The following is a 255554-nucleotide window of genomic DNA, read 5'->3' as shown; positions in this document are numbered from 1 at the left end:
GTCGGAGGTCACCCAGCTCCAATCGCGGGTGCTGGACCCCACCTTGCCCGAGCCTGGCCTGGGTGGGATGGAAAGCAGGGGCGGCCCCGCGGGAAACAGTGACACCTGGTGGCCAGGCCGGGGCCCGCGGGAGCAGCAAGGCCCCCTCCCTGTTCTGCGGGCAGCGGGGAGCTGGGCAGGAGTCAGGGCAGGTGCCCAGAGGTCCCGGGGGGTGGGGGGGTCCAAGCGGGCTGGCTCGGGGCGTGAGCAGGGGGGCAAGGGGCGCATGGGGACCCGCGGAGGCGGCGACAGTGATGCGGGGAAGGACCCGGCGGCCGTACCCTCATTACCTGCAGCGGGGGTCACCGCCGCCCCCCTCCCACCCCCGTGGCCTTGACCGGTCCCGGCCCCGCTCCCGTGGTCTCATCTCGCCGCAGATTTGAGAGCTGATCCTACGGGTTGCGTCGCTTCAGCCCGACCTTCCCGGGTGCGTCTCAACAGACGGATGTTTTCTCCCGGAGCCCCGGGGCCACTGTCGTCTTTCACAAAACCGACACCCCCTCCGTCGCGTCCGGTAGCCCGTCCGGAGACAGATTTGCCCAAGATGTCCAAACCGTCAGGCCCAAGGTGTCCAAACCGTCTCTTCGAAGAGGGCTTGTCCGGGCTGGGGTTCCTGCGAGGCCGTGGCGCCCCCCGTGTTACTGCCCGACCCCGGGGTCCCGGGATCGAGTCCCACGTCGGGGTCCCTGCAGGGAGCCTGCTTCTCCCTCTGCCTTTCCCCCTGCTCACGTGCTCACTTTCTCTCTCTCTCTCTTAAATAAATAAATAAAATTAAAAAGGGAAAAAAAAGAACCTAGGCCTTGGCCCGTGAAGGCTGTACCGCCAGGGCTCAGCGTGCGCCCTCCGTGGGCTTCCCCAAGCGTATTCCTCTGTCCCCACGGCCCGAAGCTCCAGCCCACACGGGCCGCCTTCCTGCCCTCCCAGTTCTGTTTTTGTCTTTTATACGTTTCGCCCCAGAACCTGGAGCAGGTGGGGCCGGGTGCTTCCTGCCGCGGGGCACTGGGCGTGCAGGTCAGGCTGCGCCTCCGTGCGTGATGCTGAGCGGAGGCGGTTGTCGTGACGGCCGGTCACCCCTTCTTTCCCTCCGCGTCGTAGAGGGCAGGAGGGGAGCCCTGGACAGGTGAATGGAACGGCTGTTGATGTCATTTGAACCAGGGCATGTGCTGCATAAAGGGTCCCGGGTCTTCTGGCCCAAAGCGGGGAAGGGAGCCCCACGGGGAGAGGCGACTACCCAGGGCCCCCGAGTGAGGGGCAGCTGCAGGACGGAGGCCAGCTCTCCACTGGCCTTAGCGGGTGGCCCCCTGCCCCGGCCACCTGGCCGGCCTCTGCTCCCTGAATCTCTCTCTCCTGCAACCCTGGCCCCGACTTCCTGTCCCTGTGCCTCTGGGCGGAGGGGATGGGGCACGAGGGCACAGGGCAGAGACCAAAAGCCCAGGTGGGAAGTGGGGTCCTGGGCATTCTAGAGCCCGGGGTAGCGAGCGGGCCCTCGGTGTGCCCCGTCCCCGTCCTTCACAGCCCTTAACTGAGCCGGTCTCTGACTCCCCTGGAGGACAGTCTGCTGTTACTCTCTGTTTACAGATGAGGGAACTGAGGCACGGAGCGGGTCACCCGCCTGGACCCACCTACGGGGCCACTGGGCCACTGTGTGCCCTGCCCTCGGCCCCAGGTGGGCGCGCAGAGGAAGAAAGCTTCTGGCCTCCCTGAGGTAGGTGGGCTGCCCGGCCCCAGCTGGGATCGCCCAGGGGGTGGGCAGGTCCTGGGCGCCCGACGCGGGGGGGAGGGGGAGCTGAGCCAGGCAGAGCCACCCCTGGGGCAGGTGGGGCCTGCTGTGGCTTGTGGCTCACGCTCAGCGCTGCCCTGTCACTCCTGGGTGCGTTCTGGGTCCCACCTCTTTTTCTCCTTGTTCCCAGAATGTGGCTCAGACCCCGAGGTCGCTAGGGTCCCCTTCTGGGCTGACCTGGCCGAGGGCCTTGCTCCCTCAGGGCCCGGGAGGCCCCGCGTCCCCCCAGCCCTTGCACCTGGGGCAGGGTGCCTGCAGGGCCCCCAGGAGGCCTGAGTCCTTGGGGAAACCGAGGCTCAGGGCGGTCACCTCCCTCTGGCTCCTGGTGAAGTTTGGCCCCGTCCCCGTCCCCGTCCGCGTCCCCGGCACTTGCGCTGGCCTCCTGGCTCCCTCACGCATCCTCTCGAATAACCAATGAGAGAGAAACTGATCCCCAAACTCCTTCCTCCAAGGTCAGTCCCTCTTCTGCCAAGATCTAAGAAAAGATTTAATCGCAGCCACTTCCGCCGCCAGCTGCAGTCTTGCGGTGTCACCTCCTGCCCTCCGCGTGCCGCCTTTCCCGGGCTGGGGCCGATCACTCTGTATGAGCCCATACATCCGCGGGGTAGGAAACGGGCAGGAGGTTTGTTCACACCTGAGCGGAATAGAAGCCAGACCCCTGTGCAAACGCAGCCGCCTGAGCAGGACGCGGAGGGGGGGTGGGGGGTAGGGGTGGGGGAGGGGGGCTGGCGCACACAGAAATCACCCTGGGGGGGACAGGCGCCTCCATCGCCGTTGGGATTCAAGGCCCTCCTGGGAGGCCCGGGCTGGGAGTTTCTCAGAGCTCCCCAGGGGGCCCTAAATGCAGTCATGAGCTCGGCCCCCCCCAGGGCTGCCCCCCCCCCCCAGGGATCACGGCAGTCAGGGCTCAGGGGACAATCAGCTCGGCTGGTCTGGGCAGATAGGGGTTGCAGCGGGGTACCCGTGGCCACTCGGGGTCCTCGGGAGCGCAGGAAGCTTCCTCAGGCTCCGAGGAGCGTGTGGAGCCCGCTGGCCTGGGCCGCCCCCGACGGCCACCAACCACAGCACCGTGAGTTCTCAGGGTTCACAGCGAGGGTGGCTGGGGTGTCTGCGAAGTCACACAGGCTTCCGCGCACCCGCCTCTGTCCCAGGTGCTGAGGGCTACGCCGGCGGAGGCAAGTGTTCGCGGGCGTGGCCGGGTCAAGGCCACTGAGGGTCACGGCTCCTCGTGGGAGGGAGGCCCCGGGGAAGCAGACGCACACGGAGGAGGGGCAGACGACGCTGTGGCCCTGTCGCCTCGCGGGGGCCTTCACGACGGAGGCGGGCGGCCAGCAGCTGGTGTAGTTCCAGACCCGAGAGGCAAGGGCCCCCCGGGGCCTCTGGAGGGACCCTGCCGCCCCCCGATGTCTGCGTCTGAAGCCACCGGCCGGGGCTAGCTGTGTTGCCACCCCAGGAGGCAGCCCCCTGACTCGGGCGTGGCCGCCCTCGGCGCTCAGAGCCCTCACGGTGCCGTTTACGGCCTCCTCCTTCTCTGGCGGTTTTCAAGATTTAGTTATTTATTTTCCAAAACCTCTCAAAGCTCGGGCCTTCTCTCCAATAAACAGCCAGACACGCGGTCGCGTCGGCTGAGCACAGGCGGATACTGCGATGCTGTGGATGCGGGTCCCTGATCTTTCAGCAACGTCAGAAATGCTTCCTCCTGCTGGTTTTTTTTTTTTTAAGATGTTATTTATTTATTCATGAGAGACACAGAGAGGCAGGGACACAGGCAGAGGGAGAAGCAGGCTCCCTGCAGGGAGCCCGATGCGGGACTCGATTCCAGGACCCCAGGGTCACGCCCTGAGCCAGAGGCAGATGCTCAACTGCTGAGCCACCCGGGGATCCCTTTTTTTTTGCTTTTTGACCTTTAACTCTGCTGCTGGTTGATGTTGTCACATTCAAGTTCCAGATTTTTTTATACGATATTCATTCATTCATTCATTCATTCATTCACGGGAGACACAGAGAGAGGCAGGGACACAGGCAGAGGGAGAAGCAGGCTCCCTTCAGGGAGCCCGATGTGGGACTCGATCCCGGGACCCCAGGGTCACGCCCCGGGCCAATGTCAGGCACTAAACCCCTGAGCCACCCGGGGATCCCCTGAGTTCCAGATTTTGACGTGGCACCTCTGCTGGGCTTGTCCTTCACGGCTTCTGGATTCTTCGTGCTCCAGAAAAATTTTCCACCCTCACCACCTGGTCACTGGCCCAGAGCCCTGCTTCCTAACACCGTCCCGCTTGGGGATTCAGATTTCGGGAGGACAGTAACATGCAGTCCGGGAGCACCGGGTGAGAAAATCTTGGTGATTAACATTCTCTTGGAAAATTACCCACTTTTCTTAGATTGTCACGTTTTATATAAATATTCAAAGTATTTGTTTCTGTAGCTCTATCTTCTCGTCTTCAAATAACAAATCCTTTTTTTCTTCTAAGTCTAAATTGTGCTTATCATTTTTTTATTTTTTTTATTTTTATTTTTTTTTGTTTTTTTTTTTTTGCTTATCATTTTTTAAAAAAGATTTTTATTTATCTGAGAGAGGGAGAGCACAGAGGGTGAGAGCACAGACTCCCCGCTGAGCAGCGAGCCCGACGCGGGACTGGATCCCAGGACCCCGAGATCACGACCTGAGCTGAAGGCAGATACCCCCCCACCCCCTGCCTTATTTCTTAAACTGTAAGTGATGGATTTATGTTGGGGCGTTCTCTCTCAGTAGAGCGTTTGCTGTGACCCCATTTTCCCTACTGGGGGTTCGGTCATGAGGCCTCTGCACCCCCCTGGTGGTGATAGAGACCGTCTCCTTCATCTCCAACTAGAGTGCGGCTTCACCTTTACTTCCTCCTTTAACCAAATACATTTTTAATTTCCAAGGTGCTGAGCGTTTTGTCCTTGGGGCGACGCTCTGCTTTCTGTTACCTTGGACTCCGAAGATGATCTGTGGGATTTCTTTTTTGAATAATTTACTGATATTGGGGGGGTAGGGCTCAAGGCCTGATAACGATTATGTCAATGTTCCCGGGCTTTGGTGAGGGTCCGGCACGTATGGGAGGTCCCCCCAGGAACCTCGCTGGCACACCAAGGTGGGTAGCACAGAGCCCACGCCGCGCATCCACTTCAGGTGGGCAGGGCCAAGGGCCACGGTTGGAGGGCGAACCCTCAGCTGCTCAAGGATGCTCGTGGTCCCGGAGGCTGTAGGGTGGGGGCCATACTGGAGCCTGGAGTCCTCCATGGAGCGACCAAAGCCATCCGCAAGCATGGCAATCCACGAGGGGTGCTCTGAAGGGGGGCGCCAGGGAAACCCGCCTGCACCTGCACCTGCACCTGCACCCCGCCCTCTCCTCCCGCCTTCCGATCTCCCGCCGGACCCTCCCATGGGTGGGAACCAGCCCACGACCCAGAGAGGTCAGAGGCTGACCAGGGAAGAGGGGCCAGGCCCTCAGGGAGTCCACCCTGCAGACCCCGGGCCTTGCTAGAGGGGAGATGTCTACGCCCCCCGCGCCCGCCTTCACCGTAAGTCCTTGAGGAAGCACGTGTCTTCAGGTGTCAGCCCTGGGCAGCGTCTAGCCACCTGCTGCACATCCTCCGCACGTGGAACCCCCAGGCCGCCTCTAGTCCCCAGCCTGTTCCCCCAGACTCATGTGCAGGCGGACAGCAGACTCCATCCCGCTGTTACTGCGGATGAACGCTCAGTCTGCTCCTGCCCATCCTAACCCGGCTTAGGGTGGGCAGTGGGAGCGACCCTAACAAACAGCACCCCAAGGATACAGAGAGGGACAGCCCTTCCCACACCCAGACCCAGCTCAGAACTTGTGGGGTGGCTGTGAATGCACAGAGGAGGGAAAACCATGGAGCGGGGGGTCCGGAGGGGACTCTGGTTGACCTTGAAGGACCCAGCGACTTCCTTCTGGTCCGGTCCCAGAGAGAGCCCCCGGGAGCCGCTGCTCGGTGGACACGGCCCCCCACATGGGCTCTGGCCGCAGCCCAGCCTCCCAGCTGCCAGCGGCTGCCAGCCAGACACTGAGTCAGCACCTGGCAGGCGGGCAGAGCCAGCAGAGCCGTCCACACGCAGTGCAGATCCCCGCTGGGCCCCCCGGCCAGAAGCTCAGAGGCCCAATTCCGTTGGGGCCTTGCCACTTCCCCACCGCACCCTGCTCTGTCCCACCCGCGGTTCCAGGTTCCCGCGCCTGAGACCCAGTGATGCCTCTGTCCTGAGGTCACATCGATCCTTCATCAGGTGGCATGCGACGTCGGTCCTACCTCCTGGGTGATTCAGCAGCGAAGCGGGACTAGGCATTGCTACGGCGCAGGCGTGTCCTTACAAATACAGATCCCTGGGCCTCATCCCAGGCCTCGGGCCCTCCGGGGGTGGGTGGGGGGGCTGGGTGCTGCTAACCAGAGCTTCCACGCAGTAAAGCCTGGACTGGGCGCCAGAACCTGCTTCCCACCCTCCCCCAGGGGCTGCCTCACGGCCGTGGCTCTGGCCCCTGAGAAGTTCCTGGAATCCTGGAGAGAGTTTCAGCCAAGGGGCCGACTGGGACCCTGGACCCCCGGGGCATTTGCAAGTCTCCTCACCTCGGTTTCCTCGTGGGCAAAATGGGGTTGATAATTGTGCTTCCCTGTGCAAGAGAGCATGAGCGAACCGAGCTCAGATATTTAAAAGTAAGCAGCGTGCGAATGCTGCACCCTGATGCAGGGGCTGGGAGCGCCTGGGTTCCTGGTGCGGGCCCGAGCTCTGCGCCTGCCGCCCCGCTGTGTTCCCACACGCCAGCCTCGGCTGCCCGCCCGTCCCCCGGGTGGACAGTCCCAGGCCCCAGGACTCGGTCTGTGGTCACTGCACACGCTGGGCCAGGGCCGGCCCTCGTGGGCCTCCTTCCACTGCACCCAGGCCAGCGGCTGCTGCTCAGTCACCACCGCATCTCCGCCCGCAGGGTGGCCCAGGTTCCCGAATGCGCTGCACGCGGCCGGCCTGCCAGCCTGGGGGGTCTGCGCCCAGACAGCCTGCTGCTCGCTGCTGTTGGCTCCCTGTGTCGCTTGTCCCCAAACGCAAACGAGGGCATTGTCCCCACTTTAAACACGAGGACCTGAGACTCGTAGGGGATGGGACAGATGAGAAGTCAGGCCCCAGTGTTCCATCCGGTGGTGAAGGCAGGAAGGCTGCACGGAGGAGGCGGCGTCCTAGGGCTTTGGAGGGCTTTGGAGGGCTTTGGAGGGCTTTGGAGGGAGGGCGGGCGCCCTGGGCTGTAAGGAAAGGCTACAGGAGCTCAGGAGAAGGTGCGGCCGGCAGAGTGGGCAAGGCCGGCAGGGGCGCGGCTGGGCAGGCGCCCGGAGGGAACAGCCGAGGCCCAGGGGGCAGGGGAGCCCGGGGCCACGGGCCGCAGGTGCAGGTCGGGGAATCTGAGGCCACCCCGGGCCGGACCCGCAGGAGCCAGCGAGCGAAGCTGGGCGGGGAAGGGTCCTGCCGGGCCGGCGGGCTCCCGCGCTGCCTCGGAGCAAGGCCTCTTTCCCAGCCTGGCCTCAGTTTCCCTCCCGCGCCCCCGCGCCCGGGAGCCCCGCCCAGCGCAGCCCAGCCCAGCGGCCCGGGCATGCGCACACGGGTCCACCGCTGCGCCGCCTCGGAGGCCACGCCCCGCGTTGCCATGGCAGCCGCGTCCCCCCGCGGCGCGCGGAGCGGCCTCGCGGCGGGGGTTGCCGGGGCAACGGGGGCGGGGCCTCAGGGGCGGGGCTTGTGTCCCCGCCCCGGGCTGGCGGCGGACCGCGGGGGGTCTGGGGGCGGGGGCCCGGGTTCGAGGCCTGCAGCATCTCCCGACCTGCGCCTTCCCCCCAGACGCCACCCCCGAGCCCGGGGCTCCCATGTGGGCGGTGGCAGCTGCCCCAGCACTGCCCGGTTGTCACTTCTTTTCAGGAAACCTGTCCTGTCCCTTTGCCTATTTTTTATTATTATTACTATTATTATTATTCTCTGGTGTTCTGCGAGTTTGGTTTTATTTTTCCTATTGGGGATCATGTTGATTTCTCACTGAGCGTTTCTATCTGCAGTTCTGGAATATTCTTTTTTTTTTTTTTAGTTCTGGAAAATTCTAAGCCAATATTTATTCAAATACTGTTTCAATGTCCATCCCTCCTCCCGGAATTTCACGCGTCTTTCCCAAGCACAGGCCACAGGCTTCCCCCTGGCTTCCCGCCTCCCCCCGGGACCCCACCGCCCCTCCTGGGCTTTTCTGCTGTATGCTGACCTCACCTAGACCTCCCTCCCGAACCCCAGCCGGGAGCCTTGTGGCTTGCTTTCTTTTTTCCATCTCTGCTCAGACCCGGGGACACGGCAGGTGTCATCCTGGTGCTCCCAGAGCTCTCCCAACTGACCGGAACCTCCTTCTCCACTTTATTCTCCAGGTCCCCTCTGCACCTGCCAAACTGCTGTCCAGACATCACAATCCCTGCTCATCCCAAGTGGCTTGACTTGGCTGCAGCCAACACCACCGTTTTGAATTTCCTCCTGGCTGGTGGCACTTAGCTGGTGTATCTTTTTTGTTTGCAAGCTTGATTTTGTGGATTTTGAATTTTGTGATATATTTTTCCACAATTTATTTTTATTAAGTTAAACCATTTGAAATTACCATTTTTTGTAGGTCAAAAACAGTTGAACGTTGGCAATTTCATGACTTAACCTAACATTTGGAGTGGCTGGGGGAGAAGGGGCTCTTCCCAGATTCTTTAGGCGTACAAAAGTCTACAGCTCTGATAGGATTTAAAATTTTTAAATTTTTATTAAAACAGTTTTTTCAAAGATTTTATTTATTTATTCATGAGAGACACATAGAGAGAGGCAGAGACACAGGCAGAGGGATAAGCAGGCTCCATGCAGGGAGCCCGATGTGGGACTCAATCCCAGGTCTCCAGGATCACACCCCGGGCCCAAGGAGGCGTTAAACGACTGAGCCACCTGGGCTGCCCAAAATTTTTAAATTTTTAATGTAGTATTTACCATGTTGTAAATTCAGAATGGTACAAAAAGAAAGCATAAAAATGAAAATGGGTCTTAATTTCTGCTCTTAGAGCCATTGAAACAAAAACATATACCTATATAGGATTAGAAAATTCAAACTGTACATAAAGAAAGACTATATATGTATTTTTTTAATAGTGAAGGCATCCCCAGTCTTGGCAAACATGGTGTCCATTTATTCTGTGCTTCCTTTCAGGAAAACAAAGGCAGGGGTAGCTATTATGCACACTCCTCTGTGCCTCTTTTAAATAATTTAACAAACATCCTGGTGATCTTTGCACATCAGCACATAACTTTTGAGACTCATTGATTTTAGCAGCTTCAGAAAAATGCCCCCCTGGGGACGCCTGGGTGGCTCAGTCAGTGAAGCGTCTGCCTTCAGCTCAGGTCACGATCCGGGGTCCTGGGATGAGTCCCGAACCTGGCTCTCAGCTCAGCTGGGAGCCTGCTTCTCCTTCTCCCTCTGCCTGCCGCTTTGCTTACTTGTGCTCTCTCTGTCAAATAAGTAAATAAAACCTTAAAAAGAAAAGGGAAATCTCTCCCGTATATACCCCCAGTTCATCCAACCAGTGCTCATGGGGGAACACCTGGATGATCTCCAGGTTTTGGGCCAAAGTTTTGTGTGTAGAAACCACAAGCAAACGGGTAGCCAGCGGGCTTCCTGGATCAAGGAGGGGAGCACTCTGGGGGCACGTGGCTGCCTCAGTTGGTAGAGCACGCAACTCTTGGTCTCAGGGGGTGAACTTGGGCCCCGCATTAAAGACAATAGAAGCGGGGATCCCCGGGTGGCTCAGCGGTTTAACACCTGCCTTCAGCTCAGGCCGTGATCCCGTGATCCTGGGGTCCTGGGATCGAGTCCCACGTTGGGCTCCCGGCATGGACCCTGCTTCTCCCCCTGCCTGTGTCTCTGCCTCTCTCTCTCTCTCTCTCTGTGTCTCATGAATAAATAAGTCTTTAAACAAACAAACAAAAACAAACGATAGAAGCACTTTAAATGTGGAAACATTTTGACAAACCGCCCTGCAGAAAAGGAGTGCTTCTTGTCCTGGCCATTGCCACATCCTTTCCCCCAGCCCCGTCTCACTGGATATCACCACACACTCACATTTTTGACAATCTGATAAGTCAAAAAACAAACAAACAAAAAAAACAACCCTCACTATTTCACTCTGCATTCTTTTAACTGTGATGACCTTTGCTTATTGACCCATTGTCCTTCTGTAAATTGTCCCTACATAGTATCTGGCCACTTCTCTGGTGGTCACTTGTATTTTTTGCTATTAGTTCACAAAGGCTTTTTTAGTTTTAGGAAATTCCCTTCATCTTCATATGTTCTGAAATATGTGTTAGCATGGAGTCTTTCAATTTCATTTATAATGTTGAGGCCACAAAGATGTTTGGTTTTCATATGGCCTATTGGGCTTCTTTGGTGCTTTCAGGCTGCGTGTCCTGATTTCTCCACCCCAAGATACTATGTCCAATCACACTTCATTTTACTTTCCTAAAGTTTCTTTCTTACTTTTTTTTTAATTTGTTTTTTACAATTAAATGTTAACTCCAACAGAAATTTCTCTTGATAATGTGTCCAGTGATAGCCAACTCTATGGATCTCCCATGGTGGCCTATGCCAGTTTCGAAGTCATGTATTTTCCCCAAATTATTTGAAATGATACCATAAACATTGGATCTATTTCTTTTAAGACTTAGAATTTTAGAATTTCATAACATGTTTTAACATCTAATAGGGCAGACCTCCCCATTCGTCTCCTTTTAAACAAATTTCCTGATTAGTCTTACATGTTTGTTTTTCTTTTCTTTTTTTTTAAGATTTTATTTATTTATTCACAAGAGACAGAGAGAGAGAGAGGCAGAGACACAGGCAGAGGGAGAAGCAGGCTCATGCAGGGAGCCCAACGTGGGACTCGATCCCGGGACCCTGGGATCACGCCCTGAGCTGAGGGCAGGCGCTCAACCACTGAGTCGCCCAAGGATCCCCGCATGTTTGTTTTTCCATGTGAACTTTTACTGCTATTTTAATTAAGACTACATCAAATGTATACTTTTAATTTAGTGAAAACTGTACTTTTTACAATATCGCCTTTGTATTAACTTACCTTTTTTCAGTGGATTTTTAGTTTTTCTATAGAATTTCCTTACACATGAGAAATTTGCACATTTCTTATTGTTTCTGGGTGTTTATGTTTCTTAGTGCTATTGTGCTCAGACTCCTGCATTATAGGCTCCAACTGTTCCCTCTGCTTTACAGAAACTGCTGTCCTCTCAGTGATGGTGCTTCCTGCACACCCCTAACCCACTGCTTCCTGTGGCTCTTCACTCATCCCCCAGGTTTCCTAGGTAGACAATGACCTTATCCGCAAACAATGCTCATTTTGTTTCCTCCTTTCCAATATCTTTACCTTTCTTTCTCTCATTTGTCATTACTTCTGCATGGAACGGAGGTGACTGTGCATATCGCTCGTTGTCACGGGAGTCCTCTTGTGGTTCCTCCATGTGGCACATGGTCCACACAGGGCTCAGCGCGTGCCCAGCCCTGCTCTCCGCATGTCACCTGTGAGGTCCGTACTGCTCTTATCTCACCTGAGGACCTGCGACAGACATAGGGAGTGAATGAACTTGCCGGGAGTCGCACAGCCGATGGAGAGCGAAGCCCACAAGAATCAGAGTGTGGGTTGGAAGAAAATAGGGTGCAGGTGCAGGGCTACAACGTGAAGGATCTGGTTGTTGGCCCAGTCTCCTTGCTGGGGGGAGGGGCTGAATTCCACCTCATCATGGGAATGGGGAGTCAGGGAGTACACAACCAGAAAGGGTCGCAGAGGACAGAAGGACCAGCGTGCAGCTGCTAGGCATCCCAAAGTCAGAAAAATCTTAAGACTGAGAGGAGAAAATATTTGAAAAGCAATGGAGGTTAATTTTCCAAAATGAAAAAAAATAAACAACCTCAGAATGTAAGGCTCACAGGAAAATTCACCCCTTTAGAAAGTTCTAGAAGCATCTTTAAAGAAAGAACATGGAACGAGATCCCAGTGGACATGGGAGTTCTCAACAGCATACAAGACCGTGAAGTAAGTGTTTTTTTAAAAAATTGAAAGAAACAAACATTGCATCTAGGATTTTATATCCAGCCAAGTGGAAAATATAGTAAAAGTAATCTCAGGAATCTAAGAGAGCTCAGAATGTTTTTCACCCCAAAATCCACATTAAAAATTCTTTGTATTTCATAAACAACAGAAATGCAGGCACAGCTTCAAGAAGCATGGAAAACAAGGATGATCAAGGTCCTTGGAATGAGTATTAATAATTTTAAACAAAAACAAGGACCAAAGAAAAGAAAAAGTATATCCACAATAACTCAGAACTATAATCCTAGACAACATCAGTGCCTGGGAGTAAAGAATACGTGGCCAGGCTGGAGAACTCGAATGTTAGGGAGGATGCATAATTACAGAGGGTACATAGGTTACGTGAAAACAGTATTAAATTCAAGGCAATTGCCATAAGAATAAAAATATGAATGAGGATAAACCAGCAGAAGAAGATTCACTATACTCAGTGCGAAATAGAAAAAAGTAAATACAGTAAATAAAATTTTGAATACGATGGCAAAACTCAGTCTCAATTTAACAGTAATTACTATAAATGTAAGTGGATTAAATTCCAATTAAAAGGAAGAAACCGGGCAGCCTGGGTGGCTCAGCAGTTGAGCACCTGCCTTCGGCCCAGGGCCTGATCCTAGAGACCCGGGATCGAGTCCCAGATCGGGCTCCCTGCATGGAGCCTGCTTGTGTCTCTGCCTCTCTGTCTCTCTGTTTCTCATGAATAAATAAATAAAATCTTAAAAAACAAAAAAGAGGTACAAACTGATTAGATTTAAAAATTCTAACAATGGGTAGCTTAAAAGAGAAACACTTAAAAAAAGATACGGAAAGTTTAGAATAAAAAGTTGGCAAAAGACATACCAGGCAAATATGAACTAAAGAAAACTGGATTGACATCTTAACATGTGACTCTCAGATTTAATACAAAAAAAACCCAAAAAACAAAAACAAAAACAAAAACAAGAAGAGAGGACATCCCATGCATACTGGTGAAATGGGCCACGGAATGATAATGCACACCCATCAGAATTATTGAATACCTAAGAATTTGCCTTAATGCCCGTCATGCAGCATCTGCCAGATTTCAACAATTGTAACAGGAGATTTTAATTTTAAAAATAATAATTTAATAGCTCAAGCGGACAAAAGCCTAGCAGAAATCTCCAAATCCGGATCAACGTAATTAATAATCTTGAACTATTAAATGTACACAGAACTCTATACCCGTCAAGCAGAGAAATGCAACCTCTTTGAGCGCATGTGGAGTATTCACAGATAGAGACCATGTGTTAGGACCTAAAGAAGCCTTAATAAATTTCTGAGGCGAATTCCCTGCCCTCTGGGCTGCTATGTTGGGTTTGTGCTTCCAGGTCCCCTTTACCCCATGTGTGAAGAGAGCACCCTAAATGGACCTGTCAGTGGGTGCCCCTCCACCCAGCTGCCTCTTGGGCCCAGCCAGAGGGAGCATTCCCAGATCCAGTGAGGCGGGAGCGTGAGGTCTGATCCCTCCGGTGGGTGCTGGGGCTGGCTGCATCCTCCCTGAGGCCTCTGCCCCTACCCGCAGCCGCTCCCTCTCCCCCCCACCTCCCTGCATCAGGCGACAATGTCAGCGCAGTGTCCCTCGGTCCTGTGGTTTTCCCCGCTCCTACCTACACGTTTGTAAACAGCCTCTTTATCAAACACTCCTCAAATTACCCGGTTGGAGTGTGCCATCCACTTCCTGCCAGGATCCTGACTCGACACAGACTTTGTTCTCAGACAATAATGCAATTAAACTGGAAAGTGGTAACAAAAATTGATAATAAAGAAAAATACTGAAGCAAGCAAGCAGGAAACACTATTGGAGAGTAAATAACGTTACGAAGTAAGGCAGGGGTTTGTAACCTATGAGGTTAAAAGGAGATCATCAGGGACGATAAGAAATATTTAGATCTGAATGATAATGAAAACATCCTCTGTCCCAATTTGTGAGGCCCAGTAAGGCAGTGCTGGAGAGGGAATTTTGCAGTTTAAATATATCCACCAGAAAATTAAATAGTTCAAAAATAAATGAGCCTAAGCACTTAGCTCAAAGCGGAGCAGCATATCAGATTCCAAGAATCAGGAAGGAAAGAAATAATAGACAAGTGCAGGGATAAGGGAAATAGAGGGAAAGATGAGACGACGAACAAAACTAAAAGTTGGTCCTTTGGAAATATCTAAAAAACATTAAAACAGAGAAAAATGCAAATAAACAAAGTACGGAATAAAAAGGAGCAATAACTAGAGACGCGATTGATAAAGAAATGAATACACGCTGGTGATTTTGAAAGCTGGATGACATGGATTCCTAGAAACATGTAAAATTTGGCTCAAGAACTAGAGAACTCGACTAGATCAATAAATACGATGAAAATGGAAATGATGAAGCCCCCCCCCCTCCTTAGTTTTATTGTTTCTACCCAAAGTTTGGAAAAGCAATAATTTCTCTTTTACGCAGGTGGTTGCAGGAAATAGAAAAAGGGAAATTGTCCGGCGGGGCCGGGGGTGGGGGTGGGGGTGGTGGTGGGAGGGCTTGGGGGACAAGGGTGGGAGGGTGTGTCCTGTGCAGGGTGCATGTGTGTCTGCGTCCTTGTCGCCTTGGGGGCACATGCCCCAGGGATGCTGCACATGGAGGTGAAGCCCCCTCCCTCCTCGTCGTGTGAGGATTAGGCCAGTGACTAAATAAGGCCCCAGGGGCAGCGCCGGGCACCTGCTGGGCGCTGGGGGAGGCGGAGCCGCGGACGCGCAGAGGACAGGGGCTGGGCTGGAACCGGACCTGGGCGCCCCGCTTTCTCGGTGGCATGACGTCACCGCACCCACCGCAGTTCGGGTGGGTGAGCCGGCCGGGGGCTTCCTCGACGTCCCCCGGGGCGGACGGAGCTCCCTGGCAACGGAGATGCCAGTCGGCCCGGGGGCCCGGACAGCCTCTGCGGAGGCCGAGAAGGCGGGTTTGCCCGCGCGGGCCGGGGGCAGCGTGTCTCCGGGGACCAGGCTGCGGGCGGGCAGGACCCGGGGCCGCCGGGGGCGCGGGGGGGTCTCCGCCCAGGGCATGCCGGGAGCAGAGGCGGAGGCCGCGCGGGTTGCATCATCCCTGCGGGAGGAGCTGGGGATGCTCCGGTCCCTCTAGCGCTCGGACCCAGACTCTCCGCGCGCCGTTGAAAATTCACCTGTTACACCCAGATCGGGGGCCCCCGCCCCCCCGCCCCCCGCTGCGGGAGCCCGCGGGCTTTGTCCCCCGCGCCCGGGCGCTTGTGCCGCGGGCCTCCCGGGGCTTGTGTGCGGGGGGCGGGGGGCAGGTGGGGGGCCCCGCCAGAGGGGTCGGGGGAGGCCGGCGCGGGATCCCCGCGGGCGCGGGTGGGCGGGGGTCCGGGCCCCCCAGGGCGCGCGGGGCTGCGCGTGGACGGGCCCGCGTGCGCGCCGAGGTCAGCTCCCCGGCCCCGGCGCCCCGGCTCGCCGGCCGCGGCGTCGGCGGTGATGTCACGGCTCAGCCCCGGCCCCCCGCCCCCTCCCCGTCCCCGAGGCGGCCGCGCGCCCGTCCCTCTCCCCGCGCGACGAACCAGCTGGCGGCTGGGGCTCGGGCGCCGCTTGCAGCCAACCAGCGCGGCGGGAGGGGCGCGGGGCGGGCCGGGCCGGGGGCGCGCAGCCCGTCACGCGGTGCCGCCGTCACAGCGCCCAGCGAGCCCCGGAGCCGCCGCCGCCGCAGCTCCGCGCTCGGGGACCCGCGCCCCGGCCAGTGCCCATGCGGGGCCGCCGCCAGTGACGCCGGAGAGGTAAGGGCCGCCCGGGCCGCGCCGCGCCCGCGCCCGCCCCCGCGCCCGCACCGGCCCCCGCGCCCGCGCCCGCACCTGCAGCGGCTCCGCGGCGGCCCCGGTGCGGAGCTCCCGGCCGGAGCGCGTCCTTGTCGCCGCCGAGGTGCGGGCGCCGCGCGCGCGGCCCTTTCCCCCCTTTCCTCCCCGCTTCCTCCCCGCTTCCTCCCCGTTTCCTCCCTCGTTCCTCCCCCGTCCCCGAGGAGAACAATGGGGCAAATTCAGGGGTGTCCCCTGCGCCCCCGGCCCCGCGGGCCCCCGGGAAGGGCCGCGTCGCTGCGGCGCCGGCTCCCAGGGTCGCCGCCGGGGGCCTCTCCGGAGCCCCCTCCTCGGCTGCCGCGCCGCGGTCCTTCCCGGGGGCGGGGGGGCGGGCTAGGGCGCGGGGGGAGGGCGGTGCTGGGCCCGGGCGGCGCGGGCGGGGCGCGCGGGGGCTGCGGCGCGAGGCCGGCGGGGTGCGCACCGCGGGGACGGCCCTGCGGCGTCCCCCCGCGTCCCCGTGCGCGGGCTCAGGGCGGGCTGTCGGCGGCCGGGCCCGCGTCTACGCAGCCAGCGCCCGTAGCAGGTGCGGCCCGCGGCGGCGCGGAGACCCCGCCTCGCCCTGGAGGCTGCGGCTCGCGGGTCCCCCCGAGGGCGGCGGCGGGTCCGCGGGGCGGGGGCGGGGAGGGGCGGGGAGGGCGCGCGGGGAGGGCGCGGGGAGGGCGCGCGGGGAATGCCAAGTCATGGGGCCTGCCGGGCGCGGGCCCGAGGCGCGCCCGCGGCCGCACAGCCCGGACCTTCCCCGACGGGCGGCGCTGCAGGCTGGAGGCCGGGCCGGGGCTGCGCTGCGGGTGCGAGGCCGCCGCCCGAGGTCGCGCCCGAGGCCGCCGGGACGGCGCGCACAGCCCCGCGCGGCACCGCTCCAGCCGCCCGCCGGCGGGGTCCGCGGGCCGGGGTGCACCTGCGGCGGCCATCTTGCAGGTGTGGTTGGCCGCGCGGCCCCGCGGGACAGGTGCGCAGCAGGTGCGGCGGCCGCGGCCGGGCGAGGGATGCTCCGCGGGCGGGCGGGCGGGCGGGGCTGCGGCGGACGCGGAGGGGGGCGGGGCGGGCGGGTCCGCAGAGGGCGCCGCGGGGCGCAGCCCGGCCCGCCCCGCGCCAGGCCCCCTGCAGGCGGCGGCCCCCCAGCCCGAGCCTCGGCGGGTGCGGAGGGAGGGCCCGCTGGACGCCCGCACACCGCCCTGCGCGGGCAGCCCCGAGGGCAGAGCCACCCTCCCCCTGCCTGTCCCCCTCCGGGGCTCCCCGGGGCGGCCTCCGCGGACCCGGCCGCCGAGTCCCGTGAAGCAGAGCAAGGGAGGCCTCCGTGGGTCCCGTGGGGGTGAGATGGGAGGGGGACGGGGCTGGGGGACAGAGATGGGGGCGGCGTGGCTTTGGGGGGCCGGGGAGGCGGCCCAGCGTGCACAGGCCGGGCGGGAGAGCTGGGCGTGGCCGGGAGAGGGGGTGCTCGGAGGGTCCTGGCGCCCCGGTTGGGGGCTGGGGGCCCACCAGCTTCGGGATCCACGCCCTGGCCCTTGGGAATCAGGACGCCGCCCTTCTCGCCACAGACCCCATACCTCTAAGAGCGGGGGGCGCACGGAGCAGCCACCCCTCGGCGGAGGGGGCGGGCGGGGGCGCTCAGCGCCTGGCTGCCCCCCTGCCCAGTCCCGAGGGCTCCCAGAGGACTGGGCCCCACCCGCGGTCACCCCATCGGCCGAGCATCTCAGGGCTCAGATGCTCGCTTGGGGCTGGACCACACCCCGCCCCGCCCCGCCCCTGCAGCTTGGCTGGGGTGCCCAGCGCGGGTCTGCCCGTGAGCCGAGGGGCCCCCCACAGCAGGGCCGGGGCAGCGGGCAGGGCAAGGGGCGGGCGTGTAGGCGAGTGATCCGTCCCGCCTGGACCGTGAGGGGCCCGGCTCTGGGCGCCCCAGCCCCAGGCCTCGGACTCCGTGTGGGGCGCCCGAGGGGTGCAGGCCCTACTGAGCCCCAGCCTCCCCCGAAGCCCCCGGCCCCTCCGCAGCCCTTCCGGGGGCCTCTGTGGCCATGCCCACCCCCGGCCAGCTTCCCCCCTGCTTCCGGAACGTGAGCCCCTCAGGAGCCGGAGGCCTCCCTGGGGTGGATGGGGATTGACCTGCACCCGGGACTTAATCCCCTAATCCCGGCCTGCAGGCCCCGCCCACCCTCCCCCAGAAGCCAGAAGCCGAGGGGGGAAGCGCCCCGCTGCTAGGTCTTGGCCTCCCGGGGCAGGGGGGGACTAGCCAGGACACCCCAACCCCCTGCCAGGCCTCCCGCCTCCTACACGGTCACACGCGCACCCGTACACGCTTACACTCCCAGGCTCACACGCTCGTCTGCACATTCACACGTGTGCACTCACACCCACTCACACGCACACCCAGCCTCACCCTCTCACATGTACGCACTGTTCCACAAGCAGCCTCACACCCCCACACTCGTAGAATCTCCCCCCCACAGCCCTCCCCACATACCCTCGTGGCTTCACGTACTCACACACTCACGTACTGCCTCTCACACACACACACACACACACACACACACGCAGCCCTCACTCTCTGGAACATTCCGCCCAACCTCCACAGGCGGTCCCGGGACCCCCTCAGACGCCACCACCTTGAAGCCTGCTGCAAGCCCCCACTGTAGGTGGTGGGTCGGGGAAGGAAGTGAACATTACCGGGTGCAGACTTGGGAGGCCTCCTGGGGCGCCCGCAAGACCCCAGCCAGCAGGTGGTGCCCCGCATCTCAGCCCTGGAGGCGAAGGCTCCCTAGACCCCAGAGAGGGGTACCCTTCGTGCTTTCTGCCCACCTCTCTGGCACCACCCACCCCCACCCTGCTCCTTACCCCACCTCACTCCCCCACCCACCCCTCTACCCATCCTCAGCCACCCCCAACCTGCCCCCCACCCCACCTACCTGCACCCTACTACTCCCCAGCCTCTCTCCCCCACCCTACCCCTCTGCCCATCCTCAGCCACCCCCAACCTGCCCCCCACCCCACCTACCTGCACCCTACTACTCCCCAGCCTCTCTCCCCCACCCTACCCCTCTACCCATCCTCAGCCACCCCCAACCTGCCCCCCACCCCACCTACCTGCACCCTACTCCTCCCCAGCCTCTCTCCCCCACCCTACCCCTCTGCCCATCCTCAGCCACCCCCAACCTGCCCCCCACCCCACCTACCTGCACCCTACTACTCCCCAGCCTCTCTCCCCCACCCTACCTCTCTGCCCATCCTCAGCCACCCCCAACCTGCCCCCCACCCCACCTACCTACACCCTACTCCTCCCCAGCCTCTCTCCCCCACCCCACCCCTCTACCCATCCTCAGCCACCCCCAACTTGCCTCCCCTCTACTCCACCTACCTGCACCCTACTCCTCTCCAACCTCTCTCCCTCACCCCACCCCTCTACCTATCCTCATCCTGCCCCCCCCACGCCTCTACCCCCATCCCCACTCCTCACCTCGTCACCCCTCCAGCCCTGACCTACTCCCCCCCCACCTCGCAGCTGCTCCCTACCTTACTCCTCTACCCCACATCCCCCCACCCCCACTTCCTCACCCTCACTCTTCCATCTCCCCTACCCAATCCTCTACGCTCACTGCCCCACCCACCACCCCTACCTGCCCCCTCAGACCCCCACCCCGATCCTCATCCTCACCCACCCTAGTCAACACAGGGCCGCACACACCGTAGGTGCCCAGTAAATGCTATTTTCTTGTTGAGCCAGTTGCTGTGGTGCAAGTGGGCCGTTTCCCGTGGACCATTTCCCGCGGGGCGGAGAAGCAGCCACGCTGGCAGGATCAGGCTGTGTCTTCCTGTCTCCCGGTTAGGGCCCAGCGGTTCCGAGGCAGATGCCCCCTCGCTCTGGGCCTCCTACGCGGCTCCTGGAATGCAGCGCTAGGGAAGGGAAGGGGGCGGCCCAGCTGCTCCTGCGACCCCCCTCCCTTGGGTCCGCCCTCAGAGTGGGGCTGGTGGTTCCCAGAAGTGCCTTCAGGGGTGTCAGGAGTCCCGTCCCCGCTCTCCTGTCTCGGCCCTGCAAGTAGAGCTCAGTTTCCTTCCCCAGCTGCCATCAGCTCAGCCAGGATGGTGAAGGGCAGGGCAGGGCATCGGTGCCCGAGGCCTGTGGGTCATGGGGACCCGGCTTCTGGGGGCCGTTGTGGGGCTGGGGCAGCGGGGGGACTCAGCTGCTCTGTGTCATCTGGTCCCCGTTCTTCACCTGCCTCTGAGGCCGGGGCCACAGCATGGCCGTGGGTCCCCGGTGCCCGGCAGGTGCGGGGTGAGCAGGGGTGCGGTCGCCGGGTCCAGACGGGAGGAGGACACTCAGGCAGGACGTTCCTCAGTAGCCTTCCATTTCCCCGGCTCTCAACCATACTCTCTTTTCTGCCGAGTCCCGTCCTTCCTGGTGACTCGTCGAGCCCACCTCCCTCCCGCCTGCCCGCCGCTCCCCCATCTCCTGCCTGGGGACTCTGTGTGTTGAACCCCGGAGCTGCTCCTTCCTTGGCTCCTGTCTTGTGTGACTTCCTGAGAAGGGTGACGAGCCCTTGCTGTGGTTGTGTCTGCTCTGTCCTTGTGCCGGCTGCGGGGTGTCCCTGCAGCTCCCCGTCCCCATGAACACTCCCCTCTGAGCACGAGGCACCAGCATCACGACCTGCTGCGTCCACCTGCTTATGAGCGACGTCCCCCCCTTTTGCTTTTCTGTTTCCTTCCCAGACTTGCTGCATTGGTCGTCTTGCCTTGTTCTTGTTTCTTTCTCTCCTGTGTTGTGTCCTATTTTCCGGGCGACTTGGGGCTTCATTTTCGAGTTCCTTTTGGGATCGTGTATTTCAGCACTTGTGTTTCCACGTCTAAGAGCTCCTTCTTCCTCGTCTCTAACGGTTCCCATTTCACAGCATCCTGTTCTTGTTTCAGGGATGTATTGCCTTCTTGAAACATTCTGAGTCTACTCGTGGACGGTTTTTTGCTTGTTCGCTTGTTTTTGCTTCCTCCTGGTTTAGTCTGGTCTTGAGTGTCGAAGCAGCTTTATCCTCCTCTGGTGTGTGCGGAAGGCCTTGGGGCCTGTTCACGTTGGGGAGGCCCACGGGGCAGTAGAGGCGCTGCTGCCGGATTCCGACCGGAGCCCGGGGTGGGGGGTGCGGGCGTCCATCGGCAGGCAGGCCTGGCTTCCGGTCTGGGAGCTGGGCGCGCGAGGCCCCGTCCCCCTCGGCAGCATGCGGGGTGCCAGCGCCCGTACCGAAGCACTCACTCCTGCCAGGCTGTGGAGAGGAAGCTTCCGCTGCTCGCCTGGGGGTGTTGGCAGCCACCGCTCTGTGGGCTGGCACGGGGTGCAGGCCCCACTGCTCCTCGCGGCCGTTCTGCGGACAGACTGACCCCGCGACCTCCCCAGCCTCGCGTCCTGCCGCTGCGCCCCGCTGGCTCCGCGAGCCCCCGAGTCCGGACGCCCCGAGCTTCCTGCGGTTGTGGGGGCCCCCTCTGGCGTCCGCTGCCCCTGCCCTCCAGGAAGGTCACTCGGGCCTGAGGCCCTGGGGACGCCTTGGCCCCGCCCTGCACACTGAGGTGACTCCCGGCGCACTGTGGACCCTGGCAGCACCTGGCCGTCCCCCCGCCATCCCCCCGCCGTCCCCCCGCCCACGGGCCTCCCGCCTTCTGAGGGGCCCCGGCGCGGCCGGCTCGGACTCTGATCCCGTGAGCCTGACACTAGGAAAGACGGGCTGGGTTTCCTCAGACTTCGGGGAAGGCCGCCGTCCGGGGCCGCGGCGCCCGTGGGGCAGGGCTGGCCCTGGGGCTGGGCTCGGCCCGTCGCAGGCCGCCCTCCCCACCGTCTGTCCACGGGCTCGTCCTCGTGCTCCCCGCCCACGCTCCGGGCTCCGCGACATGGGAGCTACGCCAGGCGCCCGCGGTCCCTGAGGGCTGGGCCCACCCGTGTCTGCGCTGCCCGGCCCTCGCGGGGCCGCAGCCCGTCTTCCCCGAGTGGCCGGGCCCGGCCCGTGGCTCCGTGGTCCTTGCCACCGGTCACGTCCTCGCCGCGCACGGCCCTGGCGCCCGGCCCCTCACCCTCTGCCCCTGTGGGGGACGCGGCCCGGGGACGGTGCCCACGGAGGGTCGGCAGGACAGGCCTCCGGCTCAGGGCCTCCCGGGCAGCTCCGCAGGCGCTCCTCGGGCCCGGCGGCCTCCCTGCCTCTGTCCTCCTCCTCGCCTGGCCTCGAGGCTGGCCATCGGGCCTCGCCAGGCCCTGCCCGGCGGTGGCAGCCTCGGCGGCACCTGCGGCCTGAGACTCCGCCCCCGAAGGACCACGTCTCACTTTCCCGTGTCCCCAAACTTCTCCCCCAGCTCTGTGGAGGGGGGCTGGCCCTCCTGCCGCTCTCCAGCACGCGGCGTGGCCGAGCAGCGAGCCCCAGCCAGTGACCCCTGCGCCCCCTGCCACAGGCAGGCCTGGCTCCCTCCCCTGCCAGGTCAATCATCACTCTGATGCTTGCTCTCCTTCGTGGCAAGACTTCTTTTTTTTTTTTTTTTTTTTTTTTTAGAAACTTTATTGATTTTTTTTTTAATTTATGATAGTCACACAGAGAGAGAGAGAGAGGCAGAGACATAGGCAGAGGGAGAAGCAGGCTCCATGCACCTGGAGCCTGATGTGGGATTCGATCCCGGGTCTCCAGGATCGCGCCCTGGACCAAAGGCAGGCGCTAAACCGCTGCGCCACCCAGGGATCCCATGTGGCAAGACTTCTTGAAATAAGTCAAATCTTTGAAAAATGCTATCATGTGACAGGACCCTCGGAAAAGCATCCAGAGTATAAAAGGCCTCCCCAAGTGGCCTTGTTTCAGAGATAAAGTGTTTTCCAACATGCACCCGGGACGTTGGCGCTTAGGGCGACTGCTCCCCTAACCCTCACGGGGGGAGGAGGGGCTGTGTCGTGACCCCACCTCGCAGGCTTGGTGGGGGCCCACGTCGGGGCCGCGGACCGCCAGCGCCTCAGAGCCCTGAGCTGACCCAGAGGCGCCCGCCACCCGGACTCCGGCGTCCAGCGTGCTCAGGATGCCATCCCTGACCCCGAGGCTCCGGGCAGCTCCCTCGTGAGCGTGAGGCCCTGTGTGGGCCGCAGCCCCCGCATGCATCCGCCTGCTTCTTGCTGGACGGTCCAAGTGACCTTTGCTGTCGTCAGATTCCCAGGGGCTGTGGCTCTGCCTTGCTCGCTGCCACTTCAGGACAGCCACCGTGTGACTAGGCCACCGTTGTCCCTCTCCGGACAGCGGACAGTCGGCTCTCCATCTCCTCCCACCTCCCTGCCTTTTCTCTTTTCTGCGGCAGGTACTGCAGTGTCTGGGGACGTTTCTCCTGTGATCCCGGGTGGGTCTAGTTGAACCCCTGGTGGTCTCAGAGTCTGCAGCTTTTCTGGGCAGCTCCGGATTGTTTCCACGGCGCCCGTGCTAGTGAGCTGCTCCCAAGTGGACCGTGCTGTTCCCGCTGCTTTATCCTTACGACATTCCCTGTTGCCACATGTTTTCATGTTGTGACCTGATGAAAATGTTTCTTTTTTTTAAAAGATTTTATTTATTCACGAGAGACACAGAGAGAGGCAGAGACACAGGTAGAGGGAGAAGCAGCTCCCTGCGGGGAGCCCGATGCAGGACTCGATCCCAGGACCCCCGGGGTCATGCCCTGAGCCACCCGGGTGTTCCTGGATATGGTTTTTTTTTTTTTTTTTTTTTTAAGGATTTTATCTATTTATTAGAGAGAGAGACAGAGAGAGAGAGAATGAGCCCTTGCACACAAGCAGGGGAGAGGCAGAGGGAGAGAGACAAGCAGCATCCCTGCTGAGCGCAGAGCCTGACCTGTGGCCTGATCCCATGACCCTGAGATGACCTGAGCCAAAGTCAGACTCCTAACTGATTGAGCCACCCAGGCGCCCCTAATGGACATGGTTTTGAGCCGCACTTTCTTGATTACCATTGTGGTTGACTGTCTTGTCGTATAAATTGCCTGTTTATACTTTTTTTTGCCATTTTTTTGCATTCTTTTTGTTTATGTGTGTTCTTCACGTGTCCTGTGCGGGAACCTTTGTCAGCAGATGTGCTGCAAAGCTCTCCAGGTGGGTGAGCTTCTCTTCACCCACTAGCGGTGCCTTGATGTCTGGCCTTCCCTTTTGGTGCCTTCTGGGGCCTGAATCCTCGAAGGAGAACATGGAGGTACCACTTTTCTTCATTTTCTTCCAAACCTGAGGTTCACGTTTGGGTCTTGAGTCTGCACGGCATTTGGTTTGGTGCAGAAAGGAATCTAATTTTGTATTTTTCCACGTGGCTAGCCAGTTGTCTTTGTCTGGTCTGCTGTAGCAGAATAGCACGGACTGGGGGCTTGTAAACAACAGACACTGGTTTCTCACAGTTCTGAGGCTGGGAGTCCAGGATCGGGGTGCCGGCAGGGCCAGGTTCTGGTGAGAGCCCACTTCTAGGTTGCAGGTGGCCCACTCCTCATCGTAGAGAGGAAGCAAGGTCTCTTGGGATCTTTGTAAGGGCACGAATGCGATTCATGAGATCATCTAAGCCTAACCATGTCCCACTGCCCCCCCTTCCTAATCCCAGCCCTTTGGGGGGTTGGGTTAGGAATGTGGGGACCAGACATTCAGTCCCTAACCAGTTTTCTCAGCAGCACAACTTCAGTGTTCCTTCTCCTTCCCACTGACCTGCAAAGCCCCCCTTGTCTTCTCTCAGAAGGGCTGTGTTTGTGCAAGTCTGTTTCTGGGTCCCTCCTGTTACACTGGTGGTGACTTACCTTGTCCCGGGCACCCCATCTTAATTACAGAACTTTACATTGTCTTTTATTTTTTAATTTTTTTTACATTAAGTCTTTTAAAAAATTTTTATTTAAATGCAAAGAATTAACATATGACAATGCATTATTGGTTTCAGAGGCAGAGGTCAGTGATCCATTGGTCTTATATCACACCCAGTGCTCATCCCATCACGTGTGCTCCTAATGCCCAGTGACCCAGTCCCCCCACCCACCCAGTGACCCTGTCCCCCCCACTTCCCCTCCAGTGACCCTGTCCCCCCCCACCCGGTGACCCTGTACCCCCCCACCTCCCCTCCAGTGATCCTCAGTTCATTTCCTATGATTAAGGGTCTCTTAGGGTTTGTCTCCCTCTCTGATTTCGTCGTGTTTTATTTTTTCCTCTCTCTCCCTATGATCCTCTGTTTTGTTTCTTAAATTCCACAAATGAGTGAGATCATATGATAATTATCTTGATTCCAGGAGGACATGTTGTCTTCTACCCTCCTGTGCTTCTTTAAGTGGGTCACTGGTATTCATAGCATCTCTTCCAAAAAAATTTTTAGCAGCCATTTGTCCACTTTCACAAAAAATCTGGTTGAGATTTCACTTCAAATTACATTGAATTTTTGACTCATATGAGTGAAAATAAACATTTTTAAGATGTTGAAATTTTTCCATGAATAGGTTACAGTTCATTTATTTAGGTTTTCTATAATATTTTTGTGAAGGCTAAAAATTTCCTAATAAAAGTTATATGCATCTTCATCTTTTGTGACATTTATTACTGTAAAGATTACTACATACTTTGGATTATTTTTTATTTTTATTTATTTATTTAAAGAATTTTATTCATTTGGGGGAGAGAGAGGGAGTGCACATGAGTGGTGGAGGAGAGGCAGGGGGAGAGAGAGAAGCAGACTCCTCGCTGAGCAGTGAGCCTAGTCGGGGCTGAAGGCAGATGCTTAACCATCTGAGCCACCCAGGCACCTCTTTGGATTATTATTTTTTTTAAAAATATACTGTAAAAAATATATATTTTAACTATTTATCTCTAGTGCATTCCAACTTTGTGGTACCTTCCCACTAATTCAAATAATTTGTCTGTGGATGCTCTTGATTTCTGTGTAGATAAGCAAATAGTCTGCAAATGATGACATTTTGGGTTTCTTCATTTCCAATCCATATTTTGTCATAGTTGTTTCTTTTTCCTGCCTTATCACTCTGGCTAGCACCACCACTCCAATGTGAAGTGGTGACAGGCAACCTAAACCTGTTTCTGAATTTAAAGGAAATGTTCCTAATATTTTACGGTCAAAAGTGTGATATTTGGGTAGGTTTTTAGTAGGCAGCTATTATGAGATTAAAGAAGATTTCTTATATTTCTCATATTACTAGGAGTTTTATCATAAACACATTTTGAAAATTATTAAATGCTTTTTTAGCACCTCTCGAGGACCTCGGTGGCTTTTTCTCTTTAATCTGGTATGTGGTGAATTCTATTAATATATGTCCTTATATTAAACAATATATATATACTATCATATCAGTATTCTTGGAATAAGCCTAGTGCATTATCCTTTTTATTTGCTCCTGGGCCTTCCTGCTAATGTTTTGAACTTTTATATCTATATTCATCAGTGAGATCAGTCTCTGATCCTCATTTCTCAATTTTTTTTGTCTAATTTGATGCCACGGTCATAACCTTTTCTCCTGTCTCCCTCTTTTTCTTGTTCTCTTAAAAAGAGTTTTTATACGATTGGAATTATCGAGGTTTTTTTTTAATGTATGTTAGGGCTCACTTGTAAAAAGTGTCTGAGTCTGCTGATTGTTTTTGGTAAGTAGATTTTATACTATTGAATCAACTTATTTAATTGTAAGAAAATTCAGGTTCTCACTGACTAATTTTTCTCCTGGTTATAGGTCATCTTTTCCTGCTTCTTCGCATGCGTAGTAATTTTTTAAAAAAAGGTTATTTATTTATTTGGGAGAGGGAGAGAGAGAGAGAATGCAAGGAGAGGCAAGGAAAAGGGAGAGGGAGAAGCAGGCTCCCTGCTGAACACAGAGCCCGATGCGGGGCTCGATCCCAGGACCCTGAGATCATGACCTGAGCCGAAGGCAGATGCTCAACCAACTGAGCCACTCAGATGCCCCAGTTTTATTGTTGCTGTTGTGTTCTAGACATTTCTACATTGTGGAGTGTCTGAATTATACTTCCATCCTAGAAAGCATGTTGGGCTTTGTTTTGTCAGGTAGTAAATTACTTGAGATAACTCGAGCCTTGGAGACCTGATTTTAAGCTTTCCTAGAGTTACTCTAGAGTAGATGTCACAGGGATAGTTAAGCCCATTACCCAACTATAATTTCTTTGGGGTATCTACTGGATGTCTGGAGCAGAGGGGTCAAGGGGACTATTATGACTGATTAATGTGCAGATAACCTTCTTATTTTATGTGAGCTTTGGGAATCCCTGTGTTTTCTTTGCCTGGACTAGATGGGGATGTACTAGTCCTCTACAAAGACTCAAGGGAATCCCTATCTTGACCTCTGCTACCTGATGGCTCTTTCCAGAACTCTGACTCACAATTTCCGTCTGTCTCAAACTATCCTAACCCTGGCCTCTATCTCCCCAACTCATCAAAGCTGCTGAGCTGTTGGGGTCCTACCTCCCCAAACCTGAGGTCTAGAAATGGCCTCTGGGCAGATTTGGAGTGACCGTTGGGTTCCCCTTGTATGTTCCCTTCTCTCAGTGATCACAGTCCTGCACTGCCTACTGTACAATGTCTAAAAACAGGTATTTTCATACATTTTGTCTGGTTTACAGTTGTTTACGGGATGGTCCTTGTAACTCCCATTGTTGCTGACTGTGAGAGTGCTGTAAATTTTGCTAGTAGTATTTTCATTATCATTCCCTACTAGGTTATTTATACCTCCATCACGATTTCTTTTTTTGTGTATTAATTACTTAGAAGTTTATTTTTAAATTTTTTTCTTGGCTATAATATCTGTTTCTTTCCCCAGTTTAGGGAAGTTCTCAGCTATGGTTTGTTCAGATATTTTTAGATTTTCTAAACATAGGTTTTTAAATGGTCTTCTCTCGATTTTTGATTGTCTTCAGATTACAAGATGCATTTGGTACAGTCTTTGACATTTAGTCAAAGGAGTTGCTTTGTGACCTCCTACATGGTAAAATGTTGTAAATGTTCCATGTGCGTTGGAAAAGAATGTGTTTCTCTAATTTGCAAGAAAAAGAGAGCACATGTGTTCATTAGTTCATGATTATCATGTTCAGACTGTCTACATCCTTGTTAATTATGTCTGCTTGGTCTGTCAATTAGGGAGCAATGCGTTAAAATTCTTGCTATGACGAATTAGTGAATTCTTTCGTGTTGTGTGACTTTTAATCTTGGCTTTATGTTTTCATCATGTTGTCTCTCTGGGACCATTCTGAGTAATTTTTTCTGATATGTTTTCCAGTTCATTAATTCTCTGCTCAGCTTCATTTAGTTTGCTGATTATCATGTCTGCTAAGTTTTGAAGTTTGAAAGGTTATATTTTTATTTCTATAAGCTCTGCATGATCCCTTTCCTGTTTATTTCTCTCAACATTTTAGGCAGACATATCTTGTGATCTGTATCTGACAGTTTCAGTATCTGAAAACCTTGATAGTCCAGGATGAGGGTCTAATTCTGGTTCTCTTTTCCTTTTTCTTAACTCTTGCTCATAGTGAATTGCTTCTCTGGTGTTTGGTTAATATTTAATTGTGAGCTCACATTTGACTGGTCTTCATCTGTGGGGACCTGAGAAGAGGAAGCTTTTTCTAGGATTTGTATTTGCGTTTGTGATGTGCTATAGTTGCGAACAGCCGAGACCTACTCCGAGCGGACTTCTCAAACTTGGGTTTCACTGATCACGTAGGTCTTGCAAATTTGAAACGCACGCTTGCATGAAGACAGGTCTGTGGCCTCAAATTCTCAGAAATACTGGCTTTTTCAGCACATGGAGCTGAGAGTCATTCAGAGTAACTTCCCTGTGTTCCTTTAATGACAGACGGCCTTTCCCCAGCCTTCCACGTCACTGGGGTTGTAGCTTTAGAGGATCCAACTCTTCATGGTGATTTGGTTCCAGCTCCAGCTTTGTGTGTGTTTGGGGCCATGCCTCCCATCTCTATTCAGCGGCTGAAATCCAGGTCCTCCCATTTCTAGTGTCAGCGTGTGCCTGCAGCTTTCTCCCTGGTGGGCTTGCCTCTTTGATTCAGCTCTTCCTGCTGCCTTTTCTCCCCTTCCTCAGACATTCTCTTATGTTTGTTATATATCCTAAGTTTCTAGGTCATTCCTAATGGGAGGGAGTCTTGTCCGCCATGTTGTCAGCAGTGGAGGTTTCTCGTTCACCTGTTGGCTTGAGAAATGCTAATTTTTAAAAAAATTTTATTTATTTATTAGAGACAGAGACAGAGAGAGAGAGAGAGAGAAAGAGAGAGAGAGAGAGGCAGAGACACAGGCAGAGGGAAAAGCAGGCTCCATACAGGGAGCCCGACATGGGACTCGATCCCGGGTCTCCAGGATCAGGCCCTGGGCTGAAGGCACACTAAACTGCTGAGCCACTCAGGCTGCCCAAGAGAAATACTAATTTTAATGAGCTAGCCATTTTTGTATTCTTGTGCTGGTGTTTGTCAACCAAAATGAGGTCTTTTTACTTGTTTACTTATTTACCTGAACCATTTGGCAATTTTTTTTCAAGATTCTTTATTTGTTTGAGAGAGAGTTTGAGCAGGGGGCAGAGGGAGAGGGATAAGCAGGCTCCCCGCTGAGCAGGGAGCCCAACATGGGGCTTGATCTCAGGACCCCAGGATCGTGACCTGAGCCGAAGGCAGATGCTTCACCAACTGAGCCACCCAGGCCCCCCACCGTTTGGTAATTTTTAAAAAATCTTTAAATATGAACACAGTTTAGAAGAGTCAGATCGATCTGCAGAACTTATTTAGGAAATCAGCAGGCTTTCCTCTCCATCCTCAATCTCTTGCAGCTCTCTTAGTGGTGGTGCTTGTTGATGCTATTCAGCTCTATCTTGCTAAATAATGGGCTTCTCCTGCTATTTTTTGGCCTGTTTTACAAGTTGCATAAGTAGCATTATGAAGAGTATGCCCCTCTGTCCTCGGGTCATCTTTTCCCACGTCGTTTGTGAGGTTCATCCATCTCTCTTCTCTCCCTCCCGAAATGCCACTAAAATAACAGTAAAGGTAAAGGCGAGAAAGACCCAAAGGCTCCTGGAAGGGAAGAGGAACAGAGAAGGCACCGCGACCCGTTCGGGCAAGTGAAGAGCTGACCCCTCAGCAGCGGAGCCCGGGAGCTGAGGGGCCGAGGCCGAGGCGGCTAGGAGGCGACCTGCGGTGTCCCCGGGCTTGGGACTGGGTCCCCGGAGGGGGCGGGATTCTCCAGGCCGGGCCGGGTCCGCAGGCGCAGCACCTAGCACCCCGGCTTGGCCGTCAGCTGCGAAGGCCTCCGCGCCCAGTGCTCATGGGGACCCACCTGTCGCCCTGCCTGACCCGCCCAGGTGCGCTCGTCCAGCGCCTCCCTGAGTGCTCCCCGGGCCTCGCCCTGAGGGTCCCCCCTGAGCCCCCCCAGGGACGCGGGGGCCAGCATCTACCTGGGAGCTGCGTGCAGGCTGCCAGGCCCAGGCTTGCGAGTCCAACTTGAGCTGCATCCCGCAGTTCTAATGTGTTCTGTCTCCATCATCGTTCAGGTCAGAATCTTTCCTAATATCCAATGAGGTTTTTTTTTCTTTGTCCCATGGGTTATTTAGAATCATAGTTGCTTAATGTCCAAGCAATTGGGGGATTTTGTAGCTTTTTTTTTGTTTTGTTTTTTTGGTTTTGATGTATAGCCCGATTGTACTGTGGCCGGAGAACATACACCTTATGATCTCAATTTTAAATCGAAATCTGTTAGAGTTTGATTTAGGACTAGCCTATGGCTAGTTTTAGTACATGTTTTAGGCGCACTTTATTTACTTATTTGTTTGCTTGTTTGGCTCCACTTCCCGCATGGATCCCAACATGGAGCTTGAACTCAAGACCTGGAGATCAAGACTCGAGCTGAGATCAGGAGTCAGACGCTTAACGGCCTGAGCCACCCAGGCGCCCCTTGATGTGCACTTGAAGAGAATGCGTGTGGCATGTATTTTTCCTTCTCAGGAGCTGGTAGAAGAAGCAAGCCAAAAATTTTTATCCTCTATTTTCAACCTTTCTGTCTTTTTATTTAAAGGTGTTTCTTGAGGGCACCCAGGTGGCTCAGTCGGTTGAGCATCCGACTCTGGATTTCAGCTCAGGTCATGATCTCAGGGTCATGAGATCAAGCTCCAGGTGCAGCTCCGTGGCCCGCGGGGAGCGTGCTTCAGATTCTCTCTCCCTCTGCCCCTCTCCTCTGCTCGCACTCTCTCTCTAAAATAAATACATAACATCTTTAAAAAAAGATACCTCTTGGCAACAGAATAGAATTCTTTAAAAATCTGTTTCCACAGTTATAATGTTTTACCAGGAGTGTTTCATGCATACTGATTGGGCTTTTATCTGCAGTTTTAAGTCTTCGTCTTCCATTTGATGTAGCTTTTCTTGTAGTTCTGTTCTTCCTCCTTTGTTTCCTTCTATTAAATGAATAAAAGAGTCATGTTTTTCTCCTGTTTCTCTTGCTACTAACTTATTACACATTCTTTTTCTGCTCTTTTAATGACCTTAGCAGTTGAAACATGTATCCTCGAAAGTCTGATATAAAGTGCTCCTTTCCCCTGGTAACGCTGAGACCTGACCTTGTCTTGCGGCTTCCATCGTTGCTGCCCAGGGGTCAGCTGTCAGTCTCATTTTTGTTCCTTTAAAGGTTATTATGCGTCCCTTTTTTTCTGGCTGCTTTTAGGACCCTTCATCTTCGGTGTGCGGCAGTCTTACTATAAGGTGCCTTCATGTAGTTTTCTTCATGTTTATCCTACTTTGGTGTTTGCAGAGCTTCTTGGATCTATGGGTTGAGGTGCTTCAGCAATTTTAGACAATTAAAAGTCATTATCTTCTCTTCTGTTCTGTTTCTTCTCCTTTTAGATTCCAGTTATACGCATGTGAGACCATTTCAGTGTGTCCTAGGTTACTCTGACTCTACATCCTGTATTTTCTATTCATTTTTTCTCTGTTCTGTAATTTCTCCAGCTCATGAACCCTGCTTTCAGCTGTGTCTAATCTCTTTCATTCTTAATGTCCGTTATTGTGTTTTCCATTCTAGTATTACCGTCAGAAAATCTTTTTTTTTTTTTTTACAGTTTTAAATCTTCTTGCAGAATCCTCCATTTTTCCATTTATTTTCTCTCTTTATTTTCCATTTCTTTTCTCTTTATCTTGAATATATGTCATGGTTATTTGAAAGTCCTTGTTTGATAACTCCTAGATCTGGATCACATGTAAATATATTTCTTTTCATGGTTTTTTATCTACCCCCCCCAACTTGTTGTGAAACCTATAGTCCTTTCTTTTTATATGCTCTGTGACTTTGATTTAATGTCATATCTTACCTATTGAGACACATTTGAGTGGCTCAGTCAGTGATGTGCCTGCCTTCGGCTCAGGTCATGATCCCCAGTGTCATCGGATTGAGCCCCGCATCGGGCTCCCTGCTTAATAGGAGGTCTGCTTCTCCCTCTCTATTCTCCTGCTCCCCCTGCTTGTGCTCTCTTTCTCTCAAGTAAATAAATCTTAAAAAAAAAAAAAAAAAGAAAAAAAGAAAGAAAGAAAAGAAACACAGTAGAGGCTCTGGATGGTCCGCCGTTTTCTTTCCAAGCAGATAGAGTGGAGGTCATCCCTAATTCAGGCAGAAACTAAGCTGAGTCAGGGAAGCATTGCGGTTTTGATAGGATTTATCCTCCCAGTGGTTCTGCCCTGGTTTTAGACTCTGTGCCTCCCGGGGCGTTTTTGTTTTTGTTTTTGTTTTTGTTTTTTTCCCTCCCAGGGCTTTCAAGCCCGTAGGCCCTGGTACGATTACTGGAGCCCTTCCTCCCAGTGGATCCTGAATGCTGACCCTTGTCTCCCCAGCACCCGAGCGAGAATGCAGAAGGCTCCTCTGATTTGCAGAGGCTTTCTGCTTGGGTCTGTAAGCTCCTGCCCCTCAGCCTTCTGGGTTTAGCACATATCTGAAGGGGAGAACTGGCCGAGGGAAGCTCCCTACTTCCTTCTCCTGGGCTTTTGGCCTGTCAAGTTTGCTTTTCCTGACCAAGAGCTCAGTGGGTTTCTCCATCCCTCAGCAACAGCTCCCTGCCTGGGAAGATTCCAGATTCCCAGCCTCTTTGCCCCATGCCCAGAATGCAAATGCCTTTGGGGAGAAAGTGCTGTGGAGTGTTGGAATGTTGTCTCCTGTCCGGGCAGCCCCCCATCTCTGGAATCTTGGCCTGCTGCTCCGCGTGGCTTCAGTAGCTCTTTGATTGTAAGATTTTACCCAGCTTCTCTAGCTGGGCCTGGTGGGAGGGACCTTGCTTGATGCCAGCCATTCTACTGGCCTGTCCTTTGCCTTCCAGGCTTCGTGCCAACGCCTGGTCTCTACCCCGGAGCCACAGCATCATCTCCATGTGTAAGACTTTCAAAGGTGAAATCCTCGCTCTATTTTTTAACACGAGAGAATCCGTGGTTCCAATACCAATCTCACCGAGTTACCTGAAATGCTGCCTGCCATCCATTGGGTGTGTGTGTGTGTGTGTGTGCACATGTCTATCCGTGGTCACGCTTTGACTTTTCTGCTGATCTCTCTATTCGTGTGTCATTAGTGGACTTTGGAAGTCATTAGAGCAAGTCTGATAGCTGGTAGGGTACGTTCTTTGCTTTTATTTTTCACAGCTCTCTTTGGAACTTTTGCAAAATTCCACTGAAGAGCCTGTTGGAATATTTTGCTTATTGGAATCGCACTGAATTAACATGGCTAAATTTGGGGAGAACTAAAAATTGTGCAATATTGAATCGAACATCTGCTTTCATAAATATTTTCTTTATTCCTAATTATTTTCTATTTCAGTACTGAGCATCGCTTACTCAACAGATAGAGCCTCTTTTTTTTTTTTTTAAGGCACAAGGCATGCTGCTAAATGCTCGAAATCACATTCCAGTTGACATCCTCACCAGGACTTCACAACCTTGCTCTTGCTCTTCCCACCCCAGCTGGGACATCTTAATAGTTTTCTCCATTTCCAGAGTGTGGAAATTTTCCAGCATAAGGAAACACAGATTCTCAGTGAGGCACATGCCTCCAGTCCCCTCCTGGGTGGTCATTTTTGGGTGTGAGAAGGGGAAACTGGGATCCCTGGGTGGCGCAGCGGTTTGGCGCCTGCCTTTGGCCCAGGGCGCGATCCTGGAGACCCGGGATCGAATCCCACGTCGGGCTCCTGGCGCATGGAGCCTGCTTCTCCCTCTGCCTGTGTCTCTGCCTCTCTCTCTCTCTCTGTGACTATCATAAATAAATAAAAATTAAAAAAAAAAAAAAAAGAGAGAAGGGGAAACTGTTGAAAAAACACCTGCGGTGTGTGGATATGGGTGCGTGCGGTGGCTGAGGGCTCGGGGGTGTCGCTGGGCGTGATGCCAGGCCCAGTTCTGCTCCCCGCCCGCCTGGGCTTTGGCTCATGCCCTGCACTTGTTGACTCCTGGTCGTCGCTGCTCTGGTGCTTCCTCTCCCCCTGCAGACTTTGGCCCGCAAGGAGGGTTCTGCTCCGTGTCCAGCCTTCCCTGGGGAATGTTGAGGAGTCAAACACCAGACCCTGGGCAGGGCTGGGAGTTTATAGCCCAAGACCTGCATTGATCCTGCTGCGGGGTGGGGGGGGCCCTCCCTCTGCAAAGAGAGACGGCTCCCAGGCCCCTCCTCAGGCCCCTTGTGCTCTTGATCCCGGGGTCCCCAGGAGCTCCCCTGGGTGGGCGGTTGGGACAGTGCTGGAAAGGGGTCTTTGGGCAGATTCTCCTGAGGGTGGCAGTACAAGTGGGAGAGTCTCAAGACCTGTCCCCCAAGCCTTTGCTGTCCTTGGATGCCTCTGGCGATGGGGGTTCACAGCCAAGTGGGCATCTGAGTTCATTTTACGCGGCAGTTGGTGGAAGCCCCGACTTTGTCTTCACATCAGGCTGAGTTCTGTTTTCTGGGGCTCCGGGCCATTCCTGCAACCGCAGCTCCCTGTCCTGAGCTTGCCCTCCCCGCGTTCTCAGGCCCCCGCCCCCCTGGGTAGCCAGCTGCAGCATCAGGCCGCCAGCCCCCTCAGTGGCCTGTGGGAAGGACCTTTCCAAGTCGCCGGAGCCGCACCGTAATTTTTTTTTTCAGTCAAAAATATTTTATTTATTTTTACATTTTTTTTTAATTTTTATTTATTTATGATAGTCACACAGAGAGAGAGAGAGAGGCAGAGACATAGGCAGAGGGAGAAGCAGGCTCCATGCACCGGGAGCCCAACGTGGGACTTAATCCCAGGTCTCCAGGATTGCGCTTGGGCCAAAGGCAGGCGCTAAACCGCTGCGCCACCCAGGGATCCCTATTTTTACATTTTTTAAATTTAAATTCAATTTGCCAACATACAGTATAACACCCGGTGCTCATCCCATCAAGCTGCACCGTAATTTTGCAGGGAGTTTGTGCTAGCTTTCCTCCGGGTCCCTGGACCTGGGGGGTGGAATCACTTTGGGGTCATCCGCCTCAACCCTGTCATTTCACAGATGGGTAAACCGAGGCCAAGGGTCCCACCACATGGCTGAGATGAAGGCAGGGCCTGGGCTGGGTCCTGCGTCCCCGGCCCGCACCTGCTTCTCTGTGACGCAGTTTGCTCCTCCTGGCGTGACTTCGATGTGGCCCCAGGACTGCCCGGCACCAGCTGCAGGACATCTGGGCCGGGTCGCAGCCTGGTCCCGTCGCTCACGGCTGCCCGCCCCGTCGGTGGGATCTGCTGAGCGAACCATTCCCTCTCCTGCCCACCCGGCCGCCGTGCGCTTGCTGGCTCCGGCCGCCCCCAGAGCCCGGGAGGACATTCTGGATCCCCTCGCCTGCTGCTTTCTGTCCTCCCACGTGCCTCACATGTCCTGGCCAGCTAGCGGACGTGCTGCGGATGTGGCCGGGGCGCCGGGCCGGAGGCTCCGGGAGGGGCCGGTCCTGCTCGGTGGCGTCGCTCCAGCAGGGACCCCCCCCCCCCCCCCGCCGTGGCGTGGGCCCTGCTGTCCCTGGGGAGCTGCTTTGTGTTTGCAGCCGTAGGGCCAGCAAGTTCCCCTCCTGCTGCCTCGCACGTGCCTCTGCTGCTTTCTTTCCGAGCCCTCGGGCAGGCCCCGGCCTCGGGCCCAGCTCCCCTCCTGCCGTCCCCATGTCACCTGCCCATCAAGGTCGCCCTCTGGGGCCCAGCGCCGTCCTCCAGGCCTGGACCCACGTCTCGCTCCCTCCCGCACGCACCGTGTGCTCCCTCGCTGGTCCTCGGAGCATCTTCTAGCCTCTCCCGGGGTCTCCCCGCTCCTCACTCCCCTCTCGCTCCCTGGGGGTCCAGTGGGCCCTGGGCTCCAGGCCGAGCCCCACTGCCCTCAGCGGTTTGGAGGCGCTTCTCGAGTCACCTGGCGTGTGTGCGGGATGCCCAGGCCCCGCCGACTCTCCAGGCTGGGTCTGTCGTGCTCCGGAGGCTCCCGGACTCTTCCGTGGGTGCTGACACCGCACAGTCTGCTTGGGGTGTGACTTTCTAGGGCCGCCAGGCTGGGCGGGGGCCTCTGAGTCTGGAGACTCGTGACAGGCGGTCCTGGGGGGTTTGCTCCAGTTCGCTCTTTAGCGGCTCCTTTTCACAGATCCTCACATTCTTTTCTCTCTCCTTTCACGGAAAATTACTAAATTCCAACCCTTTGGTTTACTTTTAAAGTTGGTGTTTTCGTATTTTTAATTCCCAAGAACTCTCTTATTCATTAAATGGTCCTTTTAAAAATAGCATCGTCCGCCCGTTCGTGGGCAAAGTAGCTTTTCTTTCTGAGGATATTCATTATGAGGAATTTAAAAATCATTACCTTCTCTTCCCCGCGCTGTTTCGTGCTGCCGTGTTTGTTTCTGGGTGGTTTTAGCCTCTTTCTTGCTGGACGGCGAGGTCCCGCAGGTGTCCCAGGCCAGGCCCCCCGCATGGGCACCTCGGGTGCACCTCAGGCCCCGTCTCTCGAGCAGGTGCCCCACACCTGCCCTTGTCTGGGCCGCGGGCCCCCGGCTGGGCAGGCCTCCAAGGGGGGGGCGTCTGGCCCCCTGCCCAGCGGAGGGGGGTCAGGCCTGGGTGTCTGCGGGGGGCGGGGGGGGTCCAGGGGTCCTCACGGGTGTGGCGGGGTGCCGTAACACGGTCCCGCAGACCAGTGGCTTCCAGAACAGACGTACGTACCCTCTGGAGGCCGAGGGCCGGGGTCGGGAGCACAGGGCGGGCTCCTTCAGAGGCCACGCGGGAGCCTCCACTCCGGGCCTCCCAGCTCGGCGGCCGCGGCCCACCCTTGCCTCCTTCAGGCACGCTCTCCTGTGTGGCCCTGTCCCCTTGTCCTCTTGCTGTAGTGACACCGTGTTGAGTTAGGGGCGCGCGGCTCCGGCGTGACCTCGTTGTCACCAGTCACGTCTGCAAGGACCCCGTCTCCAAATAAGGTCCCATTCTGAGCTCCTGGAGCTTATTAGCATTTCGAGGGGACGTAATTCGACCCGTGGCGGGGTTCATGCGGGCTTTCCACAAACATGGTTTAATCCTGCCTGGATGCCGCTTCCGAGCTGCCCAGAGCCTTTCTGGGTCCCCGGGCGGACGGGCTGTTCCTCGCGGGCTGCTGTTCCTGCCTCTGCAGCTGCCCTGCCGGCCCCTGGTCCTCGTGGACGCCCGGCTCGCAGGCGGCATGTGCTGGGATTTGGGGAGGGGGAGGCCCAGTCGCCGCCCCGACGTACCTGTTCCGCCTTCCTGGGTGTTGTTTCTAATTCCCGTCTCCCTTTCCCTCAAGGTGTCTCCGCGCCCACTCGGGCTCCCGACGCCGCTGAGGGTGACCCACCAAGGCCGGAGCGATGGCCGGGGCCTCGGTGAAGGTGGCGGTGCGCGTCCGCCCCTTCAATTCCCGAGAGATGAGCCGAGACTCCAAGTGCATCATCCAGATGTCCGGGAGCACCACCAGTGAGTATCGGTTCGTCGGGGCGGCGTGGGCTGCCCGTCGCTCGGGGCCGAGCGTCCTGGGTCCCCCAGCCACACCCAGCGGCCGGCCTGGCCCCCAGCTCCCCATCGCCCGCATGGCTTGTGGGTTCTCTGGGCCGGCAGCAGCAAATGACCACCCGTGCGGGGGCGACGAAGGTCTGAAGGCCGGTGTGTGAAGGCCCCGGCAGGGTCGTGCCGCCCCGGAGGTTCTAGAGGAGGCTCTTTCCCGCCTCTTGCGGCTTCTGCTGGTCCAGCCACCTTGGCCTGCGGCCCGCCCCGTCATGTGGCCTTGCCGGGAGGACCCTGGCCACCTGGCAGGTGGGCGGGCGAGGGGCTGGGTGGGTGTTGGACGCTAAGGAGGGCCCCTGGCTAGTGAGCTCTGGTGGCGTCCGTAGTGATGATCGCCGACACCTACGAGGCTGGCTGTTAACAACTTAGTGCTTAAATAGACTCGAAACACATAAGAGAAGGGAATAGTGGTCGCTGCCCTCAGGACCCCCGGCCCAGCGTGACCTCCCTGTACCGTGTGCAGCTACTCACATCTTGAGAGACCCCGCTTCCGGATCAGTCACCTTCCGAGGCTCAGGATGGGGCATTTGGGGGGCACGCTTTCCGACCCGGTGCGTGAGGTCTCTCACCTGGTTTCAGCTGCCCTACGCTCCTCCATGGTTTTATCCTTGTCTTTCTGTCTTGCGATCCTAAGTCATCCCCAAATCCCTGAGTGGTCGGAGGCCTCGGTCAGCGGGAGAGGGCAGCCGCCCGGGGCTTCTGGAGCACACGCGCGGCCGGGGCGGGGAGAGCCCTCGCTCTGAGCCAGACCTTGGCTCCTTTGGTTTGAACTCTTGTATGAGTTGCACCTGCGTGTAGACGGGCGGTTAGAGCACAGCGTGTGGCTCAGCGTCCTCACCGTCTGAGCAGCACCCGGACCAAGAAGCAGAGCGGTGCCAGCCCCCGGAGACCCTCCCGCCCCGCCCGCCCCCCCCAGAGGCTGGCGGGGCTTGTTTCGGGCCCCGAGGAAACCGAGCCAGTGTTTGGGTTACATCTCCAGCTGATTGACAGCCTGCACCCTCACGTGGCGACTTAGAACAAACTCGGGGCTCAGCCAGGCGGTTTGCCCCTGGGGTCCCTTGGGCGGTGGCCGCACTGTCACCCGCAGGCTCAGCTGTGCCCGGCGCCAGGGGCTCTTGTGCGCTTCACCCACAGGCTGCAGGATGGGGCCCGCCTCGCCCACTCCCGGTGCTCTGCGCCCCGTGTAACCCCACCCTGCGTGCGATCCAGGTTCGGAGGAGGGGCTGGCCGAGGAGGGCGCTTGGGGGGCGGGCAGCTGCCTCCCAAAGCCTGTGGAGGGGCTGAGGATTCAGGCGCCCCTGGAATGTTCTGGGCACCCGCGGGCTCTGTGGGACTGGGTGGGAGCTGGGAGGTGGTCTCTTCAGAAGCCCATGGGGCTCTGTGGCCCTTCACCCCATGCGGGCAGGTGGTGGAGGCCCCGCTCAGAGCGTGCTCAGGGGCTGCTGGCTTGGTGTCCCCATGCACATCTGAGGTCTCATCATGGCTCGTAGGAGCACTGTTGTCCCCACTTGGTCCCTGGAAGCTGACCATGACGTGAGGATTGGGGCGCCAAGTGTTTATGGAGGACGTGGTCCCGGGATACTTCGGGGGAAGGACCTGGAAGCTGTGGAGGGCGCTGATGCATGGGTGGCCGCCACAGGCAGGGGGGCTCCCCTCGCTGGGACCCTCGCACATAGAGAATGCACCTCTGAGTCGTCCTCCCCAGGGCCCGGCTGCGGCCAGCATCTCCCCCAACGGGGGCCGAGGGTCCCGGGGCCTGGTTTCCTTGTGACCACAGAAGGTGCTCAGGGGGTGTGACTCACGGCCGAGGGTGGGAAGCCATGGGCTGCACAGGACCGTGACCCCTGGTGGGAACCATGGCGTCTCGGGTGAGAACGGTGACCCGTGGATGCAAACCATGACCCAGGGTTTGAACTGTGACCCCTGGTGGCAACTGTGACCCCTGGATGCAAACCATGACCCAGGGTTTGAACTGTGACCCCTGGTGGCAACTGTGACCCCTGGATGCAAACCATGACCCAGGGTTTGAACTGTGACCCCTGGTGGCAACTGTGACATCTGGTGGCAACTGTGACCCCTGGATGCAAACCATGACCCAGGGGGGAAACTGTGACCTCTGGTGGCAACTGTGACCCCTGGTGGGAGCCGTGACACCTGGTAGGAACTGTGACCCCTGGTGGGAGCCGTGACCCCTGGTGGGAGCCGTGACCCCTGGTGGGAATCGTGACCCCTGGTGGGAACTGTGACTCCTGTGTGCAAACCGTGACCCAGGGTTGGAACTGTGATCCCTGGTGGGAACTAAGACCCCTGGTGGGAACCGTGACCCCTGGTGGGAGCTGTGACCTCTGGTGAGAATTGTGACCCCTCATGGATACTGTGACCTTTGATGGGAACCATGACCTCTTGTGAGAATCTATGATCTTTGGTGAGAATTTTGACCCCTGGTGGGAGCATGACCTCTGGTGGGAACCATGACCCCTGGGGGGACCTCTGTGACCTCTGGTGAGAACTCTGACCCCTGGTAGGAACCATGACCTTTGATAGGAACTATTACCTTTGGTGATAACTATGACCTTCGGTGGGAATTGTGACTCCTTGTGGGAGCCGTGACCCCTGGTGGGAGCCGTGACCCCTGGTGAGTAGTGACCCCCGGGTGGGAATCATACCCTCTGCTGGGAGCTGTGACCTTGGGTGGTCAGAGGACACCTGCCCAAGGAGCTGACAGGGTCTGCTCTGTCACTGTTGGGTGACCCAGGACATCAGGAATGACTGGGGGTCCCCTGTTCCTTCGGGTCCAGGCCCTGGCAGTGCAGCCATCACCTTAAACGGCCGCTGACGGTCCTGGCGGGAGGGGGTCACAGGCGACCAAACCTCTAGGAGCCTCCAGAGTATATAGGACAGCACTGGGGAGTGGTCTCGGGCAGGGTGGGAGGGCGTCAGGAAGCAGACAGCTGGAGGAGGTGACGGCTGCAGGGGCTGAAAGCTCTGGCCCGCCTCTGGCTGAGAGACGCGCTCGGGGACACAGGGAGGGAGAGAAGGGTCAGAGGATGGAGACTCGGGACACTCACTTGGGAAGCTGCGTTCATCGTGGAGGAAACAAAGCGGTGATGGTACTGGTAGAAAGTGCCAGAAGCCAGGTCAGAAGCGTGGGTGAAGGCTGAGGGAACCCAGAGGAGAGTAGGAAAGGCTTGTCTGAGGGACGAGGCCAGCGGGCGGGAGGGCGTCCTTCCTGACGACCCTGGGGCGCGGGGCAGGCGGGGGCCCCGAGGTGGACACGCGCGGAGGCAACCACGTTGTCAGTGTCCGTGGGGCCGGGGAGCAGGCGGGGACGGTGCTGCCCGGGCGGGCTGTGCCAGGCGTCAGGGGCCGGCCCGAGGGCTCGGGGGGGGGGGGGGGAGCCGCTTGCCCGGGGTACGGCCGGGAGGCTGCGGTCGCTGAACCGCGTGGCTGCCCGGGCCGCGCACCTGCTCATCGGCGCCCAGCGCCAGGCCCGAGGCGGGGTGGGGGGGCCTGGCCCTGCTCCAGTCGCAAAAGTAGGTGCACGCGGGAGATATGCCGGGTCCCCGATGCGCCCCTCGAAGCTCCGTCGTGACACACACATTAGAAGCGTTTACAGGTGACCGTGACCTGCCATCCCGTATTCTTCGCCTGAACAGAACCCTGCACTCGAACATTCTGGATCTCGCAATTTCGCGAGGCAGCCAAATTGTGCACCGCGTCTGCTTCCGTCCGTCTGTCCGTGGGGGGCTAGTGGGTTACTCAGGGGGGCAGAGGTCCCACATGTAGCCCCCGCCCCCGCTTGACGAGAGAGCAGACCTGGAACTTCTGGAAGGGTTTCCTGTCTCCTTTCTGGGTCCCTCTGGCCCCGCAGAGAGGAAGCCTCAGGATGGGGCCTTCCCGCCCCCGCCCCGCCCAGCGGGCCCCAGAGGCGAGGCCGGGCCTGGGTCTCCGCCCCTCGCGCCCATGGCGGGCCAGGCCTCACCCCGGGGCCCCCCGCGCCGACGGCCGCAGATCACCGCAGGTCATTGTCGCAGAGGCCAGCAGCGTGCCGTCGAGGTGTCCATGGGGGGGGCCCCTCCTGGCCTGGCCTGCCTGCGGTGGCTGCCACGGGCCTGCGCTTGGCTCTGTCCTCACCTGGGCCTTCCCCTGTGAGTGTCTGTCTGTCCGCCTCGGGGGGACGCTGCATTTACGGCCCCCCAGCCTGCACGAGCTCGTCCTCACTAATTACGTCCGCCAAGAGAGTATTTCCAAAGGTCACGTGCTGAGGTTCCAGGAGGATGTGGATCTGGGGAGGACCCTGCTTGTCCAGGACGGTGCCTCCAGAGCCGGGGGGCTGGACCAAGGCCGCGGGGCCCATGCGCCCAGGGCCTGCCCCCAGCCCCCCTCCTGGACCTGGCCAGCTGGGCCCAGGGTGCTTTCAGGCAGCAGACCACTATTCGGATGGTTCCCTGGAACATTCCAGACCCTTCTCTTCCGCTCATAGTGGTCTTTCTCCTAAAGGCCCTTGTCACCCAGCAGCCCTGTGCACAGACCCCGGTGTTGCAAACGCCTGACTTACGTAAGCCCCCATCTGCCATTGCTGTTCTAGAATGTTCCAGGCTCCTAATAGAGTGAGCCTGGGAACAGAAGGCCACAGAAGGGAGCTCGGCTGTGCCTGCAGAGGTGGTGGTGCTGCTGCGGTCCTGCTCATGGTATCAGCAGAGGAGCCCTGGAGGCCACCCAGGGAGCGGGTGCCCCTTGTCACCGGCCAGCTCCCCTGCCGACCCCATCCAGGGACAGCGGCGGGGCCTGGGGCCACCTTCTCCCCCAGAAGCCCACCACCCATTAGAGTCCCAATGTGGGTGTTGTGCTTGAGGAGTCGCCGCATGGCCTCCGTTGCCGTCCCCGTAGTCCCACGGGGATGAGGAGGGTTCCCGAGGCACAGCCGGGACACTGAGGCTCTGTGACGTGTGTCATCATGTGGCCGCGTGGAAAGAGGGTGGTGGACGTGGGGCCCCTTCAGTCGTCAGCAAGCATTTGCTGAGTGTGAGCCTTTATGGGGCTGCACTCTGGGGCCCCAGGGGAGCGGGAGGCTCTTGCTGCTGTCAGGGGTGACGCTCCAGCGGGGAGGCGGGTGTCTCACATGCCAGCACCAGGGGCAGCTGGACCAGCGGGGACGAGGGCAGGGCCCTGCGGATTCCAGAAGGGGCGCGGGGAGGGGGAGCCACGTCCCCGGTCGGTCGGGAGGAGGTGAGGAGGTGCGCGCTCCCCCGTGGAGGAAGGCCACGCCCGGGTGTCCGAGTGACCGGGAGGCTGTGGCCCCGCTGCGGGCGGGCCCCTCCAGGTCCTGCAAGGGGCTGCGGCCTGCTGGGGAGCAGCTCACCTGTGCACACGCCGCTCGCACAAGTGTGCACCCACACGCACACGCGCGGCATAAATGCTCTCCCCGGGGCCGGTTTCAAGCTACCAACCGCTTAACAACGGGCTCGGGGCATTCCTCAGCACGTAGCCGCTGGCCTGCGGACAGAGAAAATCGCTCCGTTCAGCCCCGTCCCCCGGGGCCCACTGCACCCCCTGCCCCCCGGACCCCCTGCCCTATTCAAGCTGGGGTCTTTGTCCTGGGCAGGCGCCCAGGCCTTGCGCACCCTGGGAAGTTTGCAGGGGCCCCAGCTGCCCCCACCGCGGCCTGGTGGGGGCGGGGGGGAGTGTTCCCGTTGCCCACCCGGCAAGCCCCACGAGGACCCCTCCTCGCCTCCGTCTCATACAGGAGAAGCTCCAGACCCTGGCAAGGAAGCCCTTGCTCTTGCAGACCTGGCTCCGTCCCCCCACCCACGGGTCGACTGCGGGGGGGGGGGGGTGGCGTGAACCAGTCTGCCCGGGAGACGCTCTGGGGTCGGCCGGGAGCCAGGCCCCGTGGACCCCGGTTCCGGTCGGACTGTGTCCAGAGCTGTAATGGCAGAGCAGTTGTCGAGACCCCGGGGGACCCCGAGGGGGCCTGGGGATGGGGGGAGCGGGTCTCGAGCACGGAGCCCCTCTGGCCGCCGTCCCTGCCCGCTCGGGTGCCGGAGCCCTGCCTCGGGGGGCGCACAGCCCGAGGCCCCTGGCACGCACCCTGGCATCGGGACGCCGGGAGGCAAGGCCAGCGCCTGGGACCGGGCAGGTGCCAGGCTAGACCAAGAGGGGCGGCCGGGAGGGGCGGGGGCCCAGGCCTAGCTAGGGTGGGGCAGGGGGGCCTGGCCTGGTGCCGCAAGGGCGCCGCTCGGGAGGCGCTGGGATTGTCGTTTCCCTTGCGCCGGCATGATCCGCGCTGGGGGTTCCGGACGCCGCCGCCCCGACCCGCGAGCCGCTCCGGGCCCCGAGCACAGCACTCGGGTGTTCATCCCCTGGGCCTCCCCAGGCTGCCGGGCCGTCTCCCGGGACTCCCCACACCGGGGGGCTGGGTCCCAAAGCCAAGTTGTGCGAGCGGTGCCTCAGGCCGGTGCAGGGCTGCTGGCGGGGGGCGGAGGGGGGTGTGCACAGGGCAGTGCCACGGGGCCCACGACAGCAAACCTGGAGGCAAGGTGCCCGCGGGCGGGAAGAGCGAGCTGGATGCCGCGTGGTGGACGCCCCTGGGGGACAGCCGGCGCCGCCCGCCGCACACGGGGTCCACCCGGGAAGGTGGGGGCATGACCGGGCAGGGACACCCCAGCCTCCTGGGTGCCCTGGGAGAGCGTGTGCAGAACAGACGGGGGAAGGCCCGGCGGCGCGGTGGACGGGCTGCGGGTCTCCGGCGGACCCCGTGTCTGCAGGGAGGAAGCGCTGTGGGTGCCCTCGGGGTGGCTGTGGGCGGCAGGGTCGCCGGACAGAGGCGTGGGAGCCCTGGTCCCGTCTGCCGGGGGGTGGCTGGCCTGGGCCCCCTGCCTCCCTTCTCGGGTACCCCGGGGGCGTGTACCGCCTGCTGCCGCCTCTCCCCCCAGCAGAGTGCTCACTGCCACGCGTGTCCCCTCCGCAGCCATCGTTAACCCCAAACAGCCCAAAGAGACACCCAAGAGCTTCAGCTTCGACTACTCCTACTGGTCACACACCTCGGTGAGTGCAGGGCCGGGGCTCGGGGGCGGGGGGCCGGGGCGGTGGGTGCTCGCTGGGTGGCCCCCCACCTGTCCCTTACCTCTCTGAGCTGCGTGTGTCTCTCTAAGCAGGGCTGCTGCTTGGGCAGGGGAGGGGGCGGGTGCGAGGCTGTTCCCCGTGTCCTCCCGGGTCACCCTGAGCGGGGACGGGCGTCGTCGGGGAAACGCCTGGGGCCCAAAGTAACCCTGTGCTCGGAGGTCACCCGGGGCTCCCGGCGCCTCCAGCCCCGCCCGCTGGCCCGCGCTCCGGGGCTGCCCCCCACCTCCGACGCCGTGGCTGGAGCGCGGGGTCTCACGCTGCCGCCTCTGCGCCCCGGCACGTGCGGTCCCCGTGCTGACTTGCCCCGTGCCCCCGAGCCGGCGGGGCTGGGACCCCCTGCGGGGAGCGTGCGCGTGCCCGGCCCGGGCGCGCCCAGCCTCCTGCAGCCGCGTCGTCTTCCAGCCCGAGGACATCAACTACGCGTCGCAGAAGCAGGTGTACCGCGACATCGGCGAGGAGATGCTGCAGCACGCCTTCGAGGGCTACAACGTGTGCATCTTCGCCTACGGGCAGACCGGGGCCGGCAAGTCCTACACCATGATGGGCAAGCAGGAGAAGGACCAGCAGGGCATCATCCCGCAGGCACGGCCGGCGCCCGGGGCGGGACCCCCGGGGGGGCAGGAGCCCTGCGGGGGGTTCCTGGGCAGGGAGAGATGCCCGCCGTCCGTTCACCGCGGGTGGAGACACGTGCCTGGGATGCTGCTGGGACCCCCCACCCAGCCTGACACCCCCCCCCACCTCGCACACAAGGGCGGCCCAGAGCAGGGAGGGAAGGACCAGCTGTCATCCTGGGGGGGGGGGACTCCGTGACTTGACAGCAGACAGCTGCTCTTTGGCTGCAGGCCTTCTCAGTGCCTTTGAGAGGGACTGTTGGGGAGCCACAGGGGCCCGGGGAGGGTGTCCAGCCCCAGCTCAGGTCGCCCGCAGCACCCCGGGAGCAGGGCCCCAGGAGCAGCCCCGTTGTCCAACGCGGTGTCCTTGGCCCTGCAGCTCTGCGAGGACCTGTTTTCCCGTATCAATGACACGACCAACGACAACATGTCCTACTCTGTAGAGGTAGGTGGGGCCCCGGAAGGCAAGGGGAGGTGGGGGAGGTGGGGGAGGTGGGGGGAGTGGGGGGGCCCACCCAGACGTGGACAGCGATGCTTGTGGGCAGAGGGGGCCCCGGGGCGTGCACATGGTCTGGGCTGGGCTGGCTGTGCAGGGGGCAGGGCCGGCAGGACGTGGGCTGGCACCCACCTCGCACAATCACACAGGCTGGGGGGTTCCTGCACGCCTTCCCCAGCCTCGCCCCTGCCCCAGGTCCCCGCTGTCGGCCTGTCCCCCCTGACGGTGGCCCCTTGCCCCACCCCAGGTCCCCACTGTCGGCCCCGTCCCCCGCCCGATGGTGGCCCCGCACCCCTGCCACAAGTCCCCACTGGCAGCCCCATCCCCCCCAACGGCGGCCCCTCGCCCCTGCCCCAGGTCCCCGCTGTCGGCCGTGCCCCCCGATGGTGGCCCCGCACCCCTGCCGCAGGTCCCCCTGACTGCCCCATCCCCCCCCGATGGCGGCCCCTCACCCCACCTCAGGTCCCTGATGGTGCCTCTGCCCTGCAGGTGAGCTACATGGAGATTTACTGTGAGCGAGTCCGTGACCTCCTGAACCCCAAGAACAAGGGGAATCTGCGCGTGCGAGAGCACCCGCTGCTGGGGCCCTACGTGGAGGACCTCTCCAAGCTGGCCGTCACCTCCTACAATGACATCCAGGACCTCATGGACTCAGGGAACAAGGCCAGGTGCGTGCCCGCTGGCTCGGTGGCCTCCCGGTACCCCTGGGGCTCTGTGAGATCCCGACCTGGGGAGGTGCCAGCCTGGGAGGGGCCTCGAGCGCCCCGCCCCGTCCAGCGGAGCACTGTCGCTTAGGTGGGGGCGGCTCCTCTAGGGGTCGTTGTGCCCTGGGGGTACCGGGGGCGTCCCTGGCGGCTCCCGGGAACCTTCCCTGTGGGCTCAGAGGTCAGAGGTCGGGAGGCCCAGCCGTGCCGCCTCCGAGGACAAGCAGCCCTGCGGACAGGCCCGGGCAGGGCACCTGGGGAGGGTCAGCCGTGGGGGTGGGCCCTGGGGTCACGGCAGCCACCCCCCTCCCCGCTACCCAGGGCCCCGGGAGGGTGAGGGCCCTGCACGTGCTGCCGCAGGTGCAGGGTCACCACGTGGTAGACAGCTGGGGCACCGACGCCCGCGACCTGGGCCGGCACCGTCAGCCATCCTCACGCTCGCCGCAGAGTGACGGTGACCCCATGTGCCTTGTCCCCCCAGGACCGTGGCCGCCACGAACATGAATGAAACCAGTAGCCGCTCCCACGCCGTCTTCAACATCATCTTCACCCAGAAGCGCCACGACGCGGAGACCAACATCACCACGGAGAAGGTGGGTGTGGCCTCGGCACAGGGGCCACCTGGGTGGGATCAGGGGTCAGGGGTCAGGCCCACCCAGGGAGCGAGGAGGCCCAGGCGGCCGCCAGCCCGCCAGGCATGCACCGTGCCCTCAGCCCGGGTGCCGGCACCTACCGCCCCGCCCGGCGTGGGCCTTCACGGGGCGTTTGGCCCCCACCCCTGGGTGCAGGAGGGGCTGGGAGTGGGGGGCGCCGCAGACCTGGCGTTTGCCCCCGTTGGCCTCCTGCCAGGTAGTTCTGGTGGAGTCGGGGCCGAGGAGGCTGGGGCCTGAGGAGGCTGGGACCTGAGGAGGCGGGGGCCGAGGGCTGTGCCACCCCAGGGGTGGCCGCGGCCGTGGCCGGCTGGCAGGAGGGCCCCCGGCCTCCACGAGCACGAAGCCGGGGCTGTGCCACCCGCCGCACCCCAGCCCGGGTGCCTTTCCCACGTGCCTCAGCGGCCTCAGTGGCGCGGGGGTGGCCGTGTCCAGTGACGCAGCACGGGCACTCCTGGAGGGCGGCGGGGCAGGCTCAGGGCCTCGTGTGTCACCAGTGCCTCTGGCCGTCAGTGTCCGGGTGTCTCTGTGTCATGCCCCTGATGCGCCGGCCGGGCCTCGTCCTGGGGGCTGCAGAGCGTGTGGGGAGGTCACCCACCCTGAGACCCGGGACGCACGGTCGGCTTGGCCTGGGACTGTCCTCCCAGATCACGGGGCCCAGGGGCTCCGGGGGGACCAAGCGGGGCCTCCTGCCGCGACTGTCTCCCTGCCCTGGGCCCCGGGCAACGTCCTGCGTGCAGTGGCCATGGTGCGGGAGGGCACGCAGCCACCCCCAGGCCCCGGTGGCGTTGGGGGCCCCGTCCAGTCGCCGGGTCCCCGTGGGGCAGCTGAGCCGTGGCCGGCACGCAGGAACCGGGTTCACGACACCGGCCGTTTTAGGGGTACGGGGGGTGCGGCCTGGGGTGGGGGGCTTGAACCTCAGGCAGTGGTGGACCAGCCGCGAGGGGAGGGAGGCCGGGGGTCCGAGGCCCTCAGGCCCGGGGAGGGCGCGGCGCCTCAGGGGAGCGCCCCAGGGCAAGCTCGGGGGAGGGGGGAGCCCCACGGTGGCCCGCGGCCCGTCGCGCGTGTGACACGCCTGCCGTTTCAGGTGAGCAAGATCAGCCTGGTGGACCTGGCGGGCAGCGAGCGGGCCGACTCCACGGGCGCCAAGGGCACGCGTCTCAAGGTGGGCCCCCGACGGGCACGTGGCGGGCCCCCCTCGGCGCCCACGGTCACCTCCGGGTGGTGGCTGCAGGGCGGGCGGAGGAGGCTGCGCCCCGGCACCAGGGGCCTAGGACGGGCGGGGGGGGGTTGGGGAGTGTGGCCGCCGGGCGGGTCATGGGGACACAGGCGGTGAGTCACATGGGGCGCGGTGTGAGGACCGAGCACCTGTGCCCCGCTCCCCGCAGTGCCCACGCGGGCGGCGGGCACGGTGGCACCGGGGCTCCCGGGAGCACGTGGGGGCGAGGAGGGCGGCCCGGGCGGGGGCCTGACCGCCTTCTCCGCACAGGAGGGCGCCAACATCAACAAGTCCTTGACCACGCTGGGGAAGGTCATCTCCGCTCTGGCCGAGATGGTGAGAAGCGGGTTCTGGAACCGGGCGCGGGGCCGCGGGGCGCCTGCCTGCCGAGGGGCCGGGGCTCCGGGGGGCTCCGGGACAGGGGGGCGCGGGCGCGGGGCGGCAGTGGGGCGGCGGGCCCTGTGACTCCGCGTCCGTGCGCCGCACCCAGGCCTCTGTGCCGAGAGGGCGAGCCCGGGGAGGGAAGAGCCGCAGGGCGCCCGGCCCCCCCGCCCCCCCCGCCCCCCCCCCCCGGCTCCTCACACGCCGTCTGCTCTCTTGCAGGACTCCGGGCCCAACAAGGTAAGCGGCTCTTCGGCTCCGGGCGAGGAGCGGGCGCGAGCGCCGAGCGCCTTTAGCTCCAGTCGTTCCGCGAAGGCCTCGGCAGCGAGACTCGCCTGGGCCCGTGCACCTCGCGGCCCTCGCTGAGCCCTGGGCTGTGCTCGAACAACGCAGGCTCCCGGGCCGCGGCGCTCGGGGGACGTAGCGGACGCAGAAGCAGCACCAGCGTCCGCTCTGAGCCGGTATAAATCCCCTAAAGGAAAAAAATGGGCTGAGCGCGAGCCCCACGCGGGAAAGCTCTAGTCGGCCCGGCCGGGGAAGCCTGCGAGGGCAGGTCGCTGCAGGGCTGAGACCCGAGGGCCGGCCGGGCAGGCGGGAAGCCCAGGCTGAGGTGCTCGAGTGGCAAAGCGTTGGTTTACGTGAGGGAGCGTGGAGGAGGAAACGCGAGGAACGTGCGATCGACTATGGGGCAGCCGTGTGGGGAAATGTGTTAGGAACCGCGAGGAGACGCGGGAGGAACGAAGCAGGGGTCTGAGAGCCGCTGCCTGTGGGGACAGCGTGGATATCTGTGAGGGGCTACGTGAATGCTTTTGTGAGGAACTGGATGGGAAGTGCGTGTGGAACTGCGAACAGTGTGAGGCATCGTGGAAGAACCTGAACACCGAGGAACTGCGCCAGGAAGTACCTGGAACGCTGTGCGGCAAGTGTGGGAATCCGGCGAGGGAGTTGTGAGGAACCGTGTGGGCCGCTGTGAAATCCTGTGCGTAGAACTTCGGGAGGAGGTGTGAGAATCGGGGAAAACGCACAAGTGACTAAGGGACTGTAACGCGGACCGTAGAAAATTGAAATCACGTACGGCACGTGAGGATTTGTCTGTGACGAAATGTGTGTGCAACCGTATGACGAGTTATGAGTAAACGTGCGCTGTGGGAAGGACTGGAGAATGGCGTGGGGAGCTAAATGGGTAACTGTGCGAGGAAATCGAGGAACTATGCAGAAAGTGAAGCGGAACCATGTGAAGACTGAGGAAATGTGAGAGAAAGTGTATGAAATGGTGTGGGGACGGTGCGTGGGACCCGTGGAGCTGTGCGGCGAGCTAGGCAGGAACTGTGTGAAGAACTGTGAGGAACTGCGACAGTGTGGGCGATAGGGGAATGGTGTGGGAAATACGTGGGAATTGTGTGCATGGGGAACCTGGAGGAACCGTGTGCGGACCTGGGAAAAACTGGGAGTCGCTCTATGAGGAACCGTGCGGGGGACTGTTTAGGGCAAGCACGAGGGACTAGTACGGGGAAACGCGCAGGAAGTCTGGAATTGTGTTAAGTGTTGTGAGGAACTGTGTGGAACGTGTGAGGAACCACACTGAAACGGAGAGGAAGTCTGTGAAACGGTGTGGGGCCCTGCATGGGAACTTGGAGGAGCTCTGTGTGGGACTGTGAAAAGCTGGCGACTGGACGGATGAGAGGAATCGTGAGCGATTATGTGGGGACGTATGTGAGAGAGCACCGTGTGGACTCACCTGAGGAACTCTGCGAGGAACCTGTGGGGACTGTGAGGAACTATGAGAAAAACTGTGACAAACTGAGGAGCTGAGACACTGTGTGAAGAAATGTGTCAAGAACTATGAGAAGGGATCCCTGGGTGGCGCAGCGGTGTGGCGCCTGCCTTTGGCCCAGGGCGCGATCCTGGAGACCCGGGATCGAATCCCACGTCGGGCTCCCTGCATGGAGCCTGCTTCTCCCTCTGCCTGTGTCTCTGCCTCTCTCTCTCTCTCTCTCTGTGTGACTATCATAAATTTAAAAAAAAAAATTAAAAAAAAAGAATTATGAGAAAATGTGAGGAACTCTTCCGGGACCTGTAAAGGAACTGCTTGGGAACACTGTGAAGCAACTATCTGTGAAGTGTGTTATGAAGTGTGCAGGGAACCGTGTGAGAGATTGTGTGGAACCACGAGAGCACGCGTGTGGAACTACATGAGGGAACTGTGGTGAACTATATGTGACTGTGAGGAACTGGGTGGGAAACTGTAGGAAGTGTGGGTTTCTATATGGGGAACTGGGGGAAGCGTGGGACTGTGAGGAACCGCGTGAGAACTCTGTGGGGCTGTGAGAAGCCTTGTTCATGACTGTGGACTCCGAAGAACTATTGAAATGTAGGAGAAAATCTGTGGACTAGAGTACAGAACTGTGTAAGGGATTGTGAAAGGAACTTTGTGAGGAACTTAGGAACTATGATGGAATTTTGAGAAACTGAAGGAATTATGAGATACCATTGGGAAACTGTGAGAACTGTGAGTTGTGAGGATCCGTGTGTGCTTTGTGGAATTGTGAGAGGAAGTAGGTGAATGGTTGGGACACAGTTGTGTGAGGAACTGTGAGAAGCAATTTGAGAAAATACATGAGGAACTACATGATTCTGAGGATTTCCGTGAAGAATTGTGAGGAACGGTGTGAGGAACCGTAAGTGAAGAATCACGAGGCACTTGGCATAACTATAAGAAATGTGTGAAACGGTGTGGAGGACTGTGTGGGGATTGTGTGAGTGACTTTTAAGGGAGTTTTTGGGGAGCTATGAGGAACTCTGGAATGATTAGGGGGCTACATGGAGAACTCTGGTAAACTTTGTGGGAAAGTTTGAAGAACTGAGTAGAACTGTGAGGATGTGAGAGAAACTATGACAAATTATGTGGAGAATTATGAGGAAATATACATGAACTCTATGAGAAACTGTGTGGAACTGTGAGAGGAAGCGTGTGTGGGAAAGTACAGGGGCTGTGAGGGAACCAACCATATGGGAACCATGTGAGGGACAGTCCACAGTCCCTCCCACAATTCTCCTCAGTTACTTACCGAGTTCCCCACACAGTCTCAGTGCAGTTCTTCACACTGTTCCCGACAGTTCTACGTGCACAGTTCCCACCTAGTGGGAAAAGGAATGTGTTTAAGGAACTGTGAGAAATTTTTTTGGGGGAAATGCATGCAGAACTGTGTAACAGACTATGTCAGGGATTTGTGTGGAGAATTGTAAGAAACTCCGAGGGAATGTGTGTGGAAGCGTGTGGAAAATTGTGTAGGATCTGTGTGAGAGTGTGTGTGTGTGTGTGTGTGTGTGTGTGGACTGTTGGGAACTGAGGAATGGTGTGAACTATGAAACCATGTGGAACTGTGAGAAGCTGTGAAGAATTGGGAGGAACTACATGTGGATTTTGTGGGACTGTGGGAGGAAGTGTGAAAAATTGTGCGGGGAGCTGTGTGAGGAACTATGAGAGGATGTGAGATGGAAACTACGTAAGGCGCCACATGAATTCTGTGGAGAACTGTGAGCAACTGTAAGGAAGCAGATGTAGGCCGTAGGAATTGTGAGGAGCTCTGTGCGCACTGTGTAAGGACACACGTGGAATGGGTTCGGGGAACTAAGTCATAACCATGTGAAGAAACCGAGGAACTGGGAAGAATTAAGAATTGTGTGAGGAGCTGTTTATGGAACCACAGAGAGAAGCATGCATGGAACTGTTAGGGGTGGTGTGACGACGGATTATGCCAGGAACTGAGAAGAATGGTGTGAGGACCTGAAAGGAACTTTGTGAGAAACCATGTCAGGGACTGTGAGAAGAGCTGTTTGGCAAGCTGTACGTGGAGCTGTGTATAGAGTTGTGCGGTACCGTGTGTGGAATTGTGTGAAGAGTCACGAGGAACTGTGTGATGAGGAATTGTGTAAGGATCTGTGTGAGGAGATGCGGGGGGAGTGCCAGGAACTAGGTGAGAAACCGAGGAACCGCTGGGGAGGAACGGCGTGAACTGTGAGAAACTGTGGAACTGTGAACGTAAGTTTGCAACGCGGTGTGGGGACCGTGTGAAAGCGCTGAGGACGTCTTTGGGAACTGCAGGACTGTGTGGGATTATGGGTGGGGTGTGAGGAGCTGCAGTGGGACTGTGTGGGGAACTGTAAGAGACAGAATTGTGGGAGGGGTCGTGGGGTGGGGAACTAGGTTGGAGCTGTGAGAAGCTCTTTGGGGAAATGCGTGAAGAACTGTGAAGGGCTGTGTCAGGGGCTCTGAAGGATTGTGCGGAACTGTGTGAGGAGTTCCGGAGAGATCTGTGTGGGGATCTAGGTGCGACTGTGGGAAGAACTAAATAAGGCACCATGAGAGGGAACTGTGTCCTGAAGTGTGGGTGGGACGCAGCGTGTGACGGGTCGTGCAGAATTGTGTGAGGGCCCGGAACTGTGCGGGGAGCTGCGGGGAGCTGCGTGAGGGAGTGAGGAAGGGACTGAGGTGATGTGTGAGGCACCGCGGGAGCTGTGTCGAGTGCTGTGGGGCAGGTTGCGATAGAAACTTTTTTGGAAAAAAAAAAACAACACTTTTTCGGGAACGGAAAGTGAGTGAGAAAGTGTTTGAGGACCAGGGCCTGGAGCAGGGGCCTGGGGGCGCATAGCCGAGGAGGCGGGAGCCGGCGGGGCCTGGTCGAGGTCTTCAGTCTCCTGTCAGGCGGTGGCCGATTGTGGCCGAGCGGGGCGCGGCGCTGGGTTTCACCTGTTGCTCAGGCCGCTGCACCCAGAGCAGATGGGAGCGGGGTGGCCTGTGGCAGGCGGAGAGTGGAAGTCAGCGCTGGGAGGCCCCGGCGTGAGGCGACGGGGGCTGCGGCACGAGCGCGGGGCTGCCGGCGTGGAAAGAGCGGCGGCCCCGCGGGTGACTGGCCTGGTCCTCGCGGAAGGGGCCGCGTGATCGCGGGGCTTTACCGTGGAAACGCGGCGTGTGACGAGGGCGGCGCACGAGTCGGCCTTGGGAATTAAACAGACAAGGTAGAACCGCAGCTTGCGCGCGCCAAGTGCCGGGAGGACGAAGGCGTCAGCCCCGGGAGCTGCGGGGAGGCCCGCGAGGCCGGCGGCTCCTGAGCTCCCCTCAGAACTGAGGCGGACGATCAAGGATGAGCTGATGAGCTCGTGCGGGGGTTGGGGGGTGCCCGGGGGCCGGGGCCGCGCGTGTCCGCAGGGGCTCTGGGGCAGCGGCACCGAGGCAGGAGGCGCTGGAGACTAGGGCACGGCCAGGGGCCTCGGTGCGCCCGAGTCGAGCCTCCGAAGCCGTAGCTCGCGCAGCCCATGGCTCCCCTGAGCCGCCTTTGCCCCGGTGGAGGAACCCGCCGCGGGGGGCCGGGGCTGTGGAGGACGCCTCGTCCCCAGGGTCCGCGGCCCGTGACCTCCGTGCGCAGGGAGAGAGGCCGGGCCCTGCCGAGGGCGCTGGCGCCTTTCCCGACGGTTCTGCGTGAGGGGCGGGGGGCTCAGGTCGGTCCTTCTGGGGGAGCGGAGGGAGGCCATCGGCTGCGGCCGGCGTGTGGCCCAGGGGCTCGGCGGGAGGACCGGGGAGGCGCCTGAGGGCAGTGACAGAAGCGGGCTTCCGGCGCCCTGGGGTTTGGGGGGGAGGCCTGAGGCCCGGCCCCTGCCTGCAGCAGCGCTTGACTCTGGGGACCCTGTGCTTTGCCTCCCCCTCCACTGCCCCCTCCGGTGGGCTCAGGGTTGACCTGGAATGTTCTTCCCCACAGAACAAGAAGAAGAAGAAGACCGATTTCATTCCCTACAGAGACTCCGTGCTGACCTGGCTCCTCCGGGAAAATCTGGGTGAGGGCTCTGGGCCCCCGCGATCCCCGGGGTTCCGACTTCCGCCCCGGGCCCACAGCCTGCCTCCTCCTGGGAAGGGGCCTTCTGCCGCCAGGGGGCCCCTCACCGTCCTGGGCCGAGCCTGATGCAAACCTGGGGATCCTTCCAGAAGGCCTGGGCAGGCGGCCGGCGAAGGGCTAAGGGGAGCAACTGCGGGGAAGGAGGATGCCCCCTGACACCTCTGTGGGTGCCCCCGCTTCACGCCCCTGACGCCCAGAGCAAGTGCGCACCCCTCGCTGGGACCCCGTGGTTCGGGGAGCGCTGCCTGCTTGCGGGTGTTTTGGGAGACGCCATATGTCACCCCTTCTCCCTGACACGGGGGGATGGAGACTCAAGCGTCCCAATCCTGATCCCCTTTCCTCCCAAAAATAGCCTTGGGGGTCTTCCCTGGCCGAGTCCACAGCTTGGGAGGCTGACGCCCAGGAAGGTAAACTGAGTCTTGGGCTGACCCGGTGAATGTAGGCAGCTGGGCCCTACACAGCCGTCCTCGGCCTCGTGGCTACGGCCTGGGAGCCCCGCTGGCCAAGCCGGCGCCCCGGAACCATGGCCGCGGGACACACGTCCCTGAGTCAAGGAGAGGCCGGCGGGCCACCCCTGAGCACCACCAGGCCGCTGACTGTTCTGAGCCCTCGAGTGATCCGGCGGCATCAGAGCCGAAGCCGGACGTCCACTGCCTCGCGCAGGGCAGGGCACCACCCGACACCGCGCTCCGCGCTGCCCTGGGCCAGGACACGGATGGAAATATTCAGAAAAATGTTCTAAATGAGAAAGATGAAAACGAAAGAAATCGTTGCATCCTGCGTCGGCCTGGATGCTGAAGCTCTAAAGCAAGTAGCAGACGCCTGAGCTTCGCCGCGGCTCCCCTCTTCCTGGTGGGGCGGCCTGGCTGGTGGAGAAGAGCCCCACGCGAGAAAAGCACGCTGCCCAAGGAGAATAACCGAGGCGCCCGCTGCGGTGGGGAAGGCCAGAACCCCGTGCACACGTTGGCCCGTGACTCGGTTTACCTGTCTGGGCCTCGGCCTCCCCAGCTCATGGGCAGGAGGGGACAGGGGAGAGAGGAGCCCGCATGACGCGGCCTTCTTCCCGCAGGCGGGAACTCGAGGACGGCGATGGTGGCGGCCCTGAGCCCCGCGGACATCAACTACGACGAGACGCTGAGCACGCTGAGGTGAGGCCTGGCTCCAGGAGGGCGTGGACCCCTCTCTGCCCGTGTCAGGAGCGCCGCTTGGGGGTTGGGGTGCGGCCACCTCAGCTGGGCAGCTCCTCGAGGCTCCAGGGGGCTCCTTCACGGCCCCGTCCATTCCCGGCACCCAAGGGACCCCAGCGGTCCCGGACGCCTGCGGTCGCAAACCAGATCCTTCCCGAGCAAAGGGCAGGGGGCGTCCCGACCGTCCCCATGGCTGCGGGGTGGGCGGCCGGGCCGGGGAGCCTGGAGCTGGCCCTGCAGGAGGCCGTATGTTGCCCCAGGTCACACGCCACCAGTGGAAAAGGAGTGGGGTCCCCATGCGGGTCCCCGTGCACACATGCACACCAACCCATGACACTTAGGAGTGCAGGCTACACTCGCCACTGTCACCCTGGGTCCCCCTGCGGTCACACTTGCTCCCCCCACCCCGGACCACAGGTCCAGGTGCAAAGGCCCCCCCCAGGGGGAGAGGTGCCACCCCATCCCTGCTCCTCCTGGGGACTCGGTTCCCCCAAGCGGGAGGGCAGCCCTGGCTGACCCACCTGTAGGTCTCTGGCCGTTGGCCTCCTGACTCCAAGTGGGGCGACCTGTCCCCCCACTGTGCCGCACGCCAGGGTCCCCCCTCTCCACCGCGGCTCTGCCCCGGGCCCCTTTGGGCCTGCCGGGCACGGGCACAGCCCACGATCCCTTGGCCGCCAGGTACGCCGACCGGGCCAAGCAGATCCGCTGTAACGCCGTCATCAACGAGGACCCCAACAACAAGCTGATCCGTGAGCTCAAGGACGAGGTGACCCGGCTGCGGGACCTGCTGTACGCCCAGGGTCTCGGGGACATCACCGACAGTGAGTGTCTGTGCCCGCCTGTCCCGGGTCCTGGGCAGGCAGCTCCTCGGGGCCCGGGTCGGGCCGCCCCATGGCCGTGCCGCCCGCACCCTAGCCCTGCTCCAAGTCCCCGGGCGAGCCACCTCGGGTGGGAGGCTGGGGTTTCCGGCCTCGGCCTGGGTGGACTGCATGGTGTGGGATTGGCGCTGGCCCAGGCAGGCCGCGACGGTTCCCTGGAGGCCACACCGGCGTGCCGTGGGTGCTGGGGTTGCGGCGGTCCCTGAGCGGCCGCCCAAGCCCCCCGCCCCCAGCCTGGTGGCCGCCTGCAGCGGGGTGCCTCGGACCCTCTGGAGACAAACCTGTTCTTCTGTTTCTCTGTCTCTCCTCCTCCCCCACGCCTCCCCTCCCCGTAGCCAACACTGTGCCCGGAGGACCCAAATGTGTGTATCCCCCTTGCTCTCCGCTTCCCGCTTCTGTCCCTGCTCCGCGGGGTGTAGGGCAGCACGGCGGGAGGGGCCTGCCCAGCCCCCCTCTGCCGTCCCCCCTTCCGGGGGCTGGGGCTACAGTTCTCTTGCTCAGGCACCTGATGTGCAGGCGTCGCGCCCCGCGCCCCCGGTTCGGCCCCGTCCGTGTGGCCATCAGGCCAGGGGGCCCTCGCGGGCTGGGAGTGGCTGAGCTCAGCCCATCGAGCGCCCTGTGCCCCCAGAGGCCGGGGCAGCTCAGGAGGGCGCAGGGGCGCAAGGAGGGCCGGGTCTGCCCCTCCGGCTCCCGGCCCCACACCCCGAAGCCCCCGGCCCCGGAAAGGCCGCCAGAGCCCCAGCCCGCATCTCCCTCTGGCCTTGGTCCGCGGGGTGGCGCCTCCCTGAGCCCGGGGCCGCGGGGTGCCCCGTTCTGTCCTGTTCTGCCCCGGCACCCCGTGCTGTCCTGTTTGCCGCTGCTCTGCTGTGTGTCTGCTTCTGCCAGGGGGTCTGGGCACCTTCCGCTAACCAGAGGGTGTCCTCGCCCCAAATCCCAGCCTTAGTGGGGGCACGGAGCCCCGGGGTGGCCCAGAGCAGGCTCTTTGGGGTGGGGGCTCCCTCAGGGGTCCCCTGTTCTCCTGTCCACCAGGGTGTTCTTGGGGCCCATTCTGCGCCCGGTGGGGCCGGACAGCTGGTGCGGCGCGGTCCCCGCACCTTGGGGGCACAGGGCGGGCGCAGAGAGGATGATGGGTGCCAGGGCCCTGGGTGCAGGAAGGCCACCGGGCGGTGACAGCAAAGGCGAGGGGCGGGGTGGGGGCACAGGGAGGCCACTCCCGGGCACGGGGGGCAGGGGGCCGCAGGCCCGGGCGGGGCGGGGGGGTAGAGAGGAGCTCGAGGGGTGCCCTGCTGCGCCGGGTGCTGGGGGCTCTGGGGCGGGGTCCCCCGGCCGGGAGGTGGCAGGCAGCCTTGCATGTGCTTGTCCACGCGGCCCCGCGCTGCACCTGCTGGGGCTCCTGCTTCCGCCTCTCTCCACCCACCTCTTGCTCTTTCCCAACTCGGTCTTTCTTTTCTCTCCCTCCCGTGTGTCTGCGCCCCCCCCTTCCTCCCGTAGACGTGTCCGACCTTGAGAACAATAACCGTAACCGTGGCGGGGCGGAGCTGAGTCCAGCCCCTGACAATCTCTCCACAGTGACCAACGCCCTGGTGGGCATGAGCCCCTCGTCCTCGCTCTCGGCCCTGTCCAGCCGCGCCGCCTCCGTGTCCAGCCTGCACGAGCGCATCTTGTTTGCCCCGGGCAGCGAGGAGGCCATCGAAAGGCTGAAGGTGAAGGCGGGGACGCCACCTGTGGGGGGCCTGGACCGAGGGGCCGGCCGAGCCCCCTCCTCCCGGGACGGGCGCGGTGACAGCGTGGGGTGCACGCCATGTGCACGGGCGCAGCGTCAGGGGTACCCCCGCCAGTGCCAGCGCCACGGAGCGGGCGGCCGGGGGGCCTGGGGCTTCTGTGCCCCCTCCCGGTGTTCTGGGCTCACCCCTGCCGGGTTCGTGGTGATGGGCTGACTGGGGGGCTGGGCTGTGCGGGGCAGGGGCGGCTGAGGGGGTGGGACAGGGGCCGGACCGAGGCCGGGGTGGGGTGCGGGGTGGGTGGGTGACCCTGGGGTGTGGGGCCGGGAAGGAAGCCAGGAGCTGGTGCTGACGTGGGCTGTGCTGGCCGTCCGCGTCCCAGGAATGGCCGGGGGACGTCTGTGCCTCAGAACCACTCTCGGTGTCCCCACGTGTCTCTTGGTGTCTCCATGTGCCCCTAGTGCCCTCGTGTGTCTCACAGCGTCCCTGTGTCTCTCAGTGTCCTGAGTGTCTCTCGGTGTCCCCGCATTTCTCGATGTCCTGCGTGTCCCTGGTGCCCATGCGTCTCTCAGTGTCCCACGGGTCTCTCAGCATCCCTGTGTCTCTCGGCATCCCTGCCTGTCGCTACGTGTCCTCATCTGTCTCTCTCTGTCCTCGTCTGTCTCTCCACGTCCCTGCGTGTCTCTCACTGTCCTGCACGTTTCTTGGCATCTCTGTGTGTTTCTCAGTGTCCCTGTGTCTCTCAGTGTCCCATGTGTCTCTCGGTGTCCCCGTGTCTCTCAGCATCCCGGCATCTCTCAGTGTCCCCAGGTGTCTCTCGGCATCCCCATGTGTCTCTTGCCCCTGCACGTCTCTCAGCATCCCTGTGTCTCTCAGTGTCCCCGGGTGTCTCTCAGCATCCCTGTGTGCCTCTCATTGTCCCCACACGTCTCTCAGCATCCCTTTGTCTCCCAGCATCCCCACATGTCTCTTGGTGGTGTCCCTGCGTGTGTCTCTGTCTCTTGTGTCTCGCAGTGTCCCCATGTCTCTCACTGTCCTGTGTGTCTCTCCATGCCCCAGACATTTCTCGGTGTCCCCATGTGTCTCTCTGTGTCCCCATGCGTGTCTTGGTGTTCCCGTGTCTCTTGGTGTCCCCAAGTCTCTCGGCATCCCTGCATGTCTCTCTGTGTCCCTGTGTCTCTCAGCATCCCCATGTCTGTCTCTGTGTCTCTCAGTGTCCCCATGTCTCTCCATGTCCACACACATCTTTCCATGTCCCCATAAGTGTCTCGGTGTCCCCATGTCCCTCGGTGTCCCCGTGTCTCTCTGCATCCTCGTGTCTCTCCGTGTCCCTGTGTCTCTTGGTGTCCCTGTGTCCTTCTGTGTCCCCGTGTCCCTCGGTGTCCCCATGTCCCTTGGTGTCCCCATGTCTCTCCGTTTCCCCATGTCTCTCGGCATCCCCATCTCTCTGTAACCCCCGCACGTCTCTCCATGTCCCCTTGTCTCTCCGTGTCCCCGTGTCCCTTGGTGTCCCCATGTCTCTCCATGTCCCCATGTCTCTCAGCATCCCCATCTCTCCATGTCCCCATGTCTCTGTGTCCCTGCACGTCCCTCCATGTCCCCATGTGTCTCTCTGTGTCCCCGTGTCTCTCCGTGTCCCCGTGTCCCTCAGTGTCCCTGTGTCTCTTGGTGTCCCTGTGTCTCTCAGGGTCCCCGTGTCTGTGTCCCCATGTCTCTCAGCGTCCCTATGTCTCTCCATGTCCCTGCACATCCGTGTCCCCACACATCCCTTCGTGTCCTGTGCGCGTGCCTCTCTCCCTCCAGGTTTATTTTCCCTTCCGTCTGCCGTCTGGCTGTGTCCGCAGGAGAGACTTGTGTCCGTGGGCACGTCAACCCCTCAGCCCTGCACCTTGACCTTCCGGGCATCGTGCTGCCTGGGCCGACCCGGGAGCTGGGGCCTTGGCGCCTGCTGACCTGGCCGTGCGTCTGCCCCTTGCCTGGCGGCCGGGCCCGTGTCTGCTCACGCCCCAGGCCCCCAGCCTCACTCTGCTCTGTCCCCCTGTCCAGGAGACGGAGAAGATCATAGCCGAGCTCAACGAGACCTGGGAGGAGAAGCTGCGGCGGACGGAAGCCATCCGGATGGAGAGGTGGGTGGTGGGGAAACTGAGGACTCCGGGGCCCCCGCCTGGGGCTCTTGCTCCTGGGGGTGGCCAGGCCCTCCTGTGGGACAGGCTCATCCGCTCTCACCGGGGATTCCCACCCCCGTCACCCATGGCCCCGTTGACCCGATCCCTGATCAGGTGACTGGCCCTCCATCGATGGGGGGCCGCCCGGGGCTGCGTGACCGGAGCCCTCCTGCCTCCTGGTTGGCCAACTGGTTGGTGGGGACGAGGCTGGTCCCGCGGCCTCGGGGCTTGGGCTGACCTGGACGCTGTCCCCGCAGGGAGGCCCTGCTGGCCGAGATGGGCGTGGCCATGAGGGAGGATGGCGGCACGTTGGGGGTGTTTTCTCCCAAAAAGGTAGGTGCTGGTTCCAGTTCTGGGGCACGGCCTGACCCGGACACGGCCGGCGGCCCACCACCCTTTGTGGGGTGTCAGAGGGCTCCTCTGGGAGGAGAGGGGGCGGGTCCGGCACCGGGGGCCGCCAGACCTCCCCTGTGGGGGGACCTGGCCCAGCCTCCTCACAGCAGGATGTCCCCGGGGCCTTAGGACGTCCAGGTGGGTGTCTCTGCTGAGGAGTGGACGGGGGCCCTCGGGGCTGAGGCCAGACTGGGGCAGGGTCGGGCTGACAGGAGGCTGGGAGGCAGCCGCCCTCTCGGAGCTCAGCGGAAGCGGGTCTGGCTGACCCGGCCGGGCCTCGGCTTCTCCCTCCCAGGCCTGGTCTCCTGGCCCCGGCCCTGTCAGCCGCGGGCCTCAAGGGGAGCAGAGCACCACCCCCTTCAGTAGCTCAGGTGGGGTGTGATGTGAGCCCTGGGGAGAAGTCTGGTAATTCTAGGACCCCGGTCCCCCCTTCACCCCAAGAGGGCCCGACCCTTAGAGCTCCTAGGAGCCAAGTTCCAAGCTGGGAGGCCTCTAAGGAGGTGGTGACAGTCTGCTCTGACCACAGCTCGGGGCTCCCCCGGCCCTGCCTGTGACACGGGGTCAGTGAGGACGTGCCTGCCCCCTCCCTAGAGCAGCTTCACCCTGGCTGGCTTCTCACCCTGGCTTTGTTTGGGGTGAAGCGTTTCTGTGTTGCCTAAACCTGAAGCCAGAAGCACGTGTAGCGCCCACGGTGCGGCTGGGGACCTCACGGCAAGGGGGGTGGATGCTGCTGTGATGCATTCATCAGCCAGGTGGCCCTCCCTGGGGACAGGGCCATGCACTCCGGGCCGGGAGCCAAGGGGCAGGATGGGCCAGGGCCCGGAGGCGGGGGGAGGAGGGGTGCCTGGGAGGACCTGTGGGCAGGCTCTGTGCTGGGGAGCGGGTGCTACGCTGCTTCACGTCCCCCCCCACCCCCGTAGGCCTTTCGTTCTCATTTGGAATGGATTGTTTGTGGGCTGCCAGCCCCTGCCCCCTCCTGGGGGGGTACCCAGGACCACCGTGCAGAGCCGTGGGGTGGGGGAGGTGGCTGGGGCCGGTGGCAGAGGAACACTGAACGGCCCTGGTCCAGGCGCTGCCCTGGGAAGGCTGGCATCCCGGGGACTCTGGTGAAGCGCACGTGCCAGCTGGGTCCCTGCTCAGCCCGGCCGGCCAAGCTCGGCTCTCGTGCTCGGGAGAAGGGCTGGTTGGGGACAGTTGTCCCTGGTGTCCGACGACCAGGACTTCACAGTCCTGCACAGGGTGGGGGGCCTGTGGGACTTACCGTGGAGGCTGCTCATTCTGAGGTACCCAGCGGGAAGCCGAGGATGCTATCCCCGCCTCCGCCAGCTTGCAGGACCCTGGCCTGGCACACCGTGCGGGGTGGCGCTCCCGAGCTCAGGAAGCGGGTCTAGGGCCCCAGTGGGCGAAGCCTGCGGGGGCTGCCCTGGGAGGCCCAGGCTACTGAGGGCAGTGCTCAGATAGGGTGGTCACCTTTCACACACTCGTGGATGAGAGGGGCCCGAGCCGGGCGGCCCAGCAGGGACTACTTTCACAGCGTCTGCTCCAAGCCCCAGGCCAGATCCCTGTCCAGTCAGCATCCTAATCCTTCTGGACTCACAGATCCACTGGTGCTTCAGTTGGAGCGGGGTCCTGGAGCCCCCTTTCGAGGCAGAGGAAGGGACCCAGAGCATGGTGCCCCGACCCTGCAGGACCCAGCCTGCACCCTGTATATCCAAGGGCCCACCCTAGCCCCAGCAGCACCCTGGGCTCCCAGCCCGTCTGAAAGCCCAGCACCCACTAGGTGCCTTCCACTGGCAGCTGCCTGCCCCCCTGGTTCTGAGCTCCTGGGCTCCTCAGAGAAGCCACCTGGGAGGACACAGTCCCCATGAGGCCAAGCCTGGGGCTGGTGGCAGTCTGGGTGTGAGGAGACAGGGGTCAGGTGGGTGGCCAGCACTGGGTGCCTGCGCCCCCCCGGGAGAGCTGAACCCCCCCTTTTTCCTCAGACACCACATCTTGTCAACCTGAATGAGGACCCCTTGATGTCCGAGTGTCTCCTGTACTACATCAAGGATGGCATCACCAGGTGGGGGTCTCGGGGGCTAGGCTCCCCCTGCAGAGGGGCTGCCGAGCCTGGCATCTGCTGGAACGTTGCTCTCCTCCCGTGCTTGTCGCTGGAGACAACGCCGACGGCTCCTCTGTGCCAAGTGGCTCCCCTGGGCCGGGCTGTGCGTGGGGCATCCCCCATCTGTGTGCACCCCGGGCGTTTCCCCAAGGAGCCCACTGGGTATCCCCACGAAGGGGCGGGGACAGGCTGGTGGGTGGCGTCATGGGCACACTGGGTCCAGCCGGTGCTGACGGTCCCCCGCCTCTCCCCAGAGTGGGCCGGGAGGATGCGGAGCGGCGGCAGGACATCGTCCTGAGTGGGCACTTCATCAAGGAGGAGCACTGCGTCTTCCGGAGCGATTCCCGAGGGGGCAGTGAAGGTATCTCTGCCCCTCTGTGCCCCCTGTCCCCCCATTGCCCCTGGTGCTGCCGACCCTCAGGCCTGAGGGGGGCTTGCGGGCTCAGCCAGGCTCCCCGTCAGTCCCGGGGAAGCCCCTCCGTTGGAATGGGGTTCTGAGTGCTGGGCTCTGGACACGGGGCTCCCTCCCCGTGCCAGGAGTGGGCCGGGGTCTTCCTGGGCAGGAGGATAGTAAAGCCGTGAGGAATGAGCCCGGATGAGGGGTGGAGAGCTAATTTTGGACCACACTTTCCGGGGGAGCCTCGGGGTGGCCATCTGTCCATGACCCAGCCCGCCTGCCCGTCTCTCCCTGTTGCCCATCTTGGGTGTGGCCCTCTCAGGGAGGCAGCTGCTGTGTCCATGTGGCGTCACGGTGCCCATGGCCCCCAGCACCAGGCTTCTCCCTGGCAAGTGTCTGGCTGCAGCCCACTGTGACGGGGACATTTCAGGATGACGGCCTTAAACGGTGTTGGGGACGTCGGCACTCCCAGAATTCTGTCCCAGAGCCTGCCCTCCGCTGGGTGTGTGGGCACTAAGCTCCGGGGGGCTCTGGGACTCCAGCCACTATTTCCCGCCCATGCCTCCGTGGAGACCCTGGCGGCCGTCCTGGTTCTCTGACTCGGGCACGTGCGCCTCTCCCTGTGTGTCACGCTCCTCATCTGTTGTGTGAGGCTCAGCCCTCCGCGGGCTTCCTCGGGGCCCAAACGCGGTACTGTCTGCCGACAGTCAGGCTCTGCAGCCAGCAGGGAGGAGAGAGGCCTGCTGGGGGCCACCTGGGTGGCCAGGTGGGCCGAGCCCTGCCGGTGGCCAGAGGGCGTGACCACCCAGGATGACCGTCCCTCACAGTCCTCCTCTCCATCCTACAGCCGTGGTGACCCTGGAGCCCTGCGAGGGCGCAGACACCTATGTCAATGGCAAGAAAGTCACGGAGCCTAGCATCCTGCGGTCAGGTATGGCTGGGGCGTGCACACGCTGGGCCCTTCTCCCCTGCTGCTTCAGGACGGGGCCTGGGGTCCGTGCATGCGGGGCAGGGCCTGTGCCGGGAGGACAGGCCTCAGCTTGGTGTGTCCCTCCTGGCAGCTGGGCCTGGCTGTAATCAGGGCCCAAGGGCAGGGAGGGCAGAGCGGTGACCAGCTGAGGGTGGCCGGCCAAGGTGGCTGGGGAGGAGCGGAGGGAGGCCTTAGGGAGGACCCACCACGCACAGACGGCCCCTGCCCTGCTCCAGCCCGTGGGGAGGCCGATGGGCAGGGAAGGCCTGGAGCCCACGCTGTGGCCTACGGAGGAGCCGAGCACAGCCCCGGGGGTGGAGGAGCGTGCGGGGCCAGGTCACGGGGGGAGGCCAGCATGGCTGGGCACTGAGGGGCTGGGCCTGGGGGGACAGTGAGGTCCCGGCCATAGGGCAGGTGCTGGCTGGTGCAGAGCGGGGACCTGCGAGGACCAGCGGAGCCAGCGCCCATGCTCCACCTTCCCCCTCTCCCTGCCCTCGTCCCCTTTGGCTACTCCAAGGCCACAGCCCCCCTCCATTGCCGGCCTCGCTCGTCCCCCAGGCAACCGCATCATCATGGGAAAGAGCCACGTGTTCCGGTTCAACCACCCCGAGCAGGCGAGGCAGGAGCGTGAGCGCACGCCCTGCGCAGAGACGCCCGCCGAGCCCGTGGACTGGGCCTTCGCCCAGCGTGAGCTGCTGGAGAAGCAGGGCATTGACATGAAGCAGGAGATGGAGCAGAGGTGAGGCCCGAGCTGGGGGTGGCCGCCCCGCCCCGCGCGCTCTCCCCGCCGCGCCCTCACCCCTGCCCGCTCCCGCAGGCTCCAGGAGCTGGAGGACCAGTACCGCCGCGAGCGGGAGGAGGCCACGTACCTGCTGGAGCAGCAGAGGCTGGTGAGCGCGGCCCCGCCCGCCGGCCGGGGTTGGGGGCCGGGTCCCTGTGGCAGGAGGGCGGCCAGGGTCCTGGTCTCCGCGCGGGCCCTCAGTGCCGTTTCCGTGGCCAGGACTACGAGAGCAAGCTGGAGGCCCTGCAGAAGCAGATGGACTCCAGGTACTACCCTGAGGTGAACGAGGAGGAGGAAGAGCCGGAGGACGAAGGTGAGGGGCTCTCAGCTGGCAGCGCCCGGGCCTCGGGCTGGGGAAGGGTCCTGGACGGAGAGCCCCCGGGCCGCTCCTTTGCCCTGGGGTCCCGGGCCACCCCGCAGGAGAGGCCTCCTTGTCCCCCGGGGGGGCTCCCACGGTGCCGGGGCTCGGGGGAGGCTGTGCGGTGGTAGCTCATGCTCGCTGGTCCGGGTGGGAACCGCTTGGAAGCAGGGCAGCCAGGTGCTGCCTGACTCGCCGTCCCGCCTGCATGGGGCTGGTGCCCCTCCCAGCCTAGGTCACTGCTCCTCCCTCAGGATCCCTACTGAGCGCCCCCTTTGCCCTGCTGACCTCAGGCCTCCTTGGGCATGAAGGGGGCCACAGGCAGGGCAGACGGGGTGGAGTCAGGCCCTGGGTTCAGGTCCCGTATGGCCTCTGGTCGGCCTCTCAGGACTTTGTGCTCATGTGACCTTGGCCTCCCCTTGTGTGGCATCACCTACCCTGGGAGGCCCCTTCCCTCGGGGCAGGAGCGCTGGAGGAGGGCGGCCGGGCTCCCAGGCTCCCCTCCTGGGGCCCCTGCTTCCCTTCTCCTGGGGTGCGAGCGGGCAAAGGCGTGTGAGCCGGGTCGGGGTGTGGGGCTGAGCCCTGGGTGGCCCTCCTGGCCGCCCTCCTGTGGGCACAGGCCCCCCCCCGCGGCCCCCATGGGGCTCTCCCTGTGCAGTGGGCGGCCCTGTCTAGCTTACCAGGCGGGCCCTCCGGCTGCTCCAGGTCTGGTCCGCCTCTCGGGGGGCACACGGAGCCTTTCAGGCCTTTCTGCCAGTTCCCCTTCCTTCCGAGCGCCCAGAACGGTGCATGTGAGCCTGGGGTCCAAGCACAGAGCCCCGGGCCTGGGCAGAGGGGGGCGTTGTGGCCTTTCCGTGATGAGCACGGGCGCCTCTCCCCACAGTCCAGTGGACGGAGAGGGAGTGTGAGCTGGCGCTCTGGGCCTTCCGGAAGTGGAAGTGGTACCAGTTCACGTCGCTGCGGGACCTGCTGTGGGGCAACGCCATCTTCCTCAAGGAAGCCAACGCCATTAGCGTGGAGCTCAAGAAGAAGGTGGGCTCCTGCCCCGCTGCCCGCTGCCCCCCTCACGCGGCACTGCGTGCAGGGGACCCGGTGCCGGGCGTCCCTGCCCCCCCCCCCGGGGAGCGCACAGCAGACCTGGCCCCCTTAGAGCGCTGGGCAGAGTGAGCGAGGCCCAGGGGGCGGCCCCGGGTGGGCGGGCGTCCCTCCCGCTCAGGGAGCAGCCGGTGAGCTGCATCCGACGGACGCACCCACCCAGGGCTGACGGCGATCGTCTCCCGCCCACCACAGGTCCAGTTCCAGTTTGTCCTCCTCACCGACACGCTCTACTCCCCGCTGCCGCCGGACCTGCTGCCCCCAGAGGCCGCCAAAGACCGGGAGACTCGCCCCTTCCCGCGCACCATCGTGGCCGTGGAGGTCCAAGACCAGAAGAACGGGGCCACCCACTACTGGACGCTGGAGAAGCTCAGGTGCGGGCTGGCGCGGGGCAGGCACGGGGTGGGCGCAGTCACGGCGCTCCGGTGTCCGTGTGCTCGTTTCTTCTGCCATAATTGCTTTAAATATCAAGAGGAAAAGCGTTATTATCGAGTCCATGTTCTCCTTCTACTGACGCAGGGGTAAAGCCTACTGTGCTTTCCTGGAGGAAGGGTTGGATGAGGCCGGGGGGCGGCGGGAGGGGGTACGGGGCCAGCAGAGCTTCGGGACAAGCCAGCCAGCCCCTAGGGGGTGCAGGTGAGGGGTCTTGGAGCGCACCGAGCGGGGCTGCGTCCTCAGAAGAGCTCAGCCTGGAGCCTCCCCACCCCGGGCCGTCGGGATCCCCGGGGGAGATGGCGGGGGCTGGATTGGGGGGGCGCAGCGTCCCTGTGAGAGACACAGGAAGGTCTAACGTGGCTTGAGGTGCCCTGGACGTGGGGCTGTGCACAGAGGCAGGGCCATGGCGCCGGGAGGGAGGCACATGGGCGCAGAGCCAGGCGAGTCCTCGGGCACTGCGGGCAGGGCCATCTGCTGAGACCAGCCTGGTTGAGTTATTCTGGAGACCTCAGGACACAGGGCAGCCCCGTGGCCCAATGCCTGACCCCAGGGTGATTCCGGGCAGAGAGTGCGGCTCAGTGACGGGGGCTCACCCGCAAGTCGGTCGCTGGCTGGCCCAGCCAGGGAGCCCCCAGGGATGTCTCGATGTCGTAAAACACAGGGAGCGGAAGGTGCCACTAGTGCACACTCGCAGTCCTACCCGGGCACACCCCTCCACGCATTCCTTCCCCGTGAGACTCGTGCGAGCAGAAGCCCAGGCTCACGGTCCCTCCCCACCCTCCCGCGGGCGAACAGGGCATGCCCGTCACTCCCCAGTCCCGGGGGGAAGGGACAGCACTTCCTTTCTCCTTCAGCATGTTGGTTTTTCTGGGGATGATCATTTTCCCATGTCTGTATCCTATCGCACCGTTGAGCGCTAAGGGCTCCGCACAGGACGCCCCATCCCGAGCGTGACGACCGCGTTGGCCCCCGGATGACGCTGAGCGGTGGCCAGAGCCGTGCCGGACGCTCCGCCGAGGCCCACGGTGTTCCCTGTGCCCCTGCAGGCAGCGCCTGGACCTGATGCGGGAGATGTACGACCGGGCGGCAGAGGTGCCCTCCAGTGTCATCGAGGACTGTGACAACGTGGTGACGGGCGGAGACCCCTTCTACGACCGCTTTCCCTGGTTCCGGCTGGTGGGCAGGTGGGCGCCTCCTTCCCTCCCTGGGCCGAGAGAGAGAGAGTGAGAGAGAGAGAGAGAAGGTGGTGGGGGCAGGGACGGGGCCTCCTCCCGAGGCCGAGCCCCCCGGCTGGGGGACCCCAGCAAGAGGCCCTTCCCCCCTTGACTCCCCTGTCCTCGACCTTCCTGGGTCCGAGGCTCCCCACCCCCCAGCCACTCCTGTCCACAGACCAGTGGGCCCTGTAACCTGGGGGACCGGGGAGGGCACGGGGTCTCCGCATTGCCACCGACGCCTGCTGCGGGGCTGTGGCCGCCAGGTTGCACGTGTCCACGGGTGTGAATAGGTGGCTGGTCAGGCTTCCTGAGCCACCCGGTCCTCACACGACCTCAGCCACACCTGGCCAGGATCACGCCAGCCAGCGGGGGGCTTTCCAGAACTTTCCGTAGCCTTCCACGGGCCACACGTGCGGTTTCTTTCCAAGCCTGGGGACGGGGGTGCACTTTTGGTTCTCTTGTCTCTGAAAGCAGCATTCCTGATGGTCTGTGTGTTTGGTTTTGGTTTTAAACAGAAGCCCCCCGCCCCCACCCCTGTCCGTCCCTGCGAGTAGCTGGTGTTAACTTCTCTCTGTCTTGTCGTACTAACCTCAGTTCAGTCATCTCTGGCTGCAACAGCTACCCTCTTCTCAACACATGCATGAGCGAGCGCATGGCTGCTCTCACCCCCTCCCCCACCTTCTCGAGCCCCGACTCCGACGCCACCGAGCCTGCCGAGGAGCAGAGCGTGGGGGAGGAGGAGGAGGAGGAGGAGGAGGAGGAGGAGGAGGAGGACCTGGAGGACGACGTCTTTCCGGAGCACGCGCTGTGCGACGGCCGGGACCCGTTTTACGACCGGCCCCCCCTGTTCAGTTTAGTAGGAAGGTTGGTGAGGTCGAGGACGGCATGCTGGGAAGGAACCAGCTCTTTTGCGCAGGAGCACTGCTGCGGGCACAATTTGACCGCCGTCAGGGCGTGGCCCCCGGTATGCAGGGGCAGCTCCCCCAGACCCCCCAGGCCAAGGCAGGCCGAGGCAGGCCGAGGGGCTGGCCTCCCCGAGGAGAGGGCGTGAGGGAGCGAGAGGGCTCCTGACCATCCTGGAGTGTGCCCAGCAGGGAGAGTCGGGGTGCACCCGGAGCGCGGCCATCCGGCTCCGTGCGGGCGGAGCTCCTTCTGCAGACAGGCTCTAGAACCCTGGGAGGAGTCCTCGAGCAGGGCCCGCGGGGACATCTGGGCAAGTGGGGGTTTGCGTCTCGGCACCCACCACCAGCGGGGCCGGCTCCGCTTCCCTCTGTGCCTTCTCCTGCTATGGCCCGAGAGTCGGAGGCTGCTGGGTTGCTGTCCGTGCCGCTCCCTCCGGGAGAAGGAGCAGAAGGTAGAGGACGCGGTCCCAGAGGGCGGGAAGGGAGGCTGGCCTCAGGCAGGGCGGGGTCTGCCTCCAAAGCCTGGGGCCCCGGGGGCCCTGCCTCTCCCTGAGCCTTCGCTCCCCCGGCCTCCTGGCCGTCATGGCGGTAGACGGCACACGTGGCCCGTGCCCTCAGGGGACGTGCCCTTTGCAGAGCGGCCCCGCTTCACTTTCTGGACAGAAGCGGGAGCCCAAGGGCAGGAGGTGGGGCAGAGGCCCCGGGGCAGCCCAGACTTTGCCGGCAGGTTGGGCAGATACAGCTGCCATTCATGCTCTTATTGCCGTGGAATGGAAGCAAAACGGGCGAAGGAAAGATCTAGAACCCTAGCTGCAGTCGTGGAGCATCTGGCTCACGAAGCAGCTGCGTGTAGATGTCACGCATATAAGAGGGGTCAGACGGCTCCAACAGCGACCCTTGCTGAGTTGGACATCGCTTCCTTGGGCCAGGCCGCTGGGAGCGTTTGCAAGTCTTGACCTCGGAGCAACCAGTCCCGGAAGCTGGCCCCCAGAGAAGGGGGGTTCCCACGGGGAGCCCTTGGGTGCAGACCCTGGAGTGAAAGCCCCACCAACGTGTCCCGCGGGAGGAAGCAGCTTCCCGCGGGGGCATGTCACGCATTTATTCTGATTAGTTTTCCACGAGCGTGACATGCTGGCCTCCTGGATAAAAACGTGGGGCTCTGACCCCGCGAGGCGCCCCGGGTCTGGGCCTCCCGCTCTGCGGGGCCCGACAGGGCGTGCCGCCCCGGGGCCCAGCTCCATGCAGGCCTCTGGGAAGCCCCGGGGAGCCCCCGTGTCAGGTAGGCGTGGGCTCAGGGCGCAGGGGAGCGAGGGCACCGGGAGAAACGGGGTGTGGGCTCTGCAGTCTCAGCCAGAAAGAGCTGGGTCCTTCCAACACTCCCCCCCTCTGTGGATCTGAGATGTCACGAAACAACCCAACCAAAGTAAAGTCATCCGTGAGAGGCCAGCCCCCCATACGGCGGGCGGCCTGCAAAGGGCTTCACTTGGAAACGTCCCCATCTTTTTGGTTTGGCAAGAATTGGCTTCTCCCGCGCAGCAGCTGTGCAGGCCCAGGCCCTGAGAAGGACCCATCTTTGGTTTCCTTTTATCCTTCTGGTAGCTGCTGGCTCTCTCTCCAAAGCTTAAGCAGGATTGGGGCGCCCACTCTTGTCTCCCTTCGGAAAGGCTTCCCTGGCCCCAGCATGCGTCTCTGCACCTCACCAATCTCGTGGTTAGCCCTGCCTCCTCCCCTCCCGCCACACTCAGCCCTGGCTCTGCCGCTCTGCCGCCTTCTCTCTCTCTCTCGGGGCGGGTTTCAGCCTGCTTCAAGGTGTCCTCCCCCGCGTGGCCCCCCCACATCTTGACCGTGGGCTCCTCACCCACGGCCGGGGTTAGCCCCCCAGTGGCCTCTCCCTCTGGTGGTCTGGGGTGCCAGGTGAAGTGGGGAGGTGGGCTGGGCCCGGGGGCTCTGGGTTCCCCGACCCCGATTCTCCTCCCTGCCGGGAGCACCGCTCGCAGAAGCTAGACGGGCCGGGAGCTGCAGGGAGGAGGGCGAGGGGCTGGCGGCGGGGGATGGAGGGTCCGGGGAAATGGGGCAGGGAAAGGGGGTGGGGGACCGCCCCACACACACCCAGGGACATGTTCCAGACTCTGCGTGGAAAAGTGCTGACTTGCTCTGTGTCGGCACCAGGGCCCCCGGGCGGGCACGGCCGGTCCCTCGGCTCCCAGCTGGGTCCCTCTGTGTGCCGGGCCGCTCAGCCCGAATCTTTGCCGGCGAGGCTATGAACCCGTCGGGGTGCAGTGGGTGCCCCGTGGCTGGCGGGGCCCCTGAGTGGCTGCTCCTGATGTCAGGCTGTTTCTGGCACTTACGGGGCATGAAGGGGAGGCCAGCGTCTGTGCCGCGGGTGCCCTCCCTGGTGTCCTGGCTTCAGTTGCTCGGGGTGAGGTCGGCCAGGGGTGCAGGGGTCGTCCAGCCTCGGCTCGCAGCCCTTGGAGGCTGCTGGGCCCCAGGGGTCCCCAGCAGTGCCCACCACCATCTCAAGGTTAGGTCTCGGGGATTAGGGGTGGCAAGGAGAGCGGACCCAGCATCTGGCACCGGATGCCCTATTACCTTGAGGGAGCGTCCCACCTGGGCGCCCGAGGGGAGCATGCGCGTGTGCGTTCACTCGCAGCTGGGTTACGGCAGGAGAGGAGGGGAAGGGACCCCAAGGGTCTTTTCATGGCATAACCCCCACCTCCAATCAGGGGGAGGCCCCCAGCCCTCGGAGGCCCTGCCTCTGGGAGCACAAATAGGATGCATCTTGTCTAAGGATCTGAACTCGGGCTTTGTGGTCCTCGATGCCACGGGTACTCGCGTCTTCCTTCTCCTCTGGCAGAAGGAAATCCTAACGGATCGGGGAAGAGTTGATCTACTTAAGCAGTCAGCTGTGTGAGTTGAGCAGGTGGGCGTTGAGCGTGGCGTCTGCATCCACCGGGGCTGGAGAGGAGCCAGCCTGTGGGTTTAAACCCCCGCCCCGGGCGCCTTCCTTTCTGTCCGTGAGCCTCGTGTGTTGATCCGCGAGGGGGTACCGACGCCCTGGCGCCCCGGCTGTGAGGTGCCATCTGAGATGCACCCCTAGGAGGGGAATACGACGTGCCGTGGGTCAGGGCAGCCCCGCTCCCACCGCCCAGACATGAGGGGTAGGATCTTGGGAACTGACCGGCTGTGGGCGCACCTGCTGCCCAGTGGCCGGCAGCACCGCCGTGTCATCCGGGCCCCTAGTGAGCGCAGGGGTGTGGGCTCGTAGGACTGCGTCACGGCTCTGCACCCACGGGCCACCAGTGGGACGATGCGGGCCTTGGGGTCATGAGAGGCCCAGCCTCCAGCTGGTTTGCGGGAACCTCAGATCTGCGGAGCCACAGGGACCCGCGGGTGGGCAGCGTGGTGGAGAGCGTCCACTCGGGAAGAGCTTTTGTGAAGTGAGGCCCGGGGACAGGGCCTGCGTGCCACGGCCTGGCCTCCTGACCTGGACCGGCCCTGCCCTCCGCCTCAGTCTGTCTCTGGCCTGGCCTTTGTTAGGAACGGGGGAGGAGAGTCAGGACGTGGGTGCAGGACGTGCATGGACCCTGAGGGCTCGGAAAGGGGGAGGGGTCGTGCTCAGTATCGCCCCCCTGAGCCGTCCAGGAAGGTAGCCCCGGGCCAGGGGATCCGAGGTGGCCTGACCCTGGCTCACCTCGTGGCTCGGTGGTTCTCCTCCCAGGGGTTCTACTGATTAAGGACCCTGGTGTGGGGTGTGGGGTGTGGGGCCCGGGGCCTGGCCTACAGTGGCCCTGCTTCTGAGGTCGTCCTGTTGAGTATAGACGTTGCCCCTCCGTCTGTGCCCGGGGCCCCCGGGAGCCCCCCCAGTGCCTCTCTGCCTCCCAACACGGGGCTTTCCGCAGTGGGCCCTGCCCCAGGAAAGACGCCTTTCCCTGGGAGGTGGGCTTGGGGCTGTCCCGCTCGGTCCCTTTAGCTCTCCGACGTGCTGGGATGGCCAGGTGGGGCCCAGCCAGGGGCCCGAGCGGGATCTGGGCCCGTTCCTGCAGCCTGAGCCCTGGGCTCCCTCCACGTCCCCTTCCGACCTCAAGGCCTTGCTCCTTTCGTGGCCGCCCTCCCCCCCCCCCATACACACACACACACCCCCGATTCCAAGCAAAGGCCCTTCACCAGGATTCCAGGGGCCCGGGGGGCGGGCAGGCCACCCCGACCCCTTCCCGGGTGGGTGCTGGGAGAGGCCCACCAGCCAACCCTGGGCGGGACCTGTCCACGGGATGCCCTCTGCCGTTGCAGCAAGGGAGCTTCTGCTCTCTGAGCCCCGGTTCCTTTCGGCTTCTGCCAGCAGCCTCACCCCTGCCCCCGCCCCTGCCCGACTCCGGCAGAAATGCCCACACATCCATCCCCACGGCTGCCCTTCAGTGAGTTCCCCAAGAGGACAAGGAGTTCCCTCAGAACGGTCCTCCTCCGGGGTGTTGTCGGCGCATTTGGCCAGGGTAGGGGGGCTTCCTCCGCCCCGGGGAGGGGGGCAGCCCAGGGTGACACTGAGACCCCTGGGGCAGCACACCCTTCCCCTCTCGCTGGCACCTGTCTTGGTCTGGGAGGTGCCCAGGAAGCGAGAGACAGTTGGCAGAGACAGACCCACGGCCGAGTCAGATAACCAGGTGGCCGTGAGGAGTTCTGTGACGTGGGGGCTGGGAGCAGAGGTGGGAACGGGCCTCGCTGGGTGGCGGGAGGGGCAGAGCACCTGGGGTGTCCCGGGAGACGGGGTGGCTGGGTGGCGGGGCTCGGCCAGCACGCAGGGCGGGTGGGAGCCCAGTGGGAGCCTGGAGCCTCCTCTGGCTGCCGTGGGGGCCGCGGGGGAAGCAGAAGGGCGGCTGGTACTCCAGAGAGATGTTTGGGGAGAAGCAGTGCAGTTGAGAGAAGAGCCAGGAAGGTGCTCAGGTTTCTGACCCGTGGGCAGAGGGCCAGCGGGAGTGGGTGCACCTGAGGGGGGCGGGCACCAGGGCCTCGAATGGGGCCCTCGGGGAATGGCAGTCGTAGGGTGTCCTCTGGGAGCTCTGCTGGATGGTGTCTGACCTCTGAGCAAGCTGAGGGGGGCCGGGGCTGGGGTGACAGCTCTCCTCCTCCTCCCAGCTCCTCCCTGGGCCGTGCACCCCGGTGCCAGCCCTCACCTGGCCTGCAGAGTGCACCCTCCCCTCCCCCACCTCCCCTTCGCCCCCACCCCCACCCCCACTGTTGCTCTTGCTTCCATAACCTCCTCTGTTCTCCCTGGCTGAGGCCCTGGGCCTCCCTCACCCCGCCTCTGCACCTGCTCCCCCACACGTCCGACCCTTCTGTGTCCAGACCCTGCCCACCTTTGCCCAAGCTGTACCCCTCCCCTGGAGCCCCCCAGCCGCCCCAGGACCCTCCTGGGAGCTCAGGGCTGCAGCAGGAGCTGCCCGTCCCCGGGGGCCTGCGGGGAGAGCAGGGTGGGGGCGGGTCCTGCGCTGAAGCTTGAAGAGCTGCAGGTTCTCACCGGGATTGGGCTCACGGGCCCGCCTGTCCGGGGCCAGGGGTCCCCTCGGGAAGGTGCCCTGAGCAGGGAGGAATTGTGCTCCCCATCCACCTGCACACCTGGCTGGATGGCCGGGCCTTCCAGGTCCCTTTAGTCCTCCCAGCTGCCCGTGTGACGTCTGCACCTTGGCTAGCTCAGGGAGTGTGGCAGACACCTGGGTGACGTGGCCACTGCCCAGCCTGTCCTGCCACTTGCTGGGGGCACAGCTTGGGATGGGAAGGGCTCTGGGCCCTCTGGGGGTGGCGGGCAGGCTCAGCAAGCACTGCCGTGCGGTCTGGGGGTGCCCTCAGGGCTCTGCTCAGCCAACTTCTCTGGCACGGAGCTGGGGGGGTGCCCGTCGGCGGGCACCGTGAGCTCCCACCCGCTGTGTTCCTGGAAGGGTCTGAGAAGGAACCAAGAGCCGTAATCCACCATAGGAGCCCTCCGTGGGGCCCTGAGGTCAGGGGTCACTGGGACGGGGCGGTGTGCCAGTGTGGGGGTCCGAGCTCGGCGTGGCCGGGTCCCCAGGTCCTCCTCCTCCTTGAAGCAGGCTGAAACCTCCCTCCTCAGCTCTCAGACAGCGGGTACGGCCCTGCGGGCTTTGCCCCGTGCCAGCCCCACTCCGCACTTGCTCTCTGCCCGCCCTGCGCACGCCCTCCTCCTCCTCTGTCCCTCTGCCGCCTCCTGTGTCCTCTGCAGCCCGCGGACCCCCCTCCCACCCCCACCCAGCACAGCCCCTGCCCATCCTGCCTGCTCGCCGCCCCGGCTGCTTTGCGCCTGGCTCTGCTTCGCAGTGTTGTGTCGTGAGCCCGGGCCCCGCTGCCGCCAGCGCCGCTCCCAGCGCGCGCCGGGAGGGCCCTGACCCTGGCCTCTGCTCCCCGCAGGGCCTTCGTCTACCTGAGCAACCTGCTGTACCCCGTCCCCCTGGTGCACCGCGTGGCCGTCGTCAGCGAGAAGGGAGAGGTGAAAGGCTTCCTCCGCGTGGCCGTGCAGGCCACCTCAGGTGTGTGTGGGCGGCCCGGTGGGAGGTCCCCGTGGGCACCCCGAGGTGGCCAGCATGCCACTGGCCTCCATTCAGCCCCCGCCCCTGTGGGCACACCGGCTGCCGGTGCATGGGAGGGCGCTCCAGGGGAAGCCCCCGCCACCCAGCTCTGGGCTCCTTCCTTCCAGACTCTCCTGGGTCGGGTCTTCGGGCCCCCCGACGCCCGACACTGTGTAGGCGGAGCCCACGGGAGCTCGGGGCCCCAGACCCTAGCCTGGTGCAGAGTGGTGCTCCCTCCCAGCTCCCCGCTGCCCCCAAGCCCCCCCCCCGCCCCCCGTGGGTGTGCAGACCCTGGGCCCCGGGAGAGCTCTCAGAGCCTCTCTCCAGCCTCCCCACTGGGCTCCCCTTCAGACCCCCGGCCTCTCTGGAGCCGGCCTCCCTCCCCAGGGCCCATGGGCCCTCCCTCCGCTGCGGGCCTGCAGGCCAAGCCCCCTGGCTGCAGAGGCAGACCCCCTCTGGCTGCCGAGCCCCCTGCCCCTGGCCGCGGCCCCAGGACAGGCAAGCCCCGGAAGGAATGCCTGAGGGCCTGGATTTGCCTCCTTATAAATGGCACCTGTTTGAAGTCTCCTACCCAGCGGAAGTGTCGAAAAATCAGTGCAGGACACAGATGCGAGCCTGCTTACCCGGGCAGGAGGCTGCCTTGTTTGCCCTTGGGCCCCCATCCCGTCCCCGGTGGCCTCGCTCTGTCCCCTCCCATGGCCTGGGTCCCCCAGGGGGTCATACTGCAGAGTGAGCCCCAGACAAGGTGGGGCTGGGCCGCTTCAGAGCATGAGCACCCCCACCGGGGAGGTGTCGGGTCATCGCACCCCACCCGGATGGCCCGGCCACTTCAGGTGGCTCTGGCTGTACCTTTGGGGCCCTTTTGCCAGAGTCTCACTAGCCCATCATTTTCACGGGCTCTTTATAGCACCTCCCTGTCATGTCACGGTGGTGTCACGACCCCAGGACCCTGAACAGGGGTGTTAGGAACATCTGGTGCCACCCTCATTCCTCAGGGGGACCCCGTCCCTGTAGTCTTGGAGGGGCTCGGTCCCCCGGGGGTCTTGGCCCTTTGCAGCCAAGCTGAGCCCCGGGGGAGCCGGTCCCACTGAGTGGCCTGCCCTCTAGGCAGATGCTGTGGACACAGTTGACCCTCCCCGTCTAACCGCTGCAGTGGAGAAGCAGCAGCTTTAAAAAGCTCCAGTGGAAACAAAAAAAAAAAAAAAAAAAAAAGCTCCAGTGGCCACAAAAGTCCCACCTGCCCTGCGAGTCCTGGGCCAGCCCCGGGCCCTCGGCAGCCCGGGTAGAGAGCACAGCAGGCTTTGTCCCCCTGGGGGCCCCAGAAGAGGAGCTTGGAGCCCTAGAGGGTGGTAGAGGCCCCCCAGGGTGCTGTCTAGGCTGCGTGGCTGGAGTCGGGGTTGGGGCGGTGACGGAAGCCGGGTCTGGGGGGACGGGACGGTGCCTCGGGCAGCAGGACAGGATGGGAAACCATGGGATACCCCAGGATGCTGTGAGGGGAGGGGAGTGCACGTGGGGCACGGAGTGAGGGGTGCTCGGGGGCCGTGGAGGGTCCAGGTGGATGATGGTGCGGGCCCGCGAGGGTGGCGGCAGGTGGGCAGTGTGATTCTGGGGGTGAAACCAGGAGGACCCTGTGCTGTGGCCTCTGCCCAGTGAGGCTCTGCGGGAGCGTCTGAGTGTGGGGTGGGTGGGGGTGGCCGGGACCCGGGGGCGGGGGTCGCAAGTGTGGGTTTGAAATGTGGGGTTTGTGGCCGTCAGAGCCAGCTGTCTCGGGGTGCGGCCCCTCCCGGGGCAGCACAGGCTGGGGCCGGTGCCTGGAGGGCAGCCAGTCGTTCTGGAGCTGCGGTTGGCGCCCCGTGGCCCCGTCTCAGGTCAGAGCCTGTTGGGCTGCTGTGCCTCGCCCTGCCTGGCGGCTCAGCCAGGCTCTGCCAAAACCTCCTGCGGGACAGGCAGCGCCCTGACCCCCGGCTCCCTGCCCGTTTCAGCCGACGAAGAGGCCCCCGACTATGGCTCTGGCGTCCGACAGTCCGGCACGGCCAGAATCTCCTTTGACGACCAGCATTTTGAAAAGGTACCGCGGCGGGGTTGGCCTGGCCATCCCACCCGGCCCGACGGCACGCGTCCAGCCCGGGCCCAGGCCAGCTGTGCAGGGGTCTCGGCATACGCGGAGCACTCAGCCCTCCCCGGGGCCCTGGGTCCCCCTGGGGTTCGCTCCCTGGGGCCCGTCCTGTCTCTCTCCGTCTGGTTGTCCTGACGCACTGGGTCTGCCCGTCCCCTCGCCCTGACCCCCCTGGGTCTGTACATGGTTCCTCACCTGGCCCTCGGCTGCAGGCTGGGCCACCGGATGCCAAGACACCTCAGGACCCCCCAAGTGCCCCTTCTCTTGGGCCCTGTGTTTCCACCAGCATCTTTGCCACCCCCGCTGCAACACGCCAGCCATTAGACGAGCCCTCACAATGTCAGCGTTAGGGCTGGGCTGGCCCTGCTCCGCTGCCAAGAAACAAGGAGCTGCCCCTGCCCACTCCTCACTCAGGGGAACCAGTGCTCTCCGCCTGCGCCCTCTGGCCAGGGTGGAGGAGGGGAGGGTCCTGCTCCGTGCCCCCAGGCTGGGCTGAGCTCACAGGAGGCCCTTCCCCTCACTTAAAGGCCCTTTCCTAACTGTCCCCACCTGGCCGCCATCCCCACCTGGCCACCATCCCCACCTGGCCGCTTGTTCCTACCTGACTGCCCATCCCCACCTGGCCACCCATCCCCACCTGTCCCCACCTGGCCGCCTGTCCCCTCTCATCCACCCCCCAGCCACCCGTCCCCACCTGGCTGCCTGTCCCCACCCACCCCCATCTGTCCCCACCTGGCTACCCATCCCCATCTGTCCCCACCTGGCCACCCATCCCCACCTGGCTCCCGTCCCCACCTGGCTGCCCATCCCCACCTGTCCCCACCTGGCCGCCCATCCCCACTTGGCTGCCTATCCGCACCTGTCCCCACCTGACCACTCATCCCCACCCATCCCCACTTGGCCGCCTGTCCCCACCTGGCTGCCTACCCCCACCCGTCCCCACCTGGCTGCCCGTCCCCACCTGGCCACCATTCCCTGCCTGAACTGCTCCCCACCTTCCCCTCTGCAGCCAACACAGGCCACAGCACCCTAGGAGGTTGAGGCCGAGGGAGGTGGGTGCCCATCTAGGCGGGGGCGGGTCTAGAACGCACCCACAGAGGCCCTGGTGGGGCTCTGGGTCGTCCGTGGGTGGGAGCGGCCTCCCCACGAGCAGGCTCCCTCTGACCGGGGCCCCCACCCTCGCAGTTCCAGTCTGAGTCCTGCCCCGTGGTGGGGATGTCCCGCTCGGGGACCTCCCAGGAAGAGCTGCGCATCGTGGAGGGTCAGGGCCAGGGTGCAGACACCGGGCCCTCGGCCGACGAGGTCAACAACAACACCTGCTCAGGTAGGCTGCCCCGCCTGGCCCTGTGTCGCCTGGAGGTCCTGTCCCTCCTGGCCGGGCCCCGATGCCCGGGCTCCCCCAGGTGGGGCCCTCGGAGGTCCTGCCACGTTGCTCTGTCCTTGGCCCCTGGCAGCCGTGCCCCCGGAAGGCCTCCTCCTGGACAGCCCCGAGAAGGCCGCCACAGATGGGCCTCTGGACGCCGCCCTGGACCACCTGCGCCTGGGCAGCACCTTCACCTTCCGCGTGACTGTCCTGCAGGCGTCCAGCATCTCCGCCGAATACGCCGACATTTTCTGCCAGTTCAAGTGAGCCCCGGCGCCACGAGCTGGCTGAGGGACGTGGGCGGGTGGCTCTTGGCACCCCTGGGCGCCCCTGCCGGCCTGTGGTCCCCGCCCCGCGGCCCCGGCCCAGCCAACCTCTCCCCCCTTGCAGCTTCATCCACCGCCACGACGAGGCCTTCTCCACGGAGCCCCTCAAGAACACAGGGAGGGGCCCCCCGCTCGGCTTCTACCACGTCCAGAACGTACGTCCCAAGAGGCCCCTCCCCGCCCCCCGGGGCTTTGTGCGGCCGCCCTGAAGCTGAGCCAAGCTGTGGTCACCGGGCGTCCCAGCTCCTCCCTGCCCCAAGCCACTGCCGTGGGCTGGGCAGCGTCCGGGCATGCACGCGGACACGCAGATCCCCGGGTGTCAGGCCGGGGCTGGGCAGCAGGGGCCCCAGTGGGCTTCTGCCTGGGGCTGGGGGCACCACGGGCAGATGTGCACACGGGGGTCTGGGGTGCCCGGCGTGAAGCTCTCCAGGACGTGTGTCCAGCCAGGCCGTCAGAAGAGCAGGGCCTCGGGGGTGGAGTGGCTTCGAGAGGCGGGAGTGGGGCTGGCCGGCCAGCGGGGAGAGACGTGCCTCAGTGGCCGTGCTGAAAGGCACCAGGGGGGCAGGCCTGGAGTGCCTGCCGGGGCATGTGACACTGGCCCTGAGCACTGTGGCTGCTGGGTGTGGGGCCCGAGCAGGAGGGGCCGCGGAGCAGCCCATGTCGACCCCCTCCTGCCACTTCTCAGCTGGGGCAGACGGCCAGGGAGGGAGACCCCGTGCCGGGCCTCTGCGTCCTGATTTGCCTTCTCCACGAGGACGCAGGCACACTGGACTAGGGCCACCCTGATGCCCTCGTTCTGACTCGGGGTTACCGCTACGAAGACCCAATCTGCACATACGGGTCCCGGGCATTAGAAGTCTGACCTAGGAACCGGGGGCGGGGGACACAGCACAGCCCCTAGCTCTCGGGGTGTGGGCAACGGCCCAGCAAGGGTCACGCCCGGCGCTTTGTGCCGCCTGCAGCCCTGTGTCCTGAAAGGGCACTCTCGGGGTGGGGGGTAGTGGCCCCCGGCGCATATTGGGAGGGGAGGCTGGAAGGACCAGGCGAGGAGCATCCCCCCTTCATGGGCAGAGGTCGGGCCGGGCCGGGGCCTCCAATCCGGTTGTCTGTGGAGGCTGAGCACTGACCTCTGTGACCCTCCTTCCCCTTCCTGACTGTGGCGTGGCCTCGCCCTCCTCCGGCACCGCTCACCCACCAGATCGCAGTGGAGGTGACCAAGTCCTTCATCGAGTACATCAAGAGCCAGCCCATCGTGTTCGAGGTCTTCGGCCACTACCAGCAGCACCCGTTCCCGCCCCTCTGCAAGGATGTGCTCAGGTCAGCAGCCCTGGGGTGGGGTGCGGGGGCGGAGGGTCCTTCCATCTCTCACCCAGCCCCCTGCTGCCCTCCAGGGTGTGGGTCTCTCCACCTCCCACCCTGCCCCAGACAGGCCTGGTGTGGTGGCCGCGCGGCACATGCCTCCCACCTTCCCCACGACGGGGTGGCCGGTTACCCGAGGTCAGCCCAGCAGGACCCAGAGCAAGTCAGAGGCATCCCTTTAGGACCGAGCTGTGAATTTTTTGCTTTTGTTATTAAGATCTTATTTATTTATTTGAGACGGAGAAAGATTGAGATGGGGGGGTTGGACACAGCAAGGGCAGAGGGAGAGGGAGAAGCAGACTCCTCGCAGAGCTGGGCACCGGACGTGGGGCTGGACCCAGGACCCCGGGGTCACGACCTGAGCCAAAGGCAGACGCTCAACCACTGAGCCACCAGGGGCCCCTGAGCAGCGAGTCTCTTAAAGAGGATTGCCGTCTGGACCTCGACCTCGGTGGCCGTGGGCCGTGTCTTAGGGCCAGGGAAGCAGGCACTGGGTCGGAGACGGGGCAGACGACTCCTGCTGCCCCTGAGAACTCCTCTGTAGGGCCCAGCCATTCCGGTCTCCCCGAGGTCTCAGCCCCCAGACAGAGAGACGGCACATCCTTCCGTCTCCCTTGTTCCGTGGGTCCTCCCGGGGGCTCTGAGGGTGGGCTGGGGCATCCCTTGTGCACCCAGGTCGCGGGTAGAAACCACATGGGAGATGCGGGGAGACCTGCAGGTAGGCTTCTGGGGCAGTGGGAGCCTCTTGCTCCATCCGCCCACTCTCAGATGTCCTGTGGGACCCAGGGCTAAGCGGGGCATCCAGGGTGTTGGAGAAGGAAAAGGCCTCGAGGGGTGCTGGTTCCAGGGCGTTTGGGCCCACGAGCCTCGTCTGGCTTCGGGAGCACCAAGGGAGGCTCCATCCTGGAAGTCCCCGGACGGAGACCCGGAGCCAGACCCTGCCCAGTTCTCGTGGCTCGTGGGGTCGCCCTAGGTGGGTCTGGGGTCCGCAGGGGCCCTCCTCCCTGTCCAGGCCGGTGAGGGCCTGAGCCTGGGGCCTTTCCTGGGCCCTGGGAGGCAGGGAGGCCGGCAGGGGTGAGAGCAGGTCGCGCCTTGAGCTCCCCCTGCCAGCCCCTCCCCAGGCTCCAGCTTGGGGTCCCAGAGACAGACCCCCTGCAGCCCCCTCACCCCGGCGCCTGTCTCCCCACAGCCCCCTGAGGCCCTCGCGCCGCCACTTCCCGAGGGTCATGCCGCTGTCCAAGCCAGGTAAGCGGGGCTGTGCCGAGTCCACCCCCGGGGGAGCGAGGAGCCTGTGCTGTCCTGGACGTGTCCCCACCCCGGGCCTCGTCCCTGAGGGGCCCCCAGGACAGCGCGGGCCAGGTTTCCCACCAGCGGGTGCCTCTCCCCTGCCATCCCACAGTGCCTGCCACCAAGCTCAGCACGCTAGCGCGACCCTGCCCTGGGCCCTGCCACTGCAAGTACGACCTGCTGGTCTACTTTGAGATCTGTGAGCTGGAGGCCAACGGCGAGTGAGTCCCCGTGCTGCTGGGGTCAGGGGTCAGGGGACCCCGAGGGGGAGTGGGGGGTGGGGGTGGGGGCCCGGGGTGGCCCATGCATGTGCGTCTGCTGAGCTCCAGGGACTGGATGGCCTCCTCCCCGCCAGAGGGAGGGGCTGCTTTTCCTGCTGGGGTCCGAGGGTTCATCAGGGCGTGGGGGTGTGAGGGGCCCGGGTGGGCGGCCGCGGGGCCTTGCCTCACGCGTCCCTCTGTTCCAGTTACATTCCCGCAGTGGTGGACCACCGTGGCGGGATGCCGTGCATGGGGACCTTCCTGCTGCACCAGGTGCGAAGCCCCCCTGCCCCGCCCACCTCTGCCCCCCACTCTGTGGCCCCGAGGCCATCTGACCATGTCCCCTTCCTCCCGGTGCCCTGCAGGGCATCCAGAGACGGATCACCGTGACGCTGCTGCACGAGACGGGCAGCCACATCCGCTGGAAGGAAGTTCGAGAGCTGGTCGTGGGTGAGTGGGCTGGGCTGGGTGGGCGGGAAGCCCCGGCCCCCCAACTGCACCAACCCCCTGTGCAGGCCGATGCCTGAGTTCTAGCGGCAGCTCTGTCCCTGCTGCTGGGTGACTTTGGCTGAGTCGCTGAGCCACTCTGTGCCGCAGCCCTGGGAGGGAAAGCTTGCGCCAGGGTGGCGATGCCCAGTTTCCAGTTGACGGCCGTGTTAGCTCGCTGCGAGAAAGCGGCCACGCTGGTGCACACAGCCCAGGTGGGCCCTGCCACAGACCTGCAGGCAGGAGGCTGAGGGCGCGCCCCTCCGCGGCCTGTAGGGGACTCCCCGGCGCTCTCCAGCTTGCAGACCCCTCACGCGGCCTCTTCTTGTGAGGACCTAGATCGGGGCCCCTACTCCAGCGTGGCCTCATCTCAGCCAGTTACACCCTGTGTCACCTTCTGAGGCGCTGGGAGTTAGGAACTCAGCACATCCTTTCTTGGCGGGGGAGGTGGCGGGGGCCAGAGTCCGGTCACCACGGATCTGACGTCTCTCCTCCCCAACGTCACGCTCTGAACCCTCTGGTCCACCAGAAACGCTCCTTTGGCTAAGCTGCAAAGAGCCGTCTCCCCAGGTTACAGGCAGGGGCGTGGACAACTGTCCGTCCCTCCCCTGCCCTGGAGCGGATGGATCCCTCCAGAAGCCCCCCCCCGGGCATTTCTGTGGCCAGGAGGGCAGCAGCTTGACGGTGCTGTCCCCGGGGCTCGGAGGAGGGGCCCTGGGGGTGCAGGGGCAGGGACGCGACCAGGAGACCCATCATGCTGCGCCCCGAAGTGCGGGGCTGTAGGCAGTGAGCCCCTGGGGGATCTCGGACACACGCTTCTATCTTACACGCCTTGCATCTATCTCCACAAAAATCCTAAAAGGCTGGAGCGAGCGAGCAAATCCTTATCCTACATGTCGTGTAGGGCAAGTGTGAACCGGACTTAGGAAAAGATTAAAGCACATCCCCAGCCAGCGCACGGGCCAAATGCGAACAGGAGTGCTTGTCCCGTGTTGGGCAGAGGAGGGGTGTTCCTGAAAGGACTCCGGGAGATGCCGGTGCGACCCCCAGGGCCCCGCTCTGGGCTTCCCAAACCAGACCTCCCAGGGGACGGTCTCTGCCTGACGGGGGCCTCCTGGGCGTCACGTTTGGAGTGGGTGGCGCGCCTGGCCGCATCCAACGGGCAGAGAGCCGCTGCTGACACACACGCCCCAGGGGCCGAGGAGGGGTGAGGCTGGCACCTAGGGAGCTCCCTTGCTACAGCTGAGCCCACGGGGCGCCCTACCTCCAGCCATGGGGACATACCCTGGGAGCACTCCCTGGGGAGCCCGCACTTGCCTTCTCCCAGAACCGAGGTGTGGGAAGAAGATTCCAGGAGGTGGGGGCAGGCAGCTCCAGTGAACGTGGACACGGAATCCTGCGGGCCCTGGGCTGTGCCTCACCTCTGTGCCTGGGGGACGGAAGGCCGGGGCTTCCTTATGGCTTCGTGGAGAAGCTTCCTTGGGGACACAGTTAACACTTCCCGGGAAAAAAAAAAAAAAAAAAAAAACTTCTCGGGCAGGAAACGAGCAAATCCGCCAGCGGGAGCCAGCACCCGGGGTGGGCATCACAGGGCTCTGCTGGGGTGTACCCCGCAGAGGCGCTTAGGGCACAGATGGTCCCTCCCTCCCTTACAGTATAAAGACGGAACATTTCTCCCGGGATTTCCTTTCCCAACAAGGGCCTTGTGCATTCTGGGCTGAGCGGTTGGCGCCTCTTGGTGCAAGAGAGAGAGAGAGAGAGATTTGTGGCTGAGGCACTAAGGAGCTCAGGTTGCAGGAGGAGCGATGGCACAGCGGTCCTCTGAGTGCCGGGGCCCAGGTGGGCAGTGCCCCGCCACGGCCTCCCCGTCTGGTGCTCGCGTGGGCGCGTGCGGAGCCGCTTGCCTGACGTGGCCCCACGGTTCCGGAGCCCCGGCTCGGGCAGGGACTGGTGTCCCCATCCGTGCTCCTGGAGGTGACCGCACTGTGGCCTTTCCCGTAGGTCGGATCCGAAACACTCCCGAAACCGATGAGTCCCTGATCGACCCCAACATCTTGTCGCTCAACATCCTCTCCTCCGATTATATCCACCCGGCCCAGGACGACCGGTGAGTCCCCTGGGGCGGCGGTGGGTTCCGTGCCCAGCTCCCCGGAGGCAGGGTCGGGGTCGGGACCCGGGGTGTGTCCTCAGCCCGCCATGCCCACGGCTGACCTGGCTTTGTAAGGTCCAGGATGTGTCCAGCCCCCAGACCCGCGGGCCTTCCTATCTGACGCCTCGGGACCCGGTGCAGGTTGGGGAGGCTCGTGGCCCTGAATTCAGCCCCTTGGTGTGTTTGTCTGCACGTTGTCCCATCACCGGCTCACGCATTTGTCCAGCCTGTTCATCTGGTCACCTGGTGGAGGGGCCGTGGGAGTTGAGGATGGATGAGCTGGCTTCTGTCCTCAGGGGGTTCTGGGGGGCGGGCAGGGGCGTGGGGGCACCATGGGGTGGTGGGCGGACAAGCAGGCCTGGATTTCCCCGGCCACACTGCTGTGGGTGGTCTGGGCCCCTGGCAGGGGTCCTCGGGCTGGGAGTCCCAGGGGCGGCTCGGGGGTGCACGGGTCAGTGGTTCAGCTCTGGGTGGAGTGTGCCCTCCGGGCGCTGCTTGGCACACGTTCCTTGTCACTGGGCTGTTCCTTTCCAAGCTTGCGGTTAATGGCCGAGACCTGGCAGCCTGGGCGTCCCAGCTCCACCGCACCCGGGGCCGTGGACGGGGTGTGCAGGCCCCGACACACCGGCCTTGCTGGGGTTTGCCGGGGGTGGGGACGGGATGTGAGGGGTAGCATCTAGGGCCTGACGGGGGCTGGGGGCAGCTCGGAACTGCTGAGCACTGCCCCCTTGGTGGGGACACGGGCTTGGCTGTGTCTGAGATGCTGCTCTCTCGGGGCTTGGGGAAGCGATGAGGGTGTTCCAGGGTCCCGGACGGCTCTCCCAAGGCAGACCTGGCCTGGAGGGAGGAGCCGAGAGCCGGCCCTTGGAGTCTTCATGGGTTCCTGTGGCCGCGTGCACAGGAAAAAAACATCTTTGAGGGCTGGGTGTGCTCGGAGGGGGCCGGGGGGCCCCACACTTGCAGGGAGAGCCGGCACCCATAAGGATAAAGGGTCCTGGGGTGTCCCGTCCCGTCCCGTCCTCCTGACCCCGGGGCCCAGATGGAGCCTGGGATGGTTGTGGACGCCCTGGGGAATGGGCTGTAGGGGAAGCATCCCCGGTGTGGGCGGCTGGGGGGCCAGCAGTCAGAGACCGGGGAAGGGGGGCAGCTGTGACTGGTTCCAGCCCTGCCCAGGAACCTTCCAGAAGAAAGTCCCCTGCACTTGAGTCCGGGGGAGGGGGGGGTGGCTGCGGGAGGGCCTGTGCCACTGAGGAGGGGTCTGCTGTTGAGTGACCTCAGCATCCCCCTGCCTCTGACCCTTCCTTTGCCCCAGGCATGATTCTTGGGGCCAAAAGGGAGTGGGCGGCAAAAACCCAGGGTGTGGGGGTGAGTGGTTTCCTTCGGGGTCCCCTGCCCTGCGTGCTCTCCCTACACTGAAGACCATCTCCGAGGCGTCCCTTTGTCCCACCAGCCCTGCTGCTGGGGGAGCCCCCGGGGGCCTCGGCTCGGGGCTAAGTCCTGGGCAGCTTAGGAGGCTCCGGCTGGACCTGGGGTCAGCGGGGCTTCGGCTACACGGGCCTCCCCGCCTGGGGCCCCATGGCTGACGGACCTGTGGGATGTCAGGCTGGCCTCGGGCGGCTCCGGGTCGGCCTGTGTCTGAGGCCAGGACTGCCCTGTTCCTCCAGGGGTGGAGGAAGGCCCGTCCGTGGGGTGGGACCACAGAGCTTGCCCACAGCTGCTCTGGCCTCAAGCGTGGCTCCTGCCCATGCTGGGACAGCCCCAGGACAGCGCCGAGCCCCCAGCTTTGCCCCAGAAAAATCTGGGGGACCCTCCCCACCTGGTGACCCAGGCAGGTGCTGCTCTGAGGCTTGACTGGCCAAGCCAGCGGCCCCCCCGCCCCCCGAGGACCTGCCTCCCCCACCCGACCCCGGCTGATGTCCTCGGAGCCCGCCCCGCAACGGGCCGCTTGGGTGGGCCCCTCTCCCCCAGAGACGCTGAGGCTCAGAGCCCCCGGGCTTGGCTTGGGCCGAGGGGCGCGGGCTGTCCACGCGCTTCGCCACGGCCTCAGCTCCTCCTGCTCCGAGGCCCCGCGCTTCGCGGCCTCCCCAGCTCACAGTGGGCCTGCTGCCGCCGAGGACCGCTTCTCCTCGCGCTGCCCCTCCCCGCGCTGCCGCTGCCCCGCTGCCCCGCTGCCCCGCTGCCCTGCCCCGCTGCCCCGCCGCCCCGCCGCCCTCACTAACCTGTAATTGTTTGTGTTTTGCAGGCAGTTTCTTGATTCGGACATGCCTAGGTATCATTTGTGCCCTTGGTTTTATTTTGGCCTTTCTCCCCCAGCCCCACGGCCCTGACATTTAATTTCAGCTTTTTGGATTTCTTCTACTCTCGCTCCCCTTTCCCTCCTGTCTCTCCATCTCCTTTAGTTTTATTTCCTTGGAATACTTTTTTGATTTTCTTTGTTGCTTCCTCTGCCCACCCCGCCTTCCCTCCTGGCTGAGTCCCCTCCGCCCATACTCTTGATTTTGGCTGCTTTGGTAGTTTCCCGCCCCTCCTAGACGCTGGCTGGCCTCCCGCTCCTCCTGCCCCCGAGCCTGGCCGCGCCCCGCGCTGACCCCACCCCCGCCGGAGCGGGAGCAGGTGCCCACTGCATGCAGGCCGGCGGCCAGGCCCCGCTCCCTGCCAGGTGAAAGAGGAAAGAGGGGGCGGGGGGCCGTGGGGGGCCCAGGACGGGAAGGCAGACGGGAACCAGCCCAGCCAGGGACCTCCACGCTCTGCACCTTCCAACCCTGGGCTGGCGGTTCCGGCTGCACTCCTGGCCTCGGCCGCCACACACCCTTTAGGGAAGTAGGGGGGCCGTTACGCTGTGAAGGGCCCGGTCGGTCTCTGGGCTCAGTCCGGTGGTCCCAGGCCCAGCGCCCCCCGGAGGCATGGCTTCCTGGGCAGGGGACCGCCTCCCCGCCTCAAGTGGGGCCCCTGCCCATGCCTGTGGGGTGTGGGGTGCAGGGGGCAGTGAGGCCCTGGGTGCGGACGGCCTCAGCGTCCCTAATGGAGACCGTCGTGAGACTCCAGTCTCTTCTGAGCAGAGGGTCGAGGTCATCTCCTTCGGGGTCGTGTGGATTGTGGTCAGAGCTCCGTGCCGGTGGTCCTGCAGGTCAGCCTTCAGTTTGGAAGGATGGAGTGAGCATTTGGAAGGTCCAGCAAGTGTCTGAGTCTTTAGGCTGCGTGGACAGGGACGAGGGTGGGGCTTGCTCCTGTGGAAGGAGCCCCAGCATGGGTGGGGGCACGACACGACCTCGGGGTCATGGCTGTGATGTCACCGTCACCGGGAGCGCACCGAGGTTCCTGCTGCTGTGACCCCAAGGGCATGCACGTACGTGCGCCTGTGTGTTGGATGCGGGTTTTCCCGAGGCTGCTGCCCACCCTCCCCGGGGGCCCTGCCCGGGGTAACGGGTGGACGGGGCAGCTCCCGCGCAGGGCACAGCCACGTGGGCACAGAGCAGGGAGCTGCCTCCAGGCAGTGGAGCGGGCTCACGGGGGAGGCCCGGTGGGGAGCTGGGCTGCCCGAGGCCGTCGTCCCCTTGCTCGGGTGCATCCGCCGGACGGGGCCCACGTCAAGGGCTGTTTCCTGGGCAGTGGACGCCTCCAGGTCCCTCCGTGTGATTGCTTGGGGTGTGGGCGTTCAGGTCTGCGTCTCCACAGCCAGTGCGGTAGCCTCGAGGGTGGCTCGCGGGTCCCTGCACCCCACCCCCGCACATGCCTCCAGGAGGCTTTGGGGCAAAGCGGGACGAGACCCCGTGGCCAGGAGGTGGCGCCAGGGAAGGAACGGGAACCGATTTTCCTCTTCAGCCCCCAACACCATGAGGCCCTCACCCCTGCACCCAGGCAGGGGCTTCCCCACGAGGGCTCGCTGGCCCCAGGGGGCTTGGCCTGTACGAGGAGGCCCAGGGCACTGAGGGGAAGGGGGCGGCGGCAGGGAGCCCCCATGGGGGCCAGCCTGGGCCCCAGAAGACGGTGGGCTGTGGCGCAGGGCGGGTCTGGTCCCAGGTGGGCGGAGTGGGGCGGGGACCCGGGTGGGCGGGACCGGGCGGCCCAGCTGTGCCCCGGGGTCAGTGCCCCAGGCTGGCCATGTGCGTGTGGACAGGTGGCAGGGGCTTCTGGAACCTCATTTTCCTTCCCCCTCGGAAAGGGGATAACCCAGCCCCTGCCCGAAGTTGCTGGGACACAAATGGGTGATTCGTGAAAAGCGCTTGGCAGACCTGCTTGCACACAGTTGTATAAACGCGCTCATGTGGTCACTGACCCCTTACCCCTCACCCCTGCCACTTACCCTCACCTCCTCATCCCCTCACCCCCACTCCCTTACCCCCTTACCCCCTCGTCCCCTCACCCCTTCATCCCCAAATCTATCTCACCCCACATCCCTCCTCCCTTCGCTGCATCTCCTTTCCCCTTCACCCCTTCACCCCTCACCCCTCACTACTCTCCCTTCACTCCTGTATCCCCTCATCCCCTAACCCGCATCCCCACCCCTTTATCCTTTTACCCCCTCACCCCTTTACCCCTTATCCCCTCACCCCCTCACCCCTTCACCCCCTCACACCTCACCCCTTCACCCTCCTCACCCCCTCGTCCCCTCACCCCTTCATCCCCAAATCTATCTCCTCACCCTACATCCCTCCTCCCTTCACTGCATCCCCTTACCCCTTCACCCCTCACCCCCTCACTACTCACCCTTCCTCCCGTATCCCCTCATCCCCTAACCTCCATCTCCACCCCTTCATCCCTTCATTCCCTCACCCCTTTACCCCTTGTCCCCTCACCCCTCACCCCCTCACCCCCTCATCCCCTCACTACTTACCCTTCACTCCCATATCCCCTCATCCCTTAACCCACATCCCCACCCCTTCATCCCTTCACCCCTTTACCCCTCCCCCCTTACCCCTCACCCCTTTACCTCACCCCTTATTCCCTCACCCCCTCACCCCTCACCCCCTCATCCCCTCACTACTCTCCCTTCACTCCCGTATCCCCTCATCCCCTAACCCGCATCCCCACCCCTTCATCCCTTCACCCCTTGTCCCCTCACCCCTCACCCCCTCACCCCCTCATCCCCTCACTACTTACCCTTCACTCCCATATCCCCTCATCCCTTAACCCACATCCCCACCCCTTCATCCCTTCACTCCTTTACCCCTCCCCCCTTTACCCCTCCCCCCTTTACCTCACCCCTTATCCCCTCACCCCCTCACCCCTCACCCCCTCAGTCCCGTAACCTCACTTCTCCATCCCTTCTGGTCTGAGGACTCTGTTGCTGTGCAGTGGGGGACGCCACAAAGCCATGTACGTGTGGACATCGGTGCAGGATCATCCCCGAGGCCAGGGTGCGAGCCCATCCCCCTGCTCTTAGCTGTGGGGTCCTGCTGAGCACGAGGTTTAATTTTCAGATTCTAATGAATCCGTTTGCCTCAGGAGGCCCAGCCTGCCTGCCCCCGACACTTGTCACAAGGGCTGGGGACCAGTCACAGCACAGTTGCCTAAATGTGCGTTTTGAGGCCGTGTGCGGTCGGCGTGCCAGAGTCGCGTGTGGAACGACCGGGCGGTGCCCTCCACTCACCCCCGCCCTGGCCACCGGCTGAGACCAGCACCTGCCCCACCTGAGCTCTGCGGGGACACGCGCAGGTGCTCAGCCCGTTAGGTTAGGCCGGGCAGACGTGGCTCCCGCGGAACAATGTGAGGGGACACGAACCCCCCCTGTTCTGGCCGGTGGGGCCACTGAAGCTTTCTGAGCAAGAATCAGCATGGAAAAAACATTTACGGCCTATGATGTTTTTTTTCTTTGCCAACAAAACCTTTTAAGTGTGTTTTCAGTTTTTCCCACGTGGGTCCTCACTTGTCAGATCGAGCTCCGTGCCCCAGAGTGGAGTCGGGGTCCCGCTCCTGGGCCCCCGCTACCCGACCCTTGTGGCTGGAGGGGGAGTCAGCACAGAGGCCTCCCAGCGGTTCGGAGGCAAGATGTTGGAGGTGGCGCAGGGGAGGGCTGCCTGGGTCCCAGGCCCCGCAGTCGGCTGCGGGAGGAATCGTGCAGGAGGATGTTGTCCTTCCCGAGGGAGGGTCCGGCAGGAACCCCGAGGCCCTGCCGTGGGCACAGTCGTGCCCTGCCTGCCGCAGCCGGTCCCGGGGAAGGGCCGAGCACCGGGAGCTGTGCGCAGGGCATCGCTGGATGAGGGACACTCGGGGCCTGGCCTGACGGGGCCTGGACCTGAAGGGTCTGCGGGATGGGGGCGGCCCAGAGCATGGTGAGCGCCAGGGCGAGCTCAGGCCGTCCACTCACCAGGTGGCCCCACCCCAGTGTCTACCCCAGTGCGTCTGGGGTGGGGCCTGAGGATCTGCTCTGTGAGCAACTCGGTGCTCCCGAGTGGCGCTGCTGCTTCGGGTCCAGGGACCCCATGCACGCCCCCCTAGAGTCGTATCTAAGGGACGGGCTGCGTGTCACGTGGGGCCGGAGGGGTTGCTGTGGGGAGTGGGGCTCCCTTCCCTGGAGATCTGGACAGTCCTGTCCCTGCTCACGCGTGGGCTTCCTGGCCCTGCACCCTGGCTCTGGCTCTGGGTGGCCATGGGGCAGCAAGCAGTGGTCCCTGCTATGTCCTGCGGGCTCAGCACTGCCCGTGGCTGCGTAGGTCCTGCGTGGGGGGCCTGCCACTCGCCACCCCTCCCTACCCTAAGCACACCCGCTGTCGTCGGTGAGTCCTCTATCTCTGCAGAGGCTTCAGGGGCTCAGGAGTGTTGTTGAGGGTGGGGCTCCCGGCCTGACCCCCGTGACCGTGTGTGCCGTGGCGGGCTGTAGGCCAAGGGCTGTTCTGCAGGAGCAGCACGGGGCTGGGGGCAGACCTGTGTTTGGCACAGCCTGTGGGCAGCATCGCGGCTGTGCCAGGTCAGACCCCGGCCCCCTCGGCACCCGGGGAATGGCGCAGTGAGAGGCGCCATCCTGGGCTGTGGACACGGGCCCGAGAGGGGCCCCACCCACCGCCCTACCCCACCTCACACGTGAGACCCACAGGTTCTGGTTGTCGGACAGATCCTGGGTCACTGGGGTCTCATCAGGGCAAAAGCCACGTCCCAGCTTGGCTGAGGGCCTCTTGGCTGAGAGCATCTCCAGAGGCCCTGGGGGAGTGAGCCTCGTGGGCAGGTGGGCCCCTTTCTCACAGCCCCCGCCAGTTCGGGCACAGCCCATCGGTCCTGGGCGAGGCCCCTGGCTGAGCCCTGGGTTTTGGGGTGGCCTGACTGGGCCGAGCACTGGGAGGACTCGTCCTTCCTGAAGGATGCAGAGTGCACGCTGATGTAGGGGAGCCCTGCTGGTCCCTCGTCATGGCGCCAAGGGGTGGGGGCGGCTGGCTCCACACACCCAGGGCACTGGCGGGATCCGTAGTGACATCTGAGGCAGGAGAACAGAGGGGACAGGCTGGAGGGTTTGGGGCTGGCTGGCCCACTAGGCTAGGGCCCTCGGGCTAGCCTTCCCCCCCCCGTGTCATCGGGGCCTCTCGGCGGCGAGCACCAGTCATGAGAATAGTGACCCTGGGCCCTGGCCTCAGCAGCTCTACTAGCCCCTTCACCTCGCAGGACACCTCCGAGAGGCAGGGACGGTGACTGCCAGTGGTTTGTCCAGGAGCAGGGTACAGAGATGTCTGGTGACAGCCCGAGTTCACGCGGCTGCGCAGCGGCCCTCATCCAGCCCAGGCGGCAGTGGGCCTCTGGCTGTGCCCGCGGGCCTGGCCCCAGGGCCTGGGGCACTTGGGAGCACCCGGGGACGGAGGGCGTCCCTCTAGGTCTCGGTCACGGGTCCGGGGGACCCGCCAGTCCTGCTGGAGTTGGACCCAAAGCTCTGGCCGCAGACGCGGGGTTCGGGGGTCGGAGAGGGCCCCACGAGCCGTCCGGGCGGCCAGCGGGCACGGCGCGCACCCCCGCTCACTGTCGTTAGCTTGTTCCCGGCCGTGTGACGGTGCTCGTTCTGACATGTCCATCTCTTCTGTGTGTACGTGTGTGTCCTGGCTGCTTCCACCTTTAGCGTTTCATTCGGAAATGACACTAGGTACAGCTCACTTTTCTCTTCCGCACTTGCTTGGTCTGTCCTCTTCTGCTTTCCAACTTCCTTTCTCCCTCGCCGTCTCCCCACGCTCTCTGTTGGTTCTCTGGTCACCCCGCTGTCCTCACGGCCCTTCCTCCGGATCTCTGTCCTTGGTGACGTGTACGTGACCGCGGCCCCACCCCATCCCGCTGCTTCACCCCGCGCCCCTGCAGCGTGCCCTGGAGGGCCAGGAGGCCGGGTGCGCTCTGCGCCCCGGGGCGGCCCCGCTTCTCCTGGCCGCCCCCCACCCCCGGATGGGGCCTGGCCGTGCCGGGCGTGCGCCGCTGCCCGCAGTGTGTTCACGTGTTCCTCAGCCTCGTCCTTGAGGATGCTTGGATGGAAACGGGGCGCGGCTGGCTGCAGCGCGGTGCCGCCCGGGGCTCGCGGGGTGGCCACCCTCCGGAGGGAGGCAAATTCCCACCTCAGACAGGATCCTCACACATGCACCCAGGCCCAGCAAGAGTCTAGGGGCTCTGGCTTCGGGTGCTTGAACACAGGAAAGGTCCTGTGCTGCGAAACCTGCTCTGGAGCCGAGGCCACGGAAGCCCCTAGGATCCTGGGCTCCTAGGGACGGCCTCGGCCGCCCTTGGAGGGATTCTGGGCCCTTGGCTTCTGCTCTGCCCACTTTCTTCCCGAGCTAGACATGGGGACACGGGGACACGGGGACATGGAGAAGAGCCTGGCCGCAGTGGGCGGGGGCGAGGCCGTCTGCACGGGCCACCCCGGCTTCCACTCCAAGCATCCTCCCCCAGGGAGGAGATGGGCCACAGAGGCTTTTGGCAAACCAGGCGGGTTGGCCCCTCCTCGCTCGTGCAGGGCAGGAGGGGGCGGTCCCCGTTCCGCCCTCTCCCCATCTCTTACTCCTCCATCGGCCTCCACCTCCTCCACCCTCCCGCCTTGTCCTCCCCCTTGTTGCCACGTCCCAGCCCGCTTGCCTCCCCCCCTTCCTCCCTCCCCGCCCCCCTCTGCCCCTGCCCCCCATTCCCGCCTCAGCGCCAGCGCTGTGGGCCGCCCCGCCCGTCCAGGCGCAGGGACCCCCCCACCCCACCCGATGAAGGACGAGCCCGGTCTCCTCCCCACCGCCGCCCGGGCAGCTCGCCCTTCGGTGGCCAGTCTGCATGTCCCCAGCCCACCAGCACGGCCTGCACGCTGCCATGTTTTACCTTCTCTCTGCTTCCTTCCAGGACCTTCTACCAATTCGAGGCTGCGTGGGACAGCTCCATGCACAACTCTCTCCTGCTCAACCGGGTCACCCCGTACCGAGAGAAGATCTACATGACTCTCTCAGCTTACATTGAGGTGAGAAATCCCCAAGGAGGCCGACCCCACGTCCACGACGCTTGCCAAGGGGCAGTGAGGGCGCTCGGAGGCCCTGGACGGCCCCGGGGGACCCTACTGACTGCTCGCAGGACTGGTCGGGTCTTGTTGAACCTCCGTGCGCTCCGTGGCACGGCTCACAGTGATCCCCTCCCGCTACCTTCCGTGTGTGGCTTTGCCCTCGGGGTGGCAGGATGGCTGCAAGTCGCCCCCGGCGGCCTAAAAACAGAAACTCGCCAACCCCAGCCCCAGGGCCTTGGGCTGTGCCTTCCCTTTGGAGCACGGGGTTGGATGCGGGGAGGCCGGGGACACAGGGGTTGGCCGCTGCATGCAGTCCCGAGGGATTAGGAGGTTTAGGGTCAGCAGCCAGTGGCCTGGGGGAGGCGAAGGCACCCACCTTCTCTCCGAGCCTAAAACTCGAGCTATGATTCTGGGACCCCCTTGACCACCCCTCGGGATGGTGGTTTGCTGGGGAGACTCTGCCAGGGCCCTGCCTCAGGAAGGCCCCGGCACTGCTGAGCTTTAGGAAAACAAAAGCCCGGCTGTGGATGACAGCCCGTCGCTGCCCCAGGAGGTCACTGAGAGTAGAGCGTGGGTGTGGAGCCGGGTGCTTTGATCCTCATAGACGTTCCTGGGACGAGGCTGCTGGGACCTGTGTCTGGGACCCTCGGGGTCCCCGGCATCGACACCCGCCCTCTGTGGCCCAGGGAGGTGGGGCCCTGGCTCTCTCCCAGGAGTCGGATGGGCCCAGGAGGGCCTGGGGCTGCCTGCCGGTCAGTGGCTTGTGCATCCCCCAAAGATGGTTAGAAGGGGGTCTGGGGCCCGGGTGCTGGGGTGCTTCTGTGCCTGAGCCCGCCTGCCCCCCGCTGCAGATGGAGAACTGCACTCAGCCGGCCGTCATCACCAAGGACTTCTGCATGGTCTTCTACTCTCGGGACGCCAAGCTGCCCGCTTCCCGCTCCATCCGCAACCTGTTTGGCAGCGGGAGCCTCCGGGCCTCGGAGAGGTGAGCCTGCAGGTGGGGGCGGGGGTGCCGCCCGGGGCGCGGCTGGGGCGCCTCCAAGAGGTGAGCCTACCCGCGGTGGGGCGTGCCCAGGAGAGGCTCCTGTGACAGCCGCTGTAGGCCGGCCACCGTCCCAGCCATCCCCTGCACCCAGGTCCCTGTCGTTCACCCCGGATGCTGGGGTCAGTGGAGGCCGTGGGGCACGGGTGGCACGCTGAGGGGCGTGAGAGCGGCCGAGTCCGCCTGCAGCCACGGTGGACAAGGCCTGGGGCTCTCCTGTGGGTGGTCTTGGGGCCCCCACTCCGCCGCCATGCCCGGACACCGCCCCCCAGGGATCTCAGGGATCATGCCATCAGGACCGGGGGTGGGATGCGACGGCCAGCCCTTCTTGCCCTCCCACGGGTCCCTGCATTCCTCTGGGGGCGGGGGAGTGAGGAGGGGGCTTTGCGCAGGCGCAGAGACTGCCATGGGTGCCAGGCACCCACGCTGTCCCCGGGGGCTCAGAGAGCAGGACACTCGGGGTGCAGCCAGGAGGGCAGAGTATGGGGCTCAGACGTATGGCCTGGGGCTGGCTATAGCCAGGGCATCAGGGGCCTCCTGGTGAGCGGGGACACTGCCTGCCGGTGGGCCACCTCCACGGCGGAGGGTGGTGTGCCCTCGGTGGAAGGGGCCTAGAGAGGTCTGGGATGGGGACCGTCATTCGGGGCTGCAGCTCGGGCCCCCAGTGCCCCAGCCGCCCCGCGAGAGGCCACCCAGCACGGCCCTGCAGTGGGGCTTGTGTCTCATGTGCACCTGCCGGGCCCTTGTTGGGCGTGGGGTCAACCCTGCCCCCTCTGCTCCCCGCAGCAACCGCGTGACGGGCGTGTACGAGCTCAGCCTGTGCCATGTGGCCGACGCCGGCAGCCCAGGTAGGCCTCTGCCCGGCTCCCTCTGCTGCGGGGCGCGGGGGGCGGGGGCACCCCGTCAGGAGCAGGGAGCCAGGGTCCCCTGGGGTCACACGGGTCGCCTCAGCTCAGCTGCCGTTTCGGGGGCGCCTCCCTTCTGAGACTCAAGTGCTCGCCTTTGGACTTTGAGAGACTGGAAGACCATGAGGGGAGAGGCCACGCTGGGGGCGGCCACAGGGGCCGCGGTGCCGGTCACTCCCTGTGGGCGAGGTGCTCCCCGGGGGGCCGGCGTCCCTCGGGGCAAGTCCCCACCCGGATGGAGCCCAAGGCCCGGAGCCGGCGGGAATGTGGTCACACCAGGGCGCCCTTTCCAGGGATGCAGCGGCGGCGGCGGCGCGTGCTGGATACATCCGTGGCCTACGTGCGGGGCGAGGAGAACCTGGCGGGCTGGAGGCCGCGGAGTGACAGCCTCATCCTGGACCACCAGTGGGAGCTGGAGAAGCTGAGTCTCCTGCAGGAGGTGAGCGTGCGCAGTGGGCCGGACGCTCAGGCCGCGTGTCCCTCTGAGGGCCGTGTCCCCCCTAGGCTCACCTCCAGTTCCTCTCCTCTTGCCCCATCCCTCCCTATGCTCACCCCAGGTCCTCTCCTCTCGCCCCACATCCCCCTCCGCTCAGTGCATCCCCCTCCGTTCCCACCCCCTACCGTCCCTCCATCCCCTGCACCCCGTCCCTCTACTGGCCGCCAGCACGGACCCTGGGGCCGCAGATGTGAGATCAAGAACAGCGCGCTCTGCCTTGAAGGGCAGCCGGGGTCGTCCCATCAGCACAGGGCCTGAGGGAACGGTGGGCTCTCCGGCCAGGCGCCCCCAGGGTGCAGCGGCCAAGCCGGGCTCTGGCTCTCGTGCAGGTTGAGAAGACCAGACACTACCTTCTGCTGCGGGAGAAGCTGGAGACCACCCAGCGGCCCGGCCCCGAGGCGCCGTCCCCCGCCTCCAGCGAGGACTTGGGGTCCCATGGCTCCTCCAGCCCCTCGTCCCCGCTCTCAGCTGAGGGCCGCCCGTCGCCTCTGGAGACTCCCAATGAGAGGCAGCGGGAGCTGGCTGTCAAGGTAGCTCAGCACCACCCCGACCCCGACCCCGACCCCGACCCCTCCAGGGCTCCGGGGACTTAGTCTTGTCCTATCAGAGCAGGAGCGGGGAGGATGAGGGGTCCCTAGAGGCCCCTGGGCAGCCTTTTACAGCTTCCTCCCCGGAGCAGGGACCTGCTACCTTGAATACCTGTACTGAGGGGGGAGCTCACCACCTCCATCCAGAGCTGGCTCTTTCTAAGTCTCAGGGGGCAACGCCACCCAGCCCCCCATCATTGCCCAAGGCCCAGGGCCCGCTCCCAGAGGCTCCCCTGGCTCACCCATCACCTTGGAGGATGGAGGAGCTGAGCTGCGGTGCCCAGGGCCTCCAGGGGCCGGGCCTGTGGCAGGTCCAGGCACCTCTTGACTGGGCATTTGCTCTCGTTGCAGTGCTTACGCCTCCTCACGCACACGTTCAACCGAGAGTACACCCACAGCCACGTCTGCATCAGTGCCAGCGAGAGCAAGGTGGGCGGAGAGGGGCTGCCTGCCGGGCTGTGGTCACCAAGGGAAATTCCACCACTATCCGGGGAAGGAAATAAGGATTTTCTTAGAAACATACTCTCGTGGCCTAAAGGGGCACTTCGTGTCCGAGGGCTGGTGTGTGTGTGGGGTCCGTGGGGCGCAGGCCCACTCGGTACCGTCCCTGCCCCCCCAGACCTACCCATACGCAGCTCCCTCTGTCCCCGGCTGCTCAGGCCCCATCCCCGTGGCCGTCCTTCTACGGGGGGGCTGGGCCTGGGCTGCCCCTGCCCGCCCGCCCCCGGCTCAGAGGCTGCACATTGGCAGAGCCTTCCCCGACCTCACTGGGGTCCTTGCTCGCTCTCGGGGGCCCAGTGGTCACGGATCCCTCCTGAGGGAGCACAGAGCCTGCAGACCAGGGGAGGGCAGGCCAGGGGGCGAGTAGGGGCTGGGCGAGGTTCGGGGGAGGCTGGGCAGAGGGTCTGGCCTGCTGTTGGGAGGGCAGGGGGCCCTGGTGGGGGTACAGTGTGAGCAGAGGTGCAAGAGGCAGCCGCCGCGGGGGCGTCCCCACCCCGTACGCCCCCCAAAGGCTCGCTCTCCTTCACAGCTCTCCGAGATGTCTGTCACCCTGCTTCGGGACCCATCCATGTCCCCGCTGGGGGCGGCCACCCTCACCCCCTCCTCCACCTGCCCCTCTCTGGTCGAAGGGCGGTACGGAGCCGCTGAGCTGAGGTGAGTGAGCGCCCGGCTGCCGGAGAAGTTTCCAGGGCCGCGAACTGCCAGACGACAGTGGCCGTGACTGAAGCGCAGAACACGGGGTGGGGCGGGAGGAGGCGCGGGTGAGCAGGGGAGGGGTCCACCCCACACCCTGCCCCCGGCTGGCACGGCGCCCGGCTGGCGTCCAGGAGGCTGAGTCTCCAGGGTGCTTGTTTTCTGCTGAAGCATTAACGTAAAGCGCAGTGAGGACTAGGACGAGGAATGGGTCAGAAGAGCACAAACCAAGCCGCCCTCGTCCCGGGGAGGTGCTCACCCCGTACTCAGTAGGGGAGCGGCGACAGGTGGAGCCGAGAGACCCGCTGCTGTGCACGGGGACTGCCCTATTTATTCATGAGAGACAGAGAGAGAGGCAGAGACATAGGCAGAGGGAGAAGCAGGCTCCCTGTGGAGGACTCGATCCCAGGACCCCGGGGTCACACCCTGGGCCGAAGGCGGACGCTCCACCCCTGACCCACCTAGGCCTCCCTGATTCCTTAGATTTTAAATCTGCACGTGCCCATGTTTTGTTCATAAGACAAAAAAAAAGGCATCAAGCCCTGTGGGCCTCACCTGAGATGGCCTCTCTGGCCGTCGTCACCCTGTTGGGGCTCAGCAGGCGCCAGGGCCAGCAGCGGCTCCGTGCAGGGAGATGTGTGACAGCCCCCGTGCAGCTGGGGGGCCCCTTTCCCAAGGGGGGCGTCTGGAGGCGCCGCAGGAGCCCCGTGGTGGATGTTGTGCAGTGGGCCCTGCGGCCAGTGCGGGACCCTCCCCAGGGTGTGGCCGGGCAGCCCCTGAGAGGTACCCGCGGCCTCCCTGAGGGGGTGACGCTGGCGACAGGAGGGAGCCCCAGCCCAGACAGTCGCCGCTCCAGCCCCACCAGGAATCCCCTCGCCCGAACGCAGAAGCTCGGCTTTTCTTTCCAGGACCCCCCAGCCCTGCTCCCGGCCCGCCAGCCCAGAGCCTGAGCCTGTGCCAGAGGCAGATTCCAAGAAGCTTCCCTCCCCTGCTCGGGCTGCGGAGGCCGACAAGGAGCCCCAGCGCCTGCTGGTTCCCGACATCCAGGAGATCCGGGTCAGGTGTGTGGGGGCCCCGCCCCAAATGGGGGTGCTTCTGCAGCAGCACCCAGCCAGCTCTGTCCCCAACCCAGGGCTGGCCACCCCTGACCTAGGGCGTCGGGCGGGAGGCAGAGAACCAGCCGACGGCACAGGGGAGGGTGGGCCAGGGCCAGGCCCGGGGAGGGACCTAGTGGGTGCCTCTGCAGAAACATGCTTTTAATGCACCTGCTGGTATGGCCACTGCGCCAAAGGCCTGCCTGGCCCTCGCTGCCACGAGAAGGCCCCAGTCTGCAGGTTACAGTTGCGTGACCCAGAGTGACAGCATTTTCTTAGTTTCTCCATTTTACAGCTGGGGAAACTGAGTCCCAGCAATGGCGGTTCTGGTCTCCAGCCTCCCAGGTTGGGGCTCTGTCCGGTACCTCGTAGCACCCAGGGCCTGGCTGCACTCAGAGGCCCGTTTTCTGACCTTCCTGCGGCGGGCACCGCCAGGGGCCCGGAGGGGGGCGGGGGGCCCATGTTGAGCACCTCCCCCTGGGCCCTGGCGCGGAGCGCGTGAGCCAGACGCTGTCCCCGCCCCGCAGCCCCATCGTGTCTAAGAAGGGCTACCTGCACTTCCTGGAGCCGCACACGGCCGGCTGGGCCAAGCGCTTCGTGGTGGTACGGCGGCCCTACGCCTACCTGTACAACAGCGACAAGGACTCCGTGGAGAGGTTCGTGCTCAACCTGTCCACCGCGCAGGTGGAGTACAGCGAGGACCAGCAGGCCATGCTCAAGGTACCGCTGGGCGGCCTGGGTGGAGGCGGGAGGCAGCGGGCCCCGTGTTCTCCGTGTCCCCCGGCTTGGCCCTGGCTCCCGGCGCTGGAGGCTGCAGTGCCCGCCAGCTGATGCTTGATGCCCTGCGGTGGGGGCTGGGGGCACGACCCGCCTGCCGCCCACACCTGCCCCAGCAAGGGCTCGGGCCTAGCGGGAGAGGCCGGGCAGGGTCGCGGGGGAAGGAACCTCGGCCACGAGGGGGAGATGCAACCCGGGGAGGGGGTGCAGAGCAGCAGCGAGGTAGCCCTGGGGCCTGAGGAGAGGCCGCGTGTCCTGGCCGCGTGTCCTGGCCTCATTTCTCAGTCAAGCGCCCACACGTGTGTGTCTCGGCGCCGTGCCCACTGCAGCGGGTGGCGTGGCCTGGCCCGCCGTCTCCGCGGGTCGTCTTTCCCCCTCCTCACCCCCCGAGCACGGGGAGGCCCTGCGCCGTCTCACATCCGCCGCCCCCGCAGACGCCCAACACGTTCGCCGTGTGCACGGAGCACCGCGGCATCCTGCTGCAAGCCAACAGCGACAAGGACATGCACGACTGGCTGTACGCCTTCAACCCGCTCCTGGCCGGGACCATACGGTACGCGGCTCCATCCGCACGGCCCGCCTTGCTCTGGTTGGGGTGAAGGGGGACGTTCTGAGGACGTTAGGCTGCTTTTGGGGTTGCTGCTGCTGGTGACGTGTGTGAATCCCGGAGACGTTCAAGGCGTATGTCCTCTGGGAGGGGGGCAGTTATGCAGCTAAAAACACGACACGCGGTCAGACTTGGGGACGGCCGGCCCCGGGGGGTGGGAGCCCCGCCTGCCCCTGCGACCTCTGCAAGGGGAGTCACGCGGACAGGACCGGGTCTCCGTGATGAGGGCAGCGGAGACGGCGTCTGCGACCGCTGCTTGTCTCCCCACCCCTGCAGGTCCAAGCTCTCCAGAAGGCGGTCTGCCCAGATGAGGGTGTGAGCCGGAGCCCTCCCGCCACAGCCAGCAGGCCGGCCCCCCCCCAGCCCTCATCACCACCCGTCATGTCACGCGCCCAGCCTGCCCCCACCAGCCAGCCAGCGAGTCCCCTCTTGGGGGACAACGCGCCGGGCCCCGCGAGCGCCACCTCTGGCCCGGGGACCTGCGCCACACGACCTGTCCTGCTCCCAGCAGAGGCCGCGTCTGTTCTTTATTCTTTCCGAGCGAGCCCTGGGTGGGAAGAGCTGGGAGGTGCTGGAAAGGCCAGAGGGCACAAGTCACAGGGGCATCGCTGCCGTTCTAATATTTTTTTAAGCATAGACAGACTTATAATTAATATACATTAGTTCGTGACACTGGAACAGTCCACCCAGAAATTAACTCTAAGACTGTGTTCTATTTATAAGTATTTATTTCTAATGCCTTCACCTAGACCTGTAGGATTCGGATGGACCCTGTCCCTTGCTTGATCCCACTCACATCCCCCAAGGCTCGTAGGGACGACACGGCGAAGGCCGGGCACCTCCTGGTTGGCACCACGGGGGCTGCACGGGGGCAGGCCCTCATTCCGGGGTGTGCGTGTGTGAGCGTCAGGGGACCCGGTGCCCGGAGTCCGAGCCGCACGCGTGCAATCTGCGAGCCCCCCCTCACGGCGGCCACTGAGCCGGGCAGTGCGGCAGCTTCTCCGTGGAAGCGTGTGCAGCCGGGGGAGGCCAGGCGGACGGGCTCCGGGGCCGGGGGGCTCTCCCGGCAGGGCCGGCAGGGTGCAGGCGGCTGGGGTTAGAGGTGGTCCAGGCGGCGAGGGCTTGTGGAGCGGCTTCTCCAGCTGCTGCAAGAAATGGGGTGAGCTCAGGGTGGTTGCTGGGGAGAAAGCGCGGGACTTCCCACCTCCGCCCCAAGAGAAGAGTTTCCGGGGGGCCCAGTGAGAAGATTCCAGGGGTCAGATGAGGGCAGCCGGCGGTGGGGTCGTGGTCGGCAGGGAGGCCTTCCCGTCCTGGCGAGGGTGTCGCCTTGTGCCGTTCCTTACAACGTCCATCCACTCTGTTCTCTCTGCAGACTCCAGGCCTAAGGGCCAGCCCAGGATCCACCCCAGGCCCGGGCCCGAGACCCGTCGGAGAAGCTACAGGGCCTGGGGGGGACCAGGGCCTGTTCCACACCCAGGGGCACACGTGGGCTCATTTCTCAGTCAAGAGTACACAGCAAGCAAACCCCAAACCCCTGCACCCCCCTCCCCGCCCCGGCCCACCGAGAGCGGATTTCAGAGTCCAAGCGTGCCGGGCCCAGGTTCCGGGGCCTTCCGCGGGCTTTGCCGGACCTGCAGGGCGCCATTCGCTGACCCTCACCTTCCCCTCGGTTTGGATTGCCCCGTCCCACCCCAGCCAATGGTCCCACCCCCCACCCCCAGCCCAAGCTGTCCCCCACGGCACCGACGCAACATGTGGACCTTGTCCCGATTCTACGCATGAGGCCAGAAGCGCGTGTTTCCTCCAGAGGCTGAGGGCTCGGCTCCCACACCGGGCGAGGAGGTTCCGGTTTGAGGCTGACTGTGGGGGGTGTCCTAGAGGCCCCTTTAGCTCCGCCTCGGACGTGGGACCAGGCAGATGGGCTCGCCGGTCCGAGCAGCCCCGGCAGCGGTGTCTGGGCCCACCAGCCGCACCAGCCCGGTGGGGCGCTAGACTGAGCGTGCCTTCCCCACACCTGGCCTTGGGCAGCGCGTCCGTGGCCACTAGAGCCCACCCTGCGCTCCCTGCCAGGGCTTGGAAGGCCCCGCGGGGGCAGTAGCTCCATCACTAAGAACCACGTCGTGGGAAGCCACATCCGCGAAGCGCAGGCCTCGGTGGCTTCCGTGGAGACCCTCACGTCCCGGGCTGACCCAGAAACCGGACGTCCCTAGGCCGAGACGCGGAGAGCAGGGGTGTGGCTCTGTCCACACCAAGCACTTACGCTGGTTTCCCTGATGGGCAGGAGGGCAGGGAGGAGGAGCAGGAGGGAGGGAGTGTGCCAAGATGATGTGGTTCCCAGGAGCCCCCGCCCGCCGCAGGGAGACCGGGGTGCGGGCCCACCCAGGCCGCAGCCCACTCAGGCCAGCCAGCCTGCAGCCGAGGCCTCGGAGGGTCTAGGCCCTCGCACCCGGGGCGCAGGTGTCTGAGGCCAGCCAACCTGCAGGGCACCTGCCTCGTGGGGCGGGCGAAGGAAGACGGCCCAGCGAGGGTTCCTGGGAATCACCCTGGCTTCGGGAGCCTCCACGGCCATGGAGGTGCGCCGACGACTGCGTCATCTTGGCCTGGGGCCGCTTGGCAGCTGACCAGGAGCCAGGTGTGGGCCACACGGACGCCCGGCCCCGTCGTCACCACCAGACCCTCGGAGCTCCTGGGGAGAGAACTCAGAGTCCGGAAACCTGGTCTCCTCACGTCCGCCCTGCCGGAAGCCACCCGCGTGTCACGTTAGTGGGGACAGGCGTTTAACAAACCGGGACGCGGTCACGTGTGTGACCCGGGGGCCCCCGAGGGGCTGCCCGTTGTGCGGTGCAGAGAGGAAAGTCGGACCTGGCTATTTCCCACTACCTTGGGGGGCGGGGGGGGTCCAGAAAGCCACCTGGGGAAGGTTTTTTGTTTTAATGCCCGATGCCGCTCGTTTTGGTTTGAGGGACAGCCGTCCTCGCCCAGAGGGGGGTGAGCTGCTGCCGCGGGCCCAGGAAGGGGTGCGGGGCTCCGAGGCGCCCAGGCTGGTGCCTGGGGCGAGGGTTGAGGTGCCCCTACCTTCCAAGGCCGCCCCGTTCTGAGTCCACTCCCACGGTGCCCATGTTTCCGTCGCACACACACGCACACGCACATACACACACACACCCCGGGGTGGCTGCGGCGAGGTGCCCTCCCCCTCAGTCTTGGTCCCGACCCCGTGCCTGTGGGCGGGGGTGGCGAAGCCCCCGGGGAGGGCCCCCGAATGTGGCAGGTGTACGGGTGCGAGCGGGGGCGGGTGCCGGCCCCCGTCAGCTCCCTCCAGTGTGGGACCCCGGAAGGCGCCCTCCTTTCCCCCGGGTCCAGGGCAAGCATTCCCCCGGGGATCAGCGGAGGCTGTGGCTTCTCCCAGGGCCTGTGCTTCGTGCAGCTAGCCGTCCCCGAGTTCCCCCGTGGCTTGTACATATGTGGTTGTGTGGCACCCCCGGCCCCTGCACCGTAACCGCCATCCCGACGTAACGACTCTAGTTCCCTGACGTCCTAAACCTGAGTGTTAGGCTCTAGGCTCCTGTACTGTGTGTGCACTAAGATCCTGTCCAGTTAAGAAATAAATGTGGCTCCTTATGCAACACCAGACCTGCGGGCCTCCACTGTGGCTTTATTGACGTGCTAAGTCCGGGTGGCGCGGCCAGAGACGGGGCGGGGGGGGCGGCCAGGGGCGCGAGGGCGTGCACCCCGGGAGCGCCCACCTGCTTCCCTCGGGCTCGCCAGGCAGCCGCACGCTTTTCCGTACGGTCACGTTTGCCTCTGGCCAAAACCACACGGAGATCCCAAGAGCAACTACAGCCCAGTGTCCTTCAACAACATGGAAGATGAATATTTTCAGTTCTGTTTTACCGGGACGCCTGGAGGGCTCGGGTGGAGCGTCGGCCTTCGGCCCAGGGCGTGACCCCGGGGTCCTGGGATCGAGTTCCGCATCGGGCTCCCCGCAGGGAGCCTGCTCCTCCCTCGGCCTGGGTCTCTGCCTCTCTCTGTGTCTCTCATGAATAAATAAATAAGATCTTAAGAATAAAATAAAACATAGATACTGAAAATATAGAACATTGATGGGAGAAACCAGTCGTTGGACGTAGACGTTACGTAATGAATCAAGGGTGTTCGTTGTACCCTCGGGTTAGCAATGAAAGTCCATGAGGAATTGCCAATAAGCCAACAGAAAAGACCAACGGGGCAATAAAAACATACCAGATCAATCAAAAGACATGAAAATGAAAGGTAAGGAGGTAAAGAGCGGTGGGGCAAAGAAAGAAAGCAAATGCTAAGACGATAGGCGTCCGTGCAAATGGGCCCTTCGTGCCACCCGCTGGCAACAGGCGGGTCCTGCTTCGTGGGGGAGACGCCAGCGGCGCCGGCGAGCAGAGGCGGTGTGTGAGCGACGCTGGCTGGGAGCCCATCGCGGCCGCAACACGACCCCACGGCACGTGGTTATTTTCCACGAGAAAACGGAGGCAGGACGGGCTCCGCTTCTGGAGGAGGGGAGGGCGCCGGCGGCTGCAGCATCCCCCCCAGCAGGCGTGTGGGTTTGGGGTGACCCCAGGTCCACCTGTGCGTGACCTGAGCGACGTCGTCTTGCTCTCGGGGCGCGTGTGTTTAACTGAGAAGCTGTCGGGTGGTTGTTCCCGACATCTGTCGTCCGCAGTCGCAACCGTGGCCCCGGGCGTCAGCCCTGCGGGGCCAGGCGACTCCTGGCGGTGGTCAAAGCGGCCGACAGACACCGCGTCCCGCCACCACAGCCGCTCCGTCCCCAGCCCTCCCCGGCGGGCTCGGCAGCCACGGACCTGGGCTTCCGGCCCCGGGAATCCGCTCCCGCTGGCCAGGCCGCCGGTGCCTGGACCCGCTCCCGGCAAGGGACGCCTCTGCTCAGGTGGCCTAACGCTCCGTCCTCTGCCCTTGCCTGGAACAGTCGTGCGACCGACCGGCTGGAGAATGTCACCTATCGGTTCTTAAGAGACATCGTCCTGGAGCAGCCCGGGTGGCTCAGCAGTTTAGCGCCGCTTTCAGCCCAGGGCGTGATCCTGGAGACCCGGGATCGAGTCCCACGCCGGGCTCCCCGCATGGAGCCTGCTTCTCCCTCTGCCTGTGTCTCTGCCTCTCTCTCTCTCTCTGTTTCTCATGAACAAATAAATAAAATCTTTAAAAAGCAAAAAAAAAAAAGAGACATCGTCCTGCGTGCTCTTGGCTTGGGAACTGTTCCTACTATAGATGACAACTCCCCAATGGGCCTGTGTTAAATCAACTATTGGCAAAGATAAGTAGCAGTTCCTGAGCATGATTTGCCCCAAATAAAACATCCGGAAGGTGGCAAACTTTATGCAAAAAAACCTCAGTTCTTCAACAGATAAACCATTACGATGAGCGCGTGAAGCTCTCAACAGGCAGGACGTGTGCTGTTGGCGAAAGGGCCGGCGAATACCTCGGTGGAGCAGAACAGATCCGCGCAGAGTCCACGGATGTTGCCAAAGGAGCGACAGCAACTCGATAGGGAGAAAATAGTGTTTTGTTGTGTTTTACGATTTTTTTTACTCATTTGGCAGTGAGGTTAAGAGACAGAGAGAGAGCGCGTGCGCACAAGCAAGGGTAGCACAGGGAGAAGGGGGAGCCGACTTCCCACCCAGCAGGGAGCTGGATCCCAGGACCCCGAGATCACGACCGGCGCCCAAGGCAGATGCTTCACGGCTGAGCCCCACAGGCGCCCCCGGGACGGTCTTTCCAACAACGGTGCCGGAGCCCGGGACGCCCGCGTGCAAGAAGCCAACAGGACACTGTACACCTTTCACAGACGTTAAGCCCTTAAGTTGAAATCGATTTTAGACCCAGATGTGAAGCACAAGACGGTAAGGCTTTTAGAAATACTTATCAAAAGACATCATTAAGGAAATGGAATCGGGTGAAAACATGTGAAACAATAAAAGGACCGGGGACTTGGCTCCAGGGCGCCCACGGAATCCGTGAGGAATCACTAGGACTGGACAAGCACATGCGGCCCAGTAAAATGCCGAGGGCCGAGCGCAGTGCGCCACGAGCTCCTGCCCGGCCGTCTGTCGCCGGAGGACGCAGGGGCTGCCACACAGGATCAGTACCGGGCGCGCCTCGGGGACAGATGTGACCCGGCCTCATAAAGCTGAGCAGGCCCCTGCCCTACGCCCCGCACATCGCAGCCTCTGTGCAGAGCCTCTGTCCTGTGCGCTCTGCTCGGGCAGCTTCCTGCGTGACAGCCCCACGCCCAGGACACCTGCGCTCACCCCTCGGGAGGGCGAAGGTACAGGCTCGGCTCCCCCACCAGCCGGCTGCTCAGTGGGTAGGACCATGGGCGCCCACAGCCCCACGCAAGGCCGCCCGGCTCAGCCGTGTGCAGACATCGGAGGCCTGGCACCTGTCACCCGGCAGGGTCTGCGGGAGGCCTGGCACCTGTGGCCGGTGGGGTCGAGGGGGGCCTGGCACCTGCTGCCGGTGGGGCCTGCAGGGGACCTGGCACCTGTCACTCGGAAGGGTCTGGGGGAGCCTGGCACCTGTCGCCGGCGGGGGACTTCGCTCCCAAGGCTGCCGGGCTTCCTTTTAGTTTCAGCTGAAACTGTGTGTAAATGCAGTCAGTGCCCGCGGTCCTGGGCGCGAGGGGCGGGCCCACGGGGGGGGCGGGGGGGAGGCGGGGGTCTGTGCGGCCCCCAGGCGGGGAGGGTGGGGGCCTCGAGGAGGACGCGCGCCTGCCCCCCACGCCCACGCCTCGGCTCCCGGGGGCGGGACGGTGGTCCACCTGGGGGGCAGCAGGGCAGCGGGGGCTCTCCCGGCGGGGTTCGGGGTTCACTCACCCCTGCGCCCCCGCCCGGCGCCTTCCCCGCCGCTGGGAAAGTGCCGGCCTCGCGTCGTCCACTGAGACAAGCGCAGGCGGCTGCTGTCCTGCGCCCCGACCCTCCCTCCGGGTCCCCTGGTCTCCTGCGCCTCAGTCTCCCCAGCCGCGCAATGGGAGGTTGGCAGGGGGAGCCTTGGGGCTGGGACAGTGCAAAGGGACCCTGGGGAGCAGCGGCCAAGGGGACAGGCCCGCCCGCCCTCCGCGCCCCGCCCCGCCCCGGCCCTCCCCGCCCCTCCCCTCCCCTCCGCGCACCCCGCGGGAGGGCGGCTTCTCCTGGACCCTCGGGCGTCCCTCAGGCCTCCGGGGAACCGTGACCACGGGGCCTTCGGGGATCCCGCTGCAGGTGACGGCCCTCGGGCAGGGGCGGGGGGGGCGGGGCGGGGGGGCTCTCGGGCGCCCCCGCTTGGAGGGGAACGGGGGCAGGGGCGCAGCAGCGGGGGAAGGGGTGCGGGGGCACGTCAGGGCAGCTGCGGCGGGCACGGGGCGGGGGGGGGGGGGGGGCAGGGCTTATGCGGAGACCCGCCCCCGTGGCTCTGCCCCCCGCCGCCCACTGTGCCCCTGCCCCGGGGCCTCCCGCCCCCCTGCGTCCAGGAGGCCTCAGCCCCGCCTTCCCCAGCGGCCCCTGCCCTCCCCTCCTCCCCTCCTCCCCTCCTCCCCTCCTCTGCCTGGGACGCCCCGCCCAGCCTCTCCCCGCCCCCCAGGCCCCGCCCGGCCTCTCCCCGCCCCCAGGCCCCTCCCCGCCTCTCCCCGCCCCCAGGCCCCGCCCAGCCTCTCCCCGTCCCCCAGGCCCCGCCCAGCCTCACCCCGCCCCCCAGGCCCCGCCCCGCCTCTCCCCGCCCCCCCCGAGGCCCCGCCCAGCCCAGCCTCACCCCGCCCCCCAGGCCCCGCCCAGCCTCTCCCCGCCCCCCAGGCCCCGCCCCCAGGCCCCGCCCCGCCTCTCCCCGCCCCCCAGGCCCCGCCCCGCCTCTCCCCGCCCCCAGGCCCCGCCCCGCCTCTCCCCGCCCCCCAGGCCCCGCCCCGCCTCTCCCCGCCCCCCCGAGGCCCCGCCCAGCCTCACCCCGCCCCCCAGGCCCCGCCCAGCCTCTCCCCGCCCCCCAGGCCCCGCCCAGCCGGGCAGACCCCTCCCCCAGCCCACGCCCGCCCCCAGCTGCAGTGGCCTCTGCTTGCTCCTCCGCGGTCCCCCCCCACCCCCGCCCAGAATGACCCTCCAGCCCGACCGCTGAGTCCAGCCGCCCTAGGGGACCCAGTGCAGCGGCGGGACGTCCCCTGTCCCCTGAGGGGCGCTCCTCCTCCATGGCCTCCTGGGGGGACCGGGTGCGCCTCGACCTCCAGGCTTGTGTCCCTGCGACCTGGCCGGTGTCCGGACAGTGTCCCAATCTCCCCGGCGTGTCCGGACTCGGGAGCCCGCCCTGCAGGGGGGCGGGGGGGGGCGGCTGGTCACAGGGACCCGGGCCCGCGGAGGGAGGAGGGCCGGGGGCTTCCCTTGCAAGGTCCTCGCGTCTGCGCGGCGGTACGGAGGCACCTGAACCCAGCCCGCTGGCTGTCCTTGGGATGCAGTTTTATTTGTCTACACTGCTAGGTGTGGCGGCCGGTTTCTGCAGGTGCAGGGTCTTGAGGCGCCCAGAGCAGTCAGGCTGGAGCACCCTCCCTCCCTCCCTCCCTCCTGCGGGAGGACCCGCCCCGGGGGACCTGGTGACGGGCGGGCCACAGCGCAGGTGCAGGCAGCCGCCCAGCTGGGCCCACAGAGCCAAGAGCACGGGGCGTGAGTCACCAGCTGCAGTGGAGGCTTTGAAGCCATGGGCGGCGTCTACACCCACGGCTGGCCGGGCGGGGCAGGGGCTGGCGTGTGTCACTGCGGGGAGGACGCCGGACCGCGGGCGGCAGCAGGTGGGGTGGAGGCGTTGGCAGTGGCGGCCACCCAGGTGTGCGCTCCCACGGCTGGGCCTTGGGGTGGGGGCGGGCTGCGCCTCGTCAGCTCGGGTCCCCTGCTCCGCCCTGCTCCGCGCGGCCCGCAGACTGATGGCCGGCCTGAACGTGTCCCTGTCCTTCTTCTTCGCCACCTTCGCCCTGTGCCAGGTGGCCCGGAGGGCGTCCAAGGCCCTGCTCCCCGCGGGCGCCTACGCCAGCTTCGCGCGGGAGGCGGTGGGCGCGGCCCAGCTGGGGGCCTGCTGCCTGGAGCTGCGGATGCTGGCGGAGCTGGGCCCCTGGGCGGGGGGCTTCGGCCGCGACGTGCTGCTGACCCTCGTCTTCCTCCTCTTCCTGGCCCACGGGGCGACCTGCGACGGGGCCTGGGCCAACCCCACCGTGTCTCTGCAGGAGCTCCTCCTGGCCGAGGCCTCTCTGCCCGGCGCGCTGCTGCAGCTGGCGGCCCAGGGGCTGGGCGTGCAGGTGGCCTGCGCCCTCACGCGGCTCTGCTGGGCCTGGGAGCTCAGTGACCTGCACCTGCTCCAGAGCCTCATGGACGCCCACTGCAGCTCCGCCCTGCGCACCTCCGTGCCCCACGGCGCGCTGGTGGAAGCTGCCTGCGCCTTCGCCTTCCACCTGACCCTCCTCCGCTTCCGGAACAGTCTTCCTGTCTACAGGGTGCCCGCCGTGGCCCTGCTGGTCACTGTCATGGCCTACGCAGGTGAGACCTGTGTAGGTGCCCACGGGGCCGCCCTGCCCACCTGCACCCGTGGGACACGCAGGAGAGGCTGCCGGCCGAGGGGGCACCGCCAGTCCCCAGAGACCGCGGGTAGCCAGAAGGTGGCCAGGTGGCCTGGACACAACCCCCATTTCCCGTCATCCTCCTTCCATGTCCCACCCCCCATCCCCGACCCCACCCTCTCCTCCCCCACCCCTCATCCCCCATCTGTCATCCTCCCCCACCCCCATCCCCCATGCCCCATCCCCCATCCTCCATGCCTATGTCCTGGCCCCTGGGCCTCCAGACCGAGCTCCTGGGGTCCCTCAGCCCTGCGGAAGCTGCCCTCCCCACCTCGGGGGAGAAGCCGAGAGCCGAGGCCAGCGGCGGCCGCGCAGACTGCTGAGCTCCCCGGCAGCTGTCCCTGGCCGTGGGGACGGAGCCGGGCCACACCTCCGGGGTGCCAGGCTGGGGCTGCTGATAAACCCCCAGGGGCCCCACCATCCTTCTCTGTGGGACTGGCTCCCCTGGAGCGTTCTCCCGCCGTGGACGCCTGCCCCCCGCCCCCCGGGGCACTGTGTGCTGGCGGGACAGGGCTCTCCGGGCGGGATGGGGTGCAGGTCATGCCGCGGGCGCCTCACGCCTGCTCAGGGCACTAGGGCCACAACCACGACCAGCTCTCCGGGGCAGCGAGGCCCAGTAGGGACAGGACCAGACACTGCGTGCCCCGAGAGGCGCCACTAGAGCCCAAGTACAGGTGGGGAAGCTGAGGCACGGGTGAGCAGAGACTCGCCGGGAGAGGGCGCTGGGTCCAGAGCGCCCGGGCTGCGGCCCCGGGGACGGGGAGCTCCTGCTTCAGCCCCGCAGCGTCCAGGACGCAGGACGCGGAGAGCCTGGTCTCCCCCACAGCTTCGGCCCTAGACGGTGCCGCTGGGCGCTGCGGGCGCTGGCGCTCTCCCGGGTCTCTCCTGGCGCCCGGCCCCTCCCTCTCGTTTCTCACTGCGCTCAGCCCTCCCCGGCGCTCGTCTCTGCCTCTCTCCCCCTGTCCCCGTCTCTTCCTCCACATCTCTGTCTCTGTCTCCCCATCTCTGTCTCCTTCCCCATCTCACTGTCTCTCCCTCTGTCTCCCCATTTCTGTCTCCCGTCCCTGTCTCTGTCTCTGTCTCTGCCGCCCTTTCTCCCAAGGACAACCTCCCCCAGGGGGCCGTGGGGATCAGGGGTGGGGGACATAGGTCACCCGTCCAAGCGCCCGGGACGGCGGTTGAAGCTCCAGGAGAGACTCTGGTGGCGGCTGCTCCTAGGTGCGGGCGCTGGGCCTTGGCTGCGGGGCCTCCAGCCCGCGTCCCACGGGCCCCGGGGTCAGGGGGCAGGCCCCCCACAAGCACTGTGCGCTTCCTCCCACAGCTGGGCCTCTCACGTCCGCCTTCTTCAACCCCACACTGGCCACCTGGGTCACCTTCCGCTGCTCGGGCCACACGGTGCTGGAGTACGCGCAGGTGTACTGGCTGGGGCCTCTCGCAGGTGAGGCCGGAGGGCCCTTGGGGACCCAGCGCTGCTGGCGACAGGCCGGGTGTGGGGTCCCTGGGCTCCTCCCTCCGTGTCTGGGCAGCTGAGGGGGACGGGGCTGCCGCTAGGCCATCGGGGGCGGGGCTGCGGGGTGCCCACTGGCGGGGCCGTGGTCCCGGAGGGGCTGGCGCAGGGGGCGGGGGGCGGCCGGGATCGTGTCCTCACAGACCCTGAGCCGGGCGCCCGCGGCGGGGAGGACTGGAGCCTGGCCAGGCCCCTCGGGCCCGGGGTCTTCCGGCACCTGGCCTGGGCCCCACCTCACCCTCCGTGCCCTATCGGGCGGTACGTGGGGTCCGGGGAGCTCTGGAAGCTTCCTCCACGTGTCTGCAAGGAGCACGGCCCCAGCCTCCCCGGTGGCCCCCGCGGCCAGCGGCCCCCAGAACGAGAAGGCCCATGGTCGGGACCTTCCATCCCTTGGCCCCGTCCCTTGGCCCCGTCCCTCAGCCTCGTCCCAGGGGCGTAACAGTCCCGTCGCGGCCCACGTCCCGGAGGCGGCCAGCACTGCCTTGCACACCTGGCTTCTCTAAGGGGCTTGCAGAGCCGCTTGGCGGGTTAGAGGCCCTCGGTCTCCACCCTCCCCGCCTCCGCCCCGCACACCTCCTCGCCCTCCCTGTGGGCCCCATGGGTGAGAGCCCGGGGTGGGGGGGCTCCACGGGGCTCCGAGGTTACAGCTCTGCGGGCCTGGGCCGCCTTCTCGGGTCCCCGCTCCGTCCCGTGCCCCAGGTTGGCCCCGTCCCTCCTGCTCAGTGTTCCCGTGGGGTTCCAACCGTGGGGTCCGTGGCCCGAGGGGCGGAAGGGCTCAGGGATGCCCCCACCCCTGCTCCCTGCTGGGTTGCAGTCCCTCTGCCTGTCGGGGTTACCCTGCCTCTCGGGGAGGGTCCCAAGAAGGGCCCCGGCTGGGATATGAGATCTCAGTGTCGGAAATACGACGTCCTGGCTCCCACCTGCCAGGTGGCCTGTGGGGCCGTGAATTCATGTCTGGAGGGGAGGCCCGGTCCTGGGGAGAGGCCCCCCGGCCCCTGCACTGGTCTCCCAGGCTCCGTAGCCGCACCCACACCCCAGGGGCCTGCAGCCCTCGCACCTGGTGCAGGTGAGCACACTGGACTGCGGGTGTCAGGCCGCGCGCCCCCAGCCGGGTCCCCCCGACTTCCTGGCCTCTGGTGGAGGCTGTCGGGCCAGGCGTCCCTTGGCCTGTGGCCGCTCCTCTGCAGTCTCTGCCCGCCCTCCAGTGGCCTCTGCTGTGAGTCTGTCCCCTCTGCTCCTCCTCCTCGAGGGACGCCAGCCACCCTGGAGTTAGGCCCACCCTTCCCCACAGTGACCTCCTCAGCTTGACGACCTACGTACACAAAGATCTTATCTCAAATAAGGTCACGTTGTGGGATTCTGGGAAAGACGCGAGTGCGAGGGGTCACCACCATTCAACTCAGTACGGCCTCCGCCTCCGTAACTGCCGTTGTGGTGCCCAGAGCCACTAGGGTTCCCGTGGGGACTGGATGGGCAGGGAGGCTGGGGGGTCTGCACCCCGTGTGCACGGGCCCACTCTGCCCCTGTTCAGGGAGGGCCCCACCCCCTGGGTGCTCTTACGGCCCCAAGTCCACACGCCCTGTCTGTCTCCTGCCAGGGTCGGGGTGGGGACCGCCAGGCTGTTTCCATAGGACGGGGCACCCACAGAGCCGGGCACGCACAGGGATGGGGCTCCCACAGGGATGGGCACCCACAGGGACAAGCACCCACAGGACGGGCTCCCACAGGGCCGGGGCTTGGGACGCGCGGCTCCTCGCACCGACTGCCCAGCCTCCTGCGGGCCGGCACCGAGTGCTCCCACCTGGGGGACCTGGCCGCGCCCTGCCGAACCTCGAGGGGTCGCGTCCAAGGGAGCGGGCTCCGTCCAGCCTGGCCGTGCCGGCTGAGGCTCCTGCTCCCGGGTCCCGCTAGCTCCTCGGTGTCGTCTGCGGCAACGGTCTGTCCCCGCTGGTGGCCCGACCTTTGCCGGGTCTCCATCAGTTTAGTGCAGCTGGGCCGGCGGGGTCTGGAGGGAACCTGGGAACCAGGGCCCGGGGCCCGGCCTCGGCCCCCCGCTGTCTCCCCTTGGTCTCGAGTCCCTCACTCACACCCAACCCGGCCTGCGCAGGTGACAGGTCCCCGTCAGGAGGCAGCTGGGGAGGAAGAGCCGAGCAGGGACCCACGAGGCTGAGGGCGGGCCCGGGCCCCCAAGACAGCCGGCGGGGCACGGGGTTCCTGCCGATGGTCCCCGGCCCGAGGGGTTGACGCCTGGGAGGGACCAGGCAGGGCTCCCGGGGCCAGGCCTGCAGGGTCCCCGGGCCGCGTGGCCGGAGCCTGCTGGGCCCTGCCGTGTGACCTCGCTCCTCGCAGGCATGGTGCTGGCTGTCCTGCTGTACCACGGCCGCCTTCCTCGCCTCTTCCGGAGGAACCTGCTGTACAGCCAGAGGAGCAAGTACCGAACCCCGAGAAGGAAGCCGGCCCCGGGGCCGGGAGCCACCCAGACGCCTGCAGAGGGGCGCAGCAGCCGGGAGCCCGGAGCCGAGGGGGCCCAGACCCGCACCCCGCTCTCCCCCAAAACCAGTTGTCAATAAACCATATTCCTGAGACCCGCCTGTCTCCCTGGCCCGAGAGAGCTTTCCAGAAGGGTGGGCAGGGGTGAGCCCCGTGCAGTGGAGGCCCAGCGGAGGCTGCCCCGAGGCCCCTCCGTCTCCCCACGAGTGGGAGTTAGAATCAAAGGTAAGGCCCGGAGGAAAGGCAGGAGGTGCAGCGCCCGTCCCCGGGTGCTTGGAAGACCCGAGGGCACAGGTTTGCACGCTGGTGCCTGGCCGCCCGACACACCCCGGAACCCGCGGCCTCCTCACCCTGCCAGCTGCCGGAGCCGAGGCTGCACCCAGGGTCCCTGGCCCTCAGGGCGGCACCACCGCAGGTCCTTGGAGCCTGGCAAACCACCCCTGCCATCACTGGGGTGACAGCCGAAGCTGGGGCTCCCCGCCAGGCGGGGGAGAGCCATCTCCTCCCCCGAGGACCAGACCTAATCTGGGAACCTGCACCCCAAAGCAAAAGCCCTCCCCGGCTCGGGGTTCCAGAGCCCCGGCCTGCAAGTGAGACTGGCAGGGGCTCCAGCCCCAGGCTTCTCCCTGGCCTCTGGCCAAGGGGGGCAAGAGACAGAAGACGGGGATCCGGGTGACCCTTTTCCTCGCGTGGAGGCCATGTCGTCCCCCACAGCCTCCCAGGGGATGGGAGAAAGCAGGACCCCCCCGACCCACTTCCTACGGCTGCCCCTTCACCCCCTGGAAAGCTGCCCCCCCGACCCGGCAGTGAGCCTCCCCGTCCCTCCTTGGGGTGGCCGCCTGGCGGCTCCTGGACGGCCTGGCGGGGCTGCACGGAGGCTTCCAGAAGGAGGAGCCTGAGCACACAGGGGCGGCGCGGGGATGAGAGAGCAACCGGCTCCCTTCGAAGGGGACTGTGCGGGCGGGGGGACGAAGCAGAGGTCGTAGCCCCAGGAAGGAGGGGAGGCTCCGCGGGGCGACCCCGGGCCGCACGCCAGCTGGCACGGCTGTCCCCACCGAGCATCCTCGCCGCCTCTGCGCAAGCACTTTGGGCCAGAAGCTTCTGGCGCTCGCACAGTACACTGAACCCGTGAATTAGCATAAGACGAGCAACCGTGTGGACGTTGCACTAAAGCGGGTCAGCAAATTACCAGAATGTTCGGAGTTTGCGGTTTTCGTTTTGGAAAAGTTCGACACTGTAAGGCCATCGCCACGAGCTCAGAAGCAGACGTTCCACCTAAGGAGCACCTGGATTTGGTGGAAGAGGACGCGACTTTCATACGAAGCTGTGATGAACCGATTCCTAACAAGGAAGACGACTTAAAGAATGCTGGAAAAGCAGTTTACAATGGAGAATGCAAGAGCGGTTCAATAAATATATATGATTCACCTTATTAATCAAGAAGTAAACTCATACAGTCCACTCCACGGATGCTTAAAAAGGCATCTGAGAAAGTACAACATCCACCCCCAGCCCAAAAAGGAGCTGACGAAAAAAATACAAATAAAAAAAAATAATAATAAATTAATTAATTAATAAAAAGGAGGCGACGTATTAGGGTCACTTCCCAGCCGAGCGCACACAGCCTGCACCTCCTTGGCGGGGACGGACCGCGGCGGAGACATCGGCTGCTGCAACTGGACGGGGTGGAACAAGCGGAAGAACAGCAGTTCCTACTTGCAGATCATGCGATGGTGATACAGGAAAAACACAGACGACGCAAAATCTGACACACGCTGTCCGAGGCTCAGGACGGTTGCCATGTAACCAGGCGAGACCCGGGGAGGCTCCACGCAGCGGAGCGAGACCTAACAGTACTGGGTGTTATGCTGGGCATTGGCAAATCAAACTCCAATAAAAAAATATACAAAAAAAGGGGATCCCTGGGTGGCTCAGCGGTTCAGCGCCTGCCTTCGGCCCAGGATGTGATCCTGGAGTCCCGGGATCGAGTTCCGCGTCGGGCTCCCTGCACGCAGCCTGCTTCTCCCTCTGCCCGGGGCTCTGCCTCTCTCCCTCTCTTTCTCTGTGTCTATCATGAATAAATAAATAAATAAATCTTAAATATATATATACAAAAAAAAAAGAAACACACTAAAAAAAATTAAAAAATTAAAAAAAAGGAAACACTTAAGAAGTACACGAAGCCGGGTTCCAGTGAAATTCTTTTTTTTAATTTTTTTTATTTTAAAGATTTTATTTATTTATTCATGAGAATACACAGAGAGGAGAGAGAGAGAGAGAGAGAGAGAGAGAGAGAGAGAGAGAGAGAGGCAGAGACTCAGGCAGAGGGAGAAGCAGGCTCCATGCAGGGAGCCCAACGTGGGACTCTCCGGGGTCTCCAGGATCGCGCCCCGGGCTGTAGGCGGCGCTAAACCGCTGAGCCACCCGGGCTGCCCTCCAGTGAAGTTCTTAAAACTTCCCGAAAGACTTGAAAGTTTGGAAAGTCATCCTTTGCTCTTGACAGACAAACTTAGCATCCTAAAGATGTCAGATCTCCCTGAGTTAATATATAAATGTTAATAATGCGATAATAATGAGTGCTTATTAGCGTAAAATCATATAACAGAACTATAAATATATAATAAGAATAATAAAGCCAAAGTTTTTTGTTTAATGTCAAACGCCAGATTCTAAGATTAGGATGAAAAAAATAAGGAAGCCAGACGGGCTAAGAAAGCCCCGCCTGAGACACAAGCCCTCGGAGACGCACCTGTGAAAACCGGAAAATCGGGGTAACGCTCTTGCCAAACTGGGGAGAGGGAGCTCTTTGTAGCCACGATGGAGAATCCAGAAGCAACGGACGGCGTGGCTCCCAGAGCGACGCCCTAATAAACCCGAGGCTTGCAGGGTGGCCACGTCCTCACGGCCGACGACCACCGGCGAACCAGCAGAAAGCAGGCGGCAAGCTTTGTCCCGGACCAAAGGGAAAGACGAATGCACAAAGAACCGTTTAAAACATATTATCAGAAACAGGAAAAAACAAAAGCAGGGATCCCTGGGTGGCAGCGGTTTGGCGCCTGCCTTTGGCCCAGGGCGCGATCCTGGAGACCCGGGATCGAATCCCACGTCGGGCTCCCGGTGCATGGAGCCTGCTTCTCCCTCTGCCTATGTCTCTGCCTTTCTCTCTCTCTCTCTCTCTGTGACTATCATAAAAAAAAAAAAAAAAAAAAAAAGCAAAACACGAACGGAGGGTTCACAGAGGAAGGCGCAGGAACGGACGTAGACGCGCAGCCACACGGGAAGCTGAGCGCAAACCGTTTAGGGCACCAACTCTCCGCCCCGGCGCTCAGAGATCCAGACCCCGAGGATGAAATCTCGCCCCCCCCACCCCCCCCAGCCGGTCATCACTTAGGAGCCGCAGGACCCGCCCTGACCCACCCTTTCCTCAGTGCCCAGCCTGGGCGACCGTGTCCCCCATCCCACCCGCACCCCCAGAGCCGGCCCTCTCCCACCAGCCCTGCAGGGCCCCCAAGCTGCCGCGCTGCCCCCGCAGGGCACAGGGGACCCCGGGGGCTGCACAGGGGGACAGCCAGGCAGCAGCCCCTGCTCGGGAGTGAGGTCGAACCCGAGGGTCACGCTGGACGGCCTCCCCCAGCACGTGTGCTCAGGGCCTGCCGAGCCCCCCCCCAGGGACCTTTCCCCGTCCGTGGGTGGGACCCCTCACCCGGGCCTCGGGCCGCATGCGGTGCCAGGACCACTGTGGAGCTGGGCGGTGGCCGACCCAGGGCGCTACTGACCCGGCCTTTCCCTACATCCTCTCCACATCCTACAGCGGGAGGATGAGCCCCCCCCCCCAAGGGCTGCGACCCCCGGGGGGCTGAAGCTCCTGGCGCCAGGCCCGCCCCGAGGCCCACCTGCGCCCCGAGGGTATGGAGCCCCACCCACCTGCGCCCGGGGGTAAAGACCCCCCATCCACCTCCACCCCACGCCCTCCACCTCGCCCCGATGTAGGCCACCCCCACCCCGAGGGTAAATATCCAGACGTTTGTGCGGAGCCATTTCTTTACCAGCCCCTTTGTCCACTGTCCCCCTCCTGACCCCATGGCCAGGCCCTCGGCCCCCGCCCCTAAGTGAGCAAAAACCCAGACACGGAGGCCAACGGCTTGCGGCTCCATCACCGGCTGCTTTGGTGTTTCCTCCTGTGGTCAGGGCGGTGGCCGAGGCGGCCCCCCGTTCCCCTCGGAACCGCCGTCCACGAACCAGGGAGCCCCTCGCTGGCCAAGAGCCGCGCGTGGGGGACCGAGCGTGTGGCGCAGAAGCTGGCACCCCCCCGGGGCCCCCCCACAGGTACTCACCCCTGGTGACATGCCGCCCGTGCGGATACAAACCTAAGGTCTCCTGGGCCCTGAGCTCCGCTGCAGTATTTGTCCGGAGTCACGCAGGACATTCGGGGCCTTTCGGGCTCGGGGTTATGCCCTTGGGCCCCACGCACCTCAGCCAAAACCCGACAGCTGCTGGCGCTCTCTCGGGTGGAAACGTGCTGGCCCGGCCTCCCAGAGTCACGCTGCGCGGCGCTCACCGGCCTCCGCCTCCCCGGGCGCGTCCCCTGCTGCCCACGGGCCTGGGTCAGCTCCCCGGCCCCACGGAGCGCCCCCGTCCACCTGCCCCCATAAAGGGGCAGCTCCCGGGGTCCCGCGGCCGCCTGCCCCGGCGTCGTTCTGGGCTGTTCTCAAATAAATCCACGTCTTGCCGGTGGCACAGCGGGTGGAACCCAGGGCAGGTGGTCCCGGGTGGGCGGGCTGTGACCGGGCGGACGGCGGGGACCAGGGCTTCAGCCTTGCTTCTGCCTGGGAGGGGCGGGGCGGGCACCTCGCTGTCCAGGGGCACCGTGCTGGGAGGGCTTGCGGCCCCCGAGGGGACCCCCACATTGTGATGCCCCCTGGGCGCCCGCCGAGTTCTCGGGGATCCACAGAAGCCATACACGGCCTCGGGGTGCCCCCTCCCCAGTTCCTACGCGGGCATCCGAGCCCCAGATGTGACGCCCTGAGGAGGTGCGGAGGTCACAGGGCGGGGCCCCTGGAGCGGCCGGGCCATCAGGGCGAGGGCGGTGGACAAGGAGGCTGTCCCCCCGTGCCCCCCGAAGCTCAGCCTCGCCAGACCCCGGCCCTGACGCCCCCGAGGCCTCCCTTCCAGCCTCGAACAAGCCGAGCTGTCCTGTGACCGCAGCGCGAGTCGCCTGGGGCAGGCCTGGAGCCGGGGTCACCCGGGAGGGCCTGGGGACCGCAGAAGCCCCCGCGCACCCCGCGTCCCTCCATCGGTGACCTACAACCTCCATCCAGGCGGGCGGGCTGGGTGCGGGAGGCAAGGGGGGCAAGGGGTCTCCCCAACCTGGGAAGGCAGTGCCTGGCTTTCACCCCCAAGTCAGCGCCAAGGGCCACCCGCCCCCCGTCCCTCCTGCCCCCACCCCGCGCCCCACCCACCCGCTCTTTTTCAAGATCCAGAACAGTCTTTGGGGAGAGAAAGGTGTTGCTCCCGCTGACCCTGCAATGCGCGACCTTTGAGGTGGGCGTGTTAGGCCGCGACCCCCCCACCTGCCACGTGGAAGGGGGGAGGGCCCCATCCTCCCTCCATCACCTGAGGCTGTCAGAGCACCCACTTCTGCTTCCTCGGGCCCAGCAGGGGAGCCCAGGGCGTGCATGAGGCCCCCAGGGCTGGCTCCTGCTTCTCAGTGGGGGTGTCTGCGGGGACCCCGTGACCCCACGCCCAGCCAGGCCCTCGGGCCCAGCCGGGTGGACGTGTCCCGAGGCCCACGGCGTCATGGGGGAGCCCACAGAGGTGCCCGGCGGGGGGGACGCAGGCCGTGGCGAGGCTGCCAGGGGGGCTGGGAGGTGTGAAGTCTGGGGCAGAGCACGGGGCCCCGAGAAGCACCCGCAGGCGAGTGCTGGAGCTGCTCAGCACTTGGGGAGCGCACTGAGCACGGCTTTCACCTTCACGAGTGGCAGCTGTGCCCCCGGGAAGGTGTCTCGGCTGGAGCCCGGCGCCCCGAGCCCTGGGACCTGCGTGGGCTCCGTCCACGGGGGGTCACGGGCCTGAAGGGAGCGTTGGAGCTTCAGCGCGTCTTGCTCTCTAACCCTTAGAGGCGACGGGGAAACCTGTTGTCTAACAGTGTCCCCAGCCCCCGCCTTGGGGTGCTCCCCGGTGCTCCTCCCTCCCTGAGCCCCTGCAGGGGCGGAGGACGGAGGGCGGGAGGTCAGCTGGCACAGTCCGGGTCGGGGGCATCCTGGAGCTTGGGGGCAGGCGCAGGGCTGCGGAGGGGGCACATCCCAGGAAGGAGGCCGCGCCAGGGGAGCGGCGGAGCTGTGCGGAGAGGGGTCTGGTGACGATCTGCATCCTGCATCCTCCTCGCTGAGCCCCAGCCCGCAGCCCCAGGGCTCCCAAGTCCAAAGTCAGGGTGTGCGCAGCGAGGCCGCGGGGGAGGGAGGAGCCGCCGGGTCCAGGGCGCCCTGGGCCTCACCCCGCGGGCCGCGTGGGGCTCCTCCTGCCGTGGGCTCCTCAGCGGCCCCACCGGGAACACCCAAGGCAGGGGGACTAGGACAGGCGGCGGGGCCAGGCCCCCAGAAGGGCAGGCCTGTGAGGAGGGGCTGGGTTCAGGTGTGGGGTGCGCAGGACGAGGGCGGGGGCCCTGGACGGGGTGAGCGACACGGGGAGTCGTGGGGAGCTCGGGGAGAGGCTGGGCCGCTGGGCCCGGGAGGGAGGGAGGCGGCCACCAGGCAGGGCCTTCCAGCTTCCCCCAGGGCAGCACGAGGGCAGGGCGCCCCCTCGACAGAGCTGGGCCGCTTCCTCTGCACCCCCTGCCCCCCAACCCTGGTGCAGCCCTGCGGCCCTACACGGGTTGTGGGGTGACCCTTCCTCCCTCGGCAGGAGGAGAGCAGGCTGTGGGCCTTCAGCGCGGCTCCTCCAGGAGCTCAAATAGCGCCCAGACCTCCAGATGGCGGAGGGGGGGTCATGGAGAGCCCCGGGGGAGAGCCCTGAGAGCCCTCCGACCGTGAGCGTGGGCAGCAGGTGCACACGCGCACACACACGCAGCCCCACGGGCCAGGCCCAGCCCCGGGGGACACACAGCTTTATTCCAGGCGCAGCGGAGGGCTGGCCGCCGGGCCTCACGGCGCGCGGGTGCACAGCCCAGTGACCCGGGGTCACCGACTCACTCACAGCTCAGTGCCCCCGGACCCTGGTCCCGACCCTCCTGCATCCCGGGGGACGGGGTCACACGGTCATCTCCGCCCGCCCCCGGAGCGTGCCTAGCAGGCGGGGAGCCTGGGACCTGGTCCACGTGCCCGAGGCCTGTCTCCTAGGCGAGGGTGACGCTGAGAGAGTCCTGGGTCCTGTGGGCCTTGGCAACGGGCACCGAGGCCAACAAAGTAGCCTCCTGGAACTCCTTGGCCACGAAGTAGTAGCCGATGGCGTCCAGACAGCAGTTGGCATCCGAGAGCTTGCCCGTGACGTACAGGGCGTAGCAGAGGGCGGGCGTGGGCCGGCCGGCGGCCGCGTAGACGGTCAGCACCACGTGGAAGGGCAGGAAGCAGAGCACGAACACGGCCAGGTTCGCCCAGACCATGCGGGTGGCCCTCCGGGTGGCTTGCGCCTGGTGCGGCCCGGAGGCCGGGCGCTCGGCCAGCGCGGCGACCACCTGCAGCGAGCAGAAGCCCAGCACGGCCAGCGGCGGGTAGAAGCCCAGCAGCGAGAAGAGCGTGGTGCCGGCGCTCTGCCGGGCGGGGTTCCGGAAGCAGAAGCCGCCCTCCTGCACCCCCAGGGCCCAGCGAAGCACCAGCGAGCTGCCCACCAGCACCCAGAGCGCCGCGCACACGGCCGCGGCCTGGCGCGGGGAGCGGAGCCCTCGGGCGCACAGCGGGTGCCGCACGGCCACGTAGCGGTCCACGGCGATGGCGGTGATGAGGCTGATGCTCAGGTACCTGTTGGCCAGGTAGATGCCCTGGGACAGCTGGCAGGACACCGTGTCCGTGGTGTCCTTGAGGGAGTGCAGGAAGAAGGGCAGGGCGCACAGCAGGCACAGGTCGGCCGCCGCCAGGTTGACCATGTAGACGCGGGTCTCCGTCCAGGGCCGCATCCGGCAGCAGAGCACCCAGAGCGCCAGGCCGTTGAGCAGCAGCCCCAGCACCAGCAGCGCGCCCGTGTACGTCCTGTCCACGTTCTCCACCCAGGTCGGGTGCGGGCGGGCGCAGGTGCCGTTAGCGCTCATGGCCTCGGTGGCTGCGGACGAGAAGCGGGTGTGAGGGGGGCTGCGGGGCGGGGGGGAGCAGGGGGGTGGGGTGGGGGGCGCCGAAGCCACACAGCTGCCAGCCCCCGGGGGAAGCAGAGCCCCTTCCCCAGAACTCAGGGCTCCTCCTCCCTCCCTCCCTCCCTCCCCATCCCTTCCGGAGGGCACAGTGGCCAGGATGCCCCGGGCGTCACCCTCCCTCCAGGTGCCCGCACCCCAGCCCTGCGCCGGGGGTCCCACCCGGCAGGGCCCCTTGGACCCTCCGTGGTCAGAGCCTTGCGGGCAGCCCCGCCCCTTCAGGCCCAGGTCTGAGGCTCCGAGCAGGCCCCGCGTGGCACCGGGCGTCCCCTGCCCCCACTGCCATCCAGGCCACCCGAGGCCTGAGCCTCCACCCCTGAGAGGCCCCCTCACTCCCCTGCACACGCTGCACAAGGGCTGCGACCAGCCCACCGGGGTCAGGGGGACCGGGGCGGGGCTGTGCCACCCAGGGTGTGGCCTGAGGTCTAGGGATTGGGCTCTGGGGTCCCCCCAGCTGGCCAAGCCTCGGGCTCCCCAGCATAAGGGGGCGTCGGTGTCATACACACGGGATCACGAGCACCTGCACGGCGGCCAGTGTGCCCAGCGTCTGGGGCGGCGGGGACTTGCCCACCAGGCCCCACCCTGGTTCCTCTGCCTGGGGGGCCAGGGTGGGAGTGGCCTCCTCCCTGTCAGGCCCCGGGGCTCCCGCCCACCTTGGGAGCCGCTTGGAGGGGGGGTTGCGGGCGAGGCCTCCTCCCTGCCTCCTCCCCACACAGGAAAGGAAGAAGCATCTGGAAGCATCAGGTTCATGGGCGCGGGGGGCCCACTTCCTGGGCCAGTCCCCGGGGCTCTCCGGGCCGCAGTCCATTAGCGCAGCAGAGCAGGTTTCAGCCGGAAACAGCAATATTCCGCCCAATTATCCCATTTCAGCTCTTGGGAACCGAACGTGACCTCCCGCCGCCCCCGCTCCAGGCCGCTGAGGACGCCCCCTCCTGTTTTTTTTTTGTTTTGTTTTGTTTTTTAAGGATTCTGCTTCTCTATCTGTTGTGCGACACCCAGGTTCCGGGGCTCCACAGACCCCCCCAGAGCCCAGGGTGACCGACCCAGAGACCCTCCCGCCATGCCCGCCCCCCCCCACAGCCCCCCAGGGGCACGGCGGCCCTGCCGGGTGGGCGAGCTGCCCCCGGACGCTCGGGCCCTGCTGGGGATGTCCCGCGATCGCGCAGTCGCCGTGCCGGGCGCGGGGGGTCCTTCGGCCGCGGGCCCTGCTGCCCTCCCGAGCTGGGTCGGGGACGGGCCCCCGCACGAGGACCCGTGTCCAGGGCAGGTGCCCCTGCTGGGCTCCGGCTCAGACATGCGGGTCCCTCACCTCCCCCGGGCTGGGCGCCACGGCCCCATGGTGGGGGCCCGGAGTTTCCTGCTGGGGGGCTGGGGGGGCCGGCACCCCGAGCTTCCATTTCCTTCCTGATGGTGAGATCCGTCTGCTCCCCACCGAGTGGCAAGGCACCCTCTTCCCGCCCTAGACCGAGTCCCTGGACAGTGACCCCAAAGGAGCCTGCGGTGGCATCTGGGCGACTGGCACACGCCTCAGCCCCCCCGCCACCCCCTCCCCGGGGCCCGGAGCGCAGTGGGGTGTGCCCGGATGTCTGGGCGCTGCAGGGGCCCTGGGGCCGGGCACCCGCCCTGAAGTACCCAGGTGGCAGGAGGATGGCCGCGGGACACGCAAGCGTCACGTGACACACGGGCCTGTAGCTGTTTTCTACTTTCTCCAAACCTGGTCACAGCTCCCAGGGGGAGGCGGGAGTCCTGACCCCGGGGTACCCCGAGTTACCCTGCATTCGTTGCCCATGTGGATGCCCCCCTCATCAGGAGGCTCCCCTGAGGTTCCAAACCCGCTCACACTCACACCCTCTGAGCCCCCCTCACCCCACCCCGAGCCCCCCTCACCCCCTCTGAGCCCCCCTCACCCCACCCCCTGAGCCCCCTGACCCTCACCCCCTCCGAGCCCCCCCCAGCACCCCCCCCTGGCTCCAGGGTTGGTACCGACCAATGGTAGCCCCGGTTCTGCAGCTGAGCTCTCGCCCAGGGCAGCGCTGCTGTCTGGGGTGGGAACGTGGGGCGCCCTGCACGACTGCACCCCTGAGGCAGCAGGCCGGCTGACAAGAGCAGAGGGGGTGCTGGGGCTGCCGCCGGGGCAGCTCAGGGCTGCCTGGGGGAGCTTCTGAGAAAGGAAGTGGGGGCCAGCACGGCCTTCCTGCCCACAGAGCTGGCACGCTCGGTGAGACGGAGTCTTCTAGAAACAGCCCAGGGCAGCAAGGCCACAGCCCCAGACAGAGAGGGGCCTCCCCTCGGCTGGGCCCCCAGCAGCCATGAGGTGGTGTCCCCTGTGTCCGGGGCCAGCATCCGGCGGGAAGGCCACAGGCGCCGCTGACCGGTGACCGCGGGGCAGAGGCCACAGAGGCCAACCTCGCAGGGCCACGCAGGTGACTTCCGCCGCGCGCCGCCTCCCTCCCTGCCACAGGCTGCCCCTCCTCCTCGGAAGGGACCCCCCCCCCCCTGCCCCGGCTCCTTCAGGCCGCTGGCCCTGCTCCGGCTTAGCGCCCGCACCATGAGGACAGGGACCCCAAGTCCCGCGTGCACCCTGCAGGGCCCCCCAGCTTCTCTCCCTGCTCGAGCACACCCACCCCCTGCCGTTCACCAAGGCCCAGAGCAGGGTGGCCGGGTGGCGCCCAGAGGCCCGGCGGGGGGGGGTCTGGAGGCCACCCCCCAGCGCCCTGTGCCCCCGCCCCCGCTGCCAACAGCCCACGGTCTGGCTTTCTGGACGGATCTACCAGGCGTTGGGGCGGCTCTCGTGCCCTTGGTTCCTGCTCGGGGCTGGGACCCCTGCTCTCAGCCGCGGGGGGCTGGCGCAGAGCGGGGCCACGGACCAAGCTGGTTCCTGGCTCCCGGGGCTCCCCACGGCGGGGCGGCGTCGGCCGGGGCGCCCCCGGATCCCAGAGCAGCCGCTCTCCCCCGCCTGCACCCCACCCGCCCGCGCCGCCCCGGCTCCCGCCTGCTTCGCACCTGCAGAGCCCACGTGGCAGCCCGTGTGCGGAGGCCGCTCCGGCGCTGCTCCGGGTCCCGCCCTGCAGGCCGATGGGACACTCGCGGCATCTGTGGGGCTGCGCCTTCTAGGGAAGTGAGCGGGGAAGGCTGAGTCACCCGCAGGCCGGACCTGGATGGGGCCCAGGGGCGGGCCCAGGAAGCGCTGCAGACTCCGGGGGCCTCCCTGCCACCCCCCCACGGGACCAGCCCCCCCCCCCGCCCCGCCCAAGGAGGAAGCCGAGTGCCCAGGAGGAGGGCGGGGGCCCTGGGGACGCGGGTCGGCACCCACCCACCACGGGCGACCCCGGCGGAGACCCGTCCGCTCTGAGCCCCCTCTACTCCCCGGCCTGCCTCCTCTCTGCAGCCGCCCGGGCCCCACGCCCCTCGCGGACGCTGCCAGCCGCCGAGGTGTCTCCTCAGAGGCGGGTCTCAGCTGCTCCCACGCGCCCCCAGGCCCCGCCAGCTGGGCCTGCCCCCCCAGCCCTGACCCCAGGCCCCCTGGCCCCCCCCAGGCCTGCTACCCCTCCCTGTCCCCTAGGCCCCCCAGCCCTACCCCCAGGCCCCCTCAGGCCCCCTCCAGCTCTGCCCCCCAGGTTCCCCCAGCTCTGCTACCCCTCCCCACCCCCCAGAACCCCCCAGCCCCGCCCCCAGGCCCCCCCAGCCCAGCCCCAGGACCCCGTGGACGGGACCAGCGAGGCCCCGGAACCCGGAACCCGTGGGTTGCAAGTCAGGGCCGCCTGCACCCTTGAGAAGGGAGGACCCGAGCCACCGCCACTGCCGCTGGGACACTTTCTGTTCCCCTTCCCAGAAACGGGGTGGGTGCAGGAGATTCCTCCCCTCAGGCGGAAGGGCTGGCCAAGAGCCAGGTGAGGGTGCCACTGCGGGGGCGGGGCTCCCACCGGCATCACCCCGCGCCCCCCCTGCCCGCTGCTGCCACACCAGCTGCCGCTCGCTCTCGCCCCATAGCCGCTCGGTGGCCCAGGAGAATGAGGCCCCCCACGTGGAAAGGCTCTGGAGCCCCGCTCCAAACCTGAGCCCCGCGGCCCGACCCTAGTCGCCCCGCGGCCCGACCCTAGTCGCCCCGGCACTGCCCCGTCAGGAGGGCTGCTTCCGTCCCGCTGTCCCCGGGCCCTGGGGGCTCCCTCGGCGTTCAGCCCCAGCCTCCACTCCCCAGAGCGAGGGGACGGTGACACCTTCCTGGCCACACTGCCCCTTGGCCCTCTCCCGTCTGGCATCGACCCCGTATCCCGGGAAATGGTTGGGGTGCAGGGAAGGCCAAGGATGAACCTCCCCCAGCCCAAGCCCTCGGCCCGGCCCGTGGGGGGCAGCCCCTATGTGGCGCTGGATGATGCTGCCTGTTTCCAGAAGCTGGCTCAGAAACTGGTCTAGTGTGGCAGAAAGAGGCCGCGGTCCCCTGGTCAGACGGCCGGCGCCCTGACATGCTGACACACCCTGGCCGGGGACCTCTCGTGCCATCTGCCGCCAGCCAGCCCATGCGAGGCCCGACGGGCAGAGGCCCCGTGTCGGGGACAAGCCCTCAGAGCCCTGCAGCCCTGCAGCCCCGGCCCGGCCCCCAGCGCCCCCGGTAAATCCTTCCCTGGCCCCGAGGAGGCTCTGCTGGGCTGCCCGGGACCCCGCGGCACCGAGGGGCTGCTCAGGCCAGGTGCTCAGGGAACACGTCCACGGTCCCTCCCGACCTGGCCCGAGCAAGGTGAGAAGGGAGGTTTGCCAGAGAGAGAAGCCCCCAGAGGACCAGTGACGCTGGGCCACTAGGGGACGTGAGGGCATCCTCAGGGGGTCCTGAGGGGTTCTGAGGGGTCCTGAGGTCTTGCTGACCTCGGTCGGGCTGCTGCCACTTGTGGCTCCCTAGGTCACATCACAGGGGTGGGCATCGTGGGAACAGGGAGCCCGAGGGTAGGTGGGGGGCTGCTGTCGGGTCCCCCCAGCCACACCCCTCCGCTGCGCAGCCACACGTGGGCTCCGCACCAGGCGCCCGGGCACCGTCCTGCCCTGCCCGTCGTCAGGCCTGCGCCGTCCCCTCCAGCAGCAGCGCCCGGCCTGCCACAGCCTCTGCCCTGGACGCTCAGGGCAGCTGTCCGCGTCCTCCTCCCACTCCTCTGCTTGTGCTCGGCCGGGCCTTTGGCTCCGGCTAGAAGATGCCTGGGGCATCCGGACCCGGGGGAGGAAGGCGTCCCCACCTGCGGGCTGCCCCGCCCCAGCACCCACGCTCACCTGGCGGGGTGGGCCGCAGACCGCCAGGCCCCCCGCTGCCCCAGGAGGGGTCACTCACCCTGTCCCTGGGCTGGCTCCTCGAGGGGCTGCCGTCCAGCCTCCCCTGCGGCCCGGGCCCTCTGGGACACGCTGGGCAGGGGCGGTGGGGGCGCTGGGCCACTGCTCCGGCCACCACGGGTCACAGGTTCCTCCCAGGCACTTCCCACTCCTGCCGACCGCGCACTTGCTCCTTTGCCCACCAGGCGTCCTTCCCCTTTCTCCGCCTGAGGCTCGCTGCGGGCGGCTGGCCCCTCGCCAGGTCCCACGCTTGGTCTCACGCCTCGGATGCTGCCAGCGGGCGCCACCCAGCCTGGGTCCCTGGGCTCGCGGGGCAGGGAGGGCGGGCCTGGGCCAGCGTGGGGACCCGGCCCCTCCCCCTCCGGGGGCCGCTGCCCCACCTGCTGCCGGCGTCCTGGGGCTGAAGGCTGAGAATGTGTGGCGGAGAGCAGCAGCTCACCCGGTCTGCAAGTCACGGGGGAATGTCCGGCAGCCCTCGTTCGTGGAGCAGGACACGAAGGGGTAGAGACAGGAAAGGAGCCACGAGAGGCAGAGAGGCTGGAGGTCCGAGAGGATGCTGGGCGCCCAGGAAGGGAGAACCGCAGATTACAAGTGCACCGCAACACGGTTTGTCCCTGTCGGACGAGCTGCCTCCCCGCGTTTGACGGCCCCCCCGCCCCCCCCCCCCGTGGGGAAACGCCTGGACGTCATCCGTGGGTGTTCAACAAGGTACGAGCCCCAGTGGCGGGGCCCTGCCGTCCTGCAACGTCAGAGATGCCTCGCCCCCTGCCCCGGACTCCTGCTTCCGGGAGCCTGTGCCGGACAGACCAGCGAGCGGAGCCTGGAGAGGCCGTCCCTCGTCCCCGTCCCTCGTCCCCGTCCCTCGTCCCTGTCCCTCGTCCCTCGCGGCGCGGCGCGGGGCCAGCACAGCCCGGAACCCGCTCAGGGGGCGCCCGAGGGCCCTGCGTGCGAGATGCCTGCCGTCCACACCGCAGGGCACCAGGAAGTCGCACAAAGGAAGGCGGGATAAGCCCTGACGCTAAGGCTTTGCTCGGGCAGATGGTCACCCGACAGGGAGCGCGGGTGCCTCCAGGCTGCACGGCTCCCAGCAGCTGTTCTTCGCAAATGGAAGGAAGGCGTTAAAGTGGCCTTAAGGTAAAGGATTAGCCACAGGGAGCAGGTGGGGGGCCTGCGGAGACTGGACTAGAGGTCGGACTTCTACATACAGGGATGAACCTTGCTTTGCAGATCGGGCTTTAGAGCCACATGAACACGTGGCTCGGGGGTGGCAGAGCACTGTCCTGCGCGTGTGTTTGTTTTCTCAACCTTTATCTTTCATTCACGCTGACATTTTGATGATGACGTGATGTCTGGCACTTGCCCCGAGATATTCCAAGCTGGTAGAGGGAGCGCAGGGGAATCGGTGCCGGTCATCGTGGGCACGTGGGGGTCATCCCCGTCCTATTTCTGTTTGAAAATGCCCCAAATAAAAAGGGTTTAAAAAGGGATGGCCACACGCCCCATAAAAAGTAAGGAAAGGCCATCTGGGGCTTTTCTTTCAAGCCCACGGTAGTGGAGGAGCAGGGCGTCCTCGGGTCCTGGGGCAGGAGAAATCCCTGAGAGACGGGCGGGCGGCGGGGAAGCCCAGCAGGGGCCCCCAGGAGAGGCTCCCGATGGAGGGTGGCCCCGACAGGCACACGTTCACGCACGATACCGCGGACCTGCATTAAGGACGGCCCTTTCAGAACGGGGCTGGCATCGGGCAGGGACCCCACGGCCGTAGGCAGACCCCACGGGCGGGGAGAAGGGTCCCGGCCCACAGCCCGGCAGCGAGAGGCGGCCCAGCCGTGGGTCGCGTTGGCGGTTTCCTTCTAGACGCGGACGTTCTTGTGGTTTGCACCACAGCTGGTCTGCGGCCCACGGCGCCCACGTTGTAGCCCTGCGTGTGGAGGGGGCGCCCGAGGGAAGACGCCCGGCCTGTGGGGTGCCCATCGGCGCCCCTACCCCTGCACCCCCGCCTGTGTGCCGGCCCGGAATCCTTTCAGCTTCCACAAGGTGTAAGACGCAGGACCGTGCATGCACTGGGCGTTCTCCTCCGTTTCCCGTCCTAACCTGGGCCCAACTAAAACTCTTCTAGAAGCTCCGAAGTTCATCTTGCATTTCCCCCCACGTGCTCTGCGGCCCTGCCCTCCTCTCCGAGCTCTGCAGCCTGTCTCTCCGCCACCCACACAGCCCGTGCCCCCCAGCCCCCCAGCCGTCCTGCGGGGGCGCCCCACTGCACCCCAACCCCGGCAGCCGGGCCGCACCGCGCCCCCGCTAGGCCCGGCCTCCTCTGGGGGTCAGGGCTGCACCTCACGGGGTCGCACTACAGGGTCGTGGAGACCCCCACGGCCTGGCAGCCAGAGGCACGGCCTGAGTGGGGGACGCCCCTCCCCCGTGGTCCCCGCCGTGTGCGGAGCCTGCTGGAGTCCGCGATGGCTCAGGCCTCAGATCCTCCTGAAGGAGGGGTCTTCGCGGAGTCCAGTTCCTCAAGCCCCCCTAGTGCTCAGCCACTGAGGGCTGGGTCTCCCCACGGTCAGACCACAGACCCCAGCAGGCACCAAACGGGCAGCATTTTACTGGACCCCCAGCGGCATTCGGGACAGTTCTTCATTTTTAAGTGTTTTAATAAAATATTAGATCAAAATGTACAGCCATGGACACATCCACAAGTAAGGAGTGGGGCTCCCAGTGGCCCCCGCATCCGCCCAAGTTCTGAAACCCTCTCACAGCGACCTCCCGGTGCTGGCACCCAGCCACGGGCTTTTTGGGCTCCAAGGGGCACACTTGCCCCGTCCTCCATGGCCCCTCCCTCCACACCTGTTTCCTCCACTTGGGTCCCTAAATTGGGGTTTGTGGGACTTGGCTCTAGACCCTTTTCTTGCCCCAACACACACTCTCCATAAGCAGGTCCACCCACTCCTGCCTGTTCAACAATCGCCGTTACGCCCACGACCCCACCTGCCAGCTCCAGCCAGGCCTCCGGACCACGCGTGGCGCTGCCTCGGGGCATCCTCTCTTGGCGCCCTCCAAGAGCCCCAAGTGCCGCGCGTCCAAAGCTGACAACATCCCCCTTCGGCCAACACCCCGGTCTAACTCTACTCTTCCTCTGGAGTTCCCCATGTCAGGCAATCATCCTCCTTGCTCCCCGACCGGATACCTGGCTGCCGCTCCTGACGCTCAGTCTCTCCTCCCCTTCTTTCCCCCTCCCCCTTTCCAATCAGGCATCAGTAAGTTAGATACAAATATTGTAAACCCAATAGCAACCACTGGAAAAATGAAAGAGTCACAAAAAATAAGCCAATAGAAGAGACAAATGGAATACAGAACAAGATATGCAGTCCAAAAGAGAGAGAAAAGGGTACAAAGAATAGAGGAGATAAATAGAAGACAAATGCGAGATGGTAGGTTTAACCCAACCATACCCACACTTACATTAAATTGGTCTAATGCTCCTACTAAAAGGCAAAGATTTTTCAAACTGGTTCAAAGAAGCAAAAAGCAACGATCTATTGTCAAATGACACATACTTTAAATATAAAGGTAGGTTAAAAAAAGTAAACAAAATGAAAACATGGAAAAATAAAATGCAAACACTAATCTCAAGGAAGCTGGAATGAGTGCATTAATATCAAACTTTTTTTTTTAAGATTTTACTTATTTATTCATGAGAGAGAGGCAGAGACGCAGGCTCCCTGCAGGGAGCCCGATGTGGGACTCGATCCCTGGACCCGGGGTCACGCCCTGAGCCGAAGGCAGATGCTCAACCGCTGAGCCCCCCGGGTGTCCCCGGGTGTTAACTTCGATATAGGGAATATAAAGGAACATTTCATAACAATAAAAGGATCAAATTGTCAAGAGGGTCTAACAGTTCTAAATGTGTATTACCTCATAACAGAGATTCAAAATATGTGAAGTAAGTTCATAGAACTAGCAGGATAGGGAAACCCACAGCAACGATGGAAAAAAAAAAAAAACAAAAAACAACGATGGGTTATTTTGACCATCTCTCAGTAACTACGAGAAAACCGATAAGGATAAAACTGACTTGAACATCAATCAACTTATCCAAGCTGATGCTTAGAGACCAGTTGCCCAACAACAGCAGAATACATATTTTTTTCAAGTACATGTGCAAACATTCTCCAAAATAGGCCATATGCTAGGCCACAAAATATGTCTCAAGACAATTAAAGGAATTAAATCATACGGAATATGTTTTCTAAATACAACACAATTAAATTAGAAATAACAAAAATATATCTAAAGAGTGCCCAAATATTTGGAACTTAAACAACATAATTATAATTAACTCAAGGGTCAAATACATAATCAAAGGGAAACTAGCAAATATTTTGAATTAAATGATAATGAGAGCACAACGTATCAATATTTGTGAGATTAAAGCTAATGGAATGTTTCATGGAAATTTTGTAGCTTTGAGTGTTTATATTGGACAGAAAAAAGGCCTAAAATCATTGATCTAAGATTCCACTTGGGGAACCTAGGAGAAAAACAACAACAAATTAAACCCAAGTAGGTAGAAGGAAGAAAATAAGGAAAAGTGGAAATTTAATATAATGCAAAAATAACATAGATAAAACCAATAAAATTAAAGTTCTTTTTTAAAAAAGATTTTATTTATTTATTCATGAGACACAGAGCGAGAGAGAGAGAGAGAGAGAGAGAGGCAGAGACCCAGGCGGAGGGAGAAGCAGGCTCCATGCAGGGAGCCCGAAGCGGGACTCGATCCCGGGACCCCAGGATCACGCCCTGGGCTGAAGGTGGCGCTAAACCGCTGGGCCACCCAGGCGTCCCCCAAATTTGTTGAGTTCTTAATTTAAAACCTTTCCAGGGATCCCTGGGTGGCGCAGCGGTTTGGCGCCCGCCTTTGGCCCAGGGCGCGATCCTGGAGACCCGGGATTGAATCCCACATCGGGCTCCCGGTGCATGGAGCCTGCTTCTCCCTCTGCCTGTGTCTCTGCCTCTCTCTCTCTCTCTTTCACTGTGTGCCTATCATAAATAAATAAAATTAAATTTAAAAAAAAAAACTGTTTAAAACCTTTCCAGAAAGAAAATTTATGACCAGATGGTGTCACTGGTGAATCCTATCAAACATTTAAGAATAAAATAATATCAACCCTAAACACTCAGAAAATATAGAAGGAGAACGCTTCTCAACTCCTTTTCAAAGGCAAGCTTTACCTTCACTCCAAAACTAGACAGAGCTTTACAAGAAAGGAAAAATAAAGGTCAGTATGAACATAGATACAGAAATCCTTAATAGGATATTAACCAACAGAATCGAGTGATCTACAAAACAAATAATACATCACAAACAAGTAGCCCAAGAATGTAAGATTTTTAACATTACGTCAGCCAATAGAACTGACTACCTTAATAAAACAAAGGGAGTCTTTATATAATCCTCTCAATAGATGCCAAAAAAAAATTCATTGATAAAAATTCAGCATCTGTGTATGATAGAAACTCTCAGCAAACTAGGAATAGAAGGAAGTTGCCTCAGTCTGACAAAGGGCATCTACAGAAAAAGATCATACCTGATGGTGAAAGACTGAATGCTTTCCCGCTGTGATCGGGGACAAGGACAGTGGCTCTCACCACTTTTATTCAAAATGGTACTGGAGGTCCTAACCAGCAGAAATAAGGTGAGAAAAAAAATGCATTCTGATGAGGTAGAAACAGAACTTTCTATTTTCACGTATGACATAATTGTGTATGTAGAAAATCCTAAGGAATTTACCAAAAACCCAAACAAAAACAAAAACCCGATCCCAAAACTAATAAACTAATAAGTAGCAAGGTTATAGAACACAAAATTAATATACAAAAAAATGTGTTTCTATATACTGGCAACAAACTGGAAGAATGAAACAAAATATAGTATCATTTTCCAAGTGTCAACAACCAAAGTAGTTAAGAATAAGTGTAGGGGCCAGGTGGGGGGCTCAGCGGTTGAGCGCCTGCCTTTGGCCCAGGGCGTGATCCTGGAGACCTGGGATCGAGTCCTGCGACGGGCTCCCTGCGTGGAGCCTGCTTCTCCCTCTGCCTGTGTCTCTTGTGAATAAATAAATAAAATCTTAAAAAGAAAAAAAAAAGAATAAGTGCAAAATGTCTATGCTCAAAGCTACAAACTATTGCTGGGAGAAATTAAAGACCTCAAAAAAAAAAAAAAAAAAAAAGGACAGGAATACCACCCACGTTCATGGTTCATGGACTGGAGGGCATCCAGTGGATCTACCTGGTCGATCTGATGATGCGTCAAGCATCACGTTCTGCTCGTCGTGCCCGCCAACTATACCTCGACCCTGACCCCGTCTCTCCACCTCTACCACCTTCCGTCTGGCCGGGACGCCGTCATCTCTCCCTTGATGTCTGCATCCGCCTTCTGCGTGGTCCCCTCCCCAACCGGAGACTGACCAGAGAGAGAGGTCACATATGCACACATCGGACTGCTTAAAGCCGTGCCGGGGCTCCCTACCTCCCGGCCCTAATACCCAAGCTCCTCAATGGACCTCAAGGCCCTCACCGACCTGCCCAGCCTCAGCTCCTGCCACACCTTCTGAGCCTACTCCTCACACTGTAGGCGCGGAGAGCTTCTTTCCATTCCCTGAGTGTGCGCGGCTCCTCTGCCAGCCCCTGCCCTGCGCTGCCGACCCCAGGCTGGTCAAGGACCACCCCCACGTGTCATCTATCCGTCACCATCGGGACTATCCAGGTGACCTGTGTGCAGACAGTCCTCCCTAATGGATCGTGTGTGCTTCGAGGGCAGGGGTGCCGGGCCTCTTGGCCACATCCATCGCACCCCACGCACACTCCCGGAGGAGCTTCAGAATGAACAGGGGGAGCAGGGCAGAGCGCGATGTGTCGATGCTGATGGGTCTTCACAATGGGGCGTGGTGGATGAGGGATGAGAGCACATCAATGGGATCGCAGACACACAGTCACAGCACCCCAACATCACTTTTGTCCAGGCCCTAGGAACCCACTGGGGACCAGCGCTGACCCCTAATAGAACAGCCAGCCCAGCCAAAGCCAGGGCTGTCTCCTTGTCCGTCAGCCTCCCCTCCTGGGTGATTTGTGAGGGGACAGGCAGCTGAGGTCCTGTGGGGGGCGGGGAAGGAGAGCATGGGGTGAGGGGGGCTTTAGGTAACTGTGCACAGCGTGGTGACAAAACCTCCGTGCCCGGTGTTCCCAGGACCCTGGAGGAGCAGGCTCCCAGCCCAGACTCGACCACACCGTCTGCCGGGATCAGAGGGTCCCAGCGAGGACCCTGCATCTCAGGTCCCCTGGACCGGGACTGGGCCTCAGAGCTGCAGAGCCGAGTACTCCTGGGGGCTGGGACACCCAGCCTCATCCTCAAAACCAGCAAAGACCATCTCCTTGATGGAGGCACCATGTTCAAGGCCTTGCACTGGGGTCCCCCAAACCCCAAAGTGTCCCCAGGAAAAAAAGTGACTCCTGTATTCATTTCAAAAGGCGGCACATCTAGCTTCAATCTATCAAGTATCAGAGAAGAAAGAAACAAAAAAAAGGCTAGTCAAACCAAAGATGCAGGCATGGGGCGCTGGGCGAGCGATGATTAGCGGAGAGACAGAGAGGAAGCGGCCTGGAGCATCCAAGAACCCACTTGAGGCCCACTGGGCCCTGCCCCGGCCAGGCCCCCTCCCTACCGCGCTCAGGGCTCCAGGATCTTGATACTCACCCCGGAACCCCTGCCACCCCAAGGCTGACCCAGGCCCGGGGGAGGGGGCAGGCGAAGCTGAGAGCAGACCTGGGCCCAGGGCTGGGCAGGACGCGGCTCCCGAGGGGAGGGCACAGGCCACCTGCCTGAGCAGGAAGTGGTAATGAGAAGGAACCTGAACAGTGGCACAGGGCAAAGTCTGCCGGGAAGGCTGGAAAGGTGCTGCTCCCAGCGGCGCACACCCGAGCCTGCCCACGTGGGTCAGCCGGGGCCGGCCGGCACAGGACGGCGGCCCTTCGCCTACAGTCCCCGCCGGCAGGTGCACAGAGCCGGACGCCCCTGGTGTGGCCACCACTGCTGCGGGGGGCCCTGGAGCCTCCAGTCCGTGCGGGTCAGCAGGGGGGAGGGGGGAGGCTGCCGTGGGCCGGCCCAGAGCCCGTGGGCTCCGTGGTCTGCAGCCCCCACTGGGCCCGGCGGATCCTGCACGGGGCTGGGGGGCACCACGCCACACCTGAGAATAGGGGCGGCGGCTGGGGGCCTCTGAGGTGCAGGGGACCTGCCGCAGGTGGGAGGCGGCACAGGTCGGCTTCCCGTCGCTCCCCCTCCGCAGGGCGAGCCGGGCTGTGCCAGGCCAAGGACTCCAGGGCAGAGCCAGTGCCCGGACACTGAGGCCCAGGGAACACGAGCTGCCTGGAGGTCGCTGCGCCCCCAGGCGGTGCCGCCTGCGGGGGGTGGGGTGGGGTGGGGGGGCAGCATGTGCTTCAGCTGGGCCCCCTCCTGCCGGGGCCCCGGGGGCCTCAGGGGAAGGAACCTCGCCGCTGGGTAGTGGCATGGACCAGGGGGCTGCGGCCAGGAGGGTGCAGGCGGGGGCCACGGCCTGCGCCCCGCTGCCCCAGCCCAGTCCTGGAAGCCCCGCTGGTGGCCGGCTGCCTCCCCATCCCCGAGGCCCTCCCCCATCCTCCACTCCACCCCAGAGCAGTCACAGCCAGGCCACTCCTGCAGCAGCTCCAGCTTGTCCCCGCCCTTTGCCCCGGAGGCCACCCTGGCTTCTGGAGTTCCAGGGGAAGGGGGTGGGGCAGCGAGCCAGTGAGCGAGCAATCAGGGCAGTGGCCTGGTGACCCCGAGATGCGGAGGTGGCGGAGATGAGCGCCTAGTGCGTGCATCCAGCTGGTTGGGGGCCCAGAGGCCTGCAGGGATGCGTCCTCCCACGTTAGGAGCAAAGGACTGCACCTGGACCTCCAGGGGTCTCCCAGGCACCCAGGGGGGCGGGGCGCCAGTGTGGCCAGGGAGGGTCATGACCCGCGCCAGCTGGCCCGCCTGGGCCCTTCCTCCTGCTCCTGCACCGGGGCACGCGCCACCCCAAACCTCTCGGCCCCGCTGCCTCCTCCCCACACGGGTCCACCTACCTTGCAGGCCTGGTGGGCCCATCCCAGAGGCCACGGTCACCCTCTGTGCCCAAGCAGCCAGGCGGCCCCCGGGAGAGGCAGGCCCGGGCCTTCCCCTGCGGCTCCCCGCGAGTGGACTCGGCCACCAGCTTCCCGAGACGACACTCATCTGTAAACCTCTCAGTATTCAAGTTTATTTATAAAGTTACTTCCTAAAAACGTTGCACATAAATATCTAAACGAGGTTTGTCCTGCTACACGCTCGTCTGCCGCAGATCGCTCTCGGAGCAGGGGGTGGTGGGGCAGGCGCCCCGGAGGGTCCCAGCCGCGGAGAACACACCCTCCCGCGGCACCTGCTCCCCACGGCCACCTCCTGGCAGGACGGGGCTCTTGGCCTGGACTCGTGAACACGTGCAGCTGTCGCCACACTGGGGCGGGTGGCACCTCGCAAGGGTGCCCCTGGAACCCCAAGTCGCCAGGGCTGATGCGGAGGCTCATCCAGTTAGGTTTTCATAACTGCCAGGAAGGAAGACTGCAGGAGGAAGGAGGGCGAGGCTGGGCAGCGGCCGTCCTGGGGTGGCAATGCCGGGCCCGCCAGCCCCCCCCGGCCTTCAGGGTGCCTGTGTCCCCGGGCACGGCCTGGCCCGCGGCAGCCGTGGCCCTGGGAGGAGCGGGGGAGGCAGCCCCGGGGGAGCACTGGGCCCTCCCTGACCCAATCCCGCACTCACCTCCTGCAGCAGCTGCCCCAGCCTCTCCCGGCTGTGGATGGAGCGCCTGCAGGACAGAGGACACGGGAGGACACGGTAGGACACGGTAGCGGGGGCTCCCGGGGGGGCAGCGGGGGCCAGGAGGCGGCTCTCCCGGGTGCTCCTCTCCCACTGCTGCCCCGCCCGGGCAGGGGGACGGGGAGGGGGACACCAAGACCCTGTGGGCGCCCCCGGCCCGGGCCCCACCTGTCTATCCTGGTGGCGATGGTCACGGTGAAGGCCCCCTCTGTGTCTGGCAGGTAGGTGGAGGGCACAATCCTGTAGGTCCCCGCCGACAGGTGGCACAGCCGGCTCACTTCCTGGGCGTAGCAGTGCGGCACGCAGCTCAGCAGAGGCTCCTGGAGCAGCAGGCAGGGCGCGCCCGGGCCACCCCCGTCCACCGGAACCTGGGGGACACACGGGCTGACAGGGAGGCCTGTGCGGGGCTGCTGTGACCACCCGGACCGCTCTCCTCCTCGGTCGGGGGCTTCACTCCCCTCCTGAGGCTGGGATGTCGGGGTCGGGAGGAGCCGCGGCCGTCGGCCCAGATCTCCCAGGGCTCCATGCCCGGGCCGCCCTCGTCACACACCTGACCCTGACCTCCCCAGGGGGATACCTGCCACCCTGCCAAGCCAGGCTCACACGGCCTCCGACTCCTGTCAGGGGCGCAGGAGGCCCCAGAATCACCACTGCCCGGGGCTCCTTCCAGGAGTCCTGACTGGCTCCGGGCAGGTTTATCAAAGCTCCCAGACGCCCCCCAGACGCACGATGAGCCCTCCGCTCGCAGAGCACAGCGGGTCCCCCGCGGGTTCAGAAGCTTCTCGGGGACGTTCCTACCCTTCCCTCTGTCATCTGCACCCCAGCCCTCCTCAGGCGCCCACCAGGTCACGGAGCTCATTGCCCAGGGGCCCCGAGGAGGAGCACAGCGGGGCTGGAGCCACTTCCGTGCGTGCAATCTGGGCGCCTGACCTCTGCCCCCGGCACCGTGCCCGGCCCCCGCCCTGCCCCGGCTATGTGCGTCCTGCATCACCGCCGGGAGAGCAGCCGAGGCAGAGGAAGGCCTGGGGCGCCCGTGTGACGTACTGGCCGCACGTCAGCAGGGACGCACCTCCTCTCCACCCACGACAACTTTCGGTCTGAGGATCCTCGGGGCAGCTGCTCGCCGCTGTGTTGGCGGCTGGGCCCCTCCCCCTTCCTGCTCTTCCGGGGGAGCTGGTGCCGCCGCAGCCTGGTGCCCCCGCTGGTGCCCGCTGCCCGGAGGAGCAGCCCAGGGGTGGGGGGCACGGGGCACGCAGGGGGCACCTTCTGGGGGCAGAACTGACCTCGTGACACTTGTGGGCCGGGGGGGGGGGGGGTAGGCGGGGGACGTCGCTGACCTAGGACCCCAGCGAGTCACAGACTTCGTGAGACCAAGAACCGGATCCTGCAGGCGACCGGCCAGCCCGGCTGGGCCCCACGACCGAGTCCGCGCCTCTCTGGGGAGCCCGGGCGCCCGTGTGGACGCACCCCCACCGGGAGCGGGAGGAGCTTGCCTGGAAGACGTGGAAGCCGATGGGGCGGCACTGGCTGTCCTGGCAGTGCTGGCGCAGGGTGATCCGGACGCAGCGGGGGCCTGCGCCGTCAGGGACGGCGAGGGGGAAGCAGGGGTTGGTGGGGTAGGAGGCGAAGTTCCTGCTGCCCCCTGCTGTCCGGCCGATCCTCCAGGAGCCGCGCAGCTGCACAGTCTCCCACTCGCCCGCGGGCAGGGCCTCCCCAGGGCCCGGGCTCTTGGCCGCCGGCTTGATGGCGCTGCGGGAAGGACACAGCAGGGGCGCTGGCAGCGCGCTCCCCGCACCGGCCACGGACACACCCTGCCCTCCAGGAAGCCGCCCGGGCCGCGTGCCCCTTCGCTCGGCCTGGAGCCCGGCCCTGCCCCTCACCTGAGGGAGACTCTCCCACTGGAGAAGACCCGCAGCAGAAACTGCCCCGGCACGTCCTTCAGGAAGGTGCTGGGCACGGCCAGGTAGTAGCCGGGGCCGAGTTCGCAGCGGACGTGCACCTCCCGGTCGTAGGCGTGGCACACGGTGCCGGCCACGGGGGGCGTGGACAGGACCCGGGGCAGGCTGACCCGCCGCTTCTCCACCTGCACAGAGCAGCACCGTGTGCCGGGCCTCTCCGACGAGTTAACAGAGGCAAGCACCCAGACCTGGGGCCCCCGTGCGGCAGGGGCAGGGGCCGGCTCCGGCTCCAAGTGGCCACCAGCCCAGGGCTCTCCCACCACCCTGGAGGCAGCGGCCGTCCCACACGTGCGCCCGCAAATCCTTCTGCTTTGGGAGAGACGAGACCCCCTAGATGGGGCCGTGTCCTGTGCCTCCGGCCAGTCGGCCAACGGCTGCCTTTGTCCCGTCTCCCTCTGCCCGACAGACCCGGCTGGGCCAGGCGGAGCTGGGTCTGTGGGAGCTGCAGTGGGTCTGTGACCCCAGAGCACCAGATGGGCCGGTGGGAGGCACACGAGGCTCCCGGGGGTCGCTGGTGTCTCAGCACCCAGACCCTGAGCAGGGAGCCGGGAGCCGGGGAGGGGTTACCTTCCAGATATGCAGGCCCACGGCCTGGTAGTCCTCGCCAAGGAGGCTGGCCGGGCTCCACACAGCACGCTCGTCCCCCGCCAGAGCCCGGGCCCGGCCTGCACCGGCCGCTGCGCGCACCCGGGGCCTCTGCAGGACAGCAGCAAACACCTCGCTGGGTTCCGACACCCGCAGCCAGAATTTGGGGTTGCTGGGAAAGCCGCTGTTGTTCCGACAGCCTCCTGCCGACTGCCCCCTGACCCAGGCCCCGGGCAGCTCCTGAGTGTGGCACAGCGCCTTGTCTAGGGGACCAGCGGGCATCAGCGTCAGGAAAGGGCCTTCCCGCCACGCTCACCTCCACCGGCCACGGCAGCCTATGGGGGCCACGGTCTCCCGCCACCTCCGGCTGCCTGGGACCGGAGTGCATGAAGCCACCTCTGCACGTACACAGAAGCCAAGGAGCCCAGGGCCTGGGGGTCGTGCCGGGAGCCCCAGCCCGTGCGGGGCCTCACCTGAGTAGAGACTCTGCAGGTGGCCGGCCTCCGTGATGGGGAAGCCAACGGTGACCTCGTCGAACTCCCGGAGGAACTCCTCCTCCTCCACCCAGAACTCTCCTTCCTGCAGCTGTGACAGCAACTCAGACCCGTCAGTGGGGTCCACCCGGCTCCAGCCTTCGCCCCTGGAAGGCAGCTCGGGTCAGCGGCGGCCCTCATCCCCGAGCGCGGACCGCGGGGCCCTTCCTCGGGGCGGTCACCCCTCCTTCCCCGAGGCTCCTGCCCGTGGACAGGTCTGCCCAGGCTGTGCCCGTCAGCGGGCCAACAGATGTGCCCGATCGTGTCAGACGGAGCTGCCGCCGGCCTCCCGGCTCAGGAGTGACAGTCGGATATGTGGACCTGCTGGGGTCAGCCAAGGGGCGCAGACCCCGTGCCCTCCTTTGAACCTGGTGCCCAGCGTCAGGAAGACCTGAAGGCAGAGCTGAGCACCGTAACCTGGGCACCGCTGGTCACTCGCAGGCTGACCGGGGAGCCACCATTCCGTGGCGCCCTCCAGACGGGAGCCCAGGGCCTGGGGCTCACCAGCAGGTGCCGGGGGCCTTGCGGAGACCAGCCACACGCTGTCCTGCCAGCCGCAAACCTCCGCGGGCGCTGCAGCCCAGGCACACAGTCCGCTGCACGCGGGCCCCACACCCCCCCTCCCCCACTCCCCGCCAGCAGCACAGCCCCGGGCCTCGCCCACACTCACCCCTCTCTCCAGGGCCCCTGCCAGCAGCGCCGGCCCCAGGGGTTCTGGATCCGCAGCAGCAGGATGCTCTGGCCGGCCCGCCCAGGCAGCTCCCGCACATCCGAGACCACGAAGGCGTGGAACTCCCCCAGCTCCCTGGCCCCTGGGTGAGGAACAGCGTGCTTGTCGGCAGGAGGGTCCCCGAAGCGAGCGCATGCGCAGCTGTGTCTCCTGCCCCGTGGGATGCACTAGCCCCCCGGCCTGGCCATGCCGGCGCCCAGTACCGACGGACCCCTGGGGCCCTCCTCCCGACAGCTGCGCTCAAGTGAGCTCAGAGCCACAGCACGGGACCTGGGTTGGGACCGTGGCTCAGCTGCCACAGGCCCGGTAGCTCATTCCCCAGTCAGGGCCTCGGTCCTCGCCCGGGCAGTGAGAGGCCGGCCGGTGGACCGACCAGGCGCCAGGGCCCCGGTGCAGGCCAGTTCTCAAACATGCGGCTACAAGCAGCGTCGCCAGCAGCTCCGTGACGGGCTGGCGACCACCGAGAGCCTCTCCTGGCGAGGCCGGCCGGAGGGAAGGCTGGAGGCCCCAGAGGGGAATCAACTGCACCTGCCCAGGCCCTGGGACAAACCATGCGGAAGCGGAGGGGCCCCACCTGGGGGAGAGTGCGGTCTAGAAAGGAGAAGAACCCGAGGGACGCTGTAGCCACCACCCTGGGTGACTGCCCGGCTCCCCCGCCCCGGGACACCTCAGTGGGATCCAGCTGAGCGCCAGCAACCTCCTCTCGGCCTGGGCGTCTGCAAAGCCCGGGGTGCTGAGAATCAGCCCTGCCCATCCCAGGGGCCACGGACGCTGACCCTCAGGGGAAGCATCGATGCTGCGTCCGGCACGTCAGCACGGCCCTCTGCGGGCGGCCCTCGCCTCCCAAACGGGGTGGTGGACCCAAGCCGCACAGCCTTAGCTGCACACGTGTCCGTTTATCTCCGTGTCTGTGTTCTTGGGCCCTAAGCTCTGTTACGAACGTCATTCTAAATGTGAGCTGTTACGCGTCAAGACGTTCAGTAACGTGAGGAACCGAAAAAACCTTAACTGTCGGGCGTTAATGGAAAGAGCAAGAAAACACGGCAGCTCCACCAGGAACCAGGTGCCGACGGTGTACAGAGCACCTGACCAAGCGGCACGTCGTGCAAGAGGTGACATGCACACCTGTTCGTGGAAACCCAGAGGTCCACGGAAAGTCAAAACAGCTGTTTGTGTGGCGTTTTTCTTTCGACAAACTCCAACGAGCATGAACATCCCTGAACTGAAAACCTGAGCATTGACTTCGGCAGGTAACAGGTGGGGGAGAGGTGCAGCCACCCCATCTCCTAGAGTCCGTGGGGACGGCTGCTGTGGCACAGGCTCGGCCTCACCCTACTGGTGAGTTGGGGAGAAAGGACAAAAGGTCAAGGGAAAGAGGGAGCCTCCCTCTGGAGGAGGACGGGTGGCAGGGGAAGGTCGCACGCCAGACACCAGCTGCGCAGGACAAGCGTCTTGTTTCCCCCTGGCTATGGGGGGACCCAGAGAACAAGCCCGTGGCCCCGGCCCCCGCCTTACCTGCTCTGGGGCTGAGCACCGAGCAGCTTATCAGACAGCGGTCCTTGAGGCTGAGCAGCTGCCGGCAAGTCCTGTGCTCCGAGCCGCCAGGCCCAGCCTGTTGGCCACTGGTTCTCGCCAAGTCCTTCAGGTTCCACCTTTCCGCCAGGCCACCGGTGAGGTCCACCAGGGCATCCGCCACCTGCCCTGCCCACAGGTGCTCATAGGACCCATAGACCCTAGGAAGACAACCACAGGAGTGAGCCTCGGGCACTGGGGCACGGCGCCGCCTGTCTTCCAGCCCTGCGTCTGCAACACCCCAAATCAGCTCACCCCCTACTTGAGTCGCTCTTTACTCCTGCCTCGTCCTCACCAGGAAGGGACAACACCTGACCCTCAAAGACCGTATGGCCCAGCGGCCCAGCAACGCCCTGCGGCCTCCAGCACAGACACAAGCGCGAGGCGGTGTGGGGCGCCGGGCTGTGAACACCCGCTCCTCCACCCTGGCCGTGGACGGAGGCGCACCAACGTCGCCGCAGCCCCGCCATCAGCGAGTGCGGTGCGGCCTCCTCGGGAAGGCTGCGCAATGCACTCGAGGAGGGAAGTGTTGCGATTCAGACCCAGGGTGAGGGTCTCGGTCTCAGGCAGGACAATAAACAAGCACTGAGACCCGCGTGGCTTCGCTCCTCCCACGGTTTGCAGTGGTGAGCGATGCACATCCTCTCTCTGGAGGTGACGGCTCCACGCCCAGCTGTGAAGCGAGGGCAGGGAAAGGGGGAGCGGGCGGGGGGAGACGCAACACGGGCCACGTCTCAGACTTCCTGCCTCGGGACCGGTAGCCCCACCCCAGGCCTGGCTGCCAGGTCCCTGGAACGGACGGGGGCGCCGCAGCCCAGGGAGATGGCAGACGTGCTCCCCAGGCCCCCGCCCCCCCCAGCCTCCGGCACGCGTACTTGGCGTAGACCTTCTCCAGTAAGGGAAGCCAGAACACATCCTCTCTCTGGCACCGGGAGAAGCAGAGTCTCCCTGCAAGACAAGGCAGACGGTCATCTATGGTCACCTCCACCCAGCGTCCAAATTGCCAAACTCGACAGGTAAAGGAGCCGCGGTACGTTTGGTCACACCAGCTCGGCTGTCCTGGAGGAAAGACCTACCACGCACAGGGAGAGGCAAAAGGAGGGCATGAGAGACAACGCACGCGGTGCTTCCCAAGCATCGTCATCGGAGCCGCTGCGCGGTACCCGCTGTTCCACCGGGGGCCCTACTCTGATGGACACCCGGACGTCAGTGTCTGTGCGCAACCCAACTGTCACGCAGGAAACAGACTTTTCAATACAACACGTCGGGACCACGAGAGGGAGCCAAGTGTGTCCAAAAGCTTAAAGCCAACCATGATGTCCTACGGACCCAATAAGGTCTCGACCCGAATCTGAAACAAATGTGACTTCCATAGGCAGTTCTCCACGGGGCGGGCCACACGCGGCGGTCACAGCGCCCCCCAGCTGCAGGCCGGTGCCTCGGGGACTCTGCCAGCACCTGGGTCCCAGGCGGTCACTGCAGGCTCTGGTGTTCTGGCCCCACAGCAAGCAGCGCTGGCTTTGCACCCAGACAGACTATCTGGTCCCGGCCCTGCAGCTGACTAGCTAGGACCACGGTAACAAGGGCTTTAGGGCCCTCGTTTGTAAGCAAAGGGCAAGGCCAGCGAGGCCTGTGAGAGCGAAGGCCAACAACTGTGGTGCTGAGCAGGGCCTGGGGACTTGGGAGTAGCTGTCAACGCTGCCGCCCTCGTCTACCAAGTAGCAGCCAAATGCAAAGTTGTGACTGCTCCTGGGGAAGCGGCCTGAGCAGGCCTTTATACCTGTGCTGGCTGCCTGGCACCTAGCACGGTTTTAATCACCTTTTGCCAACTTAGACTCAAAACTCTTTAAAAAAAAAACCAACTAGCTAAGGAAACTTACTCCAACCCAGGGGCATTGGACTCCTCAGCCAACCCTGCCCTACTCTAGGCTGGCGTGCTCCTCTTTGCCTCCCAAATGCTCCACCTGCACCAGAACCCAGGGCTCAGGAGGGCAGAGCAGAGCAGAAAGCACGGGCACTGGAGCCCTGGGGACCCGCGGACAGCGTCTGCACCTCGGAGGCCCTGCGGCCCCGAGCAGAGCTCCCTCTTCCCAGCAGCCACGCCGGGCAACTGCAGCACAACCCACAGAGCAGGAGCTGCAGCTGCCCTGCCTCTTGCTTCCTTCCTGTGTGGTGCAGACAGGAAGGCCGCCCCGCCAGATACCTGGTCCAGGAGGTACTGGCTCTTCTGCAGGGCGGCGCAGGCACACAGGAGCCAGCAGTCTCCCAGCAGCCCTTGCTTCACCTGTCCCTCCTGCGGGTTATCTGCAAACAGCCGCGGCGTGGCACAAATCTCCTGAAACAAAGCACATCACCCAGTTACATCCCGTCTAAAAATAAGAACACAGGATCTAGGTGACAGGCACTGGGGATGAGCCTTTGTGGCCCACGTAGCCTGAGAGGGGAGGGGGAGCAGCTGGCCTCTGGCAGCCACGATGTCAGCCCTCCTGGGGCAAAAGCCCAGCTCTGGATGAATCCCACCACCCCTTTCTCGAAAGAGCTAGCCGTGGCCCTAGACAACAGTTTTGATTTAAATTCATAACACCAAAGCCCAGATGGGTCCTCTGGAGTGCTGGAGATCGGCTCACTCCCCCCACCCCCAGAGTACTTTGTACCTTCCCCTTTCTCCCTCTTCTGCTCACTTCCATGCCCCGCCCCTGCCTGGTCCACACCCCAGGAGCTAGGGACCTTGCTAAGGACCTTGCTGGAAGCTCGCTCAGAAGCGGCCCCACCTGACCCCCTCTCCTGCCTTCAGAGGTTCCCCGACCCCCTCTGTCTCCCACCCCTGCAGGGAGAATTGCATCAGCAGAAGACAGAGCCAGAGCCCCGCGCTCTGTAAGGGACTATCCCCTGCAGTACTTCCTCTGGAGGCTCCCTTTGCTGACAGACTTCTTGAAAGAACAGCCCTTCCTTCCTACCTCTGTCCTCCCTCCCTCCTGCTCACTCAGCACAGTCACCTGCCAGCATCAGAACAGTGGGTCCTGGTGCAGCCACTCTGGAAAACTGTGTGGAGGTTCCTCAAAGAGTCAAAAATAGACCTGTCCTACGACCCAGCAATTGCACTGTTGGGGATTTACCCCAAAGATACAGATGCAGTGAAACGCCGGGACACCTGCACCCCGATGTTTCTAGCAGCAATGTCCACAAGAGCCACACTGTAGAAGGAGCCTCAGTGTCCACTGAAAAGTGAATGGATAAAGAAGATGTGGTTTATGTATACAATGGAATATTCCTCAGCCATTAGAAACGACAAATACCCACCATTTGCTTCGACGTGGATGGACCTGGAGGGTATTATGCTAAATGAAGTAAGTCAATCGGAGAAGGACAAACATTATATGGTCTCATTCATTTGAGGAATATAAATAATAGCGAAAAGGAATAAAGCGGAAAGGAGAGAAAATGAGTGAGAAATATCAGAAAGGGAGACAGAACATCAAGACTCCTAACTCTGGGAAACGAACTAGGGGTGGTGGAAGGGGAGGTGGGCGGGGGGTGGGGGTGACTGGGTGACGGGCACTGAGGGGGGCACTTGGCGGGATGAGCACTGGGTGTTATGCTATAGGTTGCCAAATTGAACTCCAATTAAAAAAAAATTAAAAATTAAAAAAAAAAAAAAAAAAAAAGAACAGCGGGCGCCCGTGCAGGCCCCACAGGCCGCGTCTTGGCTCCCATGGCTGCACGTGACCCGGGCTGTCCTTCCACCCCCCTGCCTGCGGCTTCTCGCCACCTGCCGGGGCCCCCCTTGAACCCGCTGGTCCCCTCAAGGCTTGCCTCCAGGCCGTCTCTTCTCCAGACCCACGTTCTCCCGGGATACTCGGGGCCCAGGCCCCAAGGCCCCGTTACGGTCCCGGTGCCCAGATGGAGCCTCCAGCCCTGGGCTTCCCGAGTGCCCGACCCTCCTGCCCACCTGTCTGCTGGCAGCTCTGCCTGCACCTGTGAGAGCAAACCCGAGACGACCACCCCCAGCGCCCCAGCGCCCCAGCGCCCGCCAGTGTCCCCCCAGCTCTTGCAGGCTCAGCTCTGGAACCGTCCCTGACCCTCGCATCATCCCCTCTGCTTGCAACCGGCCACTGAAGCTCGCCAGCTCCGCTCCAAACGGCTCCTGGAGCCCATCCGCGGCTCGGGGCCTGCGCCTTTCCCCGGGGTCAGCCGGGGTCAGCCCGCTCCCGGCCGGCAGGAACGACGAGCTCCGTGGCCGCAGGCCCGCGCACGCCTCCGCCGCTAAACCCTCCGACCGCCCCACACTGCGCCCCGAATGCACGTTCCACGCCCGCTGCACCGGCTCGGCCCCTGCGGGCCTTGCTCGGCGGAGAACGCGCTTCCGGAGACGCCCACGCGCCCCGGGCCGGGGGACCCCTGCGCCGCCGCCTCCCACGTTCACGCGTGAAAGCGCGGGCGCAGGTCCGCGGCAGCCGGGCCCTCCCGGGGCGGGCGGGGTCACGGGCGGCTCCCAGGGACCCCCCACCTGAGGCCGCCTCCACGTGATGTCCTCGCGGAACTGGGCCAGCGGCGTGGAGAAGCTGGACAAGAGCGAGGAGTCCGAGGCGGGGAAGTCGGCGTCCCGGAACAGCTCCCTGGCCGGCGCCCGCATCCCGCGCCCCGGCTCCCATGGGCGGCCCCGGGAGGAGCGCGCCCGCCCGGTCGCCGCGGTAACCGCCGGGCCACGTGACGCAGCGGCGCGCTCGCGCGAGAGCGGCGGAAACGCGAGCTCCCGGGGGGCGTGGCTCCCCAGCCCGGCTCTCGCGAGACCGCGCCGCCGTCGCCCCGGCTGCGCGAGAATGTCCCCGGGCGGCGTCCGGGAAGGGACCGCGGTCGCAGCTCAGCCCGCGCAGGCCGGCGGGACTCGCGTCCTCGTGTCCTCCAGTCCGGCGTCGGGCCGCCCGGACTGGCGGGCTCCCGGGGCTGAAGAGGCCTCCTGGGCCGAGGTCCGGGAGCGGACTACAGGTCCCAGCATGCCGCGCCGCCTCCCAGAATGCGCCGCTGCTTCCGGCGCGCGGCGGCCGCGCAGCCCGTCGGGGGAGGAGCCGGGGAGGCGACGGCGGCGGCGGCGGGCGGGGCCGAGGGCTGGGCGGCCGAGGGCTGGGCGGCCGGGGACGCTGTCCCGAGGCCGGCGGAGACCGGACGCACCGGACCCTGCGCGGGGCAGGGGGGAGGCTGCGGCGGACGGCGGGGCAGGCAGCGACGTGCTGGACGTGCTGCGGGGGCGACGGCGCGGCTCTGGCCGCCTGCCTGCGTGCTCCCGGGGCCGCCCGAGCCGCCGCTTCCTGCTTCCCGGGGTCGGACGGCGGCCAGCGGAGGCCGGGTGTCTGTCCGCCCCGCCCCCGCCGCAGCCACGCCCCCGCCGCAGCCACGCCCCCGCCGCAGCCACGCCCCCGCCGCAGCCACGCCCCCGCCGCAGCCACGCCCCCGCCGCAGCCACGCCCCCGCCGCAGCCACGCCCCCCGCCGCAGCCACGCCCCCCGCCGCAGCGGTCTGTCTGCACGGACACCCCTCCCCCTCCTCCCTCTCTCTTCCCCCCTCCCTCCTCTCCCTGCGTCCCCCTCCCCCTCCCCCTCCCTACTCCCTCCCTCACCTTCAGTCCTCCTCCTTCCTCCTTCTCCCCCTCCCCCTCCCTCCTCCCTCCCACCTCCCCCTCCCCCTCCCCCTCCCTCCCTCTCCCTCCTTCCCCCCTCCCCCCTCCTCCCTCCTGAGCGGGCCTGCAGCCGGAAGCTCCAGCTGGAGTCACAGGGTCACCCCCCAGCCGTTTGGGGAGCCTGGGGTTCGCCGCCGCCGAGGTTCTAGGAAGGGCCGCGTGGGTCAGCAGCGGTCTCTGGGAGGCCCGGCTCCGCGCCGCTCCACCTTCCGAGGCGGGGCTGCCCTGGGTGCTCGGCACTGCTGGGCCCCGGGGCTGAAGAGAGGCCCGGAGAGGCCCGGGCCCTGCTGCAGGTCGGGGTCCTGAAGGCGAGCGCTGAGGTTCCTCCTGCCCCGGATGCCGGGCGGTCCCCTGCGCAACACGCCCGGGTGCTAGCCGCAGGTCGGGCCCAGCCCAGCCACCCCGGCTCTAGGGGCCCTCGCGGGGCCTGGCGGCGTCGGGGGCTGGCCGGGACCCAGGTGTCCCTTCTGCAGCCGCACATCTCTTCCCCGTTCAGCGGGCAGTAAGCAGGCACCGCCTTCTGGTGGGGACGCGGACACGAGACACTGGTGTCCTGCCCACACGTCCCCCAGGCCCCGGGGAGAGCTCAGGGCACCGGGGCTGCGCCCGAGACTGCCCCCTCCACTAGGCCCCGCGCGCCCCTGACGCTGCCTGGCCAGCCGGAGCCCGACGCAGGTGAGCAGCAGAAGGCATCTGGGGAGCCAGGCCTCGCCCGCGCAGGGCCAGTGTCCACCAGGAGCGAGGGCCCCGTCCGAGCCAAGGGACGCAGGAACAGCCCTCTGGGGGGCTGTGGGACTTCCCCGCCACCTGCCCAGGGCACGCCGGGCGCCAGCCCTTGGAGGCGGCCTTGGCTGCCAGCGCGTGGGGACGTGGTCATAGGAACTGCTGTGATCAGCTCATGACCACTGGGGAACATGCCGGAGGCCACGTACGGAGACCCCAGAGTGCAAAGACGAGGACCCCGATGACGTCCCGAGCCCCTGAGCCCGTCCCTCGGATCGTCCGCCTCGGGATTCTGGGTCCTAGGTCTCAAACACAGCTGTGCAGCCCGAGGAAACTTTGACTCCTTCGTGTAAGGATCGTGCGGAGCCCCGTAACTCCACACTGCCGCGTGTCAGGTTGCCCCGGGCCTGGGCCCTGATCACGTCGCGGTTCCCGTGGGCCGGGGATGTGCCTGCAGCGCCCACGGAGGGTCTCGGGATGGCAAGGTGTCGGCCCGGACCCGCTGCAGGGGGGAGCTTCGTGGAGCTGCTTGGTGGCAGCTGGCGTCTCCCAGAGCGAGGGAGGGGAGTGGCAGCCGCCGTGGTTGGGGGTGCACCTGGGGTGTCCTGCTGTCGTTTCCTCGACGGCCCCTTCACTGGGAGGGAGCCCCGGTGCAGCCCCCGCTCCCAGCAGAGAAGCTGCGAGCACACACTAAGGACCCTGGGGGGGGGCATGTGCAGGGACTGGAGGAGCCGCTTGGGGGCCTGTGGAGGGTGGGGAGGGGGTGGTGGCCCGGGGCTCCCACTACCAGGGGTCCCGTGCTGTGGGGTGGGCCGGGAGGAGGTCTTCGGGCCCACGGTGGGAGGGCGAACCAGAGACCCAGGTTTTGAACCAGCGAAGGACGAAGATTTAGAATCTTTGGAGGTGCTCGGGCACTGGTCACAGGGTCACGGGTCACAGGAGTCGGGGAGGGGGTGCCGCAGGACGGTGGTGCCAAGCGAGGCCGCCCGGGGGAGCTGCGGAACTGGGAGAAGGACTGGCTTAGGTCCCCGCGGTTTCGGGAGGTCACGGGACTCCCAGCAAGAGAACCGGCTTTGTTCAGGGACGTGCCTTGACTTGGGCTGGCGGTTCTCAGTTCCGCCGCGGGCCTCAGTCGCAGGCCAGGTTGTGGCCCACGGAGCCGCGCCGGCCCCGGGTCCCCCCCAGCAGCCAGAGGGGGGCCCAGCGTCCTGGTCCCGCGGGCCGCGGGGCACCTGCTCCTGGGCGAGGCCGTGTCCGGGACTCTCCAGAAGTGGGAAGCTGTGGGGGGAGGTCCCGCAGCGGGCAGGACGGGCAGGAGCAGCCTCCCCCGGGGCCACCCAGCACTGACGCTGCCCGGGACTCGGAGGGACGGCGGACAGCCAGGCGGCCACCCAGCGGGTCCCTGAGCCCGCAGCACTCTAAGGTCCCCTGAGCGAGGGTGCTCCCGGCTGCTCTTGGCCTCTGCATCAGCCACCAAGCCCTGGAATAGGGGACCACGCAAAGTGCGTGGCCGGCCCCGCGGGGTGGGGGGGTGGTCGGTGAGGGCCTGGGCCGCGGGGGGCGGTCAGCAAGACACCGTCAGGGAGCACAGACTGCGTGGAGTGGGCGACGGTGGGAAGTCGGGTCTCCCGTTCCCCCGCTGGAAGGTTCCAGCTGAAGGGCCTCCCGGCGGGGCTGGGACGGGGCCACGGTCGGTTCCCCTAGAGAAGCGGGTCGCGCTCCTCTGAGACACGGCGTGGAGTCTGCGTGGTCCTCGCACATCCCAGAGGCACGTGTCACTGTCCTGTGTTAGGACCAGGAGCCTGAGCTTCAAAGGGAGGAGGTGGAGGGCTGGGAGGGCCGCCCCGAGGTGGGGGTGGGGGGCACACGGGGGCGCCCCAGGCCCGGCAGGCCCGGGCACTCTGCTCACTGCGGCACAGGCTCGGATCCTTCCCCGGTGATGTAAGTTGATTTTTTTTTCAAATAAAGATAATACCAGCTCCTAATAGGAACGTGCCCCCCAAGTACTGCTCTGGAGCCTTCCTCGTGCCGCGTTCCAGCCCACGAAGCTTCCCCGCACTGATCTCTCTCCTGAGTTTTCTTTCCTTTTTGAGGGGCAGGGGGTGCCTCTATCCTCGCGATGGCTCCCTAAAACCACTCCCGTGCCGCCGGGCGGTTCTCTCCCGTAGGCCCCGGCGTGCCGCAGGAGCGGGCCCGTTTCACGGCGGACGTCAGGCCCCGGCGGGGCTAAGATCCACGCTCCACGGGCTGTGACGTCCTCTCCGACCACTCGGCTTGTCCCCTCGGGTGCTGACCCTCCCGTCCCCGTGGTGGCCGGTCCAGCATCGTCGTTAGACCTGAGGTTCTGCCCCGAGCACCTGCCTTAGGAGAGGGACCTACCCCGGGGAGTCCCCGAGAGAGTGGGGAGCACCGGGGACAGGCTGGCCCGCCCAGGACACGGCCCGAGGTACCCGAGGACCTGGAGGGGCTCCCGGCAGCCTGGGGCACCGCACACAAGCCCACGGCCACCCTCCTGCTGTCCTCAAGTGTCCCCTCTCCTCACGGCCCCACCAGAGCCCATGCTCTAGGCCACTGCCGGCCCCTTTCTGGACATCACTCCACCTGCCCGACTGCTCCCTTCTCTGTCCCCCAAATGCTGCTGTGTTCCAGCGTCTGCCCTCAGCCCCGCGGTGGGTGCGACTGCCACTCGTCACCCCCTTGCGTGCACGTGGTGGGAGAGGCTGTGCGTCCCCGGCGCGTGTCCTTGGCCTGGCCGGCATGAGCCCCTCCACGGCTCTCGCTTATCTCTGGCCAAGTGCCTGGAATGTTCCAGATGTGCCCTCCTTCGTCAGCACGGGTGGGCCCTGAGGAGCCACGGTGACGGGAGCCCCACCCCGCCGCCCGCCCGCAGCACGAATGAGAAACAGCCCTCGTTCAAAACGCGGATCTCACAGGGGTTGTGGCCGGACCGTGACTTAGCCCGTGGCCCGGAAAGCCGCCCCGGGGAGGGTGCCGTGGCCTGGGGCTGGCGGGGCCGGGACCGGAAGCCGGGATGTGGCCACGGTGTCACGCGGTGGCGAGGCCCGGCGGGGGCGGTGACTCACAGGGCAGCTGGTGCGCGAGAGCCCGGGGCTGGCCGGCGCAGGCAGCGTCGAACAAGACGCGACAAGGGGGAGCCGGGTCGGGCGGGATCCCGGTGCCACGCTGTGGGGAACGGGGGTCCGAGGCCAGGGATGCGGGGGCTGCAGGACTGGGAGCGGGGCAGCGGGGGGCCAGGCCAGGCTGCCGCCGGGGCAGTGCTGGGGACGTGGCCGTCGCCCCCCTCATGGCAGGGGGTGCACCCAGAGGCCCCCCCGGGAGGCCCGTGGCCGCAGAGCTGCGGGCGAGTCTGAGACCAGGGCCCGGGGCTGGAGAGGCCAGGGCAGCTGGGCCCGGGGACGGCCTCCTGAGGCCCGGTGGACCCGCTCTCGCGGGGGCCGTGCAGGGCGCTAGGGCAGGACTGCGGGGCGCCCCGGGTGCCCCCCTCAGGGTTGCTGCTGCAGTGCCCGGGCCTGCTCCCTGCACGGCGGGGCGTGGCCTCCAGATCACAAGATCCTGGGCTCCACGGGCCCCGCTTAGCCCTGGCGCCAGCCCCGCCATCCCGGGGACCCTGGCGTCCTGACCGTGTGGGGCCGGGCCGTCTCCCAGGACGAGGGCTCTGGAGCACAGAGCAGCTGACGGGATGTGGGTTACCTGGCGGCGGGGCGTGGGGGCGGGTTCTCCCCCCACCCCCCCGCCCCGGGTACAGTGGGGCTCTGGGCCTGGGCCCAGCCGGCGGCTGAGCGGGCCTGTCCTCTCCTGGCCCCGCGTGAGGCCATGATCCGACCTGGGCGCTGCCCCGTCGGCTGGGTGGTGCGGGATCGTGAGCCTGGACCCAGCCTTGGTCTCAGAGGCTGCCTCACTCCCACCGCCCGCCACCCGTCACCCAGTCGTCCCCTGGGGACCTCCAAGTGGAGGCCCGGCCTCACTCCCTCCTCCGGGCCCCCCATGCCCGTCACCTCTGCTGCACCTGTTGCTAGTGGTTGTTCTCAGCCCCCTGCCCTTGGTCATCCCAAACTGGCCGCCACCACGCACCCCTGCCTTCGCCCCAGCCTGGGATGGGGGCCGCTGCTGAGGAGGGCCCAGAGCGAGCATGGTGACAAGTGGCCTCCTCTGCTGTGGTGTTCGAGGGTCAGCGGGGAAGGAGCAGAGGGCCCAGGGCCCAGGGAGGGCGGGGCGGCTGCTGCAGGGAAGGACCTGGGGCCTCTGAGGGCAGAGCTGGGAGTGGCCAGAGCGCAGAGGGACGGCCTTCAGCCCCTCGGCACCGGTCGGAGGACAGGCCCTGCACGCTCCAGACCCCAGCGCCGGGGAGCCCAGTGCACGCGGAAGATGCGGGTGAACAGGCCGGGAGGCTGTTTGCAGAGTGGAGGTTTAATGGGACAATCGCGGTGACCCTATTGCAGCGGTCCCCCGGGGTAGCCCAGCTCGGGCTGCCGGGGCCCCCAGGCCTCTCCCCGCACGGTGGGCCTAAAAAGAGCACCAGCACCACCTGCTCTCTTCCCTTGGGGTGTTACAGCCACGAGGCAGACTGTCCTGTCCCACTTCCCCTGGGGCCCAGGACCCCGTGTTCCCTGAGGGGCTAAGGCTTTCCGGGGACCCCTCCCCAGGGAGGTCCGCCCTCTCCTCAGTGTCCCCTGACCCTACACTACGGGCGTGTCTGCGTCCTCGTCCTTCTGCCAGGGGCCAACTGAGGCTGCCGACCCCAGGGGCGGGGTGCGGGGCTCCGCGGGGTGGAGGCGCGCTGTGGGGACGGCGCAGCCTGGGCTTCCCGGCAGGCGTAAGGCACAGTGTGGCGGTCGCCGTGGGACTGCAGGGCTGTCACCCCAAGGGCAGTGCCCGGCGGTCAGTGTCGAGACAGGGAGGCATGGCGTGCGCCGGCCGCTCGGGGCCTGCAGTGCAAGAGAGCCGAGGGGACCAGGTCCACGGGCAGCGCCGGCCACGAGGAGGTCCCTGGAGAGCCCGCGGGAGGGTGCGTGGGCCCCGGCGGAGCTCAGGCCCAGGGCCGAGGCACAGTCACAGCGGGCCCGGGCCACAGAAGGCACAATCGTGGCGTCTGGGAGGTCAGGCCTAGGCCGACACGTTGACGTCCCTGAGAGAAATGGCGCTGCTGGGGGCCTCGTCCCCGAGCAGCAGGGCCGGCGCGTCCGCGTCCACCCCCGAGTCCGCTGCGGCACTGGCCTGCTCCGCGCTGGGCTCGGCGCCGGGACCCAGGCCCTGGGACAGGATCTGCTGGATGGTCCTGCGCAGGTTGGGGTGCAGCCGGCCCTGCGTCTGGTAAAACACCTCCAGGGCAAAGGACTTGAGCGCGCCGGTGCAGAGGTCCTCGTACAGCGGGATGGTGTACATGCGGGACATCTGGGGACGGGGGCACACTGAGGCCCGGTCCCCTCCCGCGCTGCCCCCAGCCCCACCCTAGGGGACTTCTGCAGGGGCGGAGGGGGCCCCAGACAGCCCCGGGCCAGGCCACACCGTGCTCCCAGCCCTCCCAGCCCTGCAAGGACGGGTGGGGTGCAGGCTCGTCAGTGCTGTGCGCCCCCAGGGGCAGCCCAGGCCCCGCCTCTCCCCCGCCCCGTTCTGCTGGATGCCCAGCCCGTGAGGTAGAAGCCCGGCGGCCGTACCTGGCTCTCGAGGAACCGCCGGACCCGGTGGAGGTCGGGGTAGTAGTCGTTGCGGACCACGATCTGCAGCCAGCGGATGCGGATCTCGGCGTTCATCGAGTCCAGCAGGGAGGAGTAGCACTTGGACAGGCTCATCACCACCTCTGCGGGGCCACGGGCAGGTCAGGGCCGGGCAGACACCCCCCCGCAGCCCCCCCGCCCCCAGCCTCGGGACCCACCCTGGGGCAGCGGGGACCCATCCAGGAGCCGGTCCAGGAAGAGCGCCGTCTGGAAGGTCCTCCACTTGGAGATGTCGATGGCACTGGCCGAGGCGGCCGCCTGGTCCAGAGGCTCCGCGGTCCAGAGCTGGAAGAGGGCCTCCACCGGCCGAGTCAGGCTGGATCCCTGAGACAGGTCCGGCTCGGCCAGCGGCGGGCCCGTGGCGTTGAGCCAGCGCTCGAACTCCAGCCCTGCGGGGGAGAGGCCACCTGCGGTGCCCACGCAAGCCGGCTTGCCCGGGAGCCCGCGGGCTGAGGGCGTCCCTGGGTGGGACCGTCCCAGGGCCGGGGAGCCCCAGGGCAGAGGCGGTCAGGGGAGGCCGGGGTCGGCTCCAGCACCTGCCACCTCGAGCCTCAGGAGCGGCTCCGTGGGAAGCCCGGGGACACACTGGTGACGGGGGTTCCCTGCCCGCCGCGCCTCTCGTGGGTACCCGACAGCCGGGCACTCTGAAGCCGACCCCGGCGCCGGGGTGTGGAGGGGGGCTAATGGAAGGAGGGGTGTGGGGGCTGGCCGGCGGCTCGCCGATGAACCCACAATCCTGCTCTAAAGCCCTGGGCCGCTCGGGGGCAGGCGCTGTCTGCTCCCCACCCCAAAAGCGTTTGGTGCATCTACCAAGCCTTCCAAGACAGTCACCCCGCCCAGACTGTCGCCCGACCCGGCCCCAGCCACACCTCACTGCTCCCTAGCAGGTCTTGGCCTCTCCCCAGACATCAGACCCTTCCAGGCTCCCCTCTGGCCTCAAGCCCTTGGACCCCCCGAGGCGTCTTTACAGGCATCGCATGGTGGGGGGGCAGCCGGCCTCAGGCAGCTCTGAGGCACACCTCCCTCTGCCCGAGCCACCCTGCCCCGGGCCCTTCGCATGTCCCGCCTGGCTCAGCCTGTTTACCACCTGCCCCCTCCTCCAGGAAGCCTCCCGGGCCCCGTCAGGACGGGAAGCACCCTCTCCTCCCTGCGCCGTGGCGTCCCAGCCTGAGGCTCGCAGCATCCAGCTAGGGTTGGCTGGAGGACGGAGGGCTGAGCCAGGGGCCTTTCCCGGGGGCAGAAGCGGCCACAGAGCACCCCTCACCCCTACGCACAGCCGCGGCTCCCCCGGGGGCCGAGGGCCAGAGGTCACGGACACGCGGCTGGCGGCGGGCCTCACCTGCCCGGCAGTCCACGCTCTGCTCCTTCAGCTCTGGGAAGAAGCTCAGGAAGGAGTCCAACAGGTCCTGGGCGACCACGCTGGTGAACTTGTACTTCTCCACGTAGGCCTGCGCGGGTCGGGGCGTCAGCAGGCCCGGGGGCTGGGCACACCGCCCCCCACCAGAGCGGCACCCACGGGGCCACGTGGGCCTTGCCGGGCGGCTGAAACCCCGGGAGGGAGCTAGAGGGAGCAGGCGGTGCTGTGCACTGCTGCTCTCAGGGCGCCCGACTCCCCGCCACGCCACCTCCGGGGTGGGGGCGCTCGGGGTGGGCGGAGGGCAGGGCCTGCCCCGGGGAGAGGGGTGCTCACTCGGAGAAAGTCGTCAAAGCGCTGGGGGTCTCCGCAGAGCTGGGACAGGTAGTACACGAAGCAGTAGCCCTTCTCGTAAGTAAACAGGTTCATCAGGTGGCTGGGATTCACTCCTGCAAGGGGGACACGGCTCTGGGCGGCGCCCCTGCCCTCCCGGGCCCGGGGGCGGGGCCCCTCACATATCCCGGAGGCCCGGGGGTGCCCGCACATCGTGGTGGCCGGCGCTCAGAGCCCGTGGGAGGCAGGGGCAGGCTGGGGGAGCCTCAGGGAGGCCTTCCGAGGGCTGGGGGCACCCGGTGCTGCCGCGATCCAGCCAGGGGCAGCGAGGGGCGGAGGGGAGGTCCCGCGGGGCGACGTCTGCAGGGCCCAGGGCGGGGCCCGGCGGGAGTGGGTACCTGGCTCCAGCTTGACCTGCAGCTTGCTCACTGGGCTGTCCTCTCCGAGGAGCTTCATCTGCCTGTGTAGGGCATCCAGGCGGAAGGCCGTCTCCAGACAGGTGAAGGCAGCCCCTGGACAGGGGCGGGGCGACGGGGGCGGGAGGGGGCAGGGGCGGCCTGAGCGCCGGGCAGATTCGAGGCTGCCGGCCCGGCCGCCCCCTGCCTGAGCCCTGCGGCGCTGACCCAAGGCCATCCTGCTGGACACACGCGTGGCAGGGGCCCCACCCCGGGCACAGGCTGGGCTCTCGGCCCCTTGGTGGCGCCGCCCGCCCCGTCCGCCCCAGGCCGGCTGCGGGCAGTACCGTAGGTCTCGGTGGTAATACGGCGCTGGGCGTAGGTGGCCAGGCCCTCGCTCAACCACATCTCCTCCCACGTGGCGTTGGTGACGGCGTTGCCGAACCAGCTGTGGGCCACCTCGTGGATGACGTCGATGACCAGGAACTCATCGCTCTCCAGGATGGAGGAGATGATGAAGGTGAGGCAGGGGTTCTCCATGGCCACGATGGGGAAGGAGGGGGGCAGGAAGACGATGTCGTACCTGCCCGGGGCGCGAAGGCGGGCAGGTGACCGTGAGAGGCCGCCCCAGGTCCTCGGGAGGCTGGGAGTTGCCCTCCGAGCCCCGTGCGGCCAGCCGGGCTCCCGGTGCCCCAGGACCTACCTGCCCCACATGTAGGGCCCGTACAGCCGCTCCGCCGCGCTCAGCCACTGCTCCACTGCGCCCGCCAGCTTGCTGGTAGCCGTGGGCAGGAGGCACGGCTCGGCCCACACGCGGCTCCTAGCACGGGCGGAGAGGGTGGGCAGAGGCCGACGGGCCCCCGCCCCGTGCACCAGCGGGCCTCCCCTCCGCGTCTGCCCCCGACGCCGCCCGCACCTCAGGAAGCGCCCAGCCTGCCGCCCGCTGGCCCACCTCCCTCGAGCGCACACCCTTCCCACGGCCACGGCCAAGCCCCAGGCTGAGGGGTTCCTCCTGTCGCCAAGTTAAGAAAATGCACACGAGGGGATCCCTGGGTGGCGCAGCGGTTTGGCGCCTGCCTTTGGCCCAGGGCACGATCCTGGAGACCCGGGATCGAATCCCACATCAGGCTCCCGGTGCATGGAGCCTGCTTCTCCCTCTGCCTGTGTCTCTGCCTCTCTCTCTCTCTCTCTGTGACTATCATAAATAAATAAAAAAATTAAAAAAAAAAAAAAAAAAAGAAAATGCACACGAGCCGGCGGGTGCCTGGGGCTGTGGCATGGCCCCCGCAGGAGGTCGAGGGCCCCAGCTTCTGGTCTGGGGGTGGGTGGGGTGCGAGGAGCCCGGCAGGGGTCTGGGGGGTGGGCAGGGCCGGTCCCCGCAGTGTGGGGGTCCCCACAGGCCTCACGCCCAGCCCGTGGCGGGACTTCCCCAGGGCCAGGGCCGCGGGCAGCAGTGGCCACAGGGAGCGAGGGGCAGTGGCCCTACCTAGGCCCGATGTCTGCCGGCTGCAGGTCCCCGGCCACGAGGGCCACGAGGTAGGCGGGCACAGGGTGTTCCATGTGGAAGCGGTAGACGCCCTCCTCCTCCACGTAGCTGCTCTGCGTGGCGCTCATCAGCACCTGCACCCCCGACGGGGCCTGCGTGGCAGGAGGCCCACCCGTTAGGGCGGCCGCGTCCTTGATGGGGAACCCCACTCTCTGACCCCCACAGCTGGGGTCAGGGCACCCCACATCCCCCATCAGGGCACCCCACGTCCGTGACGGGAAATCCCGGCCTGCTGTCGGGGCGACCCCTGTCTCCCGTGGCAACTCCACACGGCGGCTCCGCGGAAGGGAGCCCCACGACCTGGGCCCGGGAGCCACATCCCTGGCAGGCCGCCCCCCGCCCCCGCCCTGCACGGGGCTCCCTTCGGAGGAGGCAGGCCGGCCCGGCGCACGCTGACCTTGACGACGGCAGAGTAGGTGCACTTGACCGCGGGCGTGTCGAAGCAGGGGAAGAAGGAGCGGTTGCACACCGAGTGGCCCTGGGTGAAGACGAAGGGCTTGGCGTTGCCGTAGGTCAGCTCGGGGTCCAGCCACCAGATCTGCGGGGGCGGTGGGCAGGGCCGGTCAGCAGCCAGCGCCGGGGGTCGGGCCTGCCCATCCCCATCTCAGCGGGGCCGCGGCCCCTCTCCCCGGCGCGGCACAGAGAGCGGCACGTGGGGACGCCAGGACCCCCTGCCACCCATGCCTTGCTTCCGGGAAGCTGTGCAGGTCTTCTGGAGAGAGCAGGGCCTTAGCAGCGGCCCCAAACCTGTGGTCCCTGGAGCAAACTGGATTGTTCCTTGTCCACTTCAGCGACCCAGCACACAAGGGTCCTCCCAGGGCCGTGACGGAAGGACGCCCCCGCCCCGGCCAGCCTCCGCCAGGGACCGGTCCGTGGAGTCCACGGCTGCTGGCCACGGGCAGCGGCTCATGCCAAGATCACAGGCGTGGTGGGCGCCACACCCGGGGGGCTCCTTCCCCGCAGACCACAGGCCCCAGACCCCCGTGGATTCCCGGGCCTGGCAGGGCGACCCGTCCGGTTCCGGCCAGACTCCTGCCAGGGTTCACAGGCTTCTTTAAAACTTCCTTCTGGCTGCGAGGTCTCCGTCCCCTCACTATGGGAAGCCTGCAGGGGGATGGTCTTTCTCCGCTGACCTCCCGGCTGCCCCCGATGTGCAGAAGGCCCGCCTGGGGAGCCCGTTCAAAACTGCAGCCTCGTGGGCCCCACCCCAGAGCTTCCCGGGGCACGACCCAGGAGTCTGCATTAAGGAGCCTCTGCAGTGGGTCCTTGGTCCATACTGGGGACAGGCCCCCGCAGTCCCCAGACCCTGTCAACCTCACGTTCCCCTCTCACACCTGCTCCCCGACTCCTCCCTTCCCTGGGGCCCTCCCCAGGCTGCGCCCGGCTCAGGCCTCCTGTTCCCACCATCCTTGTCCACCTCTCAGCCCGGCCAGCACTGGTCTGTCTGCCCTTCGCCTAGCAGAGTCCAATGGGGTCCCCAGTCCTCCCTGGGGCACAGTAGCTGGGGGGCTAGTGGAGGATGCCATGGACTCCAGACGCCGCAGAAGAAATCTGTTCTTGCTGGGGTCGGGTTGGGGCGGGGGGGATTCAGGAATGGGATGCAAGAGACGTCCCAGAGTCTGCAGCACCCCAGACTGCCTGTGGAGGTGTGGGGACCCATGCCCAGGCAGCTGCACCCTCGCCTGGCACACGAGCAGGTTTAGGGATCTAGGCCTGAGTTCTAGACAAGCCAGGAAGAGGACAGGACTCCATGCACCAGCCCTGAGCTCTGTGGTGTTCATGCGTGATGGTGGGTGCTTGGGGTCAGACGCCAAACTGTCATCTGCAAGTGCTCCAGCTGCACCGTCTGTGGGGACCATGACACCCCTCCCTGCTCCAGCCACCCAGGTCATAGAAGGCCCAGGGACTGTGGCCGCTCTTGCTGGCCTCACCCTCTATTCCCAGCAGCCTGCGGGGGCGGGGGGGGGGGTCCTGACCCCACCCACCATCCCGCCGGTCGTGGACTTGAGTGGACCAGACGCAAGGGCTCCAAGTTCACAGATCGAGGTCAGGGAGAAGCACATCTCTCTGTTCTCACAGCCGTGTTGGGAGGCATATATGCCACCTGTCAGAGCCCCAGGTGACCTGAGCAGGAGGCAGGGGCCAACCCAGCAGGCCGGCAGCCACCACACCCGTGGGAGCTCGGGCTAGGAAGTGAGGCGGCGGGGCCTGCCGAGGGTTCCTGGGGATCGGGCAGGAAGCACGGACACGGGTGCGTGTCTGGTCTGGGCTCTTCCCACACAGATGTCACCTAGGTCGACGACCTGGCCCGATGCCACCTACACCCCCCTGTCCACGTGCATGCTCGGGGCAGTGACAGCTGGAACCTCCCAGGGCCTCCCAGGGCCTCCCAGGGCCTCCCAGAGCCTCCTAGAGCCGGGGAGAGTCGTGTCACTTGTGTGTGGTCCCCATGGGAACCCAGGGAAGCCCAGGCTGCAGAGATGAAAGGCCCTGCTGCATCCTCAAGGCCTCACGGCGGCGGACGGGGTGCTGCAGCCACGCTGCCTGACCTGAGCCACCTGGGCTTTCCGGGAGAGCCTGGGGGGCAGCGGGTGCGGGATTCGTGCTGGAATTCGGGGGCACCTGCCAGTCCTCACCCGGGGGGGCCCAAGGCACTGGAGCCAACCCGGCCCTCTCTGGCTCCGGCAGGCCCGAGTCCCCTGAAGAGCTGGGCCACGCGCAGGCCGTCCACACCGGGCACCACCCACCGGCCTGCCCCAGCGCCAGGTGCAGCCGCGCGTGCACCGTGCACCGGCCTGGCCGCGGGGAAGCCCTGAACGACTGGGGGAGGAGCCTCCGCCCCCCTGGGCCGGCACCAGGACGCGGGCGCGGAGGCTCCCGAGGCTCCCGAGGCTCCCCAGGCAGCGGCCGGGACTCCGGGGCGGGGGGGGGGGGGCCTCTCCGCAGGTGCCCCCCCCGCGGCCCCGCGGACTCACGGCGGGGGCGTCGGTCGAGGTGTAGCGCAGGATGACCTGGAAGGGCTGGTGCGCCTGCAGCTCGGGCGGCAGCGTGACGGTGAGCGACGAGCCGTAGTCGGTGAACGGGTCCACGCGGAAGGCCAGCGGGCGGCAGGCGGGCTCGGCGCCCGGCGCCTCGGGGAAGGCGGGCAGCGGGGGCGGCGGCGCGGGCCCGGGCCCCGGCCCCGGCCCCGGCCCCGGCCCCGGCCCCGCGGCGGCGAAGGCGAAGGCGCAGGGCGGCTCGGCGGCGGCGGCGGGGGCGCGGCGGAAGGCGGCCGAGTGCAGGCGCAGGGCCGGGTGCGCGTCGAGCACGAGCGCGCGGGGCGCGGGCCGCAGCGCGCACAGCTCGAGCACCAGGCAGCCGGCGAGCTCGCGCGCCTCGGGCCGCAGCTCCAGGCCCAGCTGCAGGTGGCGGAGGCGGAAGAGCTGCGCGCTGGAGGCCGAGGCCACGTCCAGGGCGGGCGGCGGCTCGGGCGGCGGGCGGGCGGGCGCGGCCTCGGCCCCGGGCGCCTTGCAGCAGCAGCACTGCGCCGCCATGGCCCCGCGCTAGGTGAAATCCATGGGCGGCGGCCGCGCCGGGCCGCGGGGGGCGGGCGAGGGGCGCCGGGCGGCGGCGGCGGCGGCGGCGGGGCGCGGGCACAACAGGAAGTCGCGCCGGGAGCCGCCCGGCCCGGCCCCGAGCCGCGCACCGCCCCGCTCGGGCTCCGCTCGGCCGCCGCCGGGGGCGCTGTGCGCGGGGCCGGGCCGGGAGCCGGGACGCCGCGCGCTCGGGAGCGGGGCCGCGGGGCGCGGGGGCGGCGGCGAAGGAGCCGGGGCGGGGCTGCCGGGGTCCGGGCGCTCAGGACGCGCCGGGGGCCGAAGGAGCCGTGCGCGGGGCGCGGGGGGCCGGGGCGCGGGCGCTCCACGAGGGGCAGGAGGAGCTGTGCGCGCGGGAGCGGGGGCGCGGGGGGCGGGGGCGAGGGAGCCCGAGCCGGGCAGCCGAGGGTCCGGGCGCCCCACGGGAGGCCTGGGGTGGGGGGGCTGTGCGCACGGGAGCGGGAGGCGGGGGCCGAAGGAGCCGTGCGCGGGGCGCGGGGGGCCAGGGGCGCGGGGCGCTCCACGAGGGGCAGGAGGAGCTGTGCGCGAGGGAGCGGGGGCGCGGGGGGCGGGGGACGGTGGCGAAGGAGCCCGAGCCGGGCAGCCGAGGGGCCGGGCGCTCCACAAGGGGCCGGGGGCCTGGGGGCTGTGCGCACGGGGGCGCGGGGACGGGGGGCGAAGTAGCCGTGCGCGGGGGTCTGAGGGCGCGGGGCGCGGTGAGGAAGGAGCCCGAGCCGGGCAGCCAAAGTCCAGGCGCTCCACGAGGGACCGGGGGCCGGGGGGCTGTGCGCACGGGAGCGGGAGGCGGGGGGCGAAGGAACCGTGCGCGGGGGGCGGGGGGCGGTGGCGAAGGAGCCCCAGCCGGGCAGCCGAGGGTCCGGGCGCTCCACGAGGGGCCGGGGGCCTGGGGGCTGTGCGCACGGGAGCGGGTGCGCGAGGTGGCGAAGGAGCCATGCGCGGGGGGGGGGGGGGGGGACCGGGGGCGCGGGGCGCTCCATGAGGAGCCGGGGGAGCTGTGCGCACGGGAGCTGGGCGCAGGGTGCGGGGGGCGGTGGCGAAGGAGCTGTGCGCAGGGGACCGGAGGTCCGGGGCGCTCCACGAGGGTGTGGGGAGCCCGGGACGCTGTGCGCACTGGACAGGGGGCCGGGGTGGGGATTGGCGAAGGAGCAGTGCCCGGGGGAGCCGAGGTCCGGGGCGCTCCACGAGGGGCCGTAGAGCGGGGGACGCAGTGCGCGTGTCCGGGGGCAATGCGAGGGGTGGTTAGGTGGGTTTCCGCGCAGGGGAGCTGTAGGCGGGGCGCCGGGTGCAGAGGGGGCACTGGGTTCTGGGGGCACCTGCAGGCCGAGCAGCCTCCCAAGCCCTGTGCTGTTCTCACCTGGCACCTTGGGGTACTGGGGGCTAGGTTCCTGGGCAGGATGCAGCCTTGGCTTCCCCAAAGCCATGAAGTGTATACACCTGCACCCCCCCCCCCATGAGACCAGTGGTCTGTGTTGTGGGGGCGGGGCCCTTGGGGGCCTTGGAGCTGCCCTTAGGTGAGGGAGTGCTAGTCAGGTGCGGTTCTTTAGATTTCAGTGAAATACAGTTAGGAGTTTAGTTCCTCGCGGGCGTAGCCATATTCAAGGTCTCCCCGAGCGCGGGGTACTGTGTGCTTAGTGGCAACCGTATGGGACAGGGCGGCTGTTCCATCATCACAGAAAGGGCCGTTGGACAGTAGTGCCTTGAGGGCCGGCCGGGCCCTGGAGGCCACATTGTTCAGGGGGTAAGTGCTGGGACGCTTCCAGGGATCTGGCCTGCACCCATCCCACCTTGCAGGGGCCTGTCCAGAGGCCTGGGCCCATGGGACAGGGCTGCCCACCAGTGGGGATGCCTAGTGAGCAAGCATCAGGTGGATCTTGAAGTCATGGAACGAGAGGGGCCCCCAAGATGTTGCCGTTACCCTCGTGTAAGAATTCAGGTCTTTGGGGAGAAGGGGCTCTGAGCCGCGGAGAGCATCCGGGAAGCTCACCCGGCTGCGCTCTGCAGGTCATGGTGTGGGGCAGAAGCGGCTGTGGGGTGAGGCATCATCCCGAGTGGTGTTGAATCCTCCTGGACAGTGTCCCGGTCCGTAACCCATGCGGTGGGGCCCACCTTCCTGGACGGGGTGGGAAGGGTGGTTGGCTCCGAGGACCACGTGCACTGAAGCATTGTTTTAATTCTCCCAGGGGTCCTCTCAGCTGGGGTAATGCAGCCTCCCCGGGGGGGGGGGGGCAGTGGGCCCAAACTCTCCAGGAACCCCAGGGTTCATGTAGGCACCTGGAGAAGGTCAGTCCTATGTCTAAGACTCAAGAGACGAGACTGGTCCTCGCTCAGGTCAGGGGGCCCGCCCAGGTGGCAGGGTCCCAGGGTGCCAAGGGCAGAGGGCTTTAGATTGTACTGCCCGGTTCAGGAGCTTCTCTGAGCGCCTCCCCCGAGGCGTGGTTGGGCTGGAAGAACAGGACTGCACATGCCCACACTCGCCCGCCCTAGTCCCCTGACGCAGGCCGACCAGCCACCGTGCCCTCTTGTCTTCCTGGTACCTGGACTTCGGGGGCAGGGGCTGCATCTCCGTCCCTGCTCTGCGGGAGGGCCCTGGGCATCTCCCTCAGGCCGGTTCTGCACGCAGGGGGGTGGAATGGGGCAGCCCCGCTGGCCGCCCGCTCTTACCACCTCTCCTCTCAGGCTGGGGTGCCTACTACCCCACATTTACGTAGGGAGCCAACACGAGCCAGTGTTCGAGCAAGCAGATCTGTTCTGTAGGACTAAAGCCAGCCCACCAGGGCGCCTCGAGAACTGAGGCCCACAGGTGCAGGGCTCTGGTTGTCCTCACCCCACCCCGTCTTGCCCCTCAGAGCCTGAGCCTGCTCCCTGCAGGCCGCCAGCGTCACCCCAGCCTTCCCCAAGACGCCGCCAGGGGATGGAGGCTGGGGCAGCTGCAATGCACTTCGCCCCTCGCCCCGCCCCGCCCCAGGGGAGGAAGGTGGGAGGGGGCTGTCGGGCTGCGGCTTCTCCCACAGGAGTTTTCACACTCCAGCCTTCTGGTGATCAAACCCCGGCTGGCGTGGGTGGGCTGAGGCAGCCGCCACTGCCCACGCTGGGCCCTCCCCTAACGCTCATGGGCTGGCACCACCGTTTGACTGTGCTGTGCCAGAGACCGGAGCAGCTCCCTGGCCTCACCTGCTGCGGGGGGGTGGGGGGGGGGCAGGCAGAGGTCCTCAGAGAACCGGGCGTCCCGTGAGAGCCACGGTGGGTGGTTCTCAAACAGAGCCGGTGGGATAAAACACTGATGTGACCTCCGGGTGTCTCTGAACCTGGCCCAGCTGTCGCCCGTGCACCTGTTACCCAGAGCCAGGTCGGCCCGTGGGGGTGTCCCATCACAGCTGCTGTGGCATGCTGCGCAAACGCGTGGACCCAGGGCCTGAAAATGGCTCAGCTCCAAGCCACCGCAGCCTCGCCTGCCGAGTGCAGACAGCGGCACAGCTTCCACACGGGAAGGGGGTGATGGCAAGGTGACTGAGCCCGAGGGGCGTGGAGAGAGCAGACGGCCCTGCACAAACATGAAGGTTGGCTTGGCTGCAGCGAGCTGCAGGCGGGTCAGCCAGGGGCACGTGGGCCCGGGAGCTGCGGTCTGGTGACGCTGCGGGGGGCTGGGTGCCCACCTACAAGGTGTGGTACATGCTTGCAGCCAGGGGCAGCGGAGGGTGTCATGCCTGTCACAGAACCCAGGTGCAGGTGTAACGGGTGGGCAAGGGGCCCTTTCACGACCATCCTGGTGCCTCACTCACAAAGTGTGAGCTTCCCATCCCTACAACTTGGGCTCCACTGAATCAGAGTTTTGTTTTGTTTCAAAGGTTTTATTTATTTATTCATGAGAAGCATAGAGAGAGGCAGAGATCCAGGCAGAGGGAGAAGCAGGCCCCATGCAGGGAGCCCGAAGCGGGACTTGATCCCAGGCCCTGGGGTCACGCCCTGGGATGAGGGTGGATGCTCAACCGCTGAGCCACCCAGGGGCCACTGGATCAGAGGTTCGGTTCCCAGGTAAGATGCTTCTACCGGGGACACGCGTGTTCCCCTGGACGGCAGGCTGAGACACCCTGACCATGTTGGGCCCCTCGGGCCGCTAAGGCAACAGGCAAGTCGGGGCTGCTGTGCTGGGTGCAGTGAGTGATCCTGACTTTCAAGGAGCCCCGGGGCGTGGCTGCCGATCAGTGGGGCTGAGAGGAGGTGGAGGAGCTGGAGGCCACAGGGCTGCTCAGGGCCCTTCAGGAGGTGGCTCAGGTCACCTCACCAGGAAAGGCCAGGCTCAGCGAGGTGCTGGCTGGAAAGAACGGGAAATATTAAGCACTAATTATGATATTTTATTAATTGCCCTGTTATGTATAGAGTAGTACCTATTAACCAGGGGCTGTACTACCTGTAATTCACAGTATAACCCAGTTTCTCTTTTTTCCCCTTCTGCTACCTTGTTTAAGGGGTGTTGATGCTGATGAATCTAGTACAGTCTCTAGGCCGTAGGATGCAGGGGAGGGGTGTCTGGACCAGGAGAGGAATCAACACGCTCAGACATACAGGGGCCGGTGCATCTCTGACATGACCGGGGCTGCAGGATGCTAAGCCGGGGTGGGTGCTGTTGTTGAGACTGGGAGGGCAGCAAGGCACAGGCGTGGAGAGCCCCAAGGGCACCCATGCCAGGCTGGCATGAGGCAGCCTCACATCCTGGCCTGTGTGTTGCAGTAGTTACAAGTCTGGGTCCCAGGCCCGACTCTAGAAGGGACCACTGTGAGGTTTGGGGAAAGCCCGATGGCTGGAGCAGGAGGCAGGCAGCCAGGATGGGGCGGGGTGGGTCTCCGGGACATCCCCATCTCCTGGCTCCCTGGCCTTGCTCTCCGGATTGAATACTTTCCTGCCTAAAAGTCCTCAAGTGGTTTTGATTTTCCTGACCAAGGCCTGTCTGGTAAACCTGACCAGGGAAGGGATGCTTCCAGTGCCCTCGGGGGACACACTCCTGCAGTCCGTCCATGGAGACAGAAATACTCGAGCTGCATGTCCGGAAGAAGTAGAAAATGAAACTGTGCAACAGTAAAGAAGCAGAAAACCCCCTCCAGTCAGCGCTGCAACTACCTCCAGCTCCATGCGCCCTGCTCGGGTGGGGTCCTCCGTGAGGGGTGAAGGTCTAGGGCTCACTCTGGGGCTCATCTCCGGTTCGGGAGCCCTGTCCCGAGGGCTCCCCGGTCGGCGACGGCTGGGGCAGGGACTGCAGGGTCGCCTCGTACTGCTGCAGCTGAGACCAGAAACCCGGGTTGGGCTCGGCCACCGGACGGGCGCTCTTCACCGCCTGCGTACAGAGGCGGAGGCTGAACGCGGCGCCGCAGGGTGCTCCCTCCGCTCCGCTAACGGCAGCCCACCCGGGAGGCCTGGCCCTCACCCCCACCCTGACCCCGATCCCGCTCTGGAGGCCAGGCCCACCTGGGAGATCCTAACACCCGGAGGCGCCTCCACCCGGGGACCCACCCCTCCTGAGGAGCCCGTACCCCAGCCCTGGGAGGCCAGGCCTACCTGCAGATCCTGACACCTGGAGGCTCCTCCCACCCGGGGACCCGGCCCACCTGGGGAGCCCGTCCCCTGCCCCGCCCCCGGAGGCCAGGCCCACCTGCAGATCCCAACACCCGGAGGCCCCCCACCCGGGCACCCGGCGCACCTGGGGAGCCCGTCCCCTGCCCTGCCCTGGGAGGCCAGGCCCACCTGCAGATCCCAACACCCGGAGGCTCCCCCACCCGGGGACCCGGCCCTCCTGGGGAGCCCGTCCCCCTCCCCCTCCGGGAGGCCAGGCCCACCTGCAGCCCCTGACACTCGGAGGCCCCCCACCAGGGCACCCGGCGCACCTGGGGAGCCCGTCCCCTGCCCTGCCCTGGGAGGCCAGGCCCACCTGCAGATCCCAACACCCAGAGGCTCCCCCACCCGGGGACCCGGCGCACCTGCGGAGCCCCTCCCCGCTCCCCCCAGGTCAGGCCCGCCTGCAGCCCCCGACACACGGAGGCCCCCCGCCCGGGCACCCGGTGCACCTGGGGAGCCTGTCCCCCGACCCTGGAGGCCAGGCCCACCTGCAGCCCCTGACACCCGGAGGCCCCCCACCCCGGCACCCGGCGCACCTGCAGAGCCCCTCCCCGCCCCCCCCAGGTCAGGCCCACCTGCAGATCCTGACACCCGGAGGCCTCCCACCCAGCACCCGGCGCACCTGCGGAGCCCCTCCCCGCCCCCCCCAGGTCAGGCCCACCTGCAGCCCCCGACACCCGGAGGCCCCCCACCCGGGGACCCGGCGCACCTGCGGAGCCCCTCCCCGCCCCCCCCAGGCCAGGCCCACCTGCAGCCCCCGACACCCGGAGGCCCCCCGCCCGGGCACCGGCGCACCTGGAAGGCCCGCGCCAGGCTGAGGCCGCGGTGCCGCATGAGGTAGGCGGTGCAGACGGCGGCCGAGCGGCTGCGGCCGTTCTTGCAGTAGACCAGGCAGGCGCCGCCCGCGCGCACCGCGGCCTCCATGGCGGCGCAGGTGGGCTCCAGGTGCGCCAGCAGGTCCTCGGCCGGGTCGTCGAGCACGGGCACGCGCAGCTCGGCCACACCGGGCGCGGCCGGGCCGGGCTGCAGGCGCGAGACGTTGACGCACAGGGTGACCCCCGCGCGCGCCAGCAGGGCCGGGGAGGCGGCGGCGCGCGCGCTCCCCAGGAAGAGGGACGGGGCGACGCGCGCGAACGGCGGCGGCGCGGGCGAGGCGGCCCCGGGGAGGTCGCGGCCGGCGGGTCCCGGGCGCATGCTGGGCGGCCGGCCGGGCACCGGGTCCTAAGGGCCGAGGGGCCCTCCGATTGGCCGGGGCGGGCGGCGGCCCGGGGCACGCGGAGGTCGCGGAGCTGCCCGGGCGCGCGGGGGGGGCGGGGGGTGCTGCCGGCTGCGGTGCGCGGCCCTGCGCCTGCGTCTGCGCCTGCGCCCGAGGGCGGGAGGGGGCGCGCGGGGTGCCCCGCGGCACCTGCTTCCTAATACGCTGCCCCACATTCCCCCCCCCTTTTACTGCAAGACACGGTTCATATGAAATAAAGCCATTGGCTGTTGCGTTTTCATCATTTCCTCATAGGCCAGTATTTTTGTTATTCTTCTTAAGTTCTGGTTCATCACTGTAACTTACAAAAACTCACATCCTTTAGGGGTTCCCCGGGTGGCTCAGGTCATGGTCTGGGGTCCTGGGGTCAAGCCCCGAGTTGGAATCCGTGCTCAGCAGGGAGTCTGTTTCTCCCTCCCCTCCTCGCTGGTGCTTTCTTTCTCTCGAAGATAAAATCTTAAAAAACAACAACAACAACAACCCACAAAACACCATTATTATTTAATGTGCATATAGTTGCCACGTATGACTTTAGGAGGTTTTTCTGACGACCGGCGTCATTCAAGGATGTCTTTCCGGGATGCGTTTCGGTGAAAAGTAGCTATCTTGCAGTCCCCTCTACAATGATGCTGCAGTTTCAGTTTTCTTCTAATAATATTCTAATAAAACTTTTTTTTTTCTGATTCATCTATAACAAAGCATTACAAACTGGCTTAACACGACAGGGCTTTATTTTTCCCTGTGTGTTTGGGGTCTCCAAATCTCCCTCTTCTTATAAAGACACTAATCATTTAGTTTAAGGCACATCCTAATCCATGACCTCTTGATTATTTGCAAAGACTTTATTTCCATATAAGGTCATTCACAGGTACCAGGGATTAGGATTTAATGTTTTTGGAGGATGCCATTCAACCTACCGCAGATGGTATGGTTTACTAAGTTTGTAGGACATTTTGAAGTTGACCATTTTACTTTCTCTTTTCATAGGAAAGGAATTCTATTTCTTTTTTTTTTAAGATTTATTTATTTATGATAGACATAAAGAGAGAGAGAGGCAGAGACACAGGCAGAGGGAGAAGCAGGCCTCATGCCGGGAGCCTGATGCAGGACTCGATCCCGGGACCCCAGGATCGCGCCCTGGGCCAAAGGTAGGCACCAAACCACTGAGCCACCCAGGGATCCCCGATTTTTAAAGATTTTATTTATTTGTTTTAGAGACAGAAGGGAGGGGCAGAGAGAGAAGGAGAAGCCGACGGTGCGCAGAGCCCCATGTAGGGCTGGATCCCATGATCCTGAGACCTTGACCTGAGCCTGAGCCCAAATCAAGACCCAGACCCTTCACCGGTTGAGCCACCCAGGCCCCCCTCAAAGGAATTTTAAAGACAATTTAGTATGTACTTCAGTTCCTAAGCTGCAGGGCAGAGAGATGGGACCTGAGCGGGAAGGTAAGAGGTCGAGAGAGAGGGGGGACCCAGGAACCAAGGTGGGAGTGAAGGGAGACGAGAGGTGAGCTGGGAGGTAGAGGGCTGGAGGGAGCACCCCAGAGCCCTAGCCACTGGGGAGGGGCCTGGGCCTGGTTGAGGGGCAGCCCGGGTTGAGAGGCCCAGGCCCTGCGCCTGCACAGAGCCCCCCTCTGCGTTGCAGAACCCGCCAGGCCCCCGCGCGTCCTCGTCCCCTCCCGGCCCCCGCGCTCCTGCTGGAGAGCTCCTGCGCATCCTGCGAAACCCCATCCTCAGGACTCCTCCGCCCAGGCTTCCGTAGCGACGCCTGGGTCCACACGGCCTCTGGGTCGCCTCCAGGAGCTCCCGTCCCGTGCCTCCCACGAACTGGAACGGACCCCGCACACCCCGGCTTTGGAGACCCGCCGGGCTCGGGGATCTCGGTGGACACTTTGGCCCGCTGCGCCTCGGCGGCCCGGGGGCGGGGCCGGGCAGTGGGCGGGGCGCGGGTGGGCGGGGGCGGGGGGCCTTGTGGGCGGGGCGCCGGGAGTGGGCGGGCCGAGCAGTGGGCGGGGCGCGGGTGTGGGCGTGTCGGGGGCGGGGCCTTGTGGGCGGGGCGCCGGGAGTGGGCGGGGCCGGCGGGGGCGGGGCGTGAGCGGGGATTGGCGGAGGCCGAGAGCCGCAGCGGTCACGTGGGCGTGGGCCGGTCTCCAGGGAAACCCGACGCTCTGGGTCCCCGCGCTGCGCGGGGCTGCTCCGCGCTGGCCGCCGCCCGGGCCGACCGGGAGCGCTGGCTGCGAGCTCTCCGAGCGTCGGGGCGGCCCCGCGGCGGGGGTGCGGTGGGGACCCCGGCGGGAGCGCGGGGAGCCGGGCGGGGGCGTGCCCCGGTGGAGGGTCCTGACGCCCCCCCGGGCCGGGGCCAGGCAGGAAGTTTGGGGGCCGGCGGCTCGAGGTGGCGGGGGGGGGCCGCGTGCACCCTGGCGCTGGCTTCAGAGCCCGGGGGCGGAGGGGGCGCCTGCAGCCTGGGGCCCTCCCCGCCGTCAGCAGGCCCGAGAGGCCCTGGGAGGGTGGCTCCAGCCCTACGGGGGGACCGGGACGCCCTCGGGGCGCTGGCGGAGGAGCTTCCAGCAGGAGGGGGCCGTGGGCAGGGTTGGGGGCGTGGGTTTCGGTTCTCTGGGGCGAAGGGGGCTGTGGTTCCCGCCCCCCCGTGCCCGCCCGGAGCTCCCAGGGCGAATGTGGGTCCCTGGCTTTGCTTCCAGGTTCAAAGACGACAAGCATGGAAAATGGTAATTCTTCAGGCTTTTATTACGAAATCCCAAATGTGGGCATCTCCCAAAACCAGCCGGTGGCGAGCAGCTGCACCCCTGCTGCCAGCGAGGACTTGAGGATCCTGGAGAGCTCCAGGACGATGGAGATGTTCTTCAGCAAGAGGTGCGGGCTGGGGGTGGGGGGCTCCCGCAGGGGCTCCCAGGCCCACCCTGGGACCACTCCGCTGCCATCCTGCATTGGGTCCCGGGTTTAAAAACCGCTCAGAGTTATTTTGTGCCTCGAAAACTCGTGTCTGGAGAGAGAGGAGGACCTCCCCTGAGGAACTTACAGCACCGGGGACTGGAGCCCCCCCAATCCTGCACACTCCCTTCAGCCACCCCAAGCTGCCTTTCTGGGTGGGGAACATTTGCTTTATACCGTGGGCTTCCCCGAGCTCCTTCACCCCGCGATGTTAATTGTCGGCAAGAACTGACACATGAGGCCTCCTCTGGGCCCGGGCTGCCCTCAGCGCCTTTTCTGGGCCTCTTGTGAACTCCACCCCATAACGCTATTGTCTGTGTCCCTGTTAGGGACTGAATTGTGTCCCCCCTGGTCTCTCCCACCCCCAGGATTCATGTGAAAGCCCTAACCCACAACGTCATGGTGACTTGAGTTCTTTTGTCAGTGGAAGCTCAGCGTGGGCTTCAGCCCCAGCCACCCTGGCCTCTGTGCTGGTGGCAGTAGGTCTGGGGGCCCCTCTGAGCTCCGGCGCATTCCAGGTGGAGGACTGGGCTGGGGACCCCCACCTGCAGCTGCTCCTGGCCGGCTGCCCCCTGCCATCCCCCCACGCTGCGGCCCGAGCCCCTGGTTGGGAGGCTGCCCTGCTGTCCTCAGGCGAGCACAGCACTCCCGTGGCTCAGCCATCCTCCACGCACCCCCCGCTACACCTGGCCCTGGAGATGGGGCTTTTGGGGAGTACTTAGGTATAGATGAGGTTGTGGGGCCCCACGGTAAGATTAGTGCCCATATAAGAAGAGGAAGAAGCTAAAGCTTTCTCTGTCCACCACATGAAGACGCAGCGAGAAGGTGCCATCTGTGAACCGGGAAGGCGGCCGTCAGCAGGAACAGAGTCCGCAGGCCCCCTCATCTCAGGCTCGTCCAGGCTGGGAGAAATAAATGTGTGCAGTGTGTGGGGGCTCTGTCTGTAATAGTCTGAGAGCACCGACATAGTCCCCCCTTTCTAAAAAAAATTTTTTTTTAGGATTTTATTCAGTTATTCATGAGACACACACACACAGAGAGGCAGAGACACAGGCAGAGGGAGAAGCAGGCTCCATGCAGGGAGCCCGATGTGGGACTCGATCCCAGGACCTGGGGTCATGCCCTGAGCCAGAGGCAGGTGCTCAACTGCTGAGCCACCCAGGCGCCCCTAATCCCCCTTTACAGATGAGGAGAGCCACTGGGTCACAAGAAGATAAGGAACCTGTCTGGTGGCAGAACCAGGTGGCCAGGCCCTTGCTCACCTGGCCAGCTGGCCATTCCCACCCTGGCGTGGGCCTTTCAGCTGATTGGTTGTGTTCATGATTTTCTTGCTTGATCTTAGCATCATTTCCATTTATTTTTTTAAGGAAAGTCTCCATTTGTTCCTTTTTTTTTTTTTTTTTTTTTTTTAAGATTAAGCAGGTAAGATCTTTGCCACGTAGCCAAGTGGGAAAATAGGTGGTGTACGAGTTTGTTGGGGCTGCGACAGGATAGCACAGACTGAGTGGCCCGAGATGGACGTGTGTCATCTTCGGTCTGGAGGCTGCAAGTCGGGGGTGGTTTCTTGTGCGGGTGTGAGGGAGAATCTGCTCCAGGCCGCCCTCCCTGGCTTGTAAGGGGCCGTCTTCCCTCCCTGTGTCTGCGCGTCGCCTTCTCTTTGCGTGTTTCTCCGTGTCCAAGCTTCCCCTTGGCAGAAGGACAGCAGTCCCCTCAGAGCAGGCCCACCCTAATGACCTCCCCGTAACTGGGTCTCCCGTGTGAAGATCTGTGTCCAAGTGCAGCCTCGCCGTGCGGCGCTGGTATTCAGGCTCCCGTACGGGGCCCTGTGTGTGTGTGTGTGTGTGTGCGCGCAGAGGTGGGGCGTGGGGACACAATCAGCCCGTAACCACAGGTGAGCCAAGAAAAAAAACGAACCTAATCGGAGCCCCCGGGTTTTTTATCCTCGTGTCTGCTTTTCCTGGCGTCTTTCTACAGACACATAACAGGGCAAATGGAGGTTCCTGTGTTCACAGATTTTGTGTCCCTCCTCCTCTGGGCGGTGCTTCGTGAGGCCTCGGTGGCTCAGGGCTGGCACCAGAGGGCTGGCTGGTGGAGGGGGCTCAAGGTCTGGGGTTTCCGTGCGTTGAGCGGCCAGCTGGGCCATCCGCCTACACTGACACCGGTCGGTAGACCATAGACGCCCCCGAGACGCAGCGGGACCAAGAGCGCTGAGGCCTCGAGAGGGGGCAGAGGGAGGGGTCGAGCGATGGGGAGTCAGAGTAGGTCCCCTCTTAGGTCAGGGTTTGTACGTTTAGATGGTGTGAGCAGCAGAGAAGCACACGGACCTTGGCGCACGTCCCCTGCCCCTCGCCGTGCACCCCCTGCAGCCTTCCGCCCACCCGCCCGCTCGGTGCGGCTCCGGGCCCAAGCTCCCTCCCCTTCTTTAGACCCGTCGCTGGTCCACGCGTGTCTGCCCCATGTCCGCCTCCTGCCCAGCTGTGGGCCGGGCACTCTGGGCGCGTGGGGGACACAAAGCTCACCAGTCAACAGCTGGAGCGGGGCAGCCCTCCGCTTCCGGGCATTAGAGCTGGTGCTGCCTCCCGGGCACCGGCTGCCTCTCAGCCACGTCAGACAGACACGGGCTTGCCCGCCTCCTGTGCGACCTTGGGCCATCGCTGCACCCTTGTGCCTCAGTTTCTCTCTGCAGAATGGGGGTAGCAACACCCTCCAGCTCAGGGGCTTGCTGGGAGGAGGAACTGAGATGGCGTGTGGTTCCCTGCGCCGTCACCCCTTGGGCCTGTGCCGATGTTGGCCTTCTGTCTCCCGCTCTTCGCCCCTCTAGGGACGTCCCAGATGCCCCAGAGGAGGAGGAGGAGGAGTCCCAGGGTCCCCCCAGGGAGCAAGACCTGAAGGAGGCCTACATCCAGCTGGTGCAGGGCATGCAGGAGTGGCCGGACGGCTGTGTGTACCGAGGGGACTTCGGGCTGGACATGAAGCTGGGGCACGGAGAATTCTCTTGGCCCACGGGCGAGGTCAGTGGCTTCCAGGGCTCCCTCCCTCCTGTCTGGGCTCAGCCAGCGACGCTGGCTCTCTTCCTCCCGCTCCTCCTCCTCCTCTTTTAAGTGAGGGGGGGTCGGTGCAGGGGCAGAGGGAGAGGGGGAGAGGGAATCTTAAGCAGACGCCGAGCCCGACTGGGGGCCGCACCTCGCGACCCCGAGATCCTGAGCCGAGCTGGGCGTCGGATGCGTAACGGACGGAGCCCCCCAGGCGCCCCGGTCTCCCCCTTCTAAGAGGGCCCTGCGGCGGACTTGCAGGCCGCGGCAGGAGGGTGCTGGGCCAGGGTCTTCCCGACCTGGGAAACGTCCGCGGAGAAGCATCCTCAGACTTCCAGGGCCCTGGCCGCGGTTGGCCGGGTGTCCAGGGGGAGGCCTGGGAGCTGTGACCGAAGATACACCCTCGTCCGGGCGACTGTTTTGAAATCTCGAATGACTGTGTCCAAGTTGTATTTCTGTGGGTGAGCGGGCCCTGGAGCCTCAGGGTAAACAGAAGGAAGGGATCTTTTTAGCAATCAAATGACAGCGGTTCTGGAGGCTGCGCAGGGGGCCGGTCCAGGACCCCGGGGGGACGCCGGGAGACGGGCTCTGCAAGCTGCTGCCTGCGGGGCTCCGGGCGGGTGGAGCAGCGGGGCCTGGGGCAGGACCGTGCCAGGCGCCCCGGGCTCTGGCTGCCTCCCCTTCCAGCCGGAGGTTTTCAGAGCGGCTCCTCCTCGCGGGAGGCGGGGCGAGGTCCCCTTAGGGGGCTTTCGCTCAGTAGCTGCAGGGGCAGTGGGCTGGGGGGCCCCGGCTCGGGCCCGTCCCCCGCCTGGAACGCACCCCGAGCTCAAGGAGCCCCCAGACCTCCCACGGCCGGGACGGGGCCAGGCTGGCTGGGGCCGAGGCCGGGGCCGAGCTTCCATCAGCAGGTGCACGTCGCCATGGCGTTGACGGTCAAGCCCCGATCCCTGCGGGGTGTCTGCGGCTTTAGTCCTCCGCTACTTTCTCTCTCTTACCCAACTCTGTGGTGTCCCGGGCCCGCTCAGCCCCCATTCGCGGCCTTGGGGTTCGGGTGTGCTGACCTGTCCGGCGGAGCCCCGGGAGGCCACGGCCAGCCTGGTCCCTGTCTGGCGGGGACCTCCAGGTCCACCGAGCAGGTGCTCGTCCAGCAGGACCTGGAGCGGCCGGGGGACCGGAGGGCGTGCCGCTGCGAGCAGTGGCCTTAAAGGCGTTAACTGTGTTCAGAGGACCGGACCGAGCACGTCAGCTCTGGGGGTCAGATGGGGCTCCCGGGCTGGGCGGAGGGCCAGGGAGAGATGCGGCGAGCAAGGGCCAAGTCCCTGTGGTGCTGCCTTATCCTGGGGACTGGACGGAAGGGTTAAATGTCCCCCCTGCAGTCCTACACAATCTGCAAGTTCAGATTTTTTTTTAAGAGGTGGGTGGACTCTGGTGTGCCCCGCAAACCACGCAGATTAGGTGGGTGTTGGCGGAAGGCGCAGAGTGTCCTGGGGCTGCACGGGCTCTTCAGAACCGGAACTGAGTCCGCACTCATCCCAGGTGGGACCCAGAAGGGCCTTTGCTGGCTCTTGTACCTGGAGAGTCCATCAGCAGGGGCCATGGGGCCCCAGGCGTGGCCAGGTCCAGGGGCTCCAGTGACCCTGCCGGGCACCTCCTCCCCATCTCCACGTGGGGGGTCGTGACTGACCCTCCACCATCTGGTGAGCCCACAGGAGCCGCATCACACCCGCCTGGAGGAGAGGAAAGGCCGTGGCATGCCTGGTCTGGCTTGGGCGTGGGTCCTGTGGCCAAACCCAGGTCAGGGCCGGGGCCGGGGGTCGGGAGCCCTCGGGTTGGCCAGGCTTGGTCCCCTGTGGCTGGGCGCTGCGGTCAGTCCACCACCGACCCTGTGGGGAGTCCTGTCCGCTGCCAGAGGGCAGGGGGGTCGCCAAGCAGGCAGCGGCTGCCATCCCGTTCGTCCTGGGTGGCGTGTAGGCATTGCCCGGCCAGCCTGCTCCTGCCGTGGAAGGAGGCGTGAGCGGTGCCCGAGGCCAGCGCGGTGGTTGGGAAGGGCTCGGCGTGGGCAGCACACTCTTTCTCCGACGTGAGGCCCCAGTAGAGGGGCCAGGCTCAGACGGATGCGCCCCTCACATCCGTGGGCTTGGGAAAGGGCCCGCGGGCCCACATCCGTGGCTCAGTGTAGACGAGTTTTAAATCAAAGCCACGCCGGTGTTCCCAGCCAGGGCCATGGCCTGCTCCTGGGGCCCCACGGGGGGGCCCGAGCTGATGCTCCCCCCACCGCCCGCCCCCCCGCCTGGGCCAGCTTGCCCCCTGTGAGCCCGGGCAGGATGGGGGCTGAGCCTGGGCCAGAGCTCTGAGTGGGGTCGGCCCCCACCCAAACCTGAGCTGGGGGGGCGGGCGGGACGGATCTGGCCCCCGGGGGGCTGACCGCCTGGCACCTGCTCCTTGGGATGCACGTGACCATCTCTACAAACTCGGAGGGGGCCTGCGGCCAGGTACCCCGTGCTGCCCTCACTGCCTGCCTGGCGTGCTGCCCCCCCCAGGGGAGGGGGTTCCCGGAGCCGCCTCCCCAGCACCGCCTGGCACCGGCTCTCTCCGCAGTCTTACCGGGGGCAGTTTTACCGGGACCACCGCCACGGGCTGGGCACGTACCTGTGGCCCGACGGCTCCAGTTTCACGGGCATGTTCTACCTGAGCTCCCGAGAAGGCTACGGCACCATGTACCTGAAGACGAGGCTCTTCCAGGTGAGGGGCGGGGCGCCCGCGTGCGGGCGTGCAGGGCTGGGCCGGGCGGACCCTGGGGTTCAGGCCACGGGAAAGACCCCATTTTCCCGAGCAGGGCCGGGGGTCAGCGCGCTGCGTGTCTTCAGGGCCAGCTGTAAACGCACAGAGATGTCGAGGTTTCAGTCCGTGGATCGTCCCACATGTATCACCTTGAAACCTGCCTTTTTCCCCCGGAGCTGGCACGCCCTTGTCCCTCGTCCGTCATCTCAGGCCACCCTGCAGCAGGGTTTCCTCTGGGGCAGGACACGGTTTTTGGAGACTCAGACATGCTCGCGGACATCGGCAATCTGTCCCTTTTGCTGCGAAGCGGGATTCCATCGTGCGGACGGGATACGGTTTTTACCGGTTCCCCGAAGGCTGCACATTTGAGTTCTTTCAAGTTTCTGGTTCCTACGACCGAAGCTGCCCAGAGCGTTTGAGCGCCGGTCTTCGTGTGCCCGCGTGTCTGTCTTCTCCTTTGGATGAACACCTGGGCGCGGGGCTGCGGGCCATGGGGCGGGCGTACGGTCAGTCTCACACGACGCCTCCGAGTGGCCTTCCCAGTGGCCCTGCCGTCCGCCGGGTCGGCCCGTCACATGGGAAGGTTCTCGCCGCTCCGTGTCTCCGTCAACATTTGCTGCTTTCATTCTAGTCACTCTGAGGCAGACCAATTTTTCTTTCCTAGTTCTTGCTTAAAAAAAAAATTATTTATTTGTTTATGAGTCAGAGAGAGAGAGAGGCAGAGACCCAGGCAGAGGGAGAAGCAGGCTCCATGCAGGGAGCCCGACGCGGGACTCGATTCCGGGACCCTGGGGTCACGCCCTGGGCCGAAGGCAGACGCTCAACCACTGAGCCCCCCGGGCGCCCCAGTTCTTGCCTGTTTATATCCCAGCTACAAAATCGTAGGTTAACCCGAGGCTACTGGGATTTTCGTCTTCGTTCTGTCCTCCGCGTTAGGGTTTTAGCTCTGACATCGGGGTCCGTGGCGGATTTCGCGTTAGCTTCGGGATTCCACGGGAAGCGAGGCCAGGCCTTCCCCTCCGCCGCCCCCGCCGAGGCTGCCCAGGTGTTGCGTGCCCTTGGCTGAGGAGGCTCTTGCTTCTCCACGGCCGGGCTGCGCATCTCTGTCAGGAGCCACATCCGGAGACACATGTCCGGGGGTCTTTCTTCCTGCGGCGTCGGGATTGGTCCGTGGGGGCAGGGTCTGTCCCGATAGTGGTCTCGCCTCCGTTCCCGTGACCTTGGAGAAGATCGAGGACCGTTATTTCGTTAGAGGGCGCGAGACAGCGACTTTCTAAATCTACGACTCCTCCTTCATGTATTAACTTTCATCTACATCGTCCAACCGTCTGGTTACCTGGAGGGAGTTTTACGGGAAAGGCAGCGTGACCCTTGACGCTGCGCCAGTTGTCAGCCAGTGAGGTGACTGCCACTCACGTTCCTCGGGGCTCATCAGGGGGGCCTAGTGGGGTTCTTAAGGATCTTGATAAACTCATGGATTCTTTTTTTTTTTTTATTTAATTTTTTTTTAAAATTTATTTATGATAGTTACACACAGAGAGAGAGAGAGAGAGAGAGAGAGGCAGAGACACAGGCAGAGGGAGAAGCAGGCTCCATGCACCGGGAGCCCGACGTGGGATTCGATCCCGGGTCTCCAGGATCGCGCCCTGGGCCAAAGGCAGGCGCCAAACCGCTGCGCCACCCAGGGATCCCAAACTCATGGATTCTTCATATATTTGGCTTATCTCGGCACATCGTTAAGCTTCTCGATGCCCAGTTGTCACTCTTCGGTCGGGGGAGCCTCTGTGGCTTGGGTCTCGCAGTTGACGCCACTCCAGGAGGCTTTGGTGGTTTTCTTGCCTTTTGCCGTGAGGAGGAGACGCCGGCTCGTCCATATGCTTCCTGCCCTGGCCCCAGAACTGGCCGCTTACCCGGCAGGCCTGGTTCCAACAGTGGGACGTGGTGTTTAGACACCACAGTTTGGGTGCTTATTACTACTGTGTTGATCTGGTTTTCATTTTTAGGTATTTTTCAGTAGCAGATCTAGAAATTCTTTTTTTTTCCCCCCTAAATGAGGAAAGACACCACCAGTTCATACAGACGTCTCCAAATCCAGTTTAGGAGCGTGCAGGGTTTTTACTCAGCAGCCGTGATGCTGTATTTGCATATCTTTTCTCTTGGTCCTAAAAATCATTTCTAAGTATTAACAAAATTTCTTGTTTTATCTCATAAAAGAGTTTCAGAATAATAATACAGCACGAGCACCGCTGTGGCTCCTTCCATCCCGGGCTTGCCCCACGGGAATGTTGAATCCAATCACGGGACACAAGTCCTCTCTGTGCGTGACCTTCCACCTGAGGCTAGAGCTGCGCTCCCTTGTTTTGCTTTCGTTTTTTGGGATTTGACGTTTTAAATCTTGCTTTGATTTTGTTTTATGATTGCGTAAGCAGCTGATGTTTTTCTGAAGGCAAATCTAGCAACCAGGGTCAGCCCAGAGTCCGGCGTCCCTCCTTCCTCTCCTGTCACAGGTGATGGTTTCTGGGGCTTTGTCCTCGGGCCTGCACGCAGCAGGGCGTGCTCTCCGCGCCCCTCCATCGGTCGCCTGACGTCCAGACGTCTCGTGTCCTCGTGGCCGCCTGGGAAGGACTGACCACACGGGCTTTTCTCCGGTCTCTGTTGTGCCATCGGGCGCGGCGGTGACGGCCTGGCTCAGTAGTCACTCTGTGCTGTTGTGGGTGATCTCTGGGACTCGTTCCTAGGAGGGCGTTGTCTGGTCACAAAGTGAGTGTGCAGCGAAGACGATTTCTTGAGCCTGTGGCCTGTTGCACCCTGTTGCACGGCCTCCTTTATTTAGCCACTGTTAGGGTTGTCGTCTGTTAACAGCGTTGTAACAGTGCAACCACGGTATTCCTGGTAAACTGTTGTGAACGTGCGTGTGAGCGTAGCTTTGGTGACGTTGGGATCATCTCATTAGGAGAGATTCCTAGCGGGGGAGCTCCCAGGTCAGCTCTGGGGGCACGAGTGCCCTTGGGCTCCTCATTGATCTGCAGCAGCTGCTTTTCCGACTGCCTGCCTCCCTGCACCCCCTTTTCCTGCTGTGTCCCCAGCTCTCTTTCGGGCCCCTCCGCCTTGTAGTGAACACGGACCCCCTGAGCAAGCCACTCTCGCAGACTGCGGTGGCACTTGGTGCCCCCTTGCCACTCGGAGATCCTTCCGGAAGCACCTCTGCCGCCCCCACCCCACTCCTGCACCACGGGGCCATCCTCCCGCGTTTGACTCACCCTTTTCATTCCTTTGGCTGCTCCAGCCGAGCTGCCTGCGGGTGGGCCGGGGTCGGGGCCTTCCCCCCGAGGCGCCCAGACAGGGCCTGCCCTCGAGCGCCCCACCCGGCCCACAGACGAGGGCGCAGCTGCACACAGTGTCCGTGCGTGTCAGCCCCAGCACCTTTGTCCGGGCTGTCCCCGGCCCTTCCGGGGACCCCCAGGTGGCTTCGTCGCCAGCGCAGGCAGCAGGGGGCTCTCCTGGGAAGCAGGGCCTCTCTCGGAGCTCCCTGTGCACATGCTTCTTTCCAAGTTTCCTGGGGTGGGGGGCAGATTCGCCTTTCAGTCAAGGCTCTCGGCCCTTTCCTCTCCATGCATCCTCCACCCCGCAAACGCCGGCCTGCCCGGTGGGAGCACCCGGGGAGGCCCAGACATCCCTGCACTCTGCCGGGCTCGCTGCAAGCCAGGATTAGCTCCCCCTCCATCCCCCACTCCTCCTGCCTTCTCAGTCTGCACCTGCTGGGGTCTCTGTGACCCGGGGCCCGGGCATCTGGGCCCCACAGGCGGCTGGGGTCCTGGGCTGGGCCCCCTAGTGCTGCGAGGGGTCCCCTGAAATGAGCCCACACGTGGTATCCCCAACACGCTTCCACTGGAGACCCCGGGGCATTCCCCACTTTCCCAGGGAGGCCAGCCCGACCACCCCGGGCCTTAAGTCCTGTCTCTGCTACTGTGTTCCCTCTTGACACGTTTGCTTTTGAGCCCCGTCCCTGGTGCGTCCTGAGCCTCCGTAAATATTTGCTAAGTGAACAAATACATTTCTTAGGGATGTTTTCTTTTCTTGATTTCGAGAACCCGCTGCAGAGCACAGGGCCCTGCTGAACCGTCCCCTCTGCCCCCTGAACTCTGTCTCGCAGGGACTGTACAAAGCAGACCAGCGGTTTGGGCCGGGCGTCGAGACCTACCCCGACGGCAGCCAGGACGTCGGGCTGTGGTTTCGGGAGCACCTCATTAAGCTGTGCACGGAGGTCCCCGGTGGCTTCTCCATACACAGCTACCCAGAGTACTCGGCCTTCCTCACGCGCTCTCCCGCTAGCATCAGTCTCTCCGACGAGGAGCGCGTAGAGCAGGAGCCGCACGAGGGAGAGGACCCCTTTTACTACGACTACAAGCGCTTCCTCCTGGATGATGACCTAACTCTGCCTCCAGAAATGTACATTTACTCCACCGACAACAGCCACCTGCCCGTGACCTGCTCTTTCCGCAAAGAACTAGATGCCCGGGTCTTCCTTAACGACATCCCCCCGTTTGTTGAGGACGGAGAACCCTGGTTCATAAAAAATGAGACCCCTTTGATGGTCAGAATCCAGAAGCAAGCTTACAAGTACAGGTAAGGGTCCCGTCTTTCTTCCCACCTCCGCGTCTGGGAGCCCTGCCCCCCCCCACCCCAGCACACGGGCTGCGCTGCTTGGCCCCGGCGGCCTCGGCACCGGCGGAGTCACCTGCAGGGCTGTCGGTCAGGTTAATGTAAATGTGCTTCTCCCGTTCGACTGAGGTGAGGCAGCCGCGCGGGGCCGTGAGCTGGGCCGTGCTCCCCACGTTGTGAGGACGGGGGTGGGGCAGGCAGGTACCGGGCCATCGGCGCCTGGAAGGAGTGGTCAGGGGGTGGCTTGGTGCGCGTGGGGCCAGGGCAGTCCCTGGAAGAGCCTAGACCCTTGGAAGGGGACGTGGGGCAGGGCCAGCTCCTGAGTGGTGGCGCTGGGTTCAAATCCTGGCTCTGGGACCCCGTGTGTGTCTCCAGGTGGGAGCTCGGGCCCAGCCTCTGTAGGTCGTGTGTGTGACCAGGTGTTCGTGGGTCAGGCATCTGCACAAGGTCCGCGCAGAGAGGAGGGACTGCTATTACCAGACCCCACCCGAGAGCCAAGGGTGGGAGGCCCGGGTAGGCGTAGGCTGGGGGCTGGCTGGCTCCTCCGAAGTGCCTGGGAGACGTGGAGCTGCTCCGCGGGTCTCCCAAGACCGCCTGCCCCCACCCCAGCCCTGGAAAAGTTAGTAGCTACCTGAGGAAACCTGATTTTTTTTTAAGTTAAAATTTTATGTTTTTTTTAATCTAAGATTTTATTTATTTATTCATAGAGACAGAGAGAGAGGCAGAGGGAGAAGCAGGCTCCATGCAGGGAGCCTGATGCGGGACTTGATCCCAAGTCCCCAGGATCACACCCCAGGCTACAGGCGGCGCCAAACCGCTGAGCCACCAGGGCTGCCCTAAAGTTAAAATTTTAAAAAAGATATTATTTATTTATTCATGAGAGACACACATGCACGCACAGAGGCAGAGGCAGAGACACAGGCCGAGGGAGAAGCAGGCTCCATGCGGGGAGCCCGACGTGGGACTCGATCCCGGGTCCCCAGGATCACGCCCCGGGCAGAAGGTGGCGCTGAGCCGCTGAGCCCCCGGGCTGCCCTGAATCCACGATTCTTGGCTGTGTAGGAGGTTATGTGGACACAAGAGGCCTCAGTGTGTGGCGGTGGAGGGGCCATGGGGCTTGCACGATCTCTCCTCAAATAGAAGAGCGAATGGGCAGAGGCGGGATGTGAGTGCTCGGTGCCGAGTGCCAGATCCGCGTGTGTGCCCGGCCGCCTGTGAGAGCCCCTCGCCCGGCCCGCACGGAGGGGCCGCTGAGTCAGGGGCGCGCAGGGTCCCCTCGCAGCCGTTCCTGCCCAGGGCACACGAGCAGCTTGAGCGTCTTCCCCCGTGGGCAGCGCATCGCACCACGGTGCTGCGTCCTCGCTACTGCGACCCGCCGGTGGGCGGCCCTGGGGCTCAGGGTGCCTGGAGAGTGGGCTGTAAGGGAGGAAGAGGCCGGGGCGGGCAGGGTGAGGAACGCAGAGGGGGTGCGGGGGGCCCCGAGTGGGGCCCGGAGCTGGCCCGGCCACCGAAGCCCCCGTTGCCAGGAACAAGAGGGCTCACGGCAGCTGGGGCATGGGCGCCGTGCTGGAAGGGGACCGGAGCGGCTTTGCGCGCTGCGGGCCCAAGGAGCGCTTGGCCGAGGACATGATCCTGAGGGCCCGGGAAGGGAGCTACGACTGGGTCTACGGGATCCTCCGGGACGGGCTCGCCAGCGCCGACGTGGCCGATGCCAAGGGCTACACCGCGCTTGCCGCGGCTGCCGTGAGTCCCCCACCGGGCGCCCCGGGAGGGCGGAGCGGGCCGGCCTGGGCTCCTCGGCGTCAGGGGCCGCGTCCTCCCAGCCCAGAAGCGGGGGGCGCGGGGTCAGGTGACAGCGAGCGGCCCGGGGCGCCTCCACCTTCCCACGCCGTGGCCTCGAGTCGGCGCCCGCGTGGGCCTTGCTCAGGCGCCTGCCGTCCTCACGAGGCCGGCCTCCCGCCTCCAGCTCCACTGTCACAACGACATTGTCAACCTTCTGCTGGACAACGGGGCCGACGTGAACAAGTTCACGGATGAGGGGCTCACGGTGCTCAGCATGTGCTTCCTTCTCTACTACCCATCCCGGTCCTTCAAACCCAACATCGCCGAGCGCACGGCGCCCAAGCCCCAGGTCAGCCCCGCAGCCCCGCAGCCCCGCAGCCCGGCCTGGCGTCTGCACCACCCTGTCCCCCGTCCCCCGCCCACCTACCCCACGTCCCCGTCCCTTGTCCCCCATCCCCTGTCCCCCGTGCCCATCCACCTGTCTGTCTCTTCTCACAACGCCCACCAGTCTCGCCCTGTGTGGATCAGCTTCAGGTGGGGCGAGGGGACATTAAGGCCTGCGGGGCGGGGAGCGGGAGGCAGGGCCGTTGCTGGCACACTCGCTCGGTGTCCCAAGCTCTTGCCTCAACGCCAAGGGGTACGTGTCCCAGAGGAGCCACGTGCGCAGTGGTGGGGGCCCCGAGACCCCTCCTGTGGGCCGCAGGGAAGGAGACAGGGAGGGAGGGCGGAGGGGGGCGGAGGGGGGAGGAGGGAGGGAGGAGGGGGGAGGAGGGAGAGAGGAGGGGGGGAGGAGGGAGGGCGGGCTGGCGTCCAGGAGGGAGGCCCACCTTTGCCCACTGTGAATAGTGCTGCCCGGACGGCGCTGGGCAAGCGTTGGCGTGCGCTCCTGCTTCCGCGTGTTTCCCGTGGGATCTGGGGGTCACACGGTGTCCTGTGGTTCATCCAGGCGCCTCTGAGCCCCTGGGCGCTGCAGGGGCACCGCCATCTGCTGGGTTCCTGTGCCCGGTGGGGCCGCCAGCCAGGCGGGCAGTGCCCGAGGTCCTGCTCCCCGCAGTCCAGGGCCGCCTCGGTGGCCTGTCCCCTGAGCACCGGCCGGGGGGGGCACGTCTATAGGGGCTGCTCCCATCCCTTGGGGACCCTGGCGCCTGTCAGGGCTGTGAGGCCACCCAGTCTGGGACTCGCGTCCACCCAGCAGGCCTTCGGGGTGGGGGGGCTGCCGCTTTCCCCGCAGTTGGGGCCTCTCCTGGGCCGCTGAGGGAATGGCGCACGGTGGGCCCCTTCTCTCACCTCATCCCTTCTCCTGAATTCCTTCCTTGAGGAGACCACCTTATGAGCCTCGGCCTGTGCCCCACGGCGGGCAGAGCGCCTGTTACCCCAACATGACCCCTCTGCGTCTCCAGCCCCCAGCTTCTGCCTTCAGTTCTCTGAGGTGGGAGCACACCAGCAACCGGGGACCTCAGGGTGGCAGGGCCCACGGGCCTCAGGGCCTGACTGCGTGGGGAGCAGGTGCACGCGGGGAGGAGGCCGGGCCCACAGGGTCCCACTGCCCCGGGTGGGTGGGGGGAGCAGGTGCACGCAGGGAGGAGGCCTCCCAGGGAGGCAGGCGCTGAGCACCCCACAGGGAGACGGAGGTGGAGGGTTTGTGCGTCCGCGCTCCTTCTTGGCTGGAAGTTGTTCACGTACAGTAACGAAGTTCAAAGGTGATCGTGTGGACACGGTGGGGAGATCATTTCCACCCCTGTCATCCCCCCTTCGTTGCGAGCTTCCAGGGGCAGGGCCTTCTCCGGGCCCGCGGCGTCCCCCTGGCCGTCGGGGAAGCCTCATCAACTATGGGTGAAGGCAGCCGGAGTCCCTGAGAGCATTTTCTTCGTATACTTAAGGTTCTGGTAAAAATCACTCCTCTACCTTTTAAATTTCTTATTCTGAAAAAACACTGCCCGTACACAAAATAAGAGGAGGCGGCGGCACGTGCAGGAGCACGCGTGGACCGTCGCGCAGACCGAGGCGTCGCCAGCTCGCGGCGCACCCGCCGCGTCCACTCGCCCGCCGGGCCCCAGCCGCGCTCACCTTCAGGCAAGTTCCACCTGTGCGCGCTCGGGCTGCGGGGCCGGCGGCAGAGGACCCGGTCGTCCCTCTGCCTCTCAGCACCCGCAGTGTTGCCAGCGCCCCGGGAGCCCGTGGGGGCAGGTTCCCTGGGTTCCCACGGCGGCACCTCTTTAGAACGGAGGCCCCGCGTCCAGCCGCAGCTGGGCTCACGCACCGCACCGGGAACCTTCCTTCCCTGCGGCCTCCGCATGGGCGCGCCCCTGTGCCCCCTGCACCCCGCGGAGGCCCTGGGCCCGGGAAGCCTCCCCATCTATGGGGGGCACGGAGAGCTGGCCGCACCCCAGCATCTCTGCCTCAGGGGTCTGGGCTGGGGCCCAAGAGCCCGCCCTCCTGGCCACAGGGACGCTGCTGTCCCGGGACCACCCGGGGGGACAGAGCCTCTGAACGGGGCCCCGGGCGGCCTCCCATGGATGTGGCGCAGCCACGTGGCCATCCTGCCCTGTAAGTGTGTAGGGTTGGGGTGCGGGCGGGGTCCTGGATCGAGCCCCTGCTCATCGGGAGCTGCCTCCCCCTCTGCCCTCCCCCCTGCTCACGCTCTCTCGCTTTCTCTCGAATACACTAAATCTTAAAAGTCTCTAGGAGCCACAGTAAAAAAAGTGGTAAACCAGGGGGAATTGATTCTGAGAAGGTATTTTGTTCAACCCGAGCGTATCCACGGGCGAGCGTCTGTGTGAGGAGCGCGAGGACCGAGGCCATCGGCTGTCTGGGCCCACGCTCGCCGGATGTGGCCGGGCTCGTGCCGCGTGGCTCAGGTTTCGGGGCGCTGCCCCCAAGACGTGCGCTTCCCTCCCCTGGTGTCCGCAAAGTGCTTCGGCGTCGTCGGCCCGGGAGCCCGGAGGCGCCGTGTGCGCCGTGCGCGCCGCTTCTTGCTAAAGAAGTTGGTTTAAGTTGTTTAGGTTCAGGGTTGGCGCTCTGACCTCTCGTTCCTTCTAATGGGACGCGTGCCTCCCCTCCTCCCCCAGGAAGCCCCGAGTGTGCCGGTGAACCCCAGCCGCTCCTCCTCACTCCCCGAAGCCGCCAAGGAGCCCAGTTTGGAGGAGTGGGTGCCCATGCCCGGCAGCCAGGAGCAGAGGTCCGTGGTGTCGGGCAGTGAGGAGGACGGCCTCTCCGCGGGCACGCAGCCGTCTCGAGAGTCCCCCGACCCGGGGGGCAACCCTCAGAAGTGGGAGCCTGTGTCGCCGCGGGGCAGCGTCAGCGACCTGGAGAAGGGGATGGTTGGCGTGGCGGGGAGTCCGGACAGGTGCACGCCGGGCAGCCAGGAGACGGACTTCGAGTCCGACGTCTGCGTGCACAACTACACCATCGAGCTGTCCCAGGACCTGCTGGAGAAGAGCGCCCAGGCCCACAGCACGCTGAAGAGCCAGTCCCTCGGCGCCACCGGCTCGGTGAAGGGCACCATGAGGAGGATGGCCCTGGCCATGATCGAGTAGGTCGCTGGAGCGTGAGCGCGGGGGCCGAGGGCCACGCTCGGGCCGGCGAGCCTGCAGGGACGCGGGGGGCCCGTGCCGGGCGCCGCCACCCGGGGTGTCAGGGTGGCCACTGCCTGTGTGGCCCAGGGCTGGGGGCCCAGCTACGACACCGGGGGACAGCGGCAGTGAGAATCCAGGAGCACCGGGGCCCCCGAGGGGGCGCACACGCACGCCTACCCCACGTGCACCCAGAGCCCGCACACATTCGCTGGCTCGCCCTCCCTAGTCCTGCACATTCATACACGCGCTGGCACACGCTCATCTGCACACGCTCGCCCCCTCACCCCCACTCCCCACACGCTGCCCTGCACGTGGTCCTACACACACGCTCACCCGCCCCCCGCTCCCCTGCAGACCCTCAGCCCCCCGCCTCTCCAAGCGCCCGCGGGGGTCCCAGACTGTCGGGGAGTCTAGGGGGGGAACGATCCTCCTAACGCTCCTCATACGTCACCTGTCCTTTCGCCCTGTGACACCTGCCCCGCGTCTCCCATGTGTGGGAACGCACGCGATGCAGCAGTGGGGGCTTCTCAGCCATTAAACCTTGACCCCGAGGCCGGGCCTTTCCGCTGCTGTGCAACAAGCTGGGGGTCTCGAGGCTCGCCTGCTCCCACCCGGCGGGACGGTTCTCCCGAGGGAAGAGCGTCTCCAGCGCAGGCGTCGCGGGGGGCGCTGTCGCCGTCCCCCGAGGGACACCCCCTTACTTGCAAGAATGACCGACTGGCACGCAAGGGTCCCTCGTCCTTGTGCACACGCTGAGCCTCGGGCTCTAGGAGACCCCCGAAGGGTGTGTGGCCAGTGGTGACGTCTCGGCTCTCGAGAGGAGACTTGGATTTTGGACGCTGTGCACCTGTCACCGTGTGCACCCCCCGCAGCGTCCGGTGACACCTGTCAGCCTCGGGGAGAGCTCAGTTCTTTCCACACGACCAGGTCCTGATGTCACAGACTCACCCGGGCTTGGGACCCCTCGCAGTGCTGGATTCTGATGCAGCCAAGTGCACGTTTTTTATAAAAGCTTATTTATGGGTTTATAATTTTTTTTAAAGTGTATTAGTATTTAGGCATTTTTCTCATCTCACCTGTACTGCGGTAGACACGGGTGGGTAGAACCTGCACATACAAAGCTCTTTGGGGTCCTCGAGGGACCTTAGGAGTAGAGAGGGTCCCAAGGGCAGGGCGTTTGAGCGCCGCTGCTCTGGGCTGACCCGGCCTGCCCACCGCGCTCTTGCCTGCCCACCTGCGGCTGCGCTGGCGGCGGGGTCAGCGGGCCGGGCCGGACCCCCTCTGGTCCTGCTCCCCTCCCGCCGTACAGCCCGCTTGGCTGCTCAGCACGTGCTCCTCCGTCCCCAGTGGGGCTGTCGTCCCCGCCGGGTCTGGGCAAGGCTGCCCTGCTGCTGCTGGCCCCGCGCTGCTCGTAAGGGAGGTGCAGTGCACGGACGCACGTGTGTGGGGCGTGTGTAGGTGTAGGTGTGTGTGTTGTACACGCGTGTGTGGGACATCACGGTGTGCAGGCTGTGCTGTATATGCACATGCATGTGTGATGTGCACGTGTGTTTGTACCTGTCATGTGTGTCCGTGTGTGCACGTGGTGTACGTGTGTGAGTGTAGGTATGTCCCATGTGTATGTGTGTGTGGTGTGTGGTGCGTGCATGTATGCACGTCTGGGTGCAGGGTCGTGCCCCGCGTGTACTAGGTGCCCATGGCCCCCGGGGAGGGAGGGCTGGCCCCCAGCTTGTGCCCTATGTCACAGGTGACGGGAAGGCTGAGCGGCCACCCAGGGCTGACGCAGGCAGGGCCGCGGGGCCTGGAGCCTGGTGGGGGTGGCCAGCTCAGGGTGGCGACAGGGGGCCGCCCTGGGGCAGGGCAGGGGCCAGAGGTCTCGGGAAGGCGGGGCCGCGGGTGTCCTCGGGCCAGGCTGTGCCCGCCGGGGCTCCGAGCACCTCTCGTGACCCGGGCAGGGTGCTGTCCTGTGCCTGTCCTCCGGGCCGTGACCGTGTCACACCGATCCTTGCAGATGCCGAAGCCGGTGGCAGACCATCAAGCTCCTCCTGCGCCGGGGCGCGGACCCCAACCTGTGCTGCGTGCCCATGCACGTCCTGTTCCTCGCTGTGAAGGCCGGGGACGTGGCCGGGGTGAGGCTGCTGCTGGAGAACGGCGCTGGGACGGACATCCGGCTCCCCGCCGAGGTGGGACCCACGGGGGGCTGGGGGGCCCGGGGGGAGCGGGGCAGGCTGACGGGGCCCCGGTGGAGAGCTCAGAGCCCTGGTTCTGCAGTGTCCTGGCGGAGCTGGGCTCGGGGGTGCGCTCGGGGGTGTGCTCGGGGGGCTGGCCGGGGGCTGCGGATGGCCCTGGGCTTCGGGGCGGTCGGCTGCGTGCACCTGGCCGGGCTCTCTCGCCTCCGTGTGGCCGGCATGTCCCGACAGCACCCGCAGGGGGCCAAGGGCTGCCGTGGGTGGTGCCGGGCCCGGGCGGGACTGCAGGGGGCAGCCGGGTGGCCGTCCCCGCGGGGGCATCCGGAGTGGGGGCCGGGCAGGACGGCAGGGCGCCTGTCGGAGGGAGGCGGGGCCGCTGGCTAACGTGCAGACAGGCCCCGGGGCTGCGGGCCTGGAGGTGGGGGCCCGCGGGAGCCGACGCGGGAGCGCTTCGTTGTCCCACACATCGCAATGAGGCCGGGAGCATGTGGCCGTGGGGTGTCTGAGAGGTGGGGCCGGGGGCCGTGTCCTGGGAGCCGGCCTCACCCGTGCCCGTGTCGCCTCTGCAGCTGGGGGCCCTTACCCCGCTGCACATCGCAGCCGCCCTGCCGGGGGAGGAGGGCGTCAAGGTCACGGAGCTGCTGCTGCACGCTGTCACGGATGTGGACGCCAGGGCGGCCGACCAGGACGACGTGTACCAGCCGGGCAAGGTGCGCTGGCCTGGCTGCGGGGCGGGGGTGCTGCGGCCCCAGGGCCCTCCCGTCCGAAGTTCGGTCTCACGCCACTGTCCCCAACGAGCTTGACTAGTGCCCCGTGTGCCCCACGCGGCCGGGGTCTTGTGCGCGGCTCCCGGGGCAGGAGCCCGGGTGGGCAGGGGACCGGCTCTGAGCCCCTCCGCGTTTCACTCCGGGGACCCGCAGCCGCCGTCTGGGGACGGAGGCCACTGGCTCGTGCTCCGCGCCGAGCTCGCACCTGCCGGCGTCTCCCGGGCCAGCCTTCCGCCGGGACGGGCGCAGGGCCAGCACGTGTCCCCTCTGCACGCAGCTAGACCTGCTGCCCTCGAGCCTGAAGCTCAGCAACGAGGCAGGCCCCGCCAGCGTCTACCACAGCCAGCGCGCCTCGGCGCCCGACGAGGGGGGCAGGACGGCTCTGCACGTGGCCTGTGAGCGCGAGGACAGCTACAAGGTGCGCGGGGCCCCTGCAGGCGGGCGGCGGGCGGCGGTGGGCGCCGGGTGAGGGCCCGTGCGCGCGTGCATGTGTGTTCCGCGGGCGCCTGCCTGTGAGCGTACGGGCACGTCTGTGTGCGCGCCTGTGGGTCGGCGTGGGGGTGTCTGTGCGTCCTGCGCGTCCTGCGTGCGTGGGGTGGTCACTGCAGCCTCGCCGGTCACTGTCACCGACCGTCCCAGGCCGGGACTCCCTGGGCTGTGGCCGGTGCCTCCTGTCAGCCTCGGGGATTTATTGTCAGCAAGCGGGTGCGGGGACCTGTCGGAGGAGGGCCGGGCGGTTGGGGAGGGTGTGGGGGTAACCGGGAACCAAATCTGGGCGTGGTGCGGCCAGCCAGCGCAGCGCGGGCCAGTAAGCCTGGGTGCACTCAGTAGACCGAGCCTCAGTTTACCCCAAATGAAAATGGTAGCCAGCCGCTCGGGTCTGGGGTGTGGGTGGTTTGCCCCCGCACAGGGTGATGATTGTGGGGGTGTGAGGACCTGCATGGGGGTGGGCGCAGGATGAGGCTGGGTGGGCGGGTGGGCGGCCCCCACTTCAGTTCGTCCCTTGTCAAAGCCTCCTGGGGCCCAGGCCAGCACTCTGCCCATCGTGTCTGCTCCAGTGGGGAGGACGGGAGAGGGAGGCCGCCTTGGGCTGACACCTGGCCGGGGTGGGGGGCGGAGGAGAATGGGCCTGGAGGTGGCCCAAGCAGCCCCCTGGGTCTGCCCCTGCAGGGGGAGCGGCAGCCTGGAGGAGTCCTTGTGGCGGGGGACCCGCAGCACCCGCGGGAGAGGAGGAGGGAGAGAAGGGCAGGGACGGCAGGGACGGGCCCTTCCCACGGGGTGCACCCCCTTTGCTGGGGCCGGGCTGCTCCTGCACTCGGTGCCCTACACGACCCCTGAGCCCCGGGGCGAGGCACGTTCCTCTGGCCGGATGGACCCGCGCCGGCCTTGCTTCCAGGGTCACGCGGTCCCGACAAGCTTTCCAGCCGTTCATGCATCATGTGTCCCTTCCTGTCTTGTGTTGGAGACTCGGTATGTTTAGGAAACATCTTCCCAGTGTGAGGATCCGGGCAGCCTCGCACCCACCGGGCCGCGCGTCCATCCAAAATCCAGGGCGCTCCCTGTGCGCCGGGCAGGGGCCCGTCTGGAGGAAATGGCAATTAAGCGGCAAACTTGATCTTACGGCGTTTGAGTTAATGGTCAGCGTGAGGAGCCCCTGGGAGTCGGGGCCCCCTCAAACCTGTGGTCCTGCCTTTCTCCCCACCCAGTGTGCCAGGGACGTAGTCCGGCTCCTCCTCTCCCACAAAGCGAACCCCAACATGCTGTGGAGCGGCCACTCCCCACTCTCCCTGTCCATCGCCAGCGGGAATGACCTGGTGAGCACCTTGCACACCCCCTGATGGCGCTCCTGCAGTCTCTGCCTCACCGTGACCCCCTCCCTAGTCAGTCTTCGGGATTTGCTGCTGTTGGCGGCAGCGGGGCCGCGTGGATCCCTCCCCGGGGGATGGAGCGCCTCAGAGAGAGGAGGGTGTGGAGAGGGAGGGGGGCAGTGAGGATGAGGGTTCAGCTGGGGGACGCTCCTCAGGGTGGGTGGGTCACCCCGCCTACCCCAGGCATGGACCCCTCGGGGCCCTGGGAAAGGCACCCTGGCCAACGCCCACCTCTGCCGCTGGCAAGGATGTGTGTTCACCGTCCACCCGTCTGCCTGTCCGTCCACTCATCCACCCGCCCACCCGCATCCACCCACCCACTCACCTAGCCGTCCACTCACCTACCGACCCACACTCACCCCCCAGTGTGTCCTTCATCCCTCCCTCCATCCGTCCATCCGTCCATCCTCTGTCCATCCATCTGTCCATCTATCCACCATCCTTCCATCCATCCATCCTTCCATCCCTCCAATCATCTGTCCTTCTGTCCTCCATCCATCCATCCCTCCTTCCATCATGCCACCCGTTCATTCCTCATCCATCATCCATCGTTCTTTGTTCCTCCTTTCCTTTTTCCTGCCATCCATCCGTCTGCAATACGTGCCCCCATTCATCCTTACATTTAACTGTTGTTTTGTGAGACCCACTGTGTGCCAGGGAGGCACCATTGCAGGCATTAGGTGCCAAATAAAGCAAGGTCCCTGCTCTCAAGGATCCTACATTCTTTTTTTAAAGATTTATTTATTTATTTATTTATTTATTTATTTATTTATTTATTAGAGAGAGAGAGAGAGAGAGAGAGGCAGAGACATAGGCAGAGGGGGAAGCAGGCTCCCTGCAGGGAGCCCGACGTGGGATTCGATCCCGGGTCTCCAGGATCGCGCCCTGGGCCAAAGGCAGGCACTAAACCGCTGCGCCACCCAGGGATCCCCGGATCCTACATTTCTAGTGTGGGGGACACACCATAATCGAGTGTGTCACAAAATTTCCGGCGGTGATAGGTGCTGTGAAGAAGTGACAGCTGGATAAGGAGTAGAGAATGACGGGGACAGGCTGTTTTAGCGGGTGGCCGGGGCTGCTCGGTGAGGTGACATATGGGCGGAGGTCTGAGGAAGATGAAGGCGTGGGGGCTCCTGTGGTCCTTCTGTCCCTCCTCCCTTCCTCTGTACCCAGAGTCATTCACTGAGCACGTCATAGGGGCACCTGCTCTGTGCCCGCTCGGGTGCGGGGGGGGCGAGGCAGGGTCGGGAGCTTCTTGGGGAGAAGGAAGCTCTTGAGAGCCACACGCCAGTGCATCTCACGTCCAGCCAAGCGGCGGTCACTCCTGGCTTCCTAGTGGCACCGGGGCCGGTGGCTGGGGACACAGCAGGGAACAAGCGAGATGTGCCCCACTCGGCGTCCGGGCAGGTGGTCGCAGCGACTCAGGTGCCTAAGCGGCAAGGGCAGGCTGGTCCCAGGGAGGAGGGCTGAAGGGACCCACCAGGCCGTGTGCTGCCCCCGGGCTGGAAAGCACGACCCGAGCCAGGAGCTCTCTGCAGCCAGCGGACAGCGCGCAGAGGAAGCGCCAGACCTGGGCTGCCGGGGTGCGCGGACCCCGTGCCCCAGCATCGTCCTCTGGGCCGGGCGGCAGTGGCACCTGTGGGTGGCAGGCACGCGAGCCCCGGGTGTGGCGGTCACTGTGCTCGGTGCCGCACAGCCTTGGTCCGGGGGCTCCCTCCGCCGGCGAGGAGGGGGGACCTGGCGGGCGGTGACGAGCCCGTGTGTGTCCAGATTGTGAAGGAGCTGCTGTCCCACGGAGCCGACCCCAACCTGCTGCTGACCAAAGGCTTGGGCAGCGCCTTGTGTGTCGCCTGTGACCTCACCTATGAGCACCAGAGGAGCACGGACAGCAAGCTGGCCCTGGTGAGGGGTGAGGCTGGAGGGGGCGGGCGTGCAGGGCAGCGGGCCTGGTGTGTCGGGTCTCAGGGTGGGGGGGCGTGTTGGACCCCCGGCTCCACCCTCACCCTGGCAGGTAGGGCTTCAAGTGACCTTGCTCTGTGATGTTCAAACACCTGAGAAAGAACACCAAGTTCTGGCCCTCAGTATTACATGGGCCTAAAACTGCAAAGTTCAAACCCATTCAGGGGGCGGAGGGGCCCATGCGCGGCGTGGGCGGTGCAGCCTGGGTTTCCCCTGCTGGGCCAGGGCCGCGCCAGGCCGGGGTCTGCGGTTGTGCAGAGGCTCCCAGCTAGCTGTGAGGCCGCGGAGCCCCCGGGGAGCCCGGCCTCCCTCCTTGGGGCGGAGGGCGCCTCCCTTGGGTGCCATTTGCCGCGGAATCCGTAATAAGCCACTCGTGCCGCCTCTGAGCACACTCGTGTGTCATCGAGCCTCCGGGACGTGGTGGGGCCGTGGGGCCTGAGAGCAGCCCAGCCTTGATCTACCCCATGTCCACCTAACTTCTCCTCTGTGGGGTCAGCCCGTCTGTCCTGTCTGTCCGACCGCGGACTCCCCGGGTGGCCTCCCTGGGCCGGATGGGCGACTGTGGCCCTTGGGGGCAGTACCTGTCGTCCTGCTGGGCCGCTGTCCTTGGGCTGCCGTCCTGCCTCAGGTGACGTGGGGCACAGCTTCCGAGTCCTGCGTCCTGGCAGGGGGGGCGTCCACGCGTGTGACACAGGCTCTGCTCTGCTCAGATCGACCAGCTGATTAAGTACGGGGCCGACATCCTGAGGCCGGTGAGGCTGACGCAGGGGGACAAGGTGGCTGTGGGCACGGCCGTCGACTACGGGTATTTCAAGTTCTATCAGGTACGGCTTTGTGCATCCCGTGGGGGGCGGGCTCTAGGGCCGGGGCCTCGGGGTCTCTCGGCGAGGCTCGGCCACAGGCCCCCCCCGCCCCCGACCGAAGCCCCCCGCCCCCGGGCCTCCTGGGAGGGAAGGCCAGGCCACCCTCTGAGCGTCCTGCCTGTGTCCTGACTGCGGCTCCGCAGGGTCCGCCCCCCAGGGTCCCCCTACGGTGGTGGCCAGGCCCCGCGGTCCCTGGTGGTGACCGGTGCTGTGCTGCAGGACCGGAAGATCGCCCACTGCCCCTTCCACATGCTGACGCCGGCAGAGCGGGAGGTGTTCGTGGCGCGGAAGAGGCTCCTGGAATACATGGGCTTCCAGCTGCGCCGCGCCGTCTTCGCCAAGGAGAGCCAGTGGGACCCGAAGGTGCTGAACCTGAGCAAGAGAGGTGGGTGGCAGCGGGCTCGGGGGCACGTCGTGCGATCCCCGCCTCCTGGGGCAGCGTGGGCGTCGGGGCTGTTTGCTGAGGCCGTGGGGGACGCGCCAGGGTGGGACCGGAGAGGCCAACTGCGGCCCCCTCCCCGGAGGTCAGCAAGAGTCATGGAGGGAGGTGGGGACACGAGCTGGGAACAGAAGCCCAGGGCTCCCTCCCCAGGGGGCACGTTTGCCTGGTGCCAGGGGACACCCGCTCTGACTTGGCACCAACTACCTACCGCCTGTCCTGCTGCCACAGGTGGAGGGCATGACACCTGGGGGACAGGGTCCTGGCTGAGCTGCTCAGGCTGCCGTGGGGCCTCGTGTGGGAAGGAGCAGGGGTGCACGACAGCCCGGCAGCCCCAGGACTTGTGGGGGGCAGGCCCCGCTGCTCCGGAAGGCGGGCAGCTGAGTGTGACTTCAGGACACTCTGGGCCCGGTGGGCTGGTCAGCTCTGGGACCGGAGGAGCAGGGACCTGCCCCGCCCTTTCCTCAGGGAGCCACGTCCTGGGGGCTGGGATGGCGACTGTGCCCCTGCCTGGCGCTGCTGGCTTGGCTTAGGGGGCAGCCCTCGTCCTGAGGGCCCCACGCGGTCTGGCTGGAGGGAAGGGCTGCAGGGTCATTTGACTTGGGAGACAGGCTGACGGATGCGGAGAAGGATCTGGAAAGTACCCAAGTGCACACAGGGAGTGTGCTGCTTCCATGTGGCAGTGACGTGGCTCCTGCTCCCACAGAGCACTGCCCTGGCCACCGGGCCTCTGTGCCCCAACACACCTGGACCTCTGCACCTGGCTGCCCCACCCCTGCACCTGGCTGCCCAACCCCTGCACCCTGGCTGCCCGACCCCAGCACCCTGGCTGCCCGCCCCCCACCCCAGCATCCTGGCTGCTGGCAGCCAGACCTTGGAATGAAAGAATGGTTTAACAACAACAACAAAGTCAACATAACACCATATTATTAGACTGAAGAAGAAAGATCACATAATCATTTCAATTGATGTAGAAAAAGCATTTGACAAAACCCAACAGCTTTCGTGATAAAAGACATACAGCAAACAAGGAATGGAGGGGCCCTTGCCTACCTGATTAGGGGCACCTACGAAGGGGTCCAGCTGACTCAGACTCCACGGTGGCCGTTTGGGGCCCACCGTGTGCTGCTTTCTCCCTAAGTCAGGGAGGCTGCTTTCTCCCTAAGTCAGGGAGACGACAGGAATGGGTTCTCTCTCCATTTGTTGGGCGTTGTGCTGGCGTTGCGTTGCTGGCCAGTGTAACTAGGCAAGAAAAAGAAAGTCATTCAGATTGGAAAGGAAAGACTTAAGCCATCTCTCTTTGCAGAAATTATCTTGCAGATTGAAAATCTGGAGAATCCACTTTTTAAACTGAGACTAATATTAAACTAAATATATAAATATTAAAATATCACTATAAATATAAAACAATTACGCTATTAAAACTAAGGAGTGCGTTTAGTAAGGTTGCAGAATATAAGATCAATATGCAAAGATCAACTGCATGACTATAGCATTGCAGCAAGCAAACCAAAAAAGGGATTCTAAAAAGTTTCATTTACAGTAGCGTCAACAGAAATAACATACTGGTGAATATGTTGAACAAAAGCAGTTCAACTTACTCTCTAAAAACTACGACACGGTGCTGAAGTTAAAGGAGGCCTCAGTACATGGGAGGATATTTCCTTATCAGAATCCCACTGCCGCCTTTGTACAAATTGGGAAGCTGATTTTAAAATCCATATGGAAGGATCCCTGGGTGGCTCAGTGGTTGAGCGTCTGCCTTTGGCTCAGGGCGTGATCCCGGGGTCCCGGGATCTAGTCCTGCATCGGGCTCCCTGCATGGAGCCTGCTTCTCCCTCCTCCTGTGTCGCTGCCTCTCTCTCTCTGTGTCTCTCATGAATAAATAAATAAAATCTTAAAAAAAATAAAATCCATATGGAATCACAAAGGTCCCAGAGTGGCTAGCTATAGCAAGCTTGAAAGAAAAAAGCAAAGTGGAAGGACTTGTACTTCCTAAATTCAGACTCACTGCCAAGACAACAATAAAAACAGTGTGGCACTGGCGTGAAGACAGACACACAGGCCAGTGGAATAGAATACAGGTCCCAGAAACAAATACGTGTGGATGTCAGTTGATTTTCAACAAGCCAACGCTTTTTAACAAGGGTAAGAACAGGACTTTCAACAAATGGTACTGGGACAAGTGGTTATCCAGACACAGTAGAATGAGGTCTGACCCTACCTCACACCACATACGTTTAATTCAATTTGGACTGAAGACCTAAATGCAAGAGCTTAAGATATAAATCTCTTCAAAGAAAATGAAGGCACAACTCCTCACAGTCTCATAGTTGGCAGTAAACTCCTAGATATGACACCAAAAGCATAAGCAATGAAAGAAAAAAATGGATAGATTGGCTTTCACCAAAATTAAAAATTTACGTACTCCAAAGGACACAATCAAGAAGATGGAAAGACAGGGCAGCCGCCTGGAGCCCAGGGTGTGATCCTGGAGACCCGGGATCCAGTCCCACGTCGGGCTCCCTGCAGGGAGCCTGCTTCTCCCTCTGCCTGTGTCTGCCTCTCTCTCACTCTGTGTCTCTCATGAGTAAATAAAATTTTAAAAAATATTAAAAAAAAAAAGATAGACAACCCACGGTAGGGGAGATACATCGAAACTCATATATCTCCTAAGGGACTCGTATGTAGGATAGATTAAAAAATCATACAACTCCCTAATAAAGACGAATAACTGAATTTAAAAATGGGCAGAGAGCATGAATAGAAATTTCTCTGAAGAAAGACCTACAAGTGGCGAACAAGTGCATGCGAAGATGCTCCGTGTCGTTAGCTCCCAGTCATGCACAAAGCGAACTGCACCGAGATACCGCTTCACACCCCCCAGCGCGGCTGTCGTCAGGAAGTCGGTAACAAGTGTTACGGCGACGATGTGGGCAACGCAGAAGCCTCCGACACCGCTGCCGGGAAGGGGAAAGGTGCAGCGTCCTCAGAAGGCGGCCTGGCAGTTCCTTAAATGCTCCTCACAGACTTACACTATGGCCCAGCAATTCCGCTCCCACGTTTAGACCCGAGGGACGTGAGAGCACACGTCCACACAAACCCCGCGCTTGGATGTCTATAGCAGCAGCATTTACAAGAGCCACAGAATGGAAACAAGCCAAACGTCCGTGAGCTGACGAATGGAAAAGCAAATGGTGGCACAGCCACGCGATGGGGTGTTACTGATCCACCAAAGGGAGTGGAATACCCGTGGGTGACCCTCAAAAACATTTTAAGCAAAAGAATCTAGGCACCGAGGGCCACACACACACTGACTCCACTCATAGGAAACATCCAGAATCAGCAAACACACGGAGATAGAAAGTGGGTCGTGGTTGCCCAGGACTGGAGCGACGGCGGCTACCAGCCTGGGTTCCGATTTGGACCCGCGAGCGTGTCGTGCAGTTGACACGGTGCGACTCGGCCGGACCCTGAGCCGTACAGGTCCACAGAGGTGTCCGGGTCCCGCGCTCCCGCTAACGGTGCCCCCTGCCCTGCCCGGGGCGCGAGGCCGTGGCACCGCCACCTGCACCTCCAGTTCTGCCTCGCAGGAGCCTCGCCCAGAAGTTTGCCCTGGTGCCGCGTGGCCCTCACGACCGCGGCTTTGACTCCACGCACCGTGTCACAGAGCTGGCCTCCTGGGCCCACGCTCTAGCCGCTGGCGCCGCTGCGGTGCAGCCCTGGGTGCTGGTGGGTGCAGGGGGGGATGGAGAGGAACGAGGGGCCCCTGGCTTCTCTGCTCTTGTGGCCAGCAGGGCTTTGTGGGGTTCCTGCCGACTTAGAGGTTAGGTGGCCTTCCTGGGGAGGGTGGGCACTGATGTGCTATTTAAGGAGGGGAAGGGGGACAGTAATTGGAGGGGGCCTCACGCCCTTGGTCCCCAGCCCATGTGTACTCTGCTGCCGGCCCCCAAGAGCAGAGCCAGGAGGCTTCACTCTGGAGAGGACTGTGGGCCGGTCAAGGCCAAAGCCTGGTGGCCCTTTATCTGTGTGGTGACGGGTGCACTGAGCCACCCCAGACGGCAAAGACGCAGGGGGGCCAGGAGGTGCAGCTGCGCGGCCGAGGGTGCGGGGCAGAGGGAAGCCTTGGGGCCAAGCCCCGTCCCCAGAGGCTGTGGACTCCCCCGCGGCCCTGGCCCTGCTCAGACTTGCCAAGGGGCTGTGAAAGGCTTGGGGGACCCCCGCGTCCCCACAGTGCCGGGAACGGGCTCACCGCGGGACAGTGGTTGAGGTGGGCAGCTCGGGGCCCCTGTGCCCGCGGGCGTTGCGGCATGGCCAGGGGACCCACGGAGGCTGACGTGCTTCTCTGCCGGCGCAGCGGAGCTGACCCCCTACCAAAGGATGAAGCGGAAAAGCACCAGCGTGTCCAAAGCCCTGCACTTGGAGGAGCAGGAGCTGTAAGTGGCCGACGGTGGCCGTGCCTGGGCCGCCATGGGGGGCAGAGGGGCACAGCTGCACCCGTGGAGTGGCCCAGTGGGCTTGAACCCAGGCTTGCTGTCCCAGGGGGTGTCCTGCCCTGGGCCCCTGCACCCCTACCGCCCCTCCAGCACCGGCCCCTCCCTGGGACCCTGGCTCTGCACCCACCCTGCTGTTCCAGACCTTGTAATCCCCGAGGGCATCCTGGGAGGTGCCCGCGCCATAAACGCTGGAGGGTGGCAGGGGGTGATGAGCGGGCACAGGCCGGGGGTTGTGTCCGCCCTGGGGCCCACCCGCCCCTGAGACAGAATGCGGTGTGCCAGGCTCACCCACAGCACCGCGGTGTGCCTGCTGGGCCTGCCCCCCCGATGCTGTGGCGCAGGAGGGTCCCGGATGCCCTGCGTGGTCACCCAGCTCCGGCGGCTTCCGGGCTCAGTGTTTCCTGTTCACGGCCTTGTGCCGGGCCCCCTGGACAGGGACTTCGTGGGGCTGCCCCTCAGCACTCCCTCGGGGGACGGCGGGGCCCAGGTGGCGGGTACCCCCCGACTTCCCTGCTGCTCCCTGGCAGGGTCCCGTTCTTCAAGTTCTGCTACCAGTGTGGCCGCTCCATCGGGGTGCGCCTGGCGCCCTGCACCCGCTGCTACGGGATCCTGACCTGCAGCAAGTACTGCAAGACCAAAGCCTGGAGCGACTTCCACAAGAGGGACTGTGGCACCCTGTCGGCCATCGGTGAGTCCGGGCGTCAGGCGGGACCCCCGCCTTGGGGTGGCCGAGCGAGGTCTCCCTTGTTCCCCGAAGTCTCGCGGGCTCCGGCGACTCTGCAGACCTCCCAGGTGGGCCTGGGGTGCAGACAGGGAGGGCGCAGCGCCCACTGCTCCTCCCCTGGGCGTCCTGTGCCCGTGGCTCCTTGGAGGTGGGTGCGGCCTGGGCCCCACAGAACCGGGACACCCGACCTGGTGGCTCCCCCGGAGGCGTGGGGGCCCTGGGGAGGCGCTGCTTGCCCCGACCACAGGGTACTTGGCCTGGGCGCTGCATCTGGAAGCTTCCACCTAGCCCACCCTCCCACCTCCCCTCTTTGGGATGACCTGGGAGGAGCTGTGGGCATGTGGGTGGTGACCCGGTCCCAGGGGAGCTAACGGTGAGCAAAGCTGTCCCCTGGGACTGGGCCAGGCGGGGGGAGGCGCAGGGGTTGCTTTGCGCTCTCCCAGAGCCTGTCCTTGGTGTGGACGGACAGACAGGCGGGGCTGACCGGGCCTGGCGCCTGGGCCCCCGAGGCCTTTCCCCTCCGGGCTCTGACTCTCCGTCCTCTCCACTCCCTTTCCGTAAAATGGGGCTATAATAACAGGCTCCGCCTGCGGGGTGCACGTGGATCTGCACCAGGCTCCCTGGGCTTGGGGGCCCCAGGCTGGGAGTCCCCCTCTTTGGAGACACTGAGTCATTGCCATGTGCAAGCATGAAGCCAAGCAGGGCAGGGGTGGGGCCCTCGTCGCCGCACGTGCAGCGGGGAGCCCGGGGCTCGGAGAGCTGAGGGGGGTGCCAGGTGACGGCCCGAACGGCTGCAAGCTGCGGGGCCCGCAGGGAGTGCATGCCCGCCGGGGGCTGCGCCCCAGCCCCCCGGGGGCACGGCGCAGGCCCCTCACCTCCGTCCTCCCTGCCAGTTCCTTGTCCAGGGCCCCACCTGGAGGACTTGCCATGGAGGGTGGAAGAGACTCAGTAAGGAGCCGCACCCGGCGCCCACGGCGTGGGGAGGGCCCGGCGGCAGCCTGTGCCTCGCTGCCTCCCCACCGCGGGCACCCACAGCTCGCGCGCCTCCACGCCGCTGGCCCGGCGTCGTCTGCCTACTGGCCGGAGTGTGCCCCGCGGGGCTGTGTGGCACCGTCTCCCTCGGGACCTCACAATAAAGCGCCCTTGGGTGTGAACCCTCTCTGCCTTGCTCCAGCTCTGCCCCACGAGCCCGGGCTTCCCCGGCCACTGGCACCAGGCGTCCGTGGGCCGCGGGAGGGCGGGTGGATGCGGGTCAGCGCGCTCGGGAGCTCCTGCTGAGAGGCCACTCGCGCGCCCCGGGGGCCTGGGGGCTCTCCGTCTGCCTTCCTGCGGGTGCCCAGGGCGCCATCCCCTCCACGTGCACTTCCTGGGTGTCGGTGCGGGTCCGGCAGGCTCTGGGGCGGGCGGTGGGTGTGAGGGTCACCCGTGGTTGAGACCTGGGGTCTGGGCGGGACTGAGTCAGGAGCGCTGCACCGGGGTGATGGTGGGCCGCGGGTGGGCGGAAGGGGGCGGCGGGGACTGAGGCCTGAGGTGTGCGCGGGCCAGTCCTGGCCCCCAGGCTGCCCTCCCCTCTCCTGGGGGCCCTCCCGGGAGGCGGCGGCTCCCACCACACCTGCCAGGGAAGGAAGTGCTGCCAATGAGCACCCCTCAATTTTGAACCGATCCGTGTTGACGACGAGAACCTGGAGAGGACGCAGGTACACGCGCCAACGGTTGGTCGGCGATGATGCTGGACCCGGAAATGGCCACTGGCAGCACCTTGGCGTGTCCTTCCGATGGCGTGTGCCCGCGCTCACATTGCACGTACGTCACACGCGCCGCTCCTCGCACTTCCCACGCCGCCCGCCACGCCCGTCTGGACGCGGGAGCGTGATCCGTATGTTCTAAGCTCGACCTCGAATCTCTAGGGCTGTTACATGTTTTTCTGCAACGTAAGGTCCCCCCAGGGAAAGTCGTATTTATTCCCATTACGCGTGCAACACAGTAAGGAAAAGGCAAACCGCGACAATCGTCCCGGTCTTGCCGCTCAGGACGGGTAAGCTGCACACGCTGGGTTCTAGGCTGTGCACGGGCGCGCACGCAGAGTGCACGCGCGTGTTGCATGCGTCCGACTGGTTTTTCACTAAGTGGCTCACTTTGTCACCCTCCCCGGCCTGCCCGAGGCGCTGGGTGCGTCCCACCACCGTCCTCAAGGCCCGCAGGCACCTGCCCCCCCCTTCCACCTGGTTTTCCTTCTAGAAGAATTCAGAGGTTGCACTTTCAGATTTCAGGAGCCTTCGCATCGTCACCCTGGGACGGGTGCTGCAAGCGTGTCTGCCCCGGGACACCTGGCCGGGGTCCTGAGCACTGCCTCAACCTCCCGCCTCCCGGGGATTCACGCGGGACATGAGCGTCCCCCCACGCACCCAGGCGGGGCCGCGGCGTTCAGGCTCCTCCTCGGCTCCGGCTCCCCTTACCATAGAGGCCCGCCGACCCCCGCCGACCCCCGCCGACCCCCGCTGACCCCCTCCGGCCTCCGAGCGAGCGCTCCCTCCCGACCCCACGCCCTCCCTGCTGCCTCTTGCGGCGGGTGGCGGGGACCCTCTCTCGGTTTGAACTTTGCTCCGTGGAGTTTCTCACTCTGTTGTCAGGTGCACGTGTCCTGTCCTGCAGGGCCCGGTTCGCTGGCCGATTAGTGCCCAGACCCAGGTCACACAAGGCTCGCCCACACTCAAGAACACTCCGCACGCACCTGCATTTTACTGATTTTATGATCGGCCGGAATTCCTGCGTAAGAGCGAGAGCCAGCCCGCGGGGACGGTCCCCCACGGCTCGCGGCGACGGAGTCCTCCATCTGCCGGGCGCAGGGGCAGGTGTCGGGCGGTGCCCCCTCCCCGGACACCCCTGCCCACGCTGCGCGCCCCCTCCCGCCGGCGTTGCCCGCGAGCTCAGATGAACCGCGGACTTGGCCCGCCCGGTTCAGGTGTGTGGTGGTGCAACCGTCCTGCTCGTCAGCGTGACCGGGAGGCGTCTGGCATCCTTGGTGGCTTCAGGCTTCCGGGCGAGGCTGTGCCGTCGGGGTCCAGGTGGACAGGTTCCCGAGCAGAGAGCCCCCCGAGGCGGCCCTCGGGGTCCCCGCTCACCCGCAGCCCTGCCTTCAGCGTCTGGCCCAACCAGGCACGTCCAGAACTCCTGCCACCGCCGCTGCCTCCTCTCCGTCCCTGCGGCCCCGGGCACCTGCAGCGGAGGCCAGCCCCTGTTGCTCCTGCACCCACCTGCGTCCTGCCAAGTCCTTTGCGGCGCCGTCTCCCTGCACCCATTGCTCAAGGTCCCCTTCCGACGGCTCTAGACCCCCGTCGCTCCCACCGGGCCGTGCCCGCCTCCCACATGCCTGTGCCCCCTCCTGCTCCCAGGAGGCTGCTGCGGAGTCCTCTCCCGCTTCTGGGTCGTGTGCATCGAGCGCTCCCGGCCCAGCGCTGACCGCCGGGCTCTGGGCGCCTGCGCCCCGTCCACAAGATAACCAGCCCCTTCCCCGCTGGCTGTCCCCGGAGAGCCGCCCTGTGGGGAGATGCCCCCATTGCCAGGCTCCAGCGGTGCTGTTCCCGCCGCACCTCAGCCGCTGGGAGGACCCGGCTAGTGCAGGGCCCTTGGCTGGTCCCGGCAGGACCGTGCGACCCGCCTTCCTGCGCCTCTGGGGGGACAGGCCCTGCCTCCCCGTGCCCTGGGGCGGCTCCCTGATTCCCATAGGGCCTGGCACCGGGGCTCCCGTGCTGGTGGCCGGCGCTGCGGATGCCCACGGGGTGCAGTGAGCCAGAGGCCAGCCCCCCAGGTCCTGAGAGCCACGGGCAGCTGGACGGGTCTTCCGACTGTGGGGGCAGCGCGGGCCTCAGCTGTCCCTGCACTTGGTCCCCTCCGCAGACCAGGTGGTGGTTCCACTTGGCGAGTGGGCCGAGGGGCTCCTGCCTGGCACCTGCAGAGCACAGCCCCCTCCTCAGGAGGTTCGGTGATGCCGGGCCTCGGGGTGCTTCTGCTTCTGCTCTCGGGGTGTGGGGTTCCCGGCTGCTATGGGGGACCCGCCTCCCTTCTCCTTGGCTCCCTGTGAACCTGGGAGCCCTGGTCGCTTAGCCCCTGCTCCACAGTGGGGGTCCCAGCAGTGGGGGTCCCAGCAGGACGAGGAGGCTGTGCCCACCCAGGCCCCACGCCAAGCTGCCACCCGTGTCCCCGCTGGTCTGCGCCCCAGGAGCCTGCAGGCCGCTGCTGTGTGGGCTCCCCCGTCATCGGGTGTGGGAGCAAGGTGGTGGGGGTGTGTGGCCCGGGGCGGAGCGCAGACCCTGGGGGAGGGGAAGGGCCCGGCACAGAGGTGGGCAGGGGTGCGGGACGGAGGGGCGCTCGGGGGAGAGCCCGCTGCTGAGAATGCACTCGCGGCCCAAGGAGGACGGACGGAGCCCTGGGGTGGATGCATCCATCGGTGGGGAGGCTGCGCTGGCCGTGCCCTCCCGGTCGGTGGGTCTGTGCGTACGTGTGCGTACGTGCGTGTGCAGAGCGGTAGTTGGTGCGGAGCGGAGGGCTGGGTTGGGCAGGGAGGGGGCTTACCAGGCAGCCTGTGGGGGGCAGCTTGCTGAGGGGGGGCGGAGACCAGCCCACCCACCTCCCTCCCTGCCGCTGCCCCGGCCGCTGGCTCGTGAGCGTGCCCAGACCCTGCTCAGCGTCCCCTGGGCCTCTGGGCTCCGCTCGGCCACCTGCCTGGACTCGGGGTCCTCCTCTCTCGGGCTGGGAAGGGGAGGCCGCCTACCTCCCGATCGGAGAGCGGGGTGCCGCCGGGTGAGCGAGCTCCGACGTGCCACGGCCCTCGAGGGAGCTGCACTCCGGCAGAGTCCGGGTCAGATGAGGGGCAGCGTCAGGTGAGGGGGCCTGGGGACGAAGGAGCAGGCGGCGGGTGAGGGAGGGAGGCTGAGGCCGAGGAGCCAGGCGGCAGGACGGGCGAGGGGCGCTCGGGAGGAGGCCAGGTCTGGGGGTGGGGCGAGGGGAGCCGTCAGAGGGGCTGCCGGGCTTCCCTTAGGTCGGGGAGCCCCCTGGGCCGGCACCGCTGATGCCTTTGAGGGGAAGCCCCGTCCTCAGGGGCAGTGGGGCCGGGTCTCGGGGGACCAGGCTGGCTGCTGCTACCCCTCCCGGGCCCCGCACCTGGGCTCTCGGAGAGTGGGCAGCGGCCCGCGGGCTGGCCAGGGGAGCTCAGGGAGCCGGGGGGGGGGCAGATGCCCGGGGGTGGGGACAGGGCAGCCTCAGGGGCCCGAGGGGACCAGCCAGGTGAGCCGGGACGGAGAGGGGTTGTCAGTCTGGAACGCTGGTGACCACACAGAGGGCCTGGAACCCACGGTTGTCAGGGTTCCCCCGGAATCCAGCCTTCCGCGGCCTCTGGGGAGACGGGCCGTGGGGTGGCTGGGCGGTCCCGGGAAGGCCGCAGAAGGCACAGGCCTGGGGCTGCGGGTCCCCCATCCTGCCCTGTCTCCTTCCTCTGGCCACCGCCCCGCACCGACCACAGGCCAGGGCGTCCAGCTTGGCTTCGTTTGTGGTGTGCGCTCTTTTATTTTAAAGGACCGCCGCCCCCCCCCCACCCCAGCCCCAGTTCCCTTTAGCAGCTTCAAGGCCCTCAACCCTGAACATTTAAAAAAGTGAACACGAGACAAGGAGCCCCTGAGGCAGCAGCACTCGGGGGACATGTGTCCTGCGAATCGTGGGACGAGACGCCACGGCCTGCGCGCTTACCCCGCCCCCGGTCTCCCTTTCCGTTCCTGTGTCCCTAAGGGACGCGAGGGACTGTCCCACCGTGGCACCGCCCGCGGCCCCGTGCTTGGGAAAGCCCCTCTCCGCCTTCCCTGACGGCGAGATGAGCACGTTTCCATAAGTAACCAATAACCATCCGGTTTATTAGTTAAAGACCTGTTTATGTATTTGAGAGAGGGCGAGGGCGAGGGCGAGGGCGAGGGCGGCGCGTACCCAGGGGCTGGGGCAGAGGGCGAATCCCGCTGAGCGGAGCCCACTCGGGGCTGGAGCCCACGCCCCTGAGCCCAGGGCCTGAGCAGAAAGCAAGAGCGGACGTTCCCGACCGCGCCACGAGGTGCCCGCTCCTGGCGTTGTTCGCGGGGCACTTGGCGCCGTGTGTCTGGGCCCGGCCGCCGCGGGGTGCGATCGCTGCCGTCCTCACCGCAGGAGCCTCCGCTGTGCCCGCCGCCCTGCGTCTGGCCCTTGTCCGGAGGACGCGTATCGGAGCCGGGCTCCGGCGAGCTGGCTGTGCCCTGGGTCCCGGGTCCCCGCGGCCTCCGGGTGGGGAGCGGGCGTGCACAGCTGGTTCTCACTCGTCCCCAGCGCACTAGCTGTCGCGAGGGTGCGGCGGCCGCAGGGCCCGGTTGACCCTCCTGCGCGGCTCGGCCAGGGCACAGCGGGTGATGCCGTGTGCTCCCCGGGTGGCTCCCCTCTGCGCCCTTCTCCAGAATGTCCTCCACACGGACTCAAAGGGCCTGGTCGTCTGCAGCCCGGGCCGCACTCAGGCTTTCTGGGGGGAGGGGGGTCCAGTCCACCTCCCAACTCCCGGCCGGACCTGCTTCCCCCGCCTACTGGCCTGGGGGCACCGACCTCCTGCCAACCTGCTTCCTGGGGGGTCCTCACCTCCTGTGGGGGATCCCCTCAATCCATGGGGTCCTTGCCTCCCGTGGGGGATCCCCTCCTCCCGGGAGGTCCTCACATCCTGTGGGTGATCCCCTCCTCCCAGGGGGTCCTTGCCTCCCGTGGGGGATCCCCTCTTCCTGGAGGTCCACCCCTCTGTGGGGGGATCTCCTCCTCCTGGGGGTCCTCGCCTCCCGTGGGGGTCCCCTCCTCCCGGGGGGGCTCCTCGCCTCAGCTCCAGGTGGTACGGTCCCCAGCCTCCTGTTTTCTCCTAAGCAGCGGGCTTGTTCCAACCCGCGGCCCCCGTGTCCGACCCCACACCACACTCCGCGCTGTCTGCCCAGAGCCTGCGGGGCTCAGCCTCCGGGCAGGGGTGTCTTTGGCCGGTTGTAAGCTGTGAGCTCCCATCCGGGGGTGTCCCTCCCCGTCCCCAAAGGTGTCTCACCCTGGCTGCGGGGAGCCCCCCTGGTACCTGCCGGGGGCCACGGGAACCCCTGCTCCGGGAGCCGCTGTTTCTGGGCTGGGCCCTGGCAGCAAAGCTTTCCACCCCCGCCGGCAGGGCGAGGTTCCCTTCCTCCCGGAGTCCACGCTGCCCCGGCAGCCCCCCACCCCGGCCTGCAGGGCCCCCCGCCCCGTCCGGTGCCCACAGGCGGCTACTGACTGTCCTGTGTGCGGCTGCGGTGTGGGGCCAATGTCCTCCACGCCGGGCGCTGCCTGTGCTTTCCTCCCGCTGGGGGGAGGTGGCTGGACCCCGGGGGCTGCTGCCAACCCCCTTCCCTGCGCCCAGGTGGGGCCCCGGGCTGACCCAACGCCTCCTGCTGGTCTGTCCAGGCCGCGAAGGAGGGAGGGAAGTGTGGGGTGTGTGAGGTTGGCCCTTGCCGGGTCCCATCTGTGCCCGTCACCTGCCCAGACGCCGCCCCTCGAGGCTCGACCCCCGACTTGCCCCCCGTTGTTCCCGGCCGGAGCGCCGGCCCCCAACCCGGGCTCCCCGTGTTCACTAAGGTTTCAGGGCAGGGGTCTGCTCCCCACCCTGAGCGGAGCTGGGGCTTCCATTACCAACGCGATCTCTGGGCAGAGGGTTTATCTCCAGGGAGAGCCCTCGGGGCCTGCCCGCGGCCCCCCGGATGCCCGAGGCCCGGATGGGAGGGAGAGCCAGGGAGGGGCCTCCCCACGACCAGCCCCGGGTCCGCCGTGGGCAGGGTGGGCCCGTCCCCGCCACCCCACCCCGTCCCGCGCTGGCCCACCTCACTGGGGGCCCTTCTCACCCGCAGGGAATATGAACTCGGCTCCGTTTACACAGAACTTCCAGAAGCCCTCCAGGCTCGTGGCCGAGAAGGTGGGCCAGAAGCCCAAGCCCCGGAAGCCGTCGAGCCGGTGAAGCTTCACGTACAACCATGAATGAGCGCCCAGCGCCCCACCTGTTCTGTGGACTCCGAGCAGGGCTGCCCAGTGCCCCAGGGACGGAGGCCTTCACCCCCACCTGCCTCCCCGGGAGCAGCGGGGCCGCCCAGCCCACCCAGGACCCCCGGCAGGGGAGGCGGGGGAGCCCACAGCCGCCGCTCTTCGGGGGAGGCCACTGCTTGGGCCAGGCCAGGGGCCACCAAGGGGCTGCAGCCCCAGAGGAGCCGCGTCTTCCCTGCCAGGGCGGGCTGCCCGGACCCCTGTGCTGGCCGGGGGCGGGGGGCGTGGGGGGGCTCCTGGCCGCTGCCTCCGAGCACTCCAGGCCCGAGGGGACAGAGAGGCTTTGTCAAATGTCCGCCGGGCAGACCAGCGTGGCTGCAATTCCCAAATAAAGTGACCCTGCAGCAGCTCTTGCTTCCGGGCTGGCCTCTGGGCCCCACCCTGGGGATGTTGCTGAGGCCGGTGCCCTGGAGGGGCTGAAGGGCGCCCGCGGCGGGGGCGGGGGGGGAGAGGCTGGCAGCTTGCCCCAGTTATGATGCAGGACTCCAGGCGGCCGGGCAGCCGGTGGGGCAGGAGGTGGCTGCCCTGGCGAGGCAGCAGGGCTCCACGGCCCATCGGGACGTCCAGCCGGGACAATGCCGGTCCCCAGGCGCTGGCCTCCTGGGCACCTGAGGCTGCTTGGCGGGAACCGGAACCTTCCAGGCCATGCATCGGGACGGGAGTGCAGAGCAGGGCAGTGGACAGCGGGCGGGCCTGGCCTTCTGCTTCCCCGGGCAGTGCGTGGGCCCAGGAGGGAAGTGGAGACGCCGACCACAGGTCCCCACCCACCTCCCCGCGAGCCGAGTCGCGTCCTCTGCGCACAGCCCGCCGGCACGTGCTCACCCGAGCTGGGCAGGATGGGTCACGGCGGCCACACAAGCTCTCCAACCTTTTATTCGTACAAGGACTCAAGAGCAAATGACGCCAGTCGACACCGTGCAGCAGGACACAGCAGGCCTGGCTACCGCCCGGCCGGCGACTGTGCCGGGGCCACCCCCTCAGGCAGGTACAGCGCGGGCCCCCGGGGGGAGGTCCACATGTGGCCAAATGCTGGCGTCCGGGTGCACGGGCGGCCGCCCCCGAGCCCCTGAGAGTCCAGCGGGCCGTCACCTACGGGGAAGGAGGCCCCAGGCCCGGGCCCTGGTCTGGCACGAGCAGGGTTATGACGGGGTGGAGGTGCCCGTGGGGCTGCGCGGCCTGGTGGGGCACAGCGGGGGGCCCTGAGCAGCGTGAGAGGCAAGGCAAAGCAGTGCTAAGGGGCCTCGTCGGGCCCGGGTGCTGGTTAGGACTGCGTCTCTGGCCACGGGGGCTCAGCACCCCCCGGCCCTCGAGGGTCCCCTTGCCCGAGCCCCTCTCTGGCCGGGTCCAGCAGCAAGGGCCTGGGAGGGAGGGAGCTCCGGGGCCGGGGGGCTCGACAGCCTGAGTGAGCAGGGGCGCCCCAGGTGTGGGGAGCCCCAGCCTTCCCCAGCTCCGGGTGAACAAGTAGAACACGGGTGTGAACGTATGTACGTTTGGAAAAGCCCTTAACTGTCAAAGCGCCGCCCCCCCCCCCCCCCCGCCCCACTGCAGCCGCCGGCCAGGAGGGACCCAGGCGGGCCTCTGGTCAGCAGGGCCAGGTGTCCCCTCCAGCCCCGCCCGCGTCAGCCCGGGCTGTGGGGACGAGAGGCAGCGGCGTGGGCGGGCGGCACCTGCGCACAGCGGCCGTCACCTAGGGTGCAGGCGTGGGGCCCGCGTTTGAAGGGGGTGCCCACAGCCACACGGGGCCGGCCTGCTCTCCTGGGATGGCCAGGGTGGGCACCCCCATCCTCACACGAAGGTCCGCCAAGTGCCCTGATGCGCCAGGGCGTGACCACCGCGGCCACCTGCGCGCCCCGGGGCCCTGGCGGCTGGTCCTGGGGAGGAACGAGGTCCACCCGCGCTGGTGGGCGAGGCTGCCTTCCTGTTGGCACTCGCCCGGCGCGGAGGCCTCTGGGGCGCGGCGTCGCGGGGCCCTGGTGAGTCTGGAGGCGTCATGCATAATCTCAAGGGCCCTGCTGCACCCCGGAGGCCAGAACCCCGAGGCCCCCCCGGGATGCCGAGGCGCCGAGGGGTGGGCCTCGGTTCCCGACCGTGGAGCCTGGCAGTTCCCGCGGGAGGAGGCAGGAGAGGAAGGCACAGGCTCGCGCTCTCCAGCGGGAGCTGGGGCAGGCGCAGGCGCAGGCGGGCAGGCGGGACGTGGCCCCCGGCAGCCCCCGGGTCCCTGAAATACATGGCTTTTGGGGACATTGTTCCTGGCTGACCTGAGGGCCTCATACAAAATTAAAAGCCAGGGTGGCGGGCGGAGCCAGGCCGGGGCGGGGGTGGGGGGAGCGGCACCCCCGCCCCACCCCCGCGCAGTCACGGGGCTGGGGGGCCCCCGCCCCGCCCTGTCCTGCCCCGGGGCCTCTAGGCCGAGGAGAATTAAATATCATCTGTTCTGCGTTTTGGCAAAGTCAGTTCTTGGCCTCGGTCCCTGGGGCCTGGGGCAGTTACCGCCACGTGGGCCTGGCAGCCGAGAGGACCAGGGACAGGAGCAGCAGCGGCAGGGACGCGCAGGGCTGGGGGCAGCTGGCGGCCGACGTCTTCTGGCCCTCCCGCTCCGACAGGCCGGGGAGGGCGTGCGTCAGGGTCGTCCGCGAGCTGGAGCTCTTCTTGCTGACCCTCCGGTCACAGAGGTCGTCCGGGCAGCTGTCCCCGCTGCCCGAGCCGCTGCTGTCGTCGCCTGGGGAGGAGAGGAGGCTCCAGCAGGCTGGCCCCGCTGTGGACCCCGCGCCCCGCACCCCGCCCCGGGGGCCTCCCGTGCCAGGCGATGCCGGCCCCACCCCGAGCACAGCTGCCCGACCCGCCCGGGGCCTGCCAGGGCCGGATGCACACCCTGGGGACTGGGGTGCGTGTGGAGCGGGGTGCTCGGCGTCCACGCCTGGGCAGCGGCAGCAGCCCAGGACCGGGGAGGGTCCCTCCTCTGTGCCCGAGCCCGCCCGCCCCCGCCTCCCGGTCCCGGGGGCCCTGCCCGCACTGGCGTCCTGGAAGTCCACGTCATTGCCGCTGTAGGCGCCGCGAAGCCGGTTGGTCATGACCTTCAGCTGCATGATCTGCTGGCGGACGGTCATGTCGGGCTTGGTGATGTCCACCTCCACCTCGGGGTTGTTGATCTGATTGGCCAGGCCGTCGCCCATCACCTCTGGGAGGTACCTGGGGGCCGAGGACAGGCCCTGGGTCACCGCCCGCTCCCTGCAGAGGGGCACTTCCCCGGCATGCCTGAGACCCCCGTGGCCTTTGGGGGCCTGCCAGGAGCCCAGAGTGGGGAGCGGATGCACTGAGCGTGGTGCTTGCTGCAGGGAGCTGGGTCCTGCTGCGTGTCCGGGGTCGGGCATGGCCCTGTGCATGCAGCACCTGGTGCCACGGGCCAGGCTGGGGACCCGGGTGAGGCCACAGGGCCGGCCAGCCTGCGGTCAGCCAGGCGGCACCCACCTGCCTTTGGCCATGCCGTTCCAGCAGCGGTCATCGCTGGCGCTGCTCATGGCCATCTTCTCGCTACACAGCATGCCGGGGAGGCTGATCCAGAAGTCCTGGGCGTCGCGGAGCTGCGTCTTGGCCTCCGAGACCTGCAGGGCAGCGGTCAGGCCATGGGGCGCCCCGCTCGGCCCGCCCGCCCCGTCCACCCAGGGCCCGGTGGCTGAGGGCCGCTCACCAGCTTCTCCAGCGTGCCCGTGGGAGGCTTCTCTTGTAGCACCAGCTTGCCCTGGCGCCGCTTCTCCTCGGGTCCGGAGCCCTGAGGGTTCACCTTGGGGTTCCCACAGCCCTGGATGACCTGGGGGCAGAGCACAGGGGTCCTGGAGCGGCACGAGGCCACACGTGGATGCCCCTCCACGCCCACGGTCCCCGCCTGCCCGCACCTTGGCGGTGAGGATGTCCCTGTTGTCCTGGAGGGCGTTGATGGCTTCGGCCAGCCACAAATGCACGCCGCCGATGACGCTCTCTGCTCCGGAAGGGCCCCAGAACTTGTCGGTGATGAGCACCATGGAGTCTGGCACAAATACGAACACGCGCACGCACATTTTGTGAACACACACATTAGCCACCCGCTGTCGACACGTGGGCTCAGGCGGGGGTTGACGTGCACACTCGCGGCCCGCCAGGGGTCCGGGCGTGACGTGTCAGCTCCTACGTGCGTTGGCGTGTATCTATGTTGAACGCACGTGTACGGAAGCTTAGGCGCGTGCTGGCACGTACAGAGTTGGCCCACCGTGGGCGTGTGCGAGCTCACACGTGCTGGCTCGACTCCCATCGTGACGTGTCCACGTTACACGTATATTGATGTGGTCAGGGGCGGCCCACTACGTGCCAGCAGGCGTCCACGCCGGCGGCCCGCACAGGTGCTGCGTGTCCGCGCAGTGGGGCGCCTGCCCCGGGGGGGGCCAGGAGCCACGACCCCACGGGGCTGCATACCAGGCTCTGCTCGCCGCAGCCTCCCCATCCCTCGACCCCGGGCCCACTCCCCTCCCGCGGTCCGGCCTGGCTCTGTCCCCTCCACCCCCCCGTGGGCCCCGGGCCGCTCAGGCGCAGCTCAGTGACGGCTCACCCAGAAGATTCCTCCACTCGGCGTCGAGGTCGGCCTGGTTGGCCAAGCAACCCTTGAGCACGTTGCGGCAGTAGTCGGGGCAGGGCCGGGCGCCGGGGACCCCCAGGCAGTGGGCGCAGTAGGCCAGCTTCATGACGGCCCTGGAGCACTCAGGGCCCAGGGGCACCTGGGGAGGGAGGCAGCCTGAGCCCCGCCTTGCGGGTGTGCGCGCCCCCCACGGAGCCCCGGGGTGGGAGGGGGCAGGGGCTCTGGGCAGAGGTCAGGAGGCCGCAGCTCCGCCCCAAGCACCGTGCGCCCTCCGCCGGGCCCCAGCCCTCCTCAGGGACCCTGTCTGTCCTCAGATGGTCACGCAGGCCTCCCAGTTGTGGGGTCACTCGTCCTCATCACTGCTGCCATCGCGGCACGTGATTCCCCAGGATACGGCTGTGACTGAGCCTCCGGGGTAACGGGAGTACCCCCCTGCCACGCAGATGGGGGGACTGTGGCGGCAGCCGGAGGGAGAGGTGGCTCCCGTGGGCCCCGGCGGGGAGGTCGCCTGCTGGTCCTCAAAGACGCGGGCCCCACCCAGCCTGCTCTGGCCTCTGAGCATGTCACCCTCGGCTCCAGTCCCCCCGCCCCTGCAGTCCTCTGGGCATCTCGCCCCCCGCCCGTCTCCCTCCCCGTCCTGCGTGGGCCCTGCCCGCCGAAGATGGGACGGACGGCTGCCCCCATCAGAGCTCAGCCCTGCGGCGTGCTGTCTGCACCCCGGGGCCGCGGCAGGTTGACGGCCAGAAGGCCCCAGGGCCCAGGGGGCGGCGGGGGCGGGGGCAAGGTTGCGGGGGCATCCCGGGAGCCCGGGCCGCTGCGCGCACCTGGGCCACCTTGCGGACCACGTCGCCGGCCACGCCCAGGCCCTGCACGAAGGCTCGCGCCGCCACGAAGGCGCGGGTGGCCCGCAGGCGCAGCTCCCGCGGAGCCTCCCCGAAGGGCCGCAGCGCGTCGGCCTGCTTGCCCAGGCAGTCCAGGTAGTCGTCGGGGAGCAGCAGCTGCGGGTGCAGCTGCCTGAAGAGGCGCTCCAGCAGGCGGGCCCAGAACTCGGCCAGCGTGTCCTCCAGGTGCAGGTTGGCGCCGCGGTAGTAGAGGCGCAGCTCGGCGTACAGGTCCCGGAAGGCCTTGGCGCCCTGCGTGTACAGCTCCCCGAAGGCGCCGGGGAAGGCGTCCTGCAGCGCCCGCTCCGACTCGTTCAGCAGCTGCTGGAAGTGATCTGGGGCCCGGGGAGGTGGGCGTGAGGCCTCGGGGCCTCCTGCCCCCCCGTGAGGCCACGAGGGGGACTCGGGGCTCTTCCTGGGACCCCTGCTGCTCCGGGAGATTCGGAGCCCAGGCTGCAGAGGCTGCGAGGGCCCCAGGCGCCCCCAGGGCGCTCGAGACCTCCCCCGCCCCCGAGGCCTAAGGTGCAAAAGCCCTCCTGGGTCTCAGGGCCTCCCGCTGACATTTCTGAGCTGGGGACGGACACAGGGCGTCAGTGACCTACTGGGATCACCTGGAAGGGGGCCAGGAGGATCCTCGGAGCCGGGGGGCAGGTGCGGAACCCACCGCCTTCCTGCTCTCTCCTCCTACCCCCGAGTGTCTGGCCCCGTCTGGCCCCCTCTCTCCGTCTTTCTCTTAGATGCTCTCCCTCTGGTTCCGGAAGCCTCAGCTCTCATTGTGTCCCCCAGAAGCTGGGCTGCCTGAGGGCCTGGGGAGGATCCCCTGAGTCTTTGGGATGTGCACAGGGACCACCGGGGCGTGAAGCCTTCCAGCAGGGCAGGAACAGGTGCAGCAGACCTCTGGGGCTTTGGGGACATGCCCCTGTACCCTCTGTGCCCAGCACGGGGCCCCCGAACAGTACCCACCCCCTCTGGCAGCGAGACTGCAGTCTGTGGCCACACAGGCCCTCCACTCAGACCCGTCCCCAAGAGCTACGGCCACCCTCCCTGCGTAGGCCGCAGGACCCCGGTGGCCAGGGGGTGGGGGCTCCCCTCCATCTACCCCAGCCAAGGCCTGAGGCTGTCGCACTGGCTGGGAGCCCGGTCGTGCAACGGTGAGCCCGAGTCGGGGGCTGAGGTCACGGGCCTGTCGGCTGCAGACGCACCCTCTCCCTCCGGTTAGACTTCCGGCTCCGATCTCAGCTCAGAGGTCACTTCCCGGGGGCCCCACCCCAGCGCCCCCGCCATTCCCTGGACGTGACCGCGGTGGACGTGACTACGCCAACCCACTCTGTGCTGTCCAGGGCACTGGCTGTCTGCCTGGACCTGGTGCGAGACCGGGTGAGAGTCAGGCACTGAGGGGCGCCCCCGGCAGCTGCCCTGGAGACAGGACGGCCGCCCCCGGGGCCCCAGACTCCTGCTCCCACAGCCGGGCGGGCCCATCCTCAGGCCGCTGCCCCCATGGTGGCCAGGGCAGGGCCCGTCCCTGTCTGCCACTGACAAGGAGGCACCTCTAGAGCAAGAGGGTCCCCTCCGAGGGGCCGATGGAGGGATGGTCCTGATCTCCGCCTACGGGCCCAGCACGGGGGGACGAGGGTGCCCGCAGTTGGCTCCTGGCCCCGTGGGTCCCTACGTGGGCCTCGCCGCGGGCAGCCTCCTGCTCCTGCCTGGCCAGGGGAGGTGTCCCTGCCTGTGGTCCCCAAGCCCGGTGCCTGCTCACCATCGAAGCTCTGCAGCTGGGTGGCGAGGGTGGCCTGCAGGGCGTGGGCGCTGTCCAGGAGGGCCGTCTCCAGCTCGGCCCGGCTGCGGTTGGCCAGGTTCTCCTCCATCTCACTGGTACAGCAGGTATAGCCCTGGGGGCAGATCCGCAGGTGCTCTCCTGTGGGGAGGGGCTGTTGTGAGGAACGGGGGCGCCCTGGAGGCTGGTGGGGCCTGGGCAGGGTGGGGATGGACGGCGACGCTGGGAGGGGGCACGGCTCCGGCAGGGGGCGGGCCTGGGCAGGACACGGGGGTGGGCATAAGGCAGGGGTGTGGAGGGCTGAGCCCCAGCGCAGGGATGTTCCAGGTCAGCCCCCCTTGGCTCCTCCCAGCCCCCCCCCCCCACCAGGCAGTGAGGAGGGCCATCGGGGGGCCCTGCCCAGCAGAACTGCCCCAGGGCCCCGGGTGTGCGCAGAGGGCGGCGCTGCCAGACTCTGGGCCCCTGGGGTAAGCTCCCCGGCCTGCAGGGCGCCCCTTGCCGGGGCCCAGGCTGAGAATGGGGAGGGAGGAAGGGCCCCCCGAGGGGCATGCCAGGACACCCAGAGCCTCCTTCCCTCCATGCCAGGCCAGAGCCGCAGCTCCCAGGGAGAACGGCTGGCCCGGGTGGGGCTACCGACGAGGTGCGCCCTGCATGTGGGGGGGCAGCCTAACCCGGTCAGGACGGGGCCTGGACGCACCTCCGCGCCCTAAAGCCCTCCCCAGCCCTCCTGCTGCAGCCCCGGGCACTGGCTCCCGGGCAGCACCGCTCACAGCACCGCACCACCCACGTTTCCACCCGGGGCTGCAGACAGGTGCTGAGGCCACACAGCCCAGCGGACTCGGGGCTGCCCGCGCAGGGGGGCGGGTGCGGGACGGGAGGGAGCTCCTCCAGGAACGCACAGGTGCTGCTTTCACAACTGCGGTTCTGAGGAGGATGCTGGGATCCATTCTACAGACCGGGAAACTGAGGCCCGCAGAGACTGGGTTCCCTGTCCGGCGCACAGGACGCAGGGAGGAGCCGAGCTGCTCCCTCAGGTCCCACACCCAAGGCGCCACCTGCACGGGGGTGCCCCTCCCCCCTTCCCTGCCCCCGGGCCCCACCCCCGGCGACCCCAGTGGGAGTGGAGGCGGGTCTGCTGCGCACAGGGGCGGGTGGAGGGCTCACAGGGCCCAGCGGCCTGGGCGGAGCTCTGAGGCAGGGGAGGGTCAGAGCCTGGAGGGCACAGGCCGCCCGGGTAGACGCTGGGTGGGGGGCACGACAAAGGCCTAATTATCCTGAGGCTGAACTGGCCCAAAGGGCCCGTGGGAACCGGGGGTCAGACGGGGTGGGGTGTCTCTCCGGCCCCCGCAGGTGAGAGAGCGGAAGCCATGTGTGGGCTCCGTGCCCACCAGTGACCGGGAGGCGCGGGGCGGCCCGCAGGCCACTGCACCGGGTGGCATGTGGCGGGTGAGGGGAGGTGTGGGGGGCACGGGAGAGGGCAGAGGCAAGAAGACCAGCCTCTTCTTCCCCTTCCCAGATGTGCCTGAGGCTCCCCCAGGGCCCCAGGTGCCCGGGGCTCGGACACCTGCGCCCTGCACCTGGCCCGGGCACCACCACTGCTTCTCCCAGCGCCTGGAAGTGATGCTGGCGGGGCCGCCTGAGGGACGCTCTGATCCCCCCACTGTGGGACACGCCCGACCTCAGGGTAGACAGGCCACTGTGCCCATCTCCGGGAGGGCCTGAGGTCCGTGCGGGTGTGACAGCGGGGCTCTGAGACCTGCCCCCTGCGTGAATCGGGACTCCCAGGGCCTGCGGGGGTCGGCTGGGGTCAAGGGTCAGGGCCTGGCTCCCGGGGGCCTCATGCAGAGGAGGCACCTGCCAACATCGCTGTGCCCCTTCTCTTGGGTGGGGGCAGGTGCTTCCAGGCAGGAAGGGCTGGGCCTGAGGACACCTGCCATCCTTCTCTGCCAGGGGCCTCTGCCGACTGACGTGTGGCCCTGAACCAGCAGGAGGCAGGACACCCGCAGGATGAGGGTCCCCTCCACGGGGTCCCTGTGCACCCAACCAGGAGGAACCTGAGCTCCCTCCCCCAACACAGGCCGGGAGGGGAGAGCATCCTCTGCCTGCCGGGCTCCCAGGGGTGCTGGGGGGTGGGGTGGGAGGTGAACCGGGGGGTGTGGCCTGGGGCAGGGGGCAGGTGCCTGCCTGGAGCTTCTGCGGGGCACCCGGGGCTCTGCCGTGATGGGCACCGGGGCCAGGCTGGCCGGGCGGGCACGGGCTGCCAAAGCGTAGGTACTCGGAGGCCACGGGGGACAGCATCTGTGACCTGCTGCCCCCGAACCCTCGGGCCCGGGAGGGGAACACACCCCCGCCCCGAACCTGCCGCTCACGCAGACAGCAGACGGCCGAGCCGCGGAGGTGAGGACGAAACCCGGGGGGACACGGGGGCTCCCTGGCGCTGGCAGCAGGCCGCCACCCCCCAGCGGCCGCCCCGGGGCCCCCCGCCCCGCCCGGCCCCCTCGTCCAGCCGCCCGGAGGCCTGCGCTGTTCCGGCTGCCCCAGCACAGCCCCCGTCCCTCCCTCCCTCCTCGGACACACGGGAGTGAAGACACGGAGCCAGAGCCCGGGCGCCGGCCTGAGGCCCCGGGCGGGCTGGGCCGAGCGGCCCCCAAGGCGGCTGCGGGCAGACGCGGCGCCTCGTGCTCCCTTCCTGCCCGCCCCGGCCCGCTCGGCCTGGGTCCGCACGCCATCCGATGGCCGGGGGCGGGGGGCTGCGCGGGGCACCCCCTGCGCCCCCTGGCCGGAGCCAGCTGGGGTGGGGGCCGCCGGGCGCGACAGCGAGCTCCCAGCCCCCGGCAGCGTGGGATCCACCCCGACGGATCCCGGTACTGGCATCCCAGACCCCCCGGCCCCCAAACGCCCACCTCTCCCCTCTGCTCGGTGCCTGCAGGGGAGCGACGCCTTGCCAGGAGGGGGAATGCTCCCCCGGCACCCCGAGGCCTCCGCGGGTCCCCTCTTCCCACTGAGCCCCCCCCGCAAGCTGGCCAGCGACCACCCCTTCTTTCTCCCTGGTTTTGCCACAGCTGGCCACATCCACATCCTTCCAGAACTCTCCCTTCCTTAGCCGGTAGGACACTTCCTCCCACCGGCAATCCAGGTGTTTTGGGGGGGAAAAGGGAGGACGGCTCACTCCCACCCCAGTCCCTGCAACACCTCTCCCCCAGGCCCTGCGCCCAGAGTCCCAGATGCCCTCTGCCCCTGCTCCTCAGGTTAAATTCCCTGCCCCCACATCCTAACCCCAGCAGCAGCTGCCTCTCCTCCTGGGCGGCAGACCACATGTCTGTCCTCTCCCCTGGGGTCACCTCAGATCCCCGACTTCTCTTCACCAGCCCCAACGGTCCGGGGCTTAACATCTTTGAGGTTCCCGCCCTCCTGCCACCTGCTGAGCCTCTGCCCCCAGCTGTCCGGTCTTAGCAGCCTCCCGACAGCGTCCCCACCCAGCAGCCACCATCACCAGCACTGTCACCCCCGTGCTTTAGCCCAAGACCCCCGCCCCGGCAGTGGTCGCACCTCCAACGCCGGACACAGACCTCAAGTGTCCAGGCCCAGCCTGGCAGCCACCTGTGACTGGTGGCGCTGGAGCCCTCCCAAGGAGACTGCAGAGGGAAGATGGCGCCACGCCAAGCCCATCTCTCCAGAAGCTTCCAGGCTCACACCAGAGGATGCAGACCGTCGGCTCAACCCGTCTCCACAGCCACATCCCCGATGCTCTGCACCGACCGACCCAGCCACCCCCGAGCGCTAACTCGCTGTAGACAATCAGCCCGCGCTGGGCTGCGTGTACAGCTCCAGGCGCCAACGCCACCAGGTGAGAGGCCCAGGTCTGGAAGAGCAGGGGGGGCCGCTTGCCCACCTCCCCTGCCCTCGGTCCTGGACCTTCCGGGTCTTGCTGGTGGACTGGGGGTGGGCAGGCGCGGATGGCTGTCCCCAAGCAATCCTCTTCTCTGGACAACTGCCTCCTCCTGCCCCCGGATCCCGTGCAGCTGCAGTGGCCACAGGATCCCCCTGGCACGTCCAGCAGCTGCCCAGGGTGGGAGGCACGGAGCACAGGAAGGTCCTGGGGTGCTGTCCACACCCGCGCTCCACACCCTCCTGTCACCTCTCCCCACGGAGGCGTCTGCCCCCGACCGGCCCCGTCAGAGGATGGCCCAGGCTCCTTGCAGAGGGCTGGCCGCAGACCCACCTTGCAGAGGACGTTCCAGCCACCATCTCCTACCCGCTCCCTGCGGGCACGTCACCAGCACCCAAACCCCTCCTGCCTCCCACCCAGCCGGCCTCCCTGCCCGGGACCCGCCACCCAGAGCCCCCACCACCACTGCAGGCGAATGACGGTGTCACCAAGGAGCCCCCGCGCGCGCTGGGACCCAAAGCCGAGGGGCACCGCCGGGCGCCTCCTCCGCGGGTGGGTGCACGGGTGGGCCCGGGCCGCGAGGGGCTGCTGGCGGGCGGGGAACAAAGGCCGGGCGGGAGCGGAGCCGGAGCGGAGCCGGGGCCGGAGCTCGGTCGGAGCTGCAGGCGCGCGGGCCGGCGCTGGTGCAGTGGGCGCGGCGGGCGCCGGGGCGCGGGGGCGCGGGGGCGCGGGGGGGCGCGCGGGCGGGGCGCAGGGGAGGCGGGCGGCGATTGGCGGGGAAGGGGCTGCCGCAGTGGGCGCGGCAGCGCGGGGAGGGGAGGCGGCGGCGGGATCGCGGGGGCTGCGGCAGCCCGAGGGGAGGGGAGGGGAGGGGAGGGGAGGGGAGGGGGGCTGCGGCGGGGCGGGGAGCGGCGGGCGGCCGCGGGGATGCGGGGATGCGGGGATGCGGGCGGCGCGCGGGGAAGGGCGCGGGCGTGGGCGGTGCGGGGCGCGCGGCGGGGATGGGGAGCGCACGGGCCTGGCGAGGGCGCAGCGGCCGGCGGGGGCTGGGGGCGCCCGGGGCGCGGAGGGCAGGGCCCGGGGGTGGGAGGGCTCGAGCGGAAGCCTGGCGGGAGCCGGGGCTGCGGAGGCGGAGGCGAGGCGGAGGCGGGGCGGAGGCGGGGGCGCTCCGGGCGGCGCGCACTCGGGCCGGGCGCTGCGGGGCGGGAGCCGGGGAGGAGCTGCGCTGGCGCGCACGGCGAGGGCGCGGCTCCCGGCGCCCGGCTCCGGCTCGCGGCTCTGCTCCTGCGCGCGGACGCGCCTCCCCGGCCCGGGAACCGCGCCCCCAGCCCGGCCCCTCCCGGAGCGGCTCCCCATCTGCGCCCGGGCCCTCCCAGGATGTTGACGGGGTCGGGGTGCGCAGGCCCAGGTTCCCCCCGGGGACCCCTGGACGCAGAGCCACCACCAGGGAGCCCACAGGCCCAAGCCCAGCCTCTGACCTCCGCGACCTGGGCCTCCCCCTGGGGCACAGCGAGCGACCTGACCCCTCAGGCCCTGCGCCCAGCCCGTTCCCCCCCCCCCACCGTCCCACACTGTGCCTCACCCTTCCCTCCCACGGCACCAATAGCCCCTACTCCCTGGAGCCCTGGGCCTGGCCTCGCCTCCAGCTGGCCGCCACCCCACGGGACACCACCACCCTCACCGCTCGGGCCACCCGCCCTCAGCCAGCCTGCACACGGAGAGCCTGGCCCGGCGGGCCGCTGTCCACCCAGACCCCAGAAGTGGCGGCTTCACAGCTAAGCCCTGGTTCCCGCTCGGAACCTCCCAGTGGGCGCCAGGCTTGGGGAGGGTTGGTGAGGCAGTGGGGCCCTCGCCCCGGCCTCCCCAGGGCTGCTTCAAGGTTCACAGCTCCTGCCATGGCCTCAGAATGAATCGGGACGAAGGGGTTTGTGCCACCTGTGACCTCAGGTCTTGGCTCTCCTGGGGCCCAGGGCCGAGTGCCCCCTGGAGCCTCACCCCTCCGGCCAAGGCTGGGCCTGAAACGCTGCCATGGGCACGTGCACACGCCAGTCCCCGCTGGGAGCTGGGCGGCGGTGGCTCCGCACAGCCCTGCTATCCCGCCGGAGTGCCCGCCCTCCCCTGGGGCCCGGGGCAGCCGGGGGCGCCCTGTGACAAGTCCGCAGGGAACGACACGGAACAGCAGAGGGGCGGCTGCAGCGCCGAGAGCCTCTCGGATGTGTCCCCCGTGGATACCCTGCAGACGCCTTGAATGCCCCACAGGCGGAGGTGGCACAGACTCCTCTGGGCGGGGACACCGAGCAGACCCTCCAGCGGACGGCCTGTGGGCACACGGCGACCTGGGCCTGCTCTCAGCTCAGGCCCCATAAATACGGGGGCTGCCAAGACGGCCGGGGAGGGGCAGGGGGCTTGGCCGATCCCCTCGGACCCAGCCACTGCCCACGAAGCCTGGTAGCCACGTCCACAGGCACGGCCAGCCTCGGCCTGGCATCCCAGCCCGTCGCTCCCGGGCACCTTGTGACCTGCCATTGCCCTAACTCTGGATGTCGGCTCCTCCCCCTGCCCGGCCCTCTCAATGCCCCCCTCAGCCTTCCCTCCAGGAAGCCTCCCCAGGTCCCTCGGGGCCACAGCACCTGCTCAGTACCGGGACCCCCCCCCCTCCGCCGCCAGGGCCTTCCCCAAGTCCCAACTGGCCACCCTCCCTGGCAGCAGGAGGGCCACTCCACGTGCTGCTGGGAGCCCCCACCTCCCTTCTCTTGCCCCCCTGCCCAGCACCCAGGCCAGACCTGGGTCAATAAACAAATGCGTACGAAGAAACTGCACAGAGACTCTTTGTCCGTGGTGGCATCCAAGGCTGACCACGGCGGCCCCAGCGTGGCAGCTCCAGACCTCCGTGACCTGACCCCTCCCCAGAGGCAGCAGGAGGGCCAGTGGCACGCGGGTGCCACGGGGGGCGGTTCTCGGGGTGCGTTTGCTCCCCACAAGGGCTCCCTTGTTCGTCCGGAGAGCCCGGCACCTCGCAGGAGATGGAGGAGCCGCTGCGTGCTGTGCAGGGTGTCAGGATCAGCCCCCTCTTTCCCACCTGGGGCGATGCCCGGCCCTCGGGGGGGGGGGCCCCCCACCGTGCCGCTGAGCACTGTTGGCCTCCCCCAGCTCTCCAGCCGCAAGACCTCCCCTGATCCCAGGCCCAGGGGACTCCTCCCAGGCGGGCGGAGCTGAGGCAGGAGCGGGCTCGCTCTGCAGAACGGCCTGTGCCTGGGGGGTCCTGGGGGGTCCGGTCTCCTCCCTGTGACTGGGAGGCTGCCAGCACCTCCGCCCGCCCCTGCCCTCTCGCCACCCCAGCGAGGGGCTGCACGTACAGACACAGGTACATTTAGAATTTTAGATAAACTGCCTAATTTTTAAGTGTATAAGGATCTGGCCCCAAAGACCTGAACGCAGGGACTCGAACAGACCCTGCACAGTCCCGTTGAGAGCTGCGTCCCCACGACGGCCAAAGGGTAGAAAAACCCGAGTGTGCGTGTGTGGGGGGCCGGGTGGCGCTCACGACGTGGCGCGTCCATGAGACGGGACCCGGCGTGGCCCTCACGGCGCACACGAACCCCGACCTTGGAAGGTTACGCCGGTGACGGTGGCCGGACCCGGCACAGCAAACCCCGCTCGCCTCTGCTTATGTGGGGTCCCCACAGCGGGCAGGGACGGCAGCGGGGCAGGCGCAGGGGCGGGGGCACGGTTTCAGTTGGGGGACGTGGGACGGCTCCGCTCTGACGGCGCTGGTGGCCGTGGGGTGCACTGACGGCCCTCGGCCCGGAAGGAAGTGGCTAAGGTGAGGACTCTTCACGCATATTTTAGCACCAAAAAAGCAAGCACTCCGCCCCCCCCAAACCTGCAACACCCTCACACTCAATCCGGGGGACACACCTTCCCCAAGATTTATCATTTGCTTCAAATCATTCGGGACAGAACCGCACGGTAAGATCGTAAGTGACCCGGACGCCAGTGTAACCGGAGAACCCACAGTTCCACCTGCGGACCCCGGCAGGCCTTACACGGGGTGGGGCCTCCCTGCACGTCCCCCGCGGGGGTCCTCAGACCCACAACCCCAATGTCCTCAGAGAAGGCAGGACCTAGTATCTCCACCAACAAGAAGGAACGCTGGTCCCCATCTGCCGATGGGGAAACTGAGGCCGGGAGACGTTACGTGACATGCTCGACGTCTCGGACCTGCTGCCGGATGCCGCGGGCCCATGTGCCCCTTGCCCTCACGGAGGTGGAGGAAACGGCAGCTTGGGAGTCCCAGGTAGGTCAGGGGGCCTCTCCCGGGGCACTTGCCAGAGCCAGGCCGGGCCAGCGCTGCTGGGGGGGGGGGACGCCTGCGAGGACGCTCCTGCCAGGAGCACGAACCCACCACCGGAGACGCCCCATCAGCCCTGCTGAGCACACATGGGGCTCCCGGACCTGGGCCAGGCGGCCTCAGCGTTTGCCCGCCGGCTCGGCTCCCCAGAGGTGCAACCTCGACCTCGTGCGGGTCCTGGGAGCAGGGGGATGTTGGGGGGCGTCCTATGCCCCGGCTCCTCCAGCTCAGTTTCTCAGGGACGCTCCAGCTGCAGGCATCAGCGAAGGGCCAGGCCCCTCTAGACACGGGGACACCTGCTCCCCAGGTGCCCAGTGCCCCGGCCCCTGCCCCTGCCCCAGCCAGTGGGCGGATGGCACTGACCACAGCTCTGCACACGGGCGGGATGGCCCTGCCCAGGGAGTCCCGGAGCGGACGGCCGAGGGGACGGGCCAGCTCCACCTCAGAGGGGGGCCGCAGGGATGCTGGTAAGGGCCCCGCGCCCCCCGTGAGGAGAGGCCCCCCAGTGCAGGCCGCCAGACTGCAGGTGGACGGTGTGCGGGGTCCTGCCCCCACCATCTCCTACCCCCTGCAACCTCTACACGGGGTCCGTGCTGCCCTCTGCAGCCTCCCCACCCATGGGTCTCTGCACAAAACCAGCTGCCCCCTGCCGAGCCCCCCCAGTCACGGGCTGTCCTCCGGGATGACCCCTCACCGGCTCTCCCCGCAGGGCTCATTACCCACGAGCAGGGCAGGCCAGGCAGGGAGCTGAGCCCCCCTCCCCCCAGGGTGTGAAGGAAGCGGCAGTGGGTCCTGACCAAGGCCAGCGTCCTCCTCTCCGTCCCGGGTCCTCACTCCCCGCCGGGCCTCCTCCCCCATGGCCCCCTCCGGAAGCCTGGACTTGGCGACAGAAGGCCTGTCCCCGTGGTGGGCGCCCGCAGCACGGCCCGGGTGGGCACACGGGTGCACTGACCCCACCAGGCCCCTCGCAGCGGGCCCTGCCTCCAGCCCGTTACAGACAGCGCCCCACGGCGCAGAGGGTGACTCACCGGCTCGGGGTCCCCCCGTAAGTGACTGCGGAGCCGGCCCTCGATCCCCAGCGGGCCGGGTGTTGGGCTTTCCTAACGTGATGGCCACCGAGGATGGGCACTGGGTTCAAGGGACAGCGGCCCTGGGCCGGGGGAGGGGCCTTGCCTGTCAGGCCAGCAGGCCGCCCCTGCAGGGCCCGGGTCCCTGCGCCCCCCTCCTTCCGGCAGCCCCTCCCCTCGTGGCCTTCCTGCCGTCCTCCCCCCACCCCCCCAGGCCGCCAGCACCGAATGTCCGGGACCTCTGCCGTCAAGTCTCAGTCCCAGAGAAAGTGGGGCCGGGGCACAGCCCGGGGCAGGGGTCCCGGGTACCCCACGCGGGGAGGGGTCTCGGCTCTGCAGCCCGGGCTCAGGGCCGCGACTGTGAACCTCATGCAGTGTCTGAACTCACACGCCGCCTGACTCCCGACTCACGAAACACCACGCGTGGGTGCGGCCCACAAAGCCACAGCTCGCACGAGGCTGGGACCCTCGGCCCGCGCCAGCCGTCTCCCCGCAGGGACCCAGACCCTGGCGAGCAGCAGGGGCTCAGCTCCCCAGGCCGCGTGGACGGACCCAGGTCTGGGCAACCCCGTCGCCCGCAGCTGCCCGCCCCCCCGCGCCCAGCCCCTGCAGGCCCTCCTGGGGCACACGCTGCCCATCCTCCTCCCGGCGCCCCGTGCCCGGGCACTGAGCCTGCCGGCCCCTCCTCGGGGTGTCTAGGGAGTCGAGGGTCACGCAGAGGACCACGAAGGACGCCAGGTGAAGCGTGACGGTTCGCAGACAAGGAGAGAAATCTGCGGCGTGGGGACGTCCACCACCCCATTATCTCCAGGTTGCGATGCGCCCCACAGGTATTCGGAGCCGCACCTGCCGCAGGTGTAACGCGTCCCGGGTGCAGCAGCAGCTCCCACGGGCGCCCGCGTGCCGGACACTGGGAACCCATCGTGGCCGCGTTCGCAGCCCCAGAACATGCCACACGTTGGCAGGAGGTGGGCACGACCACAGGCGTCCTCTCCTCCTCGGCCGCGGTCGCCTTTCCCTGGGCCTCCCCGCACCCGTGGCCAACGCCAGCCGTGGGCGACCTGCCCTCCCGCCGGGGTCCGTGCACCACTAGGCGCTCCTTCCAGAGCCGCCCCCCGCCCCCCACAAGGCTGCGGGGCCGCAGAGCCGACGGTGCGCCCTCCCCTGTGCCCCGCAAGCCCCCCCGGCCTCGCCCAGAGCCCGGCATCAAGCACTTCCCGAGAGGAGCTCCTGGCGTTCCCGGAAGCCGCCTCCTAGCTGCCCAGGGCGTCCCGCTCCTCACAGGGTCCCTGGCCACCCCAGCACGCCCCAGGGTAACTGCTCCTGGTTGGAACAGCCCCGATCTAGGCCCGCGGCTCTAGCTGCGCGTGTCTGAGCTGCGGCGGCCCCCCCGGCCCCCCGGATGCACCGTGACAGCGAGGTGCCCGTCCCCGGGTCCCTCGTCTGCAGTGTCGGGAGTGTCGAGGCCCCACGTGGCCCCGCCTGGCGCCGGGCACTGAGGACACGCGCGGACGGCCACACGCAGGCTCAGGAGGCGGGTGCCCAGCGCTGGGGACGTTGCCTACAGGTCGATGCTCAGGCCTCCGACCTGCGCCGATTCGGGTGCTGACGGGGAGGGAGCCCGGGGGGGCGCCCCGCGCAGGGCCCGGCTGCCCACAGGGAGGGAGTCACACTGGCCCGTCCCCCCGGCGTTGGCAGCACCGCCGCCGTCCCAGGAGGAGCAGCCGGGGTGCAGACGAGGCTCAGTCTCGGCCAGTGGCCTGCCGGGTGTGGGACGGTCTGGAGGCCCCGAGCTTCTCACCAGCCCCTGACCCTCTGGGAGGCTGAGCCCACGGCTCCTCCCCTCCGTGTTCCAGGGAGTGGGAGAGGTGAGCACATGGTGGGGACGGATGGAAGGGGGAGGGCCTCGCCCCCCGGGACAGCCTTCTGCATCCCTCACAGGCTCGGCACCACCAGCGCTGACCTCGGGAGGCCCTGCTGCCGTCCGCGCTCACGAGGGCCGTCACGGGGCCTCACGTGGCCTGCGGGCTCCCCGGCCCCTGCCAGCTGGAACCCCTCAGCCTTGGGGCCTCGGCCCCCGGCTCTGTCCTCGGCTGAGCAGAGCCTCGCACCGCGTCCTACGGGACAGCGCCCGTGCCCCCCATCGAGGCAGGTGCGCATGGCCTGCCCCATCCCCGCTCCGCCCAGGGCACCCCTCTCAGGTACCCAGCACCCACGCCGGACAGCACTTGGGGGACAGGACTCGGGGACCCCTTTCTGGGGTGCAGTTTTCTCACCCACACACGAAGCCCTCCGGCCGCCCTGCAGACACCCCTGGAAGGACGGTGCGTCAGCAGGTGGGAAGGACGGCCCAGCAGGTGGGAAGGACGGCCCAGCCGGGCTCCAGCTCCAGCCCGCTTCCTCCGGCCTGGTCCTCAGGTCCACTGCGGGTGCCCGGGCGCACTCACAGCACCCCCAGGCCCCCCGGCCCTCGCCCTGCACCACTCCACGGTGCGAGTCTGGTTTGTCCTCCCACCCTCAGCCCCCACCCGGGGGTCCGCAACACCCTGGTGCCTCCTGCGAGATGCAGCGGGGAGGCGGGGTCTGGCAGGCTCTGGGCCCCTGGGGGCGCCGAGGTCGGGGCAGATGGCAAGGGAGCAGCATTGACGGAGCCCCACGGGGCCGCCCTGTCACCCGGCCAAGCCTCCGGAACCCAGGGAGCACCTCGCACAAATGAGCAGCGCCTCCTCAGCGGGGCCTCCGTGCCAGGAGCCAGCTGTGCGTCCTGGGCCTCCTCTCCAAGCCCAGTGCCGCTTCCGGGCTCCCCGACCCCTCCCTCCCCCCGAAATTCCACCCGGGGGCTCGGCGCCTGCCAGGGTGGGGCTTCCGCTTGCAGGGAACCCTGAGCCCGTCCACGGAACAGCGGCGTCACTGAGTCACGACCACATCAGCCAGGCCCCCTGACCCCACGGGCCCTTCAGGCCGGCCCCCTCAGTGCCCACCGGGCCCCAGGTGCTGGCAGGTCAGCAGCGAGCAGGCGCTGGGCGCTGCAGCCCTGGCCTCCCACCCTGACCAGGAAAAGTCGAGGGTCATGGGGTCCGGAGACGAGAAAGACCCAGCGGCAGCCGGGCCCGGGCCTGCGGTCCCTAAGCCCACCCACACCAGGGATGAGCCCCGAGAAGCCTGCGGGGGGCGGGCGAGGAGCGGGCCAGGCTGCGGGGCTGTCGTGGGCCGGCTCCCGCTCCTCCCTGCTGGGCCCCTGAGCCTGCGCCAGACGTCGGGGGGCGCCACGGTCACGGAACAGCCAGCGCCCAGGTCGCCGTCGCCAGACGGAGAGCGCCCAAGAGCCCGGAGCAGACGGGCCGGGCCACCTGCTGCCACGGGCCAGACGGCGGCCCTGACCCACGAGCCGCAGGCCTAACCCCCAGGGGACTCTGCGGACGGCACTGGGGAAGGCCGGGTCCCACGGAGCTGGGTGGGCCCCTGACGAGGAGGAGAACCCACGCGAAGACGCAGAGACAGAGGACGCCCGGGGCGGGCAGCAGCCGGAGGCGTGGGGAGGCCCGGGGCACACTCTGCTCGGCCCACACCGGAACCCCGAGCTTCCAGACGAGAACCTTCTGGTGTATGCGCGGCCCGGGCCTGCCGTGGGGACGCTGGTGCCCTCCCGACCCCCGGCACCCGGCCAGGCCTGGCCCGAGGGAGGTGCCTGGAGTCACGTACCCCTGAGGCCTGCCCGGGCTTGGGGGGAGCCCCGGAGCGTGGGTGGCTGGGGGATGCCCGGGGACGCGGGGCGGCACGGCCACGGCCCCAGGGAGGCGGGTGACCCACCCCCATGCTGTGGGTGGGCATAGGGAGACCTACTTGGTGGGAGGGGGTGTGTGTGCCAGGAAGGCGAGCCAGCCAGGAGCTAGGGGGTGACCCCGAGGCCAGGGGCAGAGGAGGGGATGGGGCTGAGCTGGCCCCGCAGGGCTCCTAGACCCCCCCACGGGATTCCTGCGGGGAGAGCCCGCGTGCGCCCCACCGCAGCCTCCCCAGCACCACAGCCCAGGCCCTGCGCCCCCTTGCAGAGGACACAGGGGAGGCCGTGCCCGCCCTGGCTCACACCTGCCTGCCGCGGCTTCCCACCTGGGAAGGTGGTGGGGTACAGCCTGGGGCGGGAGGAAGCACCCCCCGCCCCCGCCCCCCGGAGACTTCCGGCAGCTCGGGGCCCCTGCCCAGGCCTGTTCACAAACTCGGCAGGAAAGGCTGCCAGCCGCCGCGGCAGCCAGGAGCGGCTTCTAGGGTGGGTGGCCTCGGGCTGCAGCCCTCCCGCCCTCAGCCTGGCTCTTCTCCCAAACGTGGGCACGGCCTGACCCCCCGGCTGTGCCGACGGCTGGGCGTGAGCCGGGGGGCGCCCGGCGAGGGGGGCTGGACGGGGCCGCGGGGTCCGGTGAAATCACGCAGCGCCGAGCCGGGCCCGGGAGAGGAGCCCGTCCTCCTGATGCCTGGGCATGTCCAGGCCCGGGGAAGGCGGAGGCTCGCCCCACGGCCCTCCCGGCTCGCGGCGGCCTGGGGGAGTCCCTCTCCTGGCTGCAGCCAGGCTCACACCCGTGCCTGTGGGCGTGGATGTCCTTGCACGAGCGTGGGCACCCACACCGCAACCGTGCTCTGCTGCTGGCTCTGAAGCCCAGCCCGCTGCCCGGCCCGTGTGTCCCAGGCCCCTCCCCGGAGGCCCGTGTGACCCCGAAGGCCTGTCAACCTCCGGCGTCCGCGGTTCCTTAACTGGCGCCAGCCCGGAGCCCGATGGACATCCCCCGCCGCCCAGGCTCACTCGCCCCTGATTTGTCCGTGGGTCCCGGGGGACGGGGCCGGCGTGGCGCTGCCGCGGACCTGCTGGCCAGCGACGCACAGCCGGGCCGTCCCGCGTACGCCCGGGGCCACCTGACCCAGGCCCCGAGGCCCGAGGAGCTGGCCTCCACCGACGGGAATCGGGACGAGGCGGAGGACGAGGCCCAGCTACCGGAGGGCTGATTCACCCAGAGCGCAGCCCCGATGGAGGCCGGGAGGCCGGATCAGAGGCCGCGGGGGGTGCCCGTCAGCACGTGTTCCGAGCGGGGCGCAGAGACGGAGCCGGGCCCCGAGAGGCAGCAGGAGGAGGCAGCGGGGGTCTCCCAGGGCCTGGGCCTCCAGGACACTCACGGCCCAGGACTGGGCGGCGGCGAACGGCACAGGCTTTGGGGTCAACAGGGGGCTAGGTGGCGTCCCGGGGCGTCCTCCTCGTCAGTCAGGTCCACGAAGACCTTCTCTCGTCTGACCCCACAGGCAGATGTGCGGTGAGTGTGGGTCAGAACGAGGCCTGTCAAGAGCCGGACGCCACTGACCGACGGGTCTGCACGGCCTGCAAAGACCTCAGGGCAGGGCCAAGGGGGGTTACCCGTGGGGCCAGCCGCACAGTGCGTGGGGCCAGCGCCCCTCCTGGGGACCTTCGGGGGCTTGTGACTAGTCCCCTTGGGGCGTGCGAGGAAGCAGAGGCACAGAGAGGCCAAGTGCGGCGGGCGGCTTGCACAGCAGGACTGTCACGTGAACCAAGGCCCAGGGAGGAGGCCCCTCGTCTCGCAGGAGCGTGGCAACGTGTCCAGCAAGGTGCTCAGACCGTTGCATCATGCAGGTGGCCCCGTCAAATCCTGGCTCCCCTGGGCTTCCCCCCGCCTCAAAGCCGGGGATGATGAAACCACAGGTCCTCGAGCGGCGGGGGGACAGAGCAGCGGTGCGGTTGGGGGCCGAGGACCGCCTGGGGACCCGAGCCGGGCACACGGGGTGCTTCCTGCTTCTGAACAGGACGGGGTACACAGAACTTCGTGGTCTGGGACCAGGCCACGTGCCCGGTGGCTTGTGAGAGCCCCGCAGACCACAGCCCCAGACAGAGTCCAGGTGGGTTCCTTTGGGTGAAGCCAGGATGGCCCTTTCTGGGACCCTCCCCCAGACCCCACCCCACCTGAGGTCAGAGCCAGTGCACCCAGAGGTGGTCCCTGCTGTGGGGTCCACGGGACCCTGGGACCCACTCTTGCTGGCAGGTAGGCCTCAGCCCCAGGGCAGAAGGGCAGCCAAGCGGTTCTCACGGCACCAAGCCCCGGGGCTGGACCTCTAGACCCCTCCTCTGTCCAGGCCTTCCTCCTCCCCCCATGCTGACCCTGCGTGGCCCGGCAGAGCGTGGTACCTGCGTGGGTCCCCAGCTGCTCACTGAGACCCTCCCTGGCGCCGGTCACTGCACCAGCCCCCGTGGCTACAGCAGAGAAGCCTGCGGCCAGGGGTGGTCCCCGTCCCCAGCGCCCCCGCGGAGGGTCAGAGCCGTATGAGGCCGGTCACTGAGTGTCGGGAGGCCGGGCTGGGGCTGAGGAGGCGTCTGGAAACCAGGAGCAAGCTGGCGGGCGGGGTGCCAGTGGGCGTGTGATTCAGCAGGGGCCCTGCGCTTGCCCGGCGCCCGGCACAGGGACCCCGGTGACCCTCACTTTCTCTGAAGCACGGGCGCCCGAGGGAGGGAGCCCCCCGGCCTTTGGCTGCTGCCCCCCAGGCCTGCTTGCTGCTCCCTCACCTGTACAACGACAGCCGTCAGCACCAAGTGCCAGGCACGGCCGTCCAAGGAAACCACACGGGCTCTCGGACGGGAGCCCCAGGCACCCTGACGCCCCACTCACACGCCCACCGTCGCTTCTGGTCCCCGGACGGACACAGGCTGTAAGCACCGCCCGCAGAGCCAACGCCACCTCCTCGCCTCCCGGCGGCTCCTCGGGGCCTGGGCCAGCTGAGTCAGCGGGGGTTGGCACCAGGGGGGTGACCCCAGGCCCCACGCGGGAGGAGTTGGGGGGGCAGGCCCCTGGGAGAGGAGACCCAGGCGGGGCTCCCCGGAGGCGCGTGCCGCACGGGGCCAGCAGAGGGCGCCTGGCCCACGGACGCGGGGCCCAGTTGCAACAGGAGGGGACTCGGGCTTGCTGCTGCCCCGCGAGGTCACCCTGTATCCTCTGCTCCACGTGGCGCTGGCACTCATCTCGGCGCCTGGGCCCCGGGGGGGCTCTGGAGCTCCAGGCCCACGGGGGCTCTGGCCACAGGAGTCGGGGAGAGTAGCTCCTGGGATGGAGGAGCCCTGGGGCTCGGGGAGAGGGGGCGCAGGCAGGGAGGGCGGTAGCCCTGCGGGGGGCACAGTCCCTGGCCTTCCAGGTCCCGAGGAGGGCGGCAGCCGAGGCCCCGGCCAGTACGATGCTGGGACAGCTGCTGGGTGACCTACTCCCCCAGCTGCACACGCAGCACCCCATCTCTACCCGTCACACTCAGACCACCATGCACTCTGACGGGGCCCCTAATCCACTGCACCCCACCCCAATGTGGACGAGACCCAGCTCCCAGCTCAGCCTCCCCCCGCGCCCTGTTTGCCCCACTCTCTCCCAGCCCTTGGCAGCTGCCCAGACGCTGCCACCCTGCTGCCACCCTGCTCTCGGCCTAGCCAGGACAGAGGCCTGTGGACTCGAGTAAGTTCAGGATGGTCGGTAAAGACCCAGCGGCCAAGTGGGAGTGGATACAAGAAGGAGACGCACGGGGGAAGGCTTCCACCCGAGATCCGGGGCTGGGCGGGGGGCAGCTGGGGCAGGGCCCAGCGAGAAGGCCAGGGACACCCAGGAGAAAGTTCCTGTGCCCGTGTGGGAGCGGAGCACACACCAAGCTGTGCACAAGGCCCCGTGCTGGCCCCGGCGCCCAGCATGCCCACCAGGCTGTCCCGGCAGAGAGGCGGTCCTACACAGGAACTCTCAGCGGAACGAGACACAGAAGGGCTGCTTGGGGTCCTCCGGAGGGGGCCTCTCCTGAACCCTGGGGGGGGCGGGTAGTTCAAAGATCTCTCAAGGCAGCCCTCAGGGTGCCCCACCTTCCGGAGCCTGGGCCAGGACCAGGCTGGCTTCCTCCCCCTCCCCAGCAAGGCGTGGTCAGGGACCCCACGGGGTCTGTAGCCGGGTCACCCCCGGCCCCCCTGCACCCCCTGCCCCCGGCCGCGGGTCTCCATCCCAGCAGAGCAGAGCAGAGCCCTTCCCTGCAGCTTCCCCCTACTTGGGGAGCCACCTCTCCCTGGAGGAATCTGGCTCTGCTCTTGTCCACCGCGCCCGGGCACCCGCGCCTTCCCACTGCGAGGAGCCGGGGGGTCTGGGTGGTCCCTGGGACGCTGCATCCACCCCCCACCCGCACACCCGCACACAGGCTGGCGGCAAAGCTCCTCCGAGGCCTGCAGGGAGGGGGCGGGCGGGCCCGCGGGCAGCTGCAGGGCTGAGGATGCCTGGGAGGGTCGACGCTCGTACAAAGAAAAGACGCGGCCCCTGGGCGGGATCCAAGGCGCGACCACCTGCAGCTCGACTCCCCGCCGGAGGCAGCGCGAGGGCCAGGCCGGCGGCGCGCACAAGTTCCGCGGGCAGGAGCGCGGGGCCGAGGTCGCGGCGCCCCCGCCCCCGCGCGCAGCTCGCGCCGCACCCCGCGGGGGCCCCGCGCCGCCCAGGACCCGGGGCGGGGGGGGGGCCCGGCTGCGCGCACGCGGGCTGCCGTCGCCGGGGCCCCGCGGGAAGCCTCGGGCCGGGCCGGGGCGGCTCCCCGAGAGGCCCGAGGGCCGCCTGGGGGGGTCGGGGGCGCCGCCTCCCTCCGGGTCCCCGCGGGGGCAGGGGCGGGGGGGCGCGGGGCGCGGGGGCGCGGGGTGCAGGGCGCGGGGCGCAGGGTCCAGGGCGCAGGGGGCGCCGCGCCCTCACTCACCCGAGATCTCCGCCTGGGGCACGTCGCTCAGGCTGAAGCCCTTGGCGCCGTAGACCTGGCGGACTTCGCTGCAGCTGCGGCCCTTGCTGGCGGGGTCCCCGCGGGCGCAGGCGGCCAGCGCGGCGGCCGCGCACAGCAGCCACCAGCCTCGGGCCCGCGGCTCCATGGCGGGGCCGCCCGCCCGCGCGCCGCCCTCGGATCCCGCCCGGGGCCGCGCAGCCCCCGCCCGCGAAGGGCAGAGCCAAGGTCCCGGCGCGGCCCGCGGCCCAGGAGCCGCCACAACAAAAGCCGGCGGCGGCGCGGGGCGCGGGGCGCGGGGCGCGGGGCGCGGGGCGCGAGGTCCGGCCGCTCGGTCGGCGGCACACGGCGCGGCGGGGCGAGCGCGCAGTCCCGGCTCGGCGCCTCCCCTGCCGGGGCCCGGCCCCTCGCGGCCGGAGGGGGCGGGGCGGGGCGCGCAGGGGCGGGGCGGGGCGGGGCGGGGCGGGGCGGGGCGCGCAGGGGCGGGGCGCGGCGGGCGAGCTGCAGCCGGGCCGGGCCGCCCGGGGGGGGGGGGGGGGCGGGACTGCGCGGAGGGGGCGGCGCGGGCCGGGCCGGGGTCCCCGGGGACGCGCCCCCCACGCCCAGGGCCCGGGGCGGCGGCTGCACCTGAGGGGGCGGGGCGGGGGCGGGGAGCCGAGGCAGGGCTTCCCCCGCCGGACGTGACGTCACGCGCGCCGCGCGCCTATCAGGGGCTCCCCCGGCCCGGCCCCGCCCCCGGCCCCGCCCCGGCCCCGCCCCGGCCCCGCCCCCGGCCTCCCCGCACCCTGGCAGCGCGCCCCGCCCGCCGCTCCCGCAGCGCCGCCTCCCCCGCGCCCCCTCCCCGCGCCCTGGGTGCGCCCCGGGCGCCCCTCCCGCGGCTCCGGCTCGCACCTGACGCTCACTCTGACGCCGCAGCCGAGCGGGGACCCCGGGCCCCACCTTTCCCGCCCGGGACGAGGCCCCGACCACTTGGTGGTTGCCGCCGGCCAGCGGGCCCGGGTCCCCTCCGCGGGGAGACACAAGTGCGACCGACGTGGGCCGTGTCTGCCCGCTCGGGTCGCGGGGCGGGGCGGGCCGCCCTGGGAGGGGATGAGGCCGGGGCCAGCGACAGGTCAGGGAGCGGGGGAGGCCGGGTGCAGGCCCGAGGGCCGGGGGCCCCGCGGAGGCAGGGGGCAGTGGGGACGCGGTCGGGGCGGGGGTGAGGAGCTGAGGCCGCGTCTTCTCTGCTCCTCTCCTCCCCAGCCTTCCCCAGCCGTGCACCCCCGCCCTGGCCTCCTGCCGCCCCCCCCTGCCATGTGGGCTAAGGCCGCAGAGACCGCCAGGCCGCCAGGCCAGATGCCTCGCTGGCACAAATGGAGCAACGCAATAAGTGGGCACCCCCGGTGGAGGACCCAGAGATGCCCGCTGCGTGGCACGGGGCACCCGGCCTCACCTCCTGCCAGGAGCAGCCCCCCACCCCGGTGCTCCCCACACACATCAGCGGTGTGGGCCGCGTGCAGGGAGGGGGCTCCGGCCCTCCGCAGCCCCAGGAGGGGCCTGGGGTCTCCTGCCTGCCTCCCGCGCAGGCTGCTCCCTTCACCCAGAGACACTGAGTCATTGTATGGAGGCTGTGGGGACCCAACCCAGGGTACAGACCTCCTGCCCTCCCCACGCACCTGCTGCCTCATCGTGTCAGTGACTCACAGACCCCTGTAGAGCGCGTGCGTGTGCGAGCTTACACACACACACACACACACACGCGCACACGGGCCTGCTCCTTCTTGCCTAGGCCTGGCTCAGCCACCTGGACACCTCCCCCCTCCACACCACGTGCCTGCCTGGCTCGGGCCACCCGGGGAGGGGTAGGAACACTGGTCCAGGCCCTGTCCAGGGGCTCACCCCCGGCCACGTGCCTCCCGGTCCCGCGGGGGCCTGGACTGGGGCTTAACCCGCCGGAGGCGCTCTCTGTCCTGTTGTTATGGTGATCGCTGTTGCCACCGCTTAATCCAGCGAGCCTGGGAAATTCCTCAGGGCGGGGTCGGTGTCCAGCGCATTTCCGGGTCTTCAGACAGCAGCGTGGCCAGAGTGTCCACGGCCACGCTTACATGGCAGGTTGCCAGGACGGCCCCGCCGGGGCACCTCCTCGGTGTAGCGGGGCTCCATCCCCCGGAGAGATCCTCTCACTACCTGCAAGGTCTCCTCCGAGTCACTTCAGTGTGAGTCGGGGGCAAGGAGAGGAGCTGTGACCAGAGCCTCTCCGCGGGGCTGGTACATGGCCAGGGAGCGGGGGGCAGCCAGTGGGGGGATCCCCCAGCTCTGATGGGGCTGCACCTGGCAAAGAGCCTTGTTGACAAGCAGCAAGGAGGCCAAGTGCAGGGGGCAGCTGGCGAGACAGTGGCAGACTCGTGGCCGCTAGGCGGTCACTGCTGCAGGTGGCTCTGCTGAAGGCGGCCAGGTGTGGGGACCCCGCCGCGGGCACACGGGGAGGAAGTGTTGGCTGCAATGCAGAATCCGTGTCCATCCTTTTTGTCCGGTTGCCTGGCCCACAGAGCCTTCCTTGCTCCCCCACCCGAGGGGCGTTCTGCTTTACAGACATGAGCGGTGGTCCCCGAGCAGCTGCCCCAGGTGCCGCAGAGCCCTCCTGCTCCTGGCACCCCGACTCTGTCGGCGCCCTGCCTGCCCCCGCGGGCCTGGACGTTCAGGTTTCGTGCCCGTCTAGGATGGCCCTGGATGAGGGGTGCCTGGTGGCCAGGCCTGGACACAGTGTGGCCCAAGCGGCTGGGGCATCGGGAGCCGGGCTGGGTCACACTGGGGAGGTTAGTTCCCCAACCCCCCATGCTGTCACCCACGACCTCCATCAGCTGCGCAGGAGCAGCTGTGGGAGTGGGGTGGGTTCACCGTGGGGAGCCCTGGGGTGGGATGGGACCACCCCTGCCTGCTTTGGGGTGCCGGCCTGTCCACTGTGCGGACACAAACATATGACAGCTCAGACACAAGGCACGACGGAGCCGGTTGTTTGCACGCTCATAGGAAAGGGAAATTCTCTGGTCCCTGAGCAAGCGGCGTGTGACACACACTGGACTTGCCCTTCTGCTGACACCAAGGGAGAGCTGGGAAGAAAGGGGCCATTTAGAGTCATCGTGGAGGGGGGCGTGTGGGCTCCCCCACATTTCCTCCTCTGGAGGAGCGACCTGAGGGCCAGACGGCATGTGGTCCCGCTGCCCTCCCTTTCTGCCTCCGGCCAGGAGGAGTCCGGGGATGCGGGTCCCGCTGCTCAGGAGAGGGCGGATCTGGGGGCCTGTCAGCCTCCACTTGATCCGCAGAGATGGGAGGTGGGGCTACTGGGGAGCAACAGCAGGGTTCTTTTCGTGTTGGGCCTCAGGGGGACGTGTGGCAGCCCCAAAAGCAAGTCTCCAAATAGATTGAACAGTTAAGTCACTTCCACCCGCGTGTGGCTGCTCAGAGCGACGCTGCCGACTGTGTCCCCTGACATGGGCTGGGTCCTGCTGGCAATTAGATGCGCCCCGGGGCGCCACTGGGCGCGGCTGATGGACAGGGGGTCATGCTGGGCCTGGCGGAGGCCCACCAGGCAGGCCTCACGGCGGCACTCAGAGCCGCTCCTGGGCAGACGCTCAGGCTGGCGGCCTCTGGGTCGCTGGGCAGGGCCGTGGGGACAGAGGGCAGCCGCCCCTTGAGGGTGACCCTGCGGAGAAACGCATTCGGTCTCTCACATCAGCGCCATGAACTGCCCTCTTGTCCTTCCGAAGGCTCCGGGCCGAGGATCACCCCCGGGGGCCGCTCCTCGGTCTGGCTCTGCCGGACACTCGGTGGGACTCTGGAATCTCACCCCGTCTACACCGCCCACCCCGCTCGCCACAAGCCTAGGCCTGGTTCCCAATCCAGAGGAGCCTGGCTGAGTCTTCGCAGCACCGGGCCCTTGCTCCCGAGCTCGCCGGCTGCCCTGGGGGCAGGGGCCGGGTGGAGTTGGCAGGACGCAGAAAGTCTGGGTGCCGCTCCTCGGCAAAGCGGGTCCCGCCCGTACCCAAGCCCACCTCTCTCCCAGCCCCCCTGCGGGCAGCGGACCTCAAAGCAAGGCTCCTTGGCGGCGGGCTGGGCGCAGCAGGCCCTTTGATCAGCCGGGAGTCTGGGCATGCCTCTCTCATCCGTGGCCAGGGCGGGGGAGGCCGAGGCAGCGCGAGGCTGGGTCACCCACACGGGGCGGCCGGGCCGCACCCCGAGGCGGAGCTGCTGGGGGCGGTTGCCCGGGTCTGAGCGCAGAGCCAGCTGGAGGACGGAGCCCACACACTCAGCTCTGGCCTGGGGCCGGGTGCCGTCTTCCCCGGGCGCCTTCCGCTCCCTGGCTCCTTGGCCTGGCTCCTGGAGGCAGGGGGAGGCCCGGCCACGGGGCACCCAGGCACAGCCTGACGTGTCGGGACGAAGCGCCCATGTGCCCGGCCCCCTCGGGTACCCGCGCCCCGGAATCGAGCTGCTTTCCTGCTGGGCTGCTGCCTCTCCCTGCACGCGTGGCTGCCCCTCCCTGCGCCTCTGCCATCCGTCCGTCTGTCTGTCCGTCCACCCGGGGCCCCTGCAGCTTCTTGTCCGCACGGCCAGGCCGGTGCGCCCAAGCCGGCTTCAGTGGAAAGGCCGCCTGGACTCTGGCCGCGGGGCACAGCAGGAGCGCTCCCAGGGGCTGTGCGTCCGGCCCGCTCCCGGCCTCACGGCTGACCCGACTGGTCCGGGAAACCAAACCGGACGCTTCCCTGCTCCCCAGATGTCTCTGGTTTACTACCAGAACCTTCCCCTGCTCCTAGGGCAGGTTTGGAGCTGAGAGGCTTAGTGTCCAGGAGCTGTGGCTCCGGGGACCTGGCGGGGAAGTCACTCCTGCCCTGGGGGGCCTTCCACTGACCCTGCATCCCCCGCCCAGGGTCCGACAGGCCTGTCCTCAGGGCTTGCTCAGTCCCTAAGACAAAGAGCAGTTTCCAGGGCGCAGATGAGCTCAAGGTGTCCTCAGAGAGCCCGAGGGGGAACTGACCTTCCTCGAGCCGGCCGAGGACAGGTGTGGCGACCAGGGGAGGCCGGAGGAGAACCTGGCTTCCATTTGTCATTTTGAAAAAGGAACATCGGCATCTAAAACCAGCTGCCACCTTGCCGTTTGGAAGCCGTACTGTTGCTTAAAACTGCGTAGGCTGGTCTGCCCGGATGCCCCCCAGGTGCTGCGCTCGTGGCAGGTGTCTGCGGCAGCCATCCCTCCCTGCCTCTGGCCTGGGTCCCCTGGGAAACCCGCCCCCTTGGCATCTCTACCCCAGCTCTCTCCGCTGCATCCACAGACGCGACCTCACGAACTCACCCCCGCGTGCTTTGTGAGATCCCGCGGGGGTGGGACCTGCGCTCCCCTCGTGGGCCAAGATGCCGAAATACAGGACACTCGGCGACTCCCCCAGACCACACGGCCACGCCACGGAGCTGTCCTCAAGGAACAGACCTCCCTTCCCCGCGTTGGCCCGGGAGGAGCCGAGAGCAGTGAGGCTCAGGCCCGTCCGCCCGTCCTGAGCAAGGGCCGGGGTCTGCCCACCTGGCTGAGGAGGACCCAGGCCCATCTCAGGCCCGCACGATGCTCAGACCAGCCTCCCCGAGGGAAGCTGGCCGGCACAGGGCAGGGCCGGGTGAGGGGAGGAAACCTGGGGGCTCCCCGGGAAGGCCCACGTTCTGAGAGGGGCCCTTCCAGAGCCTGGGGCCAGGGTTTGCCCCCTTCGTGGGCTAAGTCCCACGGGGGCCTGTGGAGGGCCCTGACGGGTGAGGCTGAGACGGGTCAGCTGATGGAAAGAGCCGGGTCTGCCTGTGTGATTCTCAGGGCGGAGGGAAAATCCTGCTGGCTGGGAGGGGACATCTGAGGCTGACCCAGCGGCCCTCCCCAGGGAAACAGGGTCCTTTCGGGACAGGAGCAGGCTGCTGGTCCCGGAGGTGGGGAGGGGGCGGGGATGGTCGGGCCGCGTGGCTGCGAGCGGAGGCCAGGGAAGGTTCAGGCTCCCCGTGCGGGTCCCGGGCAGCTGCAGCCCCCAGAGCGCAGCAGGGACACGCCGGGGACGAAGGGGCCGCAGAGCCGGGACCCTGCCGCAGAGGCTGCTGAGCACAGCCCGCCGCTGTGGGGAGGCCCCTGGGTCAGCGCCGTGCGAGCAGGCGGGCCCACGCCGGCCACTGTCGGGACCCACCCGCAGAGAGCGTCCTGGGAGGTGAAGGGGACAGACGCGGCCTCGCGGACAGCCCCCCGCCAGGCTGAGCTGGGTTTGCTGGGGAGGAGGGGAAGTGGAGCGTGGAGCTGCGGGTGCTGCCTGTGCCCTCGGCCTTGGCCCGGGAGCTCCCAGGATGCTGGCCTTGCCGGGACACGGGGTGGCGGTCTGGCAGGTGCAGGGCTTCCAGAGCAGGCCCCGGGGGTGTCAGCCAGGTGGGGGTGGAGCCGGGGTGAGGCAGCGCCTCCAGGTGCTCCCGACCCCGCGGACGTGGTGCCCTCAGCCCCCCTGGGATCCCAGTCCTGCCATGCCCCCCAGCACGCTGGACCCCGCTGAGCCTCCCTACAGCGCTCTGGCTCTGGCTGCAGCTGCCTCCATGTTCTGAGAGGAAGAATGGGCACAAGAAAGGCTGCTCCCTGATTCGCCAAATGGTCTTATAAAAACACCCAACAAGGGACGTCTGGGTCTCAATGGTTGAGCGGCTGCCTTTGGCCCAGAGCGTGATCCCGGGGTCCTGGGATCTAGTCCCACCTCGGGCTCCTTGCAGGGGGGCCTGCTTCTCCCTCTGCCTATGTCTCTGCCTCTTTCTCTGTGTCTCTCATGAATAAATAAATAAAATCTTAAAAAAAAAAAAGACACCCAACAAGGCCAAGGCGCTCACTCTTCCCCATTTGAAAGCTTCCTGTGGAACCACAAGACGAGCCCCAACAGCATGACACTGGCCCACAGGCAAACCTATAGACCAAGGGGGTAGAACGGGGAGTCGGAAATAAGCCCGGATACATTACGGCCAACTGATTTTTGACGAAGGAGAAGGAGCCACGGCCATTCGACAAAAGCAAGAGAAGAGTAGTCCTTCCAGCCGATGGCGCGGGGCCCTACCTCACACCACACACAAACGTGAACTCGAAACGGATGAAGACCTCAGCGGAAGAGCCCAGACTATAAAACTCGCCGAGGAAAGCCCTGGGCGGAATCTTCGCGGCCTTGGACTCGGCGGCGGGGTCCTACCTACGACACCAGAGCACAGACATCCCCCCAAAAAACCAAAAAACCCCCCCAAAATACCCAGATCAATTGGACCATGAACATTGAAAACTTCCGGGCGTGGAGAGAGAAGACAGCCCGCGCAGGAGGAAACGTCCGCAGGCCGCCTCCCCGGGAGGGACCTCGTATTCAGGATGCAGGATGGACTCAGGGCTCGGCCACGGAGGTCAAAGAGCCCTATGGAAAAATGGGCGGAGGACTTGAACAGACTTTTTTCTGAGAGTAAAGTGATTGTGGCCGGAAGCACATGGGAAGCGGCTCCTCCTCGTGCTGGGGCATCAGGGAAGCGCAGGCGAGGCCACCGCGGCTGGAATGCACCGCGACGGTGTGGGGCTCGGGGACAGAGGCCAGACCCGGGAGCCGCCTTGCGTGATTCCACTCACGGGGAGCGTCCGGTGCTGCGCGAGCCGCAAACATGGGGGCGCCGAGGGCGGCCCGGAGCCGGGCCACGCGGAAGCAAGGAGCGGCCGCTAACGGGTCGGGGCTGCTCTCGTGGAGGGTGAAAATGTTTCGCGGCCAGACGGAGGCGGAGATGGCACAGCACCGCGGAGGCGCCGGGTGCCCTGGCGCACGGTTCGGAGTCGTTAGTTGTACGATGCGTGGATTTTAGCTCAAAACCAAGCAAGATGCAACTGGGTTGTCCTGGGTGTGAACTGGATTGGTCCCCGAAGCCGGGCGGGGCGGGGTGGGAGGGGCCTGACATTCTTGCGAGGACGCGAGCCCCGATGGGTGCCTTCCGGAGGGCGGGCAGCCGGGGCCTGGGAGTTCCAGGGGAGAGAGTGAGGGGTCCTCGCTGTACTTTCAGGCCCCGGGCGGACGGCACTTGTCACTGTGAGGCTGGAGTTTGTCCCTGGGAAGCCTGGGGTCGCGGGCAGGGCCGCAGTGGGTGTGGCTGCACCCCGCCAAGCCCCTTCCCTGTCCCCACCTCTGGCTCCCGAGCCCAGGAACTCCCAGTGGGGGACGGACGGGTGGGGCGGAGGGGGAGTGGGCGACAGTCACCTTTGCCTGGGCTTGACTCAGCACCCGAGTGTCTGCGCCCGGACGTTGCCACCCGCCCTGGTCCAGGCGGACAGACGGGCCCCGGGGCTGGTTCCTACCACGAGGGCCGCTATCGACCGACCCCCAGAGCCCTCCTCTGTGGGTGAGGCGCACAGCCCGGGCTCAGAACGAGGCTCGAACGTGTGCAGCGTCCAGCAGACGGGCGGGTCACCAGCCAGCGCGCTTTCTGCTCCTCTCGTGGCCTCAGGAAGACCCCCAGCGCCCGGCCCCGCCTCCCCCGGCCTCCGGCTCCTTCCCAGCCCGCCTGCAGATTTTCCAGAAGGAGCTTTCCTCCACGAATGCCCAATTCGACAGCTGCACCTTCGAGCCATCTGGAACCGGGCGTTGAGATTTAGACTGTGGTGTGGAAAACACAGAGGCCTCGCCTGCTGGCCGTGACCCCGTCCGGGGCCCAGAAACATCCAGGGGGACGTGCGGTGGCTGCACTGTGCCGACACCCGGTGCCTTAGCAAGAGGGCCTGCAGCGTTGGGGCTCACGTGTCCACACACCGGATCGGAACCCGCGAAGGGCCACCCCATCAGGAGGGTCAGCTCGCAGGGCGACGGGGACGGGGAGCTCTGGCCGCCGCCCCCGTCGGAGAGGGCGCAGGTGCGGGGGGAGGGGGAGGCCACGGTGGCCCAACACGGTTGCTCTCGGCCACATCTGGTTTGTGTGTGACCAACAAACTAGAATTTAACGTTTTCTAAAAACCTTAAAAAAAAAACAAACCATAACAAAACCCCAAACTCTAGTAACGCACGTCTATGTGATCGTTAAAACAAAATTCCAGGGGATCCCCGGGTGGCTCAGCAGTGTAGCACCTGCCTTCAGCCCAGGCCGTGATCCTGGGGTCCCAGGATCGAGCCCCGCATCGGGCTCCCTGCAGGGAGCCTGCTTCTTCTGCCTGTGTCTCTGCCTCTCTCTCTGCATCTCTCTGTGCCTCTCATGGATAAATGAATAAAATCTTAGAAAAAAAAAAAAAAAGAAAATTCCAAATTCCGAAGTATATGAATAATAAAAACAGAAAGTCCCCTCTCACCCTCTCAGATCACAGGCTCCATCCAGGGTGATTGAGGCAACACTGCGGGCATGCCCTTCCAGAACCTTCTCCCGGCTCTGACGTGGGTACATTTGTTCAGGTTGATCAGGTGTATTGTTGTGCAGCTTTTCTTGTTTTTTGTTTTTAACTAAGCCGAAAGTCCCAGCGGTCTTTCCGCATTTGTGTCTGCAGATATCCTTGGTATTGGCAGTGCGCTGCCCGCACTCTGCTACTCGGCTGCGTCTCCCCGCAGGGAACCCAGGCCTTGCCCCGGAGTGTCGTGATTTCAGGCAGGGTGACATTACGGGTGCACTTTGTGGGAGCACGGCCCCGTGTTTCTGTAGGAGGGTCGCCGAGCTCCGGGACGTGCATCTGGATGTTTTCAAGAGACGCGGCCCAGCGGTCCCCCAAGGGGCGGCACCTGTGCACGTGGGTGCTTGCTGGGTGCCACCCGCAGCCGAGAGGGCCCGTGTGGGGCGGTGCCTGCCCTGAGGGGGGCCGTGGGGCGCGTTTGCTCGAACTTGCGGCCTGTCGGCTCGGCCTGCCGTCCTCTCTCCTTCATCCTTGCTGCTCGTCGTCCTGATTTTATTTTATTTTATTTTTTTTTATTTTTTATTTTTTTAAATTTTTATTTATTTATGATAGTCACACACAGAGAGAGAGAGAGACAGAGACAGAGGCAGAGACACAGGCAGAGGGAGAAGCAGGCTCCATGCACCGGGAACCTGACGTGGGATTCGATCCCGGGTCTCCAGGATCGCGCCCTGGGCCAAAGGCAGGCGCCAAACCGCTGCGCCACCCAGGGATCCCCGTCGTCCTGATTTTAGAGGAGCCCTTCGTGGACTCGGGGTTGGGCCCTCGCCGGGCACCCGCGCCACACACGTCCCTCCGCCCGCCTGCCCGGCACTGAAGCCCTGGGCCCCCCGGGCTGCCCCCCAACTAGTTCCTTTATTTTTGTTCTAAATCGGCTCCGTGCCGACCGCGGGGCCCGAACTCGTGGCCCTGAGATCAGGAGGCCCAAGCCCCGCGGACTCAGCCAGCTGGGCGCCCCAATTATCTGGCGAGTTCCGACAGGATTTCGGGTGCCCGTCTCCTGATTTCTTGTAGCACCTACAATTAGCCAAATCGTTTCATTTCCAAATGTTTATGTCCTTTCTTCCTTTTTAAACATGTTATCATCTCGACTGGGATCTCCAGTAAAATATTGGTGGCTGATGAAACGTTTTAAAATATCAGCAATTGTCAAGAACGCTCGTTTTTTGTTTTTTTGTTTTTTTTGTTTGTTTGTTTTTCCCCCCTGCTGACTTCTTTTGAAAGTTTGACCACTCATCATGGTGTTGGCTGAAGGTTTCTAGAAGAAATCTTTATCAAGTTGGGGAAGTTTTCTCCTATTCTTTCCTTGCTGAGAGGTGGTATTTATTTATTTATTTGTTTGTTTGTTTATTTATTTATTTACTTATTTATTTATGTGTTTGTTTATGTGTTTATTTATTTATTGATGTTAATGTTGGTAGGGAGGGACATGGAGCTTTCCGGCATCTGTTTGGATGACCCTGTCGTTTCTCCTGTCTCTTCTCACCGCCGTGACCTCTCTCCCTAGTCACTCACGCTGAACCTTCCCTGCAGCCTCGGATTGAACCGATGTGAGACGGGAGCGTCTTCAACGCGGTCCAGGCTGCGTTGGCTCCGTCACCCCCAGCACTTCGGTTCTGACTCTGCGCGGGGAGGGGCTTCCCCCAGGCTGGGGCAGGTGCCCGTGGGTGACAGGGACCGGCAGGCATCACCGTCCCCGTCTCACTGCTGCTCAACCAGCGTGTGCCCCACGGCCTGTCGGCCTGGCCCCCGCGGCCGGCTTCTGCTGCCGTGGCCCGCAGGTGGGCAGGCTCTCCACGGATCCGTGACACATGGATGTGGGGCCCGTTGGCAGGTGGCGTGGGGCCCTGCAAGGCCCAGTCCCATCCTCCACGGAGGCCACAGGAAACACACCTGTGCAGGACGTGGGACCTCAGGGAGGAGCCTTGTGAGCTCCCGGCCAGGGGTCTGCATCTCGGGCACCCGCCTGCCCGTCCTGAGGGCCCAGCCAGAGCCCCGCCCCGTGCCTGGCACCTGCTCACGTGGGAGACTGTCCTCTGTCCTTCATCTGTCGCCCTATTTTCCAGGGAGCTCTCCCGAGGCAGGACTCAGGTCTAGCATTGGCCGTGACCTCCAGGCCTTCCTCATGCTCCATCCTCAGCCCCCACGGCAGTAGGACAGCCCCTCCCTACGTGTCTGAGAACCCCGAGTGGAGCCGGTCTGGGCCTTTCGGATGTGTGGGTGGTGCTTGCTGGTCCCCGTCTGTCCCGGCACACCAGGGGGCACACCAGGGGGTCAGGCGAGTGGCTGGGGGACCCCTGGGCTCTGCAGTGGATGGTGGGGTGGGGGGCAGGCCTCAGAGCCCAGGAGCCCTGCGCAGGCTGGGGTCGGGCCCGGCCTCTGGGTCACCAGCCCTGGGGAGGGGGTCTCGGCAAGCCCCACCTGGCCGCCTGCACCCTGGCCTGGCTCCTGACCCTCTGCAGGGGCAGCACCTTATTGACAGATGAAATCAGATAAAATAAAATAAAGTAAAGTAAAGTAAAATAAAATAATGTGAAATAAAATAAAATAAAATAAATAAAATAAAATAAAATAAAATAAAATAAAATAAAATAAAATAAAATAAAATAACGCAGGAAATCCCCTGGCTGGGGAGGAGTTTCCATGAGGCTGTGTGACACCGAGTAGCTTCTCCAAAGCGTGAGTTTGAGGATGGTGGCAGGACCGGCGGCGTGCAGACCGAGCTTCCCTTGAAATGTACAGTGGTTTTGTTTTTTGTTTTTTTTCCTTCCTTAAATTATAGGAGGAAGGAGCGCTTGGCACAGTGCAGCTTGGGATTTGCCAAGCCCAAACTATTTGAAAAAAAAAAAAAAATCACAAGATTTTTTTGCCCAAACTCTAAAAAGCCCTTGATTCTGCTTGAAATCCAAGGTCTGTGTGGAGGGCCCTGAAGCCGAGCCCGGCCACGGGGTGGAGGTGGAGCCGTGGGCCGGCCCCCGTGTGACCGCAGGGTGGCCCTGGGCGGTGGCCGCGGTAGGACCCCACCCCCCACCCCCGCCCCCCGACCGAGAACACCGTTGGAGGAGCCAGTGGATGATCCCAGCCCCCACATGTCTGGGGCTCTCCCGGGTGGGGCCCCGGGGACGGGCAAGGCCCAGCCTCACCTGACACGAGTTCGAGGGCACAGTGCACACGAGACGTGCTCGCTCCAACACCAGCGACCGGCGTTGGCCCCCAAGACCCCCTGCAAGGCCTCTGACTCGCAGGGAAGGCGCACAGGCCCACGGAGGCGGTGACGCCCTGGGTTACGGCGTCCCCGGGGCCACAGTGGCCGTGGGGGGTGCAGGGCAGACCCAGGACACGCTCTGCCCTGGAGCTTCCCGTCCCCTCCTGGGTCAGCCCTCCCGCGGCGACACGTTACCCGGAGCACGGCCAGCAGGCAGCCCGGCCCTGTCCTCACGGGGCGCCAGCGCTCGGGCACAGGCACCAGGTGTCAGCTGACCCCAGGCTCCAGGCCTTCAGAGGTCGGCTGGTACCACGTGACCCGAAGCCCCCCGCCCCCCATAGGGCACTGCCCCTAACTGGTGTCCCCGAGGCCCCCAGGGGAACAAGGCGCCCCTACCAGGCTGGACGTTCTGAGGGTTCAGAGGGCACCTCCCAGAGGCTGGGGGCAGACCTCGGTTAGGGCAAGGTGTTCCCCGCTAGGTAGGCCTGCCCTGGGGCGCCTGGGGGGGCTGGGGGAGACCTGCCTGCTCTGGGGCACCTGGTGGGGGGCTGGGGGAGACCTGCATGCTCTGGGGCGCCTGGGGGGGCTGGGGGAGACCCGCCTGCCCTGGGGCGCCTGGGGGGGCTGGGGGAGACCCGCCTGCTCTGGGGCACCTGGTGGGGGGCTGGGGGAGACCTGCATGCTCTGGGGCGCCTGGGGGGGCTGGGGGAGACCCGCCTGCCCTGGGGCACCTGGTGGGGGGCTGGGGGAGACCTGCATGCTCTGGGGCGCCTGGGGGGGCTGGGGGAGACCCGCCTGCCCTGGGGGTACCTGTGGGGTGCTGGGGAAATGAGCTTGCCCTGGGGCGCCTGGTGGGGGGCTGGGGGAGACCAGCCCAGCTTCTTTGGCAGCCCCCAAGCTGCACAGTTCCTGGGCTCGTCCTGTGTCACCCAAGACAGGTCTGGGGGCCGCCGTGCACCGGATTCCCTGAAAACGAGGGCAGACCCCAGGGCGGCATGCTGGGGGCTCTGGGGGCCTGGGGTCTCAGGTGTGGGGTTGGCCTGACTTCCAGCGCTGCCCACAGAGTCCCCCGTTCTGCAGCACACCGGCCGCATCCCCCGGGTCACCCCAGGGTCACTGAGGGACCCGCATGCATGGCTGGGGGTGAGGCCCCTGCCTCAGGAGAATGACCTGGAGCTGAGCCCGAGTCACTGCAGGTCAGAGAAACGGGAGGCCACTGGCCCCCGGAGGCCCCCCGCCCCCACTTGGTGGCAAGGGAAGGGAACCGTGGAAGCCGACCATTCTGGAATCTTCCAGGGGCGAGGCTCCATCCAGCCTGCCTGATGGATGACAGCGCTGGGGCTGGCTGCCAGGCATGGATGCGGGGGGCTCCCTGCCAAGGCTGCGTCCCAGCCCTGCCCGCGGCGCCGGCAGCTCCACCCCACGTGGTCCACGGGACCGGGCCGGGCTGAGCCGCGTCCACACGGCGCGGAGGGCTGGAGCCCGGCGTCCCTCGGCCGCAGTGCCTCCTCCTGGGCGCTGATGGGGCCCGGCTCCTCCACCAGCAGTTTGCAAGCGTGATTTTTAGCAGGAAATCCCCCATTAAAGAATGGCTTACACAGACGCCACCCCGGGGTGGGCACTGGACGAGCCCGAGGCCGCGGCACCAGGAGGGTCATCTCGTAGGGCGTCCGCTGCCTCTGGGCGCCCACCCACCCGTAACAGGCCCCTCCAGCAGAGCGTCCTGAGTGGACACGTAACACTGACCGTTGTCCCGGGGACATACAGACTCCAGGACCCCGGGACCCCGGGACCCATCGGTAGGTGCCTCTGCCTCCCTGGACGTGCAGGGCTCGGCCCAGCTGTGGACCGGGACCCTTGCCCCACCCGGCGCTGGGAGCAGCTGCCCCGATGAGCACACAGGGATGGGGCTGAGCAGAGAGGGAGGGACAGGCCGGGTGGCCCAAGGCCCGGCACGTGTCCACGGGACCCCTCCCTGGTGCAGGGGACCTGCCCGCTGGACGCCAGGGCCTGTGGCCGCAGCCGCTGTCCCGGGGTCGGGGGCGGGGGCGAGACAGGCTGCAGAGGCCTGGGGGCGCTCCCCCTCCGCGTGAGCACGTTCATTCATTCATTCATTCTGCATTAGTGACACCTGCTCTGCGCCACCTGCTGCCGAGCCGCCGCCGATTCCAGAAGGCTTACGGCTAGCTGAGGTTCCTGAGCCTGAAGCCCGTCCCCGCTCCGAGTCCAGAGCCGCTGAGGGCTGCTCGGAGAGCGCGGCCTCCTGCCCGGGCAGCCCCGGGGCTCGCAGGGAGGCAGGGCGGGCGTCGCAGGTGCAGAGCCCGGCGACGGACAGCGGCTCGCCCTGCGTACACGCGTGCGCCCGTCTCTCCTACCCCCTGCTCCACACTTAACGCACCCTGTGCTTTCCTCCCGCGCGGCGTGTCCACGTGCCCTACATCTCCCCGCGTGTCCACGTGCGCTCCGCTCGCCTTCTCGGGATCACGGGCACCCGCGGGTTTCCCAGGCTCGTCCTCTAGTCATTGCTCTGGCGCGGAGGCCGGCGGAAGGCTCCTTCCCGGCAAACACGGTGTAATTTTTGTCTAAGGGCTAAATTGTCCACCCCGGGGTGGGGGTTCAGCAACGGACACCCACTCACCAAGGCGGGCGGTCCCTGCCTCCCCGGATCCTCGCCTATGCGTTTCGTCCACAGGGCGGTTCACCGGGGTGGATGCGGGGCGGGCAGTTTTGTCCAGTTCTCTCCCCAGGAGCGAGCGGAGGCTCTTGGTGCTCCAGGGCCAGGGTGCTTCCCGTCGCGGGCGCCCTGGGGCCTCTCTGCGCGCAGGAGCTGCACCCGCTGGGTGCCTGCCCTCTGAGCTGAGATGCCCGCGCCCTCCGTGGTGACCAGTCCCTGCATGTTCCTACCGCGGAGGTCAAGGCCAAGCGGCAGGGGACTGTGTGCGGGGCCACGTGCCGTCCCCTCCCCACGCGGGAAGATGGGCAAAGGAAACGGCTGAGTAAGCCGCTCCTCACCCCTGTTGGTTTTTAAAGACTCTTTATTTTCGAAAGACCTATAGACCTGCAGGAAGTTTCCCACAGACCCTGGGTCCCCCTGCCTCGAGGTCCCCCTGCCCTGTAGCCATTGCCTTCACCCGGGTGCAGCCCTGTTCACTAAACCCCAGACACAAGACGGGCCATGCTGGGCCTCCTGCCGCCCCGGCCCAGGGTCCCCAGTGCTGGGCCTACATGCACCCCCTACTCCGCACATCCCAAATGCAGGGGGTCCTTGTGGCTGCCACAGAGACACCTGCCTGGCATCACACAGAACCAGGGGTGTGGGGGTTTGTCCTGGTCGCCCACTCGCGCAGCCCCCAGCCTCTGCGTGCCCTGAGCTACCCGGAGGCTCCCCCGAGCCCCCTGCTTTGCCCCCGATGCAGCCAGGCCCGGGGCGAGCGGGGCCTCCAAGGACGTGCTCCCTGTGTCTGGTCCCCCAGGGCCCCCACACTGTCACGCCAGCCCCCTCCAGGCCCGAGGGACTTTGTAGAAACGTCAGTCGTCTCTGCGCCTGGCCTTGCTGCCTGTGGGGCCGTGGGGCTAGGGTGGGGGTTGCTCAGCCCACCTGCGTCCCCAGCTCAGGACCCAGAGGCTCCAAAATCACGATTTTGATGACTTGTCTCGTGGGGGGCGGGCGCGGTGTCCCCTGGATCCTTCTTTCATCCCAGAGTCTGGAGTCTCCCAAACTACTTGACGTACCACGTTGTTCGCTCCCAATTTCAGGGCTTCCGGACGCGGCCACCTGCGCGAAGGCCGAGGCACAGGCGGGCGCCTCCCCCCGCGGGTTCTCCGATGCGTTCCCGGTTTCCTCGCTTCTGCTCATACTGTTGACTCTGGCGTCACAGGCGAGGTCCTCGAACCCTCTCCGCGGCCAGCTCTAGCTGTCCCAGCGTCACCGGCCGAGTCGCTGTCCCGGGTGGGGTCCCGGGTGGACCCGTTTGCCCATGGGACGGCGCCGCGCGGTTGTAACTATGATGCTTCGTAGTATGTTCTGATTTAATTGGATTTAGTTTTCTATTTAAAACGTCTTGGAGGAGGGTGGCTGGGTGGCTCAGTGGCTGAGCGTCCGCCTTGGGCTCAGAGTGTGACCCTGGGGTCCCGGGTTCGAGTCCCGCATCGGGCTCCCTGCACGGAGCCTGCTTCTCCCTCCGCCTGGGTCTCTGCCTCTCTCTGTGTCTCATGAATAAATGAATAAAATCTTTAAAAAAATAAAGTCTTCCAGGCGTTTTCATTGGAATCACATTAATGTTTCAGATGAGGCTGCAGGGAATTGACATCTCTGTGACGTTGGGTCTGTCCACCCAGATACATGCGGACCTTTTCGTTCGTTCAAAAGTCATCTGTGACTCAAAGATGCATTTAAAAAATGTTCATCACGTCGAATTTTTGTATGTCTTGTTAAGTTCATTCCTTGGGGTTTTGTCAGTTTTGTTACTATGTTAACTGAGATCCCCTCCGTCCTGTCCTCCTATGATTTATTAGGATTTATATTTATACGAGCTATAGGTTTCTACGCTATTTTATTTTTATTTTTTTTTTAGGATTTTATTTATTCATGAGAGACACAGAAAGAGGCAGAGACCCAGGCAGAGGGAGAAGCAGGCTCCAGGCAGGACCCATCATTTCGGGTCCACGCGGCTGGCGGGGGCCTGAGGGAGCGTGCCCTGGAAGGGTCCGGGCTCCGGGTGCCTGGAGAGGTCCCCCGGGGGCGCGGCTGGAGCCCTGAGCCTGGACAGGGGCTCCTCGCTGGGCAGAAAGGCTCCCGTGTCTCGAGGCCAGCTCCCCTGGGCCAGACGGCAGCGCCCTGAGCCCGGGGCCTGGGGTCCAGCCCCCTGGACTCAGCCTGAGCAGGGGACAGGCAGGACCGTCCGGATGGACGCAGGGGGACACGCGGCTCAGACCGTCCCTGGGGCGGCGGGTGGAGGGAACGGGGCTGGCCCGCGGCTGGCAGGTGGGCACCGGCCTTATCCGGGACCCGGGAGGGGAGGGGCCTTATCCTCGGGGACTCCGTCCTCTCCAGCCTCGGCCTCCCTGCCCGGCCCTTGGGGGCTTCAGGGCCTGCCAGAGCCCTGGGCTCCTCTGAGGGGCCCCCACCCGCTACCGGCCATGGTTAAGTGCCTGGGCCGGGGGTGGCCTCTGGGAGGCAGCTGGGGACCCCGGCCGTCCCCGGGGAGCCGCGTGGAGCTGGTTGGTGCACACGCAGGGGGCGATCCCATGCCCGCCCTTGGGTCTCCCCGCTGCCTGCCGGTGCCCCAACTTCAAGCGGGTGGTCAGGAGCCCCGCTGCCCCCTCCGCGGCTTCCCGCCCACCGCCCTCTCTGGCCTCCCCGCATCTCCCTCGTTTTCACTACAGTGTGAACTGCAGCCGCAGAGGGGCAGGGGTGGCGTGTCCCACGGGGTGAGTCAGCACCCCTGAAACCTGCACCCAGAACACAACGGGGCCCCTTCCTGGGCCGTGGTGCCCGGCCCCGGAGAGGCGGGCGCCGGTGGGTGGTGCTCACCCGTGTCTCCTCCACGGCACCCGGCGGGGGCTCCGTTGGGGCCGAGGGCGCCCGGGTAAGCCAGCCCCGAATCAATGGCTTATGCGGGTTCGTTCCCTCGACTCCGGAGGTCGGGCACCCCAGTGCCAGGGGTCAGCCGGGCGGGCTCCTTCCAGACGCTCCGAGGGGACCCCTTCCCCCGCCTCCCCACCCCTGGAGGCCCTGCGCCTCGTGGCCCTGCTCCCCTCTGCCTTGCCAGACCCCCGGCCTCCCCCTTGTGACACGCGCCCCCAGGAAGCCCAGGGTGATTGCCCACCTCGGGATCCTCCACCTGCGTGAGGGGCTGTGTTGCAGGTTTTGGGGCTCATGGTGTGGGCGTGTCGGGGGCGTGATTCTGTGGCCAGGGGCTGTCACCAGTACCGCAGCTGAGGACACCCTCACCCCTGCAGGGGACACGTGTGCTGCTGTCTACTGGGGACGCTCTGGGCCAATGGAGGGTGTACGCTCGGCTGCCTGGCCGGGGCCTCTGGGGGGCTCGGGGCTGGGGCTTCGGGGCCAGGCTGCGTGCTGCCCCTCCAGTGTCCCCCCGACCCCAAGCTGCCAGGGGAGCCTCTGTCCTGCCTGCCAGGGGCGACACGGGATGTCCAGATTGCAGGGGATGGCCCTGGCCTGGGCAGAGTCAGCCAGAGGCCGAAGGACTCCCCGGCCCGGAGACCCGGCCCAGCGTCAGGTCCCGTCTCCACGGGGAGGGGCCGTGGGCAGGGCTCTCAGTCAGCCTCAGGGGCTGCAGTCTGTCCGTGTGTGTCACCCCAGCACGGCCAGGCCTGTGCTTTCACATCTGCACGCACCGGCCACCTCCGAAGCAGGTGCACGGTCCCCACCCCTGGCCACTCCCACAGCAGGTGCTTTTGGACTCGAGTGGGCTCCTGAGAGCGTGTCCAGGAGCCAGGCCGGCCACCCCCCCCCGCCCCCAGGAGAGGGTCCGGGTGCCTCCTCTGGGCCCAGGCGGGGCTCTGCCCAGGGTGTGGAGCCGGGGAGGGGGGCTCTGGGGGCAGGCGCTTCAGCAGCAGGCACAGCTTCGGAAGGAGGGGGGAGGGGGAAGGAGGGGGAAGGAGGGGGAAGGAGGGGGAAGGAGGGGGAAGGAGGGGGAAGGAGGGGGCCGCCCACTGCAGCCTGCCTGCCTCTGCCCGGGCCTGGCTCCTTTGATGTGCACATCCCGGTCCAGGCGCGGCCCTGTCTGGGCAGGCAGGACAGCCCCACCTGCTGGGCTGTGGAGCCCGAGGGCAGGGGCGTGGGTGCAGCAGCTGCAGGGAGCAGGGCAGGGCCTCCCACTGCCTCCCCGCCCCAGGCTCCCCCTCCAGTTCACACACTTCAGTTCTTTGATCTTGAACCCTCCGCGGCCGTCCTCAGAGGAGGGGCTGGGCCAGACGGGCAGGGGCCTGGTCCGGGGCTCGGGCTGCTGCCCTCCTGGCCTCGCCTGATGGGACCGACCCCCCGGGTGAGCCACCGCGCCCGGGGCCACACAGCCTGACTCGTACCTGGGGCCTGGGCGGGGAGGGTGCCCGGCCTTCCGCGGGGAAGGTGCTGCAGGTTCCTCATGAATTAGAGACGTCACGG

The 255554-nt window shown here is 65.6% G+C and overlaps 8 protein-coding genes across 40 annotated transcripts; 3 read left to right on the top strand and 5 right to left on the bottom strand.

The window, feature by feature from the left end:
- The first annotated feature begins 15651 nt into the window (after nucleotides 1-15651).
- KIF1A (kinesin family member 1A) lies at nucleotides 15652-105175 on the top strand. Of its 19 annotated transcripts, none has more exons than XM_072796986.1 (50): nucleotides 15652-15765; nucleotides 37565-37731; nucleotides 44789-44865; nucleotides 45346-45525; nucleotides 45934-45999; nucleotides 46540-46718; nucleotides 47236-47347; nucleotides 48492-48569; nucleotides 48894-48959; nucleotides 49227-49244; nucleotides 54761-54836; nucleotides 55965-56043; nucleotides 56761-56903; nucleotides 57296-57322; nucleotides 58530-58663; nucleotides 60728-60807; nucleotides 61104-61179; nucleotides 63222-63301; nucleotides 63595-63701; nucleotides 64585-64668; nucleotides 65266-65446; nucleotides 65525-65597; nucleotides 65708-65801; nucleotides 66730-66878; nucleotides 67137-67315; nucleotides 68423-68560; nucleotides 69185-69454; nucleotides 75904-76022; nucleotides 78044-78129; nucleotides 79363-79501; nucleotides 79632-79803; nucleotides 79931-80021; nucleotides 81065-81183; nucleotides 82415-82470; nucleotides 82625-82733; nucleotides 82979-83045; nucleotides 83138-83222; nucleotides 85260-85365; nucleotides 87650-87676; nucleotides 94690-94804; nucleotides 95695-95828; nucleotides 96672-96733; nucleotides 97084-97229; nucleotides 97616-97816; nucleotides 98225-98302; nucleotides 98904-99028; nucleotides 99976-100128; nucleotides 100689-100881; nucleotides 101373-101491; nucleotides 101822-105175. In XM_072796986.1, the coding sequence occupies exons 2-50, from the start codon at nucleotides 37626-37628 to the stop codon at nucleotides 101862-101864; spliced, it is 5397 nt and encodes a 1798-aa protein (XP_072653087.1). In that variant the 5' UTR covers nucleotides 15652-15765; nucleotides 37565-37625; the 3' UTR covers nucleotides 101865-105175. The 19 variants fall into 19 exon arrangements, with proteins under 19 accessions (XP_072653087.1, XP_072653085.1, XP_072653083.1 ...); XM_072796984.1 differs by having other exon boundaries at nucleotides 58452-58663; nucleotides 69209-69454; XM_072796982.1 differs by lacking the exon at nucleotides 87650-87676 and adding an exon at nucleotides 93446-93469 and having other exon boundaries at nucleotides 58452-58663.
- A 5206-nt stretch (nucleotides 105176-110381) lies between these two features.
- Nucleotides 110382-115242, top strand: LOC140616337 (putative aquaporin-12B). Its single transcript, XM_072796980.1, has 3 exons — nucleotides 110382-111072; nucleotides 112474-112590; nucleotides 115009-115242. The coding sequence occupies exons 1-3, from the start codon at nucleotides 110466-110468 to the stop codon at nucleotides 115227-115229; spliced, it is 945 nt and encodes a 314-aa protein (XP_072653081.1). The 5' UTR covers nucleotides 110382-110465; the 3' UTR covers nucleotides 115230-115242.
- Nucleotides 115243-122233: 6991 nt separating this feature from the next.
- Nucleotides 122234-137930, bottom strand: GPR35 (G protein-coupled receptor 35). Of its 4 annotated transcripts, XM_072796977.1 has the most exons (3): nucleotides 136542-136673; nucleotides 126488-126594; nucleotides 122234-123399 (listed from the first exon to the last, which is right to left on the bottom strand). In XM_072796977.1, the coding sequence occupies exon 3, from the start codon at nucleotides 123386-123388 to the stop codon at nucleotides 122480-122482; it is 909 nt and encodes a 302-aa protein (XP_072653078.1). In that variant the 5' UTR covers nucleotides 123389-123399; nucleotides 126488-126594; nucleotides 136542-136673; the 3' UTR covers nucleotides 122234-122479. The 4 variants fall into 4 exon arrangements, with proteins under 4 accessions (XP_072653078.1, XP_072653077.1, XP_072653079.1 ...); XM_072796976.1 differs by lacking the exon at nucleotides 126488-126594 and having other exon boundaries at nucleotides 136542-137930; XM_072796978.1 differs by lacking the exons at nucleotides 126488-126594; nucleotides 136542-136673 and adding an exon at nucleotides 128799-131004.
- A 147-nt stretch (nucleotides 137931-138077) lies between these two features.
- Nucleotides 138078-148786, bottom strand: CAPN10 (calpain 10). 3 transcript variants are annotated; one of them, XM_072796974.1, is made up of 13 exons: nucleotides 147065-147234; nucleotides 146272-146403; nucleotides 144944-145016; nucleotides 144324-144741; nucleotides 144012-144229; nucleotides 142437-142578; nucleotides 141707-141873; nucleotides 141216-141496; nucleotides 140571-140773; nucleotides 140184-140439; nucleotides 138859-139058; nucleotides 138634-138679; nucleotides 138078-138437 (listed from the first exon to the last, which is right to left on the bottom strand). In XM_072796974.1, the coding sequence occupies exons 4-13, from the start codon at nucleotides 144536-144538 to the stop codon at nucleotides 138408-138410; spliced, it is 1758 nt and encodes a 585-aa protein (XP_072653075.1). In that variant the 5' UTR covers nucleotides 144539-144741; nucleotides 144944-145016; nucleotides 146272-146403; nucleotides 147065-147234; the 3' UTR covers nucleotides 138078-138407. The 3 variants fall into 3 exon arrangements, with proteins under 3 accessions (XP_072653075.1, XP_072653073.1, XP_072653076.1); XM_072796972.1 differs by lacking the exons at nucleotides 144324-144741; nucleotides 147065-147234 and adding an exon at nucleotides 148576-148784 and having other exon boundaries at nucleotides 144944-145140; XM_072796975.1 differs by lacking the exons at nucleotides 141216-141496; nucleotides 144324-144741; nucleotides 147065-147234 and adding an exon at nucleotides 148576-148786 and having other exon boundaries at nucleotides 141707-141818; nucleotides 144944-145140.
- Nucleotides 148787-154875: 6089 nt separating this feature from the next.
- On the bottom strand, nucleotides 154876-163376 carry RNPEPL1 (arginyl aminopeptidase like 1). Its single transcript, XM_072796967.1, has 11 exons — nucleotides 162804-163376; nucleotides 160226-160366; nucleotides 159769-159920; nucleotides 158986-159102; nucleotides 158630-158865; nucleotides 158286-158399; nucleotides 157891-158003; nucleotides 157540-157648; nucleotides 156359-156589; nucleotides 156141-156283; nucleotides 154876-155877 (listed from the first exon to the last, which is right to left on the bottom strand). Exons 1-11 carry the CDS (start codon nucleotides 163359-163361, stop codon nucleotides 155590-155592), a joined length of 2202 nt encoding a protein of 733 aa, XP_072653068.1. The 5' UTR covers nucleotides 163362-163376; the 3' UTR covers nucleotides 154876-155589.
- On the top strand, nucleotides 162688-210825 carry ANKMY1 (ankyrin repeat and MYND domain containing 1). Of its 6 annotated transcripts, none has more exons than XM_072796964.1 (18): nucleotides 162688-162882; nucleotides 172982-173153; nucleotides 176053-176242; nucleotides 178862-179005; nucleotides 183198-183670; nucleotides 185233-185449; nucleotides 185673-185837; nucleotides 188557-189020; nucleotides 191075-191246; nucleotides 191822-191962; nucleotides 192297-192437; nucleotides 193726-193833; nucleotides 195658-195789; nucleotides 196557-196670; nucleotides 196929-197094; nucleotides 201506-201584; nucleotides 202172-202332; nucleotides 210279-210825. In XM_072796964.1, exons 2-18 carry the CDS (start codon nucleotides 172999-173001, stop codon nucleotides 210383-210385), a joined length of 3129 nt encoding a protein of 1042 aa, XP_072653065.1. In that variant the 5' UTR covers nucleotides 162688-162882; nucleotides 172982-172998; the 3' UTR covers nucleotides 210386-210825. The 6 variants fall into 6 exon arrangements, with proteins under 6 accessions (XP_072653065.1, XP_072653061.1, XP_072653063.1 ...); XM_072796960.1 differs by lacking the exon at nucleotides 162688-162882 and adding an exon at nucleotides 172421-172556 and having other exon boundaries at nucleotides 210279-210824; XM_072796962.1 differs by lacking the exons at nucleotides 162688-162882; nucleotides 210279-210825 and adding exons at nucleotides 172421-172556; nucleotides 203262-203528.
- Nucleotides 167249-170308, bottom strand: DUSP28 (dual specificity phosphatase 28). 4 transcript variants are annotated; one of them, XR_012016868.1, is made up of 3 exons: nucleotides 169824-170283; nucleotides 168537-168696; nucleotides 167249-167733 (listed from the first exon to the last, which is right to left on the bottom strand). XR_012016868.1 is itself a non-coding variant. In XM_072796971.1 (2 exons), the coding sequence occupies exons 1-2, from the start codon at nucleotides 170220-170222 to the stop codon at nucleotides 168589-168591; spliced, it is 507 nt and encodes a 168-aa protein (XP_072653072.1). In that variant the 5' UTR covers nucleotides 170223-170308; the 3' UTR covers nucleotides 167249-168588. The 4 variants fall into 4 exon arrangements, 2 of the variants coding, with proteins under 2 accessions (XP_072653072.1, XP_072653071.1); XR_012016867.1 differs by having other exon boundaries at nucleotides 168537-168750; nucleotides 169824-170237; XM_072796971.1 differs by having other exon boundaries at nucleotides 167249-168696; nucleotides 169824-170308.
- Nucleotides 210826-211323: 498 nt separating the features above from the next.
- GPC1 (glypican 1) lies at nucleotides 211324-237585 on the bottom strand. 2 transcript variants are annotated; one of them, XM_072796969.1, is made up of 9 exons: nucleotides 237452-237585; nucleotides 217712-217870; nucleotides 215899-216290; nucleotides 215048-215213; nucleotides 214362-214492; nucleotides 214157-214276; nucleotides 213937-214070; nucleotides 213482-213657; nucleotides 211324-213187 (listed from the first exon to the last, which is right to left on the bottom strand). In XM_072796969.1, the coding sequence occupies exons 2-9, from the start codon at nucleotides 217818-217820 to the stop codon at nucleotides 212955-212957; spliced, it is 1461 nt and encodes a 486-aa protein (XP_072653070.1). In that variant the 5' UTR covers nucleotides 217821-217870; nucleotides 237452-237585; the 3' UTR covers nucleotides 211324-212954. The 2 variants fall into 2 exon arrangements, with proteins under 2 accessions (XP_072653070.1, XP_072653069.1); XM_072796968.1 differs by lacking the exon at nucleotides 237452-237585 and adding an exon at nucleotides 235779-235952.
- Between the last annotated feature and the right edge of the window lie 17969 nt (nucleotides 237586-255554).

The sequence above is a fragment of the Canis lupus genome, chromosome 24, assembly GCF_048164855.1.
Source record: "Canis lupus baileyi chromosome 24, mCanLup2.hap1, whole genome shotgun sequence".
Classification (NCBI taxonomy): Eukaryota; Metazoa; Chordata; class Mammalia; order Carnivora; family Canidae; genus Canis; species Canis lupus.
This window is presented reverse-complemented; position numbering and strand designations above follow the sequence as displayed.

Bases quoted from the DNA above. Each gene is read 5' to 3' on its own strand.
- KIF1A (XM_072796981.1), top strand. From the start codon at position 37,626: ATGGCCGGGGCCTCGGTGAAGGTGGCGGTGCGCGTCCGCCCCTTCAAT. The intron at 37,732-44,788 runs GTGAGTATCGGT...TCCCCTCCGCAG, and splicing joins GATGTCCGGGAGCACCACCA to CCATCGTTAACCCCAAACAG. The intron at 101,492-101,821 runs GTACGCGGCTCC...CCACCCCTGCAG, and splicing joins CTCCTGGCCGGGACCATACG to GTCCAAGCTCTCCAGAAGGC.
- LOC140616337 (XM_072796980.1), top strand. From the start codon at position 110,466: ATGGCCGGCCTGAACGTGTCCCTGTCCTTCTTCTTCGCCACCTTCGCC. The intron at 111,073-112,473 runs GTGAGACCTGTG...TTCCTCCCACAG, and splicing joins CACTGTCATGGCCTACGCAG to CTGGGCCTCTCACGTCCGCC. The intron at 112,591-115,008 runs GTGAGGCCGGAG...CGCTCCTCGCAG, and splicing joins CTGGCTGGGGCCTCTCGCAG to GCATGGTGCTGGCTGTCCTG.
- GPR35 (XM_072796976.1), bottom strand. From the start codon at position 137,352: ATGCCACTACCCAGCGGCGAGGTTCCTTCCCCTGAGGCCCCCGGGGCC. The intron at 123,400-136,541 runs GTGAGTATCAAG...TCTCGTCCGCAG, and splicing joins GGGGTGGCAGGGGTTCCGGG to CCACCGAGGCCATGAGCGCT.
- CAPN10 (XM_072796972.1), bottom strand. From the start codon at position 148,701: ATGCGGGCGCCGGCCAGGGAGCTGTTCCGGGACGCCGACTTCCCCGCC. The intron at 140,774-141,215 runs GTAACCCCTCCC...TGCTCTGTGCAG, and splicing joins TGGGCCTGCATATCTGGAAG to GTGGAGAAGCGGCGGGTCAG. The intron at 138,680-138,858 runs GTGGGGCCCGGG...TCTGTCCTGCAG, and splicing joins ATCGCCACCAGGATAGACAG to GCGCTCCATCCACAGCCGGG.
- RNPEPL1 (XM_072796967.1), bottom strand. From the start codon at position 163,361: ATGGCGGCGCAGTGCTGCTGCTGCAAGGCGCCCGGGGCCGAGGCCGCG. The intron at 159,103-159,768 runs GTAGGGCCACTG...CGCCCGTGCTAG, and splicing joins CCGGCAGACATCGGGCCTAG to GAGCCGCGTGTGGGCCGAGC. The intron at 158,866-158,985 runs GTAGGTCCTGGG...CGCCCCGGGCAG, and splicing joins GGGCCCTACATGTGGGGCAG to GTACGACATCGTCTTCCTGC.
- DUSP28 (XM_072796970.1), bottom strand. From the start codon at position 170,222: ATGCGCCCGGGACCCGCCGGCCGCGACCTCCCCGGGGCCGCCTCGCCC. The intron at 168,751-169,823 runs GTGCGCCGGTGC...CTCTGTACGCAG, and splicing joins GCCTGGCGCGGGCCTTCCAG to GCGGTGAAGAGCGCCCGTCC.
- ANKMY1 (XM_072796964.1), top strand. From the start codon at position 172,999: ATGGAAAATGGTAATTCTTCAGGCTTTTATTACGAAATCCCAAATGTG. The intron at 173,154-176,052 runs GTGCGGGCTGGG...TCGCCCCTCTAG, and splicing joins GAGATGTTCTTCAGCAAGAG to GGACGTCCCAGATGCCCCAG. The intron at 185,450-185,672 runs GTGAGTCCCCCA...TCCCGCCTCCAG, and splicing joins CCGCGCTTGCCGCGGCTGCC to CTCCACTGTCACAACGACAT.
- GPC1 (XM_072796968.1), bottom strand. From the start codon at position 235,944: ATGGAGCCGCGGGCCCGAGGCTGGTGGCTGCTGTGCGCGGCCGCCGCG. The intron at 217,871-235,778 runs GTGAGTGAGGGC...CCCTCCCCACAG, and splicing joins GCCCCAGGCGGAGATCTCGG to GAGAGCACCTGCGGATCTGC. The intron at 215,214-215,898 runs GTGCGCGCAGCG...CTCCCTCCCCAG, and splicing joins TGGTCCGCAAGGTGGCCCAG to GTGCCCCTGGGCCCTGAGTG.